This window comes from Bufo bufo, chromosome 2 (assembly GCF_905171765.1).
Source record: "Bufo bufo chromosome 2, aBufBuf1.1, whole genome shotgun sequence".
Lineage (NCBI taxonomy): Eukaryota > Metazoa > Chordata > Amphibia > Anura > Bufonidae > Bufo > Bufo bufo.
The window spans coordinates 825,141,240-825,378,227 of record NC_053390.1 but is presented as its reverse complement, the minus strand read 5'-3'; the positions used below and the strand labels follow the sequence as shown (position 1 = coordinate 825,378,227).

The 236,988-nt window shown below is 44.8% G+C and overlaps 1 protein-coding gene across 1 annotated transcript; it reads right to left on the bottom strand.

Annotated features, from left to right (window-relative positions):
- Positions 1–17,062: 17,062 nt before the first annotated feature.
- SFXN5 (sideroflexin 5) lies at positions 17,063–233,425 on the bottom strand. Its single transcript, XM_040419345.1, has 14 exons — positions 233,238–233,425; positions 207,564–207,632; positions 193,682–193,759; positions 186,431–186,457; positions 182,558–182,612; positions 181,266–181,291; positions 166,979–167,032; positions 164,595–164,651; positions 163,211–163,276; positions 143,895–143,985; positions 122,782–122,897; positions 98,878–98,963; positions 72,954–73,071; positions 17,063–24,813 (listed from the first exon to the last, which is right to left on the bottom strand). The coding sequence occupies exons 1-14, from the start codon at positions 233,379–233,381 to the stop codon at positions 24,736–24,738; spliced, it is 1,065 nt and encodes a 354-aa protein (XP_040275279.1). The 5' UTR covers positions 233,382–233,425; the 3' UTR covers positions 17,063–24,735.
- Between the last annotated feature and the right edge of the window lie 3,563 nt (positions 233,426–236,988).

The following is a 236,988-nucleotide window of genomic DNA, read 5'->3' as shown; positions in this document are numbered from 1 at the left end:
CTAAGACCATTCATGTGTGGGGTTGCTTCTCATCCAAGGGAGTGGGCTCACTCACAATTTTGCCCAAAAACACAGCCATGAATAAAGAATGGCACCAAAACACCCTCCAACAGCACCTTCTTCCAACAATCCAACAACAGTTTGGTGAAGAACAATGCATTTTCCAGCACGATGGAGCACCGTGCCATAAGGCAAAAGTGATAACTAAGTGGCTCGGGGACCAAAACGTTGACATTTTGGGTCCATGGCCTGGAAACTCCCCAGATCTTAATCCCATTGAGAACTTGTGGTCAATCCTCAAGAGGCGGGTGGACAAACAAAAACCCACTAATTCTGACAAACTCCAAGAAGTGATTATGAAAGAATGGGTTGCTATCAGTCAGGAATTGGCCCAGAAGTTGATTGAGAGCATGCCCAGTCGGATTGCAGAGGTCCTGAAAAAGAAGGGCCAACACTGCAAATACTGACTCTTTGTATAAATGTCATGTAATTGTCGATAAAAGCCTTTGAAACGTATGAAGTGCGTGTAATTATATTTCACTACATCACAGAAACAACTGAAACAAAGATCTAAAAGCAGTTTAGCAGCAAACTTTGTGAAAACTAATATTTGTGTCATTCTCAAAACTTTTGGCCACGACTGTACATTATCACCAGCCCCCGACCCCTCAGGTACATTATCAATGTCCCCGGTCTGTGCCCCAGTAATAGAGCTCGTCTGCATCTCCGCATCACCCTGACCCATGAATGAATGTCCACTGTCCTGCTGTTGGACTGTCTCTGCTGGGACTTGTGGTGCCACAGCTCCATGATGTTGCTTAGGGACAGCTGAAAGTTCTTGCGGCTGCACTTGCCCACCTCCCTTCTGAAAAGAGAAACTTGCAGGCTTCAGTATTGGTTGTGTCACACGCCGGGGCTCATCTGGGGACACGGACCCTGATTCTGCTCTAGAGGAGCGGGATCCAGAGTCACTGTTCAGTCTCTGCTATGAGAAACGTTCCTGGTTTCTGTAGGAGTCGGGCAGGGGCCCCATCCTCTCCAGGACACAGTCCATCTCCTTCACCACCTCCACCAGCTCTATGCTCAGTGAGTGCAGCTTGGTATCATACAAGGTGTTACTATCGGGGTGCGCGGTTTTCAGGTTGTACACAGTCTATGCCGCCATCTGCAGCTCATGCGCTCGTGTGGTCTCCTTCACCTGCTGTCCTGGCCGGGGCAGGGTCACAGGCTGTTTGGATTCACTGGTCTCCTGCAGCTTTGCCTTTCTAAGTTTGTTACTTGCACCTTCAGTTGCATCTGCTGAGGCCTGTTCACACTTTACAGTGTTTGTAGACATGGCATTCCTGGTTACCTTTAGAGGCATTGCTGCAGATCCTGTGCAGCCTTGGCAGGCCATGCTGGAGACCACAACTTGTTGTTTTAGGTTCTCTTGCAAAGTCTGTTTCTCCAGAGATGTCCATCTCTGTCAGTGTGCAGGAGGGGGGAGCTGCTCACCTGCTGCATGGCCTGTGCTCATCATCACCTGTGCACCTTGCTGGCTGGGCCTGGACACTGCTGCAATCTTCACTGCACTCGCCTTCTTGTCTTCTTCTTTCTTCAGAACAACAATGTTACTTCCATTCTTTTCCCTCTGTTGCTCACTGTTCTGGATTTGCATCCACTTTAGGAATAGTTTGGGAGTTTTCTCCAAGTGTAGGCCTGAAACCCTGGGCCTTGCTAAGGGAAGTTCTCCAAACATCAGGAGAACACTAACACACATCCTCACATCTAGGAGGCAGTATTATAGTAGTAATATTCTAGTACATAGGAGCAGTATTATAGTAGTAATATTCTAGTACATAGGAGCAGTATTATAATAGTAATATTCTAGTACATAGGAGCAGTATTATAGTAGTTATATTCTTGTACATAGGAGCAGTATTATAGTAGCTATATTCTTGTACATAGGAGCAGTATTATAGTAGTAATATTCTTGTACATAGGAGGCAGTATTATAGTAGTTATATTCTTGTACATAGGAGCAGTATTATAGTAGTTATATTCCTGTACATAGGAGTAGTATTATAGTAGTTATATTCTTGTACATAGGAGGCAGTATTATAGCAGTTATATTCTTGTACATAGGAGCAGTATTATAGTAGTTATATTCCTGTACATAGGAGTAGTATTATAGTAGTTATATTCTTGTACATAGGAGGCAGTATTATAGTAGTTATATTCTTGTACATAGGAGCAGTATTATAGTAGTTATATTCTTGTACATAGGAGCAGTATTATAGTAGTAATATTCTTGTACATAGGAGCAGTATTATAGTAGTTATATTCTTGTACATAGGAGTTAGTATTATACTAGTTATATTCTTGTACATAGGAGGCAGTATTATACTAGTTATATTCTTGTACATAGGAGCAGTATTATAGTAGTTATATTCTTGTACATAGGAGCAGTATTATAGTAGTTATATTCCTGTACATAGGAGCAGTATTATAGTAGTTATATTCTTGTACATAGGAGCAGTATTATAGTAGTTATATTCTTGTACATAGGAGCAGTATTATAGTAGTTATATTCTTGTATATAGGAGGCAGTATTATTGTAGTTATATTCTTGTACATAGGAGGTAGTATTATAGTAGTTATATTCTTGTATATAGGAGCAGTATTATAGTATATTCTTGTACATAGGAGCAGTATTATAGTAGTTATACTCTTGTACATAGGAGGCAGTATTATAGTAGTTATATTCTTGTACATAGGAGCAGTATTATAGTAGTTATATTCTTGTACATAGGAGGCAGTATTATAGTAGTTATATTCTTGTACATAGGAGCAGTATTATAGTAGTTATATTCTTGTACATAGGAGCAGTATTATAGTAGTTATATTCTTGTACATAGGAGCAGTATTATAGTAGTTATATTCTTGTACATAGGAGGCAGTATTATAGTAGTTATATTCTTGTACATAGGAGCAGTATTATAGTAGTTATACTCTTGTACATAGGAGCAGTATTATAGTAGTTATATTCTTGTACATAGGAGCAGTATTATAGTAGTTATATTCTTGTACATAGGAGGCAGTATTATAGTAGTTATATTCTTGTACATAGGAGGCAGTATTATAGTAGTTATATTCTTGAACATAGGAGCAGTATTATAGTAGTTATATTCTTGTACATAGGAGCAGTATTATAGTAGTTATATTCTTGTACATAGGAGGCAGTATTATAGTAGTTATACTCTTGTACATAGGAGGCATTATTATAGGAGTTATGTTCTTGTACATAGGAGCAGTATTATAGTAGTTATACTCTTGTACATAGGAGCAGTATTATAGTAGTTATATTCTTGTACATAGGAGGCAGTATTATAGTAGTTATATTCTTGTACATAGGAGCAGTATTATAGTAGTTATATTCTTGTACATAGGAGGCAGTATTATAGTAGTTATATTCTTGTACATAGGAGCAGTATTATAGGAGTTATGTTCTTGTACATAGGAGCAGTATTATAGTAGTTATATTCTTGTACATAGGAGGCAGTATTATAGTAGTTATATTCTTGTATATAGGAGGCAGTATTATAGTAGTTATATTCTTGTACATAGGAGCAGTATTATAGTAGTTATATTATTGTACATAGGAGGCAGTATTATATTAGTTAGATTCTTGTACATAGGAGCAGTATTATAGTAGTTATATTCTTGTACATAGGAGCAGTATTATAGTAGTTATATTCTTGTACATAGGAGCAGTATTATAGTGGTTATATTCTTGTACATGGGGGCAGTATTATAGTAGTTATATTCTTGTACATAGGAGCAGTATTATAGTAGTTATATTCTTGTACATAAGAGCAGTATTATAGTAGTTATATTCTTGTACATAGGAGGCAGTATTATAGCAGTTATATTCTTGTACATAGGAGGCAGTATTATAGTAGTTATATTCTTGTACATAGGAGGCAGTATTATAGTAGTTATATTCTTGTACATAGGAGCAGTATTATAGTAGTTATATTCTTGTACATAGGAGGCAGTATTATAGTAGTTATATTCCTGTACATAGGAGTAGTATTATAGTAGTTATATTCTTGTACATAGGAGCAGTATTATAGTAGTTATATTCTTGTACATAGGAGCAGTATTATAGTAGTTATATTCTTGTACATAGGAGCAGTATTATAGTAGTTATATTCTTGTATATAGGAGCAGTATTATAGTAGTTATATCCCTGTACATAGGAGCAGTATTATAGTAGTTATATTCTTGTACATAGGAGCAGTATTATAGTAGGTATATTCTTGTACATAGGAGCAGTATTATAGTAGTTATATTCCTGTACATAGGAGCAGTATTATAGTAGTTATATTCTTGTACATAGGAGCAGTATTATAGTAGTTATATTCTTGTACATAGGAGCAGTATTATAGTAGTTATATTCTTGTATATAGGAGGCAGTATTATTGTAGTTATATTCTTGTACATAGGAGGTAGTATTATAGTAGTTATATTCTTGTATATAGGAGCAGTATTATAGTATATTCTTGTACATAGGAGCAGTATTATAGTAGTTATACTCTTGTACATAGGAGGCAGTATTATAGTAGTTATATTCCTGTACATAGGAGCAGTATTATAGTAGTTATATTCTTGTACATAGGAGCAGTATTATAGCAGCTATATTCTTGTACATAGGAGGCAGTATTATTGTAGTTATATTCTTGTACATAGGAGGTAGTATTATAGTAGTTATATTCTTGTATATAGGAGCAGTATTATAGTATATTCTTGTACATAGGAGCAGTATTATAGTAGTTATACTCTTGTACATAGGAGGCAGTATTATAGTAGTTATATTCTTGTACATAGGAGTAGTATTATAGTAGTTATATTCTTGTACATAGGAGGCAGTATTATAGTAGTTATATTCTTGTACATAGGAGCAGTATTATAGTAGTTATATTCTTGTACATAGGAGCAGTATTATAGTAGTTATATTCTTGTACATAGGAGCAGTATTATAGTAGTTATATTCTTGTACATAGGAGGCAGTATTATAGTAGTTATATTCTTGTACATAGGAGCAGTATTATAGTAGTTATACTCTTGTACATAGGAGCAGTATTATAGTAGTTATATTCTTGTACATAGGAGCAGTATTATAGTAGTTATGTTCTTGTACATAGGAGCAGTATTATAGTAGTTATATTCTTGAACATAGGAGCAGTATTATAGTAGTTATATTCTTGTACATAGGAGCAGTATTATAGTAGTTATATTCTTGTACATAGGAGGCAGTATTATAGTAGTTATACTCTTGTACATAGGAGCAGTATTATAGCAGCTATATTCTTGTACATAGGAGGCAGTATTATTGTAGTTATATTCTTGTACATAGGAGGTAGTATTATAGTAGTTATATTCTTGTATATAGGAGCAGTATTATAGTATATTCTTGTACATAGGAGCAGTATTATAGTAGTTATACTCTTGTACATAGGAGGCAGTATTATAGTAGTTATATTCTTGTACATAGGAGCAGTATTATAGTAGTTATATTCTTGTACATAGGAGGCAGTATTATAGTAGTTATATTCTTGTACATAGGAGCAGTATTATAGTAGTTATATTCTTGTACATAGGAGGCAGTATTATAGTAGTTATATTCTTGTACATAGGAGCAGTATTATAGTAGTTATACTCTTGTACATAGGAGCAGTATTATAGTAGTTATATTCTTGTACATAGGAGCAGTATTATAGTAGTTATGTTCTTGTACATAGGAGCAGTATTATAGTAGTTATATTCTTGAACATAGGAGCAGTATTATAGTAGTTATATTCTTGTACATAGGAGCAGTATTATAGTAGTTATATTCTTGTACATAGGAGGCAGTATTATAGTAGTTATACTCTTGTACATAGGAGGCATTATTATAGGAGTTATGTTCTTGTACATAGGAGCAGTATTATAGTAGTTATACTCTTGTACATAGGAGCAGTATTATAGTAGTTATATTCTTGTACATAGGAGGCAGTATTATAGTAGTTATATTCTTGTACATAGGAGCAGTATTATAGTAGTTATATTCTTGTACATAGGAGCAGTATTATAGTAGTTATATTCTTGTACATAGGAGCAGTATTATAGGAGTTATGTTCTTGTACATAGGAGCAGTATTATAGTAGTTATATTCTTGTACATAGGAGCAGTATTATAGTAGTTATATTCTTGTACATAAGAGCAGTATTATAGTAGTTATATTCTTGTACATAGGAGGCAGTATTATAGTAGTTATATTCTTGTACATAGGAGGCAGTATTATAGTAGTTATATTCTTGTACATAGGAGCAGTATTATAGTAGTTATATTCTTGTACATAGGAGCAGTATTATAGTAGTTATATTCTTGTACATAGGAGGCAGTATTATAGTAGTTATATTCTTGTACATAGGAGGCAGTATTATAGTAGTTATATTCTTGAACATAGGAGGCAGTATTATAGTAGTTATACTCTTGTACATAGGAGCAGTATTATAGTAGTTATATTCTTGTACATAGGAGGCAGTATTATAGTAGTTATATTCTTGTACATAGGAGCAGTATTATAGTAGTTATATTCTTGTACATAGGAGGCAGTATTATAGTAGTTATATTCTTGTACATAGGAGCAGTATTATAGTAGTTATATTCTTGTACATAGGAGCAGTATTATAGTAGTTATATTCTTGTACATAGGAGGCAGTATTATAGTAGTTATATTCTTGTACATAGGAGGCAGTATTATAGTAGTTATATTCTTGTACATAGGAGCAGTATTATAGTAGTTATATTCATGTACATCGGAGCAGTATTATAGTAGTTATATTCTTGTACATAGGAGGCAGTATTATAGTAGTTATATTCTTGTACATAGGAGGCAGTATTATAGTAGTTATATTCTTGTACATAGGAGGCAGTATTATAGTAGTTATATTCTTGTACATAGGAGCAGTATTATAGTAGTTATATTATTGTACATAGGAGGCAGTATTATATTAGTTAGATTCTTGTACATAGGAGCAGTATTATAGTAGTTATATTCTTGTACATAGGAGCAGTATTATAGTAGTTATATTCTTGTACATAGGAGCAGTATTATAGTGGTTATATTCTTGTACATGGGGGCAGTATTATAGTAGTTATATTCTTGTACATAGGAGCAGTATTATAGTAGTTATATTCTTGTACATAAGAGCAGTATTATAGTAGTTATATTCTTGTACATAGGAGGCAGTATTATAGTAGTTATATTCTTGTACATAGGAGGCAGTATTATAGTAGTTATATTCTTGTACATAGGAGGCAGTATTATAGTAGTTATATTCTTGTACATAGGAGCAGTATTATAGTAGTTATATTCTTGTACATAGGAGGCAGTATTATAGTAGTTATATTCCTGTACATAGGAGTAGTATTATAGTAGTTATATTCTTGTACATAGGAGCAGTATTATAGTAGTTATATTCTTGTACATAGGAGCAGTATTATAGTAGTTATATTCTTGTACATAGGAGCAGTATTATAGTAGTTATATTCTTGTATATAGGAGCAGTATTATAGTAGTTATATCCCTGTACATAGGAGCAGTATTATATTAGTTATATTCTTGTACATAGGAGCAGTATTATAGTAGGTATATTCTTGTACATAGGAGCAGTATTATAGTAGTTATATTCTTGTACATAGGAGCAGTATTATAGTAGTTATATTCTTGTACATAGGAGCAGTATTATAGTAGTTATATTCTTGTACATAGGAGCAGTATTATAGTAGTTATTTTGTTACAAATAGAGAGTATGCTTGTAGGGGATGTTGGTGACTTGTACTTGTCTTGTAGCCACCTTCTTACACTGGGACATTGATTGGTCACTTTGATGAGCTGTGTATAAACATACACCTTTTGTTTGGCAGATGACCATCAGTGACCCTTGAGACCTGACAGGGACATTTCTGGCCTGCAGCCTGTGATCTCTCTCCTTTCTCCTCCTCCTGTTACTCCTCAGCCTTTTATCCTCTATCTGCAAAATCCTGCAGGTTAAACAGGAGACCAATTTGTTGTTAAATGTTATCCTGTGGATATTTAATACTTGCCACAGGTGTGAAGGGAGTTGGGGCCAACCACATACCTGGCCTGAGCATTACTCAACTATAGAGATAAGGCCATGTATTTAAAGCTGGCCATGTATATTATATGGACTAAAGTATTGGACCCCATGTCATAATCCATTATTTCAGGTGTGCCATGTAGGCCATTGTCACAGGGGTATAAAATCCAGCTCCTCGCCATTTAGTCTTCTTTTACAGACATTTGTGAAAGAATGTCTCATTGTAAAGAGCTCACTGAATTACAATGTGATCCTGTAATAGGATGTCACCTCTGCCATAAGTTTACAGTACTTCCTGACATTTCTTCCCTCCTAGATATTTCACCATCACCTGGGAGCAATATCATTTTAAAGTAGAACTCAGACCACGTAAAGTTAAAGAATGAAGTCACCAAGTGCTGAGAGCATAGTGCGTGAAAGTCCAAACCTGCAATTAACATCAGCACAAAAACTGTCGTGTTCCAGGAGCTTGGGTTTCCATGGCCGAGCAGCTGCCTACAAACCTTATATCACCAAGCACAATGCCAAGAGTCAGATGGAGTTGTGTAAAGGACGTCACCAGTGGACTCTGGAGAAGAGGAAATGTCTTCTGTGTAGGGATAAATCATGCTTCTCTATCTTTTGGTCTGATGGATGAGTGTGGGTTTGGTGAATGCCAGGAGAACCTTACTTTCCTGAATGCATTGTGCCAACTGTAGTTTGGTGGAGGAGGATAATGCTAAGGTGGTGTTTTTCTCAGGCTGGTGTAGGCCCTATAGCTTCAGTGAAGCTAAATCTTAAATGGGTTTTCCATATTTGGGAGACTTTTGGGCAGATCCTAACGTGACTGAACCTGCTGGGGCAAGCCTACTTACCTGCTTCTTGCCGTTGGGTTCCATTCTTTTTGCTCTCCCCTCTGAACCTGCTGGGGGAAGCCTACTTACCTGCTTCTTGCCGTTGGGTTCCATTCTTTTTGCTCTCCCCTCTGAACCTGCTGGGGGAAGCCTACTTACCTGCTTCTTGCCGTTGGGTTCCATTCTTTTTGCTCTCCCCTCTGGTTTCTCTGCTGCATAGCTGACGTGCTCCAGTCTCCGTGTGCCAATCACTGGCCACAGCGAAGATGCAACCCCGCCATGTGTCATGTCAATGGGTCACATGATCAGTTGCCTGTGCGGCCAGTGACCAGATATTGCCACGCAGGGACTGGAGTGTGGAGTTGGAACCCAGTGACAAAGAGCAGGTACGTATGCTTCCCTACGCAGGTCTAGCCACATGGGCAGGTCTGCCTGAAAGGCCACAGAAGATGGAAAAACAATTTAATGCTTCAGCAGACCAAGACATTTTGGACATCTGTATGCTTTCACCTTTGTGGAAACAGTTTTAGGAAGGCTCTGTGTGGCTAGTCAGGCTTTTCCACCACAAAAACTCATCCAACCATGTCTTTTCTGTTCCAGCATAATTATGCTCCGGTGCACTGACCAAGTGTCATAAAGACATGGTTGGGTGAGTTTTTGTAGTGGAAAAGCCTGACTAGCCACACAGAGCCCTGATATCAACCCAATACAAAATGTTTTGGATGAACTAAAATGAAGATTGTAATCCAGACCTCCTCCACCAACATCAGTGTCTGACCTCACAAATGCTCTTCTGGATGAATGGGCAAAAATTCCAAGACACCCTCCAAAATCTTGTAGAAAATGAATGCCCATGGGAATGGGATTTCATAAAAGCTCCTGTAGGTATGATGTCAAGGTTTTTTACTTTTCTCCTTCCAGTGTATTTTAGATACTCTTGACCAGCTGACATATATATCTTCTTGGCTGTGCATGGATTCTAAATGTGGAGAGATCTACCTTCGGGATAGCCTGGTAGCCCCCACATACATTAGATAGTCGGCTGCTTCCTACAAAATTGGTGGGTTCTGCCAACAAGAATCAAAGGTGTATATCTGATATGCGAGATATATCTAAGTCTAGTTCCACACTAGCACTTCTATATCCGCCATTTATGGGATGCAGAGAGATACGGCAGGGAACAGCATGCCGGATATAAAAGCTCTAGTGTGAAACTAGTCTTATGTAGTCTCAGTATCGGGTATCGAGTTTCAGGTCCTATAGGGACAATGTCATGGAGTGTCTATTACAGTACCATTCACAAGAGGTCATAATGGTGTCCAACAGAGTTTATCACTTGGTCGTACCTGCATTTACTGGTAAACTATCATAGAGGGTGCACCAAAGCTGCCTACAATATATGAGGTCTCCAGCTAAAGTTGGATCCATCCTTGATGTGAAGCTCTCTGAACAAGTACCTCGATGTTGGCACATCAGGTCCACATTTGACTCATTGGTAAATAAGTCATACGCCTTTATCTTGGGTTGGGGGAACTAGGAGGGAGTCCATTTCACCTCCACATTCACCCCTGGCCATAGGTTTCCAGGTCACAGTGGGAATAGGTGGTATCCATGGCTGAATGCGTTGATAAATTGGCCCTGCACCCGTCTCCCTCCCTAGGTGCGGGGCTACCGGTGCAGGTAATTGTTTGTTGATTTAGCACTGTTGAGCCTTGTTCGTTACATAGCTTGTTAGGAGACCCTCTGGGATGACACCTGTTCGGCAGCTGTGGAGATGGATCCAGCCGGCCGCTGTACAGGGGAGTAATTGGTGTCAGGACCGTAAGGCAGAGATGCTAAGTAATTTGATCTCTGAGCCGCTCCTCTCCCCTGTCCGCGCTCAGAGGCCGCAGACGATGACTCTCTACAGGTGAGGACTTACAAGTGATAATCCCTTTTTGTCTCTCCCGAGGTTTGAAACGTGTTAGTGGATCTGCTGACAGCAAACAGTGCAGCGCCGGGTTCAGAGCTGAAAACAAGCGCGGTTAACCCTTCTGAAGCCTGGAAGATGTGTATGGTCATACAATACTGGAACATTTCCACTTACTGCCTATATCTTTTTTTCTCAACTTTACAGACCTGGACGTTGATCTGTGAGGAGCTCGCTCTGTAGTATGGACAAAACATATGCCAAAATATATATTTTAGACTTCTCTATTATTAGTCAGACTGTGACTATAGGCTTCCCCCAGTGGCACAGGGTCAGCTCCCAAACAGCTCCCCAAATCTCAGCATCCTGGACTCCAGAGAGTGCGACATGTCGGTAGGTGGGATATTGGCATTAAGTGCTGTTGTTCCTGAACTATGATTTGGAAGGGGTAGAGGGGCTGTAGTTGGGGTTCTTCCCCAGCAGGCTCCATTGGTCGTGATATCAATACACTGCTTGTACGTATCCTGAGACAAGGTCATTACTATTAATACATTTGGGACATGTGTGGCAGAAAAGCAAATCTATGACGGCAACAATCTGTCAAGAAAAGCTCAAGAAATGATAAAACGGAAAAAAGTGTTCAAAATCTTTAATCGAGCTTCGTTTCGACTTTTGTAGACTAAAAATCCACTGTAAAGCCATTGATAAATTTCTCGTGAATGTTCCTGTATGATTATGGTGGCTGCTTTATGGTGGGCACAACACTTGAACCATGTGGTCTGCACAGGACGGTATTTTCTCACACTGCAAAAACATAAAAATATATGTCATATTTGTAAATGGAGGGATTACATACATGTGCGCAGTACTGGAGGCCATATCTCCAGAAGGATATAGATACTCTAGAGAGAGTTCAGAGAAGAGCTACTAAACTAGTACATGGATTGCAGGATAAAACTTACCAGGAAAGGTTAAAGGACCTTAACATGTATAGCTTGGAAGAAAGAAGAGACAGAGGGGATATGATAGAAACTTTTAAATACATAAAGGGAATCAACTCGGTAAAGGAGGAGAGAATATTTAAAAGAAGAAAAACTGCTACAAGAGGACATAGTTTTAAATTAGAGGGGCAAAGGTTTAAAAGTAATATAAGGAAGTATTACTTTACTGAGAGAGTAGTGGATGCATGGCAAAGCCTTCCTGCAGAAGTGGCAGCTGCAAATACAGTGAAGGGGTTTAAGCATGCATGGGATAGGCATAAGGCCATCCTTCATATAAGATAGGGCCGGGGGCTATCCATAGTATTCAGTATATTGGGCAGACTAGATGGGCCAAATGGTTCTTATCTGCCGACACATTCTATGTTTCTATGTTTCTATGTAACCTCAGAGCTAAGAGAGTAATCTATGACTAGCACCAGTGGCCGAGATACTACATGTCTCAGCGTATCCCGCAGGTTATCGGAAGCAGCTCAGGTGGGTTCCTATCAGGATGCTATAGGTGTGGACATTGCACAGTCACCCATACATATCTGCCTTTTCCATGGATGCTCTCGTTGTCTTCTCTCTTCCAAAACCATGCTGGGAAATTAATTATCTCCTGATTAAATTGGCAGCAATGTGTGCAACATTGGATTCAATTGTAAGCTCCGGGACTGAAGTGCGATGTTCTGCAAATGATAAACCCTGTAGGACGAGAGAAATACTGAGGCCATACGTGGAATGATAATGATATCATTCTCCACCAATTTCCCAATGGGAAATAATTGCCTTCCAGACACATCATTTTCCTACCCAAAGAAGAACACAGCTGTGGTCTACCAGACCATACATGTACAGTACATCCATGGAGGAATGAGCTAGCAGCCGGGAATCTTCTCCAATACATATAAAGACACCGAACACACTGATGGACGCCCTACTATACAGTTCTGAACCATAGCTAATGACACAAACCTTAGACTGAAGCGTTACGTAACGCAGGATCATTAATAAAACTACTTTTAAGGATGATATAGTTCGAAAATCATCAATGTATTGTTTGTCTTTGCAAAAAGAGAAGGTTTTTGGTGAAGTTGAGGAGAATGTCTGCCAGATACTTCCTACCACAGCTTCCCGGGCAGAAAACCAAAGGTTCTGGCTCATTTATTGATGGACAAAAAACTAGTTGGATCGAGGAATCATTCAGAGACAGATAACAGTGGTGGTGTCATAACTGTAGCCCCTATGGACTATCTAATAAGTGAACAAGGATCTAACAGTACCATCCCCACCCATATCAGATGTGGGAGGAAGGTCTACCAGACCCATAGACACTTGAGTGTCAGCAGATCTACTAAGAAAAGCTAACATCAATGACAACCACAGGCCACAACTTTGCTGTTCCATTTGCTAAGCATTGTCAGGTCTGGCGGTCTATATAAAGGGCAGGAGTCCTGCCATGCATTGCCAGATGATTAAAGCTCATCCTATCCTGGCCATATTCAGGTGCTTTCACTGTAGCATTTGACTCCTGAACTTGACCCCATTCATGACCTTGGCCTTGTTCCTGACTACTCCCTAGTTCTTTGAAGTATCTGCCTGTTACCTGGAGTTCCACTCTTGGATGTGAACCTTGTCTTGCTTCTGTCTACGCTCTAATCTCATCCATTTTGACCACTTTTCTGGTTAGGATCCTTGGCTCAGTTTCTGACCATACTAATGCCGCATCAGCACTACTGCTGCTAATCCATGACTATTCTGAGGGCTGCAATCTGGACATTTTTCTAAAGTAAAGATCACACCGGCTTGCGGGGTTCAGGCTGAAGACCAGGATATACTTCAGACTCCATATCTCAGTCTAGTTAGTCCCAAATTGATTACAGTTTAGAGAATTGACAGTGGATCAAGATGGAAGGAGGTTCTTTGGTGGCAACAACTTTCTCCATTTTATAGACTCTCAAGAGAGGTGGTCACTTCCGTTACCTTGCACTGAAGGACAAACAGACCTCGTAACCTGAGGGAAAGTACTACCCAGGCCTAGGGCCCTTGCCCCAAAGCATTGTGGTCCACAATTTTAGATCCATACCTAGAGGACATTTTCTCAGATAGGGCCTAATACCAGATTTATAATCACTATATGGCTGGGACGGCTCCAGATCTGTAGACCGCTCATATTTTGTCTCCATGTTCTATAAAATAGGAAATCTGTGCAGTTGTGAAAATAATTAATTAAATTATGAAAATAAAATGTTTAACGCCGGCTACTTGTTACCTCGGCTAATTAATGTGTTGGGGAAAAAATGTGCAAAACTGAATCCAACCTCTGATAAGCTGAAAGCCGAGGAGAAACAACACGGCTAATGGTAGTATTCAGTGCATAGGAAGTTACACATCCAATCACTGATGGAAATAAATGTGTGTGACTGGTTCCTGAAGGGTTGTGTGAGCTCAGGAATCATGGGGTATACTTATTAGATCGTGGGGGTCTTATACGGCTGGTTCTCCCACTTATCATGAGAACAGGGACCCGTACCCTCACTCATCTAATAGTTATGGAGAGGGGATAACTTGTCACAACCAGAATGTGCCTTTAATACAAAAAAATTTGTCTCCCATTGTAAATATTCTTGACAACATATTTACTAAGGCTACATTCACACAAACATGAAAAATGGCCATGTGACGGCCATTTAAAGGGGTTCTCCGGGCTTTTAATATTGATGACCTATCCTAAGGATAGGTCATCAATATCAAATCAGATACTTTGCCATAGACGGCAGCAGCAGAGCAGGAAGAGAGATGGGAGACGGCACACTGCGCGCGCCATCTCCTCATACAGCTGATCGGCGGGGGTGCCAGGTGTCAGACCCCTGCCAATCTGATATTGATGGGATAGGCCATCAATAGTAAAAGCCCGGACAACCCCTTTAAGTAACAGCCATCACTTGGCCATATTTAGAACTATTTGAAGTCTGTGGGGCGATTTACGGCCAGTCCAGACATGTCCTATTGTTGGCCGTTTTCACGGCCAGGTGGACTCCACTTAAATCAATGGGACCGTTTTTAATGTCCGTTTAGACAAGAATGCACATTCAGGGGTTAATAAACAATACTCACCTCATCCACTTGCAAGTGTGGGAACTCAGGCTCCTCACTGCAGGTGTTAGGACCTGATGCTCCCGGTGTGATGTGACATCATCATTTGTGAGGTCATTACTCTGGGAGTTCAGGTCCTGCAGCCCCCAGTGAGGAAAGAGTGCTCCAGCGCATGCAACTGGATGAGGTGAGTATATATATATATATATATATATTTTTATTTTTATTTTTTTTAATGGTTAGCACTACCAGGGGTTGGGGGGGGTTTGACTCTAATTACTGAGGGCACAATGGGGTAAATTGCATATACTGAGGGCACAGGTGGGACATTACTTATACTGGGGGGGGCACAATTGGGGTTATCCTTTACACTGGGAGGCACTATGGGTGACATTATGTATAGTGAGGGTACTGCAGGGGTTGGGATTTAAAAAAAAGAAAGCCAATGAAATTCATCAGTTTTTAACGGCCGTTAAAAACTGATGCAAAACGGCCAGAAAAACTGTAGAGTGATGTAGTCTACATGATCCTTATCTCACCCATGCTTCCAGTCTTCATGGTGGCCCTGCTGGTTTGGGCCGTTGCTCTGCTGCTTGGAATCCACTTGGTGCACGATCATGACGTCAGACCTGCCATGTCTTCAGGTTTAGTCCTGTCATTATTCCAGTCTTCAATCCATGCGCTATTGTTCCTGATTTAACTCCTGGTTGGCCCTGCTCTCGGCCTTGTTCCTGCCTCGACCCTTGGATAGTTCATCTGTTCCCTATTGTTCTGTTTTCGGACGGTTAGGTTTCTGACTACGCTCCCGTAGTCTGGTCTGTTGTACTCGGACGGCTCTTCTAGTACTTGTAGAAACGCCTTATGGATGTGAGGCTCTCTGATTCCTAAAGCTTTCAGTCCAGGATGGCTTGAAGCCGCTAGTCTTGAGGTGACGGCCATACGAGTGTATGCAGCTACAGTACAGACCAAAAGTTTGGACACACCTTCTCATTCAAAGAGTTTTCTTTATTTTCATGACTATGAAGGCATCAAAACTATGAATTAACACATGTGGAATTATATACATAACAAACAAGTGTGAAACAACTGAAAATATGTCATATTCTAGTTTCTTCAAAGTAGCCACCTTTTGCTATGATTACTGCTTTGCACACTCTTGGCATTCTCTTGATGAGCTTCAAGAGGTAGTCCCCTGAAATGGTTTTCACTTCACAGGTGTGCCCTGTCAGGTTTAATAAGTGGGATTTCTTGCCTTATAAATGGGGTTGGGACCATCAGTTGCGTTGAGGAGAAGTCAGGTGGATACACAGCTGATAGTCCTACTGAATAGACTGTTAGAATTTGTATTATGGCAAGAAAAAAGCAGCTAGTAAAGAAAAACGAGTGGCCATTATTACTTTAAGAAATGAAGGTCAGTCAGTCAGCCGAAAAATTGGGAAAACTTTGAAAGTAAGGGCTATTTGACCATGAAGGAGAGTGATGGGGTGCTGCGCCAGATGACCTGGCCTCCAAAGTCACCGGACCTGAACCCAATCGAGATGGTTTGGGGTGAGCTGGACCGCAGAGTGAAGGCAAAAGGGCCAACAAGTGCTAAGCATCTCTGGGAACTCCTTCAAGACTCTTGGAAGACCATTTCAGGGGACTACCTCTTGAAGCTCATCAAGAGAATGCCAAGAGTGTGCAAAGCAGTAATCAAAGCAAAAGGTGGCTACTTTGAAGAACCTAGAATATGACATATTTTCAGTTGTTTCACACTTGTTTGTTATGTATATAATTCCACATGTGTTAATTCATAGTTTTCATGCCTTCATAGTCATGAAAATAAAGAAAACTCTTTGAATGAGAAGGTTTGTCCAAACTTTTGGTCTGTACTGTATATGTACTGTCGGATTCCCTAGAAGCGCCATCTGCTGTATAAGAGGCTGCCTCTCTGTGCTGCACACACTTGTTATCGAGCTTCCACATAGAAACTGCAGAAAATAGCAAACAATTCAGGAAATAAACACGTGGAAAGATACAGAAATTGTCTCTGTAGACCGAAGGGATGTCCGGATGAGACACTGCACACGTTTCACTGTATAATGAGGAGGAGCCACGTCAAGTTAATGCATGTTCTTTTATTCTATATATTTCAGTGTTACATTTGTGAAAGATAAAAAGTTGCTTTACATCTGAGAGGTATATGTGCTTGTCAGTTGGAAGACATAACATTTTGCCTGCCACACAACTAGATTATAAGGTGCGTGCAGATGCCCACGGCCCGCTGGCGTTTCCGAGACAGCGTGACATTGTAATGGCTCCTTTCTCTAAGATAGCAGATATCTATATGTTCTGTAATATATCTTTATGATACAAATCTGTTACCTCTTATATATCTCACTATAGTCCAAGTCTAACGCTACATTTTTGGCACAATGATTAGTTCGATTTGCTAGATTTTGGCATTAAATTGACTAAACACATGGATGGCTGCCATTCTGTGGCCTCAACCCATATTCATACTTAAAATATAAAAAAAGGTGAGAGACACTTTTAGAAACTTCCTTGAGACCAGCGACATCACTGAATCATTTCATATCTTTATATTGGTCGGAGCTCCATGTCTCTAATAGAGCTTCAAATCCCCTCCACAGACATAGAAGCAAAAATTACCATTCTGGTTCTCACGTGCAACCACTAGGGGGAGCACCTGGTGTGCTGGTGTTGACACTTGAATTACACCCCTAGTTGTGGCAGGTAGCCATAGTTTAAAGGGGTATTCCAGGGCCTAGCGGGTCCCACAAACCCACCTTACCTACACATAACTCGCCTCGTCTAGTTGTTGCGGTATCGGCACGTGACGCTCCTCTTATAAAATCCTGATTCTGTCAATGTCACTTCTGCTGTGGATGGGGCCAGAACTATTCTCCACTCTGGGGAATGTGCAAACGAGGTGGATTCAGGGATTTGCGCACGTGCCAGAGAAAGGAACGGTTCTGTCCACAGAGGAAATGATGGCCTCTCCGAAGCCCAGCCTGGAAGTGTCACATTACTGGTTCCTGAGAGGCTGATCCACGCAACTTCAGAACTGTGAATCCATCACAAACGTTCTTCTACAGTGTTACGTGTAATTAAGGTGGGTCGGCGGTACCTGCTTAGACCTGGAAAACCCCTTTAAGACTTTGTCTACGGATAAAAAAATCCAGAATGTTGGAGAATTGCTCTAATGTAAAGACATAACTTACTGGAAAACTGACAAGTAATAGATATTGATACAGTCAACAAAATGGCCGCCTCCAGGTGATTACTGTAAACCCTATCTATACAGCCCATAGAGAGCTTGAGAGGCATGTTATGGTGCAATATATAATGGAGTGAGGACACCTAGCACAAGGTTTTCGGGTTATTCCATAAGGGTGTTCCACCTGCTCCTATATGAGATCAGACGTGTTGCCGTAAGTAATGGCCGGATGAGCTGCAACTACCGTCTATAACAAAACGCCAAGAAATGTTTATTTTTTTCTTGCTAATTTTACTTTTATAGAATCTGTTCAAATGTGTTAATAGTTTATAAATTGCCACCAATGACTTATCAATGATAGCTTTATACCAAACCTGCCCCCAGGACATTAATATTAGGGTGCTGGGTACACCCATAAAATAACCTCTTATAAGTACCAGAGAAGACGCTGGAAAATTCCAGGTCAAATTGGTCCATTCTCCTTGATGATCTCTGTCATGTCCCACGTACACATTACGCTTGGTCTAACACAGCAATCTTGACCGTGACATCAAGCCATGGAACAGAATTTGGTTGCAGTGTGCCTCACAAGTTACTGCGACCTCGACCCCAGAATAACAAAAAAAAACAGCCGCGCTACACGCTACATATTTCGCACTCAAGATCGTTGTGTAGCACCATCCTGAGACTACTGTCAGCCGACAAACAAATGTGTATGGGGAGCTCCCAACACTTCCCAGACAGATGATGGCAAGGGACAGAAGGATTAGGTGCCTTGGCTTTCAATGCCCGATCCTTTTGTTCTCCTGCGAAATTAGCTACCAGTAGATGTGTTTGACATTGGCTTTCTCCTCTTTCCCCACTGAAAACACATGCACACTAAGCCAAGTTGAGAGTCAGGAGAGATAACTGTTGGCTGGTAGCAAGTGAAGGTGTATGGGCATCCATAGTCTATGATGTGGCACTGGCATAAAACGTCACCCCATGTATAATGGAGTCTCACTATTCTTGGCTTGGTACTGCAAGGGACCACTTAAAGTGGTTGTGTCCTATCAGACTTTGACGACATATCACTCGCATATGGCATCAAAGTCATGTGGATACGGGTCCCACCTCTGACACCCACACCCATCTCCAGAACGGGTGCCCGAAAGTGAAGGAGAACACACTGTGCATGTGCGGTCCCGTCTCTATTTATTTTTATGAGTTTCAAAAAAAGCTGCGCAAGCACGCTCGGCTGTTTTCGGAAGTGGAGGGTCGCTGCTCTACGCACACTTTGGGGGTCCCGTTCTGGAGATACAGATATAGGTCTCAGAAGTACAACCACACTTATCTGACTTTGATGGCATATCCTAGTGATATGCCACCAATGTCTAGGATGAGACAACCCCTTTAATGACAGCTTAATGGGACATCAAAGAAATATCCTTGTTTTAAAAAAAACTAAAAAAACTTTTGTAGAGTACCACAGTATGAAAGGCGACATGAGACCTGTCATCATGTATAGGCAGAAGAAAAGAGTCAGGACAATCTGAAAATGTCATTGAACATGGCTTCATTCACCAATGGTTATAGCATGACGTCAACCGAGGTGGCCAGGTGCTGAAAGGGTACTTAGGGCCAGTCTAGCGTTGGCCATACATTTTAGATAGCTGGTGAGCTATTTCTCCCAACCTCCCATGCACATACATGCATGGCTAAGTGTACCAAGCTCTCAATGGAGATGAAGTAAGCTGTTGACAGATTGCCTATGGAAGTGGCTTATTTTCCCGAGAACACAAGGGTAGGGCATATCCAATGGCCCAATCCTTCTCGTTAGGAGGCCCTCATACACATTAGGTCGTCAGCTGTCAGACTGAACTCAGTGGATTTGGTGATAATTCTTTCAGCACCTCATCTAAATCCTTAACAGGTGATTTTGGCTAAGATTCTAGAAGATTATAAAAATACGACATTCATTGTGGTGTAACAAACAGTGAAGATTGGACAAGATGTTCTGCAGTACAGCAGAGCACACTATCCGATGTAATATAGCAATTATTAGGTTTAGAGGTCAAGTGGAGACATCTACAATCTCAAAGTTTGGAAAAATTAGCTCCAAAGTGGAGATTGGGAATAACTATGCATAAACTTAATGGAACATGTGCTAAACAAAGGAACTGGAAACACCTACAACCAAACAAGTACAGTCATTTCTCTACCGGCAATGGAGAAGTCATTGGACATTGTTCTACAGCTTGGCCCAAACTGGAGGACAATGGAAAGAGAGCGCATGATCCCAGGTGATGTGGGAACACTAGTATTTTATCCAAATGGGTTTGGCCAGTTTTAGGCGGAGTTATCTAAAAATTTGGAAGGCTGACAGTTCGGGCAGAACATTGGAATAAAACCACCCATTGTACTACAGATCGCTCTAAGCTCCCGGAGGATGAGGGCTGCCCTGCTGTATGATGTAACATGACCTTGTATTATCATAATCACATATCACTTGCCCTCTTCTTCATTTTTTTCCATTAATTAATGTACTAAGAATCAATTACTTGTGGTTCATTGGTCTGTTCTCTAATTATATAGCATGGGTGTAATGTCATTACCAGCTACACTCAATTCCCTGTCCTACAATAAGTGGTGGTGTGGTGGGGTGGAGAGCTCTTGTTTTCAGACTCTCCTGCCTCATTAAACAGGGCAGAATAATTAATTAGCAATTAATGGAATGTGCACAAAGCCGTCATTGCTTATATCTTTTGGGAACCAATTACTTTTCCTACATTAAAACACTTCTGGCTCTACAACTCTGGTAGAGACCTTCGAACAGAACCCAATTTCATAGTCTTCTCACTGTCTTATGATCCTGATCCATTAGTGATATAAAATGTTTATAGAAGCTTTTAAGCTTTTGGATGACATCCATGAACACATGGACAGAACATGGCAATACTAATACTACACTGTGGCAATATGCTTGAAATTTCAGAAAATGGTTGGAGCTTTGTGATAAAATTATGCTATGGTGTTATGCCCTGGCAATGTTAAAGATCGCTGGGAAAATGTACCAAGGTTTGTGGACCTGCCACCAACGGGCATTGTTTCTCAGTTGGCCAACTACCCCACTTTGAAAATAGCCATACTCCCTAGAATGGCCGACACAAATTCCTCCTTACTGTCCGACTTTCATGGGTAGGGGAAGTAGAACATTAGTAGAACATCCAGTCTCATTGTAATTGGCCAGAATGTATCTAATACCTTAAATGTTCCCATATAAAGGATTCTCTTTCATCACTTTGATCTGGATAAATTAGCAATGTATCTTGCATCACTATAACCATTGCATTCACAGTTTACCCACCAAGCGCTATTTCTCAATTATCATAATTAATTTGTAAGACAGTTAAAAATCAAGCCTCCTCTCATCGTCACATCATCTGTGACTTGATAAAATCAACACAAAACAGAATGTCATTGGAATTCAATCATTCAGTCAGTAAAACATGAGAAATACAGCACTTAACTTTCTTCAAAAGTTGTTCTCAACCCAACTTATGACTGGTGGATGACCAATGACTGCACAAGAAAATGTGGTTAGTGCATACACACCACACAAAAGATTTTCTTCAGAACATAGGGAAAATAAGCAACGCTAAAAGTTGGGTGAGAAGATTATGTGTAATAGACATCTACTTATATTACTGTTTATCAAGTTTTAGCTCTGCTACTTCTCCTAAAGCCAAAGCCCTAAAATAGGTCCCTTGGGATCAGCATTTATCAAATCAGAATCTCTTAAAAGTGATAGAGTGGACGCCAACATAATGTAAACGAAATCCACAGAGAATTTGAAGGAGGATATGATATGTGAGGAAGTCTCCAAGTAGTATGAGGAACCATTGGCCATCGAGATCTTGTCCAGTGTAATATGAAGAAACATTGACCATCTAGATGTGAATAGATCTCGTCCTCTGTAATATGAAGAAACACTGACCATCTAGATGTGAATAGATCTCATCCTCTGTAATATGAAGAAACACTGACCATCTAGATGTCAATAGATCTCATCCTCTGTAATATGAAGAAACACTGACCATGTAGATGTGAAGAGATCTTGTCCAGTGTAATATGAAGAAACTGACGATCTAGACAGTCATCCAGTGTAGTATAAGGAAACTTTGACCGTCTAATATGAACACATCTCTTACAGGTTAATATGAGTAAACATTGACCATCTAAATGTAAAGAGATCTTGTCCAGTGGAATATGAAGAAACACTGACCATCTAGATGTGAAGAGATCTCATCCAATGTAATCTGAAGAAACAATGACCATCTAGATGTGAAAGGATCTCAACTGGCATATGTGAAGAATCAGTGCCAATATAGATGTGAAGAGATCTCTTCCAGTGTAATTTGAAGAAACACTGACCATCTAGATGTGAAAGGATCTCAGCGGGCGTAATATGAAGAATTACTGACCATATGGAAGTGAAGAGATCTCTTCCATTGTAATCTGAAGAAACAATGACCATCTGGATGAGTAGCGATCTTTTTAGTGAAATATAATTAGATTTGCCCAAGTGAGGTCTCCAGTAATCTAGCCTGGTAGTATCAAGTCAAGTAAGATGTCACCAAGTGAGAGATGGTTAGACACATAACAATCAAACCTGATTAAGTAAGATGATCTCCAGCTTATGAGATCTAGTATATTGAGGTATATTATAAAAGGTGAGATATGTGAACCAGACAGAAAAAAAGTTAATAAATGGAACTTAACTTCTTCCTGCATTTTTAACTAAAGCTAGCAATGAAGAGACCACACTGTTACATCTACAGCAGAAGGGGTCCACCATTCGCCTGTTATGACTCTATATCCAATGTTCTGCTACAATTCGCTCTCCAGACAATATCTGCCATACGGTTCATTATAGATTCTTTCTAGTTTACTTCCTTAGGGACCATACTGGCCATTGGAGTTGTTCTAAACATGGCTGAATTGTTTTCAGACGTTGCCCAGCTAAAATGATCATTCGATGTTACACTTCTATTGTGTATGGCCTCCTTTAGATGTAGAAAGAATCCCATAACTGGTTTCCATGCCTGCGGATCTCCCCCTTCACTCTTCTGCTGTCTCTGTTAGAGATAGATCAGTATGTCCAATAGATTTTATTCTATTGCAAAGCTGGCCATAGACATGAGATATTTATCTGCTAATTCTGGTGACATCTACTGATAATCTGAGGTCTGCTGTGGTCATGCATGTAAGATTAACAACAGATGCCACTAATATTAACTGGATCTGGTGTGGTTGTTTTTAGGTGCCCAGACCCCCTCGACAGCTGAATGTTTGTTTGGCCAATAGCATTTCTTCCTCTCCCCCGTACACATGCGACCTGGGCTTGGCCGAGTGAGCATGTGTTTTCGATAGGAATAAGCCATTGTCAAACTTCTTTGGCAATGGCTTATCTCCCACAAGAACTTAAGGCCTTTTTACACGGCTTGAAGATCAGGCAATCGATTACGCTTTCGAAAACCATGTCCAGTGATCAGTCAACAAACAAGGAAAAGGCATCTTTCAAACTGTATTTGCCAAAACGACTGCACAACAAATTGGCTAGTCAAGTGCCGTACCGATGATTGCTCCATCTAAATGATCAACGTTTTTCTTCCCCCCTGATTTGTCCAATTGGGGGAGAACCTGGACACAACAATAGTTGTCTGGTTTTTGCCAAAATTGGTGGGCTCGGCCAACGTCCACCAAATGTGTATGACCAGCTTTAGACTTTGTATTAATTGTTCCTGCCCAGATTGTCAACATACTTAATGGCACCACGGAAACCAGTAGTCCCGTACTGAAAATACTGATATTGAACGCAAGTTACGGTAAGTGACGAAACTGTAAATTTCAGCTATGAACTCAAGTCATAACTCACAATGTATCTAAACCTAAGTTCTATGGAATACGCTTCACATACCGTTAGTATGAGCCACGTGGAACTCGTTAACTAAGGCATACTGTAGAAGACGTCCTACATAAGTGTCAAAGTCTATGGTGTAACGTCACGCTGGTGCTGGATGTGGAACTACATTTTATTCCTTTTGATTTTTGTGTTGTATAGTCAGGCTTATCTATCGAACTTGGTCTAGCGGCATCATCAAGATTCATCTTCTAGAGGTGACGTGTGTTAATGACGCTGATCTGGGTGACGTTACGCAGGCTAATTGGATGAATCATTCCCTTTTCATGCAGTGATTGTGATCTTATGGAATTTTTTTTTTCTTTCATATATATTTTTTGTAATCTAATGATGGCTTTTAAAAAAAAATTATTGGTACCACATTATTGTGCTATTTCTAGTCCCCCTTAGCAACAGTAAGACATGAATCCAGTAACTCTTCTACCTCGGAGAGTTGATAGTTCTGTAAATGTGTTAATTTTCCCCAGCTGTCGGGAACGAGGGAGAGTTCAGGTGTTCGTCTGTTCCTTGCTCTGTGGTAAGTGACGGGGAAGGGGGGAGCAGGGAGACTTTTCTTCATTGCTCGGTGCTGAGGTGACCAAATTTGGCTTACAATCCTTTGTTGTAGACCACCGTCCGAGAGGTGGTGTTCATCGCAATTTCTGGCTCCAGTTGTGAGGTCTCAATCTGTTAAAGAAGAAACAACACAGGAGTAGATCAATCACCAGTCTGTCCGTTCTGCTCATCTGGATGAAAACTATAGAAATAGAATTTAAGGATACATTTTTATGTTTTTTTGCTTCAAATTCAGAATTAACTGATTTACCAAAAAATAAAAAAAGCAAAGACAAAGGTAGAGAAATTTGTGAAGCAACACAATCATCGCAGAAAATGAATAAAAACTAATTTTACAAAATTACAGTTATTGGTTCGCCAGTCTGACTTGGTTTGGACAACTATGTGCTGGGAGGGTTGCCCCGCGAAAAATAATCTACATTTTTCAAACTAGTACTCGGATCCGAGGACTTCTGTACCTGCATGTAATTAGAAATGTACTACAGCCACTGAGTTATTCAATATAATGTATCTTGTTCTTTTCCTTATTTCTCTGTCCACCTCGCTGAGGTGGACGCTCATGCTCAGTTCCATCCTTCAACTGTCACTAGCTGGATCTACTATTAGAAGAAGTGTAAGTTACAAGGGGAGAGCTGCAGTAGAAAGGACGTGCCCCCTGAAGAAGAACACCCCCCATGAGCTGTGATGGGGAGAGAGCTGCAATAGAAAGGACGTGGCCCCTGGTAAATACACACCCCATGAGCTGTGATGGGGAGAGAGCTGCAGTAGAAAGGACGTGGCCCCTGAAGAAGAACACCCCCCATGAGCTGTGATGGGGAGAGAGCTGCAATAGAAAGGACGTGGCCCCTGGTAAATACACACCCCATGAGCTGTGATAGGGAGAGAGCTGCAATAGAAAGGACGTGGCCCCTGAAGAACACCCCCCCCCCCCCACCCCGAGCTGTGATAGGAGAGAGCTGCAAAAGAAAGGACGTGGCCCCTGGTAAATACACACCCCATGAGCTGTGATGGGGAGAGAGCTGCAGTAGAAAGGACGTGGCCCCTGAAGAAGAACACCCCCCATGAGCTGTGATAGGGAGAGAGCTGCAATAGAAAGGACGTGGCCCCTGAAGAACACCCCCCCCCCCCACCCCGAGCTGTGATAGGAGAGAGCTGCAAAAGAAATTTTAAAAAATAAGTTTTAGGGTTCATGCACACGAACATATTTTTGTTACCCAACAAAACAGTTTATGCGTCCGGTCTTGTGCAGAACGTATGAGGCTCATCCTACAGAAAAGGACCGTTATGTATCAGAGGGAACGCGCAGCCTGTATTACTGGTAGAGACCCTCAAGTCTTGAAGACTTTCATTATTTACTGTACTTCAGAATTTATTATTTTGAAATGTTTTGATAGAGTATTCCGTAATGTGTTACAGTTAATTATAATCACGATACATCGCCATAATGCAGGAGAGAGTGTAGGAAGTTACCAGATCTGCTAGTGAACCGTATATGTAAACATATGGCTTAGGCATCAGCTTCTCATAAATACACCGCACGTCAGGTGTATCAGCCAAGAGGATCATGCAACACTTATCGGTGGTGGCTCCAACATAGTACATCCCAATGGCTCATCCATCACTGTAAGGCATACATTCAACTAGTACACTAATTTATATTTACATGTGGATATAAACCATATTACATTACTATACCCCTTACTGATCCTCAGTTACATCCTGTATTATACTCCAGAGCTGCACTCACTATTCTGCTGGTGCAGTCACTGTGTACATACATTACTTATCCTGTACTGATCCTGAGTTACATCCTGTATTATACTCCAGAGCTGTACTCACTATTCTGCTGGTGAAGTCACTGTGTACATACATTACTTATCCTGTACTGATCCTCAGTTACATCCTGTATTATACTCCAGAGCTGTACTCACTATTCTGCTGGTCCAGTCACTTTGTACATACATTACTTATCCTGTACTGATCCTGAGTTACATCCTGTATTATACTCCAGAGCTGCACTCACTATTCTGCTGGTGCAGTCACTGTGTACATACATTACTATACCCCTTACTGATCCTCAGTTACATCCTGCATTATACTCCAGAGCTGCACTCACTATTCTGCTGGTGCAGTCACTGCGTACAGACATTACTTATCCTGTACTGATCCTGAGTTACATCCTGTATTATACTCCAGAGCTGTACTCACTATTCTGCTGGTGCAGTCACTGTGTACATACATTACTTATCCTGTACTGATCCTGAGTTACATCCTGTATTATACTCCAGAGCTGCACTCACTATTCTGCTGGTGCAGTCACTGTGTACATACATTACTGATCCTGTACTGATCCTGAGTTAAATCCTGTATTATACTCCAGAGCTGCACTCACTATTCTGCTGGTGCAGTCAGTGTGTACATACATTACTTATGCTGTACTGATCCTGAGTTACATCCTGTATTATACTCCAGAGCTGCACTCACTATTCTGCTGGTGAAGTCACTGTGTACATACATTACTTATCCTGTACTGATCCTCAGTTACATCCTGCATTATACTCCAGAGCTGTACTCACTATTCTGCTGGTCCAGTCACTTTGTACATACATTACTTATCCTGTACTGATCCTGAGTTACATCCTGTATTATACTCCAGAGCTGCACTCACTATTCTGCTGGTGCAGTCACTGTGTACATACATTACTATACCCCTTACTGATCCTCAGTTACATCCTGCATTATACTCCAGAGCTGCACTCACTATTCTGCTGGTGCAGTCACTGCATACAGACATTACTTATCCTGTACTGATCCTGAGTTACATCCTGTATTATACTCCAGAGCTGCACTCACTATTCTGCTGGTGCAGTCAGTGTGTACATACATTACTTATCCTGTACTGATCCTGAGTTACATCCTGTATTATACTCCAGAGCTGCACTCACTATTCTGCTGGTGCAGTCACCGTGTACATACATTACTTATCCTGTACTGATCCTGAGTTACATCCTGTATTATACTCCAGAGCTGCACTCACTATTCTGCTGGTGCAGTCACCGTGTACATACATTACTTATCCTGTACTGATCCTGAGTTACATCCTGTATTATACTCCAGAGCTGCACTCACTATTCTGCTGGTGCAGTCACTGTGTACATACATTACTTATCCTGTACTGATCCTGAGTTACATCCTGTATTATACTCCAGAGCTGCACTCACTGCCGGAATTCACCGCATCCAGCACTGGAATGTCCGCCTGCCCCGGTGGAGATTCGGTCACTTTCCGGCAGACAATGCGAAGGTTTGGCCGGACACAAACCGCCGATTAGGACGATTCTTGGTATTGTCTGCCAGAACCGCCTGTCGGAATTCACGCCGGAGGGGAGTATGCATTAACACAGCAGCGAGTGTACAACCTACCTGCAGCGCCACCACAGGGGATACAAAGTGCAATGGATGTTCTAGGTCATCCCGAGGAGGTGCACTTATCTGGCTAATAGACAGTCCTGAACATTGCCTCCCCATTAAAGGGGATGTCCAGTTACTAGCAGAGAGGGGTCTGCTTGGCACCCTGATCTCTCTTGCTCTGGAGGACCTGTCCTGTCCTGCATTACCCAGAAAGCCCTCTGATGTGCAGCCTGCGGTGTAATGCGTTATTCCCCCTGTGGGGGCGCTGTAGATGATCCTCAGTGACGGAACACTCTGTGATCGGCTGCAGAGTGGAGATCCCCTTTAATTCAATGCTGTGATGCCATCACTAAAAACCCTCACGAGCTCACAGATTCTCTCCAAGCGAGTACATTTCCACAAATACAAAAAAATAAAAAATCTAAACCCTCCGCGTCCGCCCCCAATAGCATCAATCCCTCCAAACCTCCTCAAAGATGTTTAACCGAGTTACACAAATTAGTCTAAAATTGTAGCAAACAATTTAGGCATTTAAAATATTCAATGTTTGAGAAAAAAAAAGTAAAAAAGAAAACACAGAAAAAAAAAGGAAAAAAAAAAAACTGTTCCTGATTTCTGAGCTGCAAAACCCAACAAAATATAAGATACGAGCGAGTGGTGGATGAGGTGCGACATAACCCTCCAGCAAAGCTGTGAAGCAGCCACCAGAGCATTATGGGAAACAACACTTCATTTATTCAAATGCACATATGTCAGGCTTTGCACCATATGTCATAGAAAGCTATTTACAGTAATAATTAAATCTTAATCAACGTTTAACCTCTGTAAAATGTTTGAAGGATCTAATCACCCTTCAGACAGCACTAATGAAGGAGAAATATATAAACATATAGAGGAAGCGGTGCGGAGCTGGCGCACCACGGGCGCGGTAATTGCAGCATTGTATCGGGAAGTGATGGAGAGTAACTGGATGGTAAGGGAAGACATCTTGGGTGTCAGAGGTGTGAGGAGCTAATCTCGTACCTAACAGATGCCCCATATTTCTCCTATACCGCTATTAGATTGTGTTCTCCCACTGCTGAAATCTAAGGTACGGATCAGTAGGAGGGAAAGGCGTCCGGCTGACCGCTGGCTGCCACCGCAAAGGGTTAATAGTAGACGGTTGTCCTCATGCTAATGAGACATCCAGAAAAATCTAGAAGATAATGAGCGCCGATAGCGGACGGCATTTCCTTATCCATACGCTGCGCACACAGGCTTCTGTTACTATACCGCCCTACACTGACCACACATCGTCACAGCTACATTTAAAGATATATATTGAAATAACCTCAGGGGTATACATATATACAGTGCTCATACGCTGCTGGTCAGTGTCAGATACAGTGTCTGTATCCTGGTGGTCAGTGGTAGATACAGTGTCTATATCCTGGTGGTCAGTGGTAGATACAATGTCTATACCGTGGTGGTCAGTGGTAGATACAATGTCTATACCCTGGTGGTCAGTGGTAGATACAATGTCTATATCCTGGTGGTCAATGGTAGATACAATGTCTATATCCTGGTGGTCAGTGGTAGATACAATGTCTATACCCTGGTGGTCAGTGGTAGATACAGTGTCTATATCCTGGTAGTCAATGGTAGATACAATGTCTATATCCTGGTGGTCAGTGGTAGATACAATGTCTGTATCCTGGTGGTCAGTGGTAGATACGATGTCTGTATCCTGGTGGTCAGTGGTAGATACAATGTCTATATCCTGGTGGTCAGTGGTAGATACAATGTCTATACCCTGGTGGTCAGTGTCAGATACAGTGTCTGTATCCTGGTGGTCAGTGTCAGATACAGTGTCTGTATCCTGGTGGTCAGTGGTAGATACAATGTCTATATCCTGGTGGTCAGTGGTAGATACAATGTCTATACCGTGGTGGTCAGTGGTAGATACAATGTCTATATCCTGGTGGTCAGTGGTAGATACAATGTCTATATCCTGGTGGTCAATGGTAGATACAATGTCTATATCCTGGTGGTCAGTGGTAGATACAGTGTCTATATCCTGGTAGTCAATGGTAGATACAATGTCTATATCCTGGTGGTCAGTGGTAGATACAATGTCTGTATCCTGGTGGTCAGTGGTAGATACGATGTCTGTATCCTGGTGGTCAGTGGTAGATACAATGTCTATATCCTGGTGGTCAGTGGTAGATACAATGTCTATATCCTGGTGGTCAGTGGTAGATACAATGTCTATACCGTGGTGGTCAGTGGTAGATACAGTGTCTATATCCTGGTGGTCAGTGGTAGATACAATGTCTATATCCTGGTGGTCAGTGGTAGATACAATGTCTATACCGTGGTGGTCAGTGGTAGATACAATGTCTATACCCTAGTGGTCAGTGGTAGATACAATGTCTATATCCTGGTGGTCAGTGGTAGATACAGTGTCTATATCCTGGTGGTCAGTGGTAGATACAATGTCTATATCCTGGTGGTCAGTGGTAGATACAATGTCTATATCCTGGTGGTCAGTGGTAGATACAATGTCTATATCCTGGTGGTCAGTGGTAGATACAATGTCTATATCCTGGTGGTCAGTGGTAGATACAATGTCTATACTGTGGTGGTCAGTGGTAGATATAGTGTCTATATCCTGGTGGTCAGTGGTAGATACAATGTCTATATCCTGGTGGTCAGTGGTAGATACAGTGTCTATACCCTGGTGGTCAGTGGTAGATACAATGTCTATATCCTGGTGGTCAGTGGTAGATACAATGTCTATATCCTGGTGGTCAGTGGTAGATACAATGTCTATACCCTGGTGGTCAGTGGTAGATACAATGTCTATACCCTAGTGGTCAGTGGTAGATACAATGTCTATATCCTGGTGGTCAGTGGTAGATACAGTGTCTATACCCTGGTGGTCAGTGGTAGATACAATGTCTATATCCTGGTGGTCAGTGGTAGATACAATGTCTATATCCTGGTGGTCAGTGGTAGATACAATGTCTATACCCTGGTGGTCAGTGGTAGATACAATGTCTATACTGTGGTGGTCAGTGGTAGATACAATGTCTATATCCTGGTGGTCAGTGGTAGATACAATGTCTATACCCTGGTGGTCAGTGGTAGATACAATGTCTATACCGTGGTCAGTGGTAGATACAATGTCTATACCGTGGTGGTGAGTGGTAGATACAATGTCTATACCGTGGTGGTCAGTGGTAGATACAGTGTCTATACCGTGGTGGTCAGTGGTAGATACAGTGTCTATGTCCTGGCGGTCAGTGGTAGATACAGTGTCTATATCCTGGTGATCAGTGGTAGATACAGTGTCTATATCCTGGAGGTCAGTGGTAGATACAATGTCTATATCCTGGTGGTCAGTGGTAGATACAGTGTCTATATCCTGGTGGTCAGTGGTAGATACAATGTCTGTATCCTGGTGGTCAGTGGTAGATACAATGTCTATACCTTGGTAGTCAGTGGTAGATACAATGTCTATATCCTGGTGGTCAGTGGTAGATACAATGTCTATATCCTGGTGGTCAGTGGTAGATACAGTGTCTATACCCTGGTGGTCAGTGGTAGATACAATGTCTAGATCCTGGTGGTCAGTGGTAGATACAATGTCTATATCCTGGTGGTCAGTGGTAGATACAATGTCTATATCCTGGTGGTCAGTGGTAGATACAGTGTCTATACCGTGGTGGTCAGTGGTAGATACAGTGTCTATACCGTGGTGGTCTGTGGTAGATACAATGTCTATATCCTGGTGGTCAGTGGTAGATACAGTGTCTATACCGTGGTGGTCAGTGGTAGATACAATGTCTATATCCTGGTGGTCAGTGGTAGATACAATGTCTATACTGTGGTTGTCAGTGGTAGATACAATGTCTATATCCTGGTGATCAGTGGTAGATACAGTGTCTATATCCTGGAGGTCAGTGGTAGATACAATGTCTATATCCTGGTGGTCAGTGGTAGATACAGTGTCTATATCCTGGTGGTCAGTGGTAGATACAATGTCTGTATCCTGGTGGTCAGTGGTAGATACAATGTCTATACCTTGGTAGTCAGTGGTAGATACAATGTCTATATCCTGGTGGTCAGTGGTAGATACAATGTCTATATCCTGGTGGTCAGTGGTAGATACAATGTCTATACTGTGGTGGTCAGTGGTAGATACAATGTCTATACCATGGTGGTCAGTGGTAGATACAATGTCTATATCCTGGTGGTCAGTGGTAGATACAATGTCTATATCCTGGTGGTCAGTGGTAGATACAATGTCTATACCGTGGTGGTCAGTGGTAGATACAATGTCTATACCGTGGTGGTCAGTGGTAGATACAATGACTATATCCTGGTGGTCAGTGGTAGATACAGTGTCTATATCCTGGTGGTCAGTGGTAGATACAGTGTCTATATCCTGGTGGTCAGTGGTAGATACAGTGTCTATATCCTGGTGGTCAGTGGTAGATACAGTGTGTATATCCTGGTGGTCAGTGGTAGATACAGTGTCTATATCCTGGTGGTCAGTGGTAGATACAGTGTCTATATCCTGGTGGTCAGTGGTAGATACAGTGTCTATATCCTGGTGGTCAGTGGTAAATACAGTGTCTATATCCTGGTGGTCAGTGGTAGATACAGTGTCTATACCCTGGTGGTCAGTGGTAGATACAATGTCTAGATCCTGGTGGTCAGTGGTAGATACAATGTCTATATCCTGGTGGTCAGTGGTAGATACAATGTCTATATCCTGGTGGTCAGTGGTAGATACAGTGTCTATACCGTGGTGGTCAGTGGTAGATACAGTGTCTATACCGTGGTGGTCAGTGGTAGATACAATGTCTATATCCTGGTGGTCAGTGGTAGATACAATGTCTATACTGTGGTGGTCAGTGGTAGATATAGTGTCTATATCCTGGTGGTCAGTGGTAGATACAGTGTCTATATCCTGGTGGTCAGTGGTAGATACAATGTCTATATCCTGGTGGTCAGTGGTAGATACAATGTCTATATCCTGGTGGTCAGTGGTAGATACAGTGTCTATATCCTGGTGGTCAGTGGTAGATATAGTGTCTATATCCTGGTGGTCAGTGGTAGATACAGTGTCTATATCCTGGTGGTCAGTGGTAGATACAATGTCTATATCCTGGTGGTCAGTGGTAGATACAGTGTCTATACCGTGGTGGTCAGTGGTAGATACAGTGTCTATACCGTGGTGGTCTGTGGTAGATACAATGTCTATATCCTGGTGGTCAGTGGTAGATACAGTGTCTATATCCTGTAAAATGTGGGTCTTAATAAATGTCCCCCAATGTGTATATCCTGGTGGTTATTGATATATAACAAATCCTTAGCAGAAAGACCTTGTCTGATAACATTTACTGATGATAATTAAGGATAAACCCACATAGTGCTGAAATAAACAGTGAAAAAATAGAACAAAAAGGTATTAAAAACATAGCTAGACAGTAGCCGGTCATGAATGGAATAGTCTCACCAGTTCTGTGAGGATATACTCATGTCTACCTTTCAGCCGTCCTGGACAATCACATGACGGGCTCCGTGTAAATGCCGCAATTCTTACGGGGACATAAAACTACATCGCCCTTAAGTTGATGCCCTAAAGGTTGGTTGGGACAGGGGCTGAGCAAAAATACGGAGCACCCGCCCCGATAGGGACGACCCCGCGGGGAACCTTCCCCTTGTAGGGCCTAGTCCCTGAGCATATCCCTCTCTCTCAGGTCCCAACATGACATGTTTCGTCCCTTCCCGGGACTCATCAGGGGATAAGTATACAGATGGAGGGTAAACTGAAAAACAAATCGAAAAATAGAACCAGAGATAAGCCCTGCTGTCACAATATAAAAAACTATTAAATCTCATGACTTTACATAAGTACAACTGACCGGTTTGAAGATCAGAGGCGTCCAAATGAGTAGACCATTCCGACAGTGGTCGGTGCCCGTATGGGCTAGGGGAACTGTCACCCTAAGCCCGCGTCTCACCGCTGTAAATCAAGGAGGGGAGCTCAGGAAGATGCTTCCACTACCCCTATTTAAATCCCCCGGCTAACGTGCCAATAACGAGGCTCCTCCCTACCTGCGCGTGTCGGCTGGAGCGCAAGCCAAGCCGGCGTGCCAGGAAACAAGTGCTGTGGGAGTACACGTGATCTCCAATGTTTTATTGGTGACATTACTTGTACACATTTACAAAAAACACATCCTCCGCATCTGTAACGACCAAGTCCTAACAGAGGTGGGGGGCACATAATGTCACGAATGCTCGCCCCCCTCCTATATGTGATGCTAGGATAATTCCTTACCACAGTACTAATATCCGGGTCCATATGTAAAATGTGCCAATATTTGGAAATTTCTCCTGTACCCTCTCTTTTTTTGTACTAAGGAAGGAAGCACGGTCTTGCGAACACGCCGATTGGAAGGCTGGCTTTAAAACATGGAGGGGATAACCACGATCCCGAAATCTGTCTTTCAAATCCGCTACTTGGTTCAAAAATTCAGATTGTTTTGAACAGTTTCTTCTCAAGCGCAGATATTGTCCACGTGGGATTCCCTTCTTAAGTGGGTAAGGATGACTACTCTCCCACCTAAGAAGGGAGTTTGTAGAGGTGGGTTTTCTGAAAATACTCGTTGCCAATGAGCCATTCAAATTTTTGACTATGCAAATGTCTAGGAAAGGTAACCTAGTTAGATGACACTCTGACGTAAAACGAAGGCCAATCATGTTATCATTCAGACTCCATACATTCCCCTCCAGACTACAAAGACATCGTCGATAAATCTCTCCCACATCTGTAGGTTCTCACTCCCTGGTGTAGTATCATCTCCAAACACTACCGTACTCTCCCACCAGCCCAGGCATAAGAACTCCCCATCGTGGTGCCCCTGAGCTGGTGGTAGAATCGGCCATTAAACAAAATATGTTTTGGTAAGTGAGAACTCAAGAAGCTGAAGGACAAATTGGTTGTGCGCTTGGTGCTGGCAACCACGTGTGGATAGAAAACGGGCAACGGCCCGCAGACCAAACTCATGGGGGATAGAGGAATACAGGGCTTCGACGTCTATGCTCCCTAAGATAGAACCTTCGTCAAGGTGGATCCCCTCCAATTGCTTAAGGAGGTCTCCTATATCTCTCACATGGGAGGGGAGAGCTAGGACGAATGGTGCTAATATCTTATCAATATACACTCACCTAAAGAATTATTAGGAACACCTGTTCTATTTCTCATTAATGCAATTATCTAGTCAACCAATCACATGGCAGTTGCTTCAATGCATTTAGGGGGGTGGTCCTGGTCAAGACAATCTCCTGAACTCCAAACTGAATATCAGAATGGGAAAGTTAGGTGATTTAAGCAATTTTGAGCGTGGCATGGTTGTTGGTGCCAGACAGGCCGGTCTGAGTATTTTACAATCTGCTCAGTTACTGGGATTTTCACGCACAACCATTTCTAGGGTTTACAAAGAATGGTGTGAAAAGGGAAAAACATCCAGTATGCGGCAGTCCTGTGGGCAAAAATGCCTTGTGGATGCTAGAGGTCAGAGGAGAATGGGCCGACTGATTCAAGCTGATAGAAGAGCAACGTTGACTGAAATAACCACTCGTTACAACCGAGGTCTGCAGCAAAGCATTTGTGAAGCCACAACACGCACAACCTTGAGGCGGATGGGCTACAACAGCAGAAGACCCCACCGGGTACCACTCATCTCCACTACAAATAGGAAAAAGAGGCTACAATTTGCACAAGCTCACCAAAATTGGACTGTTGAAGACTGGAAAAATGTTGCCTGGTCTGATGAGTCTCGATTTCTGTTGAGACATTCAAATGGTAGAGTCCGAATTTGGCGTAAACAGAATGAGAACATGTATCCATCCTCTGATGGCTACTTCCAGCAGGATAATGCACCATGTCACAAAGCTCCAATCATCTCACATTGGTTTCTTGAACATGACAATGAGTTCACTGTACTAAAATGGCCCCACAGTCACCAGATCTTAACCCAATAGAGCATCTTTGGGATGTGGTGGAACGGGAGCTTCGTGCCCTGGATGTGCATCCCTCAAATCTCCATCAACTGCGAGATGCTATCCTATCAATATGGGCCAACATTTCTAAAGAATTCTATCAGCACCTTGTGGAATCAATGCCACGTAGAATTAAGGCAGTTCTGAAGGCAAAAGGGGGTCCAACACCGTATTAGTATGGTGGCACTAATAATTCTTTAGGTGAGTGTATATCCCAGCATTTTGGCCTAGACTGCCCACCCCTGACACTATAGGTCGTCCCCTTAACGGGGTACCACCCATGTGCACCTTGGGTAGGCAGTAAAATGTGGCCGTCTGGGGATATATACAATGTGTATAACTTGGTGGTAGGTGATGCAAAGGTTATTTGCGCCACAATCTGCAACTTTTCCCCACCTGTACCACGCCCCCATTTTTTTTTAGACCTGACATGAGCGGGGAAAAATCGCATGGGACGGGCCAGCGTAGAAAATGGTCTAAATATAAGCCAGCAAGGAAGCTGGTGTAGATTTAGATAGTTGGTAGATGCGCCAAAGTCATGTAGAGGTTGGCGCCTCCTCATAACTTCGGCGGATCAACCGCCAACGCACAAAGGTTTTGGACGCCGTCCTAGACGCCGGTCTTAATAAATGTGTATAACCTGGTAGATGGTGGTAAATACAATGTGTATAACTTGGTGGTTAAAGGTAGATACAATGTAAAACTGGTGGTCAGTAGTTAATAGAATTTGTACAATCTGGTGGTCAGTGGTGCATACAGTATATAAAAGGCCTATATAGATGAGCGAATTTCACATTTTGAAATTCGTTCATGCTTCGTTTGGTGGTAAAAGCAGAACTGCGCTATGGATTTCGCTACTACGGACCATAACGCAATTCTATAACTTGAAGAAAGCAAAGCAGCGCTCACCTGCAGCCAACAACTTGAGAAACGCGGACACGGCCTGGACTCGGCTGTTTGAACTGTAGAAAAAAGCTTCTAAAAAAGTTGTGCTTTATTTCATGCGGTAAAAACTTCCAAACACAAGACTGGTATGCGGTCTACGCGTTTCGGACCTATCAATCACAGTCCTTACTCATGAGACCGCATACCAGTCTTGTGTTTGGAAGTTTTTACCGCATGAAATAAAGCACAACTTTTTTAGAAGCTGGACTACAACCCCTTTGTTTCTGAAATTCTATGACGGAATGCATAACGGAATGCATTTATAGGCATTCCGTTATTCATTCCGTCATAATAGAAGTCTATGGCTGCAAAACAGATCCGTCCCGTTTCCGTTATGCAGGGGAGTCCTCTCCTGCCTCTAAAGGCATTCCGTCATAGAACTGCGCTATGGTCCGTGGTAACGGAATCCATAATGCAATTCTGCTTTTATCACCAAACGAAGCGTGAACGAATTTCATAACATGAAATTTGCTCATCCCTAAAGGCCTCATTCACACCACGGTCTGTGAAAATCTGGCCTGCCGTCCTGCTGAGTGCATGCTGATCATACGAGTGTATTACTGTATAGCGGCGGCGGCACAAAGTGCACGGCGTCATAGCAACCAATGACGCCGTGCGCTCGAGTACTCATCAGAACGGCATGTATGTGTGAATGAGGCCTAACTTGGTGGTCATTGGTGGATACACTATGTATAACTTGGTGGTCAGTGGTGGATACACTAGCTATAACTTGGTGGTCAGTGGTAGATACAGTATGTAAAACTTGGTGGTCAGCGGTAGATACAGTATGTATAACTTGGTGGTCAGTGATGGATACACTATGTATAACTTGGTGGTCAGTGGTGGATACACTAGCTATAACTTGGTGGTCAGTGGTAGATACAGTATGTAAAACTTGGTGGTCAGCGGTAGATACAGTATGTATAACTTGGTGGTCAGTGATGGATACACTATGTATAACTTGGTGGTCAGTGGTGGATACACTAGCTATAACTTGGTGGTCAGTGGTAGATACAGTATGTAAAACTTGGTGGTCAGCGGTAGATACAGTATGTATAACTTGGTAGTCATTAGTAGATACAGTATGTATAACTTGGTGGTCAGTGGTGGATACAGCATGTATAAATTGGTGGTCAGTGGTGGATATGCTATGTATAATTTGGTGGTCAGTGGTAGATACAAAATGTATAACTTGGTGGTCAATGGTGGATAAATCATGTATAACGTGGTGGTCAGTGGTGGATACAGTATGTATAACAGTGGTCAGTAGTAGATACAGTATGTATAACTTAGTGGTCAGTAGTAGATACAGCATGTATAACTTGGTGGTCAGTGGTGGATACACTATGTATAACTTGGTGGTCAGTGGTGGATACAGCATGTATAAATTGGTGGTGAGTGGTGGAAACACTATGTATAATTTGGTGGTCAGTGAAAGATACAGTATGTATAACTTGGTGGTCAGTGGTGGATACAGCATGTATAACTTGGTGGTCATTGGTGAATACACTATGTATAACTTGGTGGTCAGTGATGAATACTGAATGTATAACTTGGTGGTCGGTGGTGGATACACTATGTACAACTTGGTGGTCAGTGATAGATACAGTATGTGTAACTTGGTGGTCAGTGGTGGATACAGTATGTATAACTTGGTGGTCAGTGGTGGATACACTATGTATAACTTGGTGGTCAGTGGTAGATAAAGTACAGTATTTATAACTTGGTGGTCAGTGGTGGATACAGTATGTATAACTTGGTGGTCAGTGGTGGATACAGTATGTGTAACTTGTTGGTCAGTGGTAGATGCAGTATGTGTAACTTGGTGGTCAGTGGTGGATACACTATGTAAAACTTGTTGGTCAGTGGTAGATAAAGTACAGTATTTATAACTTGGTGGTCAGTGGTGGATACAGTATGTATAACTTGGTGGTCAGTGGTGGATACAGTATGTTTAACTTGGTGGTCAGTGAAGATACAGTATGTATAACTTAGTGGTCAGTGGTAGATACAGCATGTATAACTTGGTGGTCAGTGGTGGATGCAGTATGTGTAACTTGGTGGTCAGTGGTGGATACACTATGTAAAACTTGTTGGTCAGTGGTGGATTAAGTACAGTATGTTTAACTTGGTGGTCAGTGAAGATACAGTATGTATAACTTGGTGGTCAGTGGTGGATACAGTATGTATAGCTTGCATAAAAATGTGAGGAACTAAAGCATTTTATAAACTCAATCCCTTCATTTAAGGGGCTGAAAAGTAATTGGACAAATGCTCTATTGGGTTCAGGTCCGGTGACTCGGCCATTCAAGAATATTCCACTTCTTTGCTTTAATAAACTCCTGGGTTACTTTGGCTTCATGTTTTGGGTCTTTGTCCCATCTGTATTATGAAACGCCGACCAATCATTTTGGCTGGATTTGAGCACACAGTAGGTCTCTGAAAACCTCAGAATTCACCCGGCTACTTCTGTCCTGTGTCAAATCATCAATAAACACTAGGGCCCCGGGGCCACTGGCAGCCATGCATGCCCAAGCATCACACTGCCTCCGCCATGTTTTACAGATGATGTGGTATGCTTTGGATCATGAGCTGTACCATGCCTTCGCCATACTTTTTTCTTTCCATCATTCTGGTAGAGGATGATCTTGGTTTCATCTGTCCAAAGAATGTTCTTCCAGAAGTGTGCTGGTTTTTTAAGATGTTTTTTGCAAAGTCCAATCTATCCTTCTTATTCTTGAGGCTTATGAGTGGCTTGCACCGTGCAGTGGACCCTCTGTATTACTTCCATGCAGTCTTCTCTTTATGGTAGATTTGGATATTGATACGCCTATATCCTGGAGAGTGTTGTTCACTTGGTTGGCTGTTGTGAAGGGGTTTCTCTTCACCATAGTAATTATTCTGCGATCATCTACCTCTGTTGACTTCCGTGGGTGTCCAGGTCTTTTTGCATTGTTTAGGTCACCAGTTGTAACGTAAGGGTGGGAAGAGTGCCGCCCTGATCTCCACCCGCACCTCAGTCCCTACCTACTTGCACGGTCCGTACTAACTGACGGTGGTCCCTAGCTAAGATACGTGCAGGGGCCTAAAGAGTGCTAGAGTAACACGTAACAGAGTCAGGGAAGCAAAGGTCAAAGCCAGGAGGTCACGCAGGTACACAAGGGAAAAACACAATAGCAAGGTCAAAACAAACCGAAGTCAGAAGCCGAGAGGTCACGTCGATTCCAAGGAGGTAACAAGGTTGAGGTCAGAAACAAAGCCCAGGTCCAAACACAATAGCTAGGTAACAATAGGAACGCTGGTGAAGGTAGAAAGACCAATCACAGACAACCTGTGGCCAGCAAGCTGCCTGTTAAAATAGCCCAGACTGGTGAGTAACATGACGTGACTCGCATAACACAGCCCAACATAGCCGAGCGCCGATCATCATTATCGGCGCTCAGCTCTCCTGCTGCTTGTTGTCTAGGTGACGGAGTACACCGGCCACGCAGAGGAGGCATGCACGGCCGGATCCTCCCTGCCCCCCTGATCCCCATGGAGACGAGGACGCCGCCCGTGTCCTTGCACGCACCGCCGCCTCCCCGTGACACCAGTGCTTTCTTTCTTAGGATGTACCAAACTGTAGATTTTGCCACTCCTAATAGTGTAGCAATTTCTCGGATGGGTTTTTTCTGTTTTCGCAGATGAAGGATGGCTTGTTTCACCTGCATGGAGACTTCCTTTGACCACATCTTTACTTCTCAGCAAAATCTTCAAAATGCAAGCACCACACCTCAAATCAACTCCAGGTCTTTTATGTGCTTAATTGAGAATGAAGTAATGAAGGAATTGCCCATATCTGCACATGAAACAGCCTTTGAGTCAATTGTCCAAATATATATGGACCTAACTGAAACTTGGTGGTCAGTGGTGGATACAGTATATATAACTTGGTGGTCAGTTGTGGATACAATATGTATAACTTGGTGGTTAGTGGTGGATACAATATGTATAACTTGGTGGTCAGTGGTAGATACAGTATGTATAACTTGGTGGTCAGTGAAGATACAGTATGTATAACTTGGTGGTCAGTGGTAAATACAGTATGTATAACTTGGTGGTCAGTGAAGATACAGTATGTATAACTTGGTGGTCAGTGGTAGATACAGTATGTATAACTTGGTGGTCAGTGAAGATACAGTATGTATAACTTGGTGGTCAGCGGTGGATACAGTATGTATAACTTGGTGGTCAGCGGTGGATACAGTATATATAACTTGGTGGTCAGCGGTGGATACAGTATATATAACTTGTTGGTCAGCGGTGGATACAGTATGTATAACTTGGTGGTCAGTGGTGGATACAGTATGTATAACTTGGTGGTCAGCGGTGGATACAGTATATATAACTTGGTGGTCAGTGGTGGATACAGTATGTATAACTTGGTGGTCAGAGGTGGATACAGTATGTATAAGTTGGTGGTCAGTGGTGGATACAATATGTATAACTTGGTGGTCAGTGGTGGATACAGTATGTATAACTTGGTGGTCAGTGGTAGATACAGTATGTATAACTTGGTGGTCAGTGAAGATACAGTATGTATAACTTGGTGGTCAGTGGTGGATACAGTATGTATAACTTGGTGGTCAGTGGTAGATACAGTATGTATAACTTGGTGGTCAGTGAAGATACAGTATGTATAACTTGGTGGTCAGCGGTGGATACAGTATATATAACTTGGTGGTCAGCGGTGGATACAGTATATATAACTTGTTGGTCAGCGGTGGATACAATATGTATAACTTGGTGGTCAGTGGTGGATACAGTATGTATAACTTGGTGGTCAGCGGTGGATACAGTATATATAACTTGGTGGTCAGTGGTGGATACAGTATGTATAACTTGGTGGTCAGAGGTGGATACAGTATGTATAAGTTGGTGGTCAGTGGTGGATACAATATGTATAACTTGGTGGTCAGTGGTGGATACAGTATGTATAACTTGGTGGTCAGAGGTGGATACAGCATGTATAACTTGGTGGTCAGTGGTAGATACAGTATGTATAACTTGGTGGTCAGTGGTAGATACAGTATGTATAACTTGGTGGTCAGTGATAGATATAATATGTATAACATGGTGGTCAGTGGTAGATACAATATGTATAACTTGGTGGTCAGTGGTGGAAACACTATGTATAACTTGGTGGTCAGTGGTAGATACAGTATGTATAACTTGGTGATTAATGGTGGATACAGTATATATAACTTGGTGGTCAGTGGTGGATACTGTATATATAACTTGGTGGGCAGTGGTGGATACCGTATATATAACTTGGTGGTCAATGGGGGATACCGTATATATAACTTGGTGGTCAATGGGGGATACAGTATATATAACTTGGTGGTCAATGGGGGATACAGTATGTATAACTTGGTGGTCAATGGGGGATACCGTATATATATAACTTGGTGGTCAATGGTGGATACCGTATATATAAGTTGGTGGTCAGTGGTAGACACAATGCATTTAACCTGGTGGTTATGGAATAAACTGAATATCTTGGTGGTCAGTGGTAGATTTAATATAAAACTCAATGATCAATGATATATACATTGTGTATATCCTGGTGATCAGTGACATAAACTGTGTGTAACCTTGTGGTCCTGGCATGTACATTCTGTATATATCTGGGTGGTCAATGGTGCATAAACTGTGCATTACCAGGTGGTCAGTGGTAGATACAATCTTTTTACCCTATTGGTCGGAGATAGATACAATTTTTAGACCCTGGATGAGGATTGTCGGTGGACAGCCATTTTCAGGTGTCTCTAGCGATGTTCAGTTGGGTTCAAGTCAGGGCTGTGGCTGGGCCACTCAAGGACATTCACAGAGGTGTCCCTAAGCCACTCCTGTAATGTCTTTCCTGTGTGCTTAGGGTCATTGTCTTGTTGGAAGGCGAACCTTCGGCCCAGCCTGGGGTCCAGAGCACTCTGAATCAGGGTTTTGTTTAAAATATCTCTGTACTTTGCTCCATTCAGCTTTCCCTCCACCCTGACCAGTCTCCCTGTACCTGCTGCTGAACAACACCCCAACAGCATGATGCTGCCCCCACCATGCTTCACTGTAGGGATGGTATTGGGCAGTGCCTGGTTTCCTCCATACATGATGATTAGAATTGATGGCAAAAAGTGCAGTCTTGGTTTCATCGAGATAATCTTATTTCTTACAGTCTGAAAGTCCTTTAGGTGTCTTTCGTGTATCTTTTACTGAGGAGAGGCTTCTTTCTGGCCATTCTGCCATAAAAGCCAGATTGGTGTAGTGATGCCGTGATGGTTGACCGTCTGGAATTTTCTCCAACCTGCACACAGGATTTTTGGAGCTCAGCCATAGTGACCATTGAGTTCTCGTTCACCTCTCTTTCCTGGCTTCAGAAAGGCGCAACATTATCATTGAGGAGAAAGAGGAGATTGTGGATTGAATGGCTCAGTCCTCCTCTCAGTCGCAGCAATATGACGTGGAGGTGACTTTTGAGTCTGACACCATGCCGTAAAGCGAGGGGTCACAACATTCCTCCTGCTCCTCCTCCTTGCAACCCCAGACAAGTCTTTCAGTGGAATCCTTTCTGTGTTCATTGCCCCTTCATAGTGGAGCACCTTCTTTTTGCCTAAATGGCAAGAAAGCCCCACCATGCACTATGGCAGATAGTCAAGAGAGTCTCCTTGTTGACGACTTTTGTGAAAGCAGTCAGTGTTTGTACTGCCCTGAGGATGAGATTCAGGAAGGGTCTTGAAACTCCATGCATAGTTATGTTGGCAGCCAAACACAAACGTACAAAACACAGCTCTATTGAAGCACATAAAGCGGCATCTCCACATTCTGTGGGCAAACAAAGGTGGCAGCCAGCTACTGCAACAGGAGTTCCCTCATTCTCATGGTCTCCCTTGCAGCAGCCAGGCCGCATCCACATGGAGTATGGTGTCTTTCTCAACGTCGTCCTTGCTTTCTGCCTCTTCAGCTCATACTCCTCCGCTCCATTGTTAGCCATTGATGACGGAATGTGTGGCCAGGAACAACTCTACACGTCCAGCAATCTTCTGGTGCGCAAGCTTAATTCCCACCTGGACAAGTTGCTGGCCATGCAGTCGCTGCTGTACCATTTAGTCGAGTCTTCTGCCTGGGAGCTGGTGGCGTGTGGTGGAAGATACCTAGCTGGCATTATTTCTCCCAAAAAGCCATACCTGACTTGTACTGTCACGTGGTAGAGAATTACGGGATGCTCCCTGCGATTCTCGCTGTGCAGCAAGGTTCATGCAACACTGGACACCTGAAGCAGCTGCTAAGGGCAGGGATGGTACATGTCTTTCACGGCCCACTGAGTCAAAGTTTTTTGCTGCAGCACCCCAGCAACAAGGCCAGGTCCTTTTTACCCCCCAAACCAGACACTTATCTGCTTCCTCCACCTCCTCCTCCAAGGACATGTTCCTGTCCCCAACAGCAGCAGGGCAGTGTCGCTCCCACTCCACCACCTTCCTATCAAATGTGTCAAGTCAAGCATTGCCACGCTGTGATGGAGGTGATCGTCCTAGGCGAGAGTAGTCACACAGGCAAGCGTTGCTAAAGTACATCAAGCAGCAAACCTCCCTCTGGCTGTCACCCTGCTGGCTCCAACTGGGCAAGGTGGTCAGCAACAATTAGGCTTGAGAGAATTGAGCTTCGGATCATAGGTCCAAAGTCGATAAAAAATTTCGTTTGTAATGCTGTTTCCGTACAGCATTAAAATGTATGGGCTCCATGAAGCAAAACTTTGTCTCGGCCGAAGTTGTGCAAGACATCTGTGAATGACTTTAGTATTTCTATCTGTACGTTTAAAAAAACATTTAAAAATAGTAATCTGAAGTCGGCTTTGGTACTGGCTGGTACTACTGTACCAACGCAGGGAGGTCAAATTATGTTATAACCTGGAAACATTGTGTACTGCAGTTTGCCTACCAGCCTGGCATTGGGGTGGATGATGCCACCCTCTACCTCCTACATCGAGCTCTAACTCACCTGGAGAGGCCTGGAAGCACTGTGAGGATCATGTTTTTTGATTTCTCCAGTGCTTTTAACACCATCCAACCTGGACTTCTGAGGGACAAGCTGGAGGTGGCAGGAGTGGACCACCACATGTCACATTGGATACTTGACTACCTCACAGAATGCCCACAGTTTGTTAAATCTCAGGGTTGTGTATCTGACAAGCTTATCTTCAGTACGGGGGCACCACACTGTGCTGGGACTGTTCCTCTTCACCCTCTACACTGCAGACTTCTCCATCAACTCCCCAGGCTGCAACCTACAGAAGTTCTCTGATGACTCTGCCATAGTCGGCCTTATCACAGGTGAGGACAACTCAGAGTACAGACAGGGGACACAGGATTTTGTGGACTGGTGCCAGCGGAACCAGCTCCAGATCAACGCAGGCAAAACCAAGGAACTGGTGGTGGATTTCCGCAGACACAGGCCCTCTGCTTTGGTTCCGGTGAACATACAGGGAATGGACATTGAGGTGGTGGACTCTTATAACTACCTGGGTGTTCACCTGAACAACAAACTGGACTGGAGCCATAACACTGATGCTCTTTTCAAAAAGGGTCAGAGCAGACTCTATCTGTTGAGGAGACTGAGGTCCTTTGGAGTGCAGGGGATGCTCCTAAAGACCTTCTTTGACTCAGTGGTGGCATCAGCCATATTCTATGGTGTGGTTTGTTGGGGGAGCAGCTTATCTGTGGCTTAGAGACAGAGATTAGATGAGCTCATTAAGAAGGCCAGCTCTGTCCTAGGTTGTCCCCTTGATCCAGTGCAGGAGGTGGGTGACAGAAGAACTCTAGCAAAATAAACATCACTGTTAGACAATGTCTTCCACCCCATGCACAAAACTGTTGTGGAGCTGGAGAGCTCCTTCAGTGACTGCTGCATCCTAGGTTCACGAAGGAACGTTATCGGAGGTCCTTTCTCCCAGCAGTGGTTAGGATTTATAACCACCACTGTTCCCAGAAACCCAGTAGTGAATTTTTCTAAGTAAATTCTGTGTTATGTTTTTCTTGTATTTTTACTCTTTAAAGGGTTTCTGTCATCTTGCTGCTGTTGCTGTCTGCCTGCAACCCTGCCTACCATTTTGTTGCCCGCCTACCATGGTATTCCTTACGGCTTCTGCTGCCGCTTGACTCAGACATTATTTACTATTGCGGTCATTGCATTCAAAAGCTTAGGGACGGGGAGGGAAAAAACTAAAATTCATAAAAAATGAACAAAAAAAGAGATGTTTTCTAGAGAGTGTTATACACCAATTTCCAGGGAAATTGAAGCCAATCTGGTGAAGGCCCAAGTGAACTTTTTTAAAAATTCGGCAAACCTGAGCCTAAGCCAGCCTCGACAGGTTTGCTCATCTCTAGTCTGGATACTTCTGTCCATGCGAAATATCAGTTTTACCTATTTAATACTGGTTTAAAACATATATAAGAACAGGCAGCAAACCACATAGTAGGAGGATCCCATAACCCTATAGATGTTACAAACTAGCCATGTAAGTAGTAATTGATAATGGCTACAATGCAATACATGATAGTAGAAAAACTATGTCCAAGATTACTCAATAAGGAGTCAGCAATTCATAGGATAGAGGTATAAAAGAGTTAACATTCAAAAAGAAAATCCCTATTGCCAGAAAGTTAAAGGAAAAAACTGTTAAAAATAGTATCACAAAGCCATACAGACCAAACGAGTGGGACCTCACACCCTTGACACATGTTTTGCTGTGGCTTCTTCCGAGGGCAATGAAGCATTGTGTACAACATGAGGTATATAGAGGAGCAAACAGCACATGTAATAATACCGTCCAGCTGGTTGGGAGGAGGGATGGCGGTCTGACTCAGCACATGTTGTGCCGGAACCAATATTGCTTAGGTAGTGCAGACCCCTTTGTATATCCGGCCAATGAAACATACGTCATCGTACGAGGACGTCAAAGACATTTTATTATCTATGAATCAATGACCATCAAGACGGAGATATTTTATTATATTTCACGTAATTGTTTTTGGGTGTGCGGCACTTGTCACGTCCACTGAGCAATGTTCTGCTCTTGGCACTTTGTTTTTGGACTTTGTAATGGTAGGTCTGTTCCCCTCTTTCGGATGTTTCGGAGCTGCAATCCACCGTGGAACGCACCTTCATAATTTACTTATCTGCAAGCCTTGCCTTTTTATCTGTCCTTTCTATTATAGATGGTTGATTTTCTATTATTCTAGGAGCACAATGTACTGCAGCCTCGGCAGATGTGGGCGTGCGATTACACAGGAATCCCTCTTATGTGCGATCTCCGCGTGCAGCTCTGTCATAACACGACTACTGATCACAAGCACAGAAGATAACTGCAGGAAATTGCTGATTTGGCCGCATCCTAATAGACGTCAATGTCTATTGCTCTTTTTATATCTGCCAGATGTTTCGGGGTCTAGTTGTGACTTGTAGAAACCTTCTTTGCAAGATGCTGTGGTCACTGGATGATAAATGAGATACATGGAGATTCTCTAGACTCACCCAGGCCAGGAGATACAGCCCACCACCGCAGAGGATCATCAGTGATGGTTTCTGATCACTCCATGCACCAGAGAACGGGAAAAAGCATCGTCTCAGCAGTTGATAATGGAACTATGTGGCCCTTGGGTCTACCTCACCCTCTAACAATACCAGCTATTGTGTCTTCTTATAATGCTAGCCACAATGCCCCCACAAAAATAGCAAACATGCTCCAAAATATTACAGTGCAAGCCACCTGACCGCTCATTAGACAACCCATCTTCTGTTAGCTATAGATGACGCCCTAGAGGGCATTTTCTGGACAGCTGAATACCCAAATGGGCAACGGACTTGAACACAAGTGCAGAAGGCATGTGAAGCATTCCTTCCCATAGCCTCGGTCCTCGAATCAAAAGAACTGCCAGCTTCATTGATGAGAATCTGGTCACAGGGGTCTATCCTGCTGGTAGCCCCAGTGATAAGTATGTCTGACATACATGAAGCACTGCATGTTTCCTACTGAAATCAAAATGGCTGTCCAGATTGGTTCTTGAGAACTCTTCTATATTTCTGCATTAATTTGACCTAAAACTACATCAGATTTTCACACAAGTCCTAAACAAAGAACCAAATCAAACAAATGAGTCAAAATATTCAATTTGGTCATTTATTTATTGAGGATAATGATCCATAAACAACATGTTAGTGGCAAATTTATGTCAACCTTCAGGGTTAGCAGCTAATTTGAATGTGAAATTAGAGTGTTATGTGGGCGGCCTGTGTCTACTGCTGCCCCTCTACCTCCAATGTGCATGGGCGTCATTCCAATCACTGTGTCTGTCGCAGGTCCAGCGCTTCGGCAGCAGGCCTGGGCCCCGGCGTCCTGCGTGTCTATTGGAGATATGCTCCATTCAACCTTGCCTCATTCTGCAGTATTGCAAGGGTTAATTTTTGAAATTGCTAGACTGGTTCTATTGTGTTAATCAGCTTCTGCTATATATGCTGTGCTGTTTGTCTCATTCTTTGCCTGGGCAATGGGATTACTAGCTTGCTAGATCCTTGAACGGTGCTATAATCTGCTTGTGTACCGACTTCTGCCTGATTTCCAGATTCTGACATGTGCCTGATCACTATACCCTGCCCTGACCTTGGCCCTTTTTGGTAACTACGAGTTCTGCCTGCTGCCTTACATCTGTGTCTCTAACCTGTGTGGGTCAGCGGTCAACCTCACAGGACTACTCCAGGAGGTAGCAGCCTGGTGACTCCCCTGCAGCGAAGTCCAGATCCCTATACAAGTGTTAAAGGGTGACTATCAGGGGACTGCCAGGATAACACCCTTAAGATAAACCCAAAGTCAAACCAGTGTGAGTGGGCAACCTAAATAACAGTGATTTATCAATGCCCGATCTTCATAATATGTTTGCGGAAGTGTATTATGGCATGAATAGAGGATTTCTGAGGACCTCAGAAGAAGAGCTGTTCATCCTCATCAGGCTGGAAAAGGTTACAAAACCATCTCTAAAAAGTTTGAACTCTACTAATCCACAATTAGACAGACTGTATAAATGGAGGAAATTCAAGACCATTCTTACCAACCCCAGGAGTGGTTAACCAACAAGGATTACACCAAGAGCAAGGTGTGTAATAGTTGGCAAGGTTACAAAGGAACTTTTAAACAACTGAAGGACTTTCTCAAATTAACTAAAGCTAATGTTTTTGAGCCCACCATTAAGATGATACTGGACAACAATGGTGTGGATGGCAGGATTGAAGGGACAAAACCGCTCCTCTCTAAAAAGAACATTGCTGCCCAGCCAATGGCAGGTGGGGACAACCCTCCCTAGCGTCACCCGCAATGCAGGATTGTGGTATATGGGGGACATTTTTTGTCTCGGATAACCCCTTTAATGGTTTAAATAAAAAGCGTTATGTTTGGAGAAAGGAAAACGGCCCATTCCAACATACAAACCTTGTCCCATTTGTGAAACACAGTGGTGGTATTATCATGGTTTGGGCCTGTTTTGCTGCATCTAGGCCAGGGCAGCTTGCAATCATTGATGGAACAATGAATTCTGAATTATACCAGCAAATGCTAAATGAAAATGTCAGGACATCTGTCCATGAGCTGAATCTCAAGAGAACGTGGGTCACGCAGCAAGACAAAGACCATAGGCACACAAGTCGTTCTGCTAAAGAACGGTTTTAGAAATGCTGTGGAAAAACCTGAAGCGACCGGCCCTTAGCCGAGATCACAGAGCATAAACCAAGTCTTCTTCAATCGTTACCCCAGTTTTGACCAGGGCAGCGATCAGTAATATCCATGGTCTTTCCCAGTAATGTTGGGCTGGTGGTGATTTGGGTCAAGTTTTAATAAAGCCAATGAAAATAATTATAATGATAATGAACAGGCTAGAAACCTTGCCCCGTCTTCTGCAGTTACCCAAACGACCATGACAACTGCCCTGTCTCATGGCCAGGAGGTTTGAAAACCTGCAGCAATCACTAGAGATTTAAGAAGAGGGATAATAAAAAAGTCCATGTGGTGTCGGCCTTAGATTCCACTGCGAGGATCCCATATTGTGAGGTCTACCAAGGAATGGCATGCTGGAACTCCTAGCCATGCTATGCTGTTTTATGACAGCAGTACAGCTGTGCTTCTGACCCGCCCAGGTGAAGAGTTAAAATATGAGCCCATTAAGTGTTATCATTAAAGATATCAGCAGCAGAAAATGACTCAGGTCTCCCTAAGATGGGAACATAAAACAGGAAAATTAGTGATCTATCTCCTTGCCAGAGGCACAAACCTGTCACTGAGCGATAATCTCTTCCTATAATGCACATTCCTCTGCATCCCCCTCCTCTTCGCTCTTCACTCAGGCCTTTCATCCCCTGCCCAGTCACAACCAAACACTGGAAGCCATAGCCTTCATTCAGCACCAAAGTGGCAGGTATACAAGTCTATTGCATGTAATGGCCGATTCCCTTCCACAGCTGCAGATAACACAAAAGATACCATAGGAAACATTCATATGATGACATCATTGATGTCTAACTGTCTGGACACTCGAACAGGGGACATTGGATATCGTGACGTGTTCCACTTAATAAAATTCACATGTTGGAAGCTGATGGCTCTGGTACCAATAGCCAGATTCCCCATAAGCTCACAATCAGTAGAGCTACCAGAGCTTAAAGAGGACCTTTCACCGATCCTGACATTGTGAACTAAGTATCATGGCATATACAGCGGCGCCTAGGGATCTCACTGCGCTTACTATTATCCCCAGGCGCCGCTCCGTTCTCCCGTTATGTCCTCCGGTATGTTCGGGGACTTGGTTATAGTAGGCGGAGTCTGCCCTTGTTCTCCTTCTCCTAGGCTGTAGCGCTGGCCAATCGCATCGCAGAGCTCACAGCCTGGGAGAAGGAGGCGCCCAGCAGAACAAGGGCAGACTCCGCCTACTATAACCAAGTCCCCTAAGTCTCCGCCTACTATAACCAAGTCCCCTAAGTCTCCGCCTACTATAACCAAGTCCCCGAACATACCGGAGGACATAACGGGAGAACGGAGCGGGGCCCAGGGATAATCGTAAGTGCAGTGAGATCCCTGGGCGCCACTGTATATGTCATGATACTTAGTTCACAATGTCAGGATCGGTGAAAGGTCCTCTTTAAAGCTTTATTACGACAGGATGGTTTTCTTTTATACATTTTGCGTAAACCCAAATGTTAGGACCATATGATAAGGGGTGCACATACATACAGTCAGGTCCATAAATATTGGGACATTGACACAATTCTAACATTTTTGGCTCTATACACCACCACAATCGATTTAAAATGAAGATGTGCTTTAACTGCAGACTATCAGCTGTAATTTGAGGGTATTTACATCCAAATCAGGTGAAAAGTGCAGGAATTACAGCAGTTTGCATATGTGCCTCCCACTTGTTAAGGAACCAAAAGTAATGGGAAAGAATAATAATCATAAATCAAACTTTCACTTTATAATACTTGGTTGCAAATCCTTTCCAGTCAATTACAGCCTGAAGTCTGGAACGCTTTGACATCACCAGACGCTGGGTCTCATCCCTGGTGATGCTCTGCCAGGCCTCTACTGCAACTGTCTTCAGTTCCTGCTTGTTCTTGGGGCATTTTCCCTTCAGTTTTGTCTTCAGCAAGTGAAATGCTCAATCGGATTCAGGTCTGGTGATTGACTTGGCCATTGCAGAACATTCCACTTCTTTCCCTTAAAAAACTCTTTGGTTGCTTTTGCAGTATGTTTTGGGTCATTGTCCATCTGCACTGTGAAGCGCCGTCCAGTGAGTTCTGAAGCATTTGGCTGAATATGAGCAGATAATATTGCCCGAAACACTTCAGAATGCATCCTGCTGCTTTTGTCAGCAGTCACATCATCAATAAATACAAGAGAACCAGTTCCATTGGCAGCCATACATGCCCACGCCATGACACTACCACCACCATGCTTCACTGATGAGGTGGTATGCTTAGGATCATGAGCAGTTCCTTTCCTTCTCCATACTCTTCTCTTCCCATCACTCTGGCACAAGTTGATCTTAGTCTCAACCGTCCATAGGATGTTGTTCCAGAACTGTGAAGACTTTTTTAGATGTCGTTTGGCAAACTCTAATCTGGCCTTCCTGTTTTTGAGGCTCACCAATGGTTTACATCTTGTAGTGAACCCTCTGTTTTCACTCTGGTGAAGTCTTCTCTTGATTGTTGACTTTGACACACATACACCTACCTCCTGGAGAGTGTTCTTGATCTGGCCAACTGTTGTGAAGGGTGTTTTCTTCACCAGGGAAAGAATTCTTCGGTCAGTTGTTTTCCATGGTCTTCCGGGTCTTTTGGTGTTGCTGAGCTCACCGGTGTTTCTTTCCTTTTAAGAATGTTCCAAACAGTTGTTTTGGCCATGCCTAATGTTTTTGCGATCTCTCTGATGGGTTTGTTTTGTTTTTTTCAGCCTAATGATGGCTTGCTTCACTGATAGTGACAGCTCTTTGGATCTCATCTTGAGAGTTGACAGCAACAGATTCCAAATGCAAATAGCAGACTTGAAATGAACTCTGGACCTTTTATCTGCTCGTTGTAATTGGGATAATGAGGGAATAACACACACCTGGCCATCGAACAGCTGAGAAGCCAATTGTCCCATTACTTTTGGTTCCTTAACAAGTGGGAGGCACATATGCAAACTGTTGTAATTCCTACACCGTTCACCTGATTTGGATGTAAATACCCTCAAATTAAAGCTGACAGTCTGCAGATAAAGCACATCTTGTTTGTTTCATTTCAAATCCATTGTGGTGGTGTATAGAGCAAAAAATGTTACAATTGTGTTGATGTCCCAATATTTATGGACCTGACTGTAATACAGACAATTGCCCAAATCATAAAAAAGACGAGTTACAAACTCGTACAGAAGGAGTGAGGGCCCTGCCCGCGAGGCTTACAATCTACATGGTATGGGAGAAAGACACAGTAGGTGCGGGTGAAGTTGGTCATGGCGGTATAGAGGCAGAAGGGTGATGGGTTGTAGGCTTGTCTGAAGAGGTGGGTTTTCAGGTTTCTTTTGAAGGATTCCACTGTAGGTGAGAGTCTTCTATGTTGGGGTAGCGAGTTCCAGAGTATGGGGGATGCACGGGAGAAATTTTAGAGGCGATTGTGGGAAGAGGTGATAAGTGGAGAGGAGAGAAGGAGGTCTTGTGAGGATCGGAGAGTGCGTGTGGGGATGTATCGGGAAAGTAGCTCAGAGATGTAGGGGGGGGGGGCAGGTTATGGACGGCCTTGTATGTATTTGTTAGTACTTTGAAGTGAATTCGCTGGGCAATGGGGAGCCAGTGAAGGGATTGGCAGAGGGGAGAGGCAGAGGAGTAACAGAGTGAGAGGTGGATTAGTCGGGCAGCAGAGTTGAGGATAGATTGGAGGGGTGCGAGAGTGCTAGATGGAAGGCCACAGAGGAGAGTGTTGCAGTAGTCTAGGCGGGAGATGATGAGGGCATGTACAAGCATTTTCGCAGATTTAAAGTTAACGAAAACGCGGATGCGGGAGATGTTTTTGAGTTGGAGGCGGCAGGTGGTTGAAAGGGCTTGGATGTGCGGTCGGAAGGAAAGGGCAGAATCCAAGGTCACTCCAAGGCAGCGGACTTGGTTGACCGGGGAGAGTGTGCAGCCATTGATCGTGATAGATAGGTCAGTTGGGGGGGTTGAGCAAGATGGGGAAAGATGATGAATTCTGTTTTATCCATGTTAAGTTTTAGAAAGCGAAAGGCGAAGAAGGATGATATAGAAGATAGACATTGTGGGATTCTTGATAGTAAGGTGGTGATGTCTGGACCAGAGAGGTAGATTTGTGTGCCATCAGCATAGGAGTGATACTGAAAGCCATGGGACTCTATGAGCTGTCCCAGGCCAAAAGTGTAGATAGAGAAGAGCAGGACAGAGCCTTGCAGGACACCAACAGAGAGGGAATGAGACAAGGAGGTGGTGCGGGAGTGGGAGGCAGAAAATGTCAGTTCTGTGAGGTATGATGTGATCCATGATGCTTTTGCAGTAAAGCGCCATATCAAATAACCTCTTTGGTGAAGATCATGCAGTGTGAAATGTGTCCCAGCAACAGAGGATCAGGATCTATCAGAAGAGAGGATTCATCACCACAGAGAGACTGGGTCCTTTCCAACAGAGGATCCATCATAAAAAGTGATTAGAGTCCATGTCAACACAGGATTCATCAGCACAAGTGATCAGAGTCCATGTCAACAGAGGATTCTTTAGCACAAGTGATCAGAGTCCATGTAAACAGAGGATTCATCAGCACAAGTTATCAGAGTCCATGTCAACAGGGAATCCATCAGTACAAGTGATGAGAATTCATCTACAATACAACAGAGGATCAGGATCTATGAGATCTATCAGGGGATCAATCATCACACATGACACAGTCCATTCTAACAGAGGACGCATCAGCACAACTGATCAAAGTACATGTCCCCAGGAGATCCATCAGCACAAGTGATCAGAGTTCATGTCAACAGAGGGTCTATCAGCACAAGTGATCAGAACTTATAACAGAGGATCCATCAGATGATCTGCATCCAATGCAACACCGAAGCTATCAGAAGACACTATCTATCACAACATAAGGACAAGGTCCATTCCAAGAAAGTACCCATTGGTACAGGTGATCAGAGTCCATGACAACAGAGAGTCCATCAGCACAGGTAATCAGAGATGATCACAACAGAGTATACATTTCATCAGACGATCCATCTGAACAAGTGATCAAAGTACATGTCAACAGAGGATCCGTCAGCACAAGTGACCAGAGTCCATGTCAACAGAGGACCCATCGGCACAACTGCTCAGAGTACATGTCAACAGATTGTCCAACAGCACAAGTGGTGAGAATTCATCACAAAATAGGATCCATCAGATGATCTGTGTTTAGTGCAACACAGGGTCTATCAGAAGAGAGGATCCATTGCAACACAAGGACAGGGTGTATTCCAACAGAGAATCCATCAGCATAGATCATCCAGAGGATCTGGCTCAGGCTCTATCAGAAGCGAAGATCCATAACTTAAAGAGGGGATACATTCTAAAAGAGAACCCATCTCTACAGAGTTCATCTCAACAGAGGATCCTTTAGAACTGAACATTTGCGTCCAGAGGAACTGAGAATCTAACAGGAAGTATCAAAACAGAAACTCGGGATCCATCCTATCGGTAAACAGAGGCTCAATCACAACAAATGACTGAAATCCACCCTGAAGAATCAGGATTTATCTAACAGAAGATCTATCCGAGAAGAGGAATAAGGGAGAGTTGCTATTAGTTTTGGGTTATTTCATATAAATCCTACTACAAAAAAATAGGTTAGAAGTCCAAAAGAAAAGAATTAAATTCCTTACTTAATGAGTAATCCTTATCGATGGACGTCTAGAGATCTGAGGCTGCATCCTGTCTACTCGATCAGGGCACTTTACACTTTTCAGGTGACCTCAGTCTCCTATAAATAAACAATAAACTGACCACGATGTGGGCTCGTCCAAAGAGACAGCGGGCTTTTCAGTCACCTATGTACAAACACACCTGGACCTGCCACCTTCAGATGCAGATAAGCCCTGCAGACATAGCAACGCAGGACATACCTTCCATCCGTCGTCATCTCTACATGTTCTCATTGTCAATGTCTCCTCTCCTCAGGGAACGTCTGGAGATCTATGGTCAATAGTTCTATGACGGAGTAGAATTGCTGCAATTTAAGAAAGAATAAGCAATCAAGGGATAGACTTAATGTGGGCACAAAACGTACGACCGCGTAGGTGTGTAGAGTAGAAGCAACATTTTGCTTCTGGTCTTGAACCCAAAAGAGATGTTTAAACAGGACCTGAAAGTAGCAGATCATGTATGAAAACCTAACCATGTCTCCCATGAGTGGGCAGAAATTTCAAAAAAAAAAACGTGATGGACATCAAATCAGAAGGGTTTGGTTGGAATAAGCTCCTTTGCTGACCATAAGGGGTCGACTCTTCAGGAGGAGCTCTGGGAAACCAGACTGCTATTTCAGAAGAGCTTTATTAAAGGGGTTGTGCAGACATAAAGGTATTTCTACAGGCCAGTGATTGTGAGAATGAATGTTCATTTCGGATCACTGCCCCGTGTAAACGTGTCCGCCGATCAGCCAATGAAGCAAACAATCACAGGGGGTGAACGATCGCAGCAACGAGCAATCCATCTCATAGACACAATGAAGCCTCGATGTAAACTGAGCTAATCGAGTGCTGGTGGATTCGCCATAAGGTCAATCATTGCTCATTATGGACAGGAAATCTGTCCCTGTAAAAGGACCCATACTCTCCTGCCCTATGTGACACTGGGTGTAGGGAGACACCACTGCACACTGAGCAGGACAGGCTCGGAGGCAACAGGCCATTACTGCGCATGGTTTCTATTCTAATTAACACTCCACATAGTGTGCAGGTCCGATGTGGCGCGACAGTGTATGCCCGCCCAAGAATTTTAAATTGGGTAGGGGACACTGGTTTGAAGAAGAGCAACTATGTGTTAAAGCAGAAGGGAATGGACGCGGTGCATAGGGTGATCTGAGAAGTGAGCGTCCATTTTAGATGAAATAAGAGGGGGTCGCAAATGGGCGGATTGTTGGTTTGGTAAGAGAAAAGAGGGGCTCAGGGTACATACATACAACCCAGCTGATATACTTTTTATGTAAATTGAAGGTTCTCTTTAAGGTCTTCGTTAGGTCTGGTACCTGATACATTTTTCCATCAGAGCTGTAGATAAAGAAAGTGGAACAAGGCACCCTAAGGCCTCTTTCACACGGGCGAGTTTTCCCGCGCGGGTATGATGCGTGAGGTGAACGCATTGCACCCGCACTGAATCCGGACCCATTCATTTCTATGGGGCTGTGCACATGAGCGGTGATTTTCACGCATCACTTGTGCGTTGCGTGAAAATCGCAGCATGCTCTATATTGTGCGTTTTTCACGCAACGCAGGCCCCATAGAAGTGAATGGGGCTGCATGAAAATCGCAAGCATCCGCAAGAAAGTGCGGATGCGGTGCGATTTTCACGCATGGTTGCTAAGGAGACGATTTGGATGGGGACCAGATCTTTATTATTTTCCCCTATAACATGGTTATAAGGGAAAATAATAGCATTCTTAATACAGAATGCTTAGTAAAATGTCGATTGAGGGGTTAAAAATAATAAACTAATTTAACTCACCCCATCCACTTGGTCGCGTAGAAGATCTCCTCTTATTTCTTCAGGACCAGGGTAAAGGACCTTTGATGATGTCACTGCGCTCATCACATGGTCCATCACCGTGGTGATGGACCATGTGATGAGCGCAGTGACGTCAAAGGTCCTTTACCCAGGTCCTGAAGAAAGAAGAGGAGATCCACTACGCGACCAAGTGGATGGGGTGAGTTAAATTAGTTTATTATTTTTAACCCCTCAATGGACATTTTACTACGCATTCTGTATTAAGAATGCCATTATTTTCCCTTATAACCATGTTATAAGGGAAAATAATAAAATCTACAGAACACCTAACCCAAACCCGAACTTCTGTGAAGAAGTCCGGGTTTGGATCTGGGTACCAAACCCTGTCAGGGTTTCCTAAAATTGCTTAAAATCACACCCCTTTACAATGGCATTAGTTGGAAAATCTCTGTCACATAGAGCGGTCACCTTCAAGTAGGGCATCTACGAGACACGAGGATGGAGGAGCGAAGGTTGGGTCTGAATAGATAAATAAATGATGTGCAGGAGGACTTATGTGCACCTCCCTGACGCTATACCATAAGAGGGAGCATGTGGCTGGCGCCCTAACCATATTAACGATAACGATAAAATACAGGCTGACATTTGTGCAGAAAACCAAATGCTTCCATTTACATTCCTGCGTCTTTGTTTATCAGTCTAATAAGTCTGGGCACTTTTAATGAAGGGTGGGCAGCTCTCGTTGCTAGCTGGTGTCACCATATGGGAGGAGCGCCAGGGCCTGTATTGTAACAGGGAGTATGTGGAAAGATGGTAGGAGAGACTTCTGCTACCAGCTGGCCCATACTTACTAATCACAGCGAGGCCGCAGATGCTATTTTTGGCCGCTTGTGCAGAAGCTTTTACAGCATGAGTCCCGCTGAATTTCTGCGGAGAAGGCTCATCCTTTGGCCACAGCGACTACGTTACATCAGTGTGTTACTGGCAGGACTATTATAGAAGGGGCTGCCTACTGTTCAGCCATAGCTTCCAGCATGGACCTACCTGCTGCCATCTTACACCCTGCTTCTCTTCCGTACTTTTGTGTCACTCAAACTATTGATGAATCAGGAACGCTAAGGACGAACAGAGCTGTAAGTTCCCATCGGTCCGGGGAGAGCTGCTATTGTGAAGGGCTATAGATAAAATGGTGACATACGTAAATATTAATAATTTTAGAAAACTGAGATGATCACCATCAGACAATGTGCCATGTGTGGCTAGAGGCTCCTGGAATATTGAGATTGTTAGGATTCACCCCAGAAGGGAGAAGACAGAAGCAATCTGCGGACAGACGCTGACGCCCTGCTGGCTAGGATGGTTGCCCTCCTCTCCCACACTACTTGGGCTCTTGGCGGGCTCCATTCTAGATCCATCTGTCTGGAGGGCAACCTGCCTGCTCTGAATCTGGACACTTAACCTCTCTGCTGCCATGAACCAGGGGGATTCCAACTAGACCTTCTGTCATTGACTGAGGACTCAATTTTTCCTCTGAAAGCTAAAGGCCAAATTTGCTATTTGGAGAGGGTAATGAAAGTCCACTGCAGATGCAGCACATGCGCAGTATCAGTACTATGCAGACACCATGTCGTTCTTGCTCTTTCAGCCCCCCTTCCCTATATTGTATACTGGTTTAGAGACTGCATGTGTGGCTGACCACCTGTTCAGTACTAAAGTGGTCACAGGATGTTCTATCTTCTATAAAGTGTACTGCCTCGCCATGCTACAAAGTCTTCCTAATCAGGGAGCATAAGAAAAAGGCAAGAAAAGAAGTCTGGGTATAAGAAGTATTAATTTGCTGGTTAAAGCCACAAAAACCAGAAAGACCACCACGCAACCTCCAGTTAATTGAAAGTCAGAATCCAATACCCTGATTATAAGAGTACAGGCAAATCAACTGGTATGGGGTCAAGTGGATGAAGGTGTAAAGGAGTGCCAGAGGTGGGGGCAGTGAGATGTTTGTAGAAGAGATTTGGTGTGCAAGGGGAAAACTGTGTGAAGCACTGAGAATTTAGGTGTCGAAGGTGGTCATAACAATGGGAGGGAATGGTAACAAAAGTTCCAAATCTGACCCCTAACACTACTGAGATGACTCTAGCAGGAAAACCAAGATGACCCAACATGGCACCTGAAATGTTTTTGTGTCTTTCGAAATTCTAATTTTAATATGACTATTTGTGCAAAATTACCATAAACCTACCCAACTAGCATGAACCTGAAAGTCCATAACAAACACATCACTATGATTAGAAGATCATTTTTAAGAAGCCCTCGAAGAACATGATAGTAGCTGTCAAATGCTCTTACCAAAATAGTTTCTCCATAATTATCAACTAGGAGGACAACCAAGGGTGCAGCCATACCCCCTCCTCTATGTGTATCCTCTCAGCCTTGCCTATTCTGTAGGAAACACTAATGATCCTATAACTAATGAGCTGACTGATGGGTTTAAAGTCCTCATAAACTGAACTTATTTGGGTGGCTCTTTGGGTGCAGTTAGTGCCCTCTATGTTCTTGATGACATCTAAATGACATCCTTGTTCCTAAAAAAAACAATGTGGACATGAGTGTATAGATGTATCAATCTTTTACTTGGTTGGTTATCGAACTGAAGAGTAATGCCCCAAATTAGAAGAAGGGACAAGGAATTAGGCTGACATTTTTTGAAAGACGTTGATGGGGCAAGGTTAGAAACTGGGTGAACCATTCGAGAAGCGCAACTGAATGTCTTTGGCTATTTATATTGACATACGGTATTGTGCACACCTGTCCTCCAGCAAATGATACACATAATATATCCACAAGGCACATTAAATTCAGTCATTTTGTGCAATAATCGTAGGCAACAACTCACAATGCAATATGTGAGAGGAGGTTCGTGTTCTTCCTGCTCATGTCAGGGGAAAACATGACAGCTTGAGAAGAGCAAGTGCTGCATAAAGGATATACACATTAATATCTTATTTTGTTATTGTGATGTAATTGTGACTTGTCCTCATTTACATTAGCAGTCAGACTGCGGAACAGATGGCAAGGTTTAGATGTATTAAATAATCTCTGATGCCCGGTGACAGATCTGAGCGAGGAGGAGGGGACAAGGAATCTGGCCTGGAATGTGCGGTGACTTCTACACGGGAATGTGATGGGAACGGTGAAATTCTACTGGTGCATATCCAGAAAAAATAGAGCAAATGGCATTGTAATCTGGAGATACCCAAGAATATTAGAGAAGTTTCCAAAAAAACTGCACCCTCAAAAAAAGACCCACAGAAGCCACTCATGTCATGCTTCATGCTTCTGACTGATTGAAAGGGCTTCCTTAAAATGTGTATCGGTCACAAATTGCAGAGAAGAGTGGATCTATTAGGTCACTAAAAGGATTGTGTGCACGGCTAGACCAGTGAGCAGAGCCTAAGGGACTGTGTGTTCTTCACATTTCATAAAGAAGTAGGGGCCACAGGTCGCTACCTCTGGTATAGTCTCTGTTAGAATAAGCCAATATGCAGTAGAATTTCGATTTGTGGTGGCAAAGCAACGGGCAACAAATGTGGTCACTAGTGTTGGTTGAGCACCAGCCTGTTGCGGTGCTGGGGATCCCTTCCCTCTCTGTACTGCTGTCCTCGCTCGGCTTGCCACCTTCCCAGGTTGGGTCAGTGACTTCATCGTCCACCACCTCCTTTTCCACTTCCTCCCTCTGGTCATCCTCCTGACTTGTTGACCCAACAACAACCTCAGTTATTGACAACTGTGTCTCATCCTCATCATGAACCTCTTGAGACACTAATTGCGGTTGACTTATTGGCAACTGTGCCTCATCATCATCATCCACCTCGTGAAACACTAATTGCCGTTCCCCACTGTCATCTTCTTCTGACTATGGATGCTCCAGAGTTTGGGAATCAGGGCACAAGATCTCCTCATATTGAGGTCATGCCACAGCATCTCAATCGGGTTGAGGTCAGGACTCTGACTGGGCCACTCCAAAAGGCGTATTTTCTTCTGTTTAAGCCATTCTGTTGTTAAATTACTTCTATGCTTTGGGTCGTTGTTCTGTTACAACACCCATCTTCTGTTGAGCTTCAGCTGGTGGACAGATGGCCTTAAGTTCTCCTGCAAAATGTCTTGATAAACTTGGGAATTCATTTTTCCTTCGATGATAGCAATCCGTCCAGGCCCTGACGCAGCAAAGCAGCCCCAAACCATGATGCCCCCACCACCATACTTCACAGTTGGGATGAGGCTTTGAGGTTGGTGTGCTGTGCCTCTTTTTCTCCACACATAGTGTTGTGTGTTTCTTCTAAACAACTCAACTTTGGTTTCATCTGTCCACAGAATATTTTGCCAGTACTGCTGTGGAACATCCTGGTGCTCTTGTGCAAACTGTAAACGTGCAGCAATGTTTTTTTGGACAGCAGTGGCTTCCTCTGTGGTGTCCTCCCATGAAATCCATTCTTGTTTATTGTTTTACGTATTGTAGATTCGCTAACAGGGATGTTAGCATATGCCAGAGACTTTTGTCTATTGTTGTGACTTAGATAAAGATCAGATCACATTTTATGACCAATTTCTGCAGAAATCCATATAATTCCAAAGGGTTCACATACTTTTTCTTGCAACTGTATTCAGGATGTGCACACGTTACACAGGAGTTGTAGCGCATATAATGTCGCTGTCACCAGCAGCAAAAAAAAATTACACTGAATGTCACTGATATTTTGGATACGCAAACATTATACAGGAGATGTAGCGCAGGTAATGTAACTGTCCACAGCAGACACTGTCTACTGAAAAAGTACACAGGATGTCACAGATATTTTTAGGATGCGCACACGCTACACAGGAGATGTAGCACAGATAATGTCGCTGTCCGCAGCAGCCAAACAATTGCAAGCTATTTAGCGCAAGGTTGCGCTAAAAATATATATTGCTGCCACACACAACAATAGTCTTTAAAAGGACTTTTGGGTCTATAACAAGTATAAAAACTAAAATATTCCTATTTCACGCCCCTACACTATGTTTCCCTTCTGCTCTCCAGCTCTCCCTGACTAAGACTGAGTAAAATTAGTGTTCGGCCGAGCATGCTCGCCCAACACTAGTGGTCACAGAAGCAGGGCAGGGGTCGTATTTTGTAACCGCTTTGCAGGTAGAAGGTCAGACACAATCGGGGTCAATAACAGGAATACCAGAACTAAAGAACACCTGCACAAGGCAGGTCCCACATGGAACTAATTTCTTAGGCATTGATCGATCAGGAAAGGGTTCTTAAAATGCCACATGGTCACTGGGTGTAGAAGCCTGAGTCAGTGTGTGTGAACAGCAGTGGGGGGCACCAACTGCATTGTGCCGGGTGGGTGATGGAATGTCTATCAGAGAGGGTCATAGGTGATCAGCAGTAATGGTGTGAATGGCCCACGAGAATTACTACAAAAACACCATCTGGTACCATTTATGATCCAAATTTGTTGACTTCTTAGAAGGTGAAATATGTTCCCAAGGAACTGCACACAGCAGTGTGGTCCCTGAACTATGGATCCAGCAGTATTCTGAATGCAGCTCTGGATTTACGTAGATAATTTATCCCAATATTAGCACCAAATTAGTAAACCTAACCATATTGGAACCAGAGGACAGAAAATTAGCCTTCTATTTGGTTGCTGCACAGTCCGGAAATGCCCCCTTAGCCTTGTCATTCATGGGACTAGGCAGGATTGGGTTTCTTGTTTACAAGCGGAGGTATGTCAAATATCCGTACTGCACCTCTTCCCAGGTGTGCGGGTGACATGGACACATTCTTCTCACCTAGAACCTGCAGCCACTGATCGCCTCTCCATAGCTGGAAGCCATTAAGAATCAAAGGGAAAGGGGATGACATCTGACAGTCCGGGCTAACCACCTTGCCCTTAACCATTCGGGGGATGGGGCTTGAAAGCAGCACTTAAAAGGCACTTGATAAGACAGAAGCATTTTTCCGGTACTTGAAAACTGTTCTTTTGTCAACAGTTTGAGATGCATTGCTTTCGTGAAAGTGTCACTTGTGTAGAAGAGAGCGAAGCAATGGGGCGCAATACATGTCTGCAGCTGGCGTCCAGTTCCTCTCTTTTACACCTGGCTCCAAGTTCTCCTTCCTTTTCCCTTTAGCATCAATTAAAGTTGAACAGTTTTGCTGAATTATCCTGCAAGGATTAGAAGATTATAGTGCAGAGGTTAATTATGGCAATTACCCCAGTGACACAATCGGGGCTCGCTCTACCTGACACGAAAAAGACCTACGGTGGATCCTGAAACAGCGCTAATAATGTACTAGCCACAGGGTGAAGTTAAGGCAGACAGGTGTCCATGAGGAGAGGGAGGCTCATGTAGTATACACTTTACATACACTCCTCAACATTCAAACTGCAGCACCAAGAAGGAAAAGTCGTGGAATTATGGAAATCACAGGATCGATAGACATGATAATGATATGCAAACAATAAAAAAATGGAAACAAAATATTCATAAGGTCTCAATTTATTCAGTATTGAGTATGAGCGTCACGTGCAGAAACACATGTACTTACAGCCTTGACAAGCTATCAGTGAGGTCATTAAAGGATATCTGAGGAATGTTCTGACTTGCTGAATGCACTTGGGCACGCAAATCATCAAGATCCTCTGCTGGAAGCTCCCTCTGCAATGGCTGACCAATGACGTCCCAGATGTGCTCAAAGGGATACAAGTCTGGAGACACTGCAGGCCATGGTTGCACGTCTAAATGTCTCACAGTAGCACTATCAGCATGGAGCCTGGTCTTGTCCTGTTGAAAAATGGCTCCTGGGACACTTTGGAGAAATGGCTGTACCACTGGCTCTACAACCAAATCAATGGAATGCCTAGCTATTAGTGTAACTGAACTGAAGACTAGAGGGGTCCAGCTACCATACATTATTCTACCTCACATCATAATCCTGGGAGTAGGACTGGTATGACGTTCCCTTGTGAAGGGCTCTTCATGGTATTGTCCATGTGGTCTCCAGACCAATCTCCAGCTATTATTGAGTCTGAGACAAAAGCCGGACTAATCGCTGAAGAGGATAGACCTCCATTCCAGTCTATATTGCCTTCTTGCTGTGTATCAGCCTTCGAGAGCGGTGGTGTGAGGTCAGTGGAACACCTGTAGCTTGACATCTGGCTCATAGCCCAATGTATTGCTGACACTTTCTGATGGTTTGCTGCCCTAGGCTTGGGATGTGAAAATGTCACTTGTAGTACAGAATGGATCTCTACATGCCATTCTTCTCATCAGATGATCAGTCTGGGCAGAGGTTCTCCTCTGTGCGCCTATTGCTGTCATTCAAGTTCGTTGTTGTTCTCCCAACCACCGAGACACGCAATGTTGAACAATGCTGACATCTCAACCTCACTGCCAGAGTGATGAACTAAAGTCTCTCTGTTCAAGGATTCTGTCCATCTCAATTTGCTTCATCGCACATGACTTGATCTGTGGCTAAAAAAAACTTTGCTTTCAGTCTGGCTCTTATGCCCCTCCCATATGTGACAGATTGGAGCTAGGTGATTGAAAATTTCATCATTTGCAGATGTAAGGGACATCTGCTACTTCCTTGATTTACATAACAATATGGCTTGTCCTTCTTGATGTTTTAATTTCAATGTTGAGGAGTGTAGATAGTATTCTTATTTCGTAGGTCAGTCCGTCCAGCTGTAGAGGGTGGCGAGGCCATAAGCATCCATAAACATATACGGAACCTGCAGCACTTTATTAGGAGAGTGTAAGGGTACAATGGCTGATCACACAAGTCGAACAGTGATGTATCTGTGCTATACATAGCCATCTCACCTAATTGAAGATTTTTATACTGTCTATAGATCCAACGCAATATCACAATGTCATGGACAGATGTTGTCACTTGTCACATGCTAGGTGACACACATGCCTGATACAGGTTTTTGTCTAGGGACCAAGAATGGCAAATATAGCACTGGTTAATAAGCATGGCATCATCTCCACTCCAGCTCCAATCCATTCTGATATATTAGTGGTTGTATCTCCATAGGGTCATGCTATTAATCCAGAAAAACCACGTCAAATATGGCTGTTCTTCTTCTTCTTCTTCTAACAGGGGAAATTCCACCTCAGACAATCGCTACTTATTAGAAGGGTCCAATGACAATAAGCAAATTACAAAGTGTCCTCCTACTGGGATCCTCAGCGATCGATCAGCTGAAATCTGTGGATAAACCAGTAAGTGATCAGTTTCCCTGCAGTGACGCCACAGGAGAAATTGGGTATTACACATTGTCCAGTTACATAAGGATCAATTCCATCTGCGCAAATTGCAAAAGGTGATTCAGATTGTCCCAATGTGAAGAAATAAATGTGTACAGAAGGTCCAACTGGTAACAGTGTGGAGGTGAGTGGTCATCAGGCCCTGACAATTTATAAACCAAATGATAAAGAATTTTGGAATAAAAAAATATATATATATACAGTCGTGGCCAAAAGTTTTGAGAATGACAAAAATATTAGTTTTCACAAAGTTTGCTGCTAAACTGCTTTTAGATCTTTGTTTCAGTTGTTTCTGTGATGTAGTGAAATATAATTACACGCACTTCATACGTTTCAAAGGCTTTTATCGACAATTACATGACATTTATGCAAAGAGTCAGTATTTGCAGTGTTGGCCCTTCTTTTTCAGGACCTCTGCAATTCGACTGGGCATGCCCTCAATCAACTTCTGGGCCAATTCCTGACTGATAGCAACCCATTCTTTCATAATCACTTCTTGGAGTTTCTCAGAATTAGTGGGTTTTTGTTTGTCCACCCGCCTCTTGAGGATTGACCACAAGTTCTCAATGGGATTAAGATCTGGGGAGTTTCCAGGCCATGGACCCAAAATTTCAACCTTTTGGTCCCCGAGCCACTTAGTTATCACTTTTGCCTTATGGCACGGTGCTCCATCGTGCTGGAAAATGCATTGATCTTCACCAAACTGTTGTTGGATTGTTAGAAGAAGTTGCTGTTGGAGGGTGTTTTGGTACCATTCTTTATTCATGGCTGTGTTTTTGGGAAAAATTGTGAGTGAGCCCACTCCCTTGGATGAGAAGCAACCCCACACATGAATGGTCTCAGGATGCTTTACTGTTGGCATGACACAGGACTGATGGTAGCGCTCACCTTTTCTTCTCTGGACAAGCCTTTTTCCTGATGCCCCAAACAATCGGAAAGAGGCTTTATCAGAGAATATGACTTTGCCCCAGTCCTCAGCAGTCCATTCACCATATTTTCTGCAGAAGATCAATCTGTCCCTGACGTTTTTTTTGGAGAGAAGTGGCTTCTTTGCTGCCCTTCTTGACACCAGGCCATCTTCCAAAAGTCTTCGCCTCACTGTGCGTGCAGATGCGCTCACACCTGCCTGCTGCCATTCCTGAGCAAGCTCTGCACTGGTGGCACTCCGTTCCCGCAGCTGAATCCTCTTTAGGAGATGATCCTGGCGCTTGCTGGACTTTCTTGGACGCCCTGGAGTCTTCTTAACAAGAATTAAACCTCTTTCCTTGAAGGTCTTGATGATCCTATAAATTGTTGATTGAGGTGCAATCTTAGTAGCCACAATATCCTTGCCTGTGAAGCCATTTTTATGCAACGCAATGATGGCTGCACGCGTTTCTTTGCAGGTCACCATGGTCAACAATGGAAAACCAATGATTTCAAGCATCACCCTCCTTTTAACAGGTCAAGTCTGCCATTTTAACCCAATCAGCCTGACATAATGATCTCCAGCCTTGTGCTCGTCAACATTCTCACCTGAGTTAACAAGACGATTACTGAAATGATCTCAGCAGGTCTTTAATGACAGCAATGAAATGCAGTGGAAAGTTTTTTTTGGGATTAAGTTAATTTTCATGGCAAAGAAGGACTATGCAATTCATCTGATCACTTCATAACATTCTGGAGTATATGCAAATTGCTATTATAAAAACTTAAGCAGCAACTTTTCCAATTTCCAATATTTATGTAATTCTCAAAACTTTTGGCCACGACTGTATAATTTATACACAAAGTGGCAGTTCTGTACGTGTGTACCCTCAGCATCACATATACCCCCTCACTTACAGACAATATTCAGAACATGGTCATAGGTCCAGCATAGCAGGAAACCATCGACCACCATCTGAACGCACCAATACAGTACAAAGGGGCATCTGAGGTGTCATCGAGATCCCGGCGGCAACCTCGGCGCAGCTCTATTGTGAAGTGTCACTTGATTAAAGCATCAGCCTTTTAACTGTGGACACATTTCACCCTCACCAGCTCCACTAATTATTGACAGTTGGTGAAGAGGAGATTTCACTTTTTCCTCCTGTTAAACTGCATCTAATTAGTAATTACTGGTTCACTGTCATCTCCCTGAAATAATCCCGCTGCACCATGCCTCATTAACTTTTTGCTGATTGTGACTTGGTCCTGCCAGCGATACAAGGGCTGAAGCAGATCTGGAAATAACACTCCGGCTTGGTGTTTTTGGGGGTGCAGTTGAAGCGAGGGATGTGGAAACTGTATTAGGTGACCGGATATGTGGCCAAGAGAAACAGAACCATATACAGTGGGAAACCAAGCACCTGTCACCATATAAAAAAAAAAAAGTGAATAGATTATGTGGGCCGAAATAGCACTGCTTCCCTGATCATGAAAAGTGGTTAGCCATGGAGGTGGCAACTACTTTGCTTCCCTGCAAGGGGAGGTTTCTTTTCCGCTCTTATGCTATCCACTTGCGGACAGTGTCAGAGCGGCCTGCTGCAGCATGATCTTGCAAGACCACGATATATACTAACCTCAACTGGAACATCTTCTCATTCCCGGCAGAGAAGTCTCACTCTGGCCTGAGTGAGAAAATGTCCTGGCTGAAGTTAGTATACAGAGTGGCCTCACAACATTTAGTAAATCCTGAAAATATGCTGCAGCAGGCTGCTCTGGCACCGTCCGTTATGATTGTCAGAGCGGGAAGAAACCTCTCCTTGCAGAAAAGCAAAGTGGTTGACTGCATATCAGCTGCTGTAAGTTTAGGGCAACATATCTGAAGAATGGGGGGATAGGCAGATGATATAAACAATACTATGCTCCATTAAGCAGCGCTATTTAGCCCATATAAAACAGGCACTGGGATGGTGCAGCTCAATCATACCACTCCATTTTAAGAATGGTCATGGTCAGAGAAGTCCCATCCAAGGAAGTCCATCTCAAAAACAAGAATGTATCCATGGACAATCACCTCTGCTATGGGACAAATGGGGAAGATGCCCTTCATCACTCTTCTTCTGACTCGCCCAAGGGTAACACTCTGCTTCTCACCCATAAGGGATGAAAACATATGGGTTGTGGTTCAGGGAGACCATGGTTGGGAGGTGTCATGATCAAGGAGCGAGCCTCGACTCATGCCTGTACTCCTTAGAAAGGACCAAGTCAGTGGAATCAAGTCATAATTGAAAATTAAAATTGCATGAGAAGCGGGAGATTAGTAAAAAATAAATAAATAAAAAAAGGAAAAAAGAAAACAGAGGGAATAACACTTGTTTTGTTCTTGGATCTCGATACATTTCTCCTCGGTGCAGCAGTCTCATTAATTCTCAAATGTTGTTATTAATCATTTCGCTAATCATAAAATCAGTGATGGCCATATGACCTCAGACTGCGGTAATAGAGCCAACACAGACTGAACGTACTGAGGGAAGAGTACATTTGTACGACATTGATAGAAAAAGAAAATAAAAAAAAATGAAAGCTCTAATTGCATCTGGGCACTTGGCATTCCCGGCACATTTGAGGGAGCTCAGGGCTCTTGGCCACAGAATTCTTGGCGAGCTCGACGAGATAAAGTGAATTCACATGATGTTGTTGGGTAGCTGACACCAACGTTAAAGGGAAAAAGACAGCTCTAAGAGAACAGTAACGGGGCGGAAAAAAAGTGGCAACGTCTGGCCGGCCCACGGGGCAAGAGCAGGTGTCGCTTACTGATGCCTTCATGGAACATTATGACTCTTCTACAAAGTAATCATTCAATTAATTACGCCGCAACCTTCATCAACTAGTAGAAAACAAACCAAGATGTTTTTGTCCTTTTTTTATTTATTTTATCTTTACGTAATTAAAATACGTTCAAGAAACCTTCTGGATAGAAAGACGTTACAGGACAGAAATGACCAAGTCAACGATGAAGTCCATCACTGATAAACATCTAGAATATCAGTACCCATTATCAGATGACGAGGCAATGGTTAACGCGTCCCCCGTTCTTCTGAAAACAGGCTGGAATTTCAATTGAAAGCTGTTTAAAGGCCAAATCCATTTGCAAATGATTTTGCATAATTAAAATAAATGTGTTTTCCGTTCTGAAGTAATTGGAGATATGTGGTGTTGATATCTGAATGTGTGGTGTAGATAGTTGTGATATATTTTATGCAGGTGAATGATTGCCTCAGTGTACCCCACTGTTTATATGAAAAAAATGGTACAGGTAAACATGAGGAACAGCAATGTTGTTTCCATAGACGTGGTTCTTCTAGGAGATGCTTTTATAGAAACACAACAGTAAAAAACAAACAAAAAAAAAACATTGTGTTCTTGAATCTTCGACATCCGCACCATGGTTGTTCCCTGTTGTCATGAACATAATGTAATGGTTTGACTGGGGCTGTCATGTAATAATGTCAACTGGTGTCATGTCCATGTTTTCAAAAAATCCAGGGAGGCAGAAGACCCAGAAGCAAAGATTTGTTGTGACCAAACTGTGAAGAAATTGTCTACTCAGTACCGGTCTTCCTGTGGTTTTTGCATGGTTTTCCGTTGGGTTTGTGATGTGGCTCCTTGTGATATTTAGCGTAATGCATTTAGGAAACCCTCAATGGGGATCCAAAAAGATCTGCTGACAAGAAGGAATACTTGTTGTAGCACCTGGTTCAATCCCACTGGCTTTGCACCATTTTAGTGTTGGAAGTATGTTAGTTCCTGGACTATGCAATGTTTAGCTTCAGGGAAGAGTTTTCAAGGTAACTTTCAGCTGTAAGAGTTCATCTTTAATATGAGATTCCATAGCATTACCGGAGGTGGTCAATAAAATTGGGAGACGACCACCAATTGCAAGGATTCTGATTACTCTCCAGTAAGCACACCTGGCCTGTAATGCTCATGGTAGAACATCGATGCTCTTTCCAAGTTACAAGTGGTAGGAGACCAAGCTCAAGGACCTTCATCAATGTCATAGTCTACCATGTCTCAATGAAATTACTAAAGGCTCAAACACAGGACCATGCATGCCCCGTGCCCATGCTGCAGATCGCGGCCCGCAAGGCACGGCCTCCGGCTGTGTGAATCCCGTATTGCGGTGCAGACCCACTGACTTTGAATGGGTTTGCGATTCGCAATATATGGCAAAAGAAAAGACATCCTATCTTTTGAGGTGCTGAGGCACCAAAAGTCCACGGAAGTACTTCATGTGTCTCCATGGGTTTCCGATCTGTGCCTCTTTAAGACACCGCGCTATATATTTCAGATTGCGAATCCCATTGATATGGGATTCATACGTCTGGTGCCCGTATATTCTGGACACGCTGTTTGGATACAAAAGGGTGATAAATATTGTACTTCTCTAGTGTGCATTTCGTATGCAGAAAATAAATTGGGGTCATTTATTAAGACTGGCGTCTTAATAACCCCTATATCTGGCGGTGGATCTGCCAAAGTTATGAAGAGGATAATAAATGACTCTCATGGTGCTCCACTAAGGTCTGTACAGTGGACCTTGCATTTGGCTTCACTGATGAAACATCAAACTCTTGACAGCTGGCGCTCTAGCAAAAAACTGCTTCAAAGAAAAGTGGGGCTAAACGCAATGTTTGTTAATACTGGATTAACCCCTTAACGCATAATGCTGTACATGTATTGCATTATACACTGGAAATTTATGGAGCAGGCTGCTACAGTGAGCCCGCTCCATATGCAGCGGGTGCTGGATGAATAATACAGCAGGCACCCAGGGGCAATGACGGGGAACGGCGATTGCGCCAAACCCCGTCACTTAACCACTCAGATGCTGCAATCAACAGTGATCATGTCATCTGTGGGTTAAGACAGAGGGATGCGGCTGCCTATGCCTTTTGATTGGAACCCCCACAGTAATTGATTACCATGGCAGCCTGGGGCTTGCTAAAGGTTCCCAGGACTCCCATGGTAAGCTTCCTGCTAAGCCGTGCACAAGGCACAGCTCAGCAGGGAGAGTGTCAGAAACCTATTCACCATAATAGATCTCTATTAGGGTGAACAGGACACGGAATAAAAAGATTTTAGCCTCCTAGTTACATTCTTGTATATGAGTCAGTATTATAGTAGTGATATTCTTGTACATAGGAGCAGTATTATAGTAGTTATATTCTTGTACATAGTAGGCAGTATTATAGTAGTTATATTCTTGTATACAAGAGCAGTATTATAGTAGTTATATTCTTGTACATAGGAGGCAGTATTATAGTAGTTATATTCTTGTACATAGGAGCAGTATTATAGTAGTTATATTCTTGTACATAGGAGCAGTATTATAGTAGTTATATTCTTGTATATAGGGGCAGTATTATAGTAGTTATATTCTTGTACATAGGAGCAGTATTATAGTAGTTATATTCTTGTACATAGGAGCAGTATTATAGTAGTTATATTCTTGTATATAGGGGCAGTATTATAGTAGTTATATTCTTGTAGATAGGAGCAGTATTATAGTAGTTATATTCTTGTACATAGGAGGCAGTATTATAGTAGTTATATTTTTATACACACAATGCAGTATTATAGTAGTTATATTCTTGTACATAGGAGCAGTATTATAGTAGTTATATTCTTGTATATAGGAGACAGTATTATAGTAGTTATATTCTTGTACATAGGAGGCAGTATTATAGTAGTTATGTTCTTGTACATAGGAGCAGTATTATAGTAGTTATATTCTTGTACATAGGAGCAGTATTATAGTAGTTATATTCTTGTATATAGGAGACAGTATTATAGTAGTTATATTCTTGTACATAGGAGGCAGTATTATAGTAGTTATATTCTTGTACATAGGAGCAGTATTATAGTAGTTATATTCTTGTACATAGCAGCAGTATTATAGTAGTTATATTCTTGTACATAGAAGCAGTATTATAGTAGTTATATTCTTGTACATAGGAGCAGTATTATAGTAGTTATATTCTTGTAGATAGGAGGCAGTATTATAGTAGTTATATTTTTGTACATAGTTGGAATTATCATAGTAGTTATGTCAATGACAGTGGATTCAGTTAGTACTGGTGTACAGAAATTTTTTAGTTTAGTTTATTAGGGGAAAGTGTTTCAAAATATATATCTCACCTTGCGTGGCAGCTCAAATGAGGGAGAAACTAGACCCAGTGAGAAGCTACCACAGTACTACGAACCCTGAAGCTGGATAATAGAAACAGATTTAGTTGGCACTTACCTCAGACATCTGGGGGAAGAGACTGATGGCTAAAGGGAGAGCCAGTCCAAAGGCAGCAAGGCACACAAGGCTATGCACGGGGAGGGTCAGTCTTGGATATGTTCGCAGCAACAATGTCCTGCAAGAGACAGGGAGCCGAGAGACAATTAACATAAATCAGATACCAGACAGAAAGAGAGACTAGTATGCAGTGTAGGGAGGTTACACTTTATCATTAAGGAGAGCACCTAGTATGGTTAGTATGTGTGTGGAGTAATGTAGGCTAGGCAACACTCCTCTGGGTTTCTGGGAAAGATATTCAAATTAGCTCTCCTTTAAAAAAGACAAGACAGCCAAGCCCATCTGATGCCCGCAGATGTAAGATGTGCTAACTTTCATGTATTTTTCCAAGGAGCGTTGACTGGCATACAATACTCTGTGCAGGACAAATATTACCCCAACCAAAGGGTCTCCAGCAGCCAAGCTCATTTTCTTTTCACATCTCTTTAAAAGGGTAGTTACTCATGAAGAGATGGGTTCCTGATATCAGATGTTCCCTTTTTATTTCCTTTTAGAAAGGAGATCAGCTTTCATGTCTCTTTTCCTTTTTAAAAGAAAGCAGTATTGGACATTTTTCATGTGTGGATCTTTCTCTTAAATTGCCTGAAATTAATTGCTTAAATCTGGGTTTGCTAGAATCCAATATTTTTTTTTTAAATTCAAGATGAATCCCAAACTGATAGAATCAATTTGCTCATCTGTAATATGTATACATTTATACATACCTCCTTGTGCTTCATAGATCAATTTTCTCCTATTTTTTATCCACTAAGTTTTAGGTGGTATCCTCAAACTGTTCAGTCAGTGCTGTTTCATTCTAAGTTTTTTTTTATCTGTTGCCATGTGTGTCCCCACATAATGCTTTTCTGGAAAAAGACATGCAAGCTAATCTCCTTTCCAAAAGGAAAGGAAAACTGAGTGTCTCATACCAGGAATCCTGCTCTTTCTGGATAAATACCCCTAGAGCTGAGCAAAGAAAATAGGCTTGGCTGCCTCAGAGGCTTTGGTTGGGGTACTATTTCTCCTTATGGAGGATTATAAGCCAGTCAATGTTCCTCTGGATTTCTGGGAAAATATATGAAAATGATCACTCTTACATCTGTTGCCATCAGATACTATTTATAGAGCAATTTTTGATGGAAATCTGTAAACTTTACTAAATTCTTAGGAACGTAAATACACAATGAGCAATTAATACATATTATTAAGAAGTAATAATAAAAAAAAAATATTTTGAAGCCGGTGTTGACGTTGGTACTTTTGTTCCGACTCCACAGCCCTGTATATAAAAAGCAAAAAAAAACTAAACGGAAACAACAAAATATCTAATACTCATTTTACAGGCAGTAATGACTGATGGCCTCTTCTGAGGATACATTCTGTTAGAAGAACAGGTGGACCATCAAGAAAATAGTATCATGGGCTTATGGAGTTGTCGAAGAAGAACCATTCTGACCAAATATACTTAAGCTGCCCGTACATCTGAAACATCAGTCAGTTGAACATTTAACCCCTTAAGGACACGGCCATATTTCACCCAAAAATGACCCAATTCTAGAAACTAGACCCTCAAGGTATTCAAAACTGATTTTACAAATGTGGTTAACACTTTAGGTGTTCCACAAGAGTTAATGGCAAATGGAGATAAAATTTCAGAATTTAGATTTTTTGGCAAATTTTCCATTTTAACACCTTAAGGACGTAGGACGTACCGGTACGCCATGTTTGCCGAGTCCTTAAGGACTCAGGACGTACCGGTACGTCCTAAGTTTAAAAGTACATTGTGGCGCGGCGGGGGTTAATAGGAACAGGATGCCCGCTGAAATCATTCAGCAGGCATCCTGTCACAACGCCGGGGGGGGGGGGGGGGGAGTCATGTGACCCCCCCGTAGTCAATTCAGACCTGCGGTTTGCGGCTTTTACCTGCGGTTGCGGCGCCATCGGGTCCCGATGCGGCTGTAGGGGGGACCCGATGGCATGGAAGGCAGCGCGATGTCTAAGGAAGGCATCACGCTGCCTTCCGGTGACGAGCCTGTGAGATCCAGCCCCCTGGATCTCACAGGCCGGAAGCTGTATGAGTAATACACACAATATTACTCATAAAGCCAATGCATTCCAATACAGAAGTATTGGAATGCATTGTAAAGGATCAGACCCCCAAAAGTTCAAGTCCCAAAGTGGGACAAAAAATAAAGTGAAAAAAAAGTTGAAAAATTAAAGTTTCCCCCCAAAAACATTTCAAGTTTCAAGTACAAATAAACAAAAACGTCATTTTCCCCAATTAAAGTAAAAAAAAATTGGTAAAATATAGGGAAAAAAAAAGTATACATATTAGGTATCGCCACGTCCGTATCGACCGGCTCTATAAAAATATCACATGACCTAACTCCTCAGATGAACACCGTAAAAAATTTTAAAATAGAAACTGTGCTAAATAAACCATTTTTAGTCACCTTACATCACAAAAAGTGTAATAGCAAGCAATCAAAAAGTCACACGCACCGCAAAATAGTGCCAATAAAACCGTCATCTCATCCCGCAAAAATCATACCCTACCCAAGGTAATCTTTGCTTCAAAAAAGAAATCATTGTGTAAAACTTACATTAAAAAAAAGTATACATATTAGGTTTTGCCGCATCCGTGACAACCTGGTCTATAAAAATATCACATGATCTAACCTGTCAGATGAATATGGTAAATAACAAAAAATAAAAACTGTGCCAAAACAGCTATTTCTTGTTATCTTGCCTCACAAAAAGTGTAATATAGAGCAACCAAAAATCATATGTACCCTAAACTAGTACCAATAATACTGCCACCCTATCCCATAGTTTCTAAAATGGGGCCACTTTTTTGGAGTTTCTACACTAGGGGTGCATCAGGGGGGCTTCAAATGGGACATGGGGTCAAAAAAACCAGTCCAGCAAAATCTGTCTTCCAAAAACCGTATGCCATTCCTTTCCTTCTGCGCCCTGCCGTGTGCCCGTACAGCTGTTTACGACCACATATGGGGTGTTTATGTAAACTACAGAATCAGGGCCATAAATATTGAGTTTTGTTTGGCTGTTAACCCTTGCTTTGTTACTGGGAAAAATGGATTAAAATGGAAAATTTGCCAAAAAATTGAAATTCTGAAATTTCATCTCCATTTGTCAATAACTGTTGTGGAACACCGAAAGGGTTAACGACATTTGTAAATTCAGTTTTGAATACCTTGAGGGGTGTAGTTTCTTAGATGGGGTCACTTTTATGGAGTTTCTACTCTAGGGTTGCATCAGGGGGGCTTCAAATGGGACATGGTGCCAAATAAAAAGGCCATCAAAATCTGCCTTCCAGAAACCATACGGCGTTCCTTTCCTTCTGCGCCCTGCCGTTTGGTCATACAGCAGTTTATGACCACATATGGGGTGTTTCTGTAAACTGTAGAATCAGGGTAATAAATATTAAGTTTTGTTTGGCTGTTAACCCTTGCTTTGTTACTGGAAAAAATGGATTAAAATTGAAAATCTGCCCAAAAATAGCTGTTTTGGCACAGTTTCTTTTTGTTTGTTTTTTGACGGTGTTCATCTGAGGGGTTAGATCATGGGGTATTTTTATAGAGCAGATTCTTACGGACGCGGCGATACCTAATATGTCTACTTTTTTAAAATTTATTTAGGTTTTACACTATATTATCCTTTTTTAAACAAAAAAAAAAAACATTTTAGTATCTCCACAGTCCAAGAGTCAGTTTTTTTTTTTAGTTTCTAGCCGATTATCTTAGGTAGGGGCTCATTTTTTGCGGGATGAGAGGACAGTTTTATTGGCACTATTTTGGGGGGCATATGACTTTTTGATCGCTTGCTATTACACTTTTTGTGATGTAAGGTGACAAAAAAATACCTTTTTTTGCACCGTTTTTTTTTTTTTTTGGACCGTGTTCATCTGAGGGGTTAGGTCATGGGGTATTTTTATAAAGCAGATTCTTACGGACGCAGCGATACCTAATATGTCTACTTTTTTATTTTATTTTAGTTTTACAAAATAAAGTTTTTGGGAAATTTTTTTTTTTTGGGGTGTCTCAAGTCTGAGAACCATAGTTTTTTTTTCGATTGTCAGTGGCTAAATGGAATTAGAAATTGGGGGAGGGAATTAGAAATTTAGTACTCCATGGAAGTGTGGTACTCCCTGAAGCAAGGCCCAAATGATCAGGGCACGTGTCACACTAAGTGGTGGTGTCCTTCCGTATCCCCCTCCTGTGACACACTCTGCACTTTTTTGGGGACCGTCCCTTCTTTCCAGTATGGGGGACCACACCTGTAAAGTGCTGGCCAGGGACGATCCGGGTGCCTCCAGTTCCCGAGGTACTCCGGCCTGCTCTTTCCCGGTCAGAAAAGATCAGGGCCTTGAGGACTGCCTCATAGAACTGAAGGAATGTCCCTGTGTTGCCAGCGCTCCGGGACAGCACAAAAGAGTTGTACAAGGCAACCTGTACCAAGTAGACCGCAACTTTTATGTACCATGCCCGGGTTTTGCGCATGGCGTTATATGACTTTAGGACTTGATCAGAGAGATCAACTCCTCCCATATACCGATTGTAGTCGATGATACAATTGGGCTTGAGGACCGTTGCCGTGGTACCTCGCACAGGGACAGGGGTGATGCCACTACTGTGAATTGTGGACAGTACAAGGACATCCCTCTTGTCCTTATATCTGACCAGCAACAGGTTTCCACTGGTAAGGGCCTCAACCCTGGGGATAGGTACCTGGAGGGGGTGGGTAGGGAGTCCACGTTGATTTTTCCGCACGGTCCCACAAGCGGACGTGGATCTGGAACTGGGGATACTAGTATAAAAGTTATCCACGTACAGGTGGTAACCCTTATCTAGCAGTGGGTGCATAAGGTCCCACACAAGTTTCCCGCTAACAGCCAGAGTGGGGGGACAATCTGGGGGTTCAATACAGGAATCTTGCCCCTCGTACACGAGAAACTTGTAAGTGTACCCTGAGGTACTCTCACAAAGTTTGTACAGCTTCACGCCATACCTCGCCCGCTTAAAGGGAACATACTGGCGGAAAAGGAGTCTCCCCTTGAAAGCAATGAAAGACTCATCAACCGCGACCTCCCTTCAAGGTACATAGGCCTCCAAAATTTGGCCCCAAAGTGATCGATGACCGGCCTGATTTTGTAAAGACGGTCATAGGCAGGATCACCTTGGGGGGGCAACATGCTGCATTATCTGCATAATGCAGGCATTTCCGAATGGCCTCAAAACGGGAGCGTGTCATGGCCTTACTGTAAAGTGGGGTCTGGTAGAGGATGTCCCCACTACAGTACAGCCTGACACTGGGTTTTTTGACTAGGCCCATGTGCAGCACTAGGCCCCAAAACGTCCTCATCTCTGCTGCACTGACCGGGGTCCAGCCACCGGTCCTAGCCAAAAAGAAGCTCGGGTGTTGAGCAACGAACTGTTGGGCGTACAAGTTCGTTTGCTCCACCATCAGATTCACAAAGTGGTCACTGAAAAAAAGACTAAAATAGTCATATTCAGTGAAGCCCACTGTGGGAATCTGGATTCCTGCTTGGCCAACAAAATCAGGAATCACAGGCTCAAAATGCTCTGGGGTACACCATGCAAGTTCGCCGGTAGGGGGCTAAGGTGGACTTATCTGGTGGGCCGGAAAACTAGTACGAGCCCCAGGGTCCCTGGCATGGCGGTCCCCTTGCTCCGCCTGGCGGCGTCTCCGCCGCCTTGGGGGCTCATCATCATCGCTAGATGATGAGGAGGACACGGATGACAAGAGGAAAGTGGGGTCATCCTCGTCCTCACTGGGGCTCTCGGAGCCAGAGGCAAGCAGGGCGTATGCCTCCTCGGCCGAGAACGTCTGGCGGACCATAGGGGAGTGTGTGAGTGCGTGTGTGGAAAACCTTATTTAGTGTGCGTGTGTGTGGGGGCACGGATGATCGCGTACTTTTACCTAAACCTAACAGAAAAAAATAAATACATTTAAAAAAAGACCCAAAGAATGTGAAAAAAATAAATAAAGATTCAAACTCGCTGATCAGCGGTCCCAAGCTGATCAGCGGTGGGGTGGGAGATGCGCTAACAGTGGCCGGACGCTAACAGTGCCGGCCACAGTCAGCGCACGCACACAAAAAAAAGAAAAAAAAGAAAGTGCTTGTGCCCCAAAAAATGTGTGTGGAGGGAGTAGGGGTCAAGCTGCAGCAACCCTGGGGGGGGGGGGGGGGGGGGGGGGTCTAGGGTCACACAGCTGAGTGTGCTGTGGACCCCAGACACCCGATCAGGGTGATGCAAAAATAAAACTTTTTTTTTTTCCCTAAACTTTCCCTGACTATCCCTACCTGTCGAAGCTCTCCCTAACCTGTCCCTATGTACCTTTTTAGTGCCAGATGGCACTATGGTGGCTCAGTGGGGGTGCTGGGCTCACTGGGCTCCGGAGCTGGATGACGCTGCTCCTCTGTCTCCTGGCTCCGGACACAGAAAGGAGGAGGAGGCAGAGCAGCAGTAAGTTTAAACCGCACGCCCACCCTGCAGCCAATCGGAAGCGATCCTGAGAGGTGATGTCACCATCACCTCTCAGGATCGCAGGATGGTGATTGGTGGTGTATTATCACACCACCGATCACCATCCTATTCCGGGTTATCGGGTCACCAGAGACCCGAATCACCCGGAAACGCAGCAAACCGCAGGTCTGAATTGACCTGCGGTTTGCTGCGATCGCCGATACGGGGGGCAGGGGGTCACAGGACCCCCCTCAGCATTGTCCCAGGGTGCCTGCTGATTGATTTAAGCAGGCACCCAGTTCTGATCATCGCGCGCCGCGGAATGTGTCCTTAAGCTATACCTCCCCATACACATGCATTGTCTCTTGGTTTTTAATGGAGAGGGAAAAGTGCAAAAGCTGGAAGTTATCATGATAGACCCTTCTTTCCTCTGGTGGGTTTGGCTGACTTTCTTCTAACATGTATGGCCACCTTTCTATATTTTTTTTTGTAGAAAATAATAGTCACATTTGGCCTCCATGACCATTATGCTAATGCATCTAATTAGGAAAACTAGAGTAACTAAAGCCTTCATCTTAGCATAAAAGACACCAAAGGGAGTTTGCGTTGACTTTTGACTCTTGGTGGACATATGAATGGTGTTGTCCTCAACTTCTTCTTGGGCTTTTCATTGGAGGGTTTAAGACAACATAGATATTTGGAGCATGAAAAAAAAAACTCTGGAAGCATTAAACAGATTATATAATCTAATCAGGAGAAGACCATGGGAAGGGTGTGTCTATAAAAATCAGCAGAGAACATCTGTATTTGCGATCCTCTTGCTGGATATGTAAACCTTCGGGGGCAATTTTTTTTATGATTGCTTATTACTCATTTTGGTATAAAAATAATTTTACAATTGGTCTTTATTAAAAATATTCAGTCCTAAATAACTGATCTGCTTTTTTTTCTGTTCTTCTAACGGATCAGAAGAATGGAAAGCTAAACAGCGATGTAAATGCACCCTTAACTGTTTGTCTAGCTGTGTGAATCATAGTTTCACTTTCACTTTGTGCCTGTCATCTATTAACCCTTATCTCATTACTAAAAAGCCATAAACATTTATTTAAGCCACATGCCTATCAGTTAGAATTGAGCTACAATGAGTGTTTAGGAGGTCAGAGATCAGGGGCCGTCAGCTGAGCTGCCTGATGAAAAACAGTAAAAATACAGATCCTGCTACTACAGAATCTCAAGACTGTACAGAGAAAGGGGCTCAACAGTTTAAATAAAGACCAACAGAAAAAATGATTCAGTACAATGCAACAAGAAAAAATAACTGACCTCATTGCCGGCATGTGATGCGACACTTATTATGAGGTGCTTGCCTCTTAATATTTGTGTCACATCAGTGCAGGTCAAAGCGGAGATCTACATCAGCAAGGGAGCTGGTGTAGATCTCAGCTATGATCTATGCAGGTGTACATTATAATACATGTGATGGAAAGCGGCGAGCGATGTGGAAAAACACTAAAAAGGCACAAAACTTTGCACAATGAGCCTCACAGAATGCAACTTTTTGGCACCGATTTTCTGGTGCAGAGGGGATGATAAATTTCCCCCTAAGATCGAGTCAAGGACATTTTTTGATGAAGAATCAAAACTTTTAATAATTAAGGTTGACCTTGAAAATGTAGACATTTTTTTTTAGTACATTATATTTTTCTTATGCTTTTGCATTTGTTTAATTTTTGTAGGGTTTTCTGTTAAATAATTAATAGCACATTGTGACATTCCAGAGAGAAGTTAAAAAGCCGAGAAGATCTCACTTTCCCTTGTAATTTCGGTGCGTATTTTTTTTTTAATGCGAATGTAAAAGATATTAGCACTTAATAAAATAAAATGCATAAAAAAGTTAAGAGCTTTTTACAAGGGATGATTATTAGCTGAAAGGAAAGCCTTTTCCTGATCATTAGCCTTTGTGTAAGGCAAAGAAGAAAACCCCTGTTTGCTGGCTGATAGATTCTGTAACCCGGTCATAAAAAATATTTCTCCGTCTAAATGTAAATGAAAGGCTGCACAAACGATCCCGCCGCTAGTTTGGCTAATTATCTGTCCATAAGGTCCTTAAGGGGGGGTTTCTGGGATTTTAATATTGATGACTTATCCTCGGGACAGGCCATCAATATCAGATCGGTGGGCGTCCGACACCTGGCTGGTTGAAGGGAAGGCCACGCCCCGTGTGAGCGCTGCCTTCTTTTGTTTGTTTACCTGCTCGCCATCGACAGTGCAGTGGTAAGTAGGTGTAACTACAAGCCGTCCTATTCATTTCAATGGGAAGGCTCGTTTCTCTATACTTGAATGGGAATAAATTGGCCCAAAAAAATGACTGACTAAAAAAAAAAAAAAAAAGACAGAATCTCAGAATTGGCCACTTTTGGGAAATTAGATATATATATATTCGGATAATTTATTATAAAATAATCAGCAGTTACGGGTGACGCTTGGCGTAGTTGTGGAACAGGCGATGACTAATCCTTCCAACAGTCCTCGCTCAGCTGGCTCTATCTGTAAATTAAGTCATATTTTTAATGGAGCGGTAGCCGGCCCCTTCTTAACACCAAATCTTGGCAGATACCCATGAAGTTTTTATCAGGCGTTTCAATGCCTCGGGGCTCTTTGTGAAGATGACTGAACCCAACAGATAATTTCTGTCTATCTTCCCTGGCCATCAATAGACCAATTGGTTCTCCTAATTAACAGTTATCGCTCATTAGTTGGAGGGAATAAGTTTTGGTTGCAGGGTGTCTGCTTCCTACATGCATGTGCACAAAGAAAAATGGATGTGAGAGCGAGTCACTTAATGACTTCAGTAAGCGAACATTCAAATGAGGCCCCAAGGGCTGCGAGTTACCGATGGAACAGGAGGGCTGAGCAAACCCTGGCTTTGTCTGATAAAACTTCACCATGATCAAGAGCCGGGGATGTGTTGGAACACCTACGCAGGAAGTAGCACGAGCGATCAGAGCTAGCGTGAAAGTGTGTCAGCGACAGCGAGGTGACAGGTACAAGAGATTACACAAGCCTCCTCTCCATACAAGGGCCAGATTGCCAGTTTTAATGATGGAGTAAGGTTCATTTTGTTTTCTCTCAGGTAGAAAACAAAAGTGCTTTTGGAGCAGCTGACGCCGTTTCTGTGCCAGCCGCCTCGTTCTGCCATTGTGCTCGGATCTGCATATGTGGTGATACAAAACTCAACAAATGTGACTGAAATAGACAAATCAGAATCTGGGCTCGTGTCTAGTTCCGCTGCTAGGTCGGGATGGGAAGGAATAAATAAGGATCGCAACGTTTCACAGCCGAGGATAGACGGCGATACTCTGGTGGCATCGTGCTCAGATCAGCTATCTGATCCCATCCAGTTATGGCACTTGACTGGTCGTTGAGTTTTGTACTGTGGAAATATTCCTCGTAATCTGACTGCTGATACTGCATTCTAGTAAAATGCAGGCCAATGGCGGCACTAAAAGTAGAACGCACAGAAGATGGTGATTCAATAGAATATACACAAGATGAGGATGTCACTAGGGCGTACACAAGATGGTGCCGCACTTTAAAGCAAAGAAGATTGTGATGTCACTACAGTGGATAGCACTGTGATGTCACAAGAATGAACATAGGATGGTGCAGTTGTGAGAAAGCACTAAGTATTTTGATGCTATTTAAATGCACAGACGACTGTGAGGTCATTAAAATGCACAGAGGACAGTGATGTCATTAGAAAGAAAAGAGGACGGTGATGTCATTAGAATGCACAGAGGACAGTGAAGTCATTAGAATGTACAGAGGACGGTGATGTCATTAGAATGCACAGAGGACGGTGATGTCATTAGAATGCACAGAGGACAGTGATGTCATTAGAAAGAAAAGAGGACGGTGATGTCATTAGAATGCACAGAGGACGGTGATGTCATTAGAATGCACAGAGGACGGTGATCTCATTAGAATGCACAGAGGACGGTGATCTCATTAGAATGGACAGAGGACGGTGATGTCTTTAGAATGCACAGAGGACCGTGATGTCATTAAAATGCACAGAGGAAGGTGATGTCATTAGAATGGACAGAGGACGGTGATGTCATTAGAATGGACAGAGGACGGTGATGTCATTAGAATGGACAGACGACCGTGATGTCATTAGAATGCACAGAGGATGGTGATCTCATTAGAATGGACAGAGGACGGTGATGTCATTAGAATGGACAGAGGACGGTGATGTCATTAGAATGGACAGAGGACGGTGATGTCATTAGAATGCACAGAGGACGGTGATGTCATTAGAATGCACAGAGGACGGTGATGTCATTAGAATGCACAGAGGACGGTGATGTCATTAGAATGCACAGAGGACGGTGATCTCATTAGAATGCACAGAGGACGGTCATGTCATTAGAATGCACAGAGGACGGTGATGTCTTTAGAATGGACAGAGGACGGTGATGTCATTAGAATGGACAGAGGACGGTGATGTCATTAGAATGCACAGAGGACGGTGATGTCATTAGAATGCACAGAGGACGGTGATGTCATTAGAATGCACAGAGGACGGTGATGTCATTAGAATGCACAGAGGACGGTGATGTCATTAGAATGGACAGAGGACGGTGATGTCATTAGAATGCACAGAGGACGGTGATGTCATTAGAATGCACAGAGGACGGTGATGTCATTAGAATGGACAGAGGACGGTGATGTCATTAGAATGCACAGAGGACGGTGATGTCTTTAGAATGCACAGAGGAAGGTGATGTCATTAGAATGGACAGAGGACGGTGATGTCATTAGAATGCACAGAGGACGGTGATGTCATTAGAATGCACAGAGGACGGTGATGTCATTAGAATGGACAGAGGACGGTGATGTCATTAGAATGCACAGAGGACGGTGATGTCATTAGAATGCACAGAGGACGGTGATGTCATTAGAATGCACAGAGGACGGTGATGTCATTAGAATGTACAGAGGACTGTGATGTCATTAGAATGCACAGAGGACGGTGATGTCATTAGAATGTACAGAGGACTGTGATGTCATTAGAATGCACAGAGGACGGTGATGTCATTAGAATGCACAGGGGACCATATTGTTCTGCATTGAATGCTCAGAGTACACATGATTATAATGTCAATAGAATGTACACAAGACTGTGATGTCACTAGAATGTACACAAGACTGTGATGTCACTAGAAAGTACACATGATTATGATGTCACTAGAATGTACACAAGACTGGGATGTCACTAAAATGAACAGTACAATGTACACAATATAGTGATGTCATTAGAAATTACATAATATTGTGATGTCACTGGAATGTATAGAAGAATGTGATGTCACTAGAAAACACAGTAGGCTGTAGTGCGAACACATGGATATTTTCACGATAATTGGTTGTCTTGCTGTACTCTTGGCCATTCACAGCATCTACTTGGATGATTATTTTTACCCACATATGGATGATAATCATGAGAAACAGTTAAAACTTTTTGTATTTTTGGATCACATACTGATGTCATGTCAAGTGGTGGCCAGGAAACCTGAACTAATATAGTAAGGAAAAAACACCAAGTAGGAGCTGCAAATGTATATTATACTAATAACAATAATGTAAACTAATAATCTATGTCCCCTGTGCGGAGATATATACACAATTATTTTTAATGATTGTCCTGCTTTCCACCCCCTCAACGCCATTTCTCCACATGTGAAGCGGTAGATATCTGCAGCACAAGGAAGCAAAAATCCAATAAGGTCAATAGTGAAAAAGCGCACTACAACCCCCCCTCCCCCCACAAATATGAATTAACAATAGCACTTTTATTTCTTTTTGGGGGCGAATATATTGTATTATTGTTGCATTTTGTGAATCTGATATCACTACATGGTATGCAAAGAGCGATGACATACAGCTATTTATTTTATTTTTTTTATTATCATTATCTAATAGGTTTGTAAATGATTGCTTGACGATGAACTAAAATGGGCAGAATTACCCAACATATCCATTAAAAGTTTTAAAAAAAAATGCAGTGTAAAATTCTCCCCCCCCCCCCTTGTCCATGGACAAGGAGAAAAAATAATAATATCCTGCCTTTACAAATAATTAAAAAATATATTACATTAAAATTAATCCACATAATGAAACAAAAATATTCATTTAGAATTAAAATAAAAACTGAAAAAATCTATACAAAAAAAATAAAAATAAAAAGGGTATGCTGCATAAACTACTACATTTCCACAGAATATATATCATACCAGATATGCAATAAAGAAATGACCCAGATGCTAAGAAACTTGGATTTCCACCACCTTTTTTGGCATTGTATTTCTATGAAAAACTTTTGACATATATATATATATATATATATATATATAAAATTAATATTAAAAACTATAAATCTGCAAAGAAGCTGCACAGAAATGTACTGCAAAAAACAGGATTTAGGTAAATTAGAGCTTTAACATTTAAATTTATCGGAGGTTTCTCACGTCTTGAGACATTTAATTATATAAGGAGGTTTTTAAGGTTAATTTAAAATGTAGAGTCCCTAGATACCATGGTCAGGATATTTATGGTTCAATTACGAGCAGCGATATGATAATATGTGTGAGGCGATGTAGCCCACAGCCCGGTTACCAGCACTATGGAGGGCCGATCAACTATTAGTGCAGTATCCTTTGTGGGGAAAAAAAATTCTGCACAAATTATGTTCTGTCTGTCTGTCATAGTCCAACACACACATATAGATATATTTCTATAGGGAGTTATATATATATATATATTTTTTTTTTTATAAATGTCTACATAGTTCATAATATTTTAACATTATTTAAAATTTTATTAAAAAATTAATTTTACCATATAAATATTTTTTAATATCAAATATTTTTTCATTTTTTTTTTTACATTTTTCAAGTAATATTTAACAGAAAAAAAACTAGCATGTTATAATTACGGTACTTATATAATTTTTAACCTTAATCTTTTTATTTTATTTATTGGACTACTGATGTGACTTCCGCCATTATATGTACTGTTTAGGTTAATGGGTTGGTGCCCGCACTGCAATAACAACTTGGGGGGGGGGGGGTGTTTGCTAGTTTTTGTTTTGTTTTTGTTTTCAATTCTCACCCTCTTTCCCCAAAAGACGGGAAAGCAGCACCGGTTTACTTATTGTTTTTAATTTTTTTAGGATCTGAATTTCCACTGCCCCGGTTTATTAGTCCTGCTATAGTGACAGCTGTCATGGCCAGGACTGTGCTGCCTCTGTGTGGAGGGATCACATGATCAGTCATATGACCACAGTGACCAATAGAGGCAGAGGACTGATTCTGTAACAGGTCCGCCACCTACCATGTATATATAATAGTGATGGGCCTTAGGATTGCTACCTGTTCAGCCCCTGTGGCTACATCTCCAGATCACACACAGGGTCACATGAAGGCCCCACACAAATCATACAGGGTCGTTTAATGATCTATGGGCCCAGTAGATCTGGGTGCCACCATTTTCTTACGGAGGTCTTTTTCTCTTCGATCCATATGGAATCCAATCCAAAAATATTGTGACATGTTTCACTGGAAACGGAACTCCAGAAGTTTTCCCCCTAGAAGGACTACTTCTAAGGGTGCAGTCACACAACCGTATTTTTGGTCCGCATCCGATCAGCATTTTTTGTCAATATGATGCAGACCCATTCATTTAAATGGATCTGCAAAAAAGGTGGACAGCACACCGTGTGCTGTCCGTTCCGTAGCTCCACAAAAAGACAGAACATGTCCTAATCTTGTCTGTTTTGTGAACAGGGATAGGCATTGTTACAATAGAACTGCAAAAAACTAAAACGGATGCAACACAGATGTCAAACGGATGTCATACGTATTTTTTGTCAGATCCACGTTTTGCGGACCACAAAATACGTACGGTCGTGAGAATGCACCTTAAGGAAGACTAGTAAAATGGTGTCCTGTGAAGGCACCGCTCCACGACATATGGAATGCCTAGGTCTTTTCAGCACGGAGCTTGGATAATACCCCCTTGTGGACAAGTAAAAGCCTCTTTTCAACCACCATGCACGTTTCAGGCATCTTTACAACGTGGCTATGAAGATGCAATCTTAGACAGCAGCTAACCTATGACAACAGTGATCATCCCCGACTGATCGCTTAGTAATGTTCCTGTAAACTGTCCCCAGTGCTCAGCGCGGCCTCCTCCACCCCAGCTCTGTCATTCAGCTGTAATTAATGCCCCGTTGGTCTTCCCACAATCACCTAAGCCCAACAAAACAGGCGAGAAAAAGAGAGAACCAATTTAAAATTAACAGTGGATAACGTGAGACATCCTGCCGAGTGGTAACGAAGAAGTCCGGTCCACATTACAATAGATGGAACATCCTAATTAAGCAAAGATATGACTTCATTGAGAAAGAGGGAAGGGGTGATCCTCCACCTCCCCTCCAATTAAACAAAGAAGGTGCAATTTCTTAATTGGACATCTGATTTAGAGATCTGACAGTTCAGCAGAAAATGGTTTATAATTAGAGATGGTCAGTGGTATTCCATCTACACAACGGAAGAAGACCAGACACTCAATGGCTCATTTCAGCCAGAAGATGAAGCCATGTTCACTGTCAGCGATGTGGAATATTAGGTCAACGCTCGCATGATCGGCAGCTTATATTAACAAGTTTATTTCTAAGAGGTGCAAAGATGGTCGTTCATGATGACAGACCTCTCACTGGGCTACATGGCTGCGTGTGTGGAAGCAAGTGAACCGAACAATAACCCACTCGAAATCTAAAAATTGCCCATGAGTTTATTACAAGAGTTCATCCAAGTTCAGGGAGCAGAGCCATAGTCAGCAGTCATCACTGCATGTGGTTCTCCAACTAAATTTATTTTTTACAGACATATGGTTCACAAAACAGACAAAATGAGCTTTTTGTCTTGTCTCACCCTGGTTTCTTTGAATACGTTGCCCATCCGGTGTAAACCTTCTTCATAATTGCCCCAAAACGTCGTTCTCGCAGATGGGGGGATGGACTGCAAGCAAACTTGCACACAAAGCAGAGTTTTCCTCCCTTTGATGATCCTCCTCAGTTAATCAGCAGCCAAACCGAGATCATTCATTAGGTTGCACTATTATTTAAGGTGATCTCTCTCGTCATTGTTGATTGCCTGTGAGTGAGGGAGGTTGAGGGACAAGATATAGATGGACATCTTGTGGACACAATTCAGCACACTAATGTAGCTGCATTAGAGAATCTTATAGATACAGATTGGAGTTCGGTAATTGTCTAAAAGTGTCAATAATTACAATGGGTATTGCTGATCATAAGGGTTACACCACTATTCCCTCCTGTATTTGCCTTTTTTCATTCCCAACGAATCCAAGATCTTAATTATTAACGATTGGTTTTAATCTTTTTCAATACACCCTAGTCATGGTCTCCTTCATTCCCTCCTGGTTAAGTCTTCTTTATTCTTTTTCACTAAAACTTAGGTCTTCATTTCATTTTTTTTCCTGTTCAAGCTCTTCTTTATTACCACCAGATTAGGTCTTCCAGTCATTCACTTCTTTATTCCCTTCTGGTTATGCTCTTCTTCTTTTCCTCCTGCTCTTCTTCATTTCTTCCTGGACATGCTCTTCTTTGTGATGGTTTTATTAATCCTCTCCTGGTCATAGCTTTCTTTAATTCTTACTGGTCATGGCCTTCTTCATTCCCTCAGGGCTATTGTCTTCTTAATTCTCTCCTGGTCATGGTCTTCTTAATTCTATCCTGGTCATGACTTTCTTCATTTCTTACTGGTCATGGACTTCTTCATTCCCTCCTGGTTATGGTCTTCTTAAATTACCTTCTGTGTATGTTCTTTTTCATTCACACAAGATTAGGTCTTCATTTTTCCTGGTTATGTTCTTCTTTCCCTCCTAGTCATGCTCTTCTTGAATACCATCAGGTTAGGTCTTCTTTATCTCCTATCTCCTCTATGCTCTTCTTCATTTTGTCTTGGCCATGCTGTTTGTCTTTCCCTCTTACACTTCTTTATTCTCTCCTGTTCATGTTCTACTTCATTCCTTCCTGGCCACGATCTTCTTTATTCCCTCTTAGTTATGTTCTTCTTCATCTCTTATTGCCCATGTTTTTTTCCTCCTGGCCATGGTCTTCTTCATTCTCTCCCAGACATCTTAATTCACTTCTGGCCAGTCTTCCTCACTAGGTCCTGTGTTTGTTCTTCTTGTTTCCCCACTAATTTTGTCTTCTTCCCTTTCTGGCCATACCCATCTCATTCCACTAGATTGGGTATTTTTCCCTTCTTGGCCATGCTCTCCATTTCCTTCTGGCGCTGCTTCTTTTCACTACTTTATAACATTGTTCCACATTAATTCCCTGTCAGCTCTGTACTCTCTTTATTTCATTTCCATCACAATTGCATTCCTGCCCTCTTCAGGACCACATGTGGCCACATGAGTAATTTCTGTGTACTCTATGCAGCTGACTTAAACTCCCAGTCAATACAAATCAGTATTTGACGGAGCTGATTGTTGAACATCGGTCTGATTTACACCTCCCGGCACAGTTTACTGTATATATCATGTTACGGCAATGACGTCCTGCCTCATATTTCCCCCTGACGGATGATTTCCGGACGAAACAGACATATGTCACTTTTCCAACATCCTTAAAGCATTCTCCAGTAGAATACATATGACCTGTCGGACGTGAAAAGCATCACTACATTGCATAGGGAGGTGTGTGATTCAACGCATTTTTCATGTGCTAGCCACCAAATGTCGCTTTGACTTGAGTATAATCCAGAACTCATGTAGAAAAGCAGAATGTATCCTTCAGTACAGGTGATTTGCCTAACGAGAAGATAAAGACATGATGTTAAGCATCATGTGAATTAACACAAGTAGTCTTCTAGCCTTTGCTTTATTTTCTCCAGATGTGTATATTGTAGACTGTTCTAGAGCAGAACATATGAATTATGCTATTGTAGATGCATAACCTGTTCCAAAATGAAGTATGGCTATGGTTGAAGGGACTACATACAATATATTTGAATACAAATTCCATCTAATAATACCTGGGCAATAAAACATCCCAGTGAGTAAGATGAGTTGGGATCTCCATTAGCTGGGGCTTGACACATTACCTGCACCCCTTTTATGTTCTACTATTGCGTTTTAGGCGCTTCTGAGAGATGCAAACAGTCAACCAAGGGATTGTGTGGTGCAAAATAAGGTGTCAAGGTTGTCACTTCTCATTCATTCTCCAAACCTAAATAGATATGAAGATCGACCAGCTTTGGGTGAAGAGCATTCTTACCCAGAGGAAGACTAAAATTGGCAAACACGAATGTCCAATATTTTTTGGACAATTTTGAATTTTTACTTGAATTTTATCTTCTGACATGTTACTAGATGTCATCCCTGCTGATCTCTAGAATGAAGAGGCCATGGAGCTCTCTCTAACTTTCCTCTGAGATTTCACTAACTAAATCCTAGGTTTACAACGGTAAAGCATCAGATTGATTGGATGTAATCTATTTTCCATGGTCTACAGACATCCCATGTAGTCCGCTTGTGTATATTGTCCATGTAGCTGGAGAGATAATCTCCTCAAAAGGAAATCTCTTACTAAGGAGAATACATAAAGAGCTGATGTGTGCTCAACATGCACGGCACGTGGAATCCAGCCAGTGACTTCACCGGTTGTGTCTGACAGTTATGACACGTCTGTCTCAGGTACACAATGACCAGGCAGCGGAGCGCTCTGTAACCCTGTGTGTGCCTCACATCTGTTAGCAGACGTCACCACACCTGCTGCTAGGCACCTTGCTGATTACAGCTGTGTGCTCTGCATAATGTGGCAGGGCTCCCCGGGTGTAATGCAAGAGGTGATGCTACCTCCATACGGAGGGGGATCACAGTGTAAGAGAGGAGATGCCTTGATGAGCGGCACCTGGAGCAGGCCCTGGCTACACCACAAGATGGAAACCTCCAGCGTAACTAGAAAAGATTATGGTGATTCGTCAATATTCAATGCTGCTCAAAGGTTGCTAAATAAAAGCGGTGACCAGAATGGCTGCTATGGGCAGCACCTCCGGTTTTACTTTGCATCAAGAACCCCTTCCCTTGTATGTTCCCCTACAATGAAATAAGAATTAAGCAATTGGGTCAACCTTTCATCCTCAGTTCAAACAAAAAATGGCCTTGGAAAAAATTACCAGGCGACATATGATGAACAATGCAATTAATCCCTCCCAGATAGGGGCGTACTGTGACAGAGGATTTAGGTGCAGAGCCATAGAAGCCTCCTCTCTTACCCTTGGCTTAATAAGTGTAGGGTTATGTACCTGAATTGCCATGGGTTCCCCAGTTTCCTTCTGTTGGTGCCCCGTGCTGCCTTATATAGGCCGGGACAGAATTTAACTAGGAACCGTCAGAATTTTGAAAGACGGTCTGGATATGATTTGAGAGAATCTCTCTAAATCAGAGCAGACATAACAGTAAAATATTTACTGCGGCTCAGATTTATTTTAATAATGAAATGTATAATACTGTCAAGTGGGATCATAATTAAATTTATACCAGAACTATGTTTATGTACCTCTTCTACTGCTGTATGGGGAACATATAGTCAGAGACTAAGCCTCTGCATCACTGGGCATTGCAACTGTGCCCTCTACAGGATTAAACAAGCACTGCAACAGTGGATCATATTTACTTACAACCTCCTGAGGCCTCCACCTCATAAACATTTCTCATATTCTCTTGCCTCAGATCCACAAAAATTCTAGCACATCTCCTCAGCATCTCCCTCCTACACTACTGCAACATCATCCTCTGTGGCCTCCCATCTAACATCATTGCGTCCCTCAAATCATTCCTCCTCTTGTTCTTCCCTCACCTTTCCCAATCACTTCACCATTACCTAGAAAACTCAGATTAAAATATTAACAACAACCTACAAGACCATCCACAACCTGTCCTCTACATACATCTTTGATCTAATCTCCCCATACATAAACTCCTGATATCTAACCACATGTAATCCCCAGTCCACAGCCTGTCTTCTCTATACATCTCTGACCTAATCTCTTGATACCTCCCAACATGTAATCTCCAGTCCACAACCTGTCCCCTCCTACATCTCTGACCTAATCTCCTGATACCTCTCCACATGTAATCCCCAGTCTAAAACCTGTCCTTTCCATACATCTCTGACCTAATCTCCTGATACCTCTCCACATGTAATCCCCAGTCCACAGCCTGTCTTCTCTATACATATCTGACCTAATCTCCTGATACCTCCCACATGTAATCTCCAGTCCACAACCTGTCCCCTCCTACATCTCTGACCTAATCTCCTGATACCTCCCACATGTAATCTCCAGTCCACAACCTGTCCCCTCCTACATCTCTGACCTAATCTCCTGATACCTCTTCACATGTAATCTCCAGTCCACAACCTGTCCCCTCCTACATCTCTGACCAAATCTCCTGATACCTCTCACATGTAATCTCCAGTCCACAGCCTGTCCGCTCCTACATCTCTGACCTAATCTCCTAAAGCCTCCCACATGTAATCTCCAGTCCAAAACTTGTCATCTCCATGCATCTATGAACTCATCTCCTGATACCTCCTCACATTGTAATCTCCAGTCCACAGCCTGTCTTCTCCATACATCTCTGGCCTAATCTCCTGATACCTCACCACATGTAATCTCCAGGCCACAACCTTTCCTCTCCATACATCTCTGATCTAATCTCCTGATACCTCCTGACAAGTAATCCCCAATCTACAGCCTGTCCCCTCCATACATCTCTGGCCTAATCTCCTGATACCTCTCCACATGTAACCTCCAGTCCACAACCTGTCCCCTTTTACATCTCTGACCTAATCTCCTGATACCTCCCCCATATAATATCTATTCCACAACCTGTGCCCTCCATACATCTCTGACCTCATCTCCTGATACTTCCTCACATGTAATCTCCAGTCCAAACCTGTCCCCTCCCTACATCTCTGACCTCATCTCCTGATACCTCCCCACATGTAGTCTCGTCCACAAGCTGTCCTCTCCATACATCTCTGACCTAATCTCCTGATACCTCCCCACATGTAATCTCCAGTCAACAGCCTGTCCCCTCCATACATCTCTGGCCTAATCCCCTGATACCTCTCCACATGTAACCTCCAGTCCACAACCTGTCCCCTTTTACATCTCTGACCTAATCTCCTGATACCTCCCGACAAGTAATCCCCAATCTACAGCCTGTCCCCTCCAAAAATCTCTGACCTAATCTCCTGATACCTCCCCACATGTAGTCTCGTCCACAAGCTGTCCTCTCCATACATCTTTGACCTAATCTCCTGATACCTCCTCACATGTAGTCTCCAGTCAACAGCCTGTCCTCTCCATACAGCTCTGATCTAATCACATACCTCCCAACATATGTTGTTTGCTCTTCTTTTTTCTGCTCCTCACACAGTCACCTCGAAGATTTCTCCTGTGTTTTACCCAAACTCTGAAACTCGCTTCCCCAACTGCTCTCCCAACCTGAAAATCCACCTACCTCTGCAGGAGAGACTAGAATGTACAATCACCCTGCTGTCTGAGCAGCTTCTACACTAATCTACTGTCTCCTTCCTTTGTAGACTCACGGACATGGGCCTCTCTCCCTCTGTACCCGCCTGTTCCTCAGTTAAGCCTCTATCACACCGCCTGATTTTTGAGCCAATTATCCAAAACAAGCGTTCATAGGCTTCTCGTTCCTGATAAATGGTCCGTATAATCATGTCGCCAATGAGCTGACAAATGAGCAAATGCTCGACGTGCAGGAAAATCAAGCGCCATTTGTGTTTATCATTGTTCGGTGCTCATCCTGTAGGAAAATTAAGCAATGTAATAACGCCCTTAGTTCTCATTTATCACATTTTGTCTTTTGTGCGCTTGTATGAATGGCGGTTTTGAGTATATAATCTTCAATATATAGCCTTTACCTTTTCCCACATAATCTCTCCCCACTTACTGGCCATAATTTGATGTCTATAACCTGCGGCCTCGATTTATGACCTCTAGTTCAGCTTGCTAGTCGAGCATGCTCAAGTTTCCCATATGAACGCCGGAATATCCCTTTAAACTGAAGGATATGCTATTAGGTACATATATATTTGGACACACACAAATTTAGTTTTTTTTACCTGTTTACTAAAACATATTCAAGTTAAAGTTATATAATGGACCTGGACATAAAGTCCAGATGTTTAGCTTTCATTTGAGGGTATCCACATTAAAATTGGATGAAGGGTTTAGGAGTTTCAGCTCCTTTACATGTGGCACCCTGTTTTTGAAAGGGACCAAAATTAATTGGACAATTGACTCAAAGGCTGTTTCGTGGGCAATTCCTTCATTATTTCATTCTCAATTAAGCACATAAAAGGCCTGGAGTTGATTTTAGGTGTGGAGCTTGTATTTTGAAGATTTTGCTGAGAAGTAAACATGCGGTCAAAGGAGCTCTCCATGCAGGTGAAACAAGCCATCCTTCATCTGTGAAAACAGAAAAACCCAACCGAGAAATTGCTACACCATTAGGAGCGGCAAAATCTACAGTTTGGTACATCCTAAGAAAGAAAGAAAGCACTGGTGACCTCAACAATGCAAAAAGACCTGGACGCCCACGGAAGACAACAGTGATGGATGGCAGAATAATTACGATGGTGAAGAGAAGCCCCTTCACAACAGCCAACCAAGTGAACAACGTTCTCCAGGATATATAGATGTATTAATATCCAAATCTACCATAAAGAGAAGACTGCATGAAAGTAATACAGAGGGTTCACTACATGGTGCAAGCCACTCATCAGCCTCAAGAATAAGAAGGATAGATTGGACTTTGCTAAAAAAAACATCTTAAAAAACCAGCACACTTCTGGAAGAACATTCTTTGGACAGATGAAACAAAGATCAACCTCTACCAGAATGAGGGAAAGAAAAAAGTATGGCGAAGACATGGTACAGCTCATGATCCAAAGCATACCACATCATCTGTGAAACATGGCGGAGGCAGTGTGATGCTTGGGCATGCATAGCTGCCAGTGGCCCCGGGGCCCTAGTGTTTAGTGATGATGTGACACAGGACAGAAGTAGCCGGGTGAATTCTGAGGTTTTCAGAGACCTACTGTGTGCTCAAATCCAGCCAAACTGATTGGTCAGCGTTTCATAATACAGATGGACAATGACCCAAAACATAAAGCCAAAGTAACCCAGGAGTTTATTAAAGCAAAGAAGTGGAATATTCTTGAATGTCCGAGTCACCGGATCTGAACCCAATAGAGCATTTCACTTGTTAAAGACTAAACTTCAGACAGAAAGGCCACAAACAAACCGCAACTGAAAACCACGGCAGTAAAGGCCGGGCCGAGCATTAAGAAGGAGGAAACACGGCGTCTGGTGATGTCCATGAGGTCAAGACTTCAGGCAGTCATTGCCAACAAAGGGTTTTGAACTAAGTGTTAGAAATTAACATTTTATTTACAATTATTTAATTTGTCCGATTACTTTTGAGCCCCTGAAATGAAGGGATTGAGTTTAAAGCTTTAGCTCCTCACATTTTATGCAATCGTTTTGATCAACCGACTGAATTAAAGCCGAAAGTCTGAACTTCAACTGCATCTGAATTGTTTTGTTCAAAATCCATTGTGGTAATGTACAGGACAAAAATTAGAAAAATGTTGTCTCTGTCCAAATATATATGGACCTAACTATACACTCCAAGTGGACAACTGAAGAACACACTCATCTGCTTTCAGAACATTTTAGTGTCGGAATGTTAAGCGGAGTCTGTCAGCAGTTTTGACCAAGCTAAACTGTTGACAGCTTTAAAATGGGGAGGGACAGCAGTACAAACATAGCTTTTGTGGAGTTTTTCCTCACCAGGAGCAGTGTGAATATGAAGTTTTATTCTGCCAGGTTTTGCTCCTGCAAGAGCCCAGGAGGCGGAGCTTCACTGTGAAGCGCTCTCAGCATTGAGATGCTTCATAGCCCCTCCTCTCTGCTCTGAGTGACAGCTGTTACAGCCTACCAGTAAATCACTACAGCTGTCACTGAGAGCAGAGGGGAGGGGCTGTGACACAACTCAATGCAGAGGGCAATTAACAGTGAAGCTCTGCCTCCAGGGCACTTGAGAGAGCAGAATCTGGCAGAATAAAACTTCATATTCTCACTACTCCTGGAAAGAAAAGCTCCACAGAAGGTGTAGAGAAAATAGCTATCTCTCCTGCAACAACAACATGCTGGCTTGGCTGATCATGCATGTGCATAGGGATTTTGGATGCAATACGTTTGTCATAATGAGAAGTAAGCGGACACCAGAGCATTGCTCATCGGTATGTGCTGATTATTGCTGAAGGCCCTGGTTATCTGTGTGTGAACAGCCTCTATTAGTGGTGCACACCAGATGTATCGGTCCGCGCACAACCTCAAGCATCATCAAGTGCTAATGGAGAGATAAGCCACATGTAGATCGGAAAACGAGGGCAGATCACATCCTGCTCCAAGATCCCAGGGAGATAACCTACCTCTCTGACATGGAAAATACCCGGCAATAAATCCAGATGGCAGATAAGGGGCAGGATTAATATAGAGAGGGATCTATTCCGGCTATGTGACCTGTGTCCTGCAGGCTGACAGCTTCTCACATCAAAGAGCCCACAGGATATCTGCCCCAACTGGTCTACACAGACCTCATGGAAGGGCGTTCCACACTTTGAATGGTTTCACTCTTCCTATAAGTCATCTGATGATTAAAGGGACACTCCCAAATACAGGGTGTCCAGGGACGGACTGGAGAGGAGGAAGCATGAGTGGTTTCAATCCACCTTAAAGGTTTATACCAATAAGAGCAGGTTATCACCTATCCACTGCTGCTAGATCGGTGTGGATCCAAGTCATGGCAGAACCGAGGTCCCATAACAATTATCTGACTCGAGCATACGAGTCTGCGGGACTGACTGAGGGAACCAAACATATCGCTCGGCCATCTTTGTCAATGAAACCGAGTGCATGGTCAACCGCTACCTCATTCAGTGGTCAGACCCCACTAACCCAGCAGCCAAAACTTTTTATGACTGGAAATTCCCTTTAAAAAAATCAAACCTGTCTGAGCTATTCCCTAGTCTGAAGGAGAACCATGAGTCTGACCCAGTGACTATGCAGATATGTTGACGTAAGACACTCCACGTGTACAGAAATACGAAAGAAAGGCACTTAAAGGGTTCTCTGCTTTGGACAATTCTTTACTGTTTAGAACGATGCCTTGACAATAAGCAGACAACGGTGCCCTCCTGCTGGGACTCCCAGCAATCAGCTGTAATCTGTGGGGAGACCTAGCATTGATGCCCCTGCAGCACCACCACTGGATAAATGAAGAATTACACACCGTCCATTCACATCAATGGGTTGTCAGTGTAATGCCGGGCAGGTCCTCCACAGCTAGGTCCTCCCAATCTTTTTTGTCCCGCTGATATCTGCTGAATGAACAGTAGTCTGATGTGTACAACCGGCTTAATTCTTTAGACACAGAATCTTCCCCGAATCCTTCCAAGATCTGGTGACACTGCACGAAAGTCAGTCTCCTAATAAAATAATTCTACTGGCTCATTTCTGGCGCCCTGGCTCTTCTGCTTCTGCAGAGCGTGTGCAAATCCTTTACCTAGTAAGTCAAGCTCTGCTCCTGTTTCCGACGGCTCTCTCTCAGCAGGGAGTGGAGAAGGGGGATGTAAATGGCAGATCAGAGTGTGGAGTGTCCACATGAGAAGAGTCTGAAAATAGAAGCATGTTGTCTCCCGAATATCAGGAGGTGTGAAAATGAATAAAGAAATGAAGACTGCAAACTGAAACTTCGTGCCAAACGAGTCCATTGCCTTTAGGACTTATTCTGGACCTTGTGACCAGACAGAAGTAACAGGGAGCTAGTTGATCTAGAAGAACTGAGAAGCTGGCAAAATGTTGTCTACAAGCTCCTCCTCTCTTCTATATGGTATGTTCAGAGATGGAAGGGTAGAAGGTTCCCTAAAATGGTCTTTTCCCCAATTTAATGGGTGGTGTGACCCTGCATGAAGACGTGGTCTTCAAAAGTGCAGCCAGAATGTGGAAGACATACTCAAGTCGCCCCCGCCAGGAACTGTCAGGTGGTGTCAGGCGGCAGCTGAAAGCAGCGTCATTTTTATCTTTGCAAGGTATACTTCTGTGGTCAAAGCTTCGTGTCCATGGCCAGCTTAAAAGATGGAATACAGCAATGGTTTAGCGATAGGCTGAAGCACTTACTTTTCAAGTCCAGACATTATAATGGGAGGTAGAACGAGGATAGGCATGGGGAGCACCACTCTGGTGAGAGCTGTCTCTAGCAGAGCCTGGAAAGACATAGGAAGGACAGGTTAGACAGGAGACATAGGACGAGAGATAGTTTATGGTCATTTCCTTTCAATCAGCCACATGGTGTTAACACCTCACTACAAGGAGGCGGTGGAATATTATGACGATACCCATTGTTTTATCTTAAGGTTACTTCCCTTTGAAGATGTTTAGGCTGCTACGCTTGGCATGATAGGTGCTGGATTATCAGATATTCTGGATTATTGGATGACCATAGGAATTATTATTAAATGAATTGTAAGGGCAAAGATCATTTACTTCTTCCCTGCACAGCAACATACATGCACTGCCGGGATCAGAGTTATTGTGTTAAAGGGGTTCTCTGGAAAGGATTTAAAATGTCCGCCAGCAACCTGTCCTAGAATGTGAGCAGGACTGGTCGCCTCCACTTGAAGAGCTGCCTGGGGGATAAGGTGGTGGGTCCTCACTACGCTCTAACGCTTGCATATACTACATATTGATGAGCATTCCTGTTGGGCTGCTCAGCCATGATCGTCTATCATAGGCAGAATCATATCATTACCATCGACCATATCATTACCATCGACCATATCATTACCATCGACCATATCATTACCATCTACCATATCATTACCATCTACCATATCATTACCATCTACCATATCATTACCATTACCAGTTTTTAGTGTAGTGAGGCCACGTCCCTTCATCCCCTCAGGCAGCTCTGCAAGTGGTGACAACCAGTCCTGCTCACATTCTAGGACAGGTTTCTGGTGGCCATTGTAAATTATTCAATTTTAAAGTAATAAAAATGGCCATTATAACCCAAAGAGTAAAGATAACTGTCATTAATACTGCAAGGCAAATGTTGTGTCCCAAAGAAACAAACAGAAGAATTACTGGCCCTACCCCTTCCCACCAGCAAAAAAAAAACAACCCAATAACTAAATTGTACATAATGCAAAATAGTAGCAATAAAGGGGTTGTGCCAAGTTTTTACGCTATCCCCTACCCACAGCCTGCCATACTGAAGTCCCAGATGATTCCCCTATAGATTGCAACAGTAAATTACTGCAGTCTATGGTAAGAGCAATCAGCTGATTGCATGTTCAAGTCCCCTAGGGGGGCTAAAAATTAAAGTTACAAAAGTTTTTAAAAAGAAAAAAAGAATGTCCCAAAAAAAAAGTAATTATCCCGTACGGTATCAATGAGGCATACAGATCAACCTGCAAAAAAAAGGCCCTTGCACAGTATATATATATATATATATATATATATATATACACAGTCCTGATCAAAAGTTTAAGACCACTCGAAAAATTGCAAAAAATCATATTTTACATGGCTGGATCTTAACAAGGTTCCAAGTAGAGCTTCAACATGCAACAAGAAGAAATGGGAGTGAGACAAAACATTTTTCGAGCATTCAATTTAATGAAAACAACGATTAAACTAAAACAGGCTGTTTTTCAGCTGATCCAAATTTTAGGACCACATGCCTTTAAAAGGCCAAATCTGTGCAAAGATGTGGATTCATTGTCATTTTCTGTCAGGTAGTCACACGTTGTGATGGCAAAGGCAAAAAAACTCTCCCTTTTTGAACGTAGTCGGGTTGTTGAACTGCATAAGCAGGGTCTCTCACAGCGCGCCATCGCTGCTGAGGTGGGACGCAGTAAGACAGTCATTTGGAATTTCTTAAATGATCCTCAGGGTTATGGAACAAAAAAGTCAAGTGGAAGACCCAAAAAAATTTCATCAGCACTGAGCCGGAGGATCCAATTGGCTGTCCGTCAAGACACTGGACGATCCTCGACCCAAATTAAGGCCCTTAATGGTGCTGACTGCAGCCCCATAACCATCAGATGGCATCTGAGAGTGAAGGGCTTCAAAAACAAAAAACGTCTTCAAAGACCTCGTCTCCTTGAATGCCACAGAACTGCTCGTTTGGACTTTGCAAGAGAGAACCAAACATGGGACATTCAAAGGTGGAAGAAAGTTTTATTCTCTGATGAAAATTTAACCTTGATGGTTCTGATGGTTTCCAACATTACTGGCATGACAAGCAGGATCCCACCTGAGATGTTTTCTACGCGCCACAGTGGAGGGGGCGCCATAATGGTCTGGGGTGCTTTTTCCTTCAGTGGAACAATGGAGCTTCAGGAAGTGCAGGGGCGTCAAACGGCCGCTGGCTATGTCCAGATGTTGCAGAGAGCATTCCTCATGACTGAGGGCCCTCGTCTGTGTGGTAACGACTGGGTTTTTTTAACAGGACAACGCTACAGTACACAATGCCCGCAGGACAAGGGACTTCTTCCAGGAGAATAACATCACTCTTTTGGCCCATCCTGCGTGTTCCCCCGATCTAAATCCAATTGAGAACCTTTGGGGATGGATGGCAAGGGAAGTTTACAAAAATGGACAACAGTTCCAGACAGTAGATGGCCTTCGTGCGGCCGTCTTCACCTCTTGGAGAAATGTTCCCACTCACCTCATGGAAACGCTTGCATCAAGCATGCCGAAACAATAACGGCGGAGCTTCTCATTACTGAGCTCATGTTTGGAAGTTGGATTTCTGTTTTGGGGGGGTTTATTTTTTTTTGGAGGTGTGGTCCTAAACTTTTGATCAGCTGAAAAACAGCCTGTTTCAGTTTATTCGTTGTTTTCATTAAATTGAATGCTCAAAAAATGTTTTGTCTCACTCCCATTTCTTCTTGTTGCATGTTGAAGCTCTACTTGGAACCTTGTTAAGATCCAGCCATGCTACATAGGATTTTTTGCCATTTTTCAAGTGGTCTTAAACTTTTGATCAGGACTGTATATATATATATATATATATATATATATATATATATATACACACATATATATATAAAAAAGTTATGGGTCAGAAGAAGTTTTTGTTTTAAAAAAAAGTACTAAAACACAAGAAAAACTATATGAATGTGGTATTGTACTGACCCATAAAAACAAGTCCTCATACCGCTATGTGACAGGCTGGGAGTAAAAAAGAAAAACTTAAAAAACAGAAAATTTCTGCATCAGGAAGGCGTTAAAAGGTTAAAAAAAAGAAAAAGTTCACCATCAAATTCTTAACTTAAAATCTGTGTCTTTGTTGACTTTTAATCAAGCTTAAGCTTCCCAATGGTTTCTCTCCCCGATCATTCCGTATGTCATCCGAAGTTTGCGGATCTATTGACTTTAATGGTGTTGCGGACCGATCTGTACGGACAATAGTAGGACATGCTTCATATTTTTGCGGAATAGAAATGCGGACACACGGATGCGGACAACATACTGAATGTTGTCCGCACATTTTATTCACCCATAGGAATAAATGGGTCCTCTTCTATTCCGCAAAATGCAGAACGGATGCGGATCGGACGCGGAAAAAAATAATATGGTCGTGTGAATGTACCCTTAAGGATCAAATTGTTCATTTTTTTGCAACATTTAACAGTGTGGACCCATCGTGTCAATTGTCTTTGGGCTAATCCTAAGGGCATTACCTAAGTGTCCCCCCTTCGTCTTCACCCTTTCATCCTTATACAGGGATCTGGTCTTCGCTGTGGGGAAACCACCTTTTGGATTAGTCTCTGTGCAGTGAAGAGCTGACCCAGATGGGTTGAGAGACACAGATTTGTTGCATCAAGGGAACCGGCAGAATTGTAGTCAGTGGACGATCCAAAGTCAGGGCAGGCAGAGTTAATTTAATCCGGTAAACAGGTAATGAGTCAGGACAGGTGGAGAGGGCGTACATGTCGTATGGAAGCAGAAAATGAAGGAAGAAAGTGAAAGGCCAGAGTACTCTGGTGGCAAAGAGCAGGCAAAGAAGCGGTGAGTATTCTGACAGCTGTGTCCACTGGGAGTGGGGAGGTGCACCATGGTTGCACGGAACCATTTTATTTCTGCATCAAGGTGATTAACTTATAGTGTTGTTTTTGTGGGACGTGTTACAAACATGGGGAGACCAAATACGTGATTGTTTTTTTTTTAAAGTTAAATTAATTGATATTGTTAAAAGAAGGTACGAGGGACCATCTAGGTGACGATGCATCGATGTTGACTACGTGATATTGGGGGGAGGGGGACTGTTATAGGATGAATCCTGGCACCTCCCTCCGATCTGCTGATTATAGGGGGAGCAGCACTAACGGGAACAGCGCCGCACATTTAGTAGTGGCAGAGTCTGGTACTGCAGCTCAGTCCCATTCAGTATAAAACACAAGGAGCTGTGCCTTAAAACAGCTGACGGGGGAAGGTGCTGAGAATCGGACCCTCACTGATCTGATGCTCATGGACAATCCTAAGGAAAAGCGCTTTGAATCTTAGAATTTGTATTTTTGGGGAAAGCCTCTCCCAATCACTAATGATATCTCAAATTAAAATAAAATAAAAAGTATAAAAAAATAACATTAATCCAGAATAAACTCTTTCAGTGGCGAGTTACACAACATCTGATGCTCCGGACATGAATAATCTGATAATCCGTTTATTTGCTGAGTCAATGGAACTTTCTACTTCCGGACATTTCCTTTATGTCGCCCTCTGAATGATTTGCTCTCCTTTCATGTTATAAAACCTTCAATGAATATCCTAAAAGACAGGTTATGGGATGAGGCGCCCGGTACCTCCGCGGTGTAATGCGCAGCCTCTCCACGGAGGTACGCGGCACGGGACTTGGCTGAGGTACAGAACAGACGTATCTGAGGGGGCGTTTATTGGTCGCGGTGAGTCACTGATTGTGCGGAAGAATCCGCAGCGGCCATATGTTTCCTATATGAAGTTTGGTGTAAATATAACTCAGATATCTCTGCGCTTTTGGGTGAATGGTGTAAGAACCGCGGCGGAAACTGCACCGAGTCCTCAGCCACATGTTAGCACACATCTCTGGACAGACGGACAGACAGATACAGAGAGAAAGATATTAGACAGATAGATATAGACAGAGACATAGAGAGATAGAGAGACAGATAGATATGTAATAGATAGATATTAGACAGATATATATCAAATAGATATGAGATAGATAAATAGATGATAGATACAGAGATATATAGATATGTAATAGATAGATAGATATGATATAGATAGATATGAGATCGATCGATAGATAGGTGTCCCAGGAGTAAGCAGCACTAAACATGAGCTCCTGAGTTTTCACCAATTTATACCTTGTAATGACCATCCTGTAAGACAAAACCTGGAAAATACTGACTCCATGGATGACAGAAACAAGGAGGACTAAATATCTCCGAAAATAAGGACAAAAAAGGATAAAAACAGGATTTTATTGATCAGACAAGAACTCTGCCTATAACACAGACTACAAGGAACTGGGAGCTGAGTATCTGAAGGCATCTAAAGGTAAGAGCACCGGCTCCATCACCTGTCTAATAGTCCTTCTAGAGCACACCCCATAGAAGTAAAGAATATGGAGAGCTTCCAGAAAATGGAAAACTACAATTTAGAAAATGATAATTTAGAAAAAGAAAGCCCCAAGAATGTAACTGACCATAGGATAGAGCCGGAGACTGCAGCCTCAGACAGCAGGAGATCACATACTGTGAAGGCCAGAGAAGCAATCAAGTGAGAAGAGCCATAAAACATGCAAAAATTTGAGAAAGACCAGAAACCCTTTTCAGTGATATTACCTTAAAGGGGTTGTCCGGGTACAGAGCTGAACCCGGACATACCCTTATTTTCACCCAGGCAGCCCCCCTGATGCTAGCATCGGAGCATCTCATGCTCCGATGCGCTCCCTTGCCCTGTGGTAAATCGCGCAGGGCACGGGCTCTTTTGTTCATCATAACACACAGCCGGGCAGAAGCTTCCGTCCGGCAGTATGTTCGGTGATGTCACCGGCTCTGATGGGCGGGCTTTAGCGCTGCCCTAACCGTTTTACTGGCTAGGGCAGCGCTAAATCCCGCCCATCAGTGCCGGTGACGTCACCGGGGTTCCTGGCATCCCCATGGAGAGCCCTGTACGTCACCGGATCTCCAAAAAATGCCTTTGCCCTGTGCGATTTAGCGCAGGGCAAAGGAGAGCATCGGAGCATGAACTGATCCGATGCTATAGTCAGGGGGGTTGCCGGGGTGAAAATGGGGATATGTCCGGGTTCAGCTGTGAACCCAGACAACCCCTTTAAAGGAAGAAGGAAAGAGAAAAACGAATGTGCTGTTCTATAGCGAGCAGCCCACCGCCTGGCACACAGCCCTGTGCAGGCATTAGAATAAAATCACCAGGTGTGGCATCAACAAGGGCCGACAGATCAGGGTAAAAGACCCACAAAATGACAATGACGTCACACTCACCGTCAACGTGTACAATAATGGCACCATAGTCATCCAGAACCCCAAGAACAACCTCGGCCAGTTTGAAGATATCTTCCTCATATTAAAGTCCAGGCCCAAACCAACAAAGAACCGACTAAGAGCAGTGATGATCCTAAATCTACAGAGACAACCACCAGAGACCCCCTAACTCCTACAGAGGAAACCACCAGAGACCCCCCTTCAGCACCCATGTCCTTCTCCCTCACACCCCTCCCTGGAGACCCTCAGAGATTGCTTATCTCAGCTAGAAAGAGACTTTATATACTTTAAAGAGAAGCTTCAAAGAAATTCTGGTGACAAAAATGCAAATGACCAAGTAGCTGAAGAGATAACCAGACTGAAGTGTGAACAGGCCTCAGCCCTGCGGGAAATAAGAGGTGAATTACAAGAACTGCAGCAAGAAAACACAGAACTGAGACGAGAGATAGAAATACTGAAATCCCAGACTTATCCCCTAATCAAGGAGAGGAACCCAGGGAAAGAAGGGGGTGAGAACCAAATGAAAGCCAGCAGCCATGACACCAATACATCAACTAACTACCAAATGGAAATAACAGAAAATGAGAGCAAAGCAAAGAACAGCAGAGTAATAAAAGAGGGGCCAGAACTGACAACCCCCAAAACACAACCACAACAGACCCCAACAACAGAGCCGACCATTACCAGAACCCCAACACAGCAGCTTCCTACAAGAAGCCCAAGCAGCAGGCCGGACACGGACATGAGCAGTAAGCCACCGTGCCCTGATATTGTTCTGATTATAGACTCCAATGGTAAATACTTGAACACAAAGCGACTTTTCCCAGGAAAAAGAGTCAGTAATATCCGCTGCTCTACTATAGAACAAGCAACAGCCATCATCGATAATCCATATTTCACCAAACCCAACCACATTATCAACCACACGGGCACCAACAACCTCCAGGACCAGCACCAGCAGATAGCAGGACAACTGAGTCAGCTAGCAGGGACGGCACAGCAGAAGTTCCCCAGCTGTAAAATCATCCTGTCATCTCTGCTCCTAAGAAAGGACATCCCTGAACACATCATCCAGAGCATCAACACAAAGCTGGCAGCTAAAATCAGCGCCATGCCAGACATCACCCTGGCACAACACACCTCCATTAACCATCATCACCTATATGACAATAAACACCTCAATAACCAAAGAGTTAGCCTTCTAGCCAGAGAATTCAAAGACATAGTGCTCAACAGAGACCCCCGGCCCAGACCCCACACAAGACAAAAGCCTATGGAACAAAACAAAAGCCAACAACAAATAGACCTGAAACCTCATACCCTCCTCAACAAACTGGAAATGGTGACCTTTACCCAAAATATGGCCATCAGAGGCACAAACCATGGAGGAATCCACCTGCCTCACATAGAGTAATGCAGAGCAGAGACATTGAGGAGATAAAGACCCTGCTCAGCACTCTATGCAGAACACTGACTGGACTAAACTGCTACAACATGGCCACCAGTCTATAATCCAGCTTGTCCTATGTAGGGCAGCTCTTTATAAGGTATACGGACAAACAATGACATCTCTTATTGTCAGCAGCTGGAACATTCAGGGCCTGAACGCTTCAGCCTTCGGATGTAAGACACACAATCCAGACTTTACCCAAAGACTAAAAAACATTGACATACAGATCCTCCTAGAAACATAGACTAAGACAGAGAATAAATCTCTGGTGCCCAACGGATAAAGGGAAATCTCTGTCCCTGCTCTGAAAAACAAAAGCGTCAAGCTGGGCCGGAGCTCAGGAGGAATATTGGTCTGGTATAAAGAGGAGCTCCATGAGCAGATCAGACCAGTAAAGAGAGGAGACAGCCACATCTGGGTAAGGATAGGCCGCTCCATCCTCACCTCTCGGGCTGACGTCTACCTCTGTGCAGCATACATAGCTCCACCAGAGTCTCCATACTTCAATCCAGACAGCTTTGAGATCCTACAGAGGGAAGCCGCCCATTTCCAGGCCCAGGGCAATGTTCTCATCTTTGGAGACCTCAATGCAAGAACAGGGAGGGAGAGAGACTACCTGACAACTGACGGAAATGTCTATATATTCGGACCAGACACTGACTGTGACAGCTCAGTGCACACCGAGAGGAACAGCTATGACAGCACAGTAAATAAAAGTGGCAGAACATTTCTGAACTTACGTCGAAGCCTCGGACTTCATATTCTCAATGGTCACACCAAGGGAGACTCTCTTGGTAGATATACCCTAAACTCCAATGTAGGCAACAGTGTGGTAGACTATGCCATCACAAATATGGACCCCAAAAATGTTGGTGGCTTCACCCCACACACCTGTCAGACCACAACCAACTGCTCCTATATATTAAATCCACAAGTAAACCACTGGCACAAACATCACAGCCTACCGGCCTCTTCAGCTTACCTCCATCTTTTAAAAGGTCCAAGATGTCAGCCCCAAAGTATATGGAGACCATAAACAGCGCAGAGATCCAGGAGATGCGCCATAACTTCCATAGTAAAGTGTATGAGCTGAACCCAGAAGGAGTAAATCTCGCGGTAAGGGACTTTAACCACCTCAGCCCCCAGTGCTTAAACACCCTGAAAGACCAGGCCACTTTTTACACTTCTGACCTACACTACTTTCACCGTTTATTGCTCGGTCATGCAACTTACCACCCAAATGAATTTTACCTCCTTTTCTTCTCACTAATAGAGCTTTCATTTGGTGGTATTTCATTGCTGCTGACATTTTTACTTTTTTTGTTATTAATCGAAATTTAACGATTTTTTTGCAAAAAAATGACATTTTTCACTTTCAGTTGTAAAATTTTGCAAAAAAAACGACATCCATATAGAAATTTTGCTCTAAATTTATAGTTCTACATGTCTTTGATAAAAAAAAAATGTTTGGGTAGAAAAAAAATGGTTTGGGTAAAAGTTATAGCGTTTACAAACTATGGTACAAAAATGTGAATTTCCGCTTTTTGAAGCAGCTCTGACTTTCTGAGCACCTGTCATGTTTCCTGAGGTTCTACAATGCCCAGACAGTACAAACACCCCACAAATGACCCCATTTCTGAAAGTACACACCCTAAGGTATTCGCTGATGGGCATAGTGAGTTCATAGAACTTTTTATTTTTTGTCACAAGTTAGCGGAAAATGATGATTTTTTTTTTTTTTTTTTTTTTTCTTACAAAGTCTCATATTCCACTAACTTGTGACAAAAAATAAAAAGTTCTATGAACTCACTATGCCCATCAGCGAATACCTTGGGGTCTCTTCTTTCCAAAATGGGGTCACTTGTGGGGTAGTTATACTGCCCTGGCATTCTAGGGGCCCAAATGTGTGGTAAGGAGTTTGAAATCAAATTCAGTAAAAAATGACCTGTGAAATCCGAAAGGTGCTCTTTGGAATATGGGCCCCTTTGCCCACCTAGGCTGCAAAAAAGTGTCACACATCTGGTATCCCCGTACTCAGGAGAAGTTGAGGAATGTGTTTTGGGGTGTCTTTTTACATATACCCATGCTGGGTGAGATAAATATCTTGGTCAAATGACAACTTTGTATAAAAAAATGGGAAAAGTTGTCTTTTGCCAAGATATTTCTCTCACCCAGCATGGGTATATATAAAATGACACCCCAAAACACATTCCCCACCTTCTCCTGAGTACGGAGATACCAGATGTGTGACACTTTTTTGCAGCCTAGGTGGGCAAAGGGGCCCATATTCCAAAGAGCACCTTTCGGATTTCACTCGTCATTTTTTACTGAATTTGATTTCAAACTCCTTACCACACATTCGGGCCCCTAGAATGCCAGGGCAGTATAACTACCCCACAAGTGACCCCATTTTGGAAAGAAGAGACCCCAAGGTATTCCGTGAGGGGCATGGCGAGTTCCTAGAATTTTTTATTTTTTGTCACAAGTTAGTGGAAAATGATGATTTTTTATTTTTTTTATTTTTTCATACAAAGTCTCATATTCCACTAACTTGTGACAAAAAATAAAAACTTCCATGAACTCACTATGCCCATCAGCGAATACCTTGGGGTCTCTTCTTTCCAAAATGGGGTCACTTGTGGGGTAGTTATACTGCCCTGGTATTCTAGGGGCCCAAATGTGTGGTAAGGAGTTTGAAATCAAATTCAGTAAAAATTGACCTGTGAAATCCGAAAGGTGCTCTTTGGAATATGGGCCCCTTTGCCCACCTAGGCTGCAAAAAAGTGTCACACATCTGGTATCCCCGTACTCAGGAGAAGTTGAGGAATGTGTTTTGGGGTGTCTTTTTACATATACCCATGCTGGGTGAGATAAATATCTTGGTCAAATGACAACTTTGTATAAAAAAATGGGAAAAGTTGTCTTTTGCCAAGATATTTCTCTCACCCAGCATGGGTATATATAAAATGACACCCCAAAACACATTCCCCACCTTCTCCTGAGTACGGAGATACCAGATGTGTGACACTTTTTTGCAGCCTAGGTGGGCAAAGGGGCCCATATTCCAAAGAGCACCTTTCGGATTTCACTCGTCATTTTTTACTGAATTTGATTTCAAACTCCTTACCACACATTTGGGCCCCTAGAATGCCAGGGCAGTATAACTACCCCACAAGTGACCCCATTTTGGAAAGAAGAGACCCCAAGGTATTCGCTGATGGGCATAGTGAGTTCATGGAAGTTTTTATTTTTTGTCACAAGTTAGTGGAATATGAGACTTTGTATGAAAAAAAAAAAAAATAAAAAATCATCATTTTCCACTAACTTGTGACAAAAAATAAAAAATTCTAGGAACTCGCCATGCCCCTCACAGAATACCTTGGGGTGTCTTCTTTCCAAAATGGGGTCACTTGTGGGGTAGTTATACTGCCCTGGCATTTTAGGGGCCCAAATGTGTGGTAAGGAGTTTGAAATCAAATTCAGTAAAAAATGACGAGTGAAATCCGAAAGGTGCTCTTTGGAATATGGGCCCCTTTGCCCACCTAGGCTGCAAAAAAGTGTCACACATCTGGTATCTCCGTACTCAGGAGAAGGTGGGGAATGTGTTTTGGGGTGTCATTTTATATATACCCATGCTGGGTGAGAGAAATATCTTGGCAAAAGACAACTTTTCCCATTTTTTTATACAAAGTTGTCATTTGACCAAGATATTTATCTCACCCAGCATGGGTATATGTAAAAAGACACCCCAAAACACATTCCTCAACTTCTCCTGAGTACGGGGATACCAGATGTGTGACACTTTTTTGCAGCCTAGGTGGGCAAAGGGGCCCATATTCCAAAGAGCACCTTTCGGATTTCACAGGTCAATTTTTACTGAATTTGATTTCAAACTCCTTACCACACATTTGGGCCCCTAGAATGCCAGGGCAGTATAACTACCCCACAAGTGACCCCATTTTGGAAAGAAGAGACCCCAAGGTATTCGCTGATGGGCATAGTGAGTTCATGGAAGTTTTTATTTTTTGTCACAAGTTAGTGGAATATGAGACTTTGTAAGAAAAAAAAAAAAAAAAAAAAAATCATCATTTTCCACTAACTTGTGACAAAAAATAAAAAATTCTAGGAACTTGCCATGCCCCTCACGGAATACCTTGGGGTGTCTTCTTTCCAAAATGGGGTCACTTGTGGGGTAGTTATACTGCCCTGGCATTTTCCAGGGGCCCTAATGTCTGGTAAGTAGGTAAATGACCTGTGAAATCTGAAAGGTGCTCTTTGGAATGTGGGCCCCTTTGCCCACCTAGGCTGCAAAAAAGTGTCACACATCTGGTATCTCCGTACTCAGGAGAAGTTGGGGAATGTGTTTTGGGGTGTCATTTTACATATACCCATGCTGGGTGAGATAAATATCTTGGCAAAAGACAACTTTTCCCATTTTTTTTATACAAAGTTGGCATTTGACCAAGATATTTATCTCACCCAGCATGGGTATATGTAAAATGACACCCCAAAACATATTCCCCAACTTCTGCTGAATACGGAGATACCACATGTGTGACACTTTTTTGCAGCCTAGGTGGGCAAAGGGGCCCAAATTCCTTTTAGGAGGGCATTTTTAGACATTTGGATACCAGACTTCTTCTCACGCTTTGGGGCCCCTAAAATGCCAGGGCAGTATAAATACCCCACATGTGACCCCATTTTGGAAAGAAGACACCCCAAGGTATTCAATGAGGGGCATGGCGAGTTCATAGAAAAAAAATAATTTTGGCACAAGTTAGCGGAAATTGATTTTTTTGATTTTGTTCTCACAAAGTCTCCCTTTCCGCTAACTTGGGACAAAAATTTCAATCTTTCATGGACTCAATATGCCCCTCAGCGAATACCTTGGGGTGTCTTCTTTCCAAAATGGTGTTATTTGTGGGGTGTTTGTACTGCCCTGGCATTTGAGGGTCTCCACAATCATTACATGTATGCCCAGCATTAGGAGTTTCTGCTATTCTCCTTATATTGAGCATACGGGTAATGAGATTTTTTTTTTCCGTTCAGCCTCTGGGCTGAAAGAAAAAAATGAACGGCACAGATTTCTTCATTCGCATCGATCAATGTGGATGAAAAAATCTCTGCCAAAAAAAAAAAAAGGAGGGGAAAGGCGTCTGCCAGGACATAGGAGCTCCGCCCAACATCCATACCCACTTCAGCTCGTATGCCCTGGCAAACCAGATTTCTCCATTCACATCAATCGATGTGGATGAATAAATCATTGCCGGGATTTTTTTTTTTATATATACAAAGTGTTTGCCAAAGTATATGAACACCGCCACCTCCTCAGCTCATATGCCTCGGCAAACGTATCTTTTACTGCAGAGGAGAAATCCCGTCTTGCAGCGCCGCATACACCGACTTGCGTGTAATCTGACAGCAGCGCAATGCTTCTGTCAGAATGCACATCAGTGCTGCAGCTAGTCGATCGGTTGGTCCACCTGAAAGGTAAAAAAAACAAAACAAAAAAGAAAAAACCAGGCCGCAACGCAATAAATTTATTAACTGTTGAACAGAACATAGAAACTTTTTTTTAACTTTTTTAACTGAACGTTTAACTTTTTTACTTACCGGTAATTTTTTTTTTGTTTAGTTTTTTTTACCTTTATAGAACAAACCTCTCCTTCCCCATGGGACAATGTGCAAAGCGCAAATTGCCCAAAGATGTGGCGAAGTACATTATGCACTTTATCCCAGGTGAAAGGAGAGGTTTGCAGCAGCTGTGAGTAAAAGGGCCCTAATAGCCCTGTGTGCCTGTCCTGTGAGATGCAATCCCTATGCTAGGTGTACCTGTGTGTGGTACTTCCGGAAACACTCACCAAAGCATAGGGCAGGGTGGTCAGGACAGTCAGGACAGAAATAGCGGGTGTCACGCCTTATTCCACTCCTGCTACAGACACGACATTTTTTTCGGGGTGGCGGTTGGGTTGAGGTACCAGCAACGACACTGGGGAAATGTCGCTCGTGTAGACGGCTAACTACACTGGTGGATGGGGCCACGGAACCTCCTGGGTAAAGGAGGTTCTCGATGATCTCTTCCTGGAATTTGAGGAAAGATCGTGTTCTCCCAGCCTTACTGTAGAGAACAAAACTATTGTACAGCGCCAATTGAATTAAATATACAGACACCTTCTTATACCAGCGTCTGGTTCTGCGGGAAACTAAATAGGGAGCCAACATCTGGTCATTGAAGTCCACCCCTCCCATGAGCGCATTATAGTCGTGGACTGAGAGGGGCTTTTCAATGACACGGGTTGCCCTTTCAATTTGGATTGTCGTGTCTGCGTGAATGGAGGAGAGCATGTAAACGTCACGCTTGTCTCTCCATTTCACCGCGAGCAGTTCTTCGTTACACAAGGCAGCCCTCTCCCCCCTTGCAAGACGGGTGGTTACAAGCCGTTGGGGGAAGCCCACGCGACTAGTTCGCGCGGTGCCACAGGCGCAAATCCGTTCTAGAAACAAATGCCTAAAGAGGGCCACACTTGTGTAGAAATTGTCCACATAAAGATGGTACCCCTTGCCGAATAAGGGTGACACCAAGTCCCAGACTGTCTTCCCACTGCTCCCCAGGTAGTCAGGGCAACCGACCGGCTCCAGGGTCTGATCTTTTCCCTCATAGATCCGAAATTTGTGGGTATAGCCTGTGGCCCTTTCACAGAGCTTATACAATTTGACCCCATACCGGGCACGCTTGCTTGGGATGTATTGTTTGAAGCCAAGGCGCCCGGTAAAATGTATTAGGGACTCGTCTACGCAGATGTTTTGCTCAGGGGTATACAAATCTGCAAATTTCTGGTTGAAATGGTCTATGAGGGGCCGAATTTTGTGGAGCCGGTCAAAAGCTGGGTGGCCTCTGGGACGGGAGGTGGTGTTGTCGCTAAAATGCAGAAAACGTAGGATGGTCTCAAATCGTGTCCTGGACATAGCAGCAGAGAACATGGGCATGTGATGAATTGGGTTCGTGGACCAATATGACCGCAATTCATGCTTTTTAGTTAGACCCATGTTGAGGAGAAGGCCCAAAAAAATTTTAATTTCGGAAACTTGGACTGGTTTCCACCGGAAAGACTGGGCATAAGAGCTTCCCGGGTTGGCGGATATAAATTGTGTGGCATACCGATTTGTTTCTGCCACGACTAAGTCCAAGAGCTCCGCAGTCAAGAACAGCTCAAAAAATCCCAGGGCCGAACCGATTTGAGCCGTCTCAACCCGAACTCCAGACTGGGCGGTGAAAGGGGGAACTACAGGTGCGGCTGAAGTTGGTGACTGCCAATCAGGGTTTGCCAGCACCTCAGGGATTCTAGGGGCTCTACGGGCCTGTCTGCGCGGTGGCTGCGACGGGGTAACTAGTGCACGTGCCACCGTACCAGCTTCAACTGCCCTTCTGGTGCTCGCCACGTCACCATGTTGTACGGCAGTGCTGGTACTAGGTCCAGGAAGGGCTGCGCTGCTGGTGTATGCCTCACCACGTGATCCGGCAGCGACAGCCCCACTCTGCTGCTCTTGAAACGGATCCTGCGTAACCTGTGGTCTAGCGACACGGGGCCGGGTACGCCTGGTGCTGCCAGGGACCTCCACGTCCTCGTCCGAACTTTGGGTCAGAGAGCCACTGCTTTCTACAGGTTCATATTCTGACCCGCTAGATTCATCAGATGAGGGTTCCCACTCCTCATCCGACTGGGTCAGAATCCTGTAGGCCTCTTCAGAAGAATACCCCCTGTTTGACATTTGGACTACTAAATTTAGGGGTATTCCCTGAGACTACCCAAGAAAAAAAGCAAACCTGTCTTACAAAGGGGAGGCTAGCGAAGTACCGGAGGCTGCTGCGGTTGATAAAAAATATCAAAACTGATTTTTTTATCGCCGCAGTGCTTGTAAAGTGAATGTGCAGTGATCAAAAAACAAAATTTTTTTTGTCACTGCGGTGGGGCGGGCGTGGGTGAACGCACGTGTGGGCGACCGATCAGGCCTGATCGGGCAAACACTGCGTTTTGGGTGGAGGGCAAACTAAAGTGACACTAATACTATTATAGATCTGACCGTGATCAGTTTTGATCACTTACAGATACTATAAAAGTACAAATGCTGATTAGCGATACGCTAATCAGCGAATAAAAGTGACTGCGGTGCGGTGGGCTGGGCGCTAACTGACGCTAACTACCTAACCAAGGGGCCTAAACTATCCCTAAAACCTAACAGCCAATACTAGTGAAAAAAAAAAAGTGACAGTTTACACTGATCACTTTTTTTCCTTTCAATAGTGATTGACAGGGGCGATCAAAGGGGTGATCAAAGGGTTAATTGGGGTGCAGGGGGGTGATCTGGGGCTAAAGTGTGGTGTTGGTGCTACTCACTGTGAAGTCTGCTCCTGTGCTGGATCCAACCGACGAAAAGGACCAGCACAGGAGCAGAGAAGCCATATAACAGATCATATTTACTAATATGATCTGTTATCTGGCTTCTGATTCGATTTTTTGAAAATCGCCAGCCTGCCAGCCAATGATCGTTGCTGGCAGGCTGGTGACGAAATACTTCTTTAACTTTTGCCGGCCCGCGATGCGCATGCGCGGGCCGGCAATGCACGAAATCTCGCGTCTCGCGAGAGGACGCACCGGCGCGTCCACCCAGAACAACAGGACCGCCGCAAAGACGCAATCCTGCGTACGGCGGTCCTGAGGTGGTTAATAATATACTTTACACCATGGCGGAAATGTCTGATCTCAAAAGATGCAACAAAAGGCCAAAAAATCAACAACCCAACAGTTGGTTCGTCAGGGAGTGTAAAGATATAAGGAAGGCGCTAAGAATGGCCTCAAATAGGAAACACCAAGATCTGAACAACTCCAGTCTGAAGGAAGCCTACAACATACAAAGGCAACACAAAACCATCCTCAGAAAGAAAAAGCAAGGCAACATCTCAACCAAGATCCTCCAACTCCAAGATGCTCTATAGGACAACTCCTTCTGGGAACTATGGAAGCACATGGACAAAACCAGCAATAAAAAACAAACCTCCACATCCAAAACGGCAACATCTGGCGCCAGTACTTCAAGGATCTTTACAAAGCCATCTCGAGGGAGGACCAAAGCCCAGAACAAAAATAAATCACGAAAAAGCTGAAGGATATGGAGGAAAAAAAAAAATCTAAGATTTCCAAAACCCTCTAGACACAACGATCATACCGCAGGAGATAACAGAGAGGATCTCAGTGATAAAAAGTAAAAAAGCCAGTCGCCCAGATGGTATCCTTCCAGAAATGATCAAATACAGCCCGCCAGGTATCCAGGCTGCATTAGTAAAACTCTACAATGTTGTGCTGAGTGCCGGCTACTTCCTCCAGAGCTGGAACTAGGGCAACATCACCCCTATACACAAGGGTGGAGACAGGTACGACACAGCCAACTATAGAGGGATATGCGTCAGCCGCAACCTGAGAAAACTCCTCAGCAGTATCCTGAATAAGAGGATCCTCAGCTTCCTCACCCAGCACAACATCCTCAGCAGAAGCCAAGCAGGCTTCATGCCAAACCACCTCACCACGGACCACATCTACACTCTGCAGAGCCTCAGCAAGAGCCATGTCCACAATACAAAGCATGGAAAGATCTATGCCTGCTTTGTGAACTTTAAGAAGGCCTTTGACTCAGTGTGGCACCCGGGCCTATTCCTGAAACTTCTTGAAAGCGGAATAGGAGGAAAGACATATGATGTCATCAGAAGTTCCTACACTGAGAACATATGCAGCGTGAAGGTAAATGGAAGGAGAACGGCTTATTTCCGGCAGAGCCAAGGAGTCAGACAGGGCTGCAGTCTCAGTCCAACCCTGTTTAACATCTACATCAATGAGCTGGTGGCGGCTCTGGAGTCCTCCACAGCACCTGGTCTCACCCTCCATGACACCGAGGTGAAATTTCTCCTTTATGCAGATGATCTTCTGCTACTATTACCAACTGAGAAAGGTCTCAAGATAACCTGAAAATCCTGGAGAAGTTCAGTAACATGTGGGCACTGCCCATCAATCCAAAGAAAACCAACATCATGGTGTTCCAGAAAAGAAACCGGAAACCAGCCAGGCATCCTCCCTTCAGGCTCTCAACCTTGCCAAACAAAAGTACTTCACCTCTCTCATCTCCTCACTCTCAAATAACCCAAAACGACTCTTTGACACTTTTCATTCCCTTCTAAGCCCTAAAGTTCCAGAACCTGTCACTGATCTCTGCGCTGATGGCATGGCCACTTACTTCAGAGACAAGATTGGCAGTATCCGGCAGGAAATAATCTCCCAGTCCCCAAATAATTTCAATCCTCCTCCCTCCAATTCCTCCACATGCTCTCTCTCCTCTTTTGACCCTATAACAGAGGAAGAAGTCTCCAGGCTTCTCTCTTTTTCTCGACCCACAACCTGTAGCAGTGATACTATTCCATCACACCTCCTCTAGTACCTCTCCCCGGCTGTCATCACTCACCTAACCACAATTTTTAACCTCTCTCTCTCTTCTGGTCTCTTTCCCTCCTCTTTCAAACACTCTATTATCACCCCACTACTAAAGAAACCATCTCTTGACCCGACCTGTGCTGCTAACTACAGACCTGTTTCTAACCTCCCCTTCATCTCTAAACTCCTTGAACGTCTTGTCTACTCTCGCTTAATAAGCTATCTCTCTGCAAACTCTCTTCTTGACCCCTTACAATCTGCCTTTCACCCTCTTCACTCTACAGAAACTGCCCGTACTAAAGTGTCTAACGATCTCCTAACAGCAAAAAGAAATGGTGACTATTCGCTATTGATTCTGCTGGATCTCTCTGCAGCGTTCGATACCGTAGACCATAAACTCCTCCTCACATGTTCCACTCAATTTTAAGGACACTGCTCTCTCTTGGTTCTCTTCCTATATAACTGGTCGCTCTTTTAGTGTATCATTCGCTGGCTCTTCTTCTTCTCCTCTTTCTCTTGATGTCGGCGTTCCTCAGGGCTCACTACTAGGTCCACTACTGTTCTCCCTCTATACAGCCCCCATCGGACAGACTATCAGTAGATTCGTCTTTCGGTACCATCTCTATGCTGACGACACCCAACTATACACTTCATCCCCTAACATCACCCCTGCTTTACTCCAAAACACCAGTAATTGTCTGGCAGCTGTCTCTAACATCATGTCCTCTCTGTATCTAAAACGGAACTTCTTGTCTTTCCCCCATCTACTAACTCACCTAAACTTGATATTTCAATTTCGGTCTACAGCACAATCATAACTCCTGTGCAACATGCCCGCTGTCTTGGGGCCACATTTGACTCCAATCTCTCCTTTGTTCCCCATATTCCATCACTTACACACTCTTGTCGTCTGAACCTCAAGAATATCGCCAGAATCCGCCCTTTTCTTACGGTGGAAACGGCAAAAACTCTTGTTGTTGCCTTGATTCATTCTCGTCTTGACTACTGCAAAAAATTACTAATCTGTCTCCCTATGATTAAACTCTCCCCCTTCAGTCTGTCCTAAATGCTGCAGTCAGGCTCATCTATGTATCCAACCGCTACACTGATGCTACTAGTCTGTGCCAGTCACTTCACTGGTTGCCCGTCCACCACAGAATACAGTTCAAACTTCTCACCCTCACCCACAAAGCTCTCCACAGTGCTGCACCTCCATACATCTCCTTCCTCATCTCCATCTACCACCCTACTCGTGCTCTCCACAGTGCTGCACCTTCATACATCTCCTCCCTCATCTCCATCTACCACCCTACTCGTGCTCTCCACAGCGCTGCACCGCCATACATCTCCTCCCTCATCTCCATCTACCACCCTACTCCTGCTCTCCACAGCGCTGCACCTCCATACATCTCCTCCCTCATCTCCATCTACCACCCTACTCGTGCTCTCCACAGCGCTGCACCTCCATACATCTCCTCCCTCATCTCCATCTACCACCCTACTCGTGCTCTCCACAGTGCTGCACCTCCATACATCTCCCTCATCTCCATCTACCACCCTACTCGTGCTCTCCACAGCGCTGCACCTCCATACATCTCCTCCCTCATCTCCATCTACCACCCTACTCGTGCTCTCCACAGCGCTGCACCTCCATACATCTCCTCCCTCATCTCCATCTACCACCCTACTCGTGCTCTCCACAGTGCTGCACCTCCATACATCTCCTCCTTCATCTCCATCTACCACCCTACTCCTGCTCTCCACAGTGCTGCACCTCCATACATCTCCTCCCTCATCTCCATCTACCACCCTACTCCTGCTCTCCACAGTGCTGCACCTCCATACATCTCCTCCCTCATCTCCATCTACCACCCTACTCGTGCTCTCCACAGTGCTGCACCTCCATACATCTCCTCCCTCATCTCCATCTACCACCCTACTCCTGCTCTCCACAGTGCTGCACCTCCATACATCTCCTCCCTCATCTCCATCTACCACCCTACTCGTGCTCTCCACAGCGCTGCACCTCCATACATCTCCCTCATCTCCATCTACCACCCTACTCGTGCTCTCCACAGCGCTGCACCTCCATACATCTCCTCCCTCATCTCCATCTACCACCCTACTCGTGCTCTCCGTTCTGTTAGCGACCTAAGATTAATAACCTCCATAATCCGTCTTCAAGACTTTTCTCAAGCTGCACCGACTCTCTGGAATACTCTGCCCTGGAATACTAGTTCAATTCACAACTTCTCCACCTTTAAACGTGCCTTAAAAACACATCTTTTCAGGCAGGCATACCAAGCTACCTAAACTGACTATTCCCCGACTAAACCTCCCCCCACAAACTCCTCTGGCCTGAACCCCATCCTCTAGTAGTCCCAAACCCGAAGCAGATCGGCCGGCACCACTCCTGTCAGTTCAATAATGGCTCAAATCCTACTTATCACAATCAACTACCTTATGTGTCACCCCCAATTCCTCATAGATTGTAAGCTCTTGCGAGCAGGGCCCTGACTCTAGTGTTTCAGTTGCATATTAGCCAGTTACTTTTGTTTCATACATGAACCCTATGAATTTGTAAAGCGCTGCGGAATATGGTGGTGCTATATAAATACATTTTTTTATTATTATTATTATTATTAAACAACTGTCCACTTTCAGAAACCAACAGCTTTACCGACCTGGGCCTAGAAATCAGCCAATCAGGGAGTTTTAAGAAAGCCATGGAAACTCTGAAACACAAGGCGAGCAAAACCTTCTATGCCATCAGATGGCGTCTGTATCACCTTAAAGCACCAGTGACCGTCTGGCTTAAAATCCTTGACACCATCATCGCCCCGATCCTCCTGTATGGCAGCGAAGTCTGGGGTCCAGACATATACCCAGACCGGGCAAAGTGGGACTCTGGGCCAACAGAACTTTTCCACCTAGAACTCGGCAAACACGTTCTCCAGGTCCACAGGGGCACCTCAAACAGCGCCTGTCGAGCAGAACTGGGCAGATTCCCACTCTACTTTGCTGTTCAGAAGAAAGCGCTATTATTCAGAGCCCATCTTCATAGCAGCAGTGCCAGCTCCTACCATCACAAAGCCTTGCTACACCAAGAAGCCCCAGAAAAACAAAGCACCCTGCAAGTCACTCAAACCCAGCCTGGCCAAGCCACCACCAGTACAGCCTGGCAAAGGGGGAAATCCAGAGGACGATACACAAGTACAGAGGAGTATATCAGCGTCTGGAGGAACGACATAAGAGGGAGTACAAACTGGCCCCATATTTGGAGAAACTCCCCAACCCCAGAGACTGACAGATCCTGAGCCGGTACAGACTGAGCGCCCACAGCCTGCTCATTGAATCCGGGCGTCACCGACAGAGGTACAAGCCCGGGGAGAGCAGACTGTGCCAGCAGTGTGACCAAGAGGCCGTGGAGGATGAGACTCATCTCCTGCTGCGGTGCCCCAAATACTCAGCACTGAGGGAGACTGACTTCAGGAGACTGTCTGATCTCTGCCCAGACTTCACCTCCATGGAGGAGGAAGAGAGACTCTCCATACTGCTGGGGGAAGAGGAGAACACAGCGGCCACAGCAGCACAATATATTACTGCCTGCCATAGACTGAGAGGAGCCTGATATACCATGGACTCCTATATACCCCCACCTTGGACGTGTCCCCATCCCCCAACCCTACCCAATTATTTCCCACTTGCTTTGGCAATGCTAAAATGTATTTAGTCCTGCCAATAAAGCTGATTTGATTTGATATTAGACAGATAGATATTAAATAGATATGAGATAGATAAATAGATGATAGATAGATAGATAGATAGATAGATAGATAGATAGATAGATAATATATAGATAGATGATAGATAGATAGATAGATAATAGATAGATAGATAATAGATAGATAGATAATAGATAGATAATAGATAGATAGATAATAGATAGATAATAGATAGATAGATAATAGATAGATAGATAATAGATAGATAATAGATAGATAATAGATAGATAATAGATAATAGATAGATAATAGATAATAGATAGATAATAGATAGATAATAGATAGATAGATAATAGATAGATAATAGATAATAGATAGATAATAGATAGATAGATAGATAGATAATAGATAGATAATAGATAGATAGATAATAGATAGATAATAGATAGATAGATAATAGATAGATAATAGATAGATAGATAATAGATAGATAGATAATAGATAGATAATAGATAGATAATAGATAGATAATAGATAATAGATAGATAATAGATAATAGATAGATAATAGATAGATAATAGATAATAGATAGATAGATAATAGATAGATAATAGATAATAGATAGATAATAGATAGATAATAGATAGATAATAGATAGATAATAGATAATAGATAGATAATAGATAGATAGATAGATAGATAGATAGATAGATAGATAGATAGAGAGAGAGATAGGGGATAGATAGATATAGATAGATGATAAACAGATAGCATAGATACTTCGATTTCTCTTCAGTTTTCTAGATACTCTGGGTTGCTTATGTCTGATTTTAATCTAGAACATTTTTTTTCTCTCTGCGCAATTTTACATCTGAGAAAATACTGATTAAAATACTTGTTGTTTTCTCTCTTCGCGGAGTGTGAAAAAGTCTGAACTTCAGTAAACTTCTCCAGAAATCCATTTATAAATGACGGCGGTATTAGTATTCTAATAAACCCCGAGGGATGGAGGGAAGGAAGGCTTCAAGAAAAACACTATTTATAAAGAGAGGGAAGCATATGGCCCTTCTCTGAGCGCTCTTAAGGTGTTTAAAGAGAAAATGGAAACAGCTGGAGATTTCTCACCAAAGATCTGTTACTGAGGGGAGCGAGGACGCCGCATACATGGAGAGAACAACGCCGATTACACACATGCATGTCATAGATAGATAGATAGATAATAGATAGATAATAGATAATAGATAGATAGATAGATAATAGATAGATAATAGATAGATAGATAATAGATAGATAGATAATAGATAGATAATAGATAATAGATAGATAGATAGATAATAGATAGATAATAGATAATAGATAGATAATAGATAGATAATAGATAATAGATAATAGATATGAGATAGATAATAGATAGATAATAGATAATAGATAGATAGATAATAGATAGATAATAGATAGATATGAGGATAGATAATAGATAGATAATAGATAATAGATAATAGATAGATAATAGATAATAGATAGATAGATAGATAGATAGATAATAGATAGATAATAGATAATAGATAGATAATAGATAGATAATAGATAGATAATAGATAATAGATAGATAATAGATAATAGATAATAGATAATAGATAGATAGATAGATAATGCATAAGAAATAGATAGATAGTTAAAGACAGATGGGTAAATAAACAGATATGTAGATAACATAATAGAAACACTGCCATCATACAGCCCTGGGGCGGGTGATCAGACGGGTTACCCTGTGTGTATATATATATATATACACGGTATATAGCGCTGATGTGCTCCTGTACCAGCAATGGTGCACGACATGGCGGGTGATGGTGGAAGGAGATACATACGTGTTTGGCAGCTATTCTCGAGGAGCCGACCGTCTGCCCGCTGCTGTCCAGCACGTCGATGCCCTCCTCCAGCTCGCTGTGTCTCATTAAGACCACATTGCAAATATTGGCACTGGCTGCAGAGAGGAGACAGAAGAAGATGAGGAAGGTCAGTGGCCTACAGTAAGTACACACCGTATGGAGGAAAGCACCAGGAGGGTTGTGACATCTCATTTCACACCCACAGGCACTCATATGGAGTTGGGGTTCTCCTCTTCTAGGAGGCTTTCTACAAAATTTTGGGAATGTTTGCCCTTTCATCCAGAAGAGCATTTGTGAGGTCAGAAGACGTTTGCTCTGCTCCAGAGTCCAGTGGCGGTGTGTGCGTTACACCACTCCATGCCCCCTACACCTCCCCTCTCCATGTTAGCTAGGTGGAGCAAGCCATGTAAAAGCAAAGCATGCTGGGATTGGTTAGAAAACCCAGCAGGAAGTTCTGTATGTTTGGAAACAGGAAGTTCTGCATGTAAACATCCGGCCAGGATGCAGTGATGCCGAGAACAGGGGAAGGAAAGTGCTGACGTAAAACACAGGTATCCAGGGTATGGAGTACTCTGGGCAGATCAAAAAAAAGATTCTGAATGAAACTCTAATTTCTTTTTTGTTTATTCATCTGCTCATTTCTAAAGTGATAACGTTTTTCAGTCTCTTGAGGGACGAGGATTGTTACAGGGGTTGTCTGACTGTTGAACGCTGATGATCTATCCTGAGCTCTCCTGGATGGTGGACTCGGGGTAAACAAAAAACGGACCGCCTGCACATACACTCTCAATTACCCCCTGCCTGTAGTACAAGAACGGCTGGCGTTCGCCATATGGGGTAAACCAGGGATGCCCAACCTGCGGTCCTCCACCTGCTGCAAAACTGCAACTCCCAACATGACCTGATAGCTGTAGGCTGGGAGTTGTAGTTGTGCAACAGCTGGAAGGCTGCAGGTTGGACATCCCTGGGGTAAACAACATGTTAAACGTATCATATGGGGTCATTTCAGATGCAGCATTGACAATTTTGTACAATTCTTTGTAAAAGAAAAAGTTTTTTAAATTTGGATTTTTTTGTTTTGTTTTATAAAAACATCTTTCTTGACTTTTTTTTGTTTCAATAAGAAGACGTGACTTAGCGATTGTTTGATCTCTTACATAATACACTGCAATGCTTCTGTGTGACGGTGTATTATGCCTGAGCGTCTCCTGTAAATGGCAGACTTGGGGGGCCTGCTACCACCCACTGGCACCCAATGATTGTGCCACAGAGGAGCCAAAGGGATGGCAGAGGGAGCACCCTAACCACTTAGATGCAGCAGTCAATTTAAAGAACACCTTTCAGCAGGATTAATCCTATTAAATCATGCATACTGTCTGGTAGGGTTGATCCTGCTGATTACAATGATACCTGTCTTATAAAATTTGGATGCAGCGTTCCCAAGAAAAAAATACTTTTATTTTTCAGCAATGAAGACTTCAGTGAACAGAGGGGCGGGGCTTGGCACCTGAGCTCTTTAGTGCTGACCACGCCCCTCAGTGAACTGAAGAGCACATTTGTATACAGAGTAAAAGTAATTTTTCTCAGGAATGCTGCAACATATTTTCACAAGAGAGGTATCAATTTAATCAGCAGGATCAATCCTACCAGGTAGTATCCCTGGTTTAATAGGACTGATCTTGCCAACAGGTGCTCTTTAAGTGAATCGGAGCTGTGCTGCAGTTCCACTCATAGCCACCAGTCAGTGATGCTTGTTCTGGAGCCCAGCACCCCAATCACTCGGGGGTGCCAGGAGTTCGATGCCCACTGATGCCCTACACTAAGAACAGCTCATAAATATTACAGTTCTGGAAACCCCCTTTAAGGTCCCTTGCTATCAAACCCCACCCTTAATGTTATATTAAAACATGGGGCTCGACAAGTGCACATGTGGAGAAGTAATCATCACCGCACCCAGCAGACACCAGTATGGAGGTGGCAGCACTCCTCTGGTTCCCAGTTTCTACGCAGCCACGTATATTCTCGGCAGGCACCGGTGACGGGGAAGCCGCGCTCTGGATTCCAGCAGCTTAGTCACTCACAGAACAATATGCTGCGCTGACCCCAGAAAACCACATCGCAAGCAGATTGTTTTCCAGCTTAATCACCGTAAATGAGACACAAAACCATATTGTTCACAAAGCGAACAGATCTGACGGAAACAAGACAGAAGAGCGCCGGAGACACCACCAAGTAACATCACATTACTCATAAGACCGCCAGAACGCTACTATATACTTCAGCTCCCTACTATATACTTCAGTAATACCGCCAGCACACTACTATATACTTCAGTAAGAGCGCCAGCACACTACTATATACTTCAGTAAGAGCGCCAGCACACTACCATATACTTCAGTAAGAGCGCCAGCACACTACTATATACTTCAGTAAGAGCGCCAGCACACTACTATATACTTCAGTAAGACCGCCAGAACACTACTATATACTTCAGTAAGAGCGCCAGCACACTACTATATACTTCAGTAAGACCGCCAGAACACTACTATATACTTCAGTAAGACCGCCAGAACACTACTATATACTTCAGCTCCCTACTATATACTTCAGTAAGAGCGCCAGCACACTACTATATACTTCAGTAAGAGCGCCAGCACACTATTATATACTTCAGTAAGACCGCCAGCACACTACTATATACTTCAGTAAGACCGCCAGCACACTACTATATACTTCAGTAAGAGCGCCAGCACACTACTATATACTTCAGTAAGACCGCCAGCACACTACTATATACTTCAGTAATACCGCCAGCACACTACTATATACTTCAGTAAGACCGCCAGCACACTACTATATACTTCAGTAAGACCGCCAGCACACTACTATATACTTCAGTAATACCGCCAGCACACTACTATATACTTCAGTAAGAGCGCCAGCACACTACTATATACTTCAGTAAGACCGCCAGAACACTACTATATACTTCAGTAAGAGCGCCAGCACACTACTATATACTTCAGTAAGACCGCCAGAACACTACTATATACCTCAGTAAGACCGCCAGAACACTACTATATACTTCAGCTCCCTACTATATACTTCAGTAAGAGCGCCAGCACACTACTATATACTTCAGTAAGAGCGCCAGCACACTATTATATACTTCAGTAATACCGCCAGCACACTACTATATACTTCAGTAAGACCGCCAGCACACTACTATATACTTCAGTAATACCGCCAGCACACTACTATATACTTCAGTTATACCGCCAGCACACTACTATATACTTCAGTAAGACCGCCAGCCCACTACTATATACTTCAGTAATACCGCCAGCACACTACTATATACTTCAGTAAGACCGCCAGCACACTACTATATACTTCAGTAAGACCGCCAGCACACTACTATATACTTCAGTAATACCGCCAGCACACTACTATATACTTCAGTAAGACCGCCAACACACTACTATATACTTAAGTAAGAGCGCCAGCACACTACTATATACTTCAGTAAGACCGCCAGCACACTACTATATACTTCAGTAAGACCGCCAGCACACTACTATATACTTCAGTAAGAGCGCCAGCACACTACTATATACTTCAGTAAGAGCGCCAGCACACTACTATATACTTCAGTAAGAGCGCCAGCACACTACTATATACTTCAGTAAGACCGCCAGCACACTACTATATACTTCAGTAAGAGCGCCAGCACACTACTATATACTTCAGTAATACCGCCAGCACACTACTATATACTTCAGTAATACCGCCAGCACACTACTATATACTTCAGTAAGACCGCCAGCACACTACTATATACTTCAGTAAGACCGCCAGCACACTACTATATACTTCAGTAAGAGCGCCAGCACACTACTATATACTTCAGTAAGACCGCCAGCACACTACTATATACTTCAGTAAGACCGCCAGCACACTACTATATACCTCAGTAAGACCGCCAGCACACTACTATATACTTCAGTAAGAGCGCCAGCACACTACTATATACTTCAGTAAGAGCGCCAGCACACCACTATATACTTTAGTAATACCGCCAGCACACTACTATATACTTCAGTAATACCGCCAGCACACTACTATATACTTCAGTAAGACCGCCAGCACACTACTATATACTTCAGTAAGACCGCCAGCACACTACTATATACCTCAGTAAGACCGCCAGCACACTACTATATACTTCAGTAAGAGCGCCAGCACACTACTATATACTTCAGTAAGAGCGCCAGCACACCACTATATACTTTAGTAATACCGCCAGCACACTACTATATACTTCAGTAATACCGCCAGCACACTACTATATACTTCAGTAAGACCGCCAGCACACTACTATATAATTCAGTAATACCGCCAGAACACTACTATATACTTCAGTAAGAGCGCCAGCACACTACTATATACTTCAATAAGAGCGCCAGCACACTACTATATACTTCAGTAAGAGCGCCAGCACACTACTATATACTTCAGTAATACCGCCAGCACACTACTATATACTTCAGTAATACCGCCAGCACACTACTATATACTTCAGTAAGAGCGCCAGCACACTACTATATACTTCAGTAAGACCGCCAGCACACTACTATATACTTCAGTAAGAGCGCCAGCACACTACTATATACTTCAGTAATACCGCCAGCACACTACTATATACATCAGTAATACCGCCAGCACACTACTATATACTTCAGTAAGACCGCCAGCACACTACTATATACTTCAGTAATACCGCCAGCACACTACTATATACTTCAGTAATACCGCCAGCACACTACTATATACTTCAGTAAGAGCGCCAGCACACTACTATATACTTCAGTAAGACCGCCAGCACACTACTATATACTTCAGTAAGAGCGCCAGCACAATACTATATACTTCAGTAATACCGCCAGCACACTACTATATACTTCAGTAAGACCGCCAGCACACTACTATATACTTCAGTAATACCGCCAGCACACTACTATATACTTCAGTAAGAGCGCCAGCACACTACTATATACTTCAGTAATACCGCCAGCACACTACTATATACTTCAGTAAGACCGCCAGCACACTACTATATACTTCAGTAATACCGCCAGCACACTACTATATACTTCAGTAAGACCGCCAGCACACTACTATATACTTCAGTAAGAGCGCCAGCACACTACTATATACTTCAGTAAGACCGCCAGCACACTACTATATACTTCAGTAATACCACCAGCACACTACTATATACTTCAGTAAGAGCGCCAGCACACTACTATATACTTCAGTAAGAGCGCCAGCACACTACTATATACTTCAGTAAGAGCGCCAGCACACTACTATATACTTCAGTAATACCGCCAGCACACTACTATATACTTCAGTAAGAGCGCCAGCACACTACTATATACTTCAGTAATACCGCCAGCACACTACTATATACTTCAGTAATACCGCCAGCACACTACTATATACTTCAGTAAGAGCGCCAGCACACTACTATATACTTCAGTAAGACCGCCAGCACACTACTATATACTTCAGTAAGAGCGCCAGCACACTACTATATACTTCAGTAATACCGCCAGCACACTACTATATACATCAGTAATACCGCCAGCACACTACTATATACTTCAGTAAGACCGCCAGCACACTACTATATACTTCAGTAATACCGCCAGCACACTACTATATACTTCAGTAATACCGCCAGCACACTACTATATACTTCAGTAAGAGCGCCAGCACACTACTATATACTTCAGTAATACCGCCAGCACACTACTATATACTTCAGTAAGAGCGCCAGCACACTACTATATACTTCAGTAATACCGCCAGCACACTACTATATACTTCAGTAAGACCGCCAGCACACTACTATATACTTCAGTAAGACCGCCAGCACACTACTATATACTTCAGTAAGAGCGCCAGCACACTACTATATACTTCAGTAAGACCGCCAGCACACTACTATATACTTCAGTAATACCACCAGCACACTACTATATACTTCAGTAAGAGCGCCAGCACACTACTATATACTTCAGTAAGAGCGCCAGCACACTACTATATACTTCAGTAAGAGCGCCAGCACACTACTATATACTTCAGTAAGAGCGCCAGCACACTACTATATACTTCAGTAAGAGCGCCAGCACACTACTATATACTTCAGTAAGAGCGCCAGCACACTACTATATACTTCAGTAAGAGCGCCAGCACACTACTATATACTTCAGTAAGAGCGCCAGCACACTATTATATACTTCAGTAATACCGCCAGCACACTACTATATACTTCAGTAAGAGCGCCAGCACACTACTATATACTTCAGTAATACCGCCAGCACACTACTATATACTTTAGTAAGAGCGCCAGCACACTACTATATACTTCAGTAAGAGCGCCAGCACACCACTATATACTTCAGTAATACCGCCAGCACACTACTATATACTTCAGTAATACCGCCAGCACACTACTATATACTTCAGTAAGAGCGCCAGCACACTACTATATACTTCAGTAAGAGCGCCAGCACACTACTATATACTTCAGTAAGAGCGCCAGCACACTACTATATACTTCAGTAAGACCGCCAGCACACTACTATATACTTCAGTAAGACCGCCAGCACACTACTATATACTTCAGTAAGACCGCCAGCACACTACTATATACTTCAGTAAGAGCGCCAGCACACTACTATATACTTCAGTAAGAGCGCCAGCACACTACTATATACTTCAGTAAGAGCGCCAGCACACTACTATATACTTCAGTAAGAGCGCCAGCACACTACTATATACTTCAGTAAGACCGCCAGCACACTACTATATACTTCAGTAAGAGCGCCAGCACACTACTATATACTTCAGTAAGAGCGCCAGCACACTACTATATACTTCAGTAAGAGCGCCAGCACACTACTATATACTTCAGTAAGAGCGCCAGCACACTACTATATACTTCAGTAAGAGCGCCAGCACACTACTATATACTTCAGTAAGACCGCCAGCACACTACTATATACTTCAGTAAGAGCGCCAGCACACTACTATATACTTCAGTAAGACCGCCAGCACACTACTATATACTTCAGTAAGACCGCCAGCACACTACTATATACTTCAGTAATACCGCCAACACACTACTATATACTTCAGTAAGAGCGCCAGCACACTACTATATACTTCAGTAAGACCGCCAGCACACTACTATATACTTCAGTAAGAGCGCGAGCACACTACTATATACTTCAGTAAGAGCACCAGCACACTAATATATACTTCAGTAAGAGCGCCAGCACACTACTATATACTTCAGTAAGACCGCCAGCACACTACTATATACTTCAGTAAGAGCGCCAGCACACTACTATATACTTCAGTAAGAGCGCCAGCACACTACTATATACTTCAGTAAGAGCGCCAGCACACTACTATATACTTCAGTAAGAGCGCCAGCACACTACTATATACTTCAGTAAGAGCGCCAGCACACTACTATATACTTCAGTAAGAGCGCCAGCACACTACTATATACTTCAGTAAGACCGCCAGCACACTACTATATACTTCAGTAATACCGCCAGCACACTACTATATACTTCAGTAAGACCGCCAGCACACTACTATATACTTCAGTAAGAGCGCCAGCACACTACTATATACTTCAGTAAGAGCGCCAGCACACTACTATATACTTCAGTAAGACCGCCAGCACACTACTATATACTTCAGTAAGACCGCCAGCACACTACTATATACTTCAGTAAGAGCGCCAGCACACTACTATATACTTCAGTAATACCGCCAGCACACTACTATATACTTCAGTAAGACCGCCAGCACACTACTATATACTTCAGTAAGAGCGCCAGCACACTACTATATACTTCAGTAAGAGCGCCAGCACACTACTATATACTTCAGTAAGACCGCCAGCACACTACTATATACTTCAGTAAGAGCGCCAGCACACTACTATATACTTCAGTAAGACCGCCAGCACACTACTATATACTTCAGTAATACCGCCAGCACACTACTATATACTTCAGTAAGAGCGCCAGCACACTACTATATACTTCAGTAAGAGCGCCAGCACACTACTATATACTTCAGTAAGAGCGCCAGCACAATACTATATACTTCAGTAATACCGCCAGCACACTACTATATACTTCAGTAAGAGCGCCAGCACACTACTATATACTTCAGTAAGAGCGCCAGCACACTACTATATACTTCAGTAAGACAGCCAGCACACTACTATATACTTCAGTAAGAGCGCCAGCACACTACTATATACTTCAGTAAGACCGCCAGCACACTACTATATACTTCAGTAAGACCGCCAGCACACCACTATATACTTCAGTAAGAGCGCCAGCACACTACTATATACTTCAGTAAGACCGCCAGCACACTACTATATACTTCAGTAATACCGCCAGCACACTACTATATACTTCAGTAAGAGCGCCAGCACACTACTATATACTTCAGTAAGAGCGCCAGCACACTACTATATACTTCAGTAAGACCGCCAGCACACTACTATATACTTCAGTAATACCGCCAGCACACTACTATATACTTCAGTAAGAGCGCCAGCACACTACTATATACTTCAGTAAGAGCGCGAGCACACTACTATATACTTCAGTAAGAGCACCAGCACACTACTATATACTTCAGTAAGACCGCCAGCACACTACTATATACTTCAGTAATACCGCCAGCACACTACTATATACTTCAGTAAGAGCGCCAGCACACTACTATATACTTCAGTAAGACAGCCAGCACACTACTATATACTTCAGTAAGAGCGCCAGCACACTACTATATACTTCAGTAAGACCGCCAGCACACTACTATATACTTCAGTAAGACCGCCAGCACACCACTATATACTTCAGTAAGAGCGCCAGCACACTACTATATACTTCAGTAAGACCGCCAGCACACTACTATATACTTCAGTAATACCGCCAGCACACTACTATATACTTCAGTAAGAGCGCCAGCACACTACTATATACTTCAGTAAGAGCGCCAGCACACTACTATATACTTCAGTAAGAGCGCCAGCACAATACTATATACTTCAGTAATACCGCCAGCACACTACTATATACTTCAGTAAGAGCGCCAGCACACTACTATATACTTCAGTAAGAGCGCCAGCACACTACTATATACTTCAGTAAGACAGCCAGCACACTACTATATACTTCAGTAAGAGCGCCAGCACACTACTATATACTTCAGTAAGACCGCCAGCACACTACTATATACTTCAGTAAGACCGCCAGCACACCACTATATACTTCAGTAAGAGCGCCAGCACACTACTATATACTTCAGTAAGACCGCCAGCACACTACTATATACTTCAGTAAGACCGCCAGCACACTACTATATACTTCAGTAATACCGCCAGCACACTACTATATACTTCAGTAAGACCGCCAGAACACTACTATATACTTCAGTAAGAGCGCCAGCACACTACTATATACTTCAGTAAGAGCGCCAGCACACTACTATATACTTCAGTAAGAACGCCAGCACACTACTATATACTTCAGTAAGAGCGCCAGCACACTACTATATACTTCAGTAAGAGCGCCAGCACACTACTATATACTTCAGTAAGACCGCCAGCACACTACTATATACTTCAGTAAGAGCGCCAGCACACTACTATATACTTCAGTAAGAGCGCCAGCACACTACTACATACTTCAGTAAGAGCGCCAGCACACTACTATATACTTCAGTAAGACCGCCAGCACACTACTATATACTTCAGTAAGACCGCCAGCACACTACTATATACTTCAGTAATACCGCCAGCACACTACTATATACTTCAGTAAGACCGCCAGAACACTACTATATACTTCAGTAAGACCGCCAGCACACTACTATATACTTCAGTAAGAGCGCCAGCACACTACTATATACTTCAGTAATACCGCCAGCACACTACTATATACTTCAGTAATACCGCCAGCACACTACTATATACTTCAGTAAGACCGCCAGCACACTACTATATACTTCAGTAAGAGCGCCAGCACACTACTATATACTTCAGTAAGAGCGCCAGCACACTACTATATACTTCAGTAATACCGCCAGCACACTACTATATACTTCAGTAAGAGCGCCAGCACACTACTATATACTTCAGTAAGACCGCCAGCACACTACTATATACTTCAGTAAGAGCGCCAGCACACCACTATATACTTCAGTAAGAGCACCAGCACACTACTATATACTTCAGTAAGACCGCCAGCACACTACTATATACTTCAGTAAGAGCGCCAGCACACTACTATATACTTCAGTAAGAGCGCCAGCACACTACTATATACTTCAGTAAGAGCGCCAGCACACTACTATATACTTCAGTAAGACCGCCAGCACACTACTATATACTTCAGTAATACCGCCAGCACACTACTATATACTTCAGTAAGAGCGCCAGCACACTACTATATACTTCAGTAATACCGCCAGCACACTACTATATACTTCAGTAAGAGCGCCAGCACACTACTATATACTTCAGTAAGAGCGCCAGCACACTACTATATACTTCAGTAAGACCGCCAGCACACTACTATATACTACAGTAAGACCGCCAGCACACTACTATATACTTCAGTAAGAGCGCCAGCACACTACTATATACTTCAGTAAGAGCGCCAGCACACTACTATATACTTCAGTAATACCGCCAGCACACTACTATATACTTCAGTAAGAGCGCCAGCACACTACTATATACTTCAGTAAGAGCGCCAGCACACTACTATATACTTCAGTAAGACCGCCAGCACACTACTATATACTTCAGTAAGAGCGCCAGCACACTACTATATACTTCAGTAAGACCGCCAGCACACTACTATATACTTCAGTAAGACCGCCAGAACACTACTATATACTTCAGTAAGACCGCCAGCACACTACTATATACTTCAGTAAGAGCGCCAGCACACTACTATATACTTCAGTAAGACCGCCAGAACACTACTATATACTTCAGTAAGACCGCCAGCACACTACTATATACTTCAGTAAGAGCGCCAGCACACTACTATATACTTCAGTAATACCGCCAGCACACTACTATATACTTTAGTAAGAGCGCCAGCACACCACTATATACTTCAGTAATACCGCCAGCACACTACTATATACTTTAGTAAGAGCGCCAGCACACTACTATATACTTCAGTAAGACCGCCAGCACACTACTATATACTTCAGTAAGACCGCCAGCACACTACTATATACTTCAGTAAGACCGCCAGCACACTACTATATACTTCAGTAAGAGCGCCAGCACACTACTATATACTTCAGTAAGACCGCCAGCACACTACTATATACTTCAGTAAGAGCGCCAGCACACTACTATATACTTCAGTAAGAGCGCCAGCACACCACTATATACTTCAGTAAGAGCGCCAGCACACTACTATATACTTCAGTAAGACCGCCAGCACACTAATATATACTTCAGTAAGAGCGCCAGCACACTACTATATACTTCAGTAATACCGCCAGCACACTACTATATACTTCAGTAAGAGCGCCAGCACACTACTATATACTTCAGTAAGACCGCCAGCACACTACTATATACTTCAGTAAGAGCGCCAGCACACTACTATATACTTCAGTAATACCGCCAGCACACTACTATATACTTCAGTAAGAGCGCCAGCACACTACTATATACTTCAGTAAGACCGCCAGCACACTACTATATACTTCAGTAATACCGCCAGCACACTACTATATACTTCAGTAATACCGCCAGCACACTACTATATACTTCAGTAATACCGCCAGCACACTACTATATACTTCAGTAATACCGCCAGCACACTACTATATATTTCAGTAATACCGCCAGCACACTACTATATACTTCAGTAAGACCGCCAGCACACTACTATATACTTCAGTAATACCACCAGCACACTACTATATACTTCAGTAATACCGCCAGCACACTACTATATACTTCAGTAAGACCGCCAGCACACTACTATATACTTCAGTAAGACCGCCAGAACACTACTATATACTTCAGTAATACCGCCAGCACACTACTATATACTTCAGTAAGACCGCCAGCACACTACTATATACTTCAGTAAGACCGCCAGAACACTACTATATACTTCAGTAATACCGCCAGCACACTACTATATACTTCAGTAAGAGCGCCAGCACACTACTATATACTTCAGTAAGACCGCCAGCACACTACTATATACTTCAGTAAGAGCGCCAGCACACTACTATATACTTCAGTAAGACCGCCAGCACACTACTATATACTTCAGTAAGACCGCCAGCACACTACTATATACTTCAGTAAGACCGCCAGCACACTACTATATACTTCAGTAAGACCGCCAGCACACTACTATATACTTCAGTAAGACCGCCAGCACACTACTATATACTTCAGTAAGACCGCCAGCACACTACTATATACTTCAGTAATACCGCCAGCACACTACTATATACTTCAGTAATACCGCCAGCACACTACTATATACTTCAGTAAGACCGCCAGCACACTACTATATACCTCAGTAAGACCGCCAGCACACTACTATATACTTCAGTAAGACCGCCAGCACACTACTATATACCTCAGTAAGACCGCCAGCACACTACTATATACTTCAGTAAGACCGCCAGCACACTACTATATACTTCAGTAAGACCGCCAGCACACTACTATATACTTCAGTAAGACCGCCAGCACACTACTATATACTTCAGTAATACCGCCAGCACACTACTATATACTTCAGTAATACCGCCAGCACACTACTATATACTTCAGTAAGACCGCCAGCACACTACTATATACCTCAGTAAGACCGCCAGCACACTACTATATACCTCAGTAAGACAGCCAGCACACTACTATATACTTCAGTAAGAGCGCCAGCACACTACTATATACTTCAGTAATACCGCCAGCACACTACTATATACTTCAGTAATACCGCCAGCACACTACTATATACTTCAGTAAGACCGCCAGCACACTACTATATACCTCAGTAAGACCGCCAGCACACTACTATATACTTCAGTAAGACCGCCAGCACACTACTATATACCTCAGTAAGACCGCCAGCACACTACTATATACTTCAGTAAGACCGCCAGCACACTACTATATACTTCAGTAAGACCGCCAGCACACTACTATATACTTCAGTAAGACCGCCAGCACACTACTATATACTTCAGTAATACCGCCAGCACACTACTATATACTTCAGTAATACCGCCAGCACACTACTATATACTTCAGTAAGACCGCCAGCACACTACTATATACCTCAGTAAGACCGCCAGCACACTACTATATACCTCAGTAAGACAGCCAGCACACCACTATATACTTCAGTAAGAGCGCCAGCACACTACTATATACTTCAGTAAGAGCGCCAGCACTATCGCTATCATAAACCTTTCGATCTGATTAGATATCTCTCCAGTCTCTGCGCTGTATGAAGGATGACGGATATTCTGTGGTTAATAGGACAGATTATTAGGTAAAGCGTAACATATGCTTGTAATGGCCTCTTGGTGAGCGGAGCAGATCGGGCGCAGTACATGAACGGTACAGATGGCAGCATCCCCAGGGATCATTATTTTTCAAAAATATAAAAAGTATATTTTTTTCAACCAGCAGCACAAGAAGTCTGATGGTGTGGGCTCAGCAAGAAGACCCTGGTAGTGGGACAGGTGCAGGCGGTGTGGGTATCCTCCACACTCTATACCTATCAGACAGACCTTTACTGGTGGAGTCAGCCTGACATCCAGATCTTGAGCTAGAGCATGATGTAGGCTCTTCTTCATTACCCATAATGCAGGAGACATAGCCTCCAATTATAGTCACCTATAGGGGACCACTCCAGGAGTTACTGCTTTTCCATCCTTTGACTCTATCCAGCCCTTAGGAGTAATGATCTGTGTCAAACCCCACCCACTAGCAGCCTCTCTGGCCAATCATATGAAACCACTCCCCTGAGGATCATAGGGAGCAATGAAAGGCTCGATAAGAGTGATGGGGAAGACTAAAATGCCCAATGTATGACCTTAGGGGCTCAGTAGGCTCATACATACGACACGGGGGGTGTAGAGCTCTACATATAGACATTATATATCGATGCTACACATTCAGTGTTCATAGAACACTGACCATCAGGCAATGAACACCGCCATACTCTTCTCCCTGTGTACACGGGACAGGTTTATTAATTAAGTAAGGCGCTATGGCAGCACTTTCAGGAGAATTAGCTAATCCTGGGAGATTTCAGTGTAAATCTAATAATCTGTTTACCACAATCCCCCAATGTAATGAGAGGAGAAAATTGCAATTAGTGGTGAGATCTGATCATCAGCCGCCTAATGAGAAGGCGAGTTACAACACAAATAAAGTCTAATGGAAGGAACACTCCAACCGGCTGAGGGGGTCCCCCCCATCCACCGACATCCATAATCACTGTCCATGGGGGGCCATAGTTCTGTCTGCTCCTTCTGGATTTGACCCTTCTCTGCATGACCTGCTCGTCATGACCTTGGACTGCACATTCTCTGTCTGCCCTGACCTCAGCCTGTCCCCGACTACGGTTTTGCCTGTCTCCTCAGTGTGTTTTGATCCCGGTGGGTCAGCTGTCAACCGGAGACTACACCAGGAGGTAGCAGACTGCCAGGATAATGCCCGTAGGCGTAGCCCAAGTCCAATCTGTTCGGTTGACACAGAGGTTCCACACCCACTGCATCACAGTTGCTATGTATATAGGCTAGATCTCTACAGAGAGCTGGTTTGGAAAGAAGTATGAGCAGATTGATTATTTTATCTAAACCAAAAGTGAGAAAAAGATTATCTGTGGAGCATTTGTCTGATTAGGGAAGAGTCTACAGATCTGTCACTAAACACAGAAAACTCACCAAAAAAATTTAAAAATAAAAAAGTATATACTTTCTCCTCATTGTCTTCTGTCAGGAGGAGCCTCCTCCATCTGCCCTTTCTCTAGTAGTTCAGAAAGATTCTTAAAGAGATTCTGTCAGCATGATCAACCATATTAATCCAGGCATACTGTCTAGTAGGGCTCATCTCTGGAGAACGGAAGAAGTTTCTCTCTTTTAAGGAGAGTTGCAGACTTTACTTCCGTTTGCGCCCTGTGTCCTCTGGCCCCGAGAGTCAACGCGTGGGCATTATAATTTCCAGACTACAGGGTGATCCCCAGGACTGGGCGTTCTCTTTACCTGCTGGCGCCAGTTGTTTATCTTCTGTGGAGGTTTTTTTTTCAGGCCCTGGGTACCCTCTATGATGAACCAGACAGGGCTCTAGTAGCCGAGACGGCTCTAAAGGCACTGGTTCAGGGCAATCTACCTGCGGAGGATTATTGCACCCAATTCAGAAGGTGGTGTGTCCCCTCAGGATGGAACGAACCAGCCCTGAAGAGGCAGTTCAGGTCAGGTCTGTCTGATAATTTAAAGGATCTTCTAGTCAGTTATCAACTTCCAGAGACCTTAGAGGAGATGATGACCCTTGTTGTCCAACTTGACCGACGGGTTAGAGAGAGACCACAGGAACAACAGTTCTCTTCCCAGATGGTGGTCCAGCCAGAGGCCTATCCCAGAGACAATGCTGAGGTCTCCACCGAGGAACCCATGCAGGTTGGCATGACCCGAGGGAATCTTCGCCGCAGAGGTGGAGAATGCTTTTACTGTGGAGATCCTGACCATTGGATCAACCAGTGTCCTAAGAAGGTCCTCTCTGTCAAGTCTCCTAAGGCAAGGAACCTAAAGACCAGGTACACCCTGATTTTTCTAAATGTAATCTTTTGGTACCCTTTTTGTACCAAACTTTTTGGCTGTTCTGCTTTTTCTGCTGTAGATATGGTTCCCAACCCCGTTGACATTAAAAAACATAAATCACAGCATTGGGTTTCTCTCAAGGGTTTTATTTTTTCAATCGATATGCGGCAAAAGATTTTTTTGTGTGCAAACGTTTTCGGCCGTATCTGGCCTTCGTCAGGCACTGTGCCGCTGGAGGTAAACAGGGAAAGATGCTGGTGCCTACATGGAGCCTATGGCCGCCGAGATGTGTGTATACGCAGGGTTTTGGTACCCATTACGATTTCTCTGGGGGTAGATAAATGGCCGGGTAAGGCCTTTATTTATTCTGGCTCAGCGACCAGCTTTATTGACTCTGAGTACGCTGTAAGATTGGGTATTCCAATGTTTGCTTTACCAACTCCTATCCATGTCATGGCTATTGATGCTACTCCTCTTATTGGTGGTACGGTGAGCTCATGTACCTCAGAGATTTCTCTAACCGTGGGTGTGTGCCACTCAGAGAGATGTTCCCTTTTTGTCCTGGAGAACCTACCGGTTGAGGTGGTACTAGGGTTGCCTTGACTCCGACTACATAACCCCACTATAGATTGGTCCAAGATGGTGAGATGGGGGCCTAAGTGTGACTCGTGCTTGTCCGTGGTACAGGCTGGGGTCTCAGTAAAGTCTGATACTTTACCCACTGTTGTTAGGGAATATTCTTATGTATTCTCATCACCAACCTCGGAGGTTCTACCCCCCCATAGACCTTATGATTGTACCATAGAGCTAGTAGAGGGGGCCAAGTTTCCTAAGGGGCAAATATATAATCTTTCTAAGCCCGAACGCAAGGCCATGGAAGATTATATTAAGGAGAGCCTTGGTAAAGGGCATATTAGACCTTCTGTCTCTCCTATGGGGGCGGGGTTTTTCTTCGTTAAGAAAAAAGATGGTGGTCTTAGGCCATGTATCGATTACCGGAGATTAAATAAAATCACTGTCCAGAATAGATACTCCCTCCCATTGATTCCGGATTTATTTAACCAGGTTCTGGGGGCAACCTGGTTTTCCAAGATTGACCTGAAAGGGGCATACAATCTAATCCGAATCAAGGAGGGAGACGAATGGAAGACAGCGTTCAATACTCCGGCAGGACACTTTGAATATCAGGTGATGCCTTTTGGACTCAGCAATGCCCCAGCTGTGTTCCAAAACTTCATGAATGACATTCTTAGGGAGTTCTTAGGTAAATTTGTTATCGTCTATCTTGACGACATTTTGATATTCTCTCCTGACTTCGAATCCCATGTGTCTCATGTTAAACAAGTATTAGAGGTGTTGAGGGAGAATCAGCTATCCGCTAAGCAAGAGAAATGTGTCTTTGGTGTACAGGAGATTCTGTTTCTAGGGCATGTTCTGACTCCTCACGCCTTTAAGATGGATCCTGGTAAGGTTTTAGCAATTAAGGAATGGGTAAGACCTTCATCCTTAAAGGCCTTACAACGGTTCTTAGGTTTCGCCAATTACCATCGTAAATTTATTAAGAATTTTTCTGTAATTGCTAAACGTTGACCGACCTTACTAAGAAAGGGGCGGATTTGGAGAATTGGTCTACTGAGGCCATTTCTTCATTTGAAAAATAAAAAAAGGCATTCAGTAGCGCTCCTATTCTGATCCAGCCTGATCAGGAGAGACCTTTTATTGTGGAGGTGGATGAGTCCGAGGACGGCGCAGGAGCAGTCCTTTCACAAGGTCCTGCTAGTCTAACTAACCTGAGACCGTGTGCCTTCTTCTCCAGGAAATTCTCTCCCACTGAAAGAAACTACGAAATAGGGAATAGGGAGCTGCTGGCCATTAAATGGGCATTTGAGGAGTGGAGGCATTTTCTGGAGGGGGCAAGGCATTGTGTAACTGTTGTCACTGACCATAAAAACCTAATGTTTCTCGAGTCGGCTAAGAGGTTGAATCCCCGACAAGCCCGATGGGCTCTGTTTTTTACTCGTTTTGATTTTTCCATTACGTTCAGGCCGGGAAGTAAAAATGTGAAGGCGGACGCATTATCTAGGAGCTTTCATGCTTTTCAACCTACTGAGGTACCACCTGAATCCATCCTGCCAGCAAAAATCTTCTTAGCAGCTCTTACCCAGGATATCTCGGCTCGCATTAGGTCTGAACAACATCTGGCACCAGTATCCACCCCAACAGATAAGTTGTTTGTTCCCGTACAATTTCGTCTCCAGCTGTTGGGTGAGTATCACGATTCTGCCTTTTGTGGACATCCGGGTGTTGAGGGCACTAAGGATCTGGTTTCTAGATCTTATTGGTGGCCCACTCTGACCAGGGATGTCAAGTCCTACGTGTCAGCCTGTGAGGTTTGTGCCAGGTCCAAGACACCTAGGACTCGCCCTGCTGGTAACCTACGACCCCTACCCATTCCCAGTAGACCCTGGTCTCATATCTCGATGGACTTTATAACTGACCTACCGCTGGCGGAGGGTAAGACTGTAGTTTGGGTAGTGGTCGATAGGTTTAGCAAGATGGTCCATTTCATTCCCCTGTCTAAACTCCCGAATGCCCAAACCCTGGCATCTATTTTTGTGAAAGAAATTGTTCGATTGCATGGTATCCCGGAAAATATTGTTTCTGACAGGGGTGTGCAGTTTGTGTCCAAATTCTGGAGGGCCTTCTGTCAAAAATGTCAAATTTCATTGTCTTTTTCCTCTGCCTACCACCCTGAGAGTAATGGGCAGACTGAACGCCTTAATCAGTCTGTGGAACAATTCTTGAGGTTGTATGTTGCTGATGACCAGCAATTATGGGTGAAATTTCTTCCATTGGCTGAATTTGCTTTGAATAACCGTGTCAATTCTTCTGCTGGGGTTTCACCTTTCTTTTGTAACCATGGTTTCCATCCCCGTTTTCATTCTGGGTCATCCGTCTCCTCCTCTAACCCTGAGGCGGATAGGCTCTCTTCTGAACTGTGCACAGTTTGGGCCCAAATTCAATCGAACTTAGAAAAGGCTCAAAGTTCTCAGAAACTCAAGGCCGATAGGAGACGTTCAAGGGGGGTGAATTTTCAGGTTGGGGATAAGGTATGGTTGTCCTCCAAGAACCTCTCTCTTAAGGTAGATTCTAAAAAGTTTGCTCCTCGTTTTATTGGACCATATAAGATCACGGAGGTGATTAACCCGGTATCATTTAGGTTGGAGCTGCCCGAGTCATTCCCCATTCACATTGTGTTCCATAAATCTCTACTTAAAAAATATTTTGAACCGGTAGTACCATCGAAAGCCTCGCCTCCGCCGGTTCTTGTTAATGATACTGTCGAGTATGTGGTGTCTAAAATAGTGGATGTCAGGAAGGTGCGTAATTCCTTGCAGTACCTGATTCACTGGAAGGGGTATGGACCTGAAGAGAGATCTTGGGTACCTGCCAGGGAGGTTCATGCTCCTAGACTTGTTCGAAAATTTCATTTAGAACACCCTGAAAGGCCATCGCCTGAAGTCTTGGGTCCGGTGTCCCCTCGTAAAAGGGGGGGTACTGTAACGGAGTGCCAAAGGCATACTCGGTCTCCCATCGGTCTCCCATCAGCCGCAGACCTCCTTCCCAGGGCGGCTTTGCTAGCTGGGAGCCTCCCTGCTCCTAGGTCTGCCTTGAGCGCCGAGCTGATCACTCGGTGCTCGACTGGTCGGTCTGTCGGTCATGTGACGCTGGCCACATCACATGACCCTCACTCCCCACTATAAATACAGGCAGCCTGCTAGTCACAGGTTGCCTGTTAATTTAGGTTCCTGGCAGTTGTTGGATACCTGTGTACTTACCTGATCCTGTTCCCTGACGATCCTCTGCCTGCTCCTCCTGTACTGCGCATCCTTCCTGGTATATTGACCTCGGCTTCCACCTGACTATTCTTTGCGGACTCCTTTGGTACTTCTCGACTCTCCTGGTATTTATCACCCCGGCTTCTCCTGACCTTTCTTTGCTTATCCCTCTGTACTGCGTTGTCCTCTTAGTTTTGACCAGGGCCGTTCACTATCCGTTATTTGTCTTGTCTGTCCTTCCCGCACGTATACTAAGTTAGGGACTGCCGTCCAGTTGTCCCCTGTCATCAGGACTCGTGAGGCATGTAGGCAGGGCCAGGGGTGAGGGTGGAGCGCAGTGGTCACTATCCTCCCCCCTGTGTGAGTGTGTACGTGACCGTTACAATAGCCTTATCATAATGAGAATATTGTTTTTTATGCTTAGACAGCTAATATATATTGCTGGTTTCTTTATAATGTGAATAAACCAGTATTTTTTTTAAAGCTTTCAGGCATAAAAAAAAACAACACTATTCTCAATATAGTAAGGCAATAGGCTTGTGTTATGGGTTAAATGAGAGAGAAAAAAAAAATCTAATTCTCACCTGGGACATGAACTTAGGATCTCTACATGCAAAGCTGACAACTTACCACTAAGCTTTAGACTTACCACATAGAGAAGAAAATGTTTTCTATACTTAGAAAGCTAACACTTATTACTGGTTTTATTATAATCATATATTGTGCCTGTGAATAAAGCAGTAATATGTACTGTATATTAGCTTTCTAAATATAGAAATCCACTCTTTTCAACACGGTAAGGCTACAGTAAGTAGTGTATATGATATGTACATGCTAGGATACAGCTCTGCATGCTGATATCTAGCCCTGTCAATCAAGGGAAGGAGGGAGTGTGCAGAGTACAGGGGGTGTTACAAAAGCAGTGCTCCAAGGATTCAGCCCCATCCCCTGGTGCTCCAACTTGCTCATCTGCATATGAATAAAACAGATATCTCTGCAGCTGTTTAACATACAGACAAGAGAAAGGTATCATTTTAATCCGCATGATGAGCTCTACCAGACAGTATGCCGAGTTTAATAGGGTTGATCATGCTGACAGAGCCTCTTTAAGCTTGCCTTTCAGACATGCCCCTCTAATGATATTCCCACAGGCATTACCATATTAACAGCACTGGCAAACAAGGTGGCCTCTTAATTGTAAGAGCCTCTGCAGGAAATCGTTGGTGCAACCAATCTGGCTAGGCATTACTTCTAAAGGCACCCTCGTTACTCTTCATATTTCCTAAATAACCAACTACCAGCTTTACAGGTCAGACTTACCAACAGCTGGAAATGGCACAAATCGCTGGATGAAGAGTCTGGTAGAAGGAGAAAATTTATTTGCCCTCTGAACCAGAGAATTAAGGCCGACCTGGAAAGAGAAGGTGCAGAGTGTAAGTGGCAAAGTCTAGTGGTTCAATCTTCAAGTCAGCACATCTAAAGGAAATGAGCCACATATTGGTTGTCACCTCCACCGCAATGAACGGAAACCCCTTGGCCGATCCTTACAGTAGGGTGGGCTGTCATGTAGGACATATAGATGTAAAAAAATTCACGTGCAGGTGTCCAAAGACAGTTCTCCATAGCCTCCAAAATGGCCGGCTCATCTTCCAAGTAGTAGTGCAGCCCTGGGGGGGAGCAATCTGTGAGGCTCTGAGGGTGCAGGGTGCGGACTGGTATCCAAGGCCTTGTTCACTCACCTCTAGTGATTGTCAGGGAGTCACATATTTATATCAATACGCTGAAATTGCACTAATCCTGTCCATTTATTGTATGTTTTTACTTTTTAGTTCATTTGTAGTTTTGTTTTTACATTTTTAGGTTTTCCTACCTTTGCGATATTGCATTTTATTTCCTGTAGTGCATTTTCACGGGGCGATGGAGGGTGTTATGTGACCTACGTCACCTGGTGGAATAAAGGCCTGGACAATTACTGCTCCATCTCGCTCTAGGTAAGGCCTGGCTGTAATAAGCTGCGCTGGTGTCAGAGCACATAGCACTTAGCCGCAGCGGAGGCCGGAGCCCCCCGGAGCTTCGGCCCAGAGTGATTATGGGCAGTAACAGCAGATTCACAAGCTGTCAGACGCGCTCACTCCGCGCGCTGCTCACAATTATCGGGGAGAGGGAGCTGGGATTAAAAAACCCACAGGGGCTTTGTCACGTAGGAGACGGTGACAAACAACCTGCACGTATGTTGTGCAAGAAGGTAGAGGAGCCTATCAAATACATAAATACTCAGGCTGTAACCTCTTCAGTGCCGCGGCCCATCCTAAACTGGCCCGTATAGACCTGTCTGCCCAAACGACAACGCCTACGTGTCCTACACCACAGCTGAGCATGTTGAATGCCTTGCAATGTATAAAAAAAAAAGTTTTGTAAAAAATAAAGGGCAAAAAGGCAAAACAATTACATAAAAACTATAAAAATGTAATTTTTTTTTTTATAATAAAAATATATATATATAGCTATATAGTACACGTGTGGCCTTTGAGCAGCTCAGCCTCACTACAATGGATGGGACTGCAGTAGAACACCAGGCACGACCACTACAGCAGAATGCTAGAAAAAACGTTGCAAATTTATTAAAAAGGAAAAACAAAAAGTTTGTATGGGCATAAATATTCAGACCCTTTGCCCTAGGGCCTCACATGTCTCTTGATCATCTCTGAGATGTTCTACACCTTGATTGGAGTCACCTCTGGTAAATTCAGTAGACTGAACAAGATTTGGAAAGAAACAGCCCTGTCTATATCAGGTCACACAGCAAAAACCAAGCCATGAGAAGGAGAGAACGGCCTGTAGAGCTCAGAGACAGGATTGTGTGGAGGCTCAGATCTGGAGAAGGAGACAAAAGCTACTGCATTGAAAGTTCCCAAGAGCACAGTGACCTCCGTAATTCTGGAAGAAGCTCTGAACCACCAGGACTCTTCCTAGAGCTGGCCGCCCCTCCAGACTGAGTAATCAGAGGGAAGTTAGGTAAGGTGACCAAGAACCTAGTGGTGACTTTGGCCACTCACGGAGCACCTGGCCCCTCTTCCTACAGCTGATCGGCGGGGGTCCCGGGTGTCGGATGCCCGACAATCTGATATTGATGACCTATCCTGAGAATAGGTCATCAATATTAATTGAGGGATAACCCCTTTAATGAAAACCTGATCCAGTGGGATCTGGACCTCAGACTGGGATGAAGGGTCACCTTCTAACAAGACAGTGACCCTAAGCACACAGCGAGGACAACACAGGAGAGGCTTAGTAGGGACAACTCTGTGAATGTCCTTGAGTGGTCCACCCAGAGCCTTGACCTGAACCCAATAGAACATCTCTGAAGAGACCTGCAGATGGCTGTCCACTGACGGTCCAGACCCAACCTGACAGAGCTGGAGAGGATCTGCCAAGAAGAAAGTACCCAAATCCAGGTGTGCAAACCAAGGAGACTGGAGGCCGAGTAAAGGGTGTGAATACTTATGTCAATGCAAGGTGGTCGTTTTTCCTTTTCAAAAAGTTACCTTAGATTTTGAACATTTTGCTCTCACTTCTCATTATGGGGGACGGACTGCAGAATGATGGGGAAAGCTGGGTTTCTTTTTATTTTAGCAAGGCGGAACAGAACAGAAGTGAGAGGGTGTGAAGACTTCCCGAACGCACTGTACAGTTACATTTATTAGTGTAATTAAGGCTCTTCCCGAGTGCTGATTTTAGCCGTCAATCAAACATGTCACATCCGACGTGGCGTCTCCTAATTAATCTCTTCCGATATCTGTGCCACGTCTCCCCAGGCTTTGTCATGCTATTAAGAAGTGAAGACAGGCCGGTGGAGGAGGACGGCTGGAGACGAGGGATATATTTAGGACTGGGAAGATGTTAACTAGTTTGGTACTTCCATAAGGAAGATGAAGGGAGATGTCCCAGAGTGGCCTTCACATGTTACACACAAGGCGGCCTGACTGCTCCATGAGGGGACAGCTATGGTCTGCTGGAGTCTATGGTGGTCTGACCGTCTTGTCCTGTCTCATCAGAGGTGCAGACCTCAGCTCTGTCTGTCCCTCATGTACTACACTGCAGCTCTGCTTCATTAGAGCCCCGCTATGACCAGTGACTCCAGTGTGGCTGCACTGTCTGCTGGAGTCTATGGTGGTCTGACCGTCTTGTCCTGTCTCATCAGAGGCGCAGACCTCAGCTCTGTCTGTCCCTCATGCACTACACTGCAGCTTTGCTTCATTAGAGCCCCGCTATGACCAGCGACTCCAGTGTGGCTGCACTGTCTGCTGGAGTCTATGGTGGTCTGAACGTCTTGTCCTGTCTCATCAGAGGCGCATACCTCAGCTCTGTCTGTCCCTCATGCACTACACTGCAGCTCTGCTTTATTAAAGTCCCGCTCCCAGCGACTCCAGGTTAGCTGCACTGTCTGCTGGAGTCTATGGTGGTCTGACCGTCTTGTCCTGTCTCATCAGAGGCGCAGACCTCAGCTCTGTCTGTCCCTCATGCACTACACTGCAGCTCTGCTTCATTAGAGCCCCGCTATGACCAGTGACTCCAGGTTAGCTGCACTGTCTGCTGGAGTCTATGGTGGTCTGAACGTCTTGTCCTGTCTCATCAGAGGTGCAGACCTCAGCTCTGTCTGTCCCTCATGCACTACACTGCAGCTCTGCTTCATTAGAGCCCCGCTATGACCAGTGACTCCAGGTTAGCTGCACTGTCTGCTGGAGTCTATGGTGGTCTGAACGTCTTGTCCTGTCTCATCAGAGGTGCAGACCTCAGCTCTGTCTGTCCCTCATGCACTACACTGCAGCTCTGCTTCATTACAGCCCCGCTATGACCAGTGACTCCAGTGTGGCTGCACTGTCTGCTGGAGTCTATGGTGGTCTGACCGTCTTGTCCTGTCTCATCCGAGGCGCAGACCTCAGCTCTGTCTGTCCCTCATGCACTACACTGCAGCTCTGCTTCATTAGAGCCCCGCTCCCAGCGACTCCAGGTTAGCTGCACTGTCTGCTGGAGTCTATGGTGGTCTGACCGTCTTGTCCTGTCTTATCAGAGGCGCAGACCTCAGCTCTGTCTGTCCCTCATGCACTACACTGCAGCTCTGCTTCATTACAGCCCCGCTATGACCAGTGTCTCCAGTGTGGCTGCACTGTCTGCTGGAGTCTATGGTGGTCTGAACGTCTTGTCCTGTCTCATCCGAGGCGCAGACCTCAGCTCTGTCTGTCCCTCATGCACTACACTGCAGCTCTGCTTCATTAGAGCCCCGCTCCCAGCGACTCCAGGTTAGCTGCACTGTCTGCTGGAGTCTATGGTGGTCTGACCGTCTTGTCCTGTCTTATCAGAGGCGCAGACCTCAGCTCTGTCTGTCCCTCATGCACTACACTGCAGCTCTGCTTCATTACAGCCCCGCTATGACCAGTGTCTCCAGTGTGGCTGCACTGTCTGCTGGAGTCTATGGTGGTCTGAACGTCTTGTCCTGTCTCATCCGAGGCGCAGACCTCAGCTCTGTCTGTCCCTCATGCACTACACTGCAGCTCTGCTTCATTAGAGTCCCGCTCCCAGCGACTCCAGGTTAGCTGCACTGTCTGCTGGAGTCTATGGTGGTCTGACCATCTTGTCTCATCAGAGGTGCAGACCTCAGCTCTGTCTGTCCCTCATGTACTACACTGCAGCTCTGCTTCATTAGAGCCCCGCTATGACCAGTGACTCCAGTGTGGCTGCACTGTCTGCTGGAGTCTATGGTGGTCTGACCGTCTTGTCCTGTCTCATCAGAGGCGCAGACCTCAGCTCTGTCTGTCCCTCATGCACTACACTGCAGCTCTGCTTCATTAGAGCCCAGCTATGACCAGTGTCTCCAGTGTGGCTGCACTGTCTGCTGGAGTCTATGGTGGTCTGACCATCTTGTCCTGTCTCATCAGAGGCGCAGACCTCAGCTCTGTCTGTCCCTCATGCACTACACTGCAGCTCTGCTTCATTAGAGCCCAGCTATGACCAGTGACTCCAGTGTGGCTGCACTGTCTGCTGGAGTCTATGGTGGTCTGAACGTCTTGTCTCATCAGAGGCTCAGACCTCAGCTCTGTCTGTCCCTCATGCACTACACTGCAGCTCTGCTTCATTAGAGCCCCGCTCCCAGCGACTCCAGTGTGGCTGCACTGTCTGCTGGAGTCTATGGTGGTCTGACCATCTTGTCCTGTCTCATCAGAGGTGCAGACCTCAGCTCTGTCTGTCCCTCATGCACTACACTGCAGCTCTGCTTCATTAGAGCCCCGCTCCCAGCGACTCCAGTGTGGCTGCACTGTCTGCTGGAGTCTATGGTGGTCTGACCGTCTTGTCCTGTCTCATCAGAGGCTCAGACCTCAGCTCTGTCTGTCCCTCATGCACTACACTGCAGCTCTGCTTCATTAGAGCCCCGCTCCCAGCGACTCCAGGTTAGCTGCACTGTCTGCTGGAGTCTATGGTGGTCTGACCATCTTGTCCTGTCTCATCAGAGGCTCAGACCTCAGCTCTGTCTGTCCCTCAAGCACTACACTGCAGCTCTGCTTCATTAGAGCCCCGCTATGACCAGCGACTCCAGTGTGGCTGCACTGTCTGCTGGAGTCTATGGTGGTCTGAACGTCTTGTCCTGTCTCATCAGAGGCGCAGACCTCAGCTCTGTCTGTCCCTCATGCACTACACTGCAGCTCTGCTTTATTAGAGCCCCGCTCCCAGCGACTCCAGGTTAGCTGCACTGTCTGCTGGAGTCTATGGTGGTCTGACCGTCTTGTCCTGTCTCATCAGAGGCGCAGACCTCAGCTCTGTCTGTCCCTCATGCACTACACTGCAGCTCTGCTTCATTAGAGCCCCGCTATGACCAGTGACTCCAGGTTAGCTGCACTGTCTGCTGGAGTCTATGGTGGTCTGACCGTCTTGTCCTGTCTTATCAGAGGCGCAGACCTCAGCTCTGTCTGTCCCTCATGCACTACACTGCAGCTCTGCTTCATTACAACCCAGCTATGACCAGCGAATTTCAAGAATCAGGTACAGTGGGGCGCATGAACTTTTGCAGCTGGGCTGTCAGTGTCAGTGTGACCAGTTTCTGGAGGTCTGGTATACTGTGGTTTAAACACACAGTGTACATTCATCGGTATACTATACCGCCATACTGTGGCTCCCTATAGAACCGATCCCCGTGACACTGTATATTACCAAGTTTAAAGGGAAGCTCCGGAAAACAGCTGAGCGTTCTCCTAGAAGAGTTCTACGGACTAGCTGATGGATAATAACGGAGACGCGCGGTAACGTGCTCACATCTGGTCACACGATGGCGGCACTGTCGCTCTCCGGCGGCCATATTTCTCAGCTTTTCCATAATATATCTTCAGAAGAAGACATTAAAGAAGTGACGGGTGTAAAGTGAGTGCAGGAGGCTTAAAGGATCAGACTGAACGAAGAGCCCCAATTAGGTGCGGGGCCCCCTCCTCCTGCATGCCCGTCTGAACTATGACTGGCAGCCGGGAGCGGGCAGCCGCCATCAGATCACATTACCGCACTAATTGTTCCCAAAACAGCCAGGATTAACAGAAGCTGCGTCCGTGCCGTATCGGCCCCTTATTACAGGATTACCGGCTCCGAGCCCCGAGAAATGAAAAATAAACACTACCGCCATCATACAGACGGACACCGGCAGGTGAGCAACCTAGAGTACTCCCATGTAGCATCAGATTCCACCAGAGCATCGACTGCATCACGTGATCCCATAGATGGCGACTCGGACCTCATAATACCGCACTATGACCACTATTACTACCACTTATATCACACTGCTATTACTACTACCTTACAGTACTGCACTACCACTATTACCTCATAATACTGTACCACTACTATTACTAATACCGCATTAATATTACTACCATTCCTAATACAGCAATATTATTACTCTTACCACCTCATAATATCACACGACATACTACCTCATAATTGCTGCATGACCACTATTACTACCTCTCATAATACCGCACTACTATTATTACTACATCCTCATAATACTGCACTACCACTATTACTACCTCAACATAATACCGTACTACTACTGTCACTACCAACTCTTAATACTGCTCTACTACTTCATAATACCGTATTACTACCACCTCATAATACCGCACTACTATTACAACCTCCTCATAATACTGCACTATTACTACCACCTCCTAATACCGCATTACCACTAGTACCATGACTTCATAATACTGCACTACTACTTCATAAAACTGTATTACTACTACCTCATAATACCACACTACTACTTCATAAAAGTGCACTACTACTATTACTTCCACATCATAATACTGCACTACTACTATAACTACTACTTTATAATACTGCACTACTACTATAACTACTACTTTATAATACTGCAGTACCACCTCATAATACCTCACCACTACTATCACTACCACATCATAATACTGCACTACTACTACAACTACTACTTTATAATACTGCACTACCAGCTCATAATACCTCACCTCTACTATCACGACCACATCATAATACTGCACTACTACCTCTCATAATACCCCACTACTATTACTACCGCCTTATCATACCCCATACTTCCATTACTAACACCTCATGATACCACATGGCCATTTCATGACCATGATGCCCCCCCTCTAACATTACCACTATCCCATAATACCGCTTCATACGACTTCTTACAGAGGTATACAGAGCTGGATTCTGTATGAATTCAGTCGAAAAACCTACGAAGCGATCCATCGGATGCCATATTGCGGTTGTTTTCCCAACCCCCAAACAAGTGAATGGTGACAGCCAACTCTCCATCGCCTGCTTCACCAGGGGGGCCATTTGGAGACAGGTACGGTTCCTGGAGGTAGGACCCACATTTATCCGATGGGAATACCCCTTTAAGAAAAACCCACCCGTAACGCTCAGGTCATCACGACTCAGCCCAGCTACACCAACAAGCTCAGCCCTGCAACATGCTGAAAGGATAGGAGAAGTGAGCGCAGCCATGAGCGCCGGCCTGATCAGGGGCAAATAGCGGCGTCTACGCCAGACTTTTAGCAAATTAGCTGGTAAGTTCGCTCACGATGGGGGCGTGAATACTTTCCAGAGCGTTCCACCTAACAAGCCGGCACCCCCGCGGCGCGGCTCTACGTACTAATAATCTCCAGCTCCTGCCGCCTGATAAGACAATGCTCCTTCCTTTGTCTCTCGGTCACACCAGTAATCCCCCGCAGACCCTTTAATTTGGCCCGTAGTCTTCATCACATGCCCGGCATGGGGCCGCCCTGAGCCCTGGCGCTTTGTGCTGCCGTGCCCCCTTTCCCGGCGCTGTTTGGAGAGGTAGCAGGTCATTGTTGTCTTTGTCTGATGCCCCCCTGGCTTGTAAGGCCAAAGACTTCATTAACTGATGGCTGCTGTCAATTAGCTGCAAATCCCCTCCCAGTGAGAGCCTATTAGTGCGAGATGACCTGAAAACAAGTGCCATTGCCCCAGGAGGGTCTCCTATTAATTAAACAGGACCCCTTCAAGACGGCTGCCCACTGAGTGGCAGGAAAACACACGGGGGGTGACAGGCACCGGCTGAAGAGGGGCGAGGACTCAATCAGGCGCCCCGCTCATACAGAGATAATATTTGTAGTGATTAGGTAAGAGTCTAGTTAACCTCTGCCCGTTCATTATATCTAGTTAACCTCTGCCCGTTCATTACGTCTATTCCCACGGAATCCGTGTCCAACGGTGCTGACCCCGAGCTTTGATTATCTGCCCATGTAATGTAGACGAAGGGCGGGGGGGGGGGGGGGGGGGTGGAGTGTCAAATACCAGGGAGGAGGAATGACTAATAAACATGATGCTCATATTAGAATGGAGCTGCAATACCACCCCGGAACAGTGGACAGGGGAGGCGCTGTTCACTGAGAGAGCAGCAAGGTTTCCCTACAACCCCTTTAAGGGGTCTTAGTCCACAGTTTTATGAGTATTCAGGATATCAAGTGATGAATTTGTTATTGCTTGTCCGCGGGGGCGGGGCTATGACAGCTTTATCAGCAGCGTCAAGACTGCTTGACGTAAAATTGTATGTTCCGCGAGTCTGATCGCAACAGGAAAAAAGGCCGTAAAAGGAAGGCTGTGGTCAGATCTGGTATGCTGTATAAAGAGGGCGAGCATGAAAAAGAGATTTCCTTATTGGTATTCCCTTAATTCAGGTGTCTTGCTCCGCCCCCGAGGAGCACAATGAGGCATTTTGCCTGAACACTTCCATCATTTAGAGCATATACAGTGCCCCTTCTACTACACAGAGTGGACATTACATAATGAAGTGTTCCTGAACCTGTGGCTCTACAGCTGTTGCATAACTACAACTCTCACCATGCCCTGCTGTACTGCAGCTCATGAGCAGGTGTGGCGCTGTTTTACACCATAGACAACCCCTTGAATTCCTGAGCTCAGCTCATCCTGCTGACTCTGTACAATGGCTGGTATAACCCGAATAGCACAGCACAGTCACAATGTAGAGGGAATACAATAGAAAAGGCTTCTTCCAGAATGCAGTGTGCACTGTAGAGATTTGAATGCAGCTCTGGAAGTGAATGGAGTATGACATTCTGAGTTCTAGCAAGTATCCTGCAGATAGCTGAATACAGCTCTGAAGGAGAACAGGGCATAACAGAGCTTGGTGTCTTACAATTCAGCTGAGATTTGAATGCAGCTCTGGAAGTGAAGAGAGTATAACAGATAGTGAGCTCTAAAAAGAATCCAGCAAATAGTTAAATGCAGCTCTGTGAGTGAATAGAGTCTAAGCTCTAATAACCATGCAGCAGAGATTTGAATGCAGCTCTGGAAGTGAAGAGAGTATAACATAGACTGAGCTCTAACAAGAATCCAGCAGAGGACTGAATGCAGCTCTGGAAGTTATTGGAGTATAGAAATCAGATAGATGAATGCAGCTCTGGGAGTGATCAGTATATAATAGACAGCGAGTTCTAACAAGAATCCAGCAGAGAACTCAATGCAGCTCTGTGTGTGAACAGAGTATAATAGAGGGTGGGCGCTAACAAGAATCCAGAAGAGAACTGAATGCAGCTCTGGAAGTGATCGGAGTATAGAAAGCAGATAGCTGAATGCAGCTCTGGGGGTGATCGGAGTATAGAAAGCAGATAGCTGAATGCAGCTCTGGGAGTGATCGGTATGCAAGAGAGAGTGGGCTCTAACAAGAATCCAGAAGATAGCTGAATGCAGCTCTGGAAGCGTTCAGTGCATATTAGAGAGTGAGCTCTAACAAGAATCCAGAAGATAGCTGAATACAGCTCTGGGTGTGAACAAAGTATAATAGAGGGTGAGCTCTAACATGAATCCAGCAGAGAGTTGAATGCAGCTCTGGGAGTGACTGGAGTACCAAACATCTCAATGGAAGATGCAATCAGTTGTGCGTCAGTGTGCGGCTCTACTCATACATTTAGGATATTTCTGGATGCAGCTGAGACATGCTGACATCGGCCTAGACGCCTGCCAAACCTCCTGTGTCCTCCCCGTGACCAGGATCTGTCTCCGTCTGGTCACTGCTGCTCCGCCACCTATCGGAGGGGAGATGGCACCACGCTGCACGACTCTGGTGGTGCCGCCGCTCATGCCCGTCCTGGATGAAATCATATTCAGCTGCCAACCCCTCCAAGCTGCAGTACACAGGGAATCAAGAAAAGTGCAAGCAAACTGACAGCAAGCAGAGGTCTTGGAGATGGTGAGGAATTGAAACACAAAGTATACAATAACTGAGGGCTACTATATAAATGCAGAAAACCTCTTAAAGGGATTGTCCATATTACAAAACCCAAATTCATAAGCCATACTAGGGAATTCTGGGTTAATAGAGGGGGGTCCCCTGAGTCTCCTGCTCTGGAGGACCTGTCCTCTATAACACACACAATCCATTGATGTGGTAGGCACTGTGTAATACCCCATTTCCCCTGTGGTGGCACTGTAGGGAAACTGAACGCTTACACCAGGTTTCCTCCTGGTGATCGGCTTATGGTCAGGTGATTAATCTAACAAGCAGGGACTGTCCACAGAGAAGAACTGCGACTGGAGGACAACTTCTATTCTTCAGATGTCTTTCAGCTGTGCTCCAGCTTAGCTTCAACCTATATTGACCTGCTGTCTAATCAGAGGCCTGGGCTGCTGTTCTGCACTTCCCCCATGCTTTACACTGAATCTCTCTTCTTCAGAATGGCTGCTCTTTACTAGCACATGCGACAGAATGATTAAAAACCTCAAGTAACTATACCTTCAGTATAGATGTGGTCTGTAATGTGGCCTCTGTACCTGGGCGGAGCTTGTTGTGTGTTACTATAGGATGCTCCTCCCACTTGTTCATACATTACTACTTATTGCCACATACCTGGGAGGAGCTTGTTGTGTGTTACTAAAGGATGCTCCTCCCACTTGTCTATACAATATTACTTATTGCCACATACCTGGGCGGAGCTTGTTGTGTGTTACTAAAGGATGCTCCTCCCACTTGTCTATACATTATTACTGATTGCCACATACCTGGGTGGAGCTTGTTGTGTGTTACTATAGGATGCTCCTCCCACTTGTCTATACATTATTACTGATTGCCACATATCTGCGAGGAGCTTGTTGTGTGTTACTATAGGATGCTCCTCCCACTTGTTCATACATTATTACTTATTGCCACATACCTGGGAGGAGCTTGTTGTGTGTTACTAAAGGATGTTCCTCCCACTAGTCTATACATTATTAGTGTTTGCCACATACCTGGGTGGAGCTTGTTGTGTGTTACTAAAGGATGCTCCTCCCACTTGTCTATACATTATTACTGATTGACACATATCTGGGAGGAGCTTGTTGTGTGTTACTATATGATGCTCCTCCCACTTGTCCATACATTATTACTTATTGCCACATACCTGGGTGGAGCTTGTTGTGTGTTACTATAGGATGCTCCTCCCACTTGTCTATACATAATTACTGATTGCCACATACCTGGGTGGAGCTTGTTGTGTGTTACTATAGGATGCTCCTCCCACTTGTCTATACATTATTGCTAATTACCACATACCTGGGCGGAGCTTGTTGTGTGTTACTATAGGATGCTCCTCCCACTTGTCTATACATTATTACTGATTGCCACATATCTTTGAGGAGCTTGTTGTGCGTTACTATAGGATGCTCCTCCCACTTGTCCATACATTATTACTGATTGACACATACCTGGGCGGAGCTTGCAGTGCGTTACTATAGGACGCTCTTCCCACTTGTCCATACATTATTACTGTTTGCCACATACCTGGGCGGAGCTTGCAGTGCATTACTATAGGACACTCCTCCCACTTGTCCATACATTATTACTGATTGACACATATCTGGGAGGAGCTTGTTGTGTGTTAATATAGGATGCTCCTCCCACTTGTCTATACATTATTGCTAATTACCACATACCTGGGCGGAGCATGTTGTGTGTTACTATATGATGCTCGTCCCACTTGTCCATACGTTATTGACTGCCACATACCTGGGCGGAGCTTGCAGTGCGTTACTATAGGATGCTCCTCCCACTTGTCCATACATTATTACTGATTGACACATATCTGGGAGCAGCTTTTTGTGAGTTACTATAGGATGCCCCTCCCACTTGTCCATTATTACTGATTGCCACATACCTGGGCGGAGCTTGCAGTGCGTTACTATAGGACGCTCCTCCCACTTGTCCATACATTATTACTGATTGACACATATCTGGGCGGAGCTTGCAGTGCGTTACTATAGGACGCTCCTCCCACTTGTCCATACATTATTACTGATTGACACATATCTGGGAGGAGCTTTTTGTGAGTTACTATAGGATGCTCCTCCCACTTGTCCATTATTACTGATTGCCACATACCTGGGCGGAGCTTGCAGTGCGTTACTATAGGACGCTCCTCCCACTTGTCCATACATTATTAGTGTTTGCCACATACCTGGGCGGAGCTTGCAGTGCGTTACTATAGGATGCTCCTCCCACTTGTCCATACATTATTACTGATTGACACATACCTGGGAGGAGCTTGCAGTGCGTTACTATAGGACGCTCCTCCCACTTGTTCATACATTATTACTGTTTGCCACATACCTGGGCGGAGCTTGCAGTGCGTTACTATAGGACGCTCCTCCCACTTGTTCATACATTATTACTGTTTGCCACATACCTGGGCGGAGCTTGCAGTGCGTTACTATAGGACGCTCCTCCCACTTGTTCATACATTACTACTGATTGCCACGATCGGTCCGAACCACTGGCATCCTTCTTCTAGTTTGAGCTTCTAGTCCAAGAATTACACCCCCCAATGTTCTGACTGTGTCAGTACTCACTGTAGTTCCTAGCATTATATTCATAAACCAGGACATTCGGAATGAGAAAACGGGTCACACCGGATCGTGGAAGCTGCTTTTACCCTGGGAGAGAGGAGACCCTGCAGTTTGAAGGCGAGGCGAGCAATGCCTCCGTAGACGGTAGATAAAGGAGTCCTCGTCCAATTAGAGAGAACTTTCCAATTAGTAATAATTATTTGTTAATTTGCTGAGATGCTGGAGAACGGCCAACGACCATATTGATTCTCCGCCTAACGAGCCAATGTTTATGTTCTCCTCGCGGTATATTCTGACATGAAGGGATTATTTCTACAATAAACCCCACTCTCCGCACCCGCCATTAACAGCGCTCTGCCGCGCCCCCCAATCCACGCTCCATGAAATGACAAGAAAACGGCTTCGCCCTCCGCTCCTGATGGGAGGGTTGGGCGGTCAGGTGTCAAACACGCTGTTAGGGGAGGCCTCCATTTATGGCCCTCGTATATTAGCTGCAAAGAGTGGGGGGCCCGATGCTACAGGGCCATGTGGGATCCTGAGCCGACAGAGGGTGTGTGCAGTGATCTATGGATCCAGACAGGTGTCAGGACCCTGAGGAGAAGACACCGTGATAGTGAGCGGAGTCAAGAAGGCGTTTGGTCTTAACTTTTTTGTCTGATCATGAAACAGGGTCTGGTCTGGGGTCTCATTCATGGTCTGGTCTGGGGTCTCATTCACGGTCTGGTTTGGGGTCTCATTCATGGTCTGGTCTGGGGTCTCATTCATGGTCTGGTCTGGGGTCTCATTCATGGTCTGGTCTGGGGTCTCATTCATGGTCTGGTCTGGGGTCTCATTCATGGTCTGGACTGGGGTCTCATTCATGGTCTGGTCTGGGGTCTAATTCATGGTCTGGCCTGGGATCTAATTCAGGGATCCGATCTACGATCAGGTCAGATTTAAACCTAAGGCAACAACGCTGAAAGGCACCAGTGCTAACCACTGAGCCACCATGCTGCCTGAGATATTCTTCAGGGGTTGGATCTGACATCTGATTCAAGGATCTAATCTGAGATATAATTCAGGGGTCTGGTTTCGGGGTCAGAACAAGATCTGATTCATCAGTTTAGACGAGTCCGATTTAGGTCTTGAATCGAAGATCTGAATTAAGGGTTGGATCTGGGATCAGATTCAGAAGTCTGATTCAGGAATCTGATCTGGGATGTAATTCAGTGGTCTGGGATCTGATTCATGGGCCTGGTCTGGGATCTGATTCATGGGCCTGGTCTGGGATCTGATTCATGGGCCTGGTCTGGGATCTGATTCATGGGCCTGGTCTGGGATCTGATTCATGGGCCTGGTCTGGGATCTGATTCATGGGCCTGGTCTGGGATCTGATTCATGGGCCTGGTCTGGGATCTGATTCATGCGCCTGGTCTGGGATCTGATTCATGCGCCTGGTCTGGGATCTGATTCATGCGCCTGGTCTGGGATCTGATTCATGCGCCTGGTCTGGGATCTGATTCATGCGCCTGGTCTGGGATCTGATTCATGGGCCTGGTCTGGGATCTGATTCATGGGCCTGGTCTGGATCTGATTCATTGGCCTGGTCTGGGATCTGATTCATGGGCCTGGTCTGGGATCTGATTCATGGGCCTGGTCTGGGATCTGATTCATGGGCCTGGTCTGGGATCTGATTCATGGGCCTGGTCTGGGATCTGATTCATGGGCCTGGTCTGGGATCTGATTCATGGGCCTGGTCTGGGATCTGATTCATGGGCCTGGTCTGGGATCTGATTCATGGGCCTGGTCTGGGATCTGATTCATGGGCCTGGTCTGGGATCTGATTCATGGGCCTGGTCTGGGATCTGATTCATGCGCCTGGTCTGGGATCTGATTAATGGGCCTGGTCTGGGATCTGATTCATGGGCCTGGTCTGGGATCTGATTCATTGGCCTGGTCTGGGATCTGATTCATGGGCCTGGTCTGGGATCTGATTCATGGGCCTGGTCTGGGATCTGATTCATGGGCCTGGTCTGGGATCTGATTCATGGGCCTGGTCTGGGATCTGATTCATGGGCCTGGTCTGGGATCTGATTCATGGGCCTGGTCTGGGATCTGATTCATGGGCCTGGTCTGGGATCTGATTCATGGGCCTGGTCTGGGATCTGATTCATGGGCCTGGTCTGGGATCTGATTCATGGGCCTGGTCTGGGGTCTCATTCATGGTCTGGTCTGGGGTCTCATTCACGGTCTGGTTTGGGGTCTCATTCATGGTCTGGTCTGGGGTCTCATTCATGGTCTGGTCTGGGGTCTCATTCATGGTCTGGTCTGGGGTCTCATTCATGGTCTGGTCTGGGGTCTCATTCATGGTCTGGACTGGGGTCTCATTCATGGTCTGGTCTGGGGTCTAATTCATGGTCTGGCCTGGGATCTAATTCAGGGATCCGATCTACGATCAGGTCAGATTTAAACCTAAGGCAACAACGCTGAAAGGCACCAGTGCTAACCACTGAGCCACCATGCTGCCTGAGATATTCTTCAGGGGTTGGATCTGACATCTGATTCAAGGATCTAATCTGAGATATAATTCAGGGGTCTGGTTTCGGGGTCAGAACAAGATCTGATTCATCAGTTTAGACGAGTCCGATTTAGGTCTTGGATCGAAGATCTGAATTAAGGGTTGGATCTGGGATCAGATTCAGAAGTCTGATTCAGGAATCTGATCTGGGATGTAATTCAGTGGTCTGGGATCTGATTCATGGGCCTGGTCTGGGATCTGATTCATGGGCCTGGTCTGGGATCTGATTCATGGGCCTGGTCTGGGATCTGATTCATGGGCCTGGTCTGGGATCTGATTCATGGGCCTGGTCTGGGATCTGATTCATGGGCCTGGTCTGGGATCTGATTCATGGGCCTGGTCTGGGATCTGATTCATGGGCCTGGTCTGGGATCTGATTCATGCGCCTGGTCTGGGATCTGATTCATGCGCCTGGTCTGGGATCTGATTCATGCGCCTGGTCTGGGATCTGATTCATGGGCCTGGTCTGGGATCTGATTCATGGGCCTGGTCTGGGATCTGATTCATTGGCCTGGTCTGGGATCTGATTCATGGGCCTGGTCTGGGATCTGATTCATGGGCCTGGTCTGGGATCTGATTCATGGGCCTGGTCTGGGATCTGATTCATGGGCCTGGTCTGGGATCTGATTCATGGGCCTGGTCTGGGATCTGATTCATGGGCCTGGTCTGGGATCTGATTCATGGGCCTGGTCTGGGATCTGATTCATGGGCCTGGTCTGGGATCTGATTCATGGGCCTGGTCTGGGATCTGATTCATGGGCCTGGTCTGGGATCTGATTCATGCGCCTGGTCTGGGATCTGATTAATGGGCCTGGTCTGGGATCTGATTCATGGGCCTGGTCTGGGGTCTCATTCATGGTCTGGTCTGGGGTCTCATTCACGGTCTGGTTTGGGGTCTCATTCATGGTCTGGTCTGGGGTCTCATTCATGGTCTGGTCTGGGGTCTCATTCATGGTCTGGTCTGGGGTCTCATTCATGGTCTGGTCTGGGGTCTCATTCATGGTCTGGACTGGGGTCTCATTCATGGTCTGGTCTGGGGTCTAATTCATGGTCTGGCCTGGGATCTAATTCAGGGATCCGATCTACGATCAGGTCAGATTTAAACCTAAGGCAACAACGCTGAAAGGCACCAGTGCTAACCACTGAGCCACCATGCTGCCTGAGATATTCTTCAGGGGTTGGATCTGACATCTGATTCAAGGATCTAATCTGAGATATAATTCAGGGGTCTGGTTTCGGGGTCAGAACAAGATCTGATTCATCAGTTTAGACGAGTCCGATTTAGGTCTTGGATCGAAGATCTGAATTAATGGTTGGATCTGGGATCAGATTCAGAAGTCTGATTCAGGAATCTGATCTGGGATGTAATTCAGTGGTCTGGGATCTGATTCATGGGCCTGGTCTGGGATCTGATTCATGGGCCTGGTCTGGATCTGATTCATGGGCCTGGTCTGGGATCTGATTCATGGGCCTGGTCTGGGATCTGATTCATGGGCCTGGTCTGGGATCTGATTCATGGGCCTGGTCTGGGATCTGATTCATGGGCCTGGTCTGGGATCTGATTCATGGGCCTGGTCTGGGATCTGATTCATGGGCCTGGTCTGGGATCTGATTCATGGGCCTGGTCTGGGATCTGATTCATGGGCCTGGTCTGGGATCTGATTCATTGGCCTGGTCTGGGATCTGATTCATGGGCCTGGTCTGGGATCTGATTCATGGGCCTGGTCTGGGATCTGATTCATGGGCCTGGTCTGGGATCTGATTCATGGGCCTGGTCTGGGATCTGATTCATGGGCCTGGTCTGGGATCTGATTCATGGGCCTGGTCTGGGATCTGATTCATGGGCCTGGTCTGGGATCTGATTCATGGGCCTGGTCTGGGATCTGATTCATGGGCCTGGTCTGGGATCTGATTCATGGGCCTGGTCTGGGATCTGATTCATGCGCCTGGTCTGGGATCTGATTAATGGGCCTGGTCTGGGATCTGATTCATGGGCCTGGTCTGGGATCTGATTCATTGGCCTGGTCTGGGATCTGATTCATGGGCCTGGTCTGGGATCTGATTCATGGGCCTGGTCTGGGATCTGATTCATGGGCCTGGTCTGGGATCTGATTCATGGGCCTGGTCTGGGATCTGATTCATGGGCCTGGTCTGGGATCTGATTCATGGGCCTGGTCTGGGATCTGATTCATGGGCCTGGTCTGGGATCTGATTCATGGGCCTGGTCTGGGATCTGATTCATGGGCCTGGTCTGGGATCTGATTCATGGGCCTGGTCTGGGATCTGATTCATGGGCCTGGTCTGGGATCTGATTCATGGGCCTGGTCTGGGATCTGATTCATGGGCCTGGTCTGGGATCTGAATCATGCGCCTGGTCTGGGATCTGATTAATGGGCCTGGTCTGGGATCTGATTCATGGGCCTGGTCTGGGATCTGATTCATTGGCCTGGTCTGGGATCTGATTCATGGGCCTGGTCTGGGATCTGATTCATGGGCCTGGTCTGGGATCTGATTCATGGGCCTGGTCTGGGATCTGATTCATGGGCCTGGTCTGGGATCTGATTCATGGGCCTGGTCTGGGATCTGATTCATGGGCCTGGTCTGGGATCTGATTCATGGGCCTGGTCTGGGATCTGATTCATGGGCCTGGTCTGGGATCTGATTCATGGGCCTGGTCTGGGATCTGATTCATACGTCTGGTCTAGAATCTGATTAACGGGCCTGGTCTGGGATCTGATTCATGGGCCTGGTCTGGGATCTGATTCATGCGCCTGGTCTGGGATCTGATTCATGCGCCTGGTCTGGGATCTGATTCACGGGCCTGGTCTGGCATCCGATTCATGGGCCTGGTCTGAGATGTGATTCAGGAGTCTAGGATCTGATTCACGGGCCTGGTCTGGCATCCCCATTCACGGGCCTGGTCTGGCATCCCATTCACGGGCCTGGTCTGGCATCCCATTCACGGGCCTGGTCTGGCATCCCATTCACGGGCCTGGTCTGGCATCCCATTCACGGGCCTGGTCTGGCATCCCATTCACGGGCCTGGTCTGGCATCCCATTCACGGGCCTGGTCTGGCATCCCATTCAGGGGCCTGGTCTGGGATCTGATTCACGAGTGTGGTTTTGGGGTTGGATTGGTCTGGAATCTGAGTCAGGAGTTTGATTAAAGGGTCTGGTCTGGGTTCTGATTCAGGGGTCAGATCTGGACCTACTACAAAACGGGGCCACTTTTAGTATTTTTTCCAGGGCCACTTTAAGTTCTTAGTCCACCCCTGGGTCTGAATCACAAATTAGAACATTTTTTCCACACACTGAGTTAGGGTGCATTCACACGTCCGCAAGTGTTTTCCGGTCCGCAAAACACGGACGGCGGCCATGTGTGTTCCGCATTTTGCAGACCGCCCTTGGCCGACACTATGATAGAAATGCCTACTTGTTCTATTTTTTTTGCAGGGCCACGGAACGGAAGTGTGGATGCGGACAGCACACGGAGTGCTGCCCACATCTTTTGCGGCCCCATTGAACTGAATGGGTCCGCACCTGAAACCTGAACTGAATGGGATGCGGACCCGTTCATGTGGACGTGTGAATGAGCCCTAATCAGGAGAGTTTTTTAGGCTTTTCTTCACCATCTGACACTGGTAGAAGAGCCACGGCCCGATCCACAGACTACAATGGTACTCACTGCAATAGAGACCGCGCTGACGACAGCTCCAGTGTATCCCAGAATGAACTTGGATGTGGGAGAAGGCTGGAAAGCAGAGGGAGACAGTCAGCAATCCTGCAGAATCTTAGAATACCTTCTTAAAGGGGCGTTCCAGCTACAAATAATGAATACAGAAAAGTTTTGCAACTTCCTAATATACTTTGTGTTTCCATTACTCAGCGTTTTCAATATCTCTGCTTGCTGTTCGATAAAGCCTTGTTTCTATCCAGAGACTGAGAACCTATTTACTGGCAGAGCAGTGTTATCAAAGGGCCACACCCATACTTGGGGGGTCCGGGGCCCTATGATAACACTGGCCTACTGAAGGGACAAGAGGTGTTGTCAGGAGGACACAGGAGGGGGGGGGGAGAGGGTACAACAAGGAGCTCCATGACTACTGTGACTATTAGGAAACTTCTGAAAGGGATTGTCTATAATTAGAAAAACATGGCGGCTTTCTTCCAGCGCCCCCACCTGTCCACAGGCTGTGAGCGGTATTGCAGCTCAGCTACCTTCACTTCAATGGGGCGGCACAACCCATGGACAGGGCAGGCGCTCTTCTTGGAAGTGAGCAGCCATGCTTTTCCGATCCTGGACCGCCCCCTTTAATCATCGTCCAACAGTTTCCTAATACATTGTGTTTTGAACACATTTAAAGGGGTTTTCCCTCAGGACAGGTCATCAACATCTGATCGGCGGGAGTCCGACTCCTGGCACCTCTGAGTACAACAAGAATGGCGCCATCCATTGCATAGTGGCTGTGCTTGGTATTGCAGCCCTCCCCTATTCACTTCAATGGGACTGAGCAGTAATTAGGTCATGTGACTGATGAACGTGACGTCACCGGAGCACCACAGTCGGTGGGGGTGCCAGGAGTAGGACCCCCCACGATCAGATATTAATGACGTAGGCCATCGCTATTCTACTCAAAGAAAACCCCTTTAAAAATGTTCACTTGCTGTCAGTGAATGGAAATCTCCAAAGGCTAAATCCTAGGCAATCCTCTGTGAGCTAAATATCTCAGCAGCAGCACAAACCATACAGAGGACATGGAGTATGCAGGAACGTTCCCATTTGCTCACAGCAAGCAGAGATCTTGAAAAGGAGGAGAAACGGAACAATGAAGTACACGGGAGCGTTGCAGGTCGCCCCCTAGACCTCGTGTTATGATCAGAGCGGAGGAGGGGCACAAGGACTATGCTGCCATGAAGGAGCGCGGGTAGGTTGGAGCTACTTACCCCTCCCGACGAGAGTCAGAAAACAGAAAGGATGGAAGACGAGAGAATAGAGTGAGACAGAGCAGATGAGGGAGAGGTGGAGGCAGCGCGGGGGCCCCGTCCCCGGGTGTCGGGGGGCTTCTCACCTTGCTCGCGTTGCGATTTGCATAGTTGACGCCTGCGTTGTGACTCTGATTCAACCACTGCGTAAGACAAGAGGGGAAAGAAGGGTTAATGACGTGACCGGCACTGCGTGCTATACAGGGGGCGGCTGCAGCGACATCCACGGGGCCCAGGGCCCCCAGTCCAGTCCAAGAACTGAAAAGTTCTGACACTTTTTTTTATTTTTTATTCCTGCTTGTTGTCAGTGAATGAAAGGGATTAGAATTTCCATTTAGAGGCTCGTAACCCATTCACAACCTATCCTGCTCCTTCTACCGAGGGGTTTTCTGTCTCTGAATAGAAGCGAGAATGCACCCATTCACTGACAGCAAGCAGAGATCTTGAAATTGGTGAGGGACTAATACTGGAAGAATATAAGGGATGGGAGAACTTTTCAGTACAAAATGAGCAGGAAATTCTTTTTTTTTTATCGGTGTGTTCAGCCATTACACAATGAAAGGTTACAGGATCCCTGCTTGCGGTCAGTGAATAAGGGGCATTTACATTTCGAGGCTCATAACCCAACCCCATCTAGTACTCTTCATTGGTTTTTTACAATGGATCCGTGCTCTACAGTACCAAGTATGAGGGGTCTTCTACCTCTGACGTAAGAATGCTGCAATTCACTGACAGCAAGCATAGATGTGAGGGATCGATACTCAAAGAACATTAGAAATTGAAGACATTTTCTGTATTAAAAGTTGTCTTTTTTTAAAATAAATCTTGGACATCTTTAATCACGACACAATGAAAGGTTACGGGATCCCTGTTTGCTGTCAGTGAATAGGAGCATCATCAGGTTGAAATGTATAGACCAAATACTTCTCACACATGTTTACGATGTATCCAACTTGGGCAGTGGTCACCAGAAGTGCTACAGTACAAGGTGCAGGAAAAATGCATCCATTCACATACAGCAAGCAGAGGTCTTGAAAACGGTGGAAAATTGATACATTATACTAGAAAATTGCAGCGCCGTTTTCTGACATTAGGTTTTAGTGAGTGGACAACCCCTTTAACACGGCGCTGGCTGTTTCCAGGGCCAGGCAGTGTTGTCGTAGGGACACAGGAGCAGTTTTGTGAGGGGATAAGGCCTCTGCGTTGACAGGCGGCATGTTTACTGCAATGAACAGACGGCCCTCGGATCCACGCAGGAGTTATCAAAGCCCACGGCTGCTTTCTAAATGTCATCTGCGGTGACAGTGACAAACACATGTCACTGCCTGTGAGTGGGATCAGCGCTCGGGGGGGGGGGGGGGGGGGATTAACCTCTTCACTGCCGCACACTGACAGACACACCTGCAGACTGGAAGAAAAGAGCTTGCAATCTAATTCTAGTCACCTGCAGGTCTTCGCCTCTGGAATAATGACATTATCTTCTGTTATGGCCATTGTCTTCTAGACAGATAGAAGAGTTTCTGGGACAGCTGGGCCATTACCAATATGGCTGCCACTCAGCTTTCCAGAGCCTTGGAGGGCCGCTGCAATAAGGGGTGTGGGAAAGCTGGGTGCCAGCACCTGGGTATGACCACTAATACAGAACCAGCACCTGGGTATGACCACTAATACAGAACCAGCACCTGGGTATGACCACTAATACAGAACCAGTACCTGGGTATGACCACTAATATAGAACCAGTACCTGGGTATGACCACTAATACAGAACCAGCACCTGGGTATGACCACTAATACAGAACCAGTACCTGTGTACAACCACTAATACAGAACCAGTACCCGTGTATGACCACTAATACAGAACCAGCACTTGGGTATGACCACTAATACAGAACCAGTACCTGTGTACGACCACTAATACAGAACCAGTACCCGTGTATGACCACTAATACAGAACCAGCACCTGGGTATGACCACTAATACAGAACCAGTACCTGTGTACGACCACTAATACAGAACCAGTACCCGTGTATGACCACTAATACAGAACCAGCACTTGGGTATGACCACTAATGTAGAACCTACATCTGGGTATGACCACTAATACAGAACCAGTACCCGTGTATGACCACTAATACAGAACCAGCACTTGGGTATGACCACTAATACAGAACCAGCACCTGGGTATGACCACTAATACAGAACCAGCACTTGGGTATGACCACTAATGTAGAACCTACATCTGGCTATGACCACTAATACAGAACCAGTACCTGGGTATGACCACTAATACAGAACCAGTACTTGCTCCAGGCTCCCGCTGTACACCCTCCCCATCGTGCACCCTCAGAAGGCCCTTGTAATCATGGCGAGGCGTCTTTGAGGCCCTACCTCCAGTCCCTGAACCCTATGTGGGACACAATCTATTGTCCTCTGCCATATCAGGCAATAATTCAGAGCAGAACCACTTACCTGCCAGAAGACTGTAGATGTCAGGGTCTGATTTGGCAGCAGAAGACCCACAACCTGCAGAAGAAATGAACAACATATTACAGAAGACACATTGGATCTGCCCTAGAGGCCGACACAGCTGAGGGGCATGTGACAATGTATCAGTGCAGGTGACGGCTCTCCGCCTGGTGGACCGCTCTTGTACCAGCTCAGCTGTGTGAACAGGACAGGTTAAGGCCAGGTTTTCAGCCTCTGAATGTAAACAAGAGCGTTTCATTCAATGACTGCCAGCAGAGATCTTGACGTATGATAATGATATGAAATAAAAAGTACACTGGAAAGTTACTGAAGTTAATGTTCCATCACGCTAGGGATTAAAGGGTGCTATCTCCTGAGGACAACCCCAGTCCATATGTCCTTTCGACTAGCAGGGGCAAATCAGAGTCACCAAACATGGCTCCTGTATACATCCTCCAGGTGGCGCTTCGTCGCAGAGCACTTGCTTCACAGTTGGATTTACAGAAACGTAAGAATCCGTGAATCTGCCAGATCTAAAAATATCTGTCATTTCTTCACCTTCACAGACAATCGCTCAGCAGAGCGCGCAGCGTCCAGACTGGAGAAGCAGCCGCGTGGAGCCGGTGTGTTTCTCCTTCGCGCCTCATTATGTACTATTCCTCAGGACGCAGGGCCGGGTTATACCCTCAGTCTTCTGCAATCAGGTTCTCATCTAGGTTACATACACATACTACAGTGAAATCCTTTGTTCCAGCCAGGACTCGGTTGAGGGGTGGGCCATAGCTTAGGGGACCACCAAGCAACAGGGATTTGGGGACAAGATCGTTATTAGAAAAAAAATGATTATAGAAATGTGATGCATATGGCGATTGTGTGGTATTTTATGCAAAAAAAACAACAACTATTCAATGTATAATAGTATCTAATGGCACAAATGTGTATATGACCTGTAACTGTAGAAGGACCTGCACAGGTAAGGTCACATGATCACATGGGTGCAGGACCTGTTACTGTAGATGGGCCTGCACAGGTAAGGTCACATGACCACACGGATGTGGGACCTGTTACTGTAAGAGGGTCTGCAGACGAAAGGTCACATTACCACATAAATACCGACCTGTTACTGTAGAAGGACTTGCAACAGGTAAGATCACATGATCACATGGGTGCAGGACCTGTTACTGTAGATGGGCCTGCACAGGTAAGGTCACATAACCACATAGGTGTAGAACCTATTACTGTAGGAGGACCTGCACAGGTAAGGTTACATAACCACATAGGTGTAGGACTTATTACTGTAGAAGGACCTGCACAGGTAAGGTCACATAACCACATAGGTGTAGGACTTATTACTGTAGAAGGACCTGCACAGGTAAGGTCACATAACCACATAGGTGTAGGACTTATTACTGTAGAAGGACCTGCACAGGTAAGGTCACATACCCACATAGGTGTAGAACCTATTACTGTGGAAGGACCTGCACAGGTAAGGTTACATAACCACATAGGTGTAGGACCTATTACTGAAGAAGGACCTGCACAGGTAAGGTCACATACCACATAGGTGTAGGACTTATTACTGTAGAAGACCTGCACAGGTAAGGTCACATAACCACATAGGTGTAGGACTTATTACTGTAGAAGGACCTGCACAGGTAAGGTCACATACCCACATAGGTGTAGAACCTATTACTGTGGAAGGACCTGCACAGGTAAGGTTACATAACCACATAGGTGTAGGACCTATTACTGAAGAAGGACCTGCACAGGTAAGGTCACATACCACATAGGTGTAGGACTTATTACTGTAGAAGACCTGCACAGGTAAGGTCACATAACCACATAGGTGTAGGACCTATTACTGTAGAAGGACCTGCACAGGTAAGGTCACATAACCACATAGGTGTAGGACCTATTACTGTAGAAGGACCTGCACAGGTAAGGTCACATAACCACATAGGTGTAGGACCTGTTACTGTAGAAGGACCTGCACAGGTAAGGTCACATAACCACATAGGTGTAGGACCTATTACTGTAGAAGGACCTGCACAGGTAAGGTGACATAACCACATAGGTGTAGAACCTATTACTGTAGAAGGACCTGCACAGGTAAGGTCACATAACCACATAGGTGCAGGACTTATTACTGTAGAAGGACCTGCACAGGTAAGGTCACATAACCACATAGGTGTAGAACCTATTACTGTAGAAGGACCTGCACAGGTAAGGTCACATAACCACATAGGTGTAGGACTTATTACTGTAGAAGGACCTGCTCAGGCTGATTTGAATTAGAGTAAGTATAAAGCTGTAGCGTGCTCTCTTTGTATTTATTGGAAGCCATTTGGCACCAAGAGAAGTATAGAGTGAGCTCAGCATGCTTGTTGGCACCTGCATCCCTGGATTTAATGGTGGCTTTTATGGCACATAGGTAGAATTTAGCGTTAGGTTCCCGTCTTATAGAGATCGCCTTGATGTTTGGCAGACGGGCCCCAAAAAATTTGTACAAAATGTATTTGCCAAGAATCTCAAATTAGCAAAGAGTAGCATTAGCATCAGAATGTTTTCAATAAGGTTTTCTATAATTATGCCATTATTGTACTTTATTTGTGTTTGCAGAGTGCGGCTGCATTGTCTTTTTTTCCTGCTCAGGTAAAGTTACATAACCAGACAGGTGTGGGACCTGTTACTGTAGAAGGGCCTGTACACATAAGGTCACATAACCACATAGGTGTAGGACCTATTACTGTAGAAGGACCTGCACAGGTAAGGTCACATACCACATAGGTGTAGAACCTATTACTGTAGAAGGACCTGCACAGGTAAGGTCACATAACCACATAGGTGTAGAACCTATTACTGTAGGAGGACCTGCACAGGTAAGGTTACATAACCACATAGGTGTAGAACCTATTACTGTAGAAGGACCTGCACAGGTAAGGTCACATAACCACATAGGTGTAGGACCTATTACTGTAGAAGGACCTGCACAGGTAAGGTCACATAACCACATAGGTGTAGAACCTATTACTGTAGAAGGACCTGCACAGGTAAGGTCACATAACCACATAGGTGTAGAACCTATTACTGTAGAAGGACCTGCACAGGTAAGGTCACATAACCACATAGGTGTAGGACTTATTACTGTAGAAGGACCTGCACAGGTAAGGTCACATAACCACATAGGTGTATGACTTATTACTGTAGAAGGACCTGCACAGGTAAGGTCACATAACCACATAGGTGTAGAACCTATTACTGTAGGAGGACCTGCACAGGTAAGGTTACATAACCACATAGGTGTAGGACTTATTACTGTAGAAGGACCTGCACAGGTAAGGTCACATAACCACATAGGTGTAGGACTTATTACTGTAGAAGGACCTGCACAGGTAAGGTCACATACCCACATAGGTGTAGAACCTATTACTGTGGAAGGACCTGCACAGGTAAGGTTACATAACCACATAGGTGTAGGACCTATTACTGAAGAAGGACCTGCACAGGTAAGGTCACATACCACATAGGTGTAGGACTTATTACTGTAGAAGACCTGCACAGGTAAGGTCACATAACCACATAGGTGTAGGACCTATTACTGTAGAAGGACCTGCACAGGTAAGGTCACATAACCACATAGGTGTAGGACTTATTACTGTAGAAGGACCTGCACAGGTAAGGTCACATAACCACATAGGTGTAGGACTTATTACTGTAGAAGGACCTGCACAGGTAAGGTTACATAACCACATAGGTGTTGGACCTATTACTGAAGAAGGACCTGCACAGGTAAGGTCACATACCACATAGGTGTAGGACTTATTACTGTAGAAGACCTGCACAGGTAAGGTCACATAACCACATAGGTGTAGGACCTATTACTGTAGAAGGACCTGCACAGGTAAGGTCACATAACCACATAGGTGTAGGACCTATTACTGTAGAAGGACCTGCACAGGTAAGGTCACATAACCACATAGGTGTAGAACCTATTACTGTGGAAGGACCTGCACAGGTAAGGTTACATAACCACATAGGTGTAGGACCTATTACTGAAGAAGGACCTGCACAGGTAAGGTCACATACCACATAGGTGTAGGACTTATTACTGTAGAAGATCTGCACAGGTAAGGTCACATAACCACATAGGTGTAGGACCTATTACTGTAGAAGGACCTGCACAGGTAAGGTCACATAACCACATAGGTGTAGGACCTATTACTGTAGAAGGACCTGCACAGGTAAGGTCACATAACCACATAGGTGCAGGACCTATTACTGTAGAAGGACCTGCACAGGTAAGGTCACATAACCACATAGGTGTAGGACTTATTACTGTAGAAGGACCTGCACAGGTAAGATCACATAACCACATAGGTGTAGGACCTATTACTGTAGAAGGACCTGCACAGGTAAGGTCACATAACCACATAGGTGTAGGACCTATTACTGTAGAAGGACCTGCACAGGTAAGGTCACATAACCACATAGGTGTAGAACCTATTACTGTAGAAGGACCTGCACAGGTAAGGTCACATAACCACATAGGTGTAGGACTTATTACTGTAGAAGGACCTGCACAGGTAAGGTCACATAACCACATAGGTGCAGGACCTATTACTGTAGAAGGACCTGCACAGGTAAGGTCACATAACCACATAGGTGTAGGACTTATTACTGTAGAAGGACCTGCACAGGTAAGATCACATAACCACATAGGTGTAGGACCTATTACTGTAGAAGGACCTGCACAGGTAAGGTCACATAACCACATAGGTGTAGGACCTATTACTGTAGAAGGACCTGCACAGGTAAGGTCACATAACCACATAGGTGTAGAACCTATTACTGTAGAAGGACCTGCACAGGTAAGGTCACATAACCACATAGGTGTAGGACCTATTACTGTAGAAGGACCTGCACAGGTAAGGTCACATGGCAACATGGGTGCATCAACTGTCATTTTAGAAGGACCAGCAGAGAGAAGGTCACATAACTACTAAGATGCAGGACCTGTTACTGTAGAAGGAACTCTACAGATAAGGTTACACGACCACATGGATGCAGATCCTGTTACTATAGGAGGACCTCCACAGACAAGTCCAATGACTACATTGGTGCAGGTTCTGTATTTAGGAGTGTGGTCTGGGGTCTGAATTTGACAATTACTGCAATAATAATGTATTTGGTGTCTATTTCTTTTTTACTGCTTTTAAATTTAATGATTTAATGATTTTTTTATATTATGTTCACACACCAAAACACATGGCTGAGGTCGATCACACTGGTCACGTGGGCCTCTCTCTATTACTATGGGCTGACTGGTCATCTAAGAACAACCAAAGATTAGGTCACTGGGTTCCTTGGGACACCCTCTTCCTCCTTTTGCTGGTAGTGACTGTGAGGATTACACTAAAGACATTGGGTGGGGACTCTGACCATCAGTGAGCTGGACTCCACTTATGATGGTGAAGAAGGCTGTACAGACAGTAGGCATCGGGGACAACCCGGGTGCCACCTAAGAAGACTAGAGAAGAGCTATAATATAAATCAGGCTCTGCGGGGCTAGGTTACTGGAAGTAGAGGGGTATGGTGTTACCATACTGTAAGAGTCCTGATCAGGAGTCCAGGTCCAGCACATGGAGAACTGGCACATAAGACCTGGACTCCCTTGTTCATCTTAATAGGCTTGTTATTTCTGTGTCACACGGGGTGCCTTAGTGACGTCACTCGTTTTTCCTGCCTGAGGACCTACGATTGTTTGCACAGGTGACTACAGCTGAGAGGACAGCCGCCCCGAGGCCATAGTTAACTTGTCTCACAACATCTCAGTCTTCATTCACATTGATGGTCGTACATTGGTGTAACCACTGGATGTCTCTGGGCCGGGCCTGCAGGACATGACAGGTTAATAAACCCCGCACCTCCCCCACAACTTCAAAGACAATGGTGGAAGTGAAAGTTCAATAAACGAGACCAGTGAATGAGCGAGCCCTCCTCCAGTGTTTCACACCTCACTGAGACACTAAGTGCCTCGGAGGACAATTAAAGGGGCTTCCCGGGCTCAGAGAGGCTTAAAATCATTAAAAGAAAGTTATGTTCCCCTCATTGATCCCCCGCCGTCCTGAAAATACCCTCTCAGCCAATCACTGGCGGCAGCAGTGACCCGTCTCAGGCAGTGATTGGCTGAGCGGGCATTTCCTGTGTGTCGAGGCGGGAGCAGGAAGTGGAAGGCAGTGAAGATCCGGGCAGCGGCGGCGATCGGCGAGAGGAGTTTTTACGCTGCTCTAAGCCTGCTGGCACCAATTCTTTTTTGGTGGGGGGGGGGGCCCTTAAAGGGCAGCTCTGCTTTTTGAGAAGGGAACCTAAAGAAGGGGAGTAGTTCCCAGTTACATACAGCTTTCCAGACCCCGTCATTGCTCCTGTTCATGTATTTGGGGATTTCTTACAGTGCAATTCCTTACATAGTGCATGTGGCTCCAGTGCTGGGGTTCCACTTTATGACCAGCCTCCAAAATCAGTAAGCATACGGCCTTAATGCATACGAAACTATTACGTCATTGCTCCCATTCATGTATGTATTTGAAATTGCTTACAGTGCAATTCCTGATACAGCGCATGTGGCTCCAGTGCTGGGGTTCCACTTTAACACATGTTTATGACTCTCCAAAATCAGGGTACCCTGAAACATAACCATACCTTTCTTGTGAATATCTGCTCCACTGATCCTGAGACATGCTTCTTTATAATTTTACGCAAATATGGTTTTCGGTGCACTGTGGGCGTGGCCGCTGCGTTGGGTGCATCTGGCTTCCACGGTGTCATCGTTTTCGGCGCAGAAATCTCAGGGGCTGTCAATAACCCCAGAGGGGAGGAGTTGGGCAGCGCAGGAGCTCCTCGCCCAGGGTGCACTAAAAACCTTACCTTCATGTACTTTTCCCACGTGGCTTGTGAATTTACACAGGAAAGTATGTACCCCCCCCCCCCCCCCCCCCTCAGATGTCACGCCTGCTTTCTAGCACTCAGTCAATGGTCACCCAGCTTTCCTGAAACAAGACAGCCTGACCCCCTCCCCCATGGGACCTCATTACCGCAGAGGTTAAGAGTCCTCAGATATAAGTGCTCTTAAAGTGACAACACCCTTTGAAATTGAGAGCAATTGAAGAAGAGCATTCCCTGGCAGGAGCAGAGTGATGGGCTGACTGGTCAGGAGAGGTCAGTCCATGCCCGCAGGGCGCACAGCTGCATCCCCCTCCCGGGCGCTGCCAGGCATAGTGCAATGTTTACAGCTCAATGATATCCACTTCACGTGTCTGGAATGTGCAGGGTGCAGAGGAAGCTCCTGCTCTAATAGGGCCACTTGTCTTGTGGGGCCATAAAGCTGTCCAAGACTGGAGCCCCCAGGAGATGAAGACTCTGTCCTGTCTAATCCTGCTCCAGTCGGCCCACCAGCCTCCACTTACTCAACAATAAGGAAACGCATGTAAGCAGGCGGATGTAGCAGAGCTAACCGTGTTGTGAGTACTGTATTGTCGTAGCCCACCATCAGATATGACAAGCTCAGCTCTCACCTCTATATAGACATGTACACATACAATAAATCCCTGTCAGCCTTCATTTCTGATTGTGTGCACTACGACATTGCTAATTGATTTCTTGATATATCTTTACAGCAGTCAGAGCTTTATTTTTCTGATACAAAGCTCCAAATCCCCTGCATTGCATAGATATATAGCAATTAAAGATAATCTGCTGTCTGTCTGCAGCTGTCACCACGGGGGACTCGAGAGCTTAGTACATACTGAGCTATTATTACAGCCACCACTAGAGGGAGATCAGGAGCTTACTGCATACTGGGCTATTATTACAGCCACCACTAGAGGGATATCAGTAGCTTACTGTATACTGGGCTATTATTACAGCCACCACTAGAGGGAGATCAGGAGCTTACTGCATACTGGGCTATTATTACAGCCACCACTAGAGGGATATCAGTAGCTTACTGTATACTGGGCTATTATTACAGCCACCACTAGAGGGAGATCAGGAGCTTACTGCATACTGGGCTATTATTACAGCCACCACTAGAGGGAGATCAGGAGCTTACTGTATACTGGGCTATTATTACAGCCACCACTAGAGGGAGATCAGGAGCTTACCGTATACTGGGCTATTATTACAGCCACCACTAGAGGGAGATCAGGAGCTTACTGCATACTGGGCTATTATTACAGCCACCACTAGAGGGAGATCAGGAGCTTACTGCATACTGGGCTATTATTACAGCCACCACTAGAGGGATATCAGTAGCTTACTGTATACTGGGCTATTATTACAGCCACCACTAGAGGGAGATCAGGAGCTTACTGCATACTGGGCTATTATTACAGCCACCACTAGAGGGAGATCAGGAGCTTACTGTATACTGGGCTATTATTACAGCCACCACTAGAGGGAGATCAGGAGCTTACTGTATACTGGGCTATTATTACAGCCACCACTAGAGGGAGATCAGGAGCTTACTACATACTGGGCTATTATTACAGCCACCACTAGAGGGAGATCAGGAGCTTACTGCATACTGGGCTATTATTACAGCCACCACTAGAGGGAGATCAGGAGCTTACTGCATACTGGGCTATTATTACAGCCACCACTAGAGGGATATCAGTAGCTTACTGTATACTGGGCTATTATTACAGCCACCACTAGAGGGAGATCAGGAGCTTACTGCATACTGGGCTATTATTACAGCCACCACTAGAGGGATATCAGTAGCTTACTGTATACTGGGCTATTATTACAGCCACCACTAGAGGGAGATCAGGAGCTTACTGCATACTGGGCTATTATTACAGCCACCACTAGAGGGAGATCAGGAGCTTACTGTATACTGGGCTATTATTACAGCCACCACTAGAGGGAGATCAGGAGCTTACCGTATACTGGGCTATTATTACAGCCACCACTAGAGGGAGATCAGGAGCTTACTGCATACTGGGCTATTATTACAGCCACCACTAGAGGGAGATCAGGAGCTTACTGCATACTGGGCTATTATTACAGCCACCACTAGAGGGATATCAGTAGCTTACTGTATACTGGGCTATTATTACAGCCACCACTAGAGGGAGATCAGGAGCTTACTGCATACTGGGCTATTATTACAGCCACCACTAGAGGGAGATCAGGAGCTTACTGTATACTGGGCTATTATTACAGCCACCACTAGAGGGAGATCAGGAGCTTACTGTATACTGGGCTATTATTACAGCCACCACTAGAGGGAGATCAGGAGCTTACTACATACTGGGCTATTATTACAGCCACCACTAGAGGGAGATCAGGAGCTTACTGCATATTGGTTTATTACAGGCACCACTAGAGGGAGTTATGGAGCTTACTACATACTGGGTTACTACAGCCACCACTAGAGGGAGATCAGGAGCTTACTGCATACTGGCTTACTACAGCCACCACTAAAGGGAGATCAGGAGCTTACTGCATACTGGGTTATTACAGCCACCACTAGAGGGAGTTCAGGAGCTTACTACATACTGGGTTACTACAGCAACCACTTGAGGGAGATCAGGAGCTTATTGGATACTGGGTTATTACAGCCACCACTAGAGGGAGATCAGGAGCTTACTGCATACTGGGTTATTACAGCCACCACTAGAGGGAGATCAGGAGCTTACTGTATACTGGGTTGTTACAGCCACCACTAGAGGGAGATGAGGAGCTTACTGCGTACTGGGTTATTACAGCCACCTCTAGAGGGAGATCAGGAGCTTACTGCATACTGGGTTATTACAGCCACCACTAGAGGGAGATCAGGAGCTTACTGCATATTGGTTTATTACAGGCACCACTAGAGGGAGTTCCGGAGCTTACTACATACTGGGTTACTGCAGCCACCACTAGAGGGAGATCAGCAGCTTACTGCATACTGGGTTATTACAGCCACCACTAGAGGGAGATCAGGAGCTTACTGCATACTGGGTTATTACAGCCACCACTAGAGGGAGTTCAGGAGCTTACTACATACTGGGTTACTACAGCCACCACTAGAGGGAGATCAGGAGCTTACTGCATACTGGCTTACTACAGCCACCACTAGAGGGAGATCAGGAGCTTACTGTATACTGGGTTGTTACAGCCACCACTAGAGGGAGATCAGGAGCTTACTGCATACTGGGTTATTACAGCCACCACTAGAGGGAGATCAGGAGCTTATTGTATACTGGGTATTACAGCCACCACTAGAGGGAGATGAGGAGCTTACTGCGTACTGGGTTATTACAGCCACCACTAGAGGGAGTTCAGGAGCTTACTGCATACTGGGTTGTTACAGCCACCACTAGAGGGAGATCAGGAGCTTAATGCATACTGGGTTACTACAGCCACCACTAGAGGGAGATCAGGAGCTTACTGGATACTGGGTTATTACAGCCACCACTAGAGGGAGATCAGTAGCTTACTGCATGCTACGTTATTACAGCCACCACTAGAGGGAGATCAGGAGCTTACTGTATACTGGGTTGTTACAGCCACCACTAGAGGGAGATGAGGAGCTTACTGCGTACTGGGTTATTACAGCCACCTCTAGAGGGAGATCAGGAGCTTACTGCATACTGGGTTATTACAGCCACCACTAGAGGGAGATCAGGAGCTTACTGCATATTGGTTTATTACAGGCACCACTAGAGGGAGTTCCGGAGCTTACTACATACTGGGTTACTACAGCCACCACTAGAGGGAGATCAGGAGCTTACTGCATACTGGGTTATTACAGCCACCACTAGAGGGAGATCAGGAGCTTACTGCATACTGGGTTACTACAGCCACCACTAGAGGGAGATCAGGAGCTTACTGCATACTGGCTTACTACAGCCACCACTAGAGGGAGACTAGGAGCTTACTGTATACTGGGTTATTACAGCCACCACTAGAGGGAGATCAGGAGCTTACTGCATACTGGGTTATTACAGCCACCACTAGAGGGAGATCAGGAGCTTACTGCATACTGGCTTACTACAGCCACCACTAGAGGGAGATCAGGAGCTTACTGCATACTGGGTTATTACAGCCACCACTAGAGGGAGATCAGGAGCTTACTGCATACTGGCTTACTACAGCCACCACTAGAGGGAGATCAGGAGCTTACTACATACTGGGTTATTACAGCCACCACTAGAGTGAGATCAGGAGCTTACTGTATACTGGGTTATTACAGCCACCACTAGAGGGAGATCAGGAGCTTACTGCATATTGGTTTATTACAGGCACCACTAGAGAGAGTTATGGAGCTTACTACATACTGGGTTACTACAGCCACCACTAGAGGGAGATCAGGAGCTTACTGCATACTGGCTTACTACAGCCACCACTAAAGGGAGATCAGGAGCTTACTGCATACTGGCTTACTACAGCCACCACTAGAGGGAGATCAGGAGCTTACTACATACTGGGTTACTACAGCCACCACTAGAGGGAGTTCAGGAGCTTACTACATACTGGGTTATTACAGCCACCACTAGAGGGAGATCAGGAGCTTACTGTATACTGGGTTGTTACAGCCACCACTAGAGGGAGATCAGGAGCTTACTGCATACTGGGTTATTACAGCCACCACTAGAGGGAGATCAGGAGCTTACTGTATACTGGGTTGTTACAGCCACCACTAGAGGGAGATGAGGAGCTTACTGCGTACTGGGTTATTACAGCCACCTCTAGAGGGAGATCAGGAGCTTACTGCATACTGGGTTATTACAGCCACCACTAGAGGGAGATCAGGAGCTTACTGCATATTGGTTTATTACAGGCACCACTAGAGGGAGTTCCGGAGCTTACTACATACTGGGTTACTGCAGCCACCACTAGAGGGAGATCAGCAGCTTACTGCATACTGGGTTATTACAGCCACCACTAGAGGGAGATCAGGAGCTTACTGCATACTGGGTTATTACAGCCACCACTAGAGGGAGTTCAGGAGCTTACTACATACTGGGTTACTACAGCCACCACTAGAGGGAGATCAGGAGCTTACTGCATACTGGCTTACTACAGCCACCACTAGAGGGAGATCAGGAGCTTACTGTATACTGGGTTGTTACAGCCACCACTAGAGGGAGATCAGGAGCTTACTGCATACTGGGTTATTACAGCCACCACTAGAGGGAGATCAGGAGCTTACTGTATACTGGGTTATTACAGCCACCACTAGAGGGAGATCAGGAGCTTATTGTATACTGGGTATTACAGCCACCACTAGAGGGAGATGAGGAGCTTACTGCGTACTGGGTTATTACAGCCACCACTAGAGGGAGTTCAGGAGCTTACTGCATACTGGGTTGTTACAGCCACCACTAGAGGGAGATCAGGAGCTTAATGCATACTGGGTTACTACAGCCACCACTAGAGGGAGATCAGGAGCTTACTGGATACTGGGTTATTACAGCCACCACTAGAGGGAGATCAGTAGCTTACTGCATGCTACGTTATTACAGCCACCACTAGAGGGAGATCAGGAGCTTACTGTATACTGGGTTGTTACAGCCACCACTAGAGGGAGATGAGGAGCTTACTGCGTACTGGGTTATTACAGCCACCTCTAGAGGGAGATCAGGAGCTTACTGCATACTGGGTTATTACAGCCACCACTAGAGGGAGATCAGGAGCTTACTGCATACTGGGTTATTACAGCCACCACTAGAGGGAGATCAGGAGCTTACTGTATACTGGGTTATTACAGCCACCACTAGAGGGAGATCAGGAGCTTATTGTATACTGGGTATTACAGCCACCACTAGAGGGAGATGAGGAGCTTACTGCGTACTGGGTTATTACAGCCACCACTAGAGGGAGTTCAGGAGCTTACTGCATACTGGGTTGTTACAGCCACCACTAGAGGGAGATCAGGAGCTTAATGCATACTGGGTTACTACAGCCACCACTAGAGGGAGATCAGGAGCTTACTGGATACTGGGTTATTACAGCCACCACTAGAGGGAGATCAGTAGCTTACTGCATGCTACGTTATTACAGCCACCACTAGAGGGAGATCAGGAGCTTACTGTATACTGGGTTGTTACAGCCACCACTAGAGGGAGATGAGGAGCTTACTGCGTACTGGGTTATTACAGCCACCTCTAGAGGGAGATCAGGAGCTTACTGCATACTGGGTTATTACAGCCACCACTAGAGGGAGATCAGGAGCTTACTGCATATTGGTTTATTACAGGCACCACTAGAGGGAGTTCCGGAGCTTACTACATACTGGGTTACTACAGCCACCACTAGAGGGAGATCAGGAGCTTACTGCATACTGGGTTATTACAGCCACCACTAGAGGGAGATCAGGAGCTTACTGCATACTGGGTTACTACAGCCACCACTAGAGGGAGATCAGTAGCTTACTGCATACTGGCTTACTACAGCCACCACTAGAGGGAGACTAGGAGCTTACTGTATACTGGGTTATTACAGCCACCACTAGAGGGAGATCAGGAGCTTACTGCATACTGGGTTATTACAGCCACCACTAGAGGGAGATCAGGAGCTTACTGCATACTGGCTTACTACAGCCACCACTAGAGGGAGATCAGGAGCTTACTGCATACTGGGTTATTACAGCCACCACTAGAGGGAGATCAGGAGCTTACTGCATACTGGGTTATTACAGCCACCACTAGAGGGAGATCAGGAGCTTACTGCATACTGGGTTATTACAGCCACCACTAGAGGGAGATCAGGAGCTTACTGTATACTGGGTTATTATTACAGCCACCACTAGAGGGAGATCAGGAGCTTACTGCATACTGGGCTATTATTACAGCCACCACTAGAGGGAGATCAGGAGCTTACTGCATACTGGGCTATTATTACAGCCACCACTAGAGGGAGATCAGGAGCTTACTGCATACTGGGTTATTACAGCCACCACTAGAGGGAGATCAGGAGCTTACTGCATATTGCGGTCATCTCTAGATGAAAGGTTTTCTGGGTGGATATTCACTTTAACCCTACAGATATCAGCTTGGAATCTTCTCCTGCAATCCCTGCCAGTCTTCTCAGTGAATTACACTGCACTCCGCTTGATAACGGGTCAGTGGATGGCAGGGGTGATAGTTAGGAGATTTTTCATAAGCACAATGGAGACTGGATACCACAGGAACCCACTTGGCACCGGTCAGGGACCAAGGAACATTTTGGGGGGTTATGTACAAGACACGACCGATAAAGCATGGACTGGACATGAGAGACTCGTAAAGATTGTGCAGATACTTACTATGGGGGTCCCAAAGGGGATATAACCTGCAAATAAAGAAAAGCAGAAGTTACTTCTACTCCACTAGGGGGAGCCACTGTCGCCATATTATAGGTATACTGTGGCCTAGATCTACAGTATACACAGTCATACAATGCTGAGGTAGCCTGCGGATACTTTATTTTACAAATTTTGTAAGCATTTTGAGTTATATAATATTCTCCAAATACGGAACTGAAGTTACACTTCTGATGGTTTCCATACAGCTCCGTGCTGCCCCCTACAGGCTTGGAGGTGGACTCTAAGAGATGTACAGATCACACATGGCAGCCAGCAGAATTGTGTATACAGCTACTGAAAACATAGCAGGTTGGGTCAAGTCTTAAAGGGAACCTGTCACCTGGATTTTGGGTATAGAGCTGAGGACATGGGTTGCTAGATGGCCACTAGCACATCCGCAATACCCAGTCCCCATAGCTCTGTGTGCTTTTATTGTGTAAAGAAAACTATTTGATACATATGCAAATTAACATAAAAGAGTCATATCTTACTGGTGTGACCAGTGAAGAGTCATATTTTCAAGCTCTGACTCCTCTCAGGGTAATTTGCAGATGTATCAAATCAGTTTTTTTACACAATAAAAGCACACAGAGCTATGGGGACTGGGTATTGCGGATGTGCTAGCGGCCATCTAGCAACCCATGTCCTCAGTCCTATACACAAAATCCCGGTGACAGGTTCCCTTTAAGGCTACTTTCACACTAGCGTTGTTTGAATCCGGCGTTCAATTCTGTCACCGGAACTGCCCACCGGATCCGGAAAAACGTGTGAAAACGGATTACATTTGAATCCTGATCAGGATTTTGATCACAATGAAAAAATGCATTGGAAAAAACAGATCCGCCATTTATAGCGTTTAACTTTTTTTTTCACATTTTTCGGGTTTAACATGCAAAAGCCGGATCCAGGTTTGACGGAACACACGGCGTTAATGCAAGTCAATGGGAAAAAGGCCGGATCCGGCGTTCAGTCAAAGTGTTCCGGATTTTTGTCCGGAGGTAAAAATACAACATGCTACGGTTTTCTGAAAAGCCTGATCAGTCAAAAAGACTGAACTGAAGACATCCTGATGCATCCTGAACAGATTACTCTGCATTCAGAATGCATGGGGATAAAACTGATGAGTTCTTTTCCGGATTTGAGCCCCTAGGACGGAACTCAGCGCCGGAAAAGAAAAACGCTAGTGGGAAAGTACCCCAAGTCAGGGCTCCAAATGTACAGAGAACTAATTAGCTGGAAGAGGCAGGAGGTACCTGACATTCGGAAAGGCATGAAAATCTTCTCATTCGTATCCGGGTGGATGATTGCCTGCAGAAAAGAAGAAGCACATGGGGTAAGTCTGGCAATGAGGACACGTGAAGGCTCAGAATCCTCAGAATTGTACCCTCGAAGTCGAAGCCCCAACAACTTTATTCTCTGCATACTGGCAAGTTTCCATGTCTACAGGAACTGTGCTAAAAATGTGCCCTTAAAACCTACACCAAACATGACATCACTGTCATCCATACAGGACCAGAACCAGACGTGTGACCAATCATAGTCATTCCTACAGGACCAGCACCAAACTTGAGACCTCAGAACCTACACCTAACATATGACATCACTGTCATCCATACAGGACCAGAACCAGACGTGTGACCAATCATAGTCATTCCTACAGGACCAGCACCAAACTTGAGACCTCAGAACCTACACCTAACATATGACATCACTGTCATCCATACAGGAACAGTACCAAATGTGTGACCTCCTAGTCATTCCAAGAGGATCAGAATCAAATTTGTGACCTCAGAACCTACACCTAACATATGACATCACTGTCATCCGTATACGGGACCAGAACCAGACGTGTGACCAATCATAGTCATTCCTACAGGACCAGCACCAAAGTTGAGACCTCAGAACCTACACCTAACATATGACATCACTGTCATCCATACAGGACCAGAACCAGACGTGTGACCAATCATAGTCATTCCTACAGGACCAGCACCAAACTTGAGACCTCAGAACCTACACCTAACATATGACATCACTGTCATCCATACAGGAACAGTACCAAATGTGTGACCTCCTAGTCATTCCAAGAGGATCAGAATCAAATTTGTGACCTCAGAACCTACACCTAACATATGACATCACTGTCATCCATACAGGACCAGAACCAGACGTGTGACCAATCATAGTCATTCCTACAGGACCAGCACCAAACTTGAGACCTCAGAACCTACACCTAACATATGACATCACTGTCATCCATACAGGACCAGAACCAGACGTGTGACCAATCATAGTCATTTCTACAGGACCAGCACCAAACATGAGACCTCAGAACCTACACCTAACATATAACATCACTGTCATCCATACAGGACCAGAACCAGACGTGTGACCAATCATAGTCATTCCTACAGGATCAGCGCCAAAAGTGAGACCTCAGAACCTACACCTAACATATGACATCACTGTTATCCATACAGGAACATGTTTGACCTCATAGTCATTCCAAGAGGATCAGAATCAAATTTGTGACCTCGGAACCTACACCAAACATATGACATCTCTGACATCAATACAGGACCAGGGGTAAATGTGTGACATCATAGTCATTTCTACAGGAACCATGGTGAACGTGTGACCAAATAATAATCTCTACAGAACCTAGACCAGACCTATGACCTCACTGTTCTTTCCAGGATCTGTGTACGGGGCCCATGCTTTATTTATTATCTCCTCATTAGCCCTATTGTGTCCATGGTACTAGACATACCATACAACCATCATTCTTTCTAGAAGACCTCATCCAGGGCCTGTTCAAAACATACCATGTCATCATCCTCCTTTTACAAGCATAACCTCATCACACAAAAGTGACCATATGACGATGCGTCCCCCGCCATACCACAATACGTCGGCGTATACACTATTATAGGACGCCGCGTTCACCACTACAGGGCGACACATTCACCGTTTTACAACGACTTGTCCACAAGACAACTCTTCAACCACCGTACGTCAGCGCATCCACCAATATAGGACACTACATCCACACCTACAGGGCGACACAATCACCATGACTTGCCCATCTATCACCATAGGATGACATGTCCGTCATCAGGTGACAACGCGTCCACCACTACATGGCGGTACATAAAGACCATAGAGCATACAAAAACAATAACAAACTTCCTCCTCGTTTTGAAGTCTTGCTTAGCGCTCCTTACAATAAGCCTCATCTGCAAAACAAAAATAAATAATCCAACCTGGCGACTGAACCGCTGGGCATGGCACGAGTTCAGATGGTACGACAGAATGTATGCGCGTCTCACCTCCGCACCAAGGTACTACGGGCGGCAGCAGATGTTAGCACCATACAAGAGGCGCATTAAATGCACATAAATTGTCAGCCCTTATGGCTCCCTCCTCCTAAGGCGCCTTTATTGTGTCTATTTTTTACCTTTTTAAAGGTGTTTATCACCAAATATGCATATTTTACCTGCTCGCGTTTCCGCACTGCACCTGCTTTTCAGGTCACATACCTCTGAGGGGTGTAAAGTAGCACCGGCAGGGTGGAAACTGAGCGGTGAACTACTAGAAATACATGCCCACCACGTATAGATCATCAGATCACCACCATCCCCTTCACTAGTCCTGGTTGTGTCGTTTTTTTAAGATTTCACCAATTAACACATACTTCATTATCCTAGGATTAATTACACGTGTCTGAAGAGGTAAGGATCCATGTTGATGCCAAGGCAAAGCAGGAGAGGGAGACGTCCAGAGGCCATGATACCTGCCCCAGTGGTGGCTGCGGCCACGAGATTGATCCACAGCCAGTCTACCGCATGGATGTCCCAAATCTCAAGCAATGAGGAAGTCCTCTACCCTTCCAGTAGAGGGCAGCAGTGAAGCATTTAATACAGTCAGGAAAGAGACATAGGCTCCATCAGCAATCCCACATGCTCCATGACCTGCACGCTCCACTGGGGACATAGAAACCGATCCCACCGATGGACATGACGGTACTCGGCAGCACTAGGTGTATGCTTTCTGGCGGAATTTATAGATAAAATGCATCAGGTTTCAAATGAAGTCCGCAGAGAAAAAGCCACTCCAGAGATCAAGCTCCATACGGATTTCCACGTCAAGTTTACCGGTATGTTTACAGGTAAGACCCTGAAGATTCTCCCGAGACAAAAAAATCTGAAGCCATGTGTGTGGAATGCACCCTTAAAGGGGTGGTCTGAGAGCAAAAGGCAGGAATCAGTACAAAATAAGAAAAGTGACATTACTGATCTGCTGAAGCCAGTGATTGGTTGCAGTGGTCACATGTTGCCAACATTATGTCATCACTGCAGCCCATGACTGGTGGGAAGCACTGGATCGGCAGAGGATTCGACAGGCAAGGGTTAATTTGCTATTTTTCACCACTGCCTGTCTTTGCCCCACTTTCTTATGATCTCAGACAACCCCTTTACTACTGAATCAGGTCATCGAATCTCCAATCCCTGACTCAGTGCCCCATTCCCCTTACAAATACCAGGCCAAAGGACAAGTTCCTGCTTATTCTGAACTAAGGACTATTTCCGGTGAGGGGCCAACCTCTGGGACCTTCACTGATCCTAAGAATGAACTCATGACTGTTTTTCCATGTTGGGTGGTGAACACCCGGTTGTGAAGGGAACTGCAGCACGTTCTCAATCACTTGACCTCTGGATCGGTGGAGGTCCTAGAGACTGAATCCCCACGATCATAAAGATTAGGTTTGAGCAAAAGTCACTTTTGCTACAGTTGCTGCTCTGCTGGATGAGTGGGACTTTTTTCTTTTCTTCCATTCAATGGGGACTACAGACCTTTCATGGATAAAGACGAAAATTTAAGAAATCTGAAGTGGTATGGTCCAGTCACAAAATTAACGTTAATGGCTATATAGTATGTATAGTGCCAAGCACCCAAGACTTTTTGGTAATGATACCTTCCTGATGTCCTTCCATAGACTACATCACCCAAGTCAAGATGGTAGAGCTTGGTTCCTTTGGCCATATCCAAGGGTCATCACAAACATGGACTGGAGGCCAATGAGAAGTCATACATGGTAAATACACCCAGTAAGCGGTAGAACTTACCTGCTTTATCTTCTGAGCCGCCCAGAGCTGAAAAACACAACGGAAAAACCAATAATACTGATCAACCAAAAATACTGATCTGTTGGTAGTGGGATCAGGCAGAGAGATCAATGTCATGTGGAGGCGGCTTTACCTTCCCTCCAGCATCATTAGTGTCATATAAGGAGGTCTACTGCATGTCTCTCTAACAAGATACATGGGGGGGTATCTATATATGAAGTGATTCCCGTGACGAGCGAATGGACTTTATGGACTTATCATTACCAAGACTTAGAATAAAAGACAAAAATTAAGCATCTAAACAAGAACTGAAGAATTAGTCAGAAAATACATACAGGTTACTTTCTGTTTGCAGTGTAAAGAATGGAGGTTTTCATTCTGGTTGTCATGGCTGCAGGCAGAGTATAATATCTATAGGTTTACAGTACATGATTATGCAGCTTTACTTCTAAAAGTTGGCACCAATCACTCGCCAACAGAAGTGAAGGGTGAAGGCTACACAAACCCAACCTCACTGTTGACTGCAGCAACCTGGCACTGAGATAGAACTTCTGTTGTGATGTCCAGTCCAGGAATGGTGCTGAATGCTGAATCCAATGCAAAACGAGCAAGATGGAAAAATGTTTATGATTGACCTTTTGCTATGTGTCTGTGAACCATCAGTGGTGGAGACAACTTCATTGGCCGCCAAATCAAAAGGCTTGTTTGCACTTGCTGTATTATTGCATATGGAACTGAAGAGGATGCTGTAAATGAAATGAGACCCACCCACCCCTCTATCTTCGGAAGCACCAGAAGAATGACTCAACTTTGGAGAACAGGCAACCAATTGAAGTCGTTCTAAACTCCAACAAAAAAATCTGGTGGTCGAAAGACACCAAAAATGAAAAGTGTGAGGTTCACAAATGTCGTCATCGGTTGGTAGAGAATCTTGCTGCTGCCCCAGGTAGAAGATTGTAGTTCTGATGAGTCATGGTTCAGATCTCCTCCATACCTTAGCTACCCAAAGGGCACAAAATGTATGGAAGTTTGGAACAATATCCAAAATGGCTGGGACAATAGGTGAAGTTGACTTTGTAGATCTACAAACTATGTTTATCGGGAACAAGAAAGGAACGGTAGCCGTGCAGACTGTAACCAACCAGGCTCAAGCTCCCAAACAGGAACGGAAGGATCTATATTTTATCTTGCTGCTGGGTCTACATGATAAATCTTCCTGTTCTGCTGCCAAGCGTCTGGTGGGTATATACAGCTGTATCCTCATCGTCTTCATGTATGAGGCTCCGGAGCGCTCACACTGCTTGGGAGCAACATATTGTGCATCAATATTTATATTAATGTGTAAATGCCTTGAACACGACGCACCAGGCGGAAAGTGAAAAGTAGATTAAATTGGTGCCATCGACAACACTCTAATTGATTTATGAGAACGGATGCGGTGGGACCAAGGAAGAAGCATCCTGATCTCCTCCTGGGTACACATCATCCGGGGCTTCATAGGACGTGTTACTATATGTATCGTCCCTTCTTCCTTCAGTCCCCTGTAGGCAGTCAGGAAGTAAGAAGGTTCGGTCACATAAGGTAAGGTGTTTTGGGGTAAAATCACCAGAGGTAAGAAGGTTCTGGGCACAATCACCAAAGGTAGCAAGTGTCAGTGGTATGGTTACCAGAAGAAACAAGGGTCGAGGATATGGTCACCAGAGGTAACAAGGGTTTGGGGGTACGATCAGCAGAATTAAGAAGGGTGGGGAGTATGCTTACCAGAGGTAAAAAGGGTGGGGGTATGGTCACCAGAGGTAACAAGGGTCTAGGTACAGTCATCAGAGGAAAGATGGGTTGGGAAGATGGTCATAAGAAGTAACAAGGGTGGGGAGTTTGGACACCAGAGTCACTGACACTTGGGGTACTGGACAATGAAATACTGATGGTATGGTGTGGAGAACAGTGGGGGGTGAGACGGTGGTCTCCCAGTAGTACAGAATATTTCAGGAAACAAGTGTGCTGATGTTGAGATGGCAGTGATGATGACGTGAGGTGAAGGAAGTGCAGGAAAAAGTATCAGTACTAGGTGCCCGGCCTGTGAGTGTACAAATCAGTCATCCGCCGGTAAATGACCCCTGTGGATCAGCGCCTGTCGCCATATACATGTACACGCATAGGACGTGTGAGGTGCCATCATCACTGCTGCTTTCTCCAATCACCAGGGAGACACATCGTCCTCCTCGCAACAGCACGGCCGCAGTTCAGATAATGGTGTGTTTATCACCTGAGCGCAGGATACATCACCTTGTGTGACCGTGACATCAGGATCATTATTATATCCTCTACCAGTCCTGGTTGTATCTCAAGGTAGACATCATTACAGGACAGACCGGCCAACGGGATGATTATTATATCCTCTACTAGTCCTGGTCGTATCTCCAGGTAGACATTACAGGACGGACCGGCCAGCGGGATGATTATATTATATCAGGCATGGCCAGCCTGCGGCTCTCCAGCTGTTGTAAAACTACAACTCCCACCATGCCCTGCTGTAGGCTGATAGCTGTAGACTGTCCGGGCATTATGGGAGTTGTAGTTTTGCAACAGCTGGAGAGCCTCAGGTTGGCCATCCCTGTATTATATCCTCTACCAGTCCTGGTCATATCTCCAGGTATACAGCACCACAGGACGGACCGACCAGCGGGATGATTATCATATCCTCTACCAGTCCTGGTTGTATCTCCGGGTATACAGCACCACAGGACGGACCGACCAGCGGGATGATTATCATATCCTCTACCAGTCTTGGTTGTATCTCCGGGTATACAGCACCACAGGACGGACCGACCAGCAGGATGATTATCATATCCTCTACCAGTCCTGGTTGTATCTCCGGGTATACAGCACCACAGGACGGACCGGCCAGCGGGATGATTATTATATCCTCTACGAGTCCTGGTCGTATCTCCGGGTATACAGCACCACAGGACGGACCGACCAGCGGGATGATTATTATATCCTCTACCAGTCCTGGTCATATCTCCGGGTATACAGCACCACAGGACGGACTGACCAGCAGATGATTATTATATCCTCTACCAGTCCTGGTCATATCTCCAGGCATACAGCACCACAGGACGGACCGGCCAGCAGGATGATTATTATATCTTCTACCAGTCCTGGTTGTATCTCCGGGTATACAGCACCACAGGACGGACCGGCCAGCAGGATGATTATCATATCCTCTACCAGTCCTGGTATACAGCACCACAGGACGGACCGACCAGCGGGATGATTATTATATCCTCTACCAGTCCTTGTCGTATCTCCGGGTATACAGCACCACAGGACGGACCGACCAGCGGGATGATTATTATATCCTTTACCAGTCCTGGTTGTATCTCCAGGTATACATTACAGGACGGACCGACCAGAGGGATGATTATTATATCCTCTACTAGTCCTGGTCGTATCTCCGGGTATACAGTACCACAGGACGGACCGACCAGCGGGATGATTATTATATCCTCTACCAGTCCTGGTCGTATCTCCGGGTATACAGCACCACAGGACGGACCGACCAGCGGGATGATTATCATATCCTCTACCAGTCCTGGTTGTATCTCCGGGTATACAGCACCACAGGACGGACCGACCAGCGGGATGATTATTATATCCTCTACCAGTCCTGGTCGTATCTCCGGGTATACAGCACCTCAGGACGGACCGACCAGCGGATGATTATTATATCCTCTACCAGTCCTGGTCATATCTCCAGGCATACAGCACCACAGGACGGACCGGCCAGCAGGATGATTATCATATCCTCTACCAGTCCTGGTATACAGCACCACAGGACGGACCGACCAGCGGGATGATTATTATATCCTCTACCAGTCCTGGTCGTATCTCCGGGTATACAGCACCTCAGGACGGACCGACCAGCGGATGATTATTATATCCTCTACCAGTCCTGGTTGTATCTCCGGGTATACAGCACCACAGGACGGACCGGCCAGCAGGATGATTATCATATCCTCTACCAGTCCTGGTATACAGCACCACAGGACGGACCGACCAGCGGGATGATTATTATATCCTCTACCAGTCCTGGTCGTATCTCCGGGTATACAGCACCACAGGACGGACCGGCCAGCGGGATGATTATTATATCCTCTACCAGTCCTGGTATACAGCACCACAGGACGGACCGACCAGCGGGATGATTATTATATCCTCTACCAGTCCTGGTCGTATCTCCGGGTATACAGCACCACAGGACGGACCGGCCAGCAGGATGATTATCATATCCTCTACCAGTCCTGGTATACAGCACCACAGGACGGACCGACCAGCGGGATGATTATTATATCCTCTACCAGTCCTGGTCGTATCTCCGGGTATACAGCACCACAGGACGGACCAACCAGCGGGATGATTATTATATCCTCTACCAGTCCTGGTTGTATCTCCAGGTATACATTACAGGACGGACAGACCAGAGGGATGATTATTATATCCTCTACCAGTCCTGGTTGTATCTCCGGGTATACAGCACCACAGGTCGGACCGACCAGAGGGATGATTATTATATCCTCTACTAGTCCTGGTCGTATCTCCGGGTATACAGCACCACAGGACGGACCGACCAGCGGGATGATTATTATATCCTCTACCAGTCCTGGTCGTATCTCCGGGTATACAGTACCACAGGACGGACCGACCAGCGGGATGATTATCATATCCTCTACCAGTCCTGGTTGTATCTCCGGGTATACAGTACCACAGGATGGACCGGCCAGCGGGATGAATATTATATCCTCTACCAGTCCTGGTCGTATCTCCGGGTATACAGCACCACAAGACGGACCGACCAGCGGGATGATTATCATATCCTCTACCAGTCCTAGTCATATCTCCAGGTATACAGCACCACAGGACAGACCGACCAGTGGACGGCCATGTTGTGAGGCTTCTATCTGGTAATCCCTTTGGCACCGGAGTCAACTTATGGCATTACAGTATCAGCAATTACATGTACATCTGTAAATGAGGCAGAATTATAAAAAGAACCGTGGTCTCTGGGGTCGGATGGCAGGACTCATTATTTTACACCATCCTGGCCAAGACTAACAATATGTAATCAGCTGGAGAACGCCATGAGATTTACTTCATATGGAAGAGTTTTATCAGGTCCTGGGCACATCTACATTGGAGACACACTCTTCCTGTACAGGGGTGGCTATCAGGGACACACACACTTTCTTCCTGTAAAGAATTGGCCATATTGGAGACACATACTTCTTTCCGGTATTGTCTGCATAGGGGCGGCCATATTGGAGACATGTACAGCGGCAGCCATATCGAAGACACACCCTTCCTGTACAGCGGCAGCCATAATGGAGGCACACACTTCCTTCCAGTACAGGGACGCCATATTGGAGGCACACACTTCTTTCCTGTATTGTCTTGACAGGGATGGCCATATTGAAGACACACACTTCCTTTATTGTCTGTATAGGGGTGCCATATTGAAGACACACACTTCCTTTATTGTCTGTGTAGGGGCGGCCATATTGGAGACACACTATTCCTGTACAGCAGCAGCCATACTGGAGGCACACACTTCCTTCCTGTACAGGGACGCCATATTGAAGACACACACTTCCTTCCTGTATTGTCTGTATAGGGGTGCCATGTTGGAGACACACACTTCCTTTATTGTCTGTATAGGGGAGGCCATATTGGAGACACACACTTCCTTTATTGTCTGTGTAGGGGCGGCCATATAGGAGACACACACTTCCTTTATTGTCTGTATAGGGGCGGCCATATTGGAGACACACACTTCCTTCCTGTATTGTCTGTATAGGGGCGGCCATACTGGAGGCACACACTTCCTTCCTGTACAGGGACGCCATATTGAAGACACACACTTCCTTCCTGTATTGTCTGTATAGGGGTGCCATGTTGGAGACACACACTTCCTTTATTGTCTGTATAGGGGCGGCCATATAGGAGACACACACTTCCTTTATTGTCTGTGTAGGGGCGGCCATATTGGAGACACACACTTCCTTCCTGTATTGTCTGTATAGGGGTGCCATATTGGAGACACACACTTCCTTTATTGTCTGTATAGAGGTGGCCATATTGGAGACACACACTTCCTTTATTGTCTGTATAGGGGCGGCCATATAGGAGACACACACTTCCTTTATTGTCTGTATAGGGGCGGCCATATTGGAGACACACACTTCCTTTATTGTCTGTATAGGGGTGCCATATTGGAGACACACACTTCCTTTATTGTCTGTATAGGGGCGGCCATATAGGAGACACACACTTCCTTTATTGTCTGTATAGGGGCGGCCATATTGGAGACACACACTTCCTTTATTGTCTGTGTAGGGGCGGCCATATAGGAGACACACACTTCCTTTATTGTCTGTATAGGGGCGGCCATATTGGAGACACACACTTCCTTCCTGTATTGTCTGTATAGGGGCAGCCATATTGGAGACACACACTTCCTTTATTGTCTGTGTAGGGGCGGCCATATAGGAGACACACTATTCCTTTATTGTCTGTGTAGGGGCGGCCATATAGGAGACACACACTTCCTTCCTGTATTGTCTGTATAGGGGCGGCCATATTGGAGACACACACTTCCTTCCTGTATTGTCTGTATAGGGGTGCCATATTGGAGACACACACTTCCTTTATTGTCTGTATAGAGGCGGCCATATTGGAGACACACACTTTCTTCCTTTAATTTTTGTACAGGGCAGCCATGTGTGGGCAGAGGACTATGCATATGCTGGAGCACTATGGGTACTTGCCAGGCTCCAGTGAAAGGCTGTAACTGGTCCCTCGCCTTTGCACTGTCTTTAGGGGTTAGGGACTAGGTCATGGGCTTAGTGGAGAGAGTGTTAGAGAGGCTTAAAGTAATTGCTCAAGATATTAATTATCTGGGACAACTCCTTTAAGAATAGCATGGTCCTTAAGCCTAGCCCCAGCCATATTACAGCAGAGGATGTTAGAGCACAGTACCTAATGTTAGAGCACAGTATCAGAGGACAGCCCAGGTTTCTTCACTAGGACCCATCTGATGACATCATCATTCCTTACTTACGTCTTTATGAGCCCCACATGTATTGATAATCACAAGCATCAGCAGGTATCACAATCCCCCACCCTTGGCCAGATATTATACAAGGTGATTACAGGAGTATTCTGACAACCCCCTGGTGTATAAGTACTCCTTACTTCTGCATTCGAGACTCCAGGGGGCAGCGTTCCATGCTTGTAATCTTCCAGCAGCTGCACAGCCTCCTTAAGGCGACTCTGAAAAGAAAAATGTAAAAAGTGGGTGAGGGTTACTGTGGGGTGATCAGTGGGGTGAGTACATGAACCGTTCCGGACACTATTACAGGGGGCACAGCACCAGTCCTGACAGATGGCGCTACTCCATACAGGTCTACACCGGCCAGAAGGGTGAGTGTGGCCCTATGGCTCCAGAGGTGGAAGCCGCCCAGACCCTTCAGACATACCGCTGACTTCAGCACTTCTGTTATGGGGGGCACTGCTTCTGGAGAGGAGGTTGGAAAACAGGACAGGTTGGGGAGGGGGGGGGGATGTAATGCGTGCCTGTTATGCTGGGAGGGCGAAGCTGGTTGAGCATAATGGCTGCCTGTTGTCTTAGGGTGGGCACATAAGGGGTCATTTATTAAGACCAGCGTCTAAAACGCTGGTTCTTTATGTACCTACAATAACTTTAAAAACTGGCATACAAAATGTTAAATGAGACGGGCCTTCTGTATTGTGGATATAGTGGCTGCCTGTGTATCTGGGGGGATGTATGGTGGATATAGTGGCTGCCTGTGTATCTGGGGAGATGTATGGTGGATATAGTGGCTGCCTGTGTATCTGGGGGGATGTATGGTGGATATAGTGGCTGCCTGTGTATCTGGGGGGATGTATGGTGGATATAGTGGCTGCCTGTGTATCTGGGGGGATGTATGGTGGATATAGTGGCTGCCTGTGTATCTGGGGAGATGTATGGTGGATATAGTGGCTGCCTGTGTATCTGGGGAGATGTATGGTGGATATAGTGGCTGCCTGTGTATCTGGGGGGATGTATGGTGGATATAGTGGCTGCCTGTGTATCTGGGGGGGATGTATGGTGGATAAAGTGGCTGCCTGTGTATCTGGGGGGATGTATGGTGGATATAGTGGCTGCCTGTGTATCTGGAGAGATGTATGGTGGATATAGTGACTGCCTGTGTATCTGGGCGGGGGGGGGGGATGTATGGTGGATATAGTGACTGCCTGTGTATCTGGGCGGGGGGGGATGTATGGTGGATATAGTGACTGCCTGTGTATCTGGGGGGATGTATGGTGGATATAGTGGCTGCCTGTGTATCTGGGGGGATGTATGGTGGATATAGTGGCTGCCTGTGTATCTGGGGGATGTATGGTGGATATAGTGGCTGTCTGTGTATCTGGAGATATGTATGGTGGATATAGTGTCTGTCTGTGTATCTGGGGGGGATGTATGGTGGATATAGTGGCTCTCTGTGTATCTGGGGGGATGTATGGTGGATATAGTGGCTGCCTGTGTATCTGGGGGGATGTATGGTGGATATAGTGCTGCCTGTGTATCTGGGGGGATGTATGGTGGATATAGTGGCTGCCTGTGTATCTGGGGGGATGTATGGTGGATATAGTGACTGCCTGTGTATCTGGGCGGGGGGGGGGATGTATGGTGGATATAGTGACTGCCTGTGTATCTGGGGGGATGTATGGTGGATATAGTGGCTGTCTGTGTATCTGGGGGGGGATGTATGGTGGATATAGTGGCTGCCTGTGTATCTGGGGGGATGTATGGTGGATATAGTGGCTGCCTGTGTATCTGGGGGATGTATGGTGGATATAGTGGCTGCCTGTGTATCTGGGGGGATGTATGGTGGATATAGTGGCTGCCTGTGTATCTGGGGGGATGTATGGTGGATATAGTGGCTGCCTGTGTATCTGGGGGGATGTATGGTGGATATAGTGGCTGCCTGTGTATCTGGGGAGATGTATGGTGGATATAGTGGCTGCCTGTGTATCTGGGGGGGATGTATGGTGGATATAGTGGCTGCCTGTGTATCTGGGGGGATGTATGGTGGATATAGTGGCTGCCTGTGTATCTGGGGGGGATGTATGGTGGATATAGTGGCTGCCTGTGTATCTGGAGAGATGTATGGTGGATATAGTGACTGCCTGTGTATCTGGGCGGGGGGGGGGGGATGTATGGTGGATATAGTGACTGCCTGTGTATCTGGGCGGGGGGGGGATGTATGGTGGATATAGTGACTGCCTGTGTATCTGGGGGATGTATGGTGGATATAGTGGCTGTCTGTGTATCTGGGGGGGGATGTATGGTGGATATAGTGACTGCCTGTGTATCTGGGGGATGTATGGTGGATATAGTGGCTGCCTGTGTATCTGGGGGGATGTATGGTGGATATAGTGGCTGCCTGTGTATCTGGGGGGATGTATGGTGGATATAGTGGCTGCCTGTGTATCTGGGGGGATGTATGGTGGATATAGTGGCTGTCTGTGTATCTGGAGATATGTATGGTGGATATAGTGTCTGTCTGTGTATCTGGGGGGGGATGTATGGTGGATATAGTGGCTCTCTGTGTATCTGGGGGGATGTATGGTGGATATAGTGGCTGCCTGTGTATCTGGGGGGATGTATGGTGGATATAGTGGCTGCCTGTGTATCTGGGGGGATGTATGGTGGATATAGTGGCTGCCTGTGTATCTGGGGGGATGTATGGTGGATATAGTGACTGCCTGTGTATCTGGGCGGGGGGGGGATGTATGGTGGATATAGTGACTGCCTGTGTATCTGGGGGGATGTATGGTGGATATAGTGGCTGTCTGTGTATCTGGGGGGGGATGTATGGTGGATATAGTGACTGCCTGTGTATCTGGGGGATGTATGGTGGATATAGTGGCTGCCTGTGTATCTGGGGGGATGTATGGTGGATATAGTGGCTGCCTGTGTATCTGGGGGGATGTATGGTGGATATAGTCGGCTGTCTGTGTATCTGGAGATATGTATGGTGGATATAGTGTCTGTCTGTGTATCTGGGGGGATGTATGGTGGATATAGTGGCTCTCTGTGTATCTGGGGGGATGTATGGTGGATATAGTGGCTGCCTGTGTATCTGGGGGGATGTATGGTGGATATAGTGGCTGCCTGTGTATCTGGGGGGATGTATGGTGGATATAGTGGCTGCCTGTGTATCTGGGGGGATGTATGGTGGATATAGTGGCTGCCTGTGTATCTGGGGGGATGTATGGTGGATATAGTGGCTGCCTGTGTATCTGGGGGGATGTATGGTGGATATAGTGGCTGCCTGTGTATCTGGGGGGATGTATGGTGGATATAGTGGCTGCCTGTGTATCTGGGGGGATGTATGGTGGATATAGTGGCTGCCTGTGTATCTGGGGGGATGTATGGTGGATATAGTGGCTGCCTGTGTATCTGGGGGGATGTATGGTGGATATAGTGGCTGCCTGTGTATCTGGGGGGGGGGGGGGTGTATGGTGGATATAGTGGCTTCCTGTGTATCTGGGGGGGGGGATGTATGGTGGATATAGTGGCTGCCTGTGTATCTGGGGGGGATGTATGGTGGATATAGTGGCTGCCTGTGTATCTGGGGGGGGGGGGTGTATGGTGGATATAGTGGCTGCCTGTGTATCTTGGGGATGTATGGTGGATATAGTGGCTGCCTGTGTATCTGGGGGGATGTATGGTGGATATAGTGGCTGCCTGTGTATCTGGGGGGATGTATGGTGGATATAGTGGCTGCCTGTGTATCTGGGGGGGGATGTATGGTGGATATAGTGACTGCCTGTGTATCTGGGGGGATGTATGGTGGATATAGTGGCTGCCTGTGTATCTGGAGAGATGTATGGTGGATATAGTGACTGCCTGTGTATCTGGGGGGATGTATGGTGGATATAGTGGCTGCCTGTGTATCTGGGGGGGGGGGGGGGGGTGTATGGTGGATATAGTGGCTGCCTGTGTATCTGGGGGGATGTATGGTGGATATAGTGGCTGCCTGTGTATCTGGGGGGATGTATGGTGGATATAGTGGCTGCCTGTGTATCTGGGGGGATGTATGGTGGATATAGTGGCTGCCTGTGTATCTGGGGGGATGTATGGTGGATATAGTGGCTGCCTGTGTATCTGGGGGGGATGTATGGTGGATATAGTGGCTGCCTGTGTATCTGGGGGGGGGGGGGGGGTGTATGGTGGATATAGTGGCTGCCTGTGTATCTTGGGGATGTATGGTGGATATAGTGGCTGCCTGTGTATCTGGGGGATGTATGGTGGATATAGTGACTGCCTGTGTATCTGGGGGGATGTATGGTGGATATAGTGACTGCCTGTGTATCTGGGGGGGGGATATATGGTGGATATAGTGGCTGTCTGTGTATCTGGGGGGATGTATGGTGGATATAGTGGCTGCCTGTGTATCTGGGGGGATGTATGGTGGATGTAGTGGCTGCCTGTGTATCTGGGGATATGTATGGTGGATATAGTGGCTGCCTGTGTATCTGGAGGGATGTATGGTGGATATAGTGGCTGCCTGTGTATCTGGGGGGATATATGGTGGATATAGTGGCTGTCTGTGTATCTGGGGGGATATATGGTGGATGTAGTGGCTGCCTGTGTATCTGGGGGGATATATGGTGGATATAGTGGCTGCCTGTGTATCTGGAGAGATGTATGGTGGATATAGTGGCTGCCTGTGTATCTGGGGGGATGTATGGTGGATATAGTGGCTGCCTGTGTATCTGGGGGGATGTATGGTGGATATAGTGACTGCCTGTGTATCTGGAGAGATGTATGGTGGATATAGTGGCTGTCTGTGTATCTGGGGGATGTATGGTGGATATAGTGGCTGCCTGTGTATCTGGGGGGATGTATGGTGGATATAGTGGCTGCCTGTGTATCTGGGGGGATGTATGGTGGATATAGTGGCTGCCTGTGTATCTGGGGGGATGTATGGTGGATATAGTGACTGCCTGTGTATCTGGGGGGATGTATGGTGGATATAGTGGCTGCCTGTGTATCTGGGGGGGATGTATGGTGGATATAGTGGCTGCCTGTGTATCTGGGGGGGGATGTATGGTGGATATAGTGACTGCCTGTGTATCTGGGGGGATGTATGGTGGATATAGTGGCTGTCTGTGTATCTGGGGGGGGGGGGGGGGTGTATGGTGGATATAGTGACTGCCTGTGTATCTGGGGGGGGGGGTGTATGGTGGATATAGTGGCTGCCTGTGTATCTGGGCGGGGGGGGGGGATGTATGGTGGATATAGTGACTGCCTGTGTATCTGGGGGGATGTATGGTGGATATAGTGGCTGCCTGTGTATCTGGGGGGATGTATGGTGGATATAGTGACTGCCTGTGTATCTGGGGGGATGTATGGTGGATATAGTGGCTGCCTGTGTATCTGGAGAGATGTATGGTGGATATAGTGGCTGCCTGTGTATCTGGGGGATGTATGGTGGATATAGTGGCTGCCTGTGTATCTGGGGGGATGTATGGTGGATATAGTGACTGCCTGTGTATCTGGGGGGATGTATGGTGGATATAGTGGCTGCCTGTGTATCTGGGGGGGGATGTATGGTGGATATAGTGACTGCCTGTGTATCTGGGGGGATGTATGGTGGATATAGTGGCTGTCTGTGTATCTGGGGGGATGTATGGTGGATATAGTGGCTGCCTGTGTATCTGAGGGGGGATGTATGGTGGATATAGTGACTGCCTGTGTATCTGGGGGGATGTATGGTGGATATAGTGGCTGCCTGTGTATCTGGGGGGATGTATGGTGGATATAGTGGCTGCCTGTGTATCTGGGGGGGGATGTATGGTGGATATAGTGGCTGCCTGTGTATCTGGGGGGGATGTATGGTGGATATAGTGGCTGCCTGTGTATCTGGGGGGATGTATGGTGGATATAGTGGCTGCCTGTGTATCTGGGGGGGATGTATGGTGGATATAGTGGCTGCCTGTGTATCTGGGGGGATGTATGGTGGATATAGTGGCTGCCTGTGTATCTGGAGATATGTATGGTGGATATAGTGTCTGTGATCCCGGAGGGCATGAAGGTGTTGGGTCACATTTATCAAAACGAACTAACAGGACGATGGTCTCCTGGCAGAGCTCAGACATCACTTCTTAAACTGCTGTGGGAAATTGAAAGCAGAGCTGTGATTGGTTGCTAGGAGCAAGAAGGACAGTTAGATAGATGAGGCCAGCAGTGACTGCCTGCGCTTTGGTAGAGGAGGGTGGAGGACATAATGGCTGCCTGATGTCCTGGGGGGATGGTGGACATAATGGCTGCCTGTTGTCCTGGGGGGATGGTGGACATAATGGCTGCCTGTTGTCCGGGGGGGGGGGGGGGGGACATAATGGCTGCCTGTTGTCCTGGGGGGGGGGGGGGGGGGGACATAATGGCTGCCTGTTGTCCTGGGGGGGTGGTGGACATAATGGCTACCTGTTGTCCTGGGGGGATGGTGGACATAATGGCTGCCTGTTGTCCTGGGGGGATGGTGGACATAATGGCTGCCTGTTGTCCTGGGGGGATGGAGGACATAATGGCAGCCTGTTGTCCTGGGGGGTGAAGGACATGATGGCTGCCTGTTGTCCTGGGGGGATGGTGGACATAATGGCTGCCTGTTGTCCTGGGGGTATGGTGGACATAATGGCTGCCTGTTTTCCTGGGGGGATGGTGGACATAATGGCTGCCTGTTGTCCTGGGGGGTAAAGGACATGATGGCTGCCTGTTGTCCTGAAGGGGGGGGGGGGATATGGTCATAATGGCTGCCTGTTGTCCTGAGGGGGGGGGGGGGGGGGGGAGTGTGGACATAATTGCTGCCTGTGCTTCTGGAGAGGAGGCTAGAGGACATGATGGCTGCCTGTTGTCCTGGGTGGATGGCGGACATAATGGCTGCCTGTTGTCCTGAGGGGGAGGGGGTCATAATTGCTGCCTGTTTTCTTGGGGGGAGGGGAGGGGACATAATTGCTGCCTGTGCTTCTGGAGAGGAGGCTAGAGGACATGATGGCTGCCTGTTGTCCTCGGGGATGGTGAATATAATGGCTGCCTGGGCTTCTGTGGAGGACATGTGGAGAATATAGTGGACACCTGTGGTCCTGAGAAATGTGGGAACTTGGCCACATGTGGTTGTGGGACAGTGGGGACATAGTGGCTGTCCGTGGTTTGGCGGGGGAGTGGACACCTATGGCAGATATAGTGGTCTGAATAAGTGGGGGATGAGGACGATGGGACACATTTATAAAAACAGGAAATGTGTCCTTTTTGCCCGTCACAAACAATCAGAACATTTCTTAAACCTCTGTGGACGAAGAAATGCTGGTCTCTGGTAAGTGTTGTCAGAGACTAAAGACTAGACTAGAGACTATCTGTGGTTCTGGGGGGGGGGGGCACAGTATTTCCACAACAGAACAGAGTGCTAACCTTGGCCCACAGTAGCACAAAGTATTTCAGGAGATCAATGTGATACAACTATGTTTTTAGAGCTGTCTTCACTAATCCTGTAAAGGACATGATGGGAGTTGTAGTTGTGGACACGGCAGCCCTCCAATATGATTAATACCTGATGGCTTCATCTGTGCTGGTAAGGATTCTCAGCTCACACTCAGGATCTGTACATTCATCTACACTGACACATTCGGGTCATGAAGTTGAATGGCAGATACACGAATCATGAGGGGCTCACCCCAAACGGATAGTGTCAGTCACTCCACCTCTGTCACAGTATCTGTGACTGCTGCTACAAACACAAACCAGATCAACACAGTTCTAGCAGAATATACTCCAATCACATCCAAAGATGCACTCGTAAGCCAGCTATTGAGAGCAGACCAGAGGAACGAAGAGAGTTGGCCAGAGGAACGAAGAGAGTCAGCCATCTTGAGAAGAGAGGTGGCCAGCCAGAGTGAGAAGAGAGGTGGCCAGAGGGAGAAGAAAGCTGGCCAGAGTGAGAAGAGAGGTGGCCAGCCAGAATTAGAAGAGAGGTGGCCAGAGGGAGAAGAAAGCTGGCCAGAAGAACAAAGAGAGCTGTCCAGAGTGAGAAAGAGAGGTGGCCAGCCAGAGTGAGAAGAGAGGTGGCCAGCCAGAGTGAGAAGAGAGGTGGCCAGCCAGAGTGAGAAGAGAGGTGGCCAGCCAGAGTGAGAAGAGAGGTGGCCAGCCAGAGTGAGAAGAGAGGTGGCCGGCCAGAGTGAGAAGAGAGGTGGCCGGCCAGAGTGAGAAGAGAGGTGGCCAGCCAGAGTGAGAAGAGAGGTGGCCAGCCAGAGTGAGAAGAGAGGTGGCCAGCCAGAGTGAGAAGAGAGGTGGCCAGAGGGAGAAAACAGGAGGCCAGAATGAGGAGAGAGGTGGCCAGAGGGAGAAGAAAGCCAGCCAGAGGAAGAAAGAGAAGCGTCCAGAGGGAGAGGAGAGGTAACCAAAAGAACAAAGAGAGCTGGCCATCTTGAGAAGAGAGGTGGCGAGCCACAGTGAGAAGAGAGGTGGCCAGAGGGAAAAGAGAGGTGGCCAGCCAGAGTGAGAAGGGCGGTGGCCAGAGGGAGAAAAAAGGAGGCCAGAGGGAGGAGAGAGACGGGCAGGGAGGAGAGAGGTGGCCAGAGGGAGAAGAAAGCCAGACAGAGGAACAAAGAAAAGTGACCAGAGGGAGAGGAGAGGTGGCCAGAAGAACAAAGAGAGCTGGCCATTGGGAGAAGACAGGTGGCCATCGGGAGAAAAGCTGGCCTGCCAGAGGGAGAGGAGAGGCAGCCAGAGGAACAAAGAGAGGCGGCCAGAGGAAGAAGAGACCCGGCCAGAGAAAATAGAGAGGTGGCCAGAGGAACAAGAGAGGCGGCAGAGGAGAAGAAGCCCCGGCCAGGGGGAGGAGAAAGCGCCAGGCAAAGGAACAAAGTCAAAGAGTCAGAGGAACGAAGACAGCCAACCAGAGGGAGAAAGTGAGGTGGCCAGAGAGAGAAAGGGAGCCAGCCAGAGGGAGAAGAGAGGTAGCCATCAGGAGAAAAGCTGGCTGGACAGAGAGAGAAGAGAGGCGGCCAGAGGGAGAAAAGCGCCGGCCAAAAGAACAAAGAGAACCAGTCAGAGGAGCGAAGACAGCCGGCCAGAGGGAGAAGACAGCCGGCCAGAGGAACAAAGAGAGGCGACTAGAGGGAGAAGACAGCCCGGCCAGTGAAACAAAGAGAGGAGGCCAGAGGGAGAAGAAAGCTGGCCAAAGGGACAAGAGCTGCCACATGCCAAAATGAGAGCAAGGTACCTGACTGGACAGTCTCATACTTTAATGGTAAACACACCTTCTGCTGCTACAGGGACACACCCTTACAACTGCGACTAAAGGAACACACCTCACATCAAAAAACTAAAAGGGGCAAACTGCTTTGCTGCAAACCATGTAAGATCCTGGGGTCATTACCGGTTCCCTAGAACTGGAGAGACTCCCAGTAGCCTAGGCGATCACTACAGTGGGGAGATGCCCTCATGTATCTGAATATGCATGATCCTGCACCGTGACCTGGGTGTATCTGCCTGATCGTGTGTAATCTATTCACACGTCTATTTGCAGCCTTGCGCAGGACGTGTTCTTCATGGAGAACCAGAAGCACCATCTGTCTGATCCTCCTTCTCATTCCTTCGCCAGACTCCATGCACACTTTCAAACAGCATCTCGCTAAAGATCTCCTCATCTGCATCATCAGGACTACTGACCATCAGACATGCGGGACCTAAACACCAGTCGCATCAAAAACCGCTTTCAAAAGTGACATTCATTGTTATATACTCCAAACACATCCAGAGCAGTATTCGAAGTCCGTGTTTAACACTCCTGTCACTTAAAGAGCTGATATGACGATTGCCATAGACTCAAATCACAACCAGAGCTGCATCGTTAAAGCTTGAGGAGAAGTATAAGAAACAGGCAAGATATGTACAGCAATGACCCAGAATTACAACCCCTTAATGACCACCATCCTCTGATACATGAGATGAATGGGAGGGGAGCGCTGGAGACAGACACATGGAGGGGACAGAATGTGACATCAGGATTAACCCCTTTATGACCGCCATCCTCTGATACAGGAGATGAACGGGAGGAAGAGCGCTGGAGACAGGCACACATGGAGGGACAGAATGTGACATCAGGATTAACCCTCTTTATGACCACCATCCTCTAATACCTGAGATGAATGGGAGGGGAGCGCTGGAGACCAGGACACATGGAGGGGGACAGCATGTGACATCAGGATTAAAGAGATGAGCCTCAACCTGCAGGCCTAGGACAACATGCAAATTCCTTTGGTAGAATTCCAGGTCGAACTGCTGCAGAACCTCCAAATACACACCTCAGCTGCTGCAGAACCTCCTAATACACACCTCAGCTGCTGCAGAACATCATAATACACCTCAGCTGCTGCAGAACCTCATAATACACAGCTCAGCTGCTGCAGAACCTCATAATACACACCTCAGACACTGTACCAAACTATCAAGACAGAAGAGAAATCTGGGGACTGGTAGAGTCTTCAGACTCTGGATGTGATCAAGAGGGTCTCCATTCTTTCACAGCAAGCAGTGATCTTCAAAATGATGAAACAAAGTATATTAGGAATTTTCTGAATATTTCTGAATAGCACCCCCCCCCCCATCAATCATGGCTGCATGGACACGACGGCTGCGCTGAAGAGGGGCCACCTTATTGAGGGGGGAATGTGGCGCAGGACATGATTATGGACAACCAGTGTAAGGGTTATTAGAATTAGGCGAGCCCTTTAATATTCGCCTCTCTCCTCCTGCACCCGGGGGGGCTGCTCACAAAGTCCAGGCCCCTCCATTCAGCCAATTGTCCGTTCCCTACCGAATGTCAACAGTTACTATAACAACGGGGAGCAGCGCTGCCCGACGTGCATGCAAAGCAGACCCCGCAAATTTCATGGATTTAAAGAGCCTCAGGAGCAGCACATCACCACAGGCCCTGCAAAACTGCCACCGGGGGGCGCTACAAGAAGTGAGGGGGTAGAGGGTATACAAGTGTGTATATATAGATACAGGTACATACTTGTGTAAGTATATATGAGTACATACAGCCGTCGGGTGTGTATATAGTTATATACACACTACTCACAAAAAGTTAGGGATATTTGGTAAAATTTATGGAAAACATAAAAAGTTCCGGCTCCAGGGATATTATTTCATGAAAGTCGGGCATTTAAGTAGAAGCAGCGATGGTGATTTCCTCATCTCAAACAATTTATTGAAACAAAAGCCGACACCAATGCTGGGTATCCAGCCACAAAATGTCAGTGTCTCCATAACTTGTCCTGTGGCCTTCAGCATCAATTACATCTTGACAGCGATATCTCATGCTGTTCACAAGTTGACTTATTGTCTGCTGAAGCATGGCATCTCACTCTTCTTGAAGGGCGGCCCTCAGGTCAATGAGGGTCTGGGGTACAGAGTTACAAATCTCTACACGACGACTCAGCTGATCCCATAGGTTTTCAATAGAATACAGGTCTGGAGAAAGTGCAGGCCACTCCATTTGAGGTCCCCCAGTCTCCAGCAGCCGTTCCCTAATGATGTGACCTCGATGAGCTGGTGCATTGTTCTCCATGAAGATGACATTAGGCCTGTGTTGTTCATGAAGAGGAACAATGATTGGATTAACTTGGATGTTATTCAAGTAGTATGGGCATGTCGCTGTATCATTCACAAAGTGCTGGACGGTTCTGTATTGACTAGACACACCTGCTCACACTGTGACACCACCACCACCACCAACGGCTCGTCTGGTGACAACAGTGGCTGATGCATAGTGCACGCCTTGACGTCTTCAACATCGTTGGCGGCCATCATTTCTGCTCAGTGTGAATCGACTCTCATCAGTGAGCAGCAATGAGGCCCACTGGTCCCTGCAACTGGCGACATGCTGCGACTGCGACGCAACAGTCGCAGAAAATCCATTCTAGGTGGATTTTTCTGCGACTGTCGCATCGCAGCATGTCGCATGTTGCAGTGCGACACCATAGACTACCATTATAAAAATTGTCGCGCGACATTGGTGCAACAAAATGTTGCGGTGTAGTTGTGCCCTGTCCCGCGACAAATGTCATTGTGTAGACCTAGCCTATGTGTGTGTCTATATATACACTGCCTGTCCAAAAAATCCATGTGTGACAATGATGTCTCATGCTCCCTGAACTTCTCTTTCACAATTTGAGCCCGATGAATCCTGGCATTGTCATCTTGGAATATGCCCGCGCCATCAGGGAAGAAAAAATCCATTGATGGAATAACCTGGTCATTCAGTATGTTCAGGTGGTCGCTGACCTCATTCTTGGAGCACATACTGTTGCTGAACCTAGACCTGACCAACTGCAGCAACCCCAGATCATAGCACTGTCCCCACAGGCTGGTACAGTAGGCACCAGACATGATGGGTGCATCACTTCATCTGCCTCTCTTCTTACCCTGATGTGTCCATCACTCTGGAACAGGGTAAATCTGGACTCATCAGACCACATCACCTTCTTCCATTGCTCCAGAGTCCAATCTTTATGCTCCCGAGCAAATTGAAGCCTTTTTTTCTGGTTTTCCTCACTGATTAGTGGTTTTCTTACGGATACACAGCTGTTCAGTCCCAATCCCTTGAGTTCCCTTCGCATTGTGTGTGTGGAAATGCTCTTACTTTCACTATTAAACATAGCCCTGAGTTCTATTACTTTAACTATTAAACATAGCCCTGAGTTCTTCTGTTGTTTTTCTTCGATTTGATTTCACCAAACGTTTAAGTGATTCGCCGATCACGATCATTCAGGATTTTTTTCCGGTCACATTTCTTCCTCGAATACGATGGGTCCCCTCTATCCTTCCAGTTTTTAATAATGCGTTGGACAGTTCTTAACCCAATTTTAGTAGTTTCTGCAATCTCCTTAGACGTTTTCTCTGCTTGATGCATGCCAATGATTTGACCCTTCTCAAACAGACTAACATCTTTTCCACGACCACGAGATGTGTCTTTCGACATGGTTGTTTAAGAAATGAGAAGCAACTTATTGCACCGGTTGGGGTTAAATAACTTGTTGCAGCTGAAAGATAATCGCCCCTGCAGTAATTATCCAATAGGAGGCTCAGAACTATCTGCTTAGTTAGATCCAGGTGGCGACTTTTTTTTTGACGGGCAGAGTACATATACATACACACACACACACACACGTGTACAGCCATGTCTCTTGGTGTTCGGTGCAAGCACCCTCGCATCAGAGGTAAGCCATGACCGCTGTGTGAGCAGGACTAGCTCAGGATGAGTTTTCAGCCTCTAGATGTAAACAAGGAAAGCTCCCATTCACTGACAGCAAGCAAAATTGGTGAAAAGATCAATATCAATTATAAAGTTGCAGAAAGCGATTTTAGAGCGCCCGCTACAACCAGCTGTCAATTTGCGGCCTGTAATGATGGCGCCCTGCAGCCTCCAGTCGTGTTCACCTTGTGGCCCCCACGTGTCTTCAGGAGAGGATTCCGGCTGCGGGTATCAGTCTGCTCAATGTCCCTGGTGCAGCTTCATTAATGTGCCAGGGGGTGGATGGGTGGTAAGCCGGGGGCACTGCTGAGCGAAGGCTATACATGAACCAGGAAGAACAGGATGAGCCCACCCAGATCAGACAGTGCTGCAGCCCACAAAGGAGAATGCATACATGATATAAACATACCACTTTAAGTTGTATTTAGGATTGTGAATGCAGCTTTGGATGTGACCGCAGGGAAACAGTGAATGCAGCTTTGGACGTGACTGCAGGAAAACTGAACGCAGCTTTCGATGTGACAGCAGGAAAACTGTGAATGCAGCTATGCAGCTTTGGATGTGACTGCGGGAAAAAAGTGAATGCAGCTTTGCGGCCCCGTATTACGGACAAGGATAGGACAGTTCTATAAAGGGCAGGACGGCTACGGCGGTGTGCTCGATCCCTTACCCTGTGAAGTATAATTGGCTGCAGCGCCCCCATTAGGCCGCTCTATCAGGTATACATCAGACAGAGAAGAAGCCGTTACCTCAGTGATGAAGAGCGTGCGCGGGTCAATGATGTCCAGGAAGTGGCGGAATCGTCCGTAGAACGTGTTCTGAAAGAGACCAAACAGTGGACGTGAGTAACCTACACATGACCCCCACACAACGGGTCAAGAGAGCGACCCCATATAACACCACCGGGGAGACCTCCAGCCTTCAGGGCCCCACAACACTCCATTTATAGGGGTATTCCCACCTTGACCCGCGATTTATGACCTCTGGGTCGCCCACCAATCCTAAGAACAAAGGGGTCGTAGTGCTGGTGTTATTATCAGCCTGCAGAGCAGCGCTCCTGACCACCCAGCTGTGCAGGGAACATGGGCAGCCGGGCCCGCAGAGCTAGACTTCATTCTCAGGACTGGTGGGCTTTTTATATTTTATATATTGTTTTTGTATAAAATAAATCATTGTTCACACACAACCCAGAAGGAGGAGTGCCGAGCATAGATACGTGCTGTATTTCGTATAATGTCTACAATAGGTACCACAGGACGGGAGGTTCCCACACTGCACACGGGTCACCGGAATACTCTACTCCTCCCAAAAAATCAGGATATTTACGGACAAAGGAAAAATAGGAGGGCAATATATCCCCAAAAAAACATCTTCAAGGGAAAGGAAACTCTGCAGAGAGTCATCAAATGTGCTGTGTCCCCAGCTGCCATGCAGACCTATGAGTCTCCATGGTAACAGACTACAAACCATCTGTAGTCTGATCCTGCAGTCTTACTCCCTTCTATCTGTCACCTACTTCCCGCTACTAGGCCACATGTATGTCAAGAAGACAGAAGGGAGCCTGCAGGATCAGACTACATGGGGTTTGTTTGTTGTCTGTTACCATGGAGACTGATGGGTCTGCAGAGATGCTGTAGTTAAAGAACGGGGGGAGGGGGGGTCATTTTAATGAAGGCTATATATGCAAAGTTGCCTTTATTGTACTCGATACAGTTGTGGCCAAAAGTTACATTAAGGTATCCCTTTTCCACAGGATAGTGAATAACTATTAGATCTGTGGGGGTCCTACAGCTGGGAACCCCACCGATCACGAGAACGGGGGCCCTGTACCCTTGAAATGAACAGAATTCCGGAGCTAGCTGTACTCAACTATGTCTTGAACCATAGGAATGAATTGAGTAGCCCAACCGGCCGTTCCTTCAATTTCAGGGGTACAGGGCCCCTGTTCTCATTATTGGTGGGGGTCCCAGCGGTAGGACCACCACTGATCTAATAGTTATTCCCTATCCTGTGGATAGGGGATAACTAAATGTAAATGAGAAGACGGAAAAGGAGTGGTGCTTGAAATTATTGTCTTCTTCTGAGAACCATGGTTACCTCCAAGGAAACACGTGCACTCATCATTGCTTTGCATCAAAAAGGGCTTCACAGACAAGGACATTGCTGCTTGTAACGGCAGAAGTCGGGGAAGATGTGGCAGGGAGTCATAAAAACATAGTCATTCTCCCCTAGGCTGCAATGGTAAATCATTATTTGTTTTATTATTTATTTTTAATAGGCGACTAGAATTTTAATATTTTATCAAAAGGGAGTAGGCTTGGGTTTTTCCTAAGAACACTACCATGAAAAAAGAATGGGATCAAAACATCCTCCAAGAGCCACTTCTCCACGCCGTCAAGGTGCCACTTCTCCACGCCGCCCAGGTGCCACTTCTCCACGCCGCCCAGGTGCCCATAGAAATTAATAGGTCCGCAATTCCATTCCGCAAAATGCGGAACGAAATTGCGGACGTGTGAATGGGGCCTTAGTGAGCGGAAAACTCTTTTCCAAATTGTCAACGCTTCTCAGTGTTGAAACTCGCCCGTTTAGATACTCGATGTACGATTCCAACCGGGCAATTTGCTCACATTTTGAACAGAGATATGCACCCTCAAAGGGCTGTTCCAGGACGGCATACATCAGACAAGACGTGCACTGGACTACGCTGTCAGTAATAGAACACATACTAAATGGGGATTACACAAGAAAAGAGAAACAATACAATATAGTGCAGTGATAAGAGTCTAACTTACTGTAGTCCCTCCTAAAGTCCTTGAATCTCAAGTCACGTAATCTAAAGTCACACACTTGATATCAAACACGCGATCACTCACAAACTCGTGTTATTTGCCTGCTTGTATAAATGCAGCTCTCAAACCAGACTGCTTTTTTTTTCTCTGGATTCAAAGTATTATAGTAGTTATATTCTTGTACATAGGAGCAGTATTATAGTAGTTATATTCTTGTACATAGGAGCAGTATTATAGTAGTTATATTCTTGTACATAGGAGGCAGTATTATAGTAGTTATATTCTTGTACATAGGAGGCAGTATTATAGTAGTCATATTCTTGTACATAGGAGCAGTATTATAGTAGTTATATTCTTGTACATAGGAGGCAGTATTATAGTAGTTATATTCTTGTACATAGGAGCAGTATTATAGTAGTTATATTCTTGTACATAGGAGGCAGTATTTAGTAGTTATATTCTTGTACATAGGAGCAGTATTATAGTAGTTATATTCTTGTACACAGGAGCAGTATTATAGTAGTTATATTCTTGTACATAGGAGGCAGTATTATAGTAGTTATATTCTTGTACATAGGAGCAGTATTATAGTAGTTATATTCTTGTACATAGGAGCAGTATTATAGTAGTTATATTCTTGTACATAGGAGGCAGTATTATAGTAGTTATATTCTTGTACATAGGAGCAGTATTATAGTAGTTATATTCTTGTACATAGGAGCAGTATTATAGTAGTTATATTCTTGTACATAGGAGGCAGTATTATAGTAGTTATATTCTTGTACATGGGAGCAGTATTATAGTAGTTATATTCTTGTACATAGGAGCAGTATTATAGTAGTTATATTCTTGTACATAGGAGCAGTATTATAGTAATTATATTTTTGTACATAGGAGCAGTATTATAGTAGTTATATTCTTGTACATAGGTGCAGTATTATAGCAGTTATATTCTTGTACTTAGGAGCAGTATTATAGTAGTTATATTCTTGTACATAGGTGCAGTATTATAGTAGTTATATTCTTGTACATAGGAGGCAGTATTATAGTAGTTATATTCTTGTACATAGGAGCAGTATTATAGTAGTTATATTCTTGTACATAGGAGCAGTATTATAGTAGTTATATTCTTGTATATAGGAGGCAATTTTTATTGGTATAAAACAAACATAAATACAGAAATACTTTTTCATCATAATAAATCAGACTTTTTCATCATTCAGTATAAATTATACATGTTCATCAGGAAATAAAATGCATATTAACTGTAACTTAAAAGCACATTTTAGCTAAAGCAGAAAAAGAAGAAAAGTAAAATAAAATAAGAAACAAACACAGTTACATCGTACACTTGAACCGTCAGTCTAGATGGACGTTCCTCCATAGTTTTATATTTTCCCCTTTTTTCCTGACCTCTAATGACCGGATCCACCTGAGTTCTGACATGATGAGGGTTATAGCTGTGGTATGATGGAATGGTTCGTTATGGATGGACACTCGGGTTCTGGTTTGCCAGTGGTAATATTTGATGACGGTGATTATCAGATACATGGTCCCCCGGTCGATGTTATTCACATGAGATGTGACACCATAAATAATTTCTGGGTATTTTAGGGACTGTAATGATGGGATTTTTAGCTTGGCGGATATGTCATGCCAGATTGTCCGCCCACCCCAGCACTCTGATATAAAATGGAGCATAGTCTCCTCCTGCTGACAACCTAAGGGACACATGCGATCTGACACACTGAGGAATTTTAGATTCCCCCTGACAAAGAGTTTTCCCTGCAATGAGAGCCAGCCAATATCACAGAACTTAGGGGGCAGCCTTGGTCCATTCAGAAGCCTCAGACTATCCTGTAAGGTTGAGGTTGGACAGTCTGGAAGTGCTAGCTGTAAACAGTAGAAGGTCCTACATACTCTGGAGTATAGATCTTTCCTGGTTTTACTCTCAATAAAAGACTTGTCTATACCCCATTTCTTCAGACATCTTACACCATAGTCCAGGTACTGGGGGAGGAAGTCACGAGTCAATCGGCCCCTCTTGAGACTGCCGCCTCGCATCCAAGGTTCTGCAAAAGGCAATATCCAATCCCTGATACTATTCACCCACAGGGAGCTGTTGTTTGAGTCCAGGTCACCAAAATTAACTTTAAGAAACATGGAGTCAAAGAAAACCCTTGGATTTAACATATCCAGCCCACCCTCTCTCCTCTGTAGGTAGGTGATCCCTCTTTTTACTGGGTTCAACCTGTTCCCCCATAACAGCTGGAAGAACAGGCTAAAGAGCCTAGCCGAGAAAGATTCTGGCAAAGGAAAGACGACAGGGATGTACAAGAAGACAGGGACCAGGTAAGTCTTTAGCATAGTAACCCTTTCTCTATAGGTCAGCCTCCAGTTCTTCCATCGCTGAACCTTTATATTTCCGGCATCCAACTTTTCCTCCCAATTTAGTTTGGCATTATCTTCCCTACCAAATTTAACCCCAAGGATTTTAATATGGGTGGAGGCCTTCGCAAACTGTGGCAGATCAAAATCAGGGTCAGTATCCGATGTCCAGAAAGCTTGACTCTTCTCAAGGTTGACCAGAGACCCTGAGGCCTCCGAGTAGCTTCTGATGGCTGCCGACAACATCTCCACCTCACGAGGCTCAGATATCACCACAGTCACATCATCCGCGTAGGCAACAATACTCAGGGGCAGGCAATGGGGGACCGGCACCCCCTGAAAATCACACTCCTGCAGTGACCTCAGGAACGGGTCCAAGGCAAACACATACAGCAGTGGACTCAGCGGGCAACCCTGTCTCACCCCAGCCTCAACCCTGAACGTGTCACCCTGCCAACCATTGATTAGAGGAAAGCTCTCAGCCTCTCTGTACAAAGTTCTCAGCCAATCTACAAATTGTCCCGGAATGCCGTACTTTGATAAAGTGGCCCATAGATACTCGTGGTCTACTCTGTCAAAGGCTTTAGCCTGGTCCAGACCTACAACATATCTCCCACACCTCAGAGCTTTACATCTCTCAAACATCTCCCTTATCAAGATGACTGCTCCAGAGATGTTCCGCCCTTTTACTGTGCCGAACTGACAGCCTGCCAACAGTGCCCGGGACAAACAAACTAACCTAGAGAACAGAATTTTTGCCAAAATCTTCCTGTCGACATTCAAGAGGGCAATTGGCCTCCAGTTCTTGATGTCACTAGGCTCTTTCCCTTTAGACAGCAGAATTAACGAGGACACCCTCATGGACGGAGGCATCAGGTGATTTTCTAGACAATTTTTGTACACATCCACGAGGATTGGAGCTAAGTGGTCTTTGAACTTCTTATAAAATTCTGCAGTAATACCGTCTGGACCTGGTGCCTTCTTCAGATGTAATTTATCAATGGCCACTTTAACCTCCTCCACCGTTATTTCTGCTGTTAAAGGAGAAAAGTCCAAATCTCTAGTATCAGGCCCTGGAGTTGCCTCCAAAAATTGGGTCACTTTTTCCTTATCCAAAGCCTTCCTCTGAAACAAGTCAGCATAGTAGCATCTCACCACCCCCAGGATACCCTCCCGAGATTCTTGTAAAACACCCTGGGAGTCAGTGAGACCTGTGATCAGTTTTTTAGCTACGCGCTCCCGGCAGTTCTCAAAGGGATCAGGAGCCCCTAAGGACCCATAATCCCGTTCAGCTACCAGGGAGGTGTACCTGCTGTACTGATACTGCCTTATCTCAGATTTCAGCCGGTCAATCCTTTGTTGGTCATCCCCACCCATCGAATAGAGTGACTCCAATTCTTTGCGCAGTCTCAGATACTGGCCATACTTACTCTTCCCCTTCTTAACTGACAGTCTCTGTAAGAGGGACCTGATCTCCTCCTTGACATCCTCCCACCAGTCAGCCATGTTCTCATAGAAATCCACTCTGTCAAGTTGGTTCTGAAAGAAAGAGTAAATGTATTCCTGGACAGAGCTATCATCTAAAAGACTAGCGTTCATTTTCCATAGCCCTCTACCAAGATCTGGATGCTTAGTGGCGCCCAAACGAAAGTACAAGGCCAAATGGTCAGAATAAGGGACTGTCTTTTCCCTTCTTTCACTGATGGCTTCAGTAGGACTCACCAGAGCCAGATCTATCCTACTACTGCGTCCTGCACAGGTGTAAGTGAACTTTGGACGCCTACCACCCTGTACAAAAACATCAGACAGGCCGGCATGCAGAATAATGTTGTTTAGGACCTTACAGTCCCTAGTAAGGGGTCTACCACTAGGCCTGTCACTGGTTGTAGTGGTGGCATTAAAGTCTCCAGCCATGATAATAGGAATAGATGTGAATAAGTATGGCTTAACATCATTAAAAAGCTGAGTCCTTTCGCTCACTGTCTGTGGCCCATAGACGTTAATAAGCCGGAGTCTTCTACCTCGGATGGTAATCTCTAGCAGAAGGCACCTTCCCATCGAGATCTCCGTTAGTCTATGTACAATTACATCATGGGTGTTAAACAAGATAGAGACTCCGGCATAAGGCTCCACAGACATCGACCAAAAGGACGGACCAGACTGCCACTCTCGCTCTGCCTCTCGTATGAGACCTGAGGTGTTTAAGCGTGTCTCTTGCAAGAAAAACACATCGGCCTTGAGGTATCTCAGGTGTTCGTAGACGGCATGTCTGGTCTTTCTAGCTCTAATACTATTCACATTGCTGGTGACCACTTTAAGATGGAAGTCTGCCATCAGGAGAAGAAGAAGAAAGATAACCCCCATCATCATAAATCAGGGTCAGAGTTTTCTTGCTGACTACCAGTTTCCATATCCCATACAGCCTGTGACTCGGCATGAAGAGGTCTCCTTTTTGTGGGAGGATCCCCTCCTGGGTCGTCATCACATTCCGCCATCATACGCTTCAGCTCTCTCTCTATTTCTGCCTCTCCATCTGACTCGGAGAGCACACCGTATCTGTTGGTTGTTACAGTTCCATCAGCCTGCCTGTCCACTCTCATTTTAGTGGGTTTTTGGACGGTGGTCCATTCACCCTCAGGCCTGCGGCTGGACTTATCTTTTTTCCGTTTAAGGATTTTATTTTCCCCAGTGGTGGGTGCTGGGGCAGGGGAGGAGACAGACACTGGATGCTCTACAGGCTGCTCCACAACCTCCATGTCCCCCTCGGTGTTACCTGCCTGCGGGTGGTCCGGCACAGTATCACTCATGTGTGGGGTCTCTGGCACTGTGTATAATGACCCTGACAATAGCGCCTCCTCCTCCTGCTCCTCATCTGGGACATCTGCCCCTTCCACCAAGTCCTCATCAGGGAGATTTCTACAGATGTTATGCCACGCTTCAGGACAGTCTCTATGGGGGTGACCGATGTTACCGCACAGGTTACACCTTATGTTCTGGCAGGTGGCGCTCACATGGCCGATGTCCCCGCACAGGCTGCACTTCATCATGGTGCAGACACTCGCCACGTGACCTGATTTCCCACACTTGAAGCATAGCCTGGGCTGACCAGCATAGAAACAAACCCCTTTCTCCCGGCCAATGAAGAAGGAATTGGGAAGGTGATGGGTGATGTTCTGGTGCTGGTGTAATGTAACCAGGACCCTCCATCCCCCAGTCCAGATTCCATCCTCATCCCTGGTCTTGGTCAGGTTTGACTTGAGGTCGCAATGCCTCCTGAGCCAGATAATAATATCCTGAGGGGGGACAGACTCGTTCCAGAAAATGATGGTGACATTTACAGTGTCAGGCTTAGAGATGGGAATGAAGCTGAACTTGTTCCACCCCTCAGTATCTCTGACCCGGGTGTAGAGAGCCCAGAACCGGTCCAGATCAGACATGAGCTTGAAGCTAATATCATAGCCCTGTCTGTCTGGGAGGTTTATTACTGCCAGGATGTTGGCTGGCAGGAAGCCCATCTGGGTGCACAACATGTCTCTGACCACACACCTTCTGTCAGGGAGATCTTCTTTTGCCCCTTTATGTCTAAACCTGACAACGTTCCTTCTCTTGAAGGCCTGGCCTGTGTATCTGGCGTTAGAGGGAAATGATGGAGAACCCCGACTCCAAGCATTCCCAGATGTCTGACCAGTACCAGTATCCTGCGGGGGGGGCGACGTGTGGGCTGCTGACCGCCTGTACTGTGGGACTCTGCTGCCTGTGGTGTAACTAAAGGGGGGAACTCCTCAGCCTGAGACTGCACTGCCCCCTCCCCACCATCAATACCAGGGTTCTCTATGTTCCCAGCAGCCATAGATGACTCCTCCGCTGGAACATTATCACCCACAGAGACATCAGCAACATCAGACATGGCAGCCATAGAGGACTCCTCCACTGGGACATTATCACACACAGAAATATCAGCGACATCAGACATCTCAGCAGCCATAGAGGACTCCTCAGCTGGGACATTATCATCCACAGAGACACCAGACATCTCAGCAGCATTACAGTCCTCAGTATTAACCCCCTGCACCCCACAGTCCTGAGCGTCCTGCTCAGACACACCCTGAGGTGCTGCTACAGTGTTACCTGTAGGTGTCAGTCCACAGTCCTCCTGCAGTGCACTGCCTCCTGGGACTTGTGGTGTCTGCACTGCCACTTCATTGCTGTCATCAGGTAAGAGTCCACAGTTTTCATCTTGTGCAGTACTTACTGCTGGGACTTGTAGTACCTCACCGGGGGCTGATGCAGGACTTGGCTCTTGTTTCTTAGATGTACTTTTCTTGTACAACTCACTCTCCTCAAAGGGAAGAGTTGCTGGCTGTAATATGGGTCTTACGTGGGACTGCAGGGTTTCAGACCTAGATGTTGATTTGGTCCCAGAGTTTTTGTCCTTCTCAAACCTCTGCTGGTTCTGGTATGTCTCTCCCACTGGTCCCATTTTCTCCAAGACAGAGTCGATCTCCTGCGCATTGTCAGCGAGTTCCTTGGCCAGTGAGTCCAGCTTCTTGTCCAGTAAGGCCTGCTTCCCTGGGTTTGCAGCCTTTAGTTTGTATGTGCAGTTTATCTGTTTCTGCAGGTACAGCTTATGTTTCTTCAGCGTCTCCATTCTCCTCACCAGTGCTGGGATCTGCTCAGCCAGGTGGAGCTCAGGTGGCTGCTCTGGAGGCCTCTGATTGCTGCTGGGGAGTTTTGCAGGCTGTTTGTTTGCAGTACAGGTTTCTGTCTGTCCTGGAACAAGAATCTGCATTTTTGGTGCAGAGCCTCGCAGTCCCTGGAGTTTTGCGGCTGCTGTCACTGCTCTTGGGTCACAATCTCCTGGTGAGCGACTGGATCCCGGCTGTGTAGCAGAGACGGTACTGGTAGCACCTTGAGGTCTTCCTCCATTACTGCCTTTGATCTCCTTCACAGCTTGCATGCCCCCAGACTTTCTGCGCTCAGAACCTATCACCACACGCTGCTGCAGATTCTCCTGGATGGTTTGCTTTTCCAGAGATGTCCTCCTCTGCCTCCCCGGGGTGGAGGTGGATTGTCCACCTGAGGCCGGCAATGGAGATTGTCTCAGCTCCTGCACACTCTGCACGGTTCTTACTTCTGGACTCTCCAACACTTTGGTCTTGCACACAGGTGACCCTTCATTCACACTGGCAGGTGGTTTCACCGGACACTTACTTTTTCCTTCTTCTTCTCTTACGCTGGAACTGGTACTGCTGACATACTTTCTGTCCATAGAAACTTTGGGATTTACATCCCCTGACGGAGTTGTCTGGGTGCTTCCCAGATTTGGCCTAGAAGCCTGGGCCTTGCTTGGGGAGCTTCCCCCCCGGGGGTGGCCACTCCCTGGACTTACTCCAGACATCAAAAGCCTCAGGAGAGCTCCTGACACACAACCTCTCAGCAAGGAGGCAGTATTATAGTAGTTATATTCTTGTACATAGGAGGCAGTATTATAGTAGTTATATTATTGTACATAGGAGCAGTATTATAGTAGTTATATTCTTGTACATAGGAGCAGTATTATAGTAATTATATTCTTGTACATAGGAGCAGTATTATAGTAGTTATATTCTTGTACATAGGAGCAGTATTATAGTAGTTATATTCTTGTACATAGGAGCAGTATTATAGTAGTTATATTCTTGTACATAGGAGCAGTATTATAGTAGTTATATTCTTGTACATAGGGGCAGTATTACAGTAGTTATATTCTTGTACATAGGAGCAGTATTATAGTAGTTATATTCTTGTACATAGGAGGCAGTATTATAGTAGTTATATTCTTGTACATAGGAGCAGTATTATAGTAGTTATATTCTTGTACATAGGAGCAGTATTATAGTAGTTATATTCTTGTACATAAGAGCAGTATTATAGTAGTTATATTCTTGTACATAGGAGCAGTATTATGGTAGTTATATTCTTGTACATAGGAGCAGTATTATAGTAGTTATATTCTTGTACATAGGAGCAGTATTATTGTAGGTATATTCTTGTATATAGGAGGCAGTATTATAGTAGTTATATTCCTGTACATAGGAGGCAGTATTATAGTAGTTATATTCTTGTACATAGGAGCAGTATTATAGTAGTTATATTCTTGTATATAGGAGCAGTATTATAGTAGTTATATTCTTGTACATAGGAGCAGTATTATAGTAGTTATATTCTTGTACATAGGTGCAGTATTATAGCAGTTATATTCTTGTACATAGGAGCAGTATTATAGTAGTTATATTCTTGTACATAGGTGCAGTATTATAGCAGTTATATTCTTGTACATAGGAGCAGTATTATAGTAGTTATATTCTTGTACATAGGAGGCAGTATTATAGTAGTTATATTCTTGTACATAGGAGGCAGTATTATAGTAGTTATATTCTTGTACATAGGAGCAGTATTATAGTAGTTATATTCTTGTACATAGGAGCAGTATTATAGCAGTTATATTCTTGTACTTAGGAGCAGTATTATAGTAGTTATATTCTTGTACATAGGTGCAGTATTATAGTAGTTATATTCTTGTACATAGGAGGCAGTATTATAGTAGTTATATTCTTGTACATAGGAGCAGTATTATAGTAGTTATATTCTTGTACATAGGAGCAGTATTATAGTAGTTATATTCTTGTATATAGGAGGCAGTATTATAGTAGTTATATTCTTGTACATAGGAGGCAGTATTATAGTAGTTATATTATTGTACATAGGAGCAGTATTATAGTAGTTATATTCTTGTACATAGGAGGCAGTATTATAGTAGTTATATTCTTGTACATAGGAGCAGTATTATAGTAGTTATATTCTTGTACATAGGAGCAGTATTATAGTAGTTATATTCTTGTACACAGGAGCAGTATTATAGTAGTTATATTCTTGTACATAGGAGCAGTATTATAGTAGTTATATTCTTGTACATAGGAGCAGTATTATAGTAGTTATATTCTTGTACATAGGAGCAGTATTATAGTAGTTATATTCTTGTACATAGGAGGCAGTATTATAGTAGTTATATTCTTGTACATAGCTGGCAGTATTATAGTAGTTATATTCTTGTACGTAGGAGCAGTATTATAGTAGTTATATTCTTGTACATAGGAGCAGTATTATAGTAGTTATATTCTTGTACATAGGAGCAGTATTATAGTAGTTATATTCTTGTACATTGGAGCAGTATTATAGTAGTTATATTCCTGTACATAGGAGGCAGTATTATAGTAGTTATATTCTTGTACATAGGAGGAAGTATTATAGTAGTTATATTCTTGTACATAGTAGGAAGTATTATGGTAGTTATATTCTTGTACATAGTAGCAGTATTATAGTAGTTATATTCCTGTACATAGTAGCAGTATTATAGTAGTTATAGTTTAGCATATAGGGGCAGTATCACAGTAACTATACTATTGTCCATAATACAATGCTATAATACTTAATACTGATGGAGTAAATATATTCAGCTTATTTTCTCCAATCAGTGACAACTTTTGTGAGGCGGATATGTGCTCAGAGCAGTTGTCACTTCCCTTCCTCCTCTCTTTCACCTGTCGGCGGCTGGGGACAATGAGCTCATTTCAGGGTTCAGACACTATGAAGTCTATGTAACATCCTGCAGGGATATTACCGCTGCACCGTTCATTTCAGTAGTTGAAATTTTCCTCATTTGATGTAGGAGGGAGGTTTAGTATTTGAGCATTTCAGTAAAAACAAAGGAATAGCCTGGAGCTCGAATAATATCCGACCAGTAACACATGGAGCTGGCAGTAAAATGGTTAATTCCGCATTAGCAGCATATTGTACCCAGGCCTGGTGTATGCGTAGGTGGCGCGGCTGCTTTATTATTTCTTGTATTTTTATGCTCCTGAGCGATTATTTCATCAACACAGATGAAATGTAAATGATTAAGATAATGCAACATATTTCGTTCTCTTAATCATACAGCTTGAGAGGAACACTTTGAGCGAGCTGCCAACATCCTGTCGCTACTAAAAGTTCGCATTTCCGAAACAGAGCATCTCATGACCTGTCAGGTGGGAACGTGGTGCACAATGCGCCTTTCCTGCTCACGGTGTGCAGAAGCATGTTCATGGGTCCAGCAGGAACCTGAACCTCTATTCTGGGAGTTCTCCTGATAACAGAAGAAGCTTTGGCTTCATAATCCTGCGGGATCTTCAGGTCTTTCGTAGGTCCTTCCTCTAGAAGACCTCTTGGCAATACAGGACAGCAGACACACCATGACTTAAACAGTAGCATTATAAAAGCAGTGGTGGTCAACTCACCAAGGGGTTGTCTTCTGTTTTTTAAGATGTTTTTGCCTACAAGTTTCAACCAAGGAGTTCTAGCTCCAAAAACACAGTGCCAGCCACATGATCCCCATATAGAGTTCAGCCATATTAGATCCATACAGCTTGCAGTCACACATCCCCCATAAAGACCTCAGACACATGCTCCACCTCGAATGCAACCCAATATTGAATCCAGATACTCATGGTTTAACTGAAGTCTACGGCTGCAGACAATCCTATCCTCTGAACAATAGATGATAATTCATAGGAAAAATCAGCCAGCAACAGGAGGATGTAAGGACCACTGTCAATGTGGTGCCTGAGCCATGTAATTGGGAGAAAGAAGAATCCATGTTGGTTGAGGCCAGTTGTCCACCACACTTGCCTCTGCAGGTTTCTAGGCAGAAGTGAAAACATGTTCCTGACAGTTTGAATATCATCGCCACTGGTCCCAAGAATAAGAAGACCTTGGTCCTCACCACCAATGTAGTGGTAGCAACAGGAATGCTCTCGTCATTAAATTGAAAGGTCTGAAGGTGTTGGAAAGTGTGTAGCCACCTCTTTACTGAGGGTCATGAATATAAGGTCTTTACACTTTTATGGGGTTGCCACAAAAAGATATATCGTAAGTCAGCTTAGTGCAGTCTCAAGAGCCAGGAACACCAATAAACCCAAAATTAGTCCAACTTTGGTCCAACCCTCATGATCCAGGTGCCCTATATGCCATAAGAGATACAGAAACCTAAAAGTGAGATCACACACAGTCCCTTAGCCACAATTGGTTGGAATAACACCCACAAATCTAATTTTATTTTGTAGGTTATCCTCGAGTGGAAAGTCTTTTTTTTAGATGATCCGCTTAAGATATCTAGGTATATATTAAGAGAGGACCAGGATTCTGTAAAACCTACTGATGGTTTATGTAGTCAAAATTAACGCTCTTCCAACATAGCACCATGTTTTTGATTCTGCAGTATGGAAAACCCAACTGCCCCCTAGAACGGGTTTTAACAAAGAACCTGGCCCCTCTAGGGAGGTCGCTGCTCATACACCTACACTATCGAGGCTGACAAATGCTTCTTGTAATAACAAGGGTCTTCGGATTAGGTATGAGGTTTTATTTCTACTCATAACACTAAGCTCCCAGTGTTCTGCCCCCGTGTCCTGCCAAGATCTCAGAGCATCAGCTGCAATGTCTGTCATAAAGGCCGCACAATATGCCTCCCCCTCACTCTTTCCCCATGTTTTTCAAATAAGAAGTATGCTCCTCCATCCTTCCAGATCTGACATCATGCTCCATGGCAGCTTGCTCACATATTTCCTCTTCAAAACGCCCAACATGAGCGCTCATCTGTTCAAATGTGTCAATGCAATTTAAAGGTACAGTCAGAGGATATCTAGGATGGTGGAACTGATCTGGCCTGGTAGACCTTCCTGCTAGAATGTATTACTGCATCAGAATCCCAGAAAGGGTCTGATTTGGAAACAGGAAATTAAAGAATTTAAGGGTGATTTTAATTGCAGATTGTCTACCTTGCTCCTAGTACTTGTTCAACCTTCCTGAAGACCTCAACTAAAGGCAAGACATTCTACGAAAAACATTCTCCATCAGGTCAGCAGGTGTCGAAATCAACTTGACTAATATAAATCCACGAGATATTACAGGTTTAAAGTAAAATATTGAGTCCCCGTACCAACAGGCAGATGACCTCTCCACCTGGTATAACTGGAGGTGACCACATCATAGCACCCATTGCCAATGCCGTACAAGAATGTAGTCCAGTTCTCATCTCTCGCGTCCTACGTATATATACACATAAATCTAATCATATGATTGAGCCTCATTTAGCAGCAGCTGAGTTCAGCAATTAGCAAATTAACAGCTTGGCAATTCCTCTGTCACGTTGGGCTCGTGGTCAGAACGAGAAGGAGTCTTTCCTGGATGCGCGGCAGACGTTGGAAGGAATCCTCGTAGTCATAAGGAAAGTTCGCCTTTATTTAATACAATTCAGTCCGTGTTGGAGAGATCTGGTCTACCTCCTAAGACAACACTGCTACGTTCTCAGCGTGTTTAGATTCAGAAAGCACCTAATAGGATCCAAACAACGGATGGCAGACGGTGAGGATGCACCAACGGTGTGTGGCAGCAAGATGGGGCTCAAGCTGAACGACTGAAGGGAAGGGGAGGACAGAAAAGTAACGACTCGCCGTAATCCAAGTCCTTGAGTCATCACCATTTGTCAAGGTATTTGAAATTCAACCATGTGATACTTATACCCGTTCATGGAAAATCTCTAAGACAACTAATATGGCCACCGTTACATCTCTGTTGTAGAAGATCTTTTCCTCTAGCAGGGAGCAGGTGAGTAATGTAGCAGAGGGCATTCCACAGATGAGTAATGGTTGACTTATTTTTTGTTTTCTAACATTTCCTGCTGTTAATTTCTTAAACTCCTTCTAGGAAATTTTGTGTGACCACCATAGTGGCAGCCATATTGGCTCCCAGTCAAAAGTGAGAAAGATAAAAATGGAATTAAGAACTTGGGAAAAGAGGACAGTCCTAAAATGTCTATGTCCTGGGGAATCTTGTGATCTAAAGCTCCCTCTACAACGCACCCATCAGGTGATGGAGACGGTAGTTGTTGCAGTCATTATAATAAAGATACCAGTGGAGCTCACAGGACTCTGGTGTCAGGTTCCACCAAGGTGTCTGTAGTTCTCAGAAAAATATAGCCCTGTATACAGGACCATCCAATGTGAGGGAATCTGCAATGTAGCCTCCAATGCCCATGAGAACAGAGGCTTTGGAGCATAGAAGAAAGGTGTCTGGAGGGTAGGATTAGTAAAGCACACTGTGATGTCCAGTGTGTCTTGACACCTTTCTATCATAGTCTACAATACAGTAACGTCAGCAATTTGGTCCATAGTAGCTCTTCAGTCCATAATTATCTATGAGCTTTGGACGGCCATCATCCTGTCACTGGTTCACCAGTTGTCTGTTCTTGGACCATTTTTGGAAGGTACTAGCCACTGCATACCAGGAATAACCTACAAGACCGCCATCCTAGAGATGCTCTAACCAAGTCCTCTAGGCATCATAATTTGGTCAGGTTCACTCAGATCCTTACACAAGCCAATGTTTCCTGCTTCCAACATATCAACTTCAAGAACTAACTGTTCACCTGCTGTGTATTATGTCCAACCCCATAACCTGCACCATACTATATCCCATCCCATAACCCTCACCATACTGAATCCCATCCCATAACCTGCACCATACTGTATCCCGCCCTATAACCTGCACCATACTGTATACCGCCCCATAACCTGCACCATACTGTATCCCGCCCCATAACCTGCACCATACTGTATCCCGCCCCATAACCTGCACCATACTGTATCCCGCCCCATAACCTGCACCATACTGTATCCCGCCCCATAACCTGCACCATACTGTATCCCGCCCCATACTGTATCCCACCCCATAATCTGCACTAGGGCTGCACGATATGGGTATTTTGTGCGATTGCGATTAGGGCCCTAAAAATTGCGATAACAATATGCGATATTTTAAGGGAATTGTGCTAGAGGTCTATTTGCTTGGATTTTCCCATATGAGCCGCTGACGCGGTTGGGTATGACATAGTTATGGGGGATCTGTGGATGGCGCTGTTATGCGGGGGATCTGTGGATGGCGCTGTTATGCGGGGGATCTGTGGATGGCGCTGTTATGCGGGGGATCTGTGGATGGCGCTGTTATGCGGGGGATCTGTGGATGGCGCTGTTATGTGGGGGATCTGTGGATGACGCTGTTATGTGGGGAATCTGTGGATGACACTGTTATGTGGGGGATCTGTGGATGACACTGTTATGTGGGGGATCTGTGGAGGACACTGTTATGTGGGAGATCTGTGGAGGACACTGTTATGTGGGGGATCTGTGGAGGACACTGTTATGTGGGGGATCTGTGGAGGACACTGTTATGTGGGGGATCTGTGGAGGACACTGTTATGTGGGGGATCTGTGGAGGACACTGTTATGTGGGGGATCTGTGGAGGACACTTATGGGGGATCTGTGGAGGACACTGTTATGGGGGATCTGTGGATGACACTGTTATGGGAGATCTGTGGAGGATACTGTTATGGGGGATCTGTGGAGGACACTGTTATGGGGGATCTGTGGAGGACACTGTTATGGGGGATCTGTGGAGGACACTTATGGGGGACCTGTGGATGACGCTGTTATGGGGTGGATCTGTGCTATGACACATAGGGCCATGAGGGGGGGGCAGCATAAGACAAACATATAGCATCTTATGCTGGTTCCCCTAATGGCCCTATGTGTCCCCTCATGTGTCCTAAACTGCGCACATAACTCTCCTATTGATAAAATGGCCAGCCTCTGTACTCACTTTCACTATGAATGCACGGTAGCGAGCGAGCCGGCCGGCGCGTGACTGACGTCACTGTCACGCTCCTCCCACTTAATTCAGGAAGCAGGAGCGTGACTAAGTGACGTCAGTCACGCGCCGGCCGCCTCGCTCGCTGCAGTGCTTTCATCGTGAAAGTGAGTACAGAGGCTGGCCATTTTATCAATAGGAGAGAGGCCATTTTATCAATAGGGGCCCCTTCATATATAATCGCAGCATTTTCGGGTCGGCCAAATCACCATATCGCATTTGGCGATTATCACGATTCGATTATTTTTTCGATATATCGTGCAGCCCTAACCTGCACCATACTGTATCCCGCCCCATAACCTGCACCATACTGTATCCCGCCCCATAACCTGCACCATACTGTATCCCGCCCCATAACCTGCACCATACTGTATCCCGCCCCATAACCTGCACCATACTGTATCCCGCCCCATAACCTGCACCATACTGTATCCCGCCCCATAACCTGCACCATACTGTATCCCGCCCCATAACCTGCACCATACTGTATCCCGCCCCATAACCTGCACCATACTGTATCCCGCCCCATAACCTGCACCATACTGTATCCCGCCCCATAACCTGCACCATACTGTATCCCGCCCCATAACCTGCACCATACTGTATCCCGCCCCATAACCTGCACCATACTGTATCCCACCCTATAACCTGCACCATACTGTATCCCGCCCCATAACCTGCACCATACTGTATCCCGCCCCATAACCTGCACCACACTGTATCACACCCCATAACCTGCACCATACTGTATCCCGCCCCATAACCTGCACCATACTGTATCCCGCCCCATAACCTGCACCATACTGTATCACACCCCATAACCTGCACCATACTGTATCCCGCCCCATAACCTGCACCATTGTCACCAGATACTCACTGTTACGGCTGATACACCAATGTCACAACCAGTGGAGAATTTCGTAAAGGGGTTGTCTCATTTGGAACATCGGTGGCATAACACTACTATATGCCACCAATGTCAGATAGGTGACATTTCAATGATAGTGGCGTGCTTGCCCCATAGAAAAAATTACTCAAGCACTCAAGCCCTAGCTTCATTCTAGACATTAGTGGCAGATCCTAGTGATATGCCACCAATGTTCCAGTTAAGACAATCCCTTTAAGAAAGTCATCTTATAGTCATCTATATATAAAAATACATGAGGAAACAACTCCACCCGGTAGCTGACATCTTCTCCACCTGTATGTGCAAAGTAACAGCCTCCTACAGCTACACTTGAAAGAGGAAAAGTGCCACGTCGTCTGGTGATTTCTCATCCATGGTTCCTTTCCGATGTGTAGATGTCCAAGCGTCCATGACTAGAGAGGCACAGAGAGCTGCAGCTCTCTGGAAGCGACGCTCAAGCCTGGTCTGTCATAGACATTGGTGAACCTCACAGAAGATCACCTGAGGCACAACCGCGTGCAATGAAAGGAAGAAAAATATATTCTTGGAATGTGTTGGACATCCTGGTCACATGTTAATGAGACTCTTCCAAGAAAATAAATTGTGGTAAGCAGCATGGGAGCGAGCCTTCCAGGTTGAACTTTGGCGTTTCGCTTACCAACATGGAGATGTTAAAGGGGATGCCTGAGTGGCACGAAAAGAAGCAATATGCGCCTTTCCGATCCATTGTCACCCCGTTCCGGCACTTCCTGTTCTTCTCGTCACTGTTGACACACAATAAATGAATGCTCAGCCAGTCACTGGATGAGACAGGTCAATTAGAGACCGGTGGGGAACGGGAAACATCTTAAAGAGAATGTAAGACATTTCTATGTTACTCTTAACCCCCCACAAGAAGGTATGGACTTTTCCAGTAAGATTCTGACGTTGTGGAAAATGGTCTGGATGCAACAAGATGAAGGGTGAGATGGGATCAAGGGATCAGTCACAGGTACCAGGCACATGGTCTCATGTGAAAACTCCAAGCTCAGGATGTACCTTCACCTGAAGATGAGGTGGCGAGGCAAGAGTCCTCTTTAAGTAGGACCAAAATCATTGAAGAGAATGAGCTTTGTGGCAGCTTGACATATGAGCAAACACAAAGAAGCAGAGCGCAGCCAGGACCAGCGGTAGTCACTGCGGATGCACAGGAACCTAGCTGGAGGCCAGAGCCGCACAACACCAGGTCAGGAGCAGTGCAAATTGCTGGAGCTCATGACCAGAACCTTTTTCAATTGTGAACACCTAAATACTGGGCAGAAACTGACCCCACATGTGGGCAGACGGATGAGGCATCACTACACAAAAACCTCCAGAGGTATGCGTTACTGGTATTTGGACCATAAGAGCACAAATTAAGATTATTACGAGAAAATTCAAACCCACCAAGAAGCGAGTAACACGGCGACCGATATAAGAATGGGGTAAAGAGGAGCGAATTTATTTTATTGGTTTGAGTTCCGATTCGCCAAATTTCAGAAAAAGTTAGATTTTTTCATATGAATCGATTAGACAGAGAGATGCTGCTCTGGGTTCCTGGGTAAGATATACAGTTGCAAGAAAAAGTATGTGAACCCTTTGGAATGATATGGATTTCTGCACAAATTGGTCATAAAATGTGATCTGAAGTCAAAACAATAGACAATCACAGTCGGCTTAAACTGATAACACACAAAGAGTTAAACGTTACCATGTTTTTACTGAACACACCATGTCAACATTCACAGTGCAGGTGGGAAAAGTATGTGAACCCTTGGATTTAATAACTGGTTGAGCCTCCTTTGGCAGCAATAACTTCAACCAAACGTTTCTGTAATGACCGACGACACGCACAGGGAGGAAAACAGGGAAAGCCCTGCCCAAGGGAGAGGGAAAGGTGGTGACCCCTAACTCACCTTGCGGCTGGCACCTGACTGCCCTGACGTCCCTAGACGGGTTCCTCACCCGTGCGGCGATCGCGTGCCTAAACCCTGGCTTTCCCTAATATGAGCCCTAGATAGTGAACAGGCCGGTGGGATCGCTAGTCCGCACCACTATCACTAAGAGGGAAACACCAGGGAGAGGACAGACAAAACAGACAAACACATACACCCAGGTGGGTGACCACAATAGACCAAAAAGGTCCAACAGGGATCCGGAGGGTAGCGTTCTGGACCAACTACCAGCGAACACAGCAACACAGCTCCAGAAGGTCAGAATAGATGTCCAGGCAGGAAGCTCTATCTCTGGCAACCAGAGAAGTGTGAGAGAGGAATATAAGGAGGTCTGGGAGTGCTGGACAAGGAACAGCTGAGGAGAAGGAGCTACGGATCCCTGAGTGAGCCAAAAGGGTTTGCTAAGCAAACCCAGAAAGCTACCATAAGGAAAACAGCCCTATCTTAAATAGAGCGTGCAGCCAACCGCTGCGACTTCCTGACCCCGGGTATAACGGAGTCAGGCGTGGTCCTCGACACCCTCGTGACAGTTTCCTGTAGTTGCAGATCAGACGTGCACAACGGTCAGGAGTAATTATTGGCCATTCCTCTTTACAGAACTCTTTCAGTTCAGCAATATTCTTGGTATGTCTGGTGTGAATCGCTTTCTTGAGGTCATGCCACAGCATCTCTGTCGGGTTGAGGTCAGGACTCTGACTGGGCCACTCCAGAAGGCGTATTTTCTTCTGTTTAAGCCATTCTGTTGTTGATTTACTTCTATGCTTTGGGTTGTTGTCCTGTTGCAACACCCATCTTCTGTTGAGCTTCAGCTGGTGGACAGATGGCCTTAAGTTCTCCTGCAAAATGTCTTGATAAACTTGGGAATTAATTTTTCCTTCGATGACAGCAATCCGTCCAGGCCCTGACGCAGCAAAGCAGCCCCAAACCGTGATGCCCCCACCACCATACTTCACAGTTGGGATGAGGTTTGATGTTGGTTTGCTGTGCCTCTTTTTCTCCACACATAGTGTTGTGTGTTTCTTCCAAACTCAACTTTGGTTTCATCTGTCCACAGAATATTTTGCCAGTACTGCTGTGGAACATCCAGGTGCTCTTGTGCAAACTGTAAACGTGCAGCAATGTTTTTTTGGACAGCAGTGGCTTCCTCTGTGGTATCCTCCCATGAAATCCATTCTTGTTTAGTGTTTTACGTATCGTAGATTCGCTAACAGGGATGTTAGCATATGCCAGAGACTTTTGTAAGTCTTTAGCTGACACTCTAGGATTCTTCTTCACCTCATTGAGCAGTCTGCGCTGTGCTCTTGCAGCCATCTTTACAGGACGGCCACTCCTAGGGAGAGTAGCAGCAGTGCTGAACTTTCTCCATTTATAGACAATTTGTCTTACCGTGGACTGATGAACAGCAAGGCTTTTGGAGATACTTTTATAACCCTTTCCAGCTTTATGCAAGTCAACAATTCTTAATCGTTGGTCTTCTAAGAGCTCTTTTGTGCGAAGCATCATTCACATCAGGCAATGCTTCTTGTGAAGAGCAAACCCAGAACTGGTGTGTGTTTTTTATAGGGCAGGGCAGCTGTAACCAACACCTCCAATCTCATCTCATTGACTGGACTCCAGTTGGCTGACACCTCACTCCAATTAGCTCTTGGAGATGTCATTAGTCTAGGGGTTCACATAATTTTTCCACCTGCACTGTGAATGTTTATATAGTTTGAGGCTACCACCAAAAACTTAATGGAACAAAATGAGAGAAAACTAATCTAAAACGCACAAAGAGGTATGTATAAATATAGATATTGGAGATGAGCAAATAAATTCTATCAATTTGAAATTCAGCCAGATTTTTTTATATTTTTTTATTTTGTGATTCATTTCAGACAAAGCAAGAGAGAGATCCGCATGTGAAAAACACGGAATACTCCGCACATGTACCACATATACTAGGTGCTCTCCATAATGAGAAAGAGTACCCCCCCTCCCATTTATATTATTGAGGAACCCAGAGCAGCAGATTAGTCTCTCTACAAATCACAATTCGGGTTCGTTAGAATCCAAACTGGGAGGGCGGACTGGGCCATCCGGAGACTGGGGCACTCAGAGCTCCTTCCTTATTGTGCACTATTTGGAAAAAAATACACTAGAAAATATGAATAAATAAACTTGACCTCAGAAGACGCGTCTCCTCCTGAGGGTGATATAACCGGTATAATAAGTAACTGGGTGAGGAGGCGGTGAGTACTACTCATAAATACCACACAACTGGGCGATACCGGCCGGAACATGTCACCAACCGCACCTATAAGAGGGGACTGCACAATTGTATACAGGTGTATACTGGACATATCATCTATACTGGTGTATACTGGACATATCATCTATACTGGTGTATACTGGTGCATACAGGACATATCATCTATACTGGTGTATACTGGACATATCATCTATACTGGTGTATACTGGACATATCATCTATACTGGTGTATACTGGACATATCACCTATACTGGTGTATACTGGACATATCATCTATACTGGTGTATACTGGTGCATACAGGACATATCATCTATACTGGTGTATACTGGACATATCATCTATACTGGTGTATACTGGACATATCATCTATACTGGTGCATACAGGACATATCACCTATACTGGTGCATACTGGACATATCATCTATACTGGTGTATACTGGACATATCATCTATACTGGTGTATACTGGTGCATACAGGACATATCATCTATACTGGTGTATACTGGACATATCACCTATACTGGTGTATACTGGTGCATACTGGACATATCATCTATATTGGTGTATACTGGACATATCACCTATACTGGTGTATACTGGACATATCATCTATACTGGTGTATACTGGACATATCATCTATACTGGTGTATACTGGTGCATACAGGACATATCATCTATACTGGTGTATACTGGACATATCACCTATACTGGTGTATACTGGTGCATACAGGACATATCATCTATACTGGTGTATACTGGACATATCATCTATACTGGTGTATACTGGACATAACATCTATACTGGTGTATACTGGACATATCACCTATACTGGTGTATACTGGACATATCATCTATACTGGTGCATACAGGACATATCATCTATACTGGTGTATACTGGACATATCATCTATACTGGTGTATACTGGACATATCATCTATACTGGTGCACACAGGACATATCACCTATACTGGTGTATACTGGACATATCATCTATACTGGTGTATACTGGACATATCATCTATACTGGTGTATACTGGTGCATACAGGACATATCATCTATACTGGTGTATACTGGACATATCACCTATACTGGTGTATACTGGACATATCATCTATACTGGTGTATACAGGACATATCATCTATACTGGTGTATACTGGTGCATACTGGACATATCATCTATACTGGTGTATACAGGACATATAATCTATACTGGGTATACTGGTATATACTGGACATATCACCTATACTGGTGTATACTGGACATATCACCTATACTGGTGTATACTGGTGCATACAGGACATATCATCTATACTGGTGTATACTGGTGCATACAGGACAAATCATCTATACTGGTGCATACAGGACATATCATCTATACTGGTGTATACAGGACATATAATCTATACTGGGTATACTGGTGTATACCGGACATATCATCTATACTGGTGTATACAGGAAATATCATCTATACTGGTGTATACAGGACATATCATCTATACTGGTGTATACTGGACATATCATCTATACTGGTGTATACAGGACATATCATCTATACTGGTGTATACTGGTGCATACAGGACATATCATCTATACTGGTGTATACTGGACATATCACCTATACTGGTGTATACTGGACATATCATCTATACTGGTGTATACTGGTGCATACAGGACATATCATCTATACTGGTGTATACTGGACATATCATCTATACTGGTGTATACAGGACATATCATCTATACTGGTGTATACTGGTGCATACAGGACATATCATCTATACTGGTGTATACTGGACATATCACCTATACTGGTGTATACTGGACATATCACCTATACTGGTGTATACTGGTGCATACAGGACATATCACCTATACTGGTATATACTGGACATATCACCTATACTGGTGTATACTGGACATATCACCTATACTGGTGTATACTGGTGCATACAGGACATATCACCTATACTGGTGTATACTGATGTATACTGGACATATCATCTATACTGGTGTATACAGGACATATAATCTATACTGGGTATACTGGTGTATACCGGACATATCATCTATACTGGTGTATACAGGACATATCATCTATACTGGTGTATACAGGACATATCATCTATACTGGTGTATACAGGACATATCATCTATACTGGTGTATACTGGACATATCATCTATACTGGTGTATACAGGACATATCATCTATACTGGTGTATACAGGACATATCATCTATACTGGTGTATACAGGACATATCATCTATACTGGTGCATACAGGACATAACTATACTGGTGCATACTGGAGACATAATCTATACTGGTGTATACAGGACATATAATCTATACTGGGTATACTGGTGCATACAGGACATATCATCTATACTGGTGTATACAGGACATATCATCTATACTGGTGTATACAGGACATATCATCTATACTGGTGTATACTGGACATATCATCTATACTGGTGTATACAGGACATATCATCTATACTGGTGTATACTGGACATATCATCTATACTGGTGTATACTGGACATATCATCTATACTGGTGCATACAGGACATATCATCTATACTGGTGTATACTGGACATATCATCTATACTGGTGTATACAGGACATATCATCTATACTGGTGTATACTGGACATATCATCTATACTGGTGTATACTGGACATATCATCTATACTGGTGCATACAGGACATATCATCTATACTGGTGTATACTGGTGCATACTGGACATATCATCTATACTGGTGCATAGTGGAGACATAATCTATACTGGTGCATACTGGAGACATAATCTATACTGGTGCATACTGGAGACATAATCTATACTGGTGCATACTGGAGACATAATCTATACTGGTGCATACTGGAGACATAATCTATACTGGTGCATACTGGAGACATAATCTATACTGGTGCATAGTGGAGACATAATCTATACTGGTGCATACAGGACATAACTATACTGGTGCATACTGGAGACATAATCTATACTGGTGCATACTGGAGACATAATCTATACTGGTGCATACTGGACATACAGCTCGCATACATTTCTATACCTGCCTGGCACTGACGTTTCCCCGCCCTTTTCCAGTAACCACGCCCACACATAACAGAGCGCACCAAACCGAACTCCCCTCAGCCATCGTCCAGCCTTCCCTCATGCTGAGTGACAATCACTGCAGCCAATCAGGCGTGCAGAGCAAGACACGGGGGTGGAGTCCACTGTCAAAACAGAGCGCCCTTCAGTAGAGGGATGCGCTACCTGAGGAAAGCCGGTGGGAACCGGCAGAGAGCGCGGACTCACCTGCTCGAAGCGCGGTCTCCCCAGGACGAAGGGGGGGTCCTCGGCCGCCATGTCCAGTCGCCGTGGTGCAGTGGTCTCTCCCGCCGCGGCGGCCGCCGGGAGTTGTAGTGCTGCCGGGGAGTCCCCTGCTCCTCCTGCCCTCATCTCCAGGCTGCAGCCGCTGCTCCCGGAACGAAGCAGGAGGAGCGCTTCGTCCCGCCCACTCACGTGTGACGTCAGGCGCCGCCCAACGCCAGGATTCATGGCGGAATTAGTAGAGCGCGGAGATTTGTATAGGGAGCAACCGCCACTGTGTAGAGAGCAGAATAGTGAGTGCAGCTCTGGAGTATAATGCAGGATAAGTCATGTATGTACACAGTGACTGCACCAGCAGAATAGTGAGTGCAGCTCTGGAGTATAATGCAGGATAGGTAATGTATGTACACAGTGACTGCACCAGCAGAATAGTGAGTGCAGCTCTGGAGTATAATGCAGGATAAGTCATGTATGTACACAGTGACTGCACCAGCAGAATAGTGAGTGCAGCTCTGGAGTATAATACAGGATGTAACTCAGGATCAGTACAGGATAAGTAATGTATGTACACAGTGACTGCACCAGCAGAATAGTGAGTGCAGCTCTGGAGTATAATACAGGATGTAACTCAGGATCAGTACAGGATAAGTAATGTATGTACACAGTGACTGCACTAGCAGAATAGTGAGTGCAGCTCTGGAGTATAATACAGGATGTAACTCAGGATCAGTACAGGATAAGTAATGTATGTACACAGTGACTGCACCAGCAGAATAGTGAGTGCAGCTCTGGAGTATAATACAGGATGTAACTCAGGATCAGTACAGGATAAGTAATGTAATGTATGTACACAGTGACTGCACCAGCAGAATAGTGAGTGCAGCTCTGGAGTATAATACAGAATGTAACTCAGGATCAGTACAGGATAAATAATGTAATGTATGTACACAGTGACTGCACCAGCAGAATAGTGATTGCAGCTCTGGAGTATAATACAGGCTGTAACTCAGGATCAGTACAGGATAAGTAATGTATGTACACAGTGACTGCACCAGCAGAATAGTGAGTGCAGCTCTGGAGTATAATACAGGATGTGACCCAGGATCAGTACAGGATAAGTAATGTATGTACACGGTGACTGCACCAGCAGAATAGTGAGTGCAGCTCTGGAGTATAATACAGGATGTAATTCAAGATCAGTACAGGATAAGTAATGTATGTACACAGTGACTGCACCAGCAGAATAGTGAGTACAGCTCTGGAGTATAATACAGGATGTAACTCAGGATCAGTACAGGATAAGTAATGTATGTATGTAGACAGTGACTGCACCAGCAGAATAGTGAGTGCAGCTCTGGAGTATAATACAGGATGTAATTCAAGATCAGTACAGGATAAGTAATGTATGTACACAGTGACTGCACCAGCAGCATAGTGAGTACAGCTCTGGAGTATAATACAGGATGTAACTCAGGATCAGTAGAGGATAAGTAATGTATGTACACAGTGACTGCACCAGCAGAATAGTGAGTGCAGCTCTGGAGTATAATACAGGATGTGACCCAGGATCAGTACAGGATAAGTAATGTATGTACACAGTGACTGCACCAGCAGAATAGTGAGTGCAGCTCTGGAGTATAATACAGGATGTAACTCAGGATCAGTGCAGGATAAGTAATGTATGTACACAGTGACTGCACCAGCAGAATAGTGAGTGCAGCTCTGGAGTATAATACAGGATGTAACTCAGGATCAGTACAGGATAAGTAATGTATGTACACAGTGACTGCACCAGCAGAATAGTGAATGCAGCTCTGGAGTATAATACAGGATGTAACTCAGGATCAGTACAGGATAAGTAATGTATGTACACAGTGACTGCACCAGCAGAATAGTGAGTGCAGCTCTGGAGTATAATACAGGATGTAACTCAGGATCAGTACAGGATAAGTAATGTATGTACACAGTGACTGCACCAGCAGAATAGTGAGTGCAGCTCTGGAGTATAATACAGGATGTAACTCAGGATCAGTACAGGATAAGTAATGTATGTACACAGTGACTGCACCAGCAGAATAGTGAGTGCTGCTCTGGAGTATAATACAGGATGTAACTCAGGATCAGTACAGGATAAGTAATGTATGTACACAGTGACTGCACCAGCAGAATAGGGAGTGCAGCTCTGGAGTATAATACAGGATGTAACTCAGGATCAGTACAAGATAAGTAATGTATGTACACAGTGACTGCACCAGCAGAATAGTGAGTGCAGCTCTGGAGTATAATACAGGATGTAACTCAGGATCAGTACAGGATAAGTAATGTATGTACACAGTGACTGCACCAGCAGAATAGTGAGTGCAGCTCTGGAGTATAATACAGGATGTAACTCAGGATCAGTACAGGATAAGTAATGTATGTACACAGTGACTGCACCAGCAGAATAGTGAGTGCAGCTCTGGAGTATAATACTGGATGTGATTCAGGATCAGTACAGGATAAGTAATGTAATGTATGTACACAGTAACACAGTGACTGCACCAGCAGAATAGTGAGTGCAGCTTTGGAGTATAATACAGGATGTAACTCAGGATCAGTACAGGATAAGTAATGTATGTACACAGTGACTGCACCAGCAGAATAGGGAGTGCAGCTCTGGAGTATAATACAGGATGTAACTCAGGATCAGTACAAGATAAGTAATGTATGTACACAGTGACTGCACCAGCAGAATAGTGAGTGCAGCTCTGGAGTATAATACAGGATGTAACTCAGGATCAGTACAGGATAAGTAATGTATGTACACAGTGACTGCACCAGCAGAATAGTGAGTGCAGCTCTGGAGTATAATACAGGATGTAACTCAGGATCAGTACAGGATAAGTAATGTATGTACACAGTGACTGCACCAGCAGAATAGTGAGTGCAGCTCTGGAGTATAATACAGGATGTAACTCAGGATCAGTACAGGATAAGTAATGTATGTACACAGTGACTGCACCAGCAGAATAGTGAGTGCAGCTCTGGAGTATAATACTGGATGTGATTCAGGATCAGTACAGGATAAGTAATGTAATGTATGTACACAGTGACTGCACCAGCAGAATAGTGAGTGCAGCTCTGGAGTATAATACAGGATGTGACAAAGGATCAGTACAGGATAAGTAATGTATGTACACAGTGACTGCACCAGCAGAATAGTGAGTGCAGCTCTGGAGTATAATACAGGATGTAACTCAGGATAAGTACAGGATAAGTAATGTATGTACACGGTGACTGCACCAGCAGAATAGTGAGTGCAGCTTTGGAGTATAATACAGGATGTAACTCAGGATCAGTACAGGATAAGTAATGTATGTACACGGTGACTGCACCAGCAGAATAGTGAGTGCAGCTCTGGAGTATAATACAGGATGTAACTCAGGATCAGTACAGGATAAGTAATGTATGTACACAGTGACTGCACCAGCAGAATAGTGAGTGCAGCTCTGGAGTATAATGCAGGATGTAACTAAATGATTTTCCTATTTCATGACGTAAAGTCATAGTTTTATTAAAGACACGGAGGCGAGTATTGCTTTCTCCTTCTTTACTGACCACCAATAGCAGCAAAGAGAAAAAATTTACATACAAGGAACCATAGCAACCAAGGTCCCTCCCCACTGGCCCCTATAATAGGCCGCTCTTCCTCTGGAACTTCCTCTTTCTTTGAAAATCTGGTGCTGACATCCCGAAC

Bases quoted from the DNA above. Each gene is read 5' to 3' on its own strand.
- SFXN5 (XM_040419345.1), bottom strand. From the start codon at position 233,381: ATGAGGGCAGGAGGAGCAGGGGACTCCCCGGCAGCACTACAACTCCCG. The intron at 207,633-233,237 runs GTGAGTCCGCGC...GGTCTCTTTCAG, and splicing joins GGAGACCGCGCTTCGAGCAG to AACACGTTCTACGGACGATT. The intron at 167,033-181,265 runs GTAAGTATCTGC...TTTCTTCTGCAG, and splicing joins TCCCCTTTGGGACCCCCATA to GTTGTGGGTCTTCTGCTGCC.